This window comes from Ambystoma mexicanum, chromosome 4q (assembly GCF_040938575.1).
Source record: "Ambystoma mexicanum isolate Mex_15411 chromosome 4q, UKY_AmexF1_1, whole genome shotgun sequence".
NCBI classification, from domain to species: Eukaryota; Metazoa; Chordata; class Amphibia; order Caudata; family Ambystomatidae; genus Ambystoma; species Ambystoma mexicanum.
Genome location: NC_090928.1, coordinates 1,317,665,058 through 1,317,953,415, shown reverse-complemented (window position 1 = coordinate 1,317,953,415; position 288,358 = coordinate 1,317,665,058). Strand labels below are relative to the sequence as shown.

Below are 288,358 nucleotides of genomic sequence, written 5' to 3'. Positions count from 1 at the left end.
CGGCCTGGACTGGCCTCGCCCCAGAGATTGAAGTCCCTTAGGGATATGCTCTCTTCTCCCCATGAACATCTTGGCCGGGAGCTGTTCCATTCTAAGTAGGAGGATAAAGCGTTGCCGCCCTTTAGAAGGGCAGAGATTGAGATAGGCCTGAGGATTCATAAAAGAGTATAGCCTAAATTGTACAAATTGATTGCTTTTCAGCGTGCTGAGGTGGGCAAAGTTCTACAAGCAATCCCACACCTCAACACGCTTATCGAGCGCAGTCTGCACCAGCTTAGAATATGCCCCTCCTCGCCAAGTCCAGCCTATTTCAGCTAAATATTTTGTCATCCTAACAGATGGCGAGCAGGGACTTTGATTCTTACGTAGTTCCTGATAGACTACTGTTAATAGCGGGTTATTTGTTCCACTGCACATCTTCAGGAAAAAGCCTGATCTCTTTTTCATGATACTGGCTTTAAGCGAGGGCACTCCCAGTTCCAACGGTATAAGGGCCATAGGTACTCCTGGGGATAAGCCAAGATATGCCGCCAGAATTTCCCTTCGATGACCTGTAGCCAATTGAGATCTAAATCAAAAAGAGCTTCTAGACCATAGGTCATCATAGAGATAAATACTTACAAATAAAGTTGCCGCGTACCCCATAGCATGAAGCCTCCCTGCTTGTTAGTAAAACTAGCAATTAGAGCTGTTACTTGTGCTGTTCGAGTAATACGGGATTGTTTGCATGCCACATAGTCACCACTGGGTTGAAAATGAATGCCCAGATAGCGATATTGCGGCGCATAGGAGATCTTGACTTTGTCCATCATGAGATTGACATGCAAGTCTCTTTTACTGGTAAATCTCAAGACCTTGGTTTTATCAAGGTTAATGGTGAGGCCATTACTAGTGGCATATTCCCAGAGCGCAGTAGCAGATCTACGTAGACCACTGATGGTATGATCAAAGATGACTAAGTTGTTTGCATATGCCAGGACAGGATAAGCAGCCTCCCCAATTTTTGGGGGACAATTGCTAGCAGCAGTTATAGCCAGTGGAACATCAGGATCATATAGGTTATACACACGAGGGGCAGTAATGGAGCCCTGTTTCACCCCCCTATTCTGCCACACTTTTTCTGTCAAGTGCCCCTCTAGATCTAGATCTAATTTCAACCTAACTGAGGTATTGAGGTGCAGCAGTCTGAGGTAGTGCAGCATGCCAGCGGGGCAACCCAGGGCAGCTAGTTTGAACCATAACCGTTCTCTAGGGACCGAGTCGAAGGCCGCTTTGAAATCAATGTAAAGTGCATATAGTGGTGGTTCCCCCCTTCTACGGGCATTAGATCTCAGTAAATCCATAACCATAAAGTTATGGACCACTATGGACCACTATTCTGGACCACTATGCCATGACCACTGGAGTGGTAGCCCCATCCACCACTGCTGGAGCAGTGAGTCGCCTAGGAGCGAAGCCGGAGCTTCCTCCATCATTTAGGTAGGCCACTTGGCTCTTTTTACCCAGTGCAAGAATTTGCTTTTTTCTTTCCTTTTTTCGAAGTGCAGCTACAGAATATCACTGCCGCAGCCCTCCATGCCGAATTCGCCGCAGTTGCAACCGCCCATGGTTGCATTGTTTATTTCTTCGACAAGATCATATTATCGAGATTTGCCTTGGCGCCATTCCAAGATGGCCGCCCGGCAACTATAGGCACTACTCCTACTGTGCCTGGACCCTCCTCCTGGACCTGCCTACGCTCCCATTGGCCACCCATTGCTACTTCTGGGCCAATAGCAGACCGGGAGGCGTAATCCGGCCTCTGCTTGAAGGCCTGCTCCAAGGCTGTTTTCCTGTCCCAACCTGTCCATGCCTTTCCTCGCCGTCGACGGAAAACTCTGCTCGATTCTGCTCCTGGCAATAAACTATACAGTACTGTTCAATTCCTTGCTATAGCACTCTCCCTTAGTGTGTTCCCATTTGTTGTCTTAATTTCCCCGCTAATACTGCCTGTCTAAATACAAGTCCCCTCATCCGCCTACGCGACCCTTTACTGCATTGCACTAGAGTCACATGTACTCGCATGCACCCGATCAGCCACGTCTTCCTGTACCCGTATCTATCTACAATAAGACACACCAACACTGCCGTCTGCCTTCCGACCGCTCGCTGAACACTGTTGGACTCAGAACTTTATGGAACTTTAGAACGTGTGCCTCAAATGCCTCGCTCTCCGCTGCAAAGTTCAATGCCCAAATGACATCAAACTGGGCCCATATACCTTTTCACAACCCTACGAACATATCCCTAGTTTGACCCTGCTAGAATAACAGTTCGATGTATATTTAGTAGTTGTACTCAACTGTGTGCTTACCTCTTCAATTAAGAGACTTGGATCCACTCTGTCTCACAACAATGTACCCATCTTTGCGCTCACCCTAGCCAACGTTGATACCGCTTATTGAGTGCACCCTAGCCAACGTTGATACCGCTTATTGAGTGCACCCTAGCCAACGTTAATACCGCTTATTGAGTGCACCCTAGCCAACGTTGATACCGCTTATTGTGTGCACCCTAGCCAATGTTCATTCCACTTACTGTGTGCACCCTAGCCAATGTTGATTCTGCTTACTGTGTGCACCCTAGCCAATGTTCATTCCACTTACTGTGTGCACCCTAGCCAATGTTGATTCCGCTTAATGTGTGCACCCTAGCCAATGTTGATTCTGCTTACTGTGTGCACCCTAGCCAATGTTGATTCCGCTTAATGTGTGCACCCTAGCCAATGTTGATGCCGCTTATTGTGTGCACCCTAGCCAATGTTGATGCCGCTTAATGTATGCACCCTAGCCAATGTTGATGCCGCTTAATGTATGCACCCTAGCCAATGTTCATTCCACTTACTGTGTGCACCCTAGCCAATGTTGATTCTGCTTACTGTGTGCACCCTAGCCAATGTTGATACTGCCTATTGTGTGCACCCTAGCCAATGTTGATGCCGCTTAATGTATGCACCCTAGCCAATGTTGATGCCGCTTAATGTGTGCACCCTAGCCAATGTTCATTCCACTTACTGTGTGCACCCTAGCCAATGTTGATTCTGCTTACTGTGTGCACCCTAGCCAATGTTGATTCCGCTTATTGTGTGCACCCTAGCCAATGTTGATGCCGCTTAATGTATGCACCCTAGCCAATGTTGATGCCGCTTAATGTGTGCACCCTAGCCAATGTTGATGCCGCTTATTGTGTGCACCCTAGCCAATGTTGATTCCGCTTATTGTGTGCACCCTAGCCAATGTTGATGCCGCTTAATGTATGCACCCTAGCCAATGTTGATGCCGCTTAATGTGTGCACCCTAGCCAATGTTGATTCTGCTTATTGTGTGCACCCTAGCCAATGTTGATTCCGCTTACTGTGTGCACCCTAGCCAATGTTGATTCTGCTTACTGTGTGCACCCTAGGCAATGTTGATTCTGCTTACTGTGTGCACCCTAGCCAATGTTGATGCCGCTTAATGTGTGCACCCTAGCCAATGTTGATTCCGCTTATTGTGTGCACCCTAGCCAATGTTGATGCCGCTTAATGTATGCACCCTAGCCAATGTTGATGCCGCTTAATGTATGCACCCTAGCCAATGTTGATGCTGCTTAATGTGTGCACCCTAGCCAATGTTGATTCCGCTTATTGTGTGCACCCTAGCCAATGTTGATGCCGCTTAATGTATGCACCCTAGCCAATGTTGATGCCGCTTAATGTGTGCACCCTAGCCAATGTTCATTCCACTTACTGTGTGCACCCTAGCCAATGTTGATTCTGCTTACTGTGTGCACCCTAGCCAATGCTGATGCTGCTTAATGTGTGCACCCTAGCCAATGTTGATTCCGCTTATTGTGTGCACCCTAGCCAATGTTGATGCTGCTTAATGTATGCACCCTAGCCAATGTTGATGCCGCTTAATGTGTGCACCCTAGCCAATGTTGATGCCGCTTAATGTGTGCACCCTAGCCAATGTTGATTCCGCTTATTGTGTGCACCCTAGCCAATGTTGATGCCGCTTAATGTATGCACCCTAGCCAATGTTGATGCCGCTTATTGTGTGCACCCTAGCCAATGTTGATTCCGCTTATTGTGTGCACCCTAGCCAATGTTGATGCCGCGTAATGTATGCACCCTAGCCAATGTTGATGCCGCTTAATGTATGCACCCTAGCCAATGTTGATGCCGCTTAATGTATGCACCCTAGCCAATGTTGATGCCGCTTAATGTGTGCACCCTAGCCAATGTTGATGCCGCTTAATGTGTGCACCCTAGCCAATGTTGATTCTGCTTACTGTGTGCACCCTAGCCAATGTTGATACTGCCTATTGTGTGCACCCTAGCCAATGTTGATGCCGCTTAATGTATGCACCCTAGCCAATGTTGATGCTGCTTAATGTGTGCACCCTAGCCAATGTTCATTCCACTTACTGTGTGCACCCTAGCCAATGTTGATTCTGCTTACTGTGTGCACCCTAGCCAATGTTGATACTGCCTATTGTGTGCACCCTAGCCAATGTTGATGCCGCTTAATGTATGCACCCTAGCCAATGTTGATGCCGCTTAATGTGTGCACCCTAGCCAATGTTCATTCCACTTACTGTGTGCACCCTAGCCAATGTTGATTCTGCTTACTGTGTGCACCCTAGCCAATGTTGATTCCGCTTATTGTGTGCACCCTAGCCAATGTTGATGCCGCTTAATGTATGCACCCTAGCCAATGTTGATGCCGCTTAATGTGTGCACCCTAGCCAATGTTGATGCCGCTTATTGTGTGCACCCTAGCCAATGTTGATTCCGCTTATTGTGTGCACCCTAGCCAATGTTGATGCCGCTTAATGTATGCACCCTAGCCAATGTTGATGCCGCTTAATGTGTGCACCCTAGCCAATGTTGATTCTGCTTATTGTGTGCACCCTAGCCAATGTTGATTCCGCTTACTGTGTGCACCCTAGCCAATGTTGATTCTGCTTACTGTGTGCACCCTAGCCAATGTTGATTCTGCTTACTGTGTGCACCCTAGCCAATGTTGATGCCGCTTAATGTGTGCACCCTAGCCAATGTTGATTCCGCTTATTGTGTGCACCCTAGCCAATGTTGATGCCGCTTAATGTATGCACCCTAGCCAATGTTGATGCCGCTTAATGTATGCACCCTAGCCAATGTTGATGCTGCTTATTGTGTGCACCCTAGCCAATGTTGATTCCGCTTATTGTGTGCACCCTAGCCAATGTTGATGCCGCTTAATGTATGCACCCTAGCCAATGTTGATGCCGCTTAATGTTTGCACCCTAGCCAATGTTCATTCCACTTACTGTGTGCACCCTAGCCAATGTTGATTCTGCTTACTGTGTGCACCCTAGCCAATGTTGATGCCGCTTAATGTATGCACCCTAGCCAATGTTGATGCTGCTTAATGTGTGCACCCTAGCCAATGTTGATTCCGCTTATTGTGTGCACCCTAGCCAATGTTGATGCCGCTTAATGTATGCACCCTAGCCAATGTTGATGCCGCTTAATGTGTGCACCCTAGCCAATGTTGATGCCGCTTAATGTGTGCACCCTAGCCAATGTTGATTCCGCTTATTGTGTGCACCCTAGCCAATGTTGATGCCGCTTAATGTATGCACCCTAGCCAATGTTGATGCCGCTTATTGTGTGCACCCTAGCCAATGTTGATTCCGCTTATTGTGTGCACCCTAGCCAATGTTGATGCCGCGTAATGTATGCACCCTAGCCAATGTTGATGCCGCTTAATGTATGCACCCTAGCCAATGTTGATGCCGCTTAATGTATGCACCCTAGCCAATGTTGATGCCGCTTAATGTGTGCACCCTAGCCAATGTTGATTCCGCTTATTGTGTGCACCCTAGCCAATGTTGATGCCGCTTAATGTATGCACCCTAGCCAATGTTGATGCCGCTTAATGTATGCTCCCTAGCCAATGTTGATGCCGCTTAATGTGTGCACCCTAGCCAATGTTGATTCCGCTTATTGTGTGCACCCTAGCCAATGTTGATTCTGCTTACTGTGTGCACCCTAGCCAATGTTGATACTGTCTATTGTGTGCACCCTAGCCAATGTTGATGCCGCTTAATGTATGCACCCTAGCCAATGTTGATGCCGCTTAATGTGTGCACCCTAGCCAATGTTCATTCCACTTACTGTGTGCACCCTAGCCAATGTTGATTCTGCTTACTGTGTGCACCCTAGCCATTGTTGATACTGCCTATTGTGTGCACCCTAGCCAATGTTGATGCCGCTTAATGTATGCACCCTAGCCAATGTTGATGCCGCTTAATGTGTGCACCCTAGCCAATGTTCATTCCACTTACTGTGTGCACCCTAGCCAATGTTGATGCCGCTTAATGTATGCACCCTAGCCAATGTTGATGCTGCTTAATGTGTGCACCCTAGCCAATGTTGATTCCGCTTATTGTGTGCACCCTAGCCAATGTTGATGCCGCTTAATGTATGCACCCTAGCCAATGTTGATTCTGCTTACTGTGTGCACCCTAGCCAATGTTGATTCTGCTTACTGTGTGCACCCTAGCCAATGTTGATGCCGCTTAATGTGTGCACCCTAGCCAATGTTGATTCCGCTTATTGTGTGCACCCTAGCCAATGTTGATGCCGCTTAATGTGTGCACCCTAGCCAATGTTGATGCTGCTTACTGTGTGCACCCTAGCCAATGTTGATTCTGCTTATTGTGTGCACCCTAGCCAATGTTGATTCCGCTTATTGTGTGCACCCTGGCCAATGTTGATTCCGCTTATTGTGTGCACCCTAGCCAATGTTGATGCTGCTTAATGTGTGCACCCTAGCCAATGTTGATACTGCCTATTGTATGCACCCTAGCCAATGTTGATGCCGCTTAATGTGTGCACCCTAGCCAATGTTGATTCCGCTTATTGTGTGCACCCTAGCCAATGTTGATGCTGCTTACTGTGTGCACCCTAGCCAATGTTGATGCTGCTTAATGTGTGCACCCTAGCCAATGTTCATTCCACTTACTGTGTGCACCCTAGCCAATGTTGATTCCGCTTATTGTGTGCACCCTAGCCAATGTTGATGCCGCTTATTGTGTGCACCCTAGCCAATGTTGATGCCGCTTAATGTGTGCACCCTAGCCAATGTTGATGCCACTTAATGTGTGCACCCTAGCCAATGTTGATTCCGCTTATTGTGTGCACCCTAGCCAATGTTGATGCTGCTTAATGTGTGCACCCTAGCCAATGTTGATACTGCCTATTGTATGCACCCTAGCCAATGTTGATGCCGCTTAATGTGTGCACCCTAGCCAATGTTGATGCTGCTTACTGTGTGCACCCTAGCCAATGTTGATGCCGCTTAATGTGTGCACCCTAGCCAATGTTCATTCCACTTACTGTGTGCACCCTAGCCAATGTTGATTCCGCTTATTGTGTGCACCCTAGCCAATGTTGATGCCGCTTATTGTGTGCACCCTAGCCAATGTTGATTCCGCTTACTGTGTGCACCCTAGCCAATGTTGATTCCGCTTATTGTGTGCACCCTAGCCAATGTTGATGCCGCTTAATGTGTGCACCCTAGCCAATGTTGATTCCGCTTATTGTGTGCACCCTAGCCAATGTTGATGCCGCTTAATGTGTGCACCCTAGCCAATGTTGATTCCGCTTATTGTGTGCACCCTAGCCAATGTTGATACTGCCTATTGTATGCACCCTAGCCAATGTTGATGCCGCTTAATGTATGCACCCTAGCCAATGTTGATACTGCCTATTGTATGCACCCTAGCCAATGTTGATGCCGCTTAATGTGTGCACCCTAGCCAATGTTGATACTGCCTATTGTAAGCACCCTAGCCAATGTTGATGCTGCTTACTGTGTGCACCCTAGCCAATGTTGATACTGCCTATTGTGTGCACCCTAGCCAATGTTGATTCCGCTTATTGTGTGCACCCTAGCCAATGTTGATGCTGCTTAATGTGTGCACCCTAGCCAATGTTGATTCTGCTTACTGTGTGCACCCTAGCCAATGTTGATACCGCCTATTGTGTGCACCCTAGCCAATGTTGATACCTCCTATTGTGTGCACCCTAGCCAATGTTGATGCTGCTTAATGTGTGCACCCTAGCCAATGTTGACTCCGCTTATTCTGTGCACCTGCATCTATGCTGCATTTAGTAGCTAGCTGCTCTGCCAATTGACTGCTAGCCAATTGCTATTTGACTACTACATTCTGTACCTAGCTGCCCTGCCTCTTGATTATCACCTTGCTATCTATGCGGTACCTAGTAGCCACCCGCCCTCCATTCGACTGTCGCATCCAACACCTAGCCGCCCTGCCACCCAACAGCCAACTTAACATCTAGTTGCACTGCCTCCTGATTGCGACACTCAGCACCCTTGTGGTACTCAACCTAGATCTGCCCTGCCATTTGATTTTCGCACCTCACTTACAGTCAACAAAATGTACCTACCAGGCATCTTCTCAGCACTGCTGAGAGTAATGCTCCACCTCATCTACTCTTCCAGCTCTCCTAGCTGTACCCCTAGCTCTGCCTCCGTAGGCACCACTCCATCACCATCCATTATGCCCTACGCCACACCACCTCACCCATTCTTCCAGCTCTCCTAGCTGTACCCCTAGCTCTGCCTCCGTAGGCACCACTCCATCACCATCCATTATGCCCTACGCCACACCCACTCTGGCCACTCCTCCATACCATGTAGCCTATCCGTGAGAAATGCCAGACTATATGAGCCTCGAGCCAGGGACTCCATCCAGTCTAAACTGCCTACCCGCTCCCCAACCATGCCTACAATCACTCACACCAACCCTCCCTTGGAAAGACTCAAGCACAGCCCAACCAATATTACAACCAAGCATAAGGCTCACAACACAGCCACCATACCTACCCACACTAAAATGATTGTCCCGCCCATAAGAGGCGCCCTAATCAATGCGCGCTCTATAGTAGCCCATGCCACAGATATAGCAGACATCATTCTAGCAGAGGATTTAGATTTCATAGCCATTACCGAGTCCTGGCTTCATGCAGCCGCAGGCCCAGCTCTCTCGCTAGCCATCCCTGACGACTACACCATCTTCCGAGTGTACAGAACAGAATCCAGAGGTGGTGGCCTGGCCATAATTGCCAAAACACACCTCAACTTTAGACTTGACTCCTCTAACCACCTCCCATCATGTGAATCACTCACAGCTAAGCTGCCCACTGCCAATTCCCAAACTATATCCATTCACTTATTCTACAGTCCTCCTGGACCCTAGGTTCCTTCGAGGAAGTCTTCACTACCACGCTTACCAATAACCTAAAAAATACCTCCCAGAGCCTCCTCCTAGGAGACTTCAACCTAGGCCTTAAAGACACCAAAGACCCCCAGGCCACCCTCATTAACAAAACACTGTCAGAATTAGGCTTCACCCAAAGAGTGTCCACCCCCACCCACAACAAAGGGAGAACCCTTGACTGGGAAGCAGACCATAACTGCACGGCCTCCATCACCGCCAAAGCCCCTCAACCATGGTCTGACCACCATCTCCTCTCCTTCGCCCTCGAAGCCTCGAGCCCCATCACCAATAACTCTACAGCCACAGCCATCCCTACGAGAAGCAAGAAAAATATCACATCACTCATCCCCCTCATTCTCCCAACTTTAAACCAACTCCCAGCTACCTCCAACCCCCACTACCTCGTAGAAGGTTACAACAAAATCATGCGCTCAGCCTTAGACTCTATTGCACCGCTAAAATTGAGAAAATGCAAGCCGAAAAAACACTTGAACACCTGATTCTCTACTCACCTTAAAGCTCTTAGATTAGAGAAACGCAAAAAAAACAAGCCTGGAGACAATCACCTACAGACAATAACAAGCTGATCCTCAATAAAATAACCTCCACTTATAAAAAAGAAATTATAATCGCTAAACAAGAATCATACAACCAGAGAATATCACAAGCCAATTCTAGTACCAAAGAATTGTTCACTATCATTAAAGAGCTGGAAACACCTGTCCTAGTCCCAGACACATGCGTGAAAGACAAACAATGGTGCACTAGTGTCCAAAATGCCCTGTCCAATAAAGTTGCAGGTCTACAAATTAAAATTAACAACAAGAAAGAATCCATAACTAATTCTACTAACTCTACTAACACTGCCCCGCTGCCCACACCCCAATACCCTATACCAAACCCACCTACCCGCTTCAGCTTTTCCAAAGTCTCCACTTTAGAAGTGGAAAAAATCATCCTCAGCCTTAAACCATCAAATTGCCAGGGCGACCTCTGCCCCTCACAAATTATTAAAGATGTGGCAAGAGACCTCTCACCATTCATTACCAAACTCATTAATGCCTCCTTCTCTTCAGATATCATCCCCAACAACCTTAAAGAGTCTTGGGTTCTCCCTCTACTCAAAAAACCTTCTCTTGACCCTTCTTTAGCCACCAACTACAGACCCATTATCACCGTCCCCTTCTTGCTCAAAATATTAGATAAGACAGCCTATCAACAAATACAAAAATACATCGAACAAACCCATCTCCTGGGTATCCGGCAATCAGGCTTTAGACCCCAACATGGGACAGAAACTGCTCTTATCGATCTTAAGGCTCAAATTGACACCCTGAGAGACAATGGGAAAACTGCTTTACTGCTCCTTCTAGACCTCTCGGCAGCATTCGATCTAGTAGATCACAAAATTCTATGCAACCACCTGGACTCAGCTGCCCACTTCTCCCAAGAAGCCATCGGCTGGATCGAGTCATTCCTGAGCAACAGATCTATGTGTGTCTTCTCCACCTCAGCCTCTGCTGATCCCATCCTCATCACATGTTGAGTCTCTCAGGGATCATTTGTCTCCCCCACACTGTACAACACGTTCACAAAGCCCCTGTTTGATGATCTTGATGGTCTGGGTATCACCTACACTAATTATGCCGATGATATCCAGATCCTCATCCCGTTAACGGGAGACTACAACCAGGATTTGGCCTTGGTGAACAGGGTGTACCACATCATCCAGGCATGGATGGCCTCTCACAGTCTATGCCTGAATGATGACAAAGCTGAACTCATCCTCGGGTCCACCCCTAAACTAATCAAATTGGATCACAATTTCACCAGTTTCATTATAGACGGTAATTCGATCAAGGTAGCCAAAGAAGTGAAAACCCTAGGAATCTACATAGACTCTTCCCTCTCCTTCCACAAACAGGTTAGCTCCATGGCCTCTTGCACGGCCTACACATGTAAGCTAATAAGAACAGCCAAACCTTTCCTATCCACCCAGAGTTGCATTACACTAGCCAGAGCCCTTGTACTATCAAAACTGGGCTATTGCAATGCCCTTTATGTAGGAGCCAACAAACAGGTTACTAACAAAATCCAGACTCTGCAAAACAATGCTCTCAGAGCAGCACTCAGCATTCCCAAGAGAGAACACATTTCCAACATCAGGAGAACCCATAACTGGCTCACCATTACAGACAAAATCCTGCTCAAAGTAGCCTCCTTAACACACAAATGCCTCAACATTGCTGCCCCTCACTACTTAGTCGACAGAATAAGAAGATACACCCCTAACAGGCCCACCAGAACCACCAATGCAAATCTGCTCAAAGTTCCCAGGTTCAAACGAACCAAAATGGACGGCAACAGCTTCCAGGTGAAAGCAGCCCAACACTGGAACTCCCTACCGCCCTCTCTAAGGACACCCCAAACCTACACACACTTCAGACATAACTACATTCAGTGGATAAAGAACAATGACCGTTAATTGACTGATAACTTACCTTGCCTCTGTAAACTATGTAAATATGTATACTTGTAAATTGTATATCACTGCATCTATCGCAACTGATTTAACCAATGTACACACTCTAAATTACTGTACAGCATTGTAACCAGGCTGAGAATAACCTTGTCGCTCCTGCACCCTCTTACCCTCAGGGGTGGCACGCAATATAAATGAATAAACTAAACTAAACTATGGCTAGTATAATAGCCTCTTCTAAATCCACATTGGAATTTAGACAACATATTTGCCTCATCCACCCATACGTGCAGCTCTTGGAGCAGTAAAGATGCAAACAGTTTGCCTGTTGTGTCTAGCATGGAAAGTAGTCGGTAGTTATTCGAGTCGACCTGGTTACCTTTTCCAAATACAGGGATCAGCACGGCAGTTGGCCACGAGCGAGGTATCCTCCCCTGGACCATTATCTTCTCAAACAATATAGCCAACAAACTAGCCCAGAACTCAGGCTGACTTTTGAGGACTATATTAGCCAGTCCGTTTGGTCCCTGAGCTCAAGATGATTTTAGAGCCTTTATCTTACTGATTATGGCCGTATATGATGTGCCAAAAGGTGCAATTGATGTTATAGCTTTCAGGGGGCAGATCTCCTCTATCTTTATGATTGAATTACGGTTCTCCAGGAATGTTTCCCATTCCCCAGCTTTTATTGGATTTGCCAATTGACCCTTTACAGCCACCCTTGCTTCACCTAGAATTGACCCAATACTTCGAGAATTTTTAGAGCAGATGGTTTGTACTAATTTCCGATATGCCTGGGTTCTTTCAGCATATCGTATGCTCTTAATGATGGCTCTATATTTATTTTTAATTTTCCTCACCACTACCCGAAGTTCTTCTGCAAGCCCTAACTTTTTCTTACTAATACGCAGGTCTCTTCTAAGATCTCTCTTAGCATCTCTAATCTTCTTGTTAAACGGGAGTGTGCTACCCTCCAATCTAATGATCCGTCATATAGGGGCAGATGCATGAGTGCCAGATAAGTCAGAGATCCAATCTTCTATTGAATCAATGGGCATACTATTGAAATCTGGTACATACTCCCATTTGTCAATCGCAAGGGATTCTGCAGCCTGATTTATATTTAGTAGACCACCTTATTCTTGTACCTGCTTCATCTACGCGTACTGTACCCATATTACTCTTCTCAGGGCCTCCTTGCAGAATATTTAATACACACCGGAGTGCAGAATGATCGCTCCATTGGTTCGAGGTGACTACCATATCTTCTACACCCAATAACACTTTTGGGCACAGGAATGATATGATATGATAGGTTATTTATAATGCGCTTAATACCCAGAGGTTTCTAAGCGCGGACCCGGGGTTCGAACCTGTGGTGCTCCATGTCGTCTTTCTTCCAAGGCAGAGCACGTTGCCCCCAAGCTATCCTCTCAAGACTGTTATCAAGTGTACTACAAGCTGACCCGTTGGACCGAGTATGCTTCCCAGGGTGGTGACTCAAGGTATAACCATTCAGCTATTCCAAATTCCGATAGTCAAACAATTGGAGCCATCCAGGCCCCTCAAGATCCATTTTAGTATGACCCAATAAACGTTTCTCCCTCAACTTGGTATTTTGAGGGTGGTCTACCTCCCTCCCCAGCCATATGGCACTTCAAATCCCCCACTACTATTACCGCTGTATTTCCAAGTATTACTGACCAGGAAGCTAATAACTTGTGAAGGGCTTCTTGCAGTAAATCTCTTATTACGGCTTGGGGAGGATTATATAAATTTACCAACAGTAATTTTTGCCCTTTAGCCTTGGGCCCATACTCTGCTTCCATTGCCATCAAATTGTTCTCTTGAGAACAGGTAATCCGCCTTGAGGCCATAAAGCTGGCAACCCCTATAAGCAGCCCTCCAAACGGTCTCCCCTTTTCACCCCTTTTGGCAAAGGATTGATAATTCACATAACCATCTAATATCAAGGTGTCCATCGCCCAAATCTCTTGAAGACATATGCAATTGTGTTTTGCAACAAAGTCCTCATAACCCTCCGAAGACGACAAATGGGCAAAACCTCTACAATTCCAAGATAATAGTGTTAGATTTCAATGTTTTAGTAACACCTCTGGTAAGGATTCTGCCGGCCATGTTAGGACAAGTTGGATATCTGCCACTTCCACCCTCTTGCCCTTTTGTACAATGGGGCAGTCCGTTGATTTTGCGGGACCATCTAATTCCTCATATTCAAAACTAGGGTCAATTTCGTCCAGATCTTCGTCGATCTCAACTTCTACTGCCTACAACTCTTCACGATATTTCCTAATCATCTGTGCAGTAGAGATACATTTACAGTGTAAATCGAAGACACAAGGATTCGAGCCTCTCAGTGGCTCCACAAACTGAAAATCATTGGACTTCAAGACACGTAGTTCCGGCACAAAATGCAAACGGATCAAAAACTTGGATCGGGGCAGCCATCTGCTTTCACCGTTTTTATATAGATTCTTAATCAGACAGACCTATTAGCTGACACATCTATCCCCACTTTTCCCGAATTTATAGGTAGATTATTAACTTTGGCAGAATCTTGTAAGAGTTAGGCAGATTTATCCGCGATCAAGGTTCGTCTTCCCTCCTCCAATTGATCTTCAATCTCAAATCGTTCGCACTCTTGTGCCTGTTCTTCCAACTTTTTTGAACTCGGTGTCCACCTTTCCTCTTCCACCTGCTCTTCCCTCACTGATCGTTCCACCTCTTCTAGCTGCTCTTTCCTCTTGCCTTGTTCAGTTAGCAACCAGCTGGTCAGGCAACCATCGCCACTACCATTTTTTTTCTTGGCTCTGGCCACCCTTTTTTTAGCTTTTTTAGAGCAAACACCAACTATCGCTGATTCTGCTTCTGAAGAGACCAATGTGATGGTTTTCCTGTTCTGTTGCGCTTGCTTTGCCATTTTTCCTTGCTTACGTGAGAAAAGGACCACCTTACTTTGATCCAGAAGGTTCTTTATCTTGCTCGTCGTTTATCTCTTCAGCAATGACAATTGCTTCTGACAGATTTGCTTCTGCCTCCTCATCCTCGTTACGTAGTCAGTGTTCGTATTTGCTAATATTCTCCCTGTCATTTGTAACAATATCTTAAAGGCAAATTGCAGAGAAGCCACTGTTGATTGAATCTCTGCTATTTCATTGGCTCAGGGAAACGGAGAAGTAAGATCTTCTTCCTCCATATTCGGAGCATCCTCCATTGAGACCATTACCATATTTGGAGAGGTAGAGTGACTGAGTGACCCAATGCACTCACAGGTGAGGCCAGCGGATTAATACCCTGTGTCAAGCCAATGTCTCCAGAGAACCCGGGGATCTGTGGGGTCATCCCTCTCTCCAATTCAAGCAAAGTTCCAACAACGAGTTGTTGTCAATGTCTTCGAAGTTCGTTGAGCTCATAGGCTCGCCCCCACTAGAATCCGGCAATACAGGTTCCTCAATGATCGTGAAATTAATTTCTGGGATAGAGTTCGGTGGAAAAGAAAAACAGTAATCGCTCCTTGGCCAGGAAGGATGGGCTTTTTGCCATTCTTCTTTGTCTTTTCCTTTGGGCTTCCCATCTCCATGCTCCTTGGTGCATCTGCATCAAGCTGTTTCCTCATCTTACGGAGGTTATATTTATTTTGTGCTGGCTTTTTCCCCAGGGGCATCTTCAATCAATTAAATGACCAGTGTAAAATAGGGGTTTGTTAGTGCTTACTTAATTTTTTACACCCGGTGCCTTCCTGCCGCTCTTTTTCACCGCTTAGCAAGCCCCGCCCACCTGGTGCCTTCCTGCTTGCCGCTCTGTTTCACCGCTTAGCAAGCCCCGCCCACCTGGTGCCTTCCTGCTTGCCGCTCTGTTTCCCTACTTAAGGAGCCCTCCAGCCTCTTTTCCTTTGCAGATGGGGAGCAGGTGCAAGTGGATCTAGGTCACCTGGCCTAAGAACCACCAACCTTCTTAGCCCTGCCTCTTCCTTCCTGCTCTTAACTCTTAGATCAAGGGCGTCTCTCGCCCGGGCGTCTGCAGTGAAGGGCAGACAAAGAAAAGGGCATTTCCTGTTTGGACCAGGAGGACCCAGGGCCCGACCCCCTGATCAGACAGCAGGTAAGCATGCACCAACATGTGTTACCCCTCTGTCCCCACAGGCCATCGCCACCCCCTCTTGTCCCCCTGTGATATTCCCTTGTGCTCCCCCCTTTCTCGCAGACAGGTGTTGCCTGTTTTGCTTGATTCTTCTACCCTGCTCCCCCTACCCTCCTCCAGCCTACTTCTGCAGGAGTCTGTCCTGATACATTCTGGTTTAACCATCACCGTCTTGTGCCCAAAGCTGGATCTGACTTTTATGAACTTCACTGATTCACGGTGCGTCACTCTTTCTCAACTCTCATGCTGGACTTCCTTTGCATCTTGTACTCATGGTGGCCCTGAATCATGCTGTTCCCATCTTCATCTTGTATCCTGGCTTGCAACATTATGTGTTACTACTGGCTTCTGCAATTGTATTCGCTCTCCACTCTTGCTTCTCCACTCTTGTTCTGACTGCTTACTCTCTTTTCTCTCCTCCTCTCCCTTCTCCCTTTTCCTCTCTCCTCCCCTTACTTTCTTCTATGCACTTACTCTATCAGAATTGTCCCTGGACCTAGTATGATAGCAACCTCGTCTGTTTCCTCCACCCTCCCATTACTGTTTTTTTCCTCCCCACCCCCCTCCAGCACTATCTGAAATGTCGTCAGGCCTAGTATGATAGTCACTTGTTTTGTTCCTCCCCTCCCTTTCTGCACCCCTCTCCCTCACCTTTTGTTTTTCTCCGGCTCTACCAGAAATGTCATCAGGCTTAGTACGGTATTGCCTGTCTGTTTCCATTTCCTTCCCACTCTCCCCCTCCCTTCCTTATCTATGTCTTAGCTCTTGCACTATCTGAGATGTCGTCAGGCCGAGTACGATAGTTAATTTCACATCGTTACTGTTCATGGCCTGTAAGAATGTCATTGTATTTTCCCTTGTTCCCTCCCTTGCCTCGAAGCGCTGTGAAACACATTGTGTATAGGCTCTATATAAATAAACTATCATATCTTATCATATCATTTGGGAAATATGTCCTCCAACAGCCCCACTGAACACTCGTGCTCAACACAGTTACAACGCCTGGAGCACTCCCTGCCTAGGGCCCTGGTAGAGCCCTTTCACTCACTGTTATCACCAGAATGACTAATCCCCCACACTAACGTGAGATGGGGGTTTAGATTCTATTAAAGACAAGGAGGCGATTATTATGCATTACAATCTTTACTCTGAAACCACAGCAGCAAAGAAAAAACTTTTACAAACAAAAAAGTTTCAACAACAGAACTAGATAAAGTTCAATGTCAATGCATGGGGAACTCCCCAAACCATCATGGAGGATAGGTCATACCCTGCAGGGGACCAATGAGCAGGGACCCTCCTTTATATATGTCCATTACTCTAACGCCAACCCCTCTTTCTGCAGCTGACTTGCACCAGACGCCCAATGGAACGGTTGAACTGCGTAGCGCAGAGAAAAAGGATCCAGCGAAACCGGAGATCTCAACCTTTCCGCAGCCTGAAGCAATGAAGAAGTTCTTCTGGATAGGACTTCTCACCCGAAATCACGCACTCCAGAACTTGTAACTGCGATCCACACTCCTGAGCAGAACCTCAACTCGTACCTGTAAGAACAACAAGCAAGAAGGGTGGGTGGTTGGGAAGAACAACAAACCAAAGAATGTTCTCACTTGAACCACCTGTGTACATGCGTATCACAATTGTCATATCATATCATATCATATCCAGGGTGGGTGGGAGGGATAATAATCGCCTCCTTGTCTTTAATAGAATCTAAACCCCCATCTCACGTTAGTGTGGGGGATTAGTCATTCTATGACAAGACAGGAGGCTCATATTATGCAAGTTCAAAGCCCTTGCATCTCATTAGTACGTACAAAATTATCCAATATAATAGATAATATAATAAAATAATAGGAAAGGAAACATTTTTTAAATGCTTTCATTAAATCAATCTGTTGACCAATCAGAGAATTGCCCAAGACTAGGTTGCCCAAAAAGCTGTCTTATAAGGCAAAGTCAAATCCACTGCAAGAAAAACAGGAATGTGCCAAATCCAGCGTTCCTTACAGGCCACCAAAACCAACTGGTTAAAAGAGGGGAAAACATTGAACAAAGTTTTCCTATACTAATAGGTTAGGACAAAACCATCTGAAATAAACACCTATGTTGTTCAATCAAATATTCAAAACACTTAAATTCGTACCATTTTTGGGGACCTAGAAAGCAAACCAATGAAAACAAACACCTAGCTCTCCTGGAGATAAAGAAAAGTACCCCATAGGGGTGAAAGTCTTATAGGTTCCATCCCATGCATTAAAGGAAGATATCGCATTAGAAACAGGGCATGTCACAGAACTACACTGGGGAACCAAGAGGGAAAGACAAATCTTCAAAAGGGTAAAATGGGAGTAAAAAATCATTTTTATAAATTTTGTAATAGGACAATCCATCCTGAGCGGAGCTGAAAAGCAATAGAATTAATCTACAATTGTCTTCAGACATATGTGTATACTAAGGAGGGAAGTCTTCTGGAGGCAGAAGCAGAATGGAAGAGGGGGCCCCACCTGAGAAGCTAAACCCGTCAAACCGCCAACACGGAGACCCTCAGACCTCCCGAACTCTTGAAGAAGGACTCTGCTACCATGACAAAAGGCAGATATTATAAACCTGATCCTTAAGAGGCCAAACTTGGCAAGAAGAAAAAATGTATCCGACATCCAATCACTACCATTATAGTGATATCTAAACTCCTTTGTAGGTATGCCCGGTGCTTGAACCTTGATCCCTCCTCCCTGGTGATAAATCCCCTAGCGGATCAAAAGTAACCGAAGGAGGACACCAAATTTCCAAAATCTTAGCAAGACTCTAAACTGCAAAGAACTGATCACTAAATGGTTAAACTGAAGGTGTACACCAGAAGAGGTCCAACCTATATTTCAGCCAATTTGCAGATCTTTGAAGCTCACAGCACCCTGAGCTGGCACCTTACTGCAAATAAACTCTTGTGAAAACCCCAAAGGTCCACCTGCCATGCAGGTGACTATGATAATCAAGTCATCAACCAAATATATATCCCAGCACTCTGGTAATCGTAGCGGCAGACACCGTCTGAAAGTTAATGTATAGACTCTGGAACGCATCGTGATAGAGGGTCATAACGTGGATGGGGGATAGTATCACTCCCAGACCCCTCTATCCCACCAAGGGATATTGAGCCTTCCCAAAAGAGGAGAAACCTCCCCCACTTATCCAAAGGAAAAACCTTGCAATCCAGAAAGAAAACTACCCTGAGGACCACATTAAAGCCCCGCTTTACACCGTTAAGAGAAATAAATACCCACTAGCGCCTCTAACCAATCCCCTGACTGGACAGACTCCAGTTAACTTATTGAAATACCAGAGATTAGCACAAAGGAAATTAACAGACGGGAGGGAAATGCTCAGTGCGAGTCTGCACTGGTCACCCGCCAGAACTCCTGTAAAAAGGAAAAAAACTGAAACCATTGGATACTCCCAGAGGTGTAATATTATGATGCAATCTCCCCCAAGGATGGCAGGAAGGGGAATGAGGGGGAAAGAACTCTGGATAATTACCAATGCCCTGTAAATGCAAGGTTGAGAAGAAATCTGGGACCACTGTCCCCTCCAACCCTGAGGTCTGAGTCACTGTATTCATGTGAGGCTGACTGGCCACTAAGGGAATCAGGGGAAGGAAAAACTAAGCACATTGTCCATAGCAAAACAGTACTTATACAGTACTACGAACCCTCAGGTATATGAGTGGTGCTTAACACTACTACGAGCGTTGTGTGGTGTGAGGTGTTCACTTATCGATCTCAGCAGGATAAAAGACTGATGTAGACCTTTCCAAAATTAGGAACCTGTATCAGAACGGTCAGCACGGATATGAAAACAGCACTCTAAAGAGGTTAAGCAACGCTCATGAGGGTACAGAAGCCTGCGTGTACTCCTCGAGCAGAGGAGAAGTTGCAACACACTGTTAGACGGTTAGCTGAACCATAGGCCAAGCTTTGGGAGGAAAAACATGAGGCAGGCGCCAGCAAGTTATTATTTGGCAACTCGTCTAACTGATACCATCAAGTGTTTCCAAACACTCCATCCAAGTAAAACATGGTTGCTCAACTTGTCATGTAAAAAACTGAACGGTTACCCTCGAGCTGACCCTGTCTCCACCAGAAACCAAAAGAATAAGGAATGTCCAATGGGACAAAAGTACGGGAGAACAAACGTCCCCACTAAAGAGAGCCTTAAGCCCTACAGACCTCAATAGAGGCATAACGCATCATCTTTATTCTTCCTCATGCTGAGAGAAAATACTGTAGCTTAATCAGCACTGGTATTGGGTGGAGCAATTGAGGTCGGGAATCAAAACCTAAGGAAAGGACTGAGTTGTCCTGAAACTAACTAAGGTAAAGGGTGACAGAATTTTTAACTAAAAGATGAATGATAACACCAGAGAGATGGTTAGAGAGGAAGGTACAACCCCATATGGGTCTGTTTACAACCACTTCAACACTCTTTTCTTTAAAGCACTTAATAAATAAAGAATATATAATATATGAAATATATATAAAATATCCAAAGAAGAGGGGTTACGCCCTCACAGGGGACCGAATCCCCGGCCCTTATATAAGCTGATACTCACTGAGCTTTCTGGGCCACTGACAATTCTGAAAAAACGCAAATGTGTTCCAGTCAACACTTAAACATATTGTTTATCAAAGCGTACACTGAGCAAGTGCACCTCAACTGCTCACCCCAGCAGGGTGAGGCAACCAATAGTACACGAGGGAGCACCTCGCAGTAGGAACAAGGCGAAGCCTGAAACCGAGCAGGTTACTGCACGCCTACAAGACCAAACAATGGCGTCAGCCATATGCAGCACCTAAACAAAGCTGCCGACCTTAAGGAAGGAATACACTGAGCAAGTGCACCTCCAACTGCTCGCCCGAGCAGGGCGTGATAATCAGCAGTACACGAGGGGGTAACCTCGCATTAGAACTCAGGCAGAGCCTGAAACCGAGCAGGTTATGGTGCATGCCAGTTAAGGTAATTACCCAAGTTGCCCACTTTAAGGGAGGAAACACTGAGCAAGTGTACCTCAACTGCTCACCCTAGCAGGGTGTGGACACAGCCGTATACAAGGGGACCCCTCGCAGAAACCCCAGGCAACCTTGCCACCGAGCAGGTGACTGCACCTTTCCAGGGAAGATAACCCAAACAAAAGAAAACTGTCAAGTTGAAGGTAGGATACACTGAGCAAGTGCACCTCCAACTGCTCGCCCGAGCAGGGTGTGATAATCAGCAGTACACGAGGGGGTAACCTCGCAATAGAATCAGGCTGAACCTGAAACCGAACTTATGGCACCTACAGTGAAGGCAAAGCACATAACTTAAGAAATAAGTAAATTAATAAATAAACAAAGAAAATAAAATAAAACTGCAGACTGGCAGTGCATCGGGCTCTTGCGCTGGATGGTCAGACTTTGACCTAACAAACCCACAGTCTATCAGTAAACATTCTTTCTTTCCAGCACTAAAGGTAAGGAAATGTGTTGTGTCACCAGGGATACGAAATTACAAACATTTAACAAAACCACATTTTTACTATTAAAATGTTTGTGCTATAATCTTTCTGAAGAAGTCATGAACCAACCAAATGCCCATTAGGAAATCCCTGCTCAACTGAGCAAAAAAGGTGACAATCAAATACCTCCACTGTAAAATACAATTATTTAAAATATAACAATTAAAATATCTAATCTTAAAATATACAAATAAACATGCGCCGCGAACCCGGGTCTTCCTGCATGGGAGACCTGCAGCTCTATATTTGAGCTAACTTGGCTCAGTACTGAAACAGAGGCTTTTGTTACAAACATAAGCCACAGGGGCAGGCCGAACCCAAAGCCTGCAGCACCTGGAATCCCCAGGTGACCATAAATCTGTCAAGGGGCACGAATTCAAACAGGCGAAATGAAGAGGGAACAGTGTAAACAACACTGCTCTCGCGCACGCCGGGAGCGAGTTGATTAATGCACTAGAAACACCTGAGTTTACAAGCGTGAGAAATTTTTAAAGAAGAAATAAATTAGAGAGCTCCCTCGAACTCACAACCTCATGGACTGTAGTCCGAAATTCAACCATTGCACCACTGCTTCAGCTGAAACAGGACGTATGAGCATAATACATATTTTCTTTTTGAAAGACACCAAAATGAAACCAACGGCCACACGCGGCTATCCAGATACATTGTATCAAATACACAAATTCCTTTATAATAAAAGGTAATTAACACATATTTACCATATATGCCATATTCAAACTAATAAAGCCTACTACTGACAAACAATGTAAGACACAACTGAAAGGGGTGACTTAGCTCTGTGGTGTCAGCAGCAAAGAAAGAGGGGTTGGCGTTAGAGTAATGGACATATATAAAGGAGGGTCCCTGCTCATTGGTCCCCTGCAGGGTATGACCTATCCTCCATGATGGTTTGGGGAGTTCCCCATGCATTGACATTGAACTTTATCTAGTTCTGTTGTTGAAACTTTTTTGTTTGTAAAAGTTTTTTCTTTGCTGCTGTGGTTTCAGAGTAAAGATTGTAATGCATAATATGAGCCTCCTGTCTTGTCATAGAATCAACCCACAATGGAGCTCCCAGCTCAAACTAATGGGCCCCACCCGGAGCTCGTCCATAAACAGCAGTAGTGCTCAATAATACTGTCCACTGGGCAGGACTCACACCAGTACGCCAGGGGAACCCACAGCAACCAAGAGAAAACAAGCCAGCATAAGCAAAGAATGAATGCTGAAATTGTCATTCAGAGCAAGCCCCTGATCATGGCAGACTCACCGCACACTGCACACACGCGGCTCACTGGTCCACTGTGTTAAGGGGCTGGGATGCTACCAGTCTCCTAGCGGCAAAAATCAAACCCCGTGGAATGCCACATCAGGGCAAAGCGCCGGCAGCACACCCGCAATCCACAATCCGCGACTCTGACCTGCGCGGTAACAGCCGTGATCGTATTCGGCCACACAGGATTAGTAGCACAAAAACGCAGTCCCGGTCACGAAGAAGCCTCCGCACCTCCACATGCTAGGGGATAGGACCTTACAACCAGCGAATCAAGCCGCACTGCGAGAGAATCTACAGGCAGCCGCTTGAAGTCCCTTAGGATATAAATTCAGAGCTCGGCCCGGACTGGCCTCGGCCCAGAGATTGAAGTCCATTAGGATATAAATTCAGAGCTCGGCCCGGACTGGCCTGGGCCCAGAGATTGAAGTCCCCTAGGATATAAATTCAGAGCTCGGCCCGGACTGTCCTCGGCCCAGAGATTGAAGTCCCCTAGGATATAAATTCAGAGCTCGGCCCGGACTGTCCTCGGCCCAGAGATTGAAGTCCTTTAGGATATAAATTCAGAGCTCGGCCCGGACTGTCCTCGGCCCAGAGATTGAAGTCCATTAGGATATAAATTCAGAGCTCGGCCCGGACTGGCCTGGGCCCAGAGATTGAAGTCCCCTAGGATATAAATTCAGAGCTCGGCCCGGACTGTCCTCGGCCCAGAGATTGAAGTCCCCTAGGATATAAATTCAGAGCTCGGCCCGGACTGTCCTCGGCCCAGAGATTGAAGTCCTTTAGGATATAAATTCAGAGCTCGGCCCGGACTGTCCTCGGCCCAGAGATTGAAGTCCCATAGGATATAAATTCAGAGCTCGGCCCGGACTGTCCTCGGCCCAGAGATTGAAGTCCTTTAGGATATAAATTCAGAGCTCGGCCCGGACTGGCCTGGGCCCAGAGATTGAAGTCCCCTAGGATATAAATTCAGAGCTCGGCCCGGACTGTCCTCGGCCCAGAGATTGAAGTCCCCTAGGATATAAATTCAGAGCTCGGCCCGGACTGTCCTCGGCCCAGAGATTGAAGTCCTTAAGGATATAAATTCAGAGCTCGGCCCGGACTGTCCTCGGCCCAGAGATTGAAGTCCCCTAGGATATAAATTCAGAGCTCGGCCCGGACTGTCCTCGGCCCAGAGATTGAAGTCCATTAGGATATAAATTCAGAGCTCGGCCCGGACTGGCCTGGGCCCAGAGATTGAAGTCCCTTAGGATATAAATTCAGAGCTCGGCCCGGACTGGCCTGGGCCCAGAGATTGAAGTCCCTTAGGATATAAATTCAGAGCTCGGCCCGGACTGGCCTGGGCCCAGAGATTGAAGTCCCCTAGGATATAAATTCAGAGCTCGGCCCGGACTGTCCTGGGCCCAGAGATTGAAGTACCCTAGGATATAAATTCAGAGCTCGGCCCGGACTGTCCTCGGCCCAGAGATTGAAGTCCCCTAGGATATAAATTCAGAGCTCGGCCCGGACTGTCCTCGGCCCAGAGATTGAAGTCCTTTAGGATATAAATTCAGAGCTCGGCCCGGACTGTCCTCGGCCCAGAGATTGAAGTCCCATAGGATATAAATTCAGAGCTCGGCCCGGACTGGCCTCGGCCCAGAGATTGAAGTCCTTTAGGATATAAATTCAGAGCTCGGCCCGGACTGGCCTGGGCCCAGAGATTGAAGTCCATTAGGATATAAATTCAGAGCTTGGCCCGGACTGGCCTGGGCCCAGAGATTGAAGTCCCCTAGGATATAAATTCAGAGCTCGGCCCGGACTGTCCTCGGCCCAGAGATTGAAGTCCCCTAGGATATAAATTCAGAGCTCGGCCCGGACTGTCCTCGGCCCAGAGATTGAAGTCCTTTAGGATATAAATTCAGAGCTCGGCCCGGACTGTCCTCGGCCCAGAGATTGAAGTCCCCTAGGATATAAATTCAGAGCTCGGCCCGGACTGTCCTCGGCCCAGAGATTGAAGTCCATTAGGATATAAATTCAGAGCTCGGCCCGGACTGGCCTGGGCCCAGAGATTGAAGTCCCTTAGGATATAAATTCAGAGCTCGGCCCGGACTGGCCTGGGCCCAGAGATTGAAGTCCCCTAGGATATAAATTCAGAGCTCGGCCCGGACTGTCCTCGGCCCAGAGATTGAAGTCCCCTAGGATATAAATTCAGAGCTCGGCCCGGACTGTCCTCGGCCCAGAGATTGAAGTCCTTTAGGATATAAATTCAGAGCTCGGCCCGGACTGTCCTCGGCCCAGAGATTGAAGTCCCATAGGATATAAATTCAGAGCTCGGCCCGGACTGGCCTCGGCCCAGAGATTGAAGTCCTTTAGGATATAAATTCAGAGCTCGGCCCGGACTGTCCTCGGCCCAGAGATTGAAGTCCCCTAGGATATAAATTCAGAGCTCGGCCCGGACTGTCCTCGGCCCAGAGATTGAAGTCCTTTAGGATATAAATTCAGAGCTCGGCCCGGACTGTCCTCGGCCCAGAGATTGAAGTCCCATAGGATATAAATTCAGAGCTCGGCCCGGACTGTCCTCGGCCCAGAGATTGAAGTCCATTAGGATATAAATTCAGAGCTCGGCCCGGACGGGCTTGGGCCCAGAGATTGAAGTCCCTTAGGATATAAATTCAGAGCTCGGCCCGGACTGGCCTGGGCCCAGAGATTGAAGTCCCCTAGGATATAAATTCAGAGCTCGGCCCGGACTGTCCTGGGCCCAGAGATTGAAGTCCCCTAGGATATAAATTCAGAGCTCGGCCCGGACTGTCCTCGGCCCAGAGATTGAAGTCCCCTAGGATATAAATTCAGAGCTCGGCCCGGACTGTCCTCGGCCCAGAGATTGAAGTCCTTTAGGATATAAATTCAGAGCTCGGCCCGGACTGTCCTCGGCCCAGAGATTGAAGTCCCATAGGATATAAATTCAGAGCTCGGCCCGGACTGGCCTCGGCCCAGAGATTGAAGTCCTTTAGGATATAAATTCAGAGCTCGGCCCGGACTGGCCTGGGCCCAGAGATTGAAGTCCCCTAGGATATAAATTCAGAGCTCGGCCCGGACTGTCCTCGGCCCAGAGATTGAAGTCCCCTAGGATATAAATTCAGAGCTCGGCCCGGACTGTCCTCGGCCCAGAGATTGAAGTCCTTTAGGATATAAATTCAGAGCTCGGCCCGGACTGTCCTCGGCCCAGAGATTGAAGTCCCATAGGATATAAATTCAGAGCTCGGCCCGGACTGGCCTCGGCCCAGAGATTGAAGTCCTTTAGGATATAAATTCAGAGCTCGGCCCGGACTGGCCTGGGCCCAGAGATTGAAGTCCCCTAGGATATAAATTCAGAGCTCGGCCCGGACTGTCCTCGGCCCAGAGATTGAAGTCCCCTAGGATATAAATTCAGAGCTCGGCCCGGACTGTCCTCGGCCCAGAGATTGAAGTCCTTTAGGATATAAATTCAGAGCTCGGCCCGGACTGGCCTCGGCCCAGAGATTGAAGTCCCATAGGATATAAATTCAGAGCTCGGCCCGGACTGGCCTCGGCCCAGAGATTGAAGTCCTTTAGGATATAAATTCAGAGCTCGGCCCGGACTGGCCTCGGCCCAGAGATTGAAGTCCCTTAGGATATAAATTCCGAGCTCGGCCCGGACTGGCCTCGGCCCAGAGATTGAAGTCCCTTAGGATATAAATAAATTCAGCGCTCGGCCCGGACTGGCCTCGGCCCAGAGATTGAAGTCCCTTAGGATATAAATTCAGAGCTCGGCCCGGACTGGCCTCGGCCCAGAGATTGAAGTCCCTTAGGATATAAATTCAGAGCTCGGCCCGGACTGTCCTCGGCCCAGAGATTGAAGTCCCTTAGGATATAAATTCAGAGCTCGGCCCGGACTGGCCCAGAGATTGAAGTCCCTTAGGATATAGTTGGATCCTTATATTGCAAGAACAATTCAGAAACATCATTTAAAAAAACCTTCTCAAAGACCGACAGATCTGAAGAGGGGCGACGGTAGCCCAAGAGAAAATGGCAAACTATTGAAGCATGAACTATAACTGTTGCTAACAAATGTTCCATGTCTGCCTCTATTGATATTGGTAACAGTGAACAAGTATACTCTGACTTATAAATTAGAGCCACTCCTCCCCCGGGTGCAATGAGGTTCTGTCAACCTGAAGTATCGCATAGCCACGTCTCCGTTATAAACATAAATTCCGGGGAGTGGTTTTAAATAAAAGTGCACATTTGCATTTTAGGTGCCACTAATGAACGCGCATGAATTAGGCAAACTCGAGGCAAGCCGTTCGAAAACACGGGCAACAGTGGGCCTTGTGAACTGTTTCCCCTGACTGGATCCACCACATGGTTGCAATTGTGCACAGGAAGTACCCTTACCATCAGCACGGCCCACCCAGAGCACAGACTCAGCACGGAAGAGCGCAGATGGGCCAGACTTTGGGCTGTGCTATGCAGTAACCATTGTATTGCAGCGACCAATCCCGGTAGGAGATCAGGGGCAAAATAGAGGAAAGCGAGAAAATACTCACACTCAGCTATGTGTGCAGGAGTGAAATGAAAGATAGCTGGGAACTGCAGGCCCGGCATGGGCTGCCAGTCTCGCGACAAGTCTAGGCAAACTTTGCACCGCTGGTGCAAGCGGGACACAAGGAAATAAAACTAAGTTAAGAAGCATCAGAGACTAAAAAACAAGACAATTAGATTTTTTTTAAATGTATGCTTCTTAAAACCAAAAAGGCGGCCAATCAACCGCTTACCGTGTTAGCGCATAAAAGGAAATGATAATGGGCCTCATCACGAGTTGGGAGGGAGCCCTTAAATCTGGCGAAAACCGTATTATGCCACCGCCAATACCGCTGCGCCGGACCATGACTGTAAATCCTGCTGGCGCTGTTACAGCCGGCTGTAATAGCGCCGGCAACCAAACGCACTATTAGAGACTTATCACAAATACAGCGTTGGTGCTCCTAGAACCGTAAAACTGGCACTAATACTGTTGAAAATACTGCCAGCCAAATGCTGGAGGTAAAATAACATATGAGACAGCAGTAAGGGCCCAGCTGGAAACAATGCACACAAGAGGCCTACACAAGCCCCACCCATGCACCACACACCCTCCCCCACACCATGTTGCCGTTAGGAGCAGGGAGGAGACCGCAGTAAGGGCCCAGGTGGAAACAATGCACACAGGAGGCCTACACAAGCCCCACCCATGGCCCAGACACCCTCCCCCACACCATGTTGCCATTAGGAGCAGGGAAGCGAAAGCAATAAGGGCCCAGGTGTAAACAATGCACACAGATGCCTAGAAAGGATCCACCCATGCACAACACACCCTCCCCAACACCATTACACTAGGAGGAGCAGGGAGGAGACAGCAACAAGGGCCCAGGTGGAACCAATGCAAATCAGAGGCCTACAAAGGATCCACCCATGCACAACACACCCTCCCCAACACCATAGCAGCAGGAGCAGGGAGGAGACAGAAATAAGGGCCCAGGTGGAACCAATGCAAATCAGAGGCCTACAAAGGACCCACCCATGCACAACACACCCTCCCCAACACCATTACACCAGGAGGAGTAGAGAGGAGACGGCAATAAGGACCCAGGAGGACCCACTGCAAATCAGAGGCCTACAAAGGAGCCACCCATGCACAACACATGCTCCCCAACACCATAACACCAGCAGGAGCAGGGAGGAGACAGCAATAAGGACCCAGGTGAAACCAATGCAAATCAGAGGCCTATAAAGGACCCACCCATGCACAACACACCCTCCCCAACACCATTACACCGGCAGGAGCAGGGAGGAGACAGCAATAAGGGCACAGGTGAGATCAGTGCAAATCAGAGGCCTACAAAGGACCCATCCATGCACAACACACCCTCCCCAACACCATAACACCAGCAGGAGCAGGGAGGAAACAGCCATAAGGGCCCAGGTGGAACCAATGCAAATCAGAGGCCTACAAAGGACCCACCCATGCACAACACACCCTCCCCAACACCATTACACCAGGAGGAGTAGAGAGGAGACAGCAATAAGGACCCAGGTGGACCCACTGCAAATCAGAGGCCTACAAAGGAGCCACCCATGCACAAAACACGCTCCCCAACACCATTACACCAGCAGGGAGGAGACAGCAATAAGGGCCCAGTTGAAACCAATGCAAATCAGAGGCCTACAAAGGACCCACCCATGCACAACACACCCTCCCCAACACCATTACACCAGCAGGAGCAGGGAGGAGACAGCAATAAGGACCCAGGTGAACCCAATGCAACTCAGAGGCCTACAAAGGACCACCCATGCACAACACACCCTCCCCAACACCATAACACCAGCAGGAGCAGGGAGGAGACAGCAATAAGGGCCCAGCTGATACCAATGCAAATCAGAGGCCTACAAAGGACCCACCCATGCACAACACACCCTCCCCAACACCATAACACCAGCAGGAGCAGGGAGGAGACAGCAATAAGGACCCAGGTGAACCCAATGCAACTCAGAGGCCTACAAAGGACCACCCATGCACAACACACCCTCCCCAACACCATAACACCAGCAGGAGCAGGGAGGAGACAGCAATAAGGACCCAGGTGAAATCAATGCACATCAGAGGCCTACAAAGGAGCCACCCATGCACAACACACCCTCCCCAACACCATTACACCAGCAGGAGCAGGGAGGAGACAGCAACAAGGACCCAGGTGAAACCAATGTAAATCAGAGGCCTACAAAGGAGCCACCCATGCACAACACACCCTCCACAACACCATTACACCAGCAGGAGCAGGGAGGAGACAGCAATAAGGACCCAGGTGAACCCAATGCAACTCAGAGGCCTACAAAGGACCACCCATGCACAACACACCCTCCCCAACACCATAACACCAGCAGGAGCAGGGAGGAGACAGCAATAAGGACCCAGGTGAAATCAATGCACATCAGAGGCCTACAAAGGAGCCACCCATGCACAACACACCCTCCCCAACACCATTACACCAGCAGGAGCAGGGAGGAGACAGCAACAAGGACCCAGGTGAAACCAATGTAAATCAGAGGCCTACAAAGGAGCCACCCATGCACAACACACCCTCCACAACACCAGAACACCAGCAGGAGCAGGGAGGAGACAGCAATAAGGGCCCAGGTGAAACCAATGCAAATCAGAGGCCTACAAAGGACCCACCCATGCACAACACACCCTCCCCAACACCATTACACCAGCAGGAGTAGGGAGGAGACAGCATCAAGGGCCCAGGTGAAACCAATGCAAATCGGAGGCCTACAAAGGACCCACCCATGCACAACACACCCTCCCCAACACCATTACACCAGCAGGATCAGGGAGGAGACAGCAATGAGGGCCCAGGTGGATCCACTGCAAATCAGAGGCCTACAAAGGACCCACCCATGCACAACACACCCTCCCCAACACCATTACACCAGCAGGAGCAGGGAGGAGACAGCAATAAGGACCCAGGTGGACCCACTGAAAATCAGAGGCCTACAAAGGAGCCACCCAAGCACAACACACCATCCCCAACACCATAACACCAGCAGGAGCAGGGAGGAGACAGCAATAAGGGCCCAGGTGAAACCAATGCAAATCAGAGGCCTACAAAGGACCCACCCATGCACAACACACCCTCCCCAACACCATAACACCAGCAGGAGCAGGGAGGAGACAGCAACAAGGACCCAGGTGGAAGCAATGTAAATCAGAGGCCTACAAAGGACCCACCCATGCACAACACACCCTCCCCAACACCAATACACCAGCAGGAGCAGGGAGGAGACAGCAATAAGGACCCAGGTGGACCCACTGCAAATCAGAGGCCTACAAAGGAGCCACCCATGCACAACACACCCTCCCCAACACCATTACACCAGCAGGAGCAGGGAGGAGACAGCAATAAGGGCCCAGGTGAAACCAATGCAAATCAGAGGCCTACAAAGGACCCACCCATGCACAACACACCCTCCCCAACACCAGAACACCAGCAGGAGCAGGGAGGAGACAGCAAAAAGGGCCCAGGTGAAACCAATGCAAATCAGAGGCCTACAAAGGACCCACCCATGGACAACACACCCTCCCCAACACCATTACACCAGCAGGAGCAGGGAGGAGACAGCAACAAGGAATCAGATGGACCCACTGCAAATCAGAGGCCTACAAAGGATCCACCCATGCACAACACACCCTCCCCAACACCATTACACCAGCAGGAGCAGGGAGGAGACCGCAATAAGGGTCCAGGTGAAACCAATGCAAATCAGAGGCCTACAAAGGACCCACCCATGCACAACACACCCTCCCCAACACCATTACACCAGCAGGAGCAGGGAGGAGACAGCGAAAAGGGCCCAGGTGAAACCAATGCAAATCAGAGGCCTACAAAGGACCCACCCATGCACAACACACCCTCCCCAACACCATTACACCAGCAGGAGCAGGGAGGAGACAGCAATAAGGGCCCAAGTGAAACCAATGCAATTCAGAGGCCTACAAAGGACCGAACCATGCACAACACACCCTCCCCAACCCTATTACACCAGCAGGAGCAGGGAGGAGACAGCAACAAGGGCCCAGGTGAAACCAATGCAGCAAATCAGAGGCCTACAAAGGAGCCACCCATGCACAACACACCCTCCCCAACACCATAACACCAGCAGGAGCAGGGAGGAGACAGCAATAAGGGCCCAGCTGATACCAATGCAAATCAGAGGCCTACAAAGGACCCACCCATGCACAACACACCCTCCCCAACACCATTACACCAGCAGGAGCAGGGAGGAGACAGCAATAAGGACCCAGGTGAACCCAATGCAACTCAGAGGCCTACAAAGGACCACCCATGCACAACACACCCTCCCCAACACCATAACACCAGCAGGAGCAGGGAGGAGACAGCAATAAGGGCCCAGCTGATACCAATGCAAATCAGAGGCCTACAAAGGACCCACCCATGCACAACACACCCTCCCCAACACCATTACACCAGCAGGAGCAGGGAGGAGACAGCAATAAGGACCCAGGTGAACCCAATGCAACTCAGAGGCCTACAAAGGACCACCCATGCACAACACACCCTCCCCAACACCATAACACCAGCAGGAGCAGGGAGGAGACAGCAATAAGGACCCAGGTGAAATCAATGCACATCAGAGGCCTACAAAGGAGCCACCCATGCACAACACACCCTCCCCAACACCATAACACCAGCAGGAGCAGGGAGGAGACAGCAACAAGGACCCAGGTGAAACCAATGTAAATCAGAGGCCTACAAAGGACCCACCCATGCACAACACACCCTCCCCAACACCATTACACCAGCAAGAGCAGGGAGGAGACAGCAATAAGGACCCAGGTGAAACCAATGCAAATCAGAGGCCTAGAAAGGACCCACCCATGCACAACACACCCTCCCCAACACCATTACACCAGCAGGAGCAGGGAGGAGACAGCAGAAAGTGCTCAGGTGGAAACAATGCACAAAAGAGGCCTACACAAGAGCCTCCAATGCACACCACACCCTCCCCAACATGTTCTTCTTTCCAACTATTCCTGTTGTGGAATTCTTGCTTAGAAATTCCACAGAGCTCCACTGTGTCTGCTGTTGGATATATGATTTTGTCTGCATTCGGACGATAACAAGTGGATCTTACGGTTTGGTTTTCGCAGGAACTTCTGTGAAATTGGCTCTGTCGTCTATAGATTATTTTGCAGGTATCCCCGCGTGGCTCCCCATCTGCCAGTTACCTCGAACTAGGGGTTTACCGAATAGTAAATGTATTTTCTTTTTATTTCATTTAGTTTTTACAAACTTTTTGAAAACTTTTACTTTTACAGTTCTCTAGTTCTCATTTCTGAAATCCTCAAAAAGAAGAGATCACTCAAATAAAATAGACTGGTCAGTAGTGAACTTGCACTTGACTCGTCACATTTTAGATCATGTCTTACGACCATTGAGAGAGTTTGTGTGAATGTCTTCCTTGGTTGCAGTCTTCGTTGTTTGCTGAGTGGATCTTCTGTTACTTACTAGGTGGGTCTTCTATTGGGGTGTCTCATCCTCCCCATACAGTGTTGTCGCCTCTAGTTGGCTTTGCATTTGTTCCAAGAATCTCATTGTAGCAATCAACAGTGATCGGCTCTCACCAATATGAAGGTGCTTCCACCATTCCTCTAAATCATATGTTTGAACTCTGCTTCTCTCCTTTCCGAGGCAGTTTTCACGTTGAATTTTAAGTTCGGTACAACACAAGACTAGATGTTTTAGATCTTCTATTTCGCTTGCACAGAACCTACATTTGGAATTGTCCACAGGAATCTTCTTGCGATGAATTAAGACTTCTTTAGTTTCGTAGATGTTCAGACGAAATTTCAAGTATAGCCTTCTTAGACATTTACAGGGTGACAATGTTAAGTAGGATGGAAGCGTATTGTGCTTTTAGCTTCTGTAGGAGTATTCTGCATAGATTTTTGTGACGACCTTTTGTCATTAATTTCAATCCAGTCCCTGTCGAGCAACTTCTTTTTAACCAGGTTTGGATTCCACCCCAAAGTTTTTTCACCTGTGCCCAATTGTGCTAGTATCTCTCTGCACTAATGTTTCCAAAAATGCAATGCCGATTTTTCCTGTCCTTTTTCCTCCGACAAGAATTTTACAGATGGGGTTTGCCTCCACGTATGTCTTCCTGAATAACGCCAGTTTATTCCAGGTGATTCTTGCGTTAAGGGTGGAGACTCCAACCTCAAACAATACGCAGGCTGTAGGTGTACTTAAAGGGATCTGAAGAATCCTTTTCCAAAAGAGACTTTCACATCGGACCCATACTTTGTAATCACACCCAAACATGTTCTCGGCACCGTAAACGAGAATTGGAGTCACTTTACTTTGATAAAATCTCCTTATCGGCTCGTAAGAGAAAGTGCCGTATCTTTGCTGTAAGATGGTACCTTGAGCTATTAGTAGTTGGCAGTTATTTAGGAGTTTTTTACCATTGGGATGTCGTTGATGTTGGAGTTAATCGTGATCCCTAGATATCTAGTGTGTGGTACCTGGTTTAGCTTGTTTGAACCTATAGACCACATTGTTTTTTTTTTTATTTACGGATCTGCTTCTTTGATTTCCTAATATTAAGATCTCCGATTTGGCCACATTGATGTCAAGGCCTAACTCTTCGGTGAAGATTTTGAAAGCTGAAAGTTTTCTTTGGAGACCGACAGGAGTCTGATCTAGGATCACCATATCGTCCGCATACATAATGTGATTTATTGTCACTCCGTTTAACTGTGGTGGAAACGATACGACAGCTGCCAGCGCCGTTCCAACTTCGGAAATATAGAAGTTAAACAAGGTAGCCCCTAACGGGCATCCCTGCTTAACACCCCTCTCCGTTGGTATGGGGTTGGTTACGTTTCCTTCCCGATCTAATCTCACCTGGATGTAGGTGTTGGAATACAGCTCTCGGATGCCGTGGATGAGGCTCACATTGCATCCCCTTTCTTTAAGTTTTTTCCACAGGGTTTCTCTATCCACACCATCAAAGGCATTCGCCAGGTCAATAAACGCCAGATATAATTTTCGTCCAGTTCTGATGACGGCGATTTTTAGCAGGTTCAGTATAAGAAGGTTTACACCACACCCAACACCTTTAACAAATCCCGACTGGCGTTCGTCATACACTTTCTCATTGTGGATCCATGTGGTCAATTGGGCTAGCAGCATCGAGGCAAACACTTTCCCCACTACAGCCAATAAGGCAATTGGACGATAGTTTGCCGGGTCTGAGCGAATACCTTTCTTGTAGATCGGGACAATTATCCCAGATTTCCAAGTCTTAGGTATTTTCCCTTCCTTTTTTATGGCAGTGAAAAGTGTGTAACAGAAGTCTGACCATTCTTCACTGTTTGCCTTTAAGTCTGCTTTCTACAGACCATCTGGCCCTGCGGCACGAGAGTCGTTACATTTCCTGATGGTAGTTCGTATGTCGTCTCTTCCCATTTCAATTTCCCACTGTTGACTTGTCTTCACTTTTGTCGGGCTCGAGATTTTTCTTCTTTTGAATAGTTATGTGTAGTGATTTTCCCAATCCTTTTCATGAACTGTGCTTGATAGTAGTGCCTTGTCAGCGTTCTTTGCATCATTAATAATGTCCCAAAAGCCTCTAGTGTTCTTTCGGTTTAATGCCTTCAACATTACTTCCGCATCCCGTTGTTCCAGGGCTGCCTTACGCTGTTTGCACCAATTGTTATACTTATTTTTTTCCTTTTTTATCTGCATCGTTAGATCTTCTGGGTTTAAGGCACGTAGTTTCCTTATACTTGTTCTTGACTCTCTCTTTCTGACTGCTACGTCTGGATCGTATTTGTGTTTTTGTAGCACAGGTCTCGCCAAGGACGTTTTTTTCTTGACTTTATAGATCTCAAGGAACTGTTGATATTCCGTTGACCTAGAGGGATTCTGATCTTGCGCTTCCTGTATCATTTCAGTGATAGTCGCAATGTCATACTGGTTTATACGCAGTCTGTTGCGACCTGGAACCAGGGATAGATCTTGTCTCAATTGCCTACGCTCCCTTTTGTTAGAGTTGTTCCATTCCGCTACCACCATATTGTGGTCACTGTAGTTTGTCGTGATCACTTCAAATGAATCGATTTCCTGGAAAATGTTGCCTGAGACGAACATATAATCCAGTATTGAGTTTTGGGTTCCTCGTGACCAGGTCGGTCTGGCTGGAGTGTCACCCTTTGTTCCTCCTTTCAGCATTACTATATTTCTTAGCATCATCTCGTCAAGCCATCGCTCATAGTTTGTTTTTTCTCTGCTATTCACTTGTTGCTTAGATTGTGGATTCTCGATCAATTTCATATTGAAGTCTCCACATATAATTATTAAAGCTTGTGGTTCTCTCACTAGTATGCTGTAGATTGCGTCTAAGAAGTCATCTTCGAATTTTAAATGCAATTTTGAGGTTGTGTTCCAACAGACGTTAAGAATGTAAATAATCTGGTTATCTGATGAATAGCATATGTATATGGAGCCGAATAGTTGCCTTTTTAATAAATAAAGTTATGGAGACAAGCAAAACACTGTATAAACTAAAAAACACTGAAAAGAAATATCTAGATCAGGCCTTCGAAAAATCTTTAAAAAACAACAAGAGCTGCAGGTCGAGTAACTTAGATTATCTGCTCGACTTTAGAGAAATGCCCTTGAGCTACAAACTGAATGGACATTTACTTTGTACTGAAAAAGACATATTGCCCTCCTTACGAAGCATTACTAGGGCTGTGTATGTACATTTTCGTAACCGTGAGAACTAATGCAGCTTCGACTTTTTAACATCAAAACTTGCCAGAAAATATCGGCAAGCACATTTTATTTGTTTTACTGGAAGGACATGGAGACCCACAAAACCTTGATAATGTTGATGCCCAGATATATTGACCGACGTCAAAGGCTACCAACAGGTATTTGTAAAGCACATGTTGTGATGGCTGCTCAAACAGTGTGCATTGGTTTCAGATCTGACATTTACTCTTAATATCAATGTATGTTCTAACGCAGTGCTTCCTGCTGGGTTCTTGCTGCTTGCAAGCGCTATAATCCCAGGTGTTCCTATTGCCCAGGCAATAGTGCTCAATGTATCAATGTTAGAAGGATAAAAGGCTGAGTCTGCCCTGCTGCAGACTCGACCAGGAAATGCACGCTGTCCTCGTGTGAAGGGGAACACTTAACCTTGGTGCTGTCATGAGGTCTTGGATGTGACACAATCTGACATGCAAACTTCCCTTCCCTTTACAGGGAGTACAGATATGCAGCAGACATGTAGCAGAAAGGCACCACGCACACACATGGGGAACGCCCTGTTCTGTAGCTTGCGTAGGATGAACGGTAATCCAGCTGGGCTTTTTTTTACATTGTGGCCTGCATGGCAAATAGTTTCCGTGTCTTTTGGAATGTTTATGTTGGGGTGGGCGCCTGCATACCATGCCTCCTATACTGAGGTAGGAGCTGGTGTCACACCTGGACTAGTGGCCAATTGCCGGGGTGGGCGCCTGCATACCAGGCCTCCTATACTGAGGTAGGAGCTGGTGTCACACCTGGACTAGTGGCCAATTGCCGGGGTGGGCGCCTGCATACCAGGCCTCCTATACTGAGGTAGGAGCTGGTGTCACACCTGGACTAGTGGCCAATTGCCGGGGTGGGTGCCTGCATACCATGCCTCCTATCCTGGGGTAGGAGCTGGTGTCAGACCTGGACTAGTGGCCAATTGCCGGGGTGGGCGCCTGCATACCATGCCTCCTATACTGAGGTAGGAGCTGGTGTCACACCTGGACTAGTGGCCAATTGCCGGGGTGGGCGCCTGCATACCATGCCTCCTATACTGAGGTAGGATCTGGTGTCACACCTGGACTAGTGGCCAATTGCCGGGGTGGGCGCCTGCATACCATGCCTCCTATACTGAGGTAGGAGCTGGTGTCACACCTGGACTAGTGGCCAATTGCCGGGGTGGGCTCCTGCATACCATGCCTCCTGTACTGAGGAAGGAGCTGGTGTCACACTTGGACTAGTGGCCAATTGCCGGGGTGGGCGCCTGCATACCATGCCTCCTGTACTGAGGTAGGAGCTGGTGTCACACCTGGACTAGTGGCCAATTGCCGGGTGGGCTCCTGCATACCATGCCTCCTGTACTGAGGGAGGAGCTGGTGTCACACTTGGACTAGTGGCCAATTGCCGGGGTGGGCTCCTGCATACCATGCCTCCTGTACTGAGGAAGGAGCTGGTGTCACACTTGGACTAGTGGCCAATTGCCGGGGTGGGCGCCTGCATACCATGCCTCCTGTACTGAGGTAGGAGCTGGTGTCACACCTGGACTAGTGGCCAATTGCCGGGGTGGGCGCCTGCATACCATGCCTCCTGTACTGAGGTAGGAGCTGGTGTCACACCTGGACTAGTGGCCAATTGCCGGGGTGGGCGCCTGCATACCATGCCTCCTACACCGAGGTAGGAGCTTGTGTCACACCTGGACTAGTGGCCAATTGCCGGGGTGGGCGCCTGCATACCATGCCTCCTACACTGAGGTAGGAGCTGGTGTCACACCTGGACTAGTGGCCAATTGCCGGGGTGGGCGCCTGCATACCATGCCTCCTGTACTGAGGTAGGAGCTGGTGTCACACCTGGACTAGTGGCCAATTGCCGGGGTAGGCGCCTGCATACCATGCCTCCTGTACTGAGGTAGGAGCTGGTGTCACACCTGGACTAGTGGCCAATTGCCGGGGTGGGTGCCTGCATACCATGCCTCCTGTACTGAGGTAGGAGCTGGTGTCACACCTGGACTAGTGGCCAATTGCCGGGGTGGGCGCCTGCATACCATGCCTCCTACACTGAGGTAGGAGCTGGTGTCACACCTGGACTAGTGGCCAATTGCCGGGGTGGGCGCCTGCATACCATGCCTCCTACACTGAGGTAGGAGCTGGTGTCACACCTGGACTAGTGGCCAATTGCCGGGGTGGGCGCCTGCATACCATGCCTCCTACACTGAGGTAGGAGCTGGTGTCACACCTGGACTAGTGGCCAATTGCCGGGGTGGGCGCCTGCATACCATGCCTCCTACACTGAGGTAGGGGCTGGTGTCACACCTGGACTAGTGGCCAATTGCCGGGGTGGGCGCCTGCATACCATGCCTCCTATACTGAAGTCGGTGCTGTTGTCACACCTGGACTAGTGGCCAATTGCCGGGGTGGGCGCCTGCATACCATGCCTCCTATACTGAGGTAAGAGCTGGTGTCACACCTGGACTAGTGGCCAATTGCAGGGTTGGGTGCCTGCATACCATGCCTCCTATACTGGGGTAAGAGCTGGTGTCACACCTAGACTAGTGGCCAATTGCGGGTTGGGCGCATGCATACCATGCCTCCTATACTGAAGTCGGTGCTGGTGTCACACCTGGACTAGTGGTCAATTGCCGGGGTGGGCGCCTGCATACCATGCCTCCTATACTGAGGTAAGAGCTGGTGTCACACCTGGACTAGTGGCCAATTGCAGGGGTGGGCGACTGCATACCATGCCTCCTATACTGGGGTAAGAGCTGGTGTCACACCTAGACTAGTGGCCAATTGCCGGGGTGGGCGCCTGCATACCAGGCCTCCTATACTGAGGTAGGAGCTGGTATCACACCTGGACTAGTGGCCAATTGCCGGGGTGGGCGCCTGCATACCATGCCTCCTATCCTGGGGTAGGAGCTGGTGTCAGACCTGGACTAGTGGCCAATTGCCGGGGTGGGCGCCTGCATACCATGCCTCCTATACTGGGGTAAGAGCTGGTGTCAGACCTAGACTAGTGGCCAATTGCCGGGGTGGGCGCCTGCATGCCATGCCTCCTATACTGAGGTAGGAACTGGTGTCACACCTAGACTAGTGGCCAATTGCCGGGGTGGTCTCCTGCATACCATGCCTCCTATACTGAGGTAAGAGCTGGTGTCACACCTGGACTAGTGGCCAATTGCCGGGGTGGGCGCCTGCATACCATGCCTCCTATACTGAGGTAGGAGCTGGTGTCACACTTGGACTAGTGGCCAATTGTCAGTGTGGGCGCCTGCATACCATGCCTCCTATACTGAGGTAGGATCTGGTGTCACACCTGGACTAGTGGCCAATTGCCGGGGTGGGCGCCTGCATACCATGCCTCCTATACTGAGGTAGAAGCTGGTGTCACACCTGGACTAGTGGCCAATTGCCGGGGTGGGCTCCTGCATACCATGCCTCCTATACTGAGGTAGGAGCTGGTGTCACACCTACACTAGTGGCCAATTGCCGGGGTGGGCGCCTGCATACCATGCCTCCTATACTGAGGTAAGAGCTGGTGTCACACCTGGACTAATAGCCAATTGCAGGGGTGGGCGCCTGCATACCATGCCTCCTATACTGGGGTAAGAGCTGGTGTCAGACCTAGACTAGTGGCCAATTGCGGGTTGGGCGCCTGCATACCATGCCTCTTATACTGAGGTCGGAGCTGGTGTCACACCTAGACTAGTGGCCAATTGCCGGGGTGGGCGCCTGCATACCATGCCTCCTACCCTGGGGTAGGAGCCGGTGTCACACCTGGACTAGTGGCCAATTGCCGGGGTGGGCGCCTGCATACCATGCCTCCTATACTGAGGTAGAAGCCGGTGTCACACCTGGACTAGTGGCCAATTGCCGGGGTGGGCTCCTGCATACCATGCCTCCTGTACTGAGGTAGGAGCTGGTGTCACACCTGGACTAGTGGCCAATTGCCGGGGTGGGCGCCTGCATACCATGCCTCCTGTACTGAGGTAGGAGCTGGTGTCATACCTGGACTAGTGGCCAATTGCCGGGGTGGGCGCCTGAACACCATGCCTCCTGTACTGAGGTAGGAGCTGGTGTCACACCTGGACTAGTGGCCAATCGCCGGGGTGGGCTCCTGCATACCATGCCTCCTGTACTGAGGAAGGAGCTGGTGTCACACTTGGACTAGTGGCCAATCGCCGGGGTGGGCGCCTGCATACCATGCCTCCTGTACTGAGGTAGGAGCTGGTGTCACACCTGGACTAGTGGCCAATCGCCGGGGTGGGCGCCTGCATACCATGCCTCCTGTACTGAGGTAGGAGCTGGTGTCACACCTGGACTAGTGGCCAATCGCCGGGGTGGGCGCCTGCATGCCATGCCTCCTACACTGAGGTAGGAGCTGGTGTCACACCTGGACTAGTGGCCAATCGCCGGGGTGGGGGCCTGCATACCATGCCTCCTACACTGAGGTAGGAGCTGGTGTCACACCTGGACCAGTGGCCAATTGTCGGGGTGGGCGCCTGCATACCATGCCTCCTGTACTGAGGTAGGAGCTGGTGTCACACCTGGACCAGTGGCCAATTGCCGGGGTGGGCGCCTGCATACCATGCCTCCTGTACTGAGGTAGGGGCTGGTGTCACACCTGGACCAGTGGCCAATTGCCGGGGTGGGCGCCTGCATACCATGCCTCCTACACTGAGGTAGGAGCTGGTGTCACACCTGGACTAGTGGCCAATTGCCGGGGTGGGCGCCTGCATACCATGCCTCCTACACTGAGGTAGGAGCTGGTGTCATACCTGGACTAGTGGCCAATTGCCGGGTGGGCGCCTGCATACCATGCCTCCTACACTGAGGTAGGGGCTGGTGTCACACCTGGACTAGTGGCCAATTGCCGGGGTGGGCGCCTGCATACCATGCCTCCTATACTGAAGTCGGTGCTGTTGTCACACCTGGACTAGTGGCCAATTGCCGGGGTAGGCGCCTGCATACCATGCCTCCTATACTGACGTAAGAGCTGGTGTCACACCTGGACTAGTGGCCAATTGCAGGGGTGGGCGCCTGCATACCATGCCTCCTATACTGGGGTAAGAGCTGGTGTCACACCTAGACTAGTGGCCAATTGCGGGTTGGGCGCATGCATACCATGCCTTCTATACTGAAGTCGGTGCTGGTGTCACACCTGGACTAGTGGTCAATTGCAGGGGTGGGCGCCTGCATACCATGCCTCCTATACTGAGGTAAGAACTGGTGTCACACCTGGACTAGTGGCCAATTGCAGGGGTGGGCGCCTGCATACCATGCCTCCTATACTGGGGTAAGAGCTCGTGTCACACCTAGACTAGTGGCCAATTGCCGGGGTGGGCGCCTGCATACCATGCCTCCTATACTGAGGTAAGAGCTGGTGTCACACCTGGACTAGTGGCCAATTGCCGGGGTGGGCGCCTGCATACCATGCCTCCTATACTGGGGTAAGAGCTGGTGTCACACCTAGACTAGTGGCCAATATCGGGTTGGGCGCCTGCATACCATGCCTCCTATACTGAGGTCGGAGCTGGTGTCATACCTAGACTAGTGGCCAATTGCGGGTTGGGCGCATGCATACCATGCCTCCTCTACTGAAGTCGGTGCTGGTGTCACACCTGGACTAGTGGTCAATTGCCGGGGTGGGCGCCTGCATACCATGCCTCCTATACTGAGGTAAGAGCTGGTGTCACACCTGGACTAGTGGCCAATTGCCGGGGTGGGCGCCTGCATGCCATGCCTACTATACTGGGGTAAGAGCTGGTGTCACACCTAGACTAGTGGCCAATTGCGGGTTGGGCGCCTGCATACCATGCCTCCTATACTGAGGTAGGAGCTGGTGTCACACCTGGACTAGTGGCCAATTGCCGGGGTGGGCGCCTGCATACCATGCCTCCTATACTGAGGTAGGAGCTGGTGTCACACCTGGACTAGTGGCCAATTGCCGGGGTGGGCGCCTGCATACCATGCCTCCTATACTGAGGTAGGAGCTGGTGTCACACCTGGACTAGTGGCCAATTGCCGGGGTGGGCGCCTGCATACCATGCCTCCTATACTGAGGTAAGAGCTGGTGTCACACCTAGACTAGTGGCCAATTGCCGGGGTGGGCGCCTGCATACCATGCCTCCTATACTGAGGTAGGAGCTGGTGTCACACCTGGACTAGTGGCCAATTGCCGGGGTGGGCGCCTGCATACCATGTCTCCTATACTGAGGTAGGGGCTGGTGTCACACCTGGACTAGTGGCCAATTGCCGGGGTGGGCGCCTGCATACCATGCCTCCTATACCAGTGGCCTGTCAGAAGTGTGTGTTTAGATGACTGAAAAGAAGAAGCACAACACTGGGCAGTGAACTCTTCGGTTGGTATTTTGCAAAGTAATATATTTACAATGTGATGCAGAGTGGAGTCAAGTGCCCAGAATTGCACACATCTGGTCAAGCGCCAAAGCCACACTTGTAATCTGCAATGTGTAGCCCACACTGGCACTTGCTGCCAGCAGGCCCTTGATGGGCAGGAATGGGTTCCTTCTGTACGATAAGCTTTGGTCATTGGCAGGCCTTCACTGGGTGAGCACCAGGCACCAGCAGCCCACTGCTTTGCCCATTGCTTGCCATCTATGTGGCACCTGTGGGCTTGCCATAGGAAGCAGATGCAAGGCAACAAGGTTCTGCCAGACGTGTCATGTGCTGCCATCTTTCCTTCATACACTCAGAACAGAATACGGATGTAGGCAGCAGGCCACTAAGGGGGTGGGGGGAGCGGGCATCAGTGGGAAGTTATCTGTAGAGGGCTCAGAAACGGTTTTATGTTTTGTCCACCATTGCCTGCCGCCCCCCATGGTTCGTCCATTGCCCCATGCACTGCTCCTGGGGCCCACCTCTGGAACATTCCGGAGCTTGCGACTTGCATTCCAGGAGGGCTGGGGGTGAGGAATACTTGCTGTGTGTCCTGGAGAGTTGCTTGATGGTGGGGGGCCCTCGGGGTGTAGAACTGAGCTGGATATATCTGATAAATGAGGGAATTGAGCTATTCATATTGATATTTTATTTCGATCGCGCTCATACACAAGTGTTTCGGAGCGCGACAGGGGGGGGGGGGAGGGGAACAGGGGAGAACAAAACAACGAGCTTACTAGGCCCAGTGACATTGAGAACGTGCAAGTGCATGGGAGAGGGGGAGGGAAGAGGGGAGAAGTGCATGGAAGGGGGTAGAAGTAGAAAGTGTGGAGCAAAGAAGAAACGGATAAACAATACAGCTTTATAGACCTGCAGCGAGGGCTGTACCGGGCGTTATGGGCCCTGAAGACTGAGTTAATGGCCCGATTCTGAACTTGGGCAGTGAATGTGCTAAAGAGCAGGATTCACTGCGCCAAATCAGTACGCCAGGCTCCACCAGTATTTTCAATTGGGCCGGGCGTCCTCGTAGTGCACAACAGTGCACCTTCAGGATTGCGCCTGTTTGTCATAACGGCGCAATCCTGAAATCTCAGCAGCATATTCGTTATTTTACAAAAATACTGCTGAGAACATGGGGGCCGTATATGAACACATTCATGTAAACCAAAGTAAGCAGCTTCAACATTGCAGAATACAACGTGGAAGCTGCTTGCTTTGTGTACGTGAAAGTGTTCATTTACACCCATGTGGTGTGTATGAACACTTTCATATTTACAGGTGTTACAGGGGCAGGTAAGTACAGGATGCTGGGATACAAAGTAACAGAAAGTAAAACCAGACGTAGGAATCAGACGATTGGTTACCAGCCACATGGTGTGGTAATGTGGTACATAATGGCAGTGCAGATGGATATACATTTGAAAGTCCTAAGTGGTAACATAGACTTATTTACATCATTAGTATTTCTCGGTTAGCCATGTGATGGATTGTCGTCTTCAAGGAGTGAGGAAGAGAATTCCATAATTGGGCTGACATGACGGGGAAACTGTTCCCTCCAACTTTTTTTAAGTTTATACTTAGGAACTATCAGTCCAGGCGAGTTTGACGATCGAGTGACCCTTACAGGAGTTCTGATGTTAAATTCTTCGGTGAGGTATATGGGTGCAGCATGGTTCAGAGATTTGTATGTAAGAGTGATAGTAATCGAGAGCCATTTGTGCTGTCTTCTTGTTGGGGAGAATTCTCTGTTTAGGCTGAATTTCCTAACCTAGTGAGTCCCCCAGCAGCTTTGCTGGATTTTTGGGGTTTATTTTTTTCTCCTGCCAAGAGTGAGACTCTTTTACCCTCACTCTTGGGCATGATTTGAGTGTGTTTCTTTGACTCTAGATGTGTTTAATGGGCTATGGGGTCTTTTACTCCAGAGGGCTGCATGTGTTTTTGTGATGTGTGTTACACAGCACCCTCCGTGCAGTGACACAGGGGTGTCATAGCGACCCCCAATATAGACTCCATACCCTGGGACTGACTACTGTCTCCCAGGGCATGTAAAGTCACCATTGACTTTACTAGTCTCAAATTCTGAACAGAACCAGTACAAACCATCATATTGTGGACGTACTGGTCGGGGCAATTCGATTGCCCCGGGGTCTGTTAGTCGAGGGGGCACGTGTCCGTCCCCCTGATCGAGTTTTGGCTGGTGGCAGTGGATAATACTTTTTATATTCGACCGCAAATATATCTCTTTGGGATTTTCCCATTGTTCGAGGCTACCAACTTTAATTATTTAATTCCAATAGCCTCAAACATACCGCCGGTTTATCTATTTAATATTAATTCTCTGGTTGGTATTTTTTGCCAGAACTTGGTTCTAAAATGGCGTTTCTGTTCTCTTCTGTGACTCCAACCCAAGTTGAGCCCTTTGTTCCACTTTTTGGCAGGCTTCTCCACAGAAGCCTCCAAAAGTCGTGCCACTTTGTCTGGGTACCACAGGGGGTGTGGGAGGGGGTTTAGGCACCCTGGACTGACTTCCCTTGGTAACTGGGAAGGGATGTATATATAATAATAGTAACTGTGTTGAGAGTGATTTACAATAATAGTGCTGGAGTGTTTCAATCAGTGTGTTTTTAAATAAATAATTATATACTTTGATACCAAAGCTCTGGTCAGTGTTTGCTTGTATTGGTGTATCTGAGTGCCTATTGTGTATACTTTGCATACTGCCTAACTCTTCTTGAGGGAAGTCTGACTGCTCAGCCACAGCTACCAGGTAAATCTGGGTGGTACAGACTGCTACCAAGTGGGTTTACTGCCAACACCTGTACTCTTAAATCTTTTGCAGTGGTCCCAGAGGGAACTGCACAGGTTTCTGCCTAACACTTCTAATTTCACAAATGTGTTCTCTCCTTGAGATACTCAGGACCAACCGTAGTGCATTATTTTGCAAGATTTGTAGCTTATTGAGAACATATTTACTTGCTCCTAAGTAAAGGGCATTACAATAATCCAACTTGGATCAAAGTAAAGCTCTGGCAAGGGTAAGGCAGCTCTCCTTGGAGAGGAGAGGTTTGCAAGCCCGGATCAGTTTACCCGTGTAGGCCGTGGCATTACGTTGTTTGTGTAGGTTCAGAGAGGAGTCAAGGTAAAAGCCTAGGGTTTTTACCTCTTTAGCTACTGGGATGATATTCCCGTCGATGATGAATGAAGCATAGTCTTTATTGAGTTTATTCAGGTTGACTGATGAGTCTAGGAACAGGAGCTTGGTTTTATCGTCATTCAGGCCGAGGCCATGAGTGGCCATCTACGCCTGAATGATTAGATACATTTTGCTCACTAGAAGTAAGTCCATGTCATAAGTACCCGATAGTGGTAGGAGTATCTGGGTGTCATCTGCATAGTTAGTGTAGGTGACACCCAGATGGTCCAAATCATCGAATAAGGGTTTTTTGGAAGATGTTGTACATGGTCAGAGATACACAGGATCCTTGGGGGACTCCACATGTAATGGGGATGGGATCAGCTGCTGCAGATGTCGAGTAGACTCTCATAGTCCTATTGTTTAGAAAAGATTGTAGCCAGGTAATGGCATTCTGGGAGAAATGTGCTGCTGAAGCAAGCAGATTGCATAGTACTCTGTGACTCTATGATCAACCAGGTCGAACACTGCCGACAGGTCTAACAGTAGTAGCAGTGCAATTTTCCCCATTATCTTTGAGTTCGTCTATCTGAGCTTTTAAGTCAATCAGCGCAGTTACAGTCCCACGTTGAGGTCTAAATCCAGATTGACAGGTCCCTAAGAGTTGATTAGTCTCCAAGTATTCCTGGATCTGTAGGTAAACTACCCTGTCCAGGATCTTCAGTAAGAATGGGACCGTTGTTATTAGCCTGTAGTTTGTGGGAATGGTCGGGTCCAGTGATTGTGTTTTGAGGAGGGGTAAGATCCATGATTCCTCTAAGTTATCAGGTACAATGCCAGAGGTAAAGGAAGCATTTATTAATTTGGATATGAATGGTGCTAGGTCCCTAGCAGCATCCTTAATTATGTGTGCAGGGCAGCTGTCGCTCTGGGAATTTGACGGTTTAAGTGAGGCAATAATTGTTTGAACCTCTGGGATGGAGACCTTGGAGAATTTAAAGTATCGGGATGGTTTTGAGGACTGGTTACCATTATGGTGTGGGGTATCAGACTTTTGAAGGTTTCGTTGTTTTTCAGCAACCTTCTTCTGCAGTAGGGCTATTCTGTTAGTGAGAGCATTCTGAATGTTCGTGCACCAGAGCTTATCCTTGACACAAGGATCCGTATGGGTAATAGGCACCTCCGTCTCTCTGAGCATCACAAAGAGCTTTTTGGTACTGGAGCTAGCTTGGTGAATTCTCATATTGTAGGACTCACGTTTAGTGCACACAATTTCATCCTTGTATTTTGCCGATATATTCAGCAGGTTGGTTTTGTTCTCTACTGAAGGGATATATTTCCATAGGGTTTCCAATTTTCTTTTTTCAGTACTTAAGGTTTTTTGTTGTGGATTAAACCAGGAGTTCAAATGAGCTCTTGGTTTGCCTTTGCACATTTTAAGTGTGGCTATGATGTCTAATGCATTAGTCATAGTAGAGTTGTACATCTCTACTAGCGTATCAGGGTCAGAGATGTCATCTAGAGAATTAAGGTTGTGGATCTCATGTGGCAAGAGGCATCCACTGTGGTGCTCCTTTTATTCCTTGTGGCGCATGGGGGGCAGTCAGGTTAGGTTTAGTTTTTAGTATATTGGCTTCAAGGGTAAACGAGACGGTAATGATCTGTCCAAGGTTGGTGTATGATAGCAGATTGGGGTGTGAAAGCAGTTATTTGGGTATCACAGTTAAGGTCAGCTACCCAATCAAGGGTTCTTCCCTTGTCGTGTGTAGGTTGGGAACCTTTTTGGTTAAAGCCGTGATCTGTGAGGTTATTACGAACTGCTAGGGCTTGGTGATCGTTCAAATCATTGAATCCTAGATTAAAGTCACCTAGTACTAGTATTTGAGAAGATGTTTTGGTATTATCCGAGACTAACAACATAATTTCTTCCTTGAATGAACCAGCAGGTTCTGGAGGTCTGTATAGTAGGTGGAGCGTAATAGTACTGGTGTTAGTAGTAGGCATTTTTACTGTGAGTAGTTCACATGTTGAGAGTTTAGGTGTGTTAGCTATCCTAAGGTCTAAGTTGGATTTTGCAATGATGGCAATGCTGCCACCTCTAGCGTCTGTTATGTCTGCTCTTGAGATTGTGTACTTGTCTGGTACCGCGAGTATGAGTGAAGGTCCAGCTGCCGCATGTAGCCACAGTCTACGTTTTCGGCTGTAATCAAGTCAGCGATGTCAGACGCATGAGCTACTGCAGACCTTGCGTTCATTAGTGCGCCTTTGATAGTCTGTATGCGGACTTTGGTAGTTGTGGCATTTGCTTTCTTCTGTTTAGGTGCCTCGTTATAGCTACTCGTGGTTTTAGTGGAGGCTTTTCTTGGTAAAGTGTCAGTCTTGGGAGGAATTGGTATGACTTGATGTAATGGGTTTTAAGCAAGGGTTGGTATTTAGTTTGAAGTCTGGCGCTGAGTCTGGTATTTCTGTCTATGGTCGTGCAGGGGCGACTGTAAAGACTGGAGGGGGGGTCTGTCCTTCTGCTCTCTATATGGTAGAGGAGAGGCACAGAGGACCCCAGCCAAGATTCTCTATTACGGTAGCAATGGATGAGCAATCAAGGCCTAGCTTCTGAGGAGGTGATGCAGGCTGGTTCTTAAGTACATTGTAGTCCCCAAGCACCCACAAAGGAATGTCCACACACTGAGTCGGTTAAAACACAGTCTTTATATAATCAATATTCAAAGTTAGGTACAGTATCACGATAACTCACTTTGTACCTGGTTATCTATAATGGTAAACATATACAATTCTAAAGTGGTACCACTAACGTTATTAGATCTCATTAAAGTGCATATAGTCAGAATGACACACAGATCAAAATAAAGATGAAACCAGCAGTAGAGAAAGGAAGGAAAGCAAGATGGTTGAATAATTGGCAGAATACTGGTTCCTACCACAAAACACAGCTCTGTGTGGAGATCCCCCCCCACCTGGCAACCTGTAGAATAAAGATACAAGCCCAGTCCATATATTGTTCACCCTAGACTTTCCAATAGTCTGCAACCCCAAAGTACCTGGCATTGTAGCGTTCCGCATCGGGGAAATCAACAACCCTTCTTGAGTGCCCTCCCTTTATGGCAGGAATCACGGGTTGTCAAACATCTGATGGAGAACAGGTCAAGCTACGACGGTGAAGTGGCCGCGTCGTTCCTAGCAGTGCTCGTTGATGTGGAAGCGTGAACGTCCTGCAAGGAAGAGGCATGCGGGCACCTTGGTGTCGATAGTTCGGGACCGCAAAGGGTTTGAAGAACTGTGGCCCAGCAAGGGCGTTGAGTCGTCGTCGTCTCTGTGGTCTTTGGGTGGTGGGAAACCCACCGGTGGATGATCCTCGGCGCGTCGACAGTCAGGCATTTTCCAGCAGGATAGAGCGGCGACGATGTGGACGAGAGCGTCCTTGGATCATTTGAAGTTCTTAGGCAAACAGGAGCATGGCGGCTCCAGTCGGCGACGGCGGTCATCGACAGTGGCGGACAACAGTCCGGGCGCTTCTCCTTGGAGTTCCGCAGCAGTCCCCGTATCGGGTTGGCAGCCTTTTGTAGGTCTGTCTGCCAGGGAGTTTAGGCAAAGATCAGCTGTGCACGATGGTCCCTCGTAGCTCAGGAAGAGGGCGCTTTACCAGGTCCTCTCTGGGTCAGTCCTTGGGGACACAGCAGCTTTGAAATTGCGAAGGAGAGCAACAGCAATTCTTCTCTTCCAGCAGGGCTTCCAGGCCAAGCTTCAGTTTCACTCCAGTTACTCTTCATAGCTTGGACTTCAGCTCTGAATACTTCTGAACACGATTCCTAGCAGTGAGAGGTCCCCAGATATACTGTTGATCTCCCATTCATTCCGCTAGGTCACACTTAAGCATCCAATCACTACGAAGGGCATTCATGCAGGCAGGCCACCAATCAGGAGCATAGTGCATTCAGGCCATTCACTTCTCTCCAGACACTCACAACAAGTTATGTGTATTGGGACAAGTACCGAACCATTCAACACTCTACTCTGCATTCATACCGGTTTCGGGCAGGGCTGTCTCAGTCATTGTGTCAAACACCAGATACGAGACATCCATCACACAGAATGCGCATTAGTCACACACTCCATTCACCCAGGTCACAGCCACAGGTGTACCCACAACATACAGTCGTTCAGAAGGCTCCAGCCAGTCTGGTCGGCACTTCCCCACACTACCATATATGGAACTTCCACCAAACAGCCATTCAGGGGGAAGGGACAGAGGCAGGGCTTCCCAGGACTTCGGGAAGATCAAGGTTACAGGCGATGGAAGGCAAGGGGCCATGGAGGCCATCTTGTCTCCATCAGGAATCTATCGATTCCAATGACCGGCCTAGGCATCCCAAAATGGAGGACGCTCAGGGCACCAGTCAATTCAGCACGGAGCTGCCACCAGCCCATACCCTGCTCTGTGGGTCACACACAGGTGCCCAAAAACATACACTAGGGGCACAGGGTTGCCATAAGGGTATCCCATGGGTCTGTTCACCAAACCAAAAGAGAGAGCTGCACCGCCAGGAGTCCCGCATGAACTCCTGTGCGGAAATCACGACAGAACAAACGATAAAAAGCAGTAAAGGACAAGGATATGGAGGCCCTGTCCCTCCAATGCATTTCCAGCATCACAGTCGCCCCCCCCAGACTGGGGTTAGGGTGTCTAATCTCTCACGAGATAGACACCCTCATCCAGACGGTCAACATACCTTCTGGAAAGGCCATTTGCATTATCGGGACTCTTCCCTGGTCGGTGCTCTATGGTGAAGTCTAGCCCTTGCAGGCTAATGGACCACCTGAGCAGTTTCGGGTTTTCACCCTTCATCTGCATAAGCCACTTGAGGGGCTTATGATCGGTTTGGACCTTGAAGGTAGACCCGGTATGGTAGGGTCTAAAACGCCTAAGGGTCCAAACAATACTAAAACACTCCTTTTCAACAGTAGCCCACCTAAGTTCCTTACCCTTAAATTGTCTACTGATGAATATGATCGGATGTTCTCTTCCTTTGTCATCTAACTGGGACAAGACCGCTCCAATTCCGGTGTTGCAGGCGTCAGTTTGAACGATAAAGGGCTTGCTGTAATCGGGCGCACACAGCACGGGTGCCCTACACAGACTTCCTTTCAAGCCATCAAAGGCCCTCTGACAGTCTTCAGTCCAATTAACCTTCCTAGGCTGTTTGGGCGAAGTCAACGCTGTCAGGGGGACAGCTATGGTTCCATAGTCTGCCATGAAATTGCGATAATACCCAGTGAGGCCCAAAAAGACTCTCACCTGGGTTTGAGTAGTGGGCGTCTCCAATCCTGTACATCCTGTACCTTACTGGGGAGAGGTTGGATTTGACCCCCTCCTACCTCATGACAAAGATATGTGACTTTCCCCTGTTCTATCTGGCACTTGGTGGCCTTGATAGTGAGGTTAGCCCTTTTTAAGGCCTGCAACACTTTATCCAGATGCGTCAAATGCTCTTCCCAGGTGGAACTGTAGATGAAAATGTCGTCTAAGTAAGCCACACAAAAGGCTTCCAGCCCACTGAGCGCATGGTTGACCAATCTCTGGAAAGTGGCAGGGGCATTCTTCAACCCAAAAGGCATCACCCTATACTGGTAAAGTCCCTCTGGTGTTGGGAACGCCGTCTTTTCCTTGGCATGGTCTGTCAGAGCTATTTGCAAATAGCCTGAGGTAAGGTCAAAGGTGCTCACAAACTTGGCAGCACCTATGCTGTCCATGAGCTCATCAGCTCAGGCAGTGGGTGCGCGTCAGTTTTGGTGACGGCATTGACTCCTCAGTAGTCCACACAGAACCTCCAATCCTTGGTACCTGCCTGGGAACTTGCCTTGGCGTCAAGGGCCACGGGACTGGACCAGGGACTGGTTGAGGGTTCAATAACACCCAGATCCAACATCTTGGCGACCTCAGCCTGGATGTGGTTCTTAACAGTATCTGACATACGGTAGCACCTGCTTTTGACAGGCACACTGTCACCAGTGTCAATCTCGTGCCTAAACCACGGTGTAAGGCCTGGTGTCAGTGAAAACAGAGAGGCGTACAGCCGGAAAGCCCTGCAGGCCTTTTGCTGCTCTGTCGTCAGATCGGGAGAGAGATGCACTCCCTCCACTGAGCCATCCTGAGGGTTGCTATGCAGCAAATCGGGAAGGGGCTCACACTCTCATCCCCTTCTTGCTCTGAAGCTAGCAAGAGACATGAGACTTTGGCCCGCCTGTGGAAAGGCTTGAGCCTGTTAACATGGAATACCTGAGGGGCTATCCCAGAGGCTCCCATGTCAACCAGATAATTGACCTCGCCCATCTTGGAGATTATCCTGAAGGGCCCAGTCCATTTATCTGCCAAAGCCCAAGGCTTGGTAGGCTCCATCACGAGGACCTCCTGTCCCGGAGTCCAATCCACTTGCGATGCTTTGAGGTCATGCCAGTACTTGTTCAATTCCTGGCTGGCCTTGTGATTCGCTGTTGCCTGACCCATCATCTGTGTCATTGTTACACTTTAACACAACTTGAAAAAGGATACAGACTTATAAAGGATACAGAATCAGCATCCACCTTGGGAGCCCCTCTGCTCTGGGATATCTTGAACGCGATGTTAACAAGACTTTCCCCCCAAGAGCGCAACCTGTAGAAATAAACTATAACTAACAGGCCAGGGGCTTGAGTGAAAAGGCAGGTGCAGCGACAACAGAGCTAAGAGAACAAAGCAAAAACGATGGTTCAAGAGAGCAGCCAGAGTTACCAAAGTGCAGCAATCACCCACCCGCAATTACCCTCTCTTATCTGCTTAGTCAAAAGGAAGTCCCGCAACCTATGTGAGTTCAGCAAAGTAATGACAAGGTGAAGAAGGAAGGAAGTCTCAGTTAAAGGAAGTCTGTGCAATAATCCACCTAACCCGAACGGCACGAGGGCGCAACTAGAGTCCAAAAATAATCTCCAAAGAATTCAGCAAAGCGTCCCCAAAGTGAAAATATCCAATCCAAGTAGGGACCACCAAATCAGGAGAGCGTTCAATCGGCCACTTCGATGTGTAGAGCACTGTTTGGTGATGAGAGCAGCGTTGATGGTAGATCCAGAAAAAAAAGGTGTTTTGTGGGCTTGTGACACACGTGAGGTTGAAGGGTTCAGAAAGCCAGTGGAGTTAGCAGCCAGAAGAGGGAAAAGGAACTTGAAAAGAGGTTTCGTTCAGATTTTCCTAGTGTTCTGTATCGCGTTAAACTTGAGGTTAACAGGTTCCAAGGCGTCACAACAATCAAGGGCAAGAGGGAAACACTCCGTTAAGAAAAGCCGTGAGTTTGTTTACCAAGGGAAAACAGCCGAGGGAAATGGCGCCAGAAATCGTAGGGACAAAACGTTCAAGAGAAATCCTTAAAGCATAAGCCGGGTCCAGGAAACACAGGAATCAGAAAGTCAATAATTCGGGCACTCGAACTAATTACTTAGTTTAGGAGCACTCGTTGCAGGGATACGCCGTACTAAATACCGGTATCATTTTCAGGACGCAAGGCACGTTGCGTGCGCTTCAGGTGACCGCGGGAAGAAGGAATGCTGGATAATGTAGTGCGGCATATTCCGCGAACTGAAAACAGTCGCCAGGGCAGCTTCCACCTGGAAATAGATGCCCCCGGAGGACTTTAAGCAGGAATGCGGGGCATGACAGTAACCCCCCGCAAAGGGCGACCACCCCTGCGGGCATGCAATCTTTCCAACCAAAAGGCACGCAGGAGTCGGGGTGCATGCAAATTGGAGGCCGGTTCCCAGGTCCTATCCTCGGGACCATAACCTTTCCAATCAATCAGGTAGGAACGTACTCCGTGATGTAGACGGGTGTCTAGTATAGCATGCACTTCATATTCGTCTTCTCCCTTTACAGTGCTTGGAGCAGGAGCAACAGAAAGCCGGGTGCCAGGCACAAAAGGACGGAGCAGGGAAACGTGAAAAATAGGGTGAATCCGCCAATGGGACGGGATGTCTAAACGGACAGCAACAGGATTGAGACAATGAAGTACCTTGTAGGGGCCTACATAGCGAGGCAACAGCTTCCGTTTACCCCGAATATTGAGGTACTTGGTCGCAAGCCAGGCACGATCACCTGGTGCATAGGAGGGGGCTGGTGAACGATGTTTATCTGCTTGCGTCTTTGCCTGGGACTGTGCTGCCTGTAGATGAGAAACAACCGAATCGCGTATAGCAACCAGAGTGTCCCTTGTGGTTTTTGCCGCAGGAATTTGGTCCAATGAAGGTAGGACGGGAGGAAGGATTCTTGGGTGTAACCCGTACAAGGCGTAAAACGGGGAACAACCTATTGAAGTGTGTCGGGAGTTATTATATGCAAACTCTGCGGTTCCCAAAACGGATAACCAGTTGGTTTGATGTTGCAAACAGAGACAACGAAGGTACTGTTCCATGGTGCCATTGGTACGTTCGGTTTGTCCGTCCGTTTGGGGGTGGTAGGACGACGAAAGTCGTGAGTCTATGCCAAGGGAATGGGTAAGGGCTCTCCAAAACCGACAGGTAAATTGGGTGCCCCGATCGGAAATCATGATTGTAGGTAGACCGAAGAAACGCACCACATGATCAAAGAACAAGCTGGCCAGTAATGGAGCATTAGGTATACCCGAACATGGTATGAATCGTGCCATTTTTGTGAAAACGTCCACCACCACGAGCACAGTTGACATGCCCCTGACCAAGGGGAGTATGCCACGGATGTGGTGGCAGGGGCATGTTCATCAAAAGACCGAAGGGTTTCCCCGGTTGTCTCTTACATTGTATACATATCGCACATTTAGATACGTATGATTCCGTATCCTTCTTCATACCAGGCCACCAGCACCATCGATGTAGCAGGTCATAGGTTTTAAGTTGACCCGGGTGGGCAGCTAACGGGGTAACATGTGCCCATTCCAAGGCCTTCCGTCTGGTTTGGTTATCAGGTAAGTACAAAGTCCATGAACATAAGGAAGAACTGTAACAATCTGGGCACCCAATGTGTCGAGAAAAGAGACATGGTCCTTGGCCCACTGCCGCACTCGATCAAGGAGTGAGGTGGAAACCGAACAGACACAAACAACTGAACCTGAGGGCAGTATAGGTGATACCGATCTTTGGGTGTCAAAATCGGCACCAACACGGGACAAGGCGTCCGCTTTCCCATGTAGAGGGCCAGGGCGGTATGTGACTATGAAGTCAAATAGCGTGAAAAATAAATGCCAACGTATTTGTCGAGCATTGGTACATTTTGCATGTGAGAGAGCCTGGAGGTTCCGGTGGTCAGTGTACACTGTTACTGGATGTCGAGCACCCAGAAGATGGTGTCTCTACTCCTTAAAAGTCGCTCGAATTGCTAAGAGTTCCCTCTCCATGATGGTGTAATTGCGTTCAGCCGAAGATAGTTTTCGGGAGAAATAAGCCACCGGATGAAACTGCTGTGTGGCGGGGCAGATCTGTGACAGGATGGCCCCCACCGCTATAGCAGAGGCATCTGCTTCCACTGTAAAAGGGAGAGAAGGGTTTGGGTGTTGCAGAACGGGAGCAGAGGTAAAGGCCTCTTTTAATGCCTCAAAGGCCGCCTGGGCTTTGTAGTCCCACAAGAACAGAACCCTGGGACTGGTGAGTCGGGTAAGGGGTGCCACTATTTCCGAAAATGAGGCAATAAAGCGCCTATAGAAATTCGAAAAACCCAGAAAAGATTGAAGTGCCTTTACAGAGTCCGGAACCGGCCAGTCCATTACTGCTTTAACCTTAGAAGTGCACATGAGCACCCCTTTTGCGGATATTCGAAACCCCAAGAACTCAACTGAGGATGCCTGGAACACACATTTTTCTAACTTAGCATAGAGAGAGTGTTCACGCAAACGCTGCAGTACGGAGCGAACATGTTGGACGTGTTGAGTGAGTGAATCCGAGAATATCAGAATATCATCTAGGTAGATCACTACATAACAGTCAGCATGTCTCCAAAGATGTCATTAACGAAGTGCTGGAATGTGGCTGGAGCGTTACAGAGCCCAAAGGGCATAACGCAGTATTCGTAAAGCCCAAATTTAGTTTTGAAAGCGGTTTTCCATTCATCCCCGCTTCGCATCCTCACCAAATTGTATGCCCCTCTGAGATCTAATTTAGTGAAAATGGTAGAGGATGTCATTTTATCGAGTAGTTCCGTTATGAGGGGCAACGGGTATTGGTTCTTGGTTCCTAACCATTATTTTATTCAAGGCTCTATAATCTACACAAGGACATCGCTCCCCCTCCTTTTTCGGTACGAAAAATATGGGAGAGGCTGCAGGGGACCGGGGAGGTCGAATGTGTCCCAAAAGCAATGCCTTATCCACATATTCTTTTAGATGTTTCTCTTCATTAATGGTCAGGGAGTAAACACGACCATGAGGTATCACTGCACCAGGTACCAAATCAATGGGGCAGTCATAGCAACGATGTGGAGGAAGTTTCTCTGATAGCCCTTTGTCGAATACGTCAGAGAAGTCCTTGTACACTGCTGGTAGTTCGGAGGTAGGATCACTCAACGTGGCACTAATGGAGGAGACATTAGCCACCAAGGCTAAACAAGGAGACAAAGATGGCACATCCGGGTTTTGAAAACAATGTTGGGAACAAAACACAGAAGAAAAATGTACCGTTTGTTTGATCCAGTCAATTACAGGGTTATGAGTCCGGAGCCAGGATAGACCAAGAATGATCCCAAACTGGGGAGCCGAAATAAGGTCAAACGCTATTTGTTCAGTGTGACCTTCTGTGGTAGACATGCAAAGCGGGACTATTTGTTCTGTTACCCACCCGGATACCAGACGAGAACTGTCTACGGCATGTACCTCCTCAGGTCTACCCTTAGGAACTACCATTAAACCATGGCGTTTAGCCAATTGTATGTCCATATAGTTCCCGCTAGCCCCTGAATCAATCATAACTGGATTGGTGAAGGGCTCAACACCAGGGATCGAAAAATACATGGCAAGGTAGATGTGTGAGAAGGGAGGACATTGGTCCGAGCCGTCCATTTGATGACTCATCCTTAGGGCTCGGCTTAAGGACGAGTCTTGGCGTTTCCCGCAGTCTTAACAGGTCTCCTAGGGCATACACGAATGTAATGGCCAGAGTGGCCACAGTAGAAGCACAGGTTGTTAACCATACGCCGTTCTCGTTCGGCTTTGGTTAGCGGACCTCTGATTGCCCCTATTTGCATTGGTTCGGCTTCTCCTGCAAGGGCAGGAGAGGCTGTTTCTGACTTGGCTGAGAAGCGAAGGTCAGGGATACGCCGTTCGCCACGTCTTTGTCGTAGCCGAGCATCAACCTGCAGGACCAAGTCCAATAGTTCCGGAAAACCAGACGGTAGAGCAGGTACCACTGACAGAGCGTCCTTTAGTTCATCTGAAAGTCCCTTATAGAAGACGGCTGCCTTCTTCTGTTCGGGCCAGGTGGTTTCCGCTGCTAGCTGATTAAAGCGGGCAAGATAGGACAAAGGGTCTGTTTTGCCCTGGCTGATAGCAAGGAATTCAAGATCTGAAGTTTGCGCCTTGTAAAGCATGTCAAACACGCTATTCATAGACTGAATAAGGGCATCAAAATCACACAGGGCTGGGTCGTTGGCTTTGAGTAATGGGTTAGCCCAAGCCGCTGCTGCTCCTCCCAAATGGGAAAGAAGAAACGCTGCTTTAGTAGTAGCGTCCGGAAATGCCAATGGTCGACAAAGGAAATGCAGATGGCATTGATTTACGAAGGTCCGATAGGTTTTCGGATCTCCAAAAAAGCATTCCGGAGGGGCCAAGGGAAAGGGTCCAGGAAGCACAATGGGTGCCGAAGCAGGTGGTGGGGCCTGGGGTACAGGAGGGGCTGCTGCAGCAGCAACATCACCAAACTCCTCATCGGGAGGTAACGGCTGCACAAAACTCTGTAGCACATCCATGCGTTGATGGAGAGTCGCATGTGCGGATGCCATGTCGGTGCGTAAAGCCGTAAAGGCTTGCATCACGGCAGCCATTGGATCGGCTCCGGTTTCCATGGCCGACAGGCAAAAATAGGCTCCTAAATCTGTCACACTTTAACACAACTTTAAAAAGGATACAGACTTATAAAGGATACAGAATCAGCATCCACCTTGGGAGCCCCTCTGCTCTGGGATATCTTGAACGCGATGTTAACAAGACTTTCCCCCCAAGAGCGCAGCCTGTAGAAATAAAATATAACTAACAGGCCAGGGGCTTGAGTGAAAAGGCAGGTGCAGCGACAACAGAGCTAAGGGAACAAAGCAAGAACGATGGTTCAAGATAGCAGCCAGAGTTACCAAAAGTGCAGCAATCACCTGCCCGCAATTACCCTCTCTTACCTGCTGAGCCAAAAGGAAGTCCCGCAACCTATGTGAGTTCAGCAAAGTGATGACAAGGTGAAGAAGGAAGGAAGTCTCAGTTGAAGGAAGTCTGTGCAATAATCCACCTAACCCGAACGGCACGAGGGCGCAACTAGAGTCCAAAAATAATCCCCAAAGAATTCAGAAAAGCATCCCCAAAGTGAAAATATCCAATCCAAGTAGTGACCACCAAATCAGGAGAGCGTTCAATCGGTCACTTCGATGTGTAGAGCACTGTTTGGTGATGAGAGCAGTGTTGATGGTAGATCCAGAAAAAAAAGGTGTTTTGTGGGCTTGTGACACACGTGAGGTTGAAGGGTTCAGAAAGCCAGTGGAGTTAGCAGCCAGAAGAGGGAAAAGAAACTTGAAAAGAGGTTTCGTTCAGATTTTCCTAGTGTTCTGTATCGCTTTAAACTTGAGGTTAACAGGTTCCAAGGCGTCACAACAAGCAAGAGGGAAACAGTCCGTTAAGAAAAGCCGTGAGTTTGTTTACCAAGGGAAAACAGCCGAGGGAAATGGCGCCAGAAATCGTAGGGACAAAACGATCAAGAGAAATCCTTAAAGCATAAGCCGGGTCCAGGAAACACAGGAATCAGAAAGTCAATAATTCGGGCATTCGAACTAATTACTTAGTTTAGGAGCACTCGTTGCAGGGATACGCTGTACTAAATACCGGTATCATTTTCAGGGCGCAAGGCACGTTGCGTGCGCTTCAGGTGACCGCGGGAAGAAGGAATGCTGGATAATGTAGTGCGGCGTATTCCGCGAACTGAAAACAGTCGCCAGGGCAGCTTCCACCTGGAAATAGATGCCCCCGGACGACTGTAAGCAGGAATGCGGGGCATGACAGTCATCCTCTGTCTGAGGTCTAACACATAGTCCCCCACTTGCTTGGCGGGACCTGGAGGGGTGGCTTCCAAACCTTCTCTGATCAAGGCAAGGGGCCCCCTCACAGGATGTCCAAAGAGTAATTCAAAGGGGCTGAAACCAACACCCTCTTCAGGTACCTCTCTGTAAGCAAACAGCAGGCATGGCAGGAGAAGATCCCACTTCTTCCTTAGGGGCTCTTCCAAAGTGCCTATCATGCCCTTGAGAGTTTTCTTAAATCTCTCAACCAGACCGTTGGTCTGGGGGTGGTAAGAGGTGGAGAACTTTTAGGTTACCCCGCACTCTTTCCACATGGTTTTCATGTAACTTGACATGAAGTTGGATCCTCTATCTGAGACAACCTCCTTGGGCAATCCATCACAGTTGAAAATGCCCAGGAGAGCCCTGGCAACCACTTTGGCAGTAACAGTCCAAAGGGGTATAGCCTCAGGGTACCTGGTGGCATTATCTACCAAGAACAGGATGAACCGATGTCCACCTGAAGTGGGAGGGTCAAGGGGACCAACAATGTCAATGCCCACCCTCTCAAACGGTGCCAACCACTGGCAATGGTTGCAGTGGGGCAATGACAGTGCCTCCAGTTTTGCCAGACAACTGACAAGTGGGGCAGGTCCTGCAGTGGGACTCCACGTCTACTCCCATCCGTGGCCAGTAGAAATGGGCAGAGAGCCTCTGCTTAGTCTTCTTGGTACCAAGATGACCAGCTAAGGGCACCTCATGCGCCAACTGCAGCAGGAAGAGCCTGAAAACCTGGGGTACCACCAACCTCTTGAGGGCACCAGGTACAGGCTTAGTGGGCTCACTAACAAGGAGCTCACCCTCCCAATAGATTCGGAACATCCTAGGCACTTCTCCTTGTGCCTGGGACAGGGCCTGTTTCCTCAGACCCGAGAGAGAGAGAGAGAGAGAGAGAGAGAGAGAGAGAGAGAGAGAGAGAGAGAGAGTGGCACTCTCTGTCCCTTACAGAAGTCCGCCCGGGAGGGTCCCCCTTCAGCTAACAAGTATTGAAGGTCGGGATGATCCTCTGGGTCGAGAGCCTCTCCCACAGGAAAGTCTTCTTGCTCGTCTCCCACAGGAATTGAGCTGGGATTCACCACTGGACCCAACCCGTCCGGAGCATAGATCCCAATGGGTGCTGTCGGAACAGCAGGAAGAGCAGGGGCTCCCTCTACCGAGGTGGCTTTCTTATTCTTCCGTTTCCTTTGCGCCTTGGGTTTCCCCGTTGGCGAGGGTGTCGGGCTCACAGCCGGACTCTCTGTGACCTGCGATCGGGTGACTGCTACCGCAGCCATGGGTAGACCATCTGTGATCATCCCCAACTCGACCAAATCGGTTCCCAATAAAATGTTCGCAGGCACGTTGTCCTGAACCAGGACCAGAAGCTTCGTTGTCTTGTCTCCAATCGTAATGTTGACTAAGGCTACAGGCGATAATTTGGGAGGCCCACCAGCTAACCTGGTGGTTTTCAGAGGAACACCTACATAATCCTCTGGCTTGAGCAGGGTCCTGTCCACCACTGTCCTGCTTGCCCCAGTGTCTCTCAAACCAGTAGAAGGCTGGCCATTCAAGAGGACACTTCTCAAAAACCTACAAGTGTTCTGTGGGATAGTCGCCAGTACTTCTGCGTACTGGTCCCAGGCCCCAAGGGACACTAAGGAAATCTCTACGGGAGCACCGAAGGTGATCCCAGTAAAGGAGGAGAGGACAGTGGCCTCCACCTCAGGTACAGAGTAGGGGTAGGGGTAGGTCAGGCTGACAGCCTGGACTCTAAGTGCCTTACCCTTACACTTCAGGTCACCCCTCGGTTATCCAGAGCCCCACAATCCCAACATGTGCCGGGCATGTGAGGTACGGTACTGGAACCACTGGGACCCTGCTTTGCAGCAGGCGGACCACTACTCTTACTCCCTCCGGAGAGGAAGGTTTCGGTTTACCCGACTGTGACTGCTTTTGGGACTCCTCAGCTTTCTGTGAGGCCGCCTTTCGTTGTCCTTGTCCTTCCCACTGGAGTCCTTAGGGGACACTCGGTGGGAGACCCACTTGTCAGCCAATCTAGCCAGCTTAAAGGGGTCCAAAATGTTCTGGTCAGCCACATACTGACGCAGCTCTGGTGAACATGCTCAAAAAACAGGAGGTGGGACAATTCAACAAACGTTTTCACTTTGTAACCATCAATCCATCAATCCACCCATCATCCACCCATCATGTTCATGTGCGCAGCACTCACCCAGTCACCCAGTCAATCCAAGACACATTCTCTCCTTTCTTAAAATCTCTGAACCGTTTAAGATATTGAGTAGGTGTTTTGCCAAACTTGGCAATCAAAGCAGACTTCATGCACTCATACTGACCCCTGTATTCCACACTCAGCTTCAGCATACAGTCATATCCAGTTTGAGGCACTCTGCTTAACAAACACTTAGCCCAATCTCTTTTGTCAACATCGTGAATTGCACAAGCCATCTCAAACACTTCAATCCATTGGAGGATATCCGAACCCTCCGCATACACACCAACCAAATCTTCCATAAACTTGGTTGCTGGAGACTTGAGACTCTCAACTGGTTTAGCTGAAGTGTCCCCTCAAGCTTTATCTAACTGGATTCATTGACATTCAGAGTCCTTGTCTTTGAGTTCAAGATCCCTATTTTTGAGTTCCACTTGCTGTGCCAGCTCCTCTTTCTTAAGCTCAGCATAGATTTCCAACTTGTGATATTCAAAGGCCAATTTCATCCATAATAACTCGAGCTCCAAGGAACTGCTGGGGTTTGGAACAGAGGCAGCAGGAATGGTGGCATTCCCAGAAACAGATTCAGCAACAACCCTTGGGGCAGAGTCCTCATTGGTTGCATCCCCCCTTCAAGAGTTTCACAATCAATCTCGTAGTCCACCAGGGTATCTATCAGCTCAGCCCTAGACATATCCACAAAGTATAACTCCCTGTATTCACAAGCACTCTAGAGAGCCTCTAAGCTCATCCGAGTCAAGTTACCATTCACAATAGATTCCATTGCTTGTAACGCAGTTATCTTGTACACAACTGAACCTCAATTTAATAGAGTGCAGATATCCTTCGTAAGTGGCACGGTTATACACAGATTCTTAAAACCTTAAGCATCCCACCGCTGCCACCAGTGTAAAGACTAGAGGGGGGTCTGTACTTCCGCTCTCTATATGGTAGAGGAGAGGCACAGAGGACTCCAGCCAAGATTCTCTATTACGGTAGCAATGGACGAGCAATGAAGGCCTAGCTTCTCAGGAGGTGATGCGGGCTGGTTCTTAAGTACAGTGTAGTCCCCAAGCACCCACAAAGGAATGTCCACACACTGAGTCGGTTAAAACACAGTCTTTATATGTTATGTTATGTTATTTTGCATTTATATAGCACCTTATATACCATTGGTATGGTCTGAAGGCGCTGGTAGGTTGAACGCCCTTGGGAACCGAAGTTCAGGTCAGTAGAGAGAGTAGAGAGAGTCCAAAAGTGCGTGTGCGCACCAGGTATGTGTGCAGCTGGTGCGGAATTCAAGTGGTAGCTGCTTCTTAGCTGTAGGTGTGGTGGTTGAGAGATCAGGAGTATGTGTCCGCTCTGGTCGGCTTTATCCAGAACGAGTGTGGCTGCGTTAGGCCTGAGGAGAATGCCTGGCTGGGGGTGTGAAACCAGCAATGTTTACTTAGAGTGGTGTGGAGTAAGCGGGAGATGTAGATATGAGAACAGTTATACCGAATGGTGTCATAGTATCTCTGTGTTCTAGATGAGTGGTGGTGTAAGGGAGAGAGTAAGTGTGGGGTGTGGTATGATGTATGTTTTCAAGTGTTTCCTTCATTCCAAAGCATATTAAGTATGTCACGCTGTTACGTGTGGGCAGGTCCGGGCAGGTCCGTCTATGCATTTTTGTTCATTTCAGGTGTTCGATTGTCCTACACATTCACGTCTTATTCATGTGCTCTGGTTCACGTTGCGAGCTCAAGTCTGACCTTCATTCTCCAGTGTGCTTCACGCATGCTCTCATGTGTTCCATCCGAATCCAATCCTGTCCTTCTTGCGCATGCACACCAGTCTACCCCGCGCTTGTACTTTTGTCTGCTTACGCACTCATCTGCTCAAACACTCATTCGCTCCATATACACATCCGCTCCATACGCTCATCCACACTACACATTCACTTTTTCGCTCTCCTCATTCATCCGCTCTCGACACTCATCCGCTCTCGACACTCATCCGCTCTCGACACTCATCTGCTCTCCACACTCATCCACTCCCCACTCATCCGCTCCTCGCTCATCTGCTCTCCACACTCATCTGCTCTCGACACTCATCCATTCTCCACCTTCCTCCGCTCTCCACACTCTTCCGCTCTCTTCTGCTCCCCACATTCAACCGCTCTCCGCACTCGACCGCTCTCCGCACTCAACCACTCTCCACATTCATCTGCTCTCCACACTCATCAGCTCCCCACGCTCATCCGCTCCCCACGCTCATCCGCTCCTCACACTCATCCGCTCTCCACACTCATCCGCTCTCCACACTCATCCGCTCACCACACTCATCCGCTCCCCGTACTCATCCGCTCCCCACACTCCTCCGCTCTCTACACTCCTCTGCTCTCCACACTCCTCCGCTCTCCACAGTCCTCCGCTCTTATTGGCTCCCCACACTCATCCGCTCTCCACACTCAGTCGCTCTGCACACTCAGTCACTCCCTCTCCACACTCAGTCACTCTCCGCACTCGGTCGCTCTCCACACTCAACTGCATCATACATCTCTGCGTTCTTCGCATTCGGTCGCTCTCCACACTCGCTTCTGCGCTTTCCACATTCAGATGTTGTTCACTATCAACTGCTCTCCATGCTCCTCCACTCTCCATGTGTCACGTATCGGCTAAATTGGAAACTGCCTTGGCGATAGTCTGAGCGCTATCCGGCACGTAAAACCCTTTGAAACTACAACTCCCACAACTCTTGCTATTATAGCCATGTGACATACTCCCATGACGTTGCTGTGTTTTCATTTGTTGTGAACTGCATTTAACTCCCGTCTATCCGGAGATCGAGTGCTCCTAAACTGTTGTTAGTTACGAGCTCTGTTCCCAGACTCCTGTTTGAATCCTTGACTACCCGGCGCTCAAATCAAGTTGTTGTCTCTGCCTTGTCCTTGTCTGCCTCCCGACGCCTGCCTCCATCGATTGTTCCCCTTGGATTATATGAACCCGGCTTGCTCATTATTGACCTCCCATTTCTGAATCCTTAAGTTTTGGTGACCTGATAACCCGAACATTTCCGTAAGGGAAATAGCGTGAGGTGAACGCCCGCTTCCCTGATCATTTCATTTCTTTCCTTGTCCACTCCTGTTACTTTGAACACTTTTGGGACGCTCTGCTGTTTACACTTTGGATTGCTTTGAACCTTTTGGGACGCTCTGCTGTTTACACTTTGGATTGCTTTGAACCTTTTGGGACGCTCTGCTGTTGACACTTCCGATTGCTTTGAACCTTTTTGGGACGCTCTGCTGCATTAACTCTGGATTGCTTTGAACACTTTTTGGGATGCTCTGCTGCTTTCACCGTGGCGTTCCTAGGATATTGGCACACCTTCCCTTCACCAGACATCCTCCTTGTTTTCTGCACCTCAATACTAGTAGGTTACTGATATATTGTTCCTACGGAGCAGGTAAGAGTGGGTAATTGTGGGCGGTGTTGGCTGTTTGTTCTCCGGCACTACTTGGCTGCATTTCCTGAACAACTGTTTTGTTCTTTGTCCCTCTAGCTCTGCCGATTTTGCTCCGGCCTTTTCACTCAAGCCCCCGGCCTGCCAGGTGTATTGATCCCTGTAGGCTGAGCTCTTGGGAGGGAAGTCTTTGGCACATCACCATAAAGATTCCAGATTCCTTGAGTGAAAGGAACTTCCCCAGAAGAGTGGGGAAGTATTATCTGCAACGACCAGTAAACAATCTCTGAGTTGTGACAGATTTAGGAGCCTTACAAAACGCCTATTGGTTATGGAGGCTGCATCAGACCCAATGGCAGCTCTCATGCAGGCTTTTTCTGCCTTGCATACCGATATGGCATCCGCCTATGTGACCTTACATCAACGCATGGATGTATTACAGAGCTTCGTGCAGCCATTACCCCATGATGAGGAATTTGGTGATGCCACTGCAGCAACACCTCCTCTTGTACCCCCCCCAGCTCCAGCTCCGGTTGTCCTTCCTGGGCCCTTTCCTTTGGCCCCACCCGAACGCTTTTTGGGGGATCCCAAGGTGTATCGGACTTTCATGAACCAATGACGCCTTCACTTTCTTTGTCGTCCCTTGGCGTTTCCAGACGCTACCACTAAGGCGGCCTTCGTTCTCTCCCATCTAGGTGGCACTGCCGCAGCATGGGCTAATCCTTTGCTGGAAGCTAATGATCCGGCTCTTTATGACTACAATAGGTTAATCCAAGCCATCAACAGCGTTTTTGATATGCGATACAAAGCACAAACTTCGGATTTGGAATTCTTGGCTATTAGTCAAGGCAAGACGGATCTCTTGACCTACCTGGCTCGTTTCAACCAGTTGGCGGCTGAGACCACGTGGCCAGAAAATAAGAAAGCGGCTGTTTTCTATAAAGGTTTGTCGGATGATCTAAAAGATGCCCTATCAGTGGTGCCCGCCCTTCCACCTGGTTTTCCTGAGTTGCTCGACCTGGTTCTTCAAGTCGATGCTCGGATTCGGCAAAGACGGGGCGAACGTTGGTATCCTGATATTCGTACCTCTTCCCGACCAGATGGCACTACTCCTGTTTCTCAAAGCGAAGCCGAACCCATGCAAATTGGGGCCATCAGGGGTCCATTATCCAAGGCCGAACGAGAGAAACGGGTACTGCATAACCTATGTTTCTATTGTGGCCAGTCAGGCCATTATATTCGTTTGTGTCCTAAAAGACCCGCCAAACCAGTGGGAAACGCCAAGACTCGTCCGTAAACCGGGCCTTTAGGATGAGTCAAATGTACCCGGGCTCGGATGAGTGTTTTCCGTCTTCACATGTTTATCTTACTATGTGCTTCAAGGCCCCTGGCATCAAATCTTTTTCCAAACCTGTAATGATAGACTCAGGGGCTAGTGGGAATTACATGGATTCTAGGTTGGCCGAACATTATGGACTACCCATAATTCCCAAAATACGACCTGAGGACATACATGCTGTAGACGGTTCCCGTTTGGTATCCGGACAAGTTACGGAGCAAACGACTTCACTACAAATGTCCACCTTACAAGGTCATTCAGAATCCATCACCTTTGACCTTATTACGGCCCCCCAATTCGGTATGATTCTGGATCTTTCTTGGCTGCAAACGCATAATCCTGTAATTGATTGGGTTGAACAAACCGTGCGGTTCTCTTCCTCTTTTTGCATACAGAAATGCCTTGGGTCTCATGAGGTAGCAGCCTTTTCTCCCTGCCTGGCCCTGGTGACTAGTGTTCCTTCCATCAGTGCCTTATCCTCTTTCCCGGTCCCTGTACTTCCATTGGAATACCGAAAGTTCTCGGATGTGTTCGACAGAGGCTTGTCAGAAAAACTGCCTCCACACAGAGATTATGACTGCCCCATTGATCTCATACCTGGGGCAGTCATTCCACACGGCCGTATCTACTCACTCACTCAGAAGGAAGAAGAACACCTGCGAGACTATGTGGACAATGCTTTGCGCTTGGGACACATACGTCCGTCCCGTTCACCAGCGGCCTCCCCGATATTCTTCGTACCTAAGAAGGAAGGGGATTTACGGCCCTGTGTGGATTATCGTGCCCTTAATAATGTCACGATCAAAACCAGTATCCACTGCCGCTTATTACGGAGCTCCTTGATAAAATGACCTCCTCTACTATCTTCACCAAGTTGGACTTACAGGGAGCATACAACTTGGTGAGGATACATAAGGGGGATGAATGGAAAACTGCATTCAAGACGAAATTCGGGCTTTATTAATATTGCGTAATGCCCTTTGGGCTTTGCAATGCCCCAGCGACGTTCCAACACTTTGTGAACGATATTTGCAGGGACTTGTTGGATTGTTACGTCGTAATATATTTGGACGACATCCTGATATATTCAGAATCCTTGTCTCAACACATACAACATGTACGCTCTGTCCTACTCTGTCTAAGAGAACACTCCCTCTTTGCAAAACTGGAGAAGTGTGTGTTCCATGCATCGTCTGTGGAGTTCCTGGGGTTTCAAATTTCTCAAAAGGGAGTGCTTATGTGCACCTCCAAGGTCCGGGCAGTACTGGATTGGCCTGTCCCGACTTCAGTAAAAGCCCTTCAATCATTCTTGGGTTTTTCTAACTTCTACAGACGTTTCATCGCTTCCTTTTCCGAAATAGTTGCGCCACTAACTCGGTTGACCAGTCCGAACGTCCCTTTCCTTTGGGATGATCAAGCGCAGTCTGCATTTCACAAATTGAAGGAGGCTTTTACCACCGCTCCCGTCTTGCAGCACCCTAATCCATCCCTTCCATTTATCATGGAAGCCGATGCCTCTGCAATTGCAGTGGGGGCCATCCTGTCGCAAATTTGTCCAGCTACCCATCGACTACATCAGGTGGCTTTCCATTCTCGGAAACTTACGTCAGCCGAACGTAATTATACGATCATGGAGAGGGAATTACTGGCGATTAAGGTGGCGTTTAAAGAGTGGAGACACCATCTATTAGGTGCTAGGCACCCCATTACTGTGTATACGGACCATCGGAATCTTCAGGCATTGTCCCATGTGAAATGCACCAATTCTAGGCAAATATGGTGGCATTTGTTTTTTACCATGTTTGATTTCACGGTGACATATCGCCCCGGTCCATTACATGGAAAGGCAGACGCGTTATCTCGTATTGGTACAGATATGGAAACTACGAATCAGTCAACCCCAGTATTACCCTCAGGGACTGTAGTGTGTGTTTGTTCGGTTTCTCCGTCCATCATAGATGGGTTAAGGAGATGGGCTAAGGACCATGCTCCTATTCTTAAGGAGATGGACGCCAAACTCATCACCGGTCTTCCATATGTTAAAGGTCTACTATACCTGCCTGATAATCAAACTCGGCGAAAAGCTCTCGAATGGTCCCATGATCTCCCGTTGGCAGCTCTCCCTGGCCGGGCCAAAACCTATGATCTTCTCCACCGATGGTGCTGGTGGCCTGATATGAAGAAGGACACCGAACAATATGTCTCCAAGTGTACCGTATGTACACAGTGCAAAAGACAACCGGGCAAACCCGTAGGTCTTCTAATGAGCATGCCATTACCCCCGTATCCGTGGCATACGGTCACCCTTGATTTTGTGGTGGAACTCCCTTGTATCGGGGGCATTTCCACCATTCTTGTGGTTGTGGATGTTTTCACCAAAATGGCACGATTTATACCGTGCTCGGGAATACCTACTGCTTCTATGTTAGCGAGTTTGTTTTTTGACCATGTGGTACGTTTTTTTGGACTTCCTACGGTTCTGATTTCTGACCGAGGGTCTCAATTTACCTCGCGCTTTTGGCGCTCCCTCACTTCCTCCTTGGGTATCGATGCCCGCTTGTCCTCGGCCTACCATCCTCAGACGGATGGCCAGACTGAACGTACCAATGGCACTATGGAACAGTTTCTTCGATGTCTGTGTCTGCAACATCAATCTAACTGGTTCTCGCTACTAGGTGCAGCAGAATTTGCCTATAACAATTCTATACACTCATCAATTGGCTGTTCTCCATTTTATGCTTTATATGGTCTGCACCCAAGGACTCTTCCGCCTGTCTTGCCTTCTTTAAAGCAGTTTCCCGCAGCTAATGCCGTGAAGGATTCCTTGCTTGCCATCCGTAAATCAGTGTTATCCCATTTACAAGCTGCGCAACGTCGTACCAAAATGCAGGCTGACAAGCGACGCGCACCGGCTCCTTCGTATTCTTGTGGTGACCGTGTATGGCTCTCTACAAAACATCTGGCCATTAAGGGTAAAAGGAAACTGTTGCCATGGTACCTGGGTCCTTATACGATTCTACGGTGCCTTAACCCTGTCACTGTTTGTCTAGATATTCCATCTCATTGGCGGGTGCACCCGGTATTCCATGTCTCCTTGCTTCGCCCTTTTGTACCTGGCACGCGGTTACCTGCTGTCCCTACCCCAGTTAACATCCATGGAGAGGACGAGTATGAGGTGCGTGCAATCATGGACACTCGCCTATGTCGTGGGGTTCGGTCTTACCTGATTGATTGGAAGGGGTATGGTCCAGAGGACAGGTCCTGGGAACCGGCCTCTAATTTGAACGCACCCCGTTTGTTACGTGCCTTTTGGTCTCAACGCTTGCGAAGGCTCAGGAGAGGGCGCTCTTTGTGGAGGGGTACTGTCATGTCTCGGCTTAATTGGAAACTGCCTTGGCGATTGTCTGAGCGCTATCCAGCACGTAAAACCCTTTGAAACTACAACTCCCACAACTCTTGCTATTATAGCCACGTGACATACACGCATGACGTTGCTGTGTTTTCATTTGTTGTGAACTGCATTTAACTCCCGTCTATCCGGAGATCGAGTGCTCCTAAACTGTTGTTAGTTACGAGCTCTGTTCCCGGACTCCTGTTTGAATCCTTGACTACCCGGCGCTCGAATCAAGTTGTTGTCTCTGCCTTGTCCTTGTCTGCCTCCCGACGCCTGCCTCCCTCGATTGTTCCCCTTGGATTATATGAACCCGGCTTGCTCATTATTGACCTCCCATTTCTGAATCCTTAAGTTTTGGTGACCTGATAACCCGAACATTTCCGTAAGGGAAATAGCGTGAGGTGAACGCCCGCTTCCCTGATCATTTCATTTCTTTCCTTGTCCACTCCTGTTACTTTGAACACTTTTGGGACGCTCTGCTGTTTACACTTTGGATTGCTTTGAACCTTTTTGGACGCTCTGCTGTTTACACTTTGGATTGCTTTGAACCTTTTGGGACGCTCTGCTGTTTACACTTCGGATTGCTTTGAACCTTTTTGGGACACTCTGCTGCATTAATTCTGGATTGCTTTGAACACTTTTTGGGACGCTCTGCTGCTTTCACCGTGGTGTTCCTAGGATATTGGCACACCTTCCCTTCACCAGACATCCTCCTTGTTTTCTGCACCTTGATACTAGTAGGTTACTGGTATATTGTTCCTACGGAGCAGGTAATAGTGGGTAATTGTGGGCGGTGTTGGCTGTTTGTTCTCCGGCACTACTTGGCTGCATTTCCTGAACAACTGTTTTGTTCTTTGTCCCTCTAGCTCTGACGATTCTGCTCCGGCCTTTTCACTCAAGCCCCCGGCCTGCCAGGTGTATTGATCCCTGTAGGCTGAGCTCTTGGGAGGGAAGTCTTTGGCACATCACCATAAAGATTCCACATTCCTTGAGTGAAAGGAACTTCCCCAGAAGAGTGGGGAAGTATTATCTGCAACGACCAGTAAACAATCTCTGAGTTGTGACACCATACTCCTCGGCTCTCCACGCTCATCCGCTCTCCACGCTCATCAGCGCTCATCCGCTCTCTGATCTCATCCGCTCTCCACGCTCATCCGCTCTCCACGCTCAACCGCTCTCCACACTCATCCGCTCTCCACGCTCATCTGCTCTCCACACTCATCCGCTCTCCACACTCATCCGGTCGCTCTTCATACTCAACTGCATCATAAGTCTCTGCGTATTTCGCATTCAGTCGCTCTCCACACTCGCTTCTGCGTTTTCCACATTCAGACGTTGTTGACTATCAACTGCTCTCCACGCTCCTCCGCTCTCCACACTCATCCGCTCTCCACACTCATCCGCTCTCCCCACTCATCCGCTCTCCACACTCATCCGCTATCCAGACTCATCCGCTCTCCACACTCATCCACTCTCCACACTCATCCGCTCTGCACACTCATCTGCTCTCCACACTCATCCGCTCTCCACATTCATCCGCTCTGCACACTCATCCGCTCTCCACAATCATCCGCTTTCCAGTCTCATCCGCTCTCCAGTCTCATCCGCTCTCCAGTCTCATCCGCTCACCCGCTCTCCATGCCCATCCGCTCTCCATGCCCATCCGATCTCAGTGCACATTCGATCTTCGCGCTCATCTGCACTCTACGATCATCCGCTCTCAATGTTCGTCCGTTCTTTACGCTCATCCATTCTCCACGCTCATCCGCTCTTCATGCTCATCCGGTCCCCATGCTCGTCCTCTCTACTTGTTCGTTCGCTCTCACACGTTCGACTGGCCGAATGTTCATCAAGTCTATACGTTTGTCCGTTCAATATAGTTCTATGCCCTCGCCCTTTTGCTCTTTCCGGTTGAGTTCTATGCGCTTTTGCGTTTTGTTTGCTTCTCTTTATTTGCGTGGTCGTTAATTCTACACGTACTCATCAACTCGATACGCTCGGCCGCTCTATACACCCAACCATTCTTCATACTGATTGGCATTATTATGCTCAACTGATTCATCCGGTCTATCATACTTATTTGATCTTTCTAGTCGTCTGTTCTTCCACTCATGCACGCTTCCACTTAGTGTATTCGTCTGTTCTGTACGCTTCATCCATTCTAACTATTTCATTTATGTCATTCACTGTATTCCCTTCTCATTCATTATGTCCCTTTCATCGGTTCAGATCTCCTAAGTTTCTCAATGACTTATTCCTATTTTCTGTTTCACTGTTTTGATCTACTTTACTCGTTTAGGCCTGTTTGTCTTTCTAGTTTACATTCGAGTTTATTTAGCTGTCATTTCTCGCTTCAGGTAGTTTGATGGGTCGGTATTATTGTGATGATGCTAGATTGGTTTTATGGGAAGAGCCAGGTTTTCAGTAGTTTGCGGAAGGACGTTAGGTCCTCAGTTAGGCGGATGTGGGGTGGGAGTGAGTTCCACAGAGTTGGAGCCATGGCAGAGAATGATGATCCGCCTAGCCTGACTGAGTTTGTCTTGGGAATTACTAGGAGGCCGGCCGAGCTTGATCTTAGGGTGCGAGTGGGATGATAAGGTATTAGTTTGTCTTGCAGATATTGCGGTCCAGTTTTATGTAGTGCTCGATGGGGGAGGCATAAGGTTTTGAAAGCCACCCTACGGGCTACTGGAAGCCAGTGCAGTGTTTTAAGCGCTGGGGATATGTGGTCTCTTGGACTGAGCGCAAGTAGCATTTTGGCCGCCGCATTTTGTGCTCTTTGGAGTTTATTCTGTTGTAGGCATGGATTCCGAGGTATAGGGGGTTTCCGTAGTCCAGTCTGGATATAACGATTGATTGGACAGCGGAGACTCTGTTGGGAAATGAGAGGTATGGAAAGACGTGCCTAAGGGTTTTAAGGTGGTAGTGGCAGGACTTTGAGACATTGTTGACTTGGCGCGAGAGTGTTAGGTCGGAGTCGAGGGTGCATCCAAGATTTTTCACTGTTTTGCAGGGTGTCGGTGAGTTGCCCATGTTTTGGAGGGGTTTGACAAAAGGTGGCTTTGGGTCATCCAGCGCTCTATGTTAAGGAGGCAGGATGCCAGGTCGGGTTGGGAGTTGGGTTTCGAGTTCAGGAATTTTAGAATTAGTTGAGTGTCGTCGGTGTAGTTGTAACATAGGATGTTGTGTGAACAAATTATTGGTGGGAGGGTGATCAGGTAGAGATTGAACAGGAGGGCGATAGACATGCTCCTTGAGGGACTCCCGTGTCGACTCGTCGAGCTTGGGAGGTAAAGCTGGAGAGTGTTGTTATTTGGTGCCTGTCTTTGAGGAATGAGGCTATCCATTTAAGAGCGGTTCCATGAATTCCTAGGGAGTGTAGGCGGTCTAGGAGGATTGAATGATTGATCGTGTCAAAGGCAGCAGATAGGTCGAGGAGGATTAGAGCGGCACATCCCGCGGAGTCTGCTGTCATTTTAAGGTCGTCCCAGATCGAGGTTATAGTGGTTTCAGTTCCGTGACGTGTTCTGAAACCTGATTGGGTGGGGTCAAGGAGATTGTTGGCTTCGACAAAGGCGTTTAGTTGGGAGTAGGCGGTTCGGTTAATGAGTTTGGCAAGGAATCTGGTGTTTGAGATTGGGCGGTAGTTTTTGGGCTCGAGAGGGTCGAGCGAAGGTTTTTTAATTAGAGGTTTGACGTGTACCATTTTGAATGCTTCGGGAAAAATACCGGAGAAAAGGGAGGCATTTATGATAGACCTTCCGTGTTCTCCTGCGCAGGTGGAAGCAAACATTTCTTTAAGGGTTGTGGTTGGGCAGGGGTCTAGAGTGGATCCAGATGGTTTGCGGGCGGATAGGAGTTTGAGAAATTGTTCTGGTGATATTGGACTAAAGGATTCGAACGTTGGTTGAGTAGAGGTTGCAGTTGACGGGCTGGCCGGTACGGGTGGAGGATTGTCAACTGGCTGTAAGAGAGCCAGTTTGGTGTTTAGAGTTTTTGTCCTTTCAATAGCTGTGGTGTAAAAGTGGAGGGAGAGTGAGTCACACAGTGATTGTGATGGGGTCAGGAAGGTTGTATTACAAATTGGATTGGTGAATTCGGAGATGATTTTGTGGAGTTCTTTGCTCGGGTTTTTGCAGTTTAGGATTCGGGTGTTGTAGTGGGCTTTTTTAGCTTTCCGGATTTCGGCCTTGTACCGGTACAAGTGTCGGGCCAAGGTGGTCCTGCTCTCGTGGTTTTCTCTTTTTGCCAATTGCGTTCTAGCTATTTGTAGTGTCGTTTAGTGGTCTTCAGCTCAGGAGTGAACCATCTGGGGAACGGGCCACGGTGGGTTGATGGTTTGCACGGAGGGGTGAGTCGCATCAGAGATGCATTGAGCCATGAGTCAAAGGCCTCAGGTGTTAGTTGGTTGTTAGGGCGGCAGGTAGGTGGTGGAGACTGGAGGAGTGCCTCGGCTCGGTCTGTGGTGATTTTTTGCAGCATTTGCGTAGGTTCGGAGGTTCAGATGCGGGTACGGGAAGGGGGTCGGGTGTGGGGATGTCAAATGAGAGAATGAAGTGATCGGACCAGATGGTAGGAGTGGGGGGCTTTAACTGAATCTGGGTGTTGGAGCTAAAGATGGCATTGAGAGTGTGTCCTTTAAAATGAGTCGGGCCGTTTATGTGGGGTTGGAGATTAATTGCATCTAGACCGTCAATCTAGGGCGTGTGTCATAGGATTGGTGGGGATGTCGCGCCATATGTTGAAGTCTCCGAGAAGGCTGAGGTTGGGATGGTTTATTTGGAGGGTGGCAATAGAGTCGCAAAGGTTGTTTGCGAAATGTCTATCGTAGCCAGGGGGCCTGTAGATTATTAGGAAGGTGTGTGAAAGCGATGGGGAGAGGGATAGTTTTAAACGAATAAAAATTAGCACACATGGTATTCTTTCTTTGCACCTTAACAAAGGATGATTCAGCTTCTCGCGTTCACTGCCTCGATAAAAGATAACCGGCCTTGGCCTGCTTCAGTTTTGATACCAGGCCAGGCAGCCTTGCCACTCATGGCCACAATTTCAGCTAATTCTTACTGTGACAAAGCTCTCGGCCTTTCCTTTCCATGGGTCTGGGCTTACTAAATTCATAATACCGATGTTCAGCTTCTATACAATGGTGGCTACCCCATCTATTCAGTACATACAGACAGCTTCTAAGATTAATCTACTTACGTTAATGCAGCTGTACAATTACTGAACAGCTTGCATTTTCTGCAGTGCGTCACACACATGCAATCTTCTCTTCGCATATGAAAGTTTACTCGATTCTTAACTTCATCAGTTTCTATAGGGTCCATGCATTCTCTTCAATCAGACTTCTTAGGGCATCACACTCATCTCTTGTGACGTCACCAGCCCTTCTTTCACACTTTTTCAGATTCCTTCAGGAAGCTCCTCCCTCAGATTGTCGTCTCTTCGGGTATACATTTTGTAGGGCTTTCTCAGAGGGTACCTTCTTTCGAATATTCTCAGTGGTATGGTCACAACTGCAGGTTGCCAACATACTGGAAGTAGAGGGTGGGACTTCCTGCAGAGCCATTTGACTGCTCCTCTACACTCCCTCTCTGGTCGATTCATAGACCACTTCTTCCATCACCCATTTTAAGGTGCCAGCTGACTAGACATATTCATGTAACTGCACTGTCCATTCGGATTACAATAGACCCATCGTCCCACGTACTTCTGATTCTTCGGATACAGGAACTTCGTTCCTTCAAGTGCTAAATGCTGGCCTCTATGTATTTTCTGAAATCTTCATCAGTCAATTCTTTGAGTCTAAACTAAAAATTCACATCAATCATGATCTTCATTCCTACTGCCTTCTTTGCTGTTTTCTTGCACTGGGCGATTATTATCTTCATTATACAGAATCCAAACATCACCATAAGCAACAGCGCTCCAAGGAACTTGAAGATGTTTGCCATCCACTGTGGAATACATGAGAATATGGATGCAAACCAAGTATCATCTATAATGTTTTCTGTCTCATCTTCCATCTTATTATGCAGGTTCGTCAGCAACGTTATGGCCTGTGTCAAGGTTCCATTCTCGTCATCATGAGAAGGTATACATTTGCAAAATGAAGGGCCTGATTTTGGCACAAACTCCTCCTTCCATCGCTGTGTTCATGTCAGGGACATATCTGTTCTGTAGGGTCATAAGTCGCATGGCCATCAGCTCCTCCTTCATAGCATTGAATCCCTTGTTTGCAAGAGCCCCCATCTGGTAATTTGCAACCATTTGGCACTGACCATCGTCTGGATCCCAGGCATAAAGAATGTCGTAAATAGTGAAGCAGTCTTGCTGAACAACCTATGCTCATAAGGGATGGCCTCATATGCTTCTATGACTTGGCTGAAAGTAATTCTCTCTTGGTTCGATTGAGAAATCCAATCAATTCCCCTTCCTTCTTAAATGGGCATCTACTTTTGGAAATTCTCCAATGTTCAGGTCAATCTGAGGAATCACTAATGCAGGAACATTAATAGGCAACAAGGAACATGTTCCTCCCCAATCCTTGGGCAGCTTCATGTAGGCCTTAGGCCCACAAGCCCAATATCGATCCATCAGGTCGGCTGTCCCAGCTCCCATCCTGGAAACGTCAACTGTAGTTTTGCAGCCTATGTTATCTCCCACACGCTTTTTTCCTTCTCTTCTGAAGCACAGTGTCGCATTCGTCTCAGGAGGATAGCTCAGTGGCAATGTGCTTGCCTTGGAAGCAAGACGACACACAGCAACACAGGTTCGATCCCCGGGTCCGTGCTTAGAAACCTCTGTGTATTAAGCGCGTTATAAATAACCTATCAATCATTCAATTCGGCAGTGGAATGACAACCATTGGACCCGATTTATCCTCAGCCCATGTCAGCAATTTGGCATGCTTAGCCCTTGCTTCAAACATCCATAGTTCACTTTCTGCACCTCTTGCACATATTCTGACTACAGTAGATGAGCTGCATAAGACATCAGTCCTCCTTCCCATCCCTTCTGTGTGTGTCGATAGTGATGGGGCTAATATGCTTCATGCATTTGTGTTGCCTTGGTTTAGTTTCCCTGGTTGTTGTTTTATGTCTGTACAGATACCTTTGAACCTTTGGGCTATTTACTGTCATTGTGGATTTTCAGACTGACTCTATTAATGAGAGTTGTAGCGACTTGCTGTGGACTTTGACACGCCTCCTACTAAAGTACCATTTTGAGGTAATGTGGGTTTGCTTGGTAAATAGGATCGGTCCAGGGTGACCTTTACCTAGTCCTCAGCACACCATTGTTGGGTGATGCTAGGGGATATTATAGCTATTGAAGAGCTGTATCTCACGATAGTTGATTGTGGTGCTTTTGTCATCTATAAGTTAAATCCTCATTGAATTTGAAACTTTCATCGATCCTGGTTACATGGTGGTGAAAGAAATGTTTTTAAAGACAAGATTCCCCTGAAGAATGTTCGTGCATTCAGAGCAAAGAAGAACTGAAACATGATGGAGATGTGTTTGAATAAGACACTTTTAGAGTGTTTAGTTATATATGTCTATGTCATCAGTGTCTGTGAATTGTTAGATGTATTTATTTTGATGTAATTGTGATCAATAGCTACACGATATACCCACCATGTAGGTGAATAATTGGGTCCTAGTTTTATGAATGTTTTAGGAGTTGTTCCATGTTTGTGAATGAATTAAACAATGTAGATGAGAAAGATGTATTAATGTATACACCTCTCTCCTTTTGTGTATAAATATATATTTGGTCTGCCCCTGACCGTGGAGTTAGGTGGGTTTTGGAGGGGCCCAGTCTTAGCCTTTCTTGAGATAGGAATAAAGAGATTCCAGCATCTTGGAGAGAGGCCAATATAGTTCCAATTTTCAAAAAAGCAAACCGGGCGGAGCCCAGAAATAACCGGCGCATTGCATTGTTGGATTTGATTGGGAAGCTCTTTGCGAAGATCCTGCTGAGAGACCTAAGAGCATGGGCAGAGAAAAGGGGGATTCTGGACTCAAGGCAGTCAGGGTTTGTTAAGGGTGTAGGGACGGTCTTTAACCTCTTTATTATAAATCTTTTAAAAGAGAGGGCTTTGGCAGAAGGAACAACGCTCTACCTAGCCTTTGTAGACCTTGAACAGAGATTCGATGGAGTCATCAGGGGGAAACTCTGTGCCAAATTAAAGCCCTGGTGATGCACAGAAGACTTGATCGAAGCAATAGAAGCCTTGTATACTAACACTTCTATCAGGATCCGACTATCGGCGAATGGGCGTCTATCTCAAAAGATAAGACACTTTCCGTGCCCTAGCAGCTCTACTATTCTGCCTTTATGTAGCTGATCTGTCAGACTCGCGAAGAGAGGTAAGGGCCTTTCCCCCTAAAATCAATGGCTTGGAGCTGCCGAGGATTTTATTTGCAGACAATCTTGTCTTTCTAGATCAGACGCCGATCGGTCGGCAGAGAAGGTTAAGAGCCTTTGAGACATATCTGAGTGAGAATGGCATGAAAATAAAAGCTGCAAAATTGAAAATCGTGACCATGAAGGCAGCTGGTAAAAAGAAGGCAGAGGGATTTACATGGAGGGTAGAGGAGGAAATAAGATTCATCCTGGGGTGACGATTAATAGGAGTAGAACTGAAGTGGATCATTACCAGCATTTGAAATCACTGCTAATTTCGTTGACAAACCAGGGAAGGTCTTTTCATCGTAAATTTGAAAAATTCACACCAATTCCAATAATCTCCTTTTACAAGCAAAAGGTGGTGCACATTTTAACATATGGATCAGAGGCCATCCTCCATCTGTCATGTTTAGTATGGGAGAAATTAGAGGGCTATTTTTGGAGGAATGTGTTGAGACTTCCAAAGGGATTCCCTATTTGTGCAATTAGACACAAGCGTAAATTGTAATCATTAGAATCAATGGCGGTGTAGAAAACTATGACTCTCTATAGGAAATGCGCACAGGATATTCCAATTGTACTGTTTGCAATCTTGGATCTTAGTAAAGACGGCCAAGATAAACACCTAGATCTCTGGAGATTAAAAGTAGAAAAGATCTTGAAATCAAGAGATATTGAGGTGGGAGAGCTGATGGGAAATCCATCGCAGGTAAAAAAGAATTTGCTGGCATGGGATTGGATCGACCCTATAGAACAGTGTGGGAAAGACAAATTAAGGCATCGATTTATTGTGGATGGAAAGTTCCTTAATTCTCTCCATCAATACCTGAAAAAAGTTCCCTTGCCAAGGTACAGAGATATGTTACTCAGGTGTTGTTTGAATATTTTGGATTCAAGAGTGGTACACTGGCTGAGGAAAATGATGGGGGAGGAGGGGATTTCCAATGTCGCTTTTGCACGACCATTGACTCAATGGAAACACATGCATTTGCTTACTACCTGTGAATCCCTAAAATCCATCTGTTTTGTCTTAGAGAGGTATAGGACAGTGGAGGGAACTTTAAATCCACCAGATTGGTGGGAATGGGTTCAAATGGGAGAGCACACAGGACTGGTAATTGCTCTAATGAAAATGTTGGCATTTGCATTAAGTAGGGGGACGGGAAAGAGAGTAGAGGGAAACCCCTAGCTTAATCTCCAGCTGGAAAGTGGGATCGAATCCAGCTTGGATTGCTCATTGGGAGGTTTTGCGGTTATGAAGATGGGAAAGGCTTAGAAGCTAGTGGGTGTATGGATTTTAAAAAGAGGTTTTTAAATACATACATATGATTTTTTAGGAGTGAATGGAGGTCTGATGTAATCTAATGGTAAAGGTTTTCTTCCAGTGGGCCTCATTACAAGTTTGCCGGTCTGGTAACTACGGTACCGGTAGGCTTGATGGTACCGTAGTTACCGGACAAGCAAACTACGAGTTCTGCTCGCGGGTGCCTTCCCACCGCCAGATCTGACCTGGCGGGCGTGCCGGCAACCGCGAGCAGAGCATGTCGGATGCACTGGCACCATTCACGAACGGTGCCGGTGAATGCGTCCTCCCCATTCCCATTGAGCCCTATAGGGCTCAATGGGAATGGGAAAGAATATTTTCCAGCGCTCTGGAATGGGCAATTACCGGGTCTGCCGGTGTTGTAATACCCCGATAATCACCCATTCCCGGGCACTGGAAAAATATGCAAATTCGGCGGCAGCCTGCCAGTTTTACCAGCAAGGCTACCGCCGAACATGTAATGAGGCTAAATGTTTTGTAAACAATTTCCTTTTATTTTCTGACCTTGAAACCAATAAACATTTAAATAAATAAAAATAGGAGCAGTGACAGAATTTCTCCTAAAATACACCTTTCTGGACTTTCACATTCGAGAGAAGTCATCGCATCTGACGGAACAGGCAGCGCATGATTTACTGTTTTATTGGGATTTCATTTTGGGTTTAATATAAACCTTTCACATTTACATATACAGAAAGTGTACAGACATTCATAATTTATACAAACATGAAACACATAAAAACTACAAAACAAACAGCAATCACAATTAATATTTAAAATGATGTTTTAGAAATGTATTTATCCACTACGATTGTAGCTTAATCACAGAATTTGGAATTGTTTTACCTAATGTCATATTCAATTTCCTGAAATCCTATACATAAAATTACAGCAATTGATAAAGCTGTCTGATGGACGCTTAAAAGCCATATAAAAAATGCATGCTTCTTTAAAAACTCGGATCATGTACAAAATCATGAATACGAAATATTTGTAAACATGGACATTCTAGTTTCAATTCAGCCAGTATTTTGACAAAATCTACAAAATCGTAAATGATGGACAACTGTTTGTCTTGCACCAATTAGATCACAGGTTAGGAGCAAGTTTATCCTCAGCCTTAGAAAAGCATGCATCCATTTTGTGTTGCCTAAGATAATTTGCCAATCCACTATGTGGTTTTTCTTCCATAGTTATATACCTAGATAGCTTAATATCACATGCTAAGAATCAGGAGTGAATTGAATCCTGTTCTCAAAGATTCCTCTGTGTTTACAGGATTATCAATACAATGGGCCTCATTACGAGGTGGGCGGTAAGGGGTTAACCGCGCCGGTAAAGGTGCCGGAGCCGTTAACCCCTTACCGCCCGATTACAAGGTCCACTCGCAGGACCCACTCTGAATGCCTGGTTTTACCAGACGTCCTTAGCGGGTTCCACGAGCGGCCCAGCATGCTAACAACGGGCCCGCCATTAACGGGCCCGTTGTTAGCATGTTCCCCATTCCCATTGAGCCCTATGGGGGCTCGAATGGGAATGGGTAATGGTTCTCAGAATGGGGATTTACCGGGTCCTCCAAGGTTGGAATGACCCGGTAAGTCCCTATTTCGAGAACCAGGACCTGGAATACAGTAAGGGGGTAGCCATGGTGCTAATAACACCATGGCTACCTCGTAATGAGGCCCGATGTGTTGGTGAGAGTTCTACCTCTGCTAAACCCTGTTTAACCCCATGTCACCTCTTCACAGTTACAGCCAGAATGCTTTGTGAGAGACTCTAAAGCTTATTACAAGTCTTTGAAACATTGTAAGTTACATGTGTTATGGAGCCTGACTGCATTCCGAGATTCGGCTTCCAAATCAGCCTACCTTGTGCGAGTGACAGTTGACTGGACTATCCCTCTCATGGAAGGAGGTAACTATCCCGTTCTACCTCGGCCAAGGCCCCAGCATTAGACACACGGACCCTGACGCAAACATCTGACTACCTTTCACTGGCATTCCCCACAGAAACCATGTCCAGAAGGGTCATTGTGTGGGAGGGTGTGGTGACATTGCGTGAAACTCAACCACGACTTGTACGCCAATTATTAGGTAGTCCCTGCGTACAACCGACAAACGTGGAGGGAATGGCAGCTATAATGCTGATACGTCCATTGACTACAATATCCATGTGTATCGGCCGGGATATCGGTAAACAGAACTTTCTTATAATCCCTGATACCTGCACTTGGCACTCCTCAATGCTTCATGTTGGACACCATGGGCCTATGTGTTTTGGATTCAATCATCGTGCTACTCGGCTCAGATGTAGTCCACAGATGGTCGACTCCTGCCTGTTCATCAGATTCTCTTCAGATTGCACTTGGGGTTTGATGCTTTGCTCTTATATCAGCTCTATGGATTTTCACATCTTTGCAGTCTCAGACTCTTCCTTCTGTGGACTTGTTGCTCAGGAAGACCACAGACTTACTCTGCAACTCTGATCAGACTTGCATGTTCATCCACTTCCAGGAGGAACCTGTGAACCTACTGCGCCCTCTGTGAACTGACCTCTAATCCATTTGGATTACTTTGGGGTGCCCATTCATGGTTCCTCCTGCCCCCTTTCCACAGCCTCTGTGAACTCTGATGGTGCCCCCATGTTTGGATATGGCCAAGCGGGACGAGATGTATTATAAGTGGACAGAGGAGGGCTACATGTCTGAACATCAGGCAACTTCTACTGCTACACTTAGAGAATCTCTAACAGTCGGCCAACGATCATCTGACTGACCCCCCTGTCTAGCGCTTTGGGAAGGAAATGAAGACACACAATGTTATTGGGTCTCATAGGGACTTAAAGTTTTTTACAATTGACAATGAAAGCAACATAAGGCCTCTCTTTACGAAATGCTTCTTTTCAGTTTCCAGACAGCATCAGCAGAGCCAGAGACCAAGAAAGGTAAGAAAGGAGGCGGGAAAACAAAGGGAGCTGAGCCCCCAGCCATATATGAAGACCCTCCTGAAAAACGGACTACTGCCATTGGGCAGAAATACAACCTGAAAATAAGCTCATGGAATGTGCATGGTCTGCAGGCCTGGGTTAAAAAGAGTGGCTTAGACGTATGTACCAGATCTCCTAACATTGAATATTTTTTTGTATCATTGTCAACAATGTTCACCTATTCCACAAACATTGACTGCTGCGCCAAACTTTATCTCTCATTGCTCTTCAAGACAATGCTTTGTTCACTATGGCTGGTCTGCCGTGCGTTGCTAGGAATGCCGATTTTGGACTCATTTCATATTGTTATCACATCACTGTTAACTATGGATCCACCGGACGTTCCTCTCCACACTGAGTCAACTAGCATGCACCCTTCATTCATTTAACTTCGCATCCCTTGTCATGAGATATATTCGCCGCCAATACTGTAACTATCACCTTGTGGCGGCAGCATCGTTACGACCTGCATGCCTGCTGCAATATCAGCATACTATATTTGCCTCTGCAATAATCAAAACCGCATGCTTATTGCGCCATATTGTATACTAATTACAGTATATTGTTGCTGCTTTCATGTAATCTCCACTTGCATACTGGCCTTCTATCCCTAGATTGCACCCTCCTATGTATGTACTTTACTGCCTTCTTTAACGTTATACCTTGTATGTACGCAAGTCCCTCATGTATACCTTGATGTAGTTCCCCATAACATGAGGTGAGCTTTCCCAAGTATGTATCCTTTGCACCTACTATGTCCCGTTATGTACTCTGATGCAGTTCCTCGCAACAAGAGGCGATCTTTCCCAAGTATGTATCCTTTGCACCTACTATGCCCCTTTATGTACTCTGATGTAGTTCCCCGCAACAAGAGGTGAGCTTTCCCAAGTATGTATCCTTTGCACCTACTATGTCCCGTTATGTACTCTGATGCAGTTCCTCGCAACAAGAGGCGATCTTTCCCAAGTATGTATACTTTGCACCTACTATGTCCCGTTATGTACTCTGATGTAGTACCCGCAACAAGAGGCAAGCTTTCCCAAGTATGTATCCTTTGCTGCTACTATGTCCCGTTATGTACTCTGATGCAGTTCTCTGCAACAAGAGGCCAGCTTTCCCAAGTATGTATCCTTTGCACCTACTATACCCCTTTATGTACTCTGATGTAGTTCCTCGCAACAAGAGGCGATCTTTCCCAAGTATGTATCCTTTGCACCTACTATGTCCCGTTATGTAGTTCCCCGCAACAAGAGGTGAACTTTCCCAAGTGTGAATCCTTTCTGCACTATCCAGGCCCAATGTAAGCCTGTACAGTAACGATTGTAACGTGTATGCCTCCAGCACGTACTGTAACCATATCCTTAAGTTAAAGCGCCTAGATGCCTCTGGGCTTCGCTATATAAATAAACAAACAAAACAAATAAACAAGATTCTGATCTTCAGAGCACTAGTCCAGTGTCTTCACACTACTACTCCCTGACTAATTCACTGAAACATACCCTGGACAGTGTTCCTTTGCTCTTCCGCTAGCCTCCTGTCATAGACACACATAGCATGCATACATGCTGTTACACTTCGGGCTTCCCCGCGGGCCTCCTTGCAGAATACGACTTCTTTGCAAGCTCCTCTGTGGACCCGATACAGGTTGCCATGGCACATGTACAGATTACGACGGACTCCGCGTCAGCTGACACATCCTGTACGTGGAAGACGTACGGCAAGACACGCCCCCTTGCGGCTATAAAACCACCGTCTTTCAAGGGGCTTGTTGCTGCTAATTAGCGTTACATGCTACAAGCGGTTACATCTGTTTCTACTTCGTGTCTTCTCCACACGATTCCTCATCTGATTTCCTGGTTTTGACCCTTGCCTGACTACTGGATCGGCTTGCCTCCTCCTTTATTCCTGTCGTGCTCAACTGGTTTTTTGACTCGGAACGTTATTGGATCCGGCTCCCTTCTGTCTCTTGCGGAACTTAATTCCAGGTTGCCACTTCTGCACACGGAACCAAAGCAGAGGACTTGCTGTCAACTATCCGGAACCTTTCTACACCTACTCTGGATGCATGAGTGCTCCGGTACATACTTAATTGACAAATCCCGTCTCTGCTACTATTTCCTCTCCACAACATTGTTTGGATATTTGTCTTCTGTTGGATTCTGAAACAGCAGTTCGGCCTATTTCGGAGTGGTGAGTAACAGAATTAGCAGCCACGAACAATGTCGACGGAGGCCAGTGATGCTTTGACTCAAATCGTGCAAATGGTCACGGATCTACGAACCGACTTGACCAATGCACAAGAGGCACTGTGCCAACGTATGGACGCCATTCAGGCCTTGGTTACCACACCAGCGCCACAGATGGCCGGTGCTGGTGCTACAGCGTCAGGATCAGGGTTTCCACCTCAGCAGCAGGAATCAAACCCGATCATGCTTACAACCCAGTTCCCTCTAGCTCCTCCTGAACGCTTTCTAGGCGATCCTAAACAATACCGAACATTCATTAACCAATGCAAACTGCATTTTTTGTGCAGTCCCGCTTCATTTCCAACTTCTACAACTAAAGCGTCTTTTGTCTTGTCACATTTAGGAGACACTGCAGCCGCATGGGCTAACCCATTATTAGAATCCAACAGTCATGTTCTCTACAATTGTGATGCCCTTCTTGCTATGATGAGTAAAGTATTTGATACATGTTATACTACTCAAGCTACTGACCTGGAACTCTTAAAGCAATTCTCTATTGGTCTATTTGGCCTGGTTCAATCAGTTGGCAGCAGAAACTGAATGGCATGAGGAAATGAAGACAGCCATCTTCTATCAAGGCCTCTCAGATGGGTTAAAGGACATCCTCCCTCTCCACTGTTCCTGTAGTCCCCACGGCATTCGGGGAACTGTTAGATTTAGTCCTTCAGATTGATGCCCGTAAATCCGAAAGACGTGGCGAAAAGAAACCAGCATTGTTCAGCACAGTTTCAGCAGAGGCCTCGTCTTCTTCACTTCCTGCACCAGAACCTATGCAGATTGGTGTGGGTAGGGGACCACTTACCCCTGCTCAACGAGAATATCGTAGATCACACAATCTCTGCATGTACTGTGGGGCCTCTGACCACTTATTGCCTGAATGTCCCAAAAAACCCAAAAGAAAGGCGGGAAATGCCAAATACCGACAGTAGACAGAGTCCCTATGTCGGGAAATTCACCTTTGGACTCTACATTACAGAATCCGAGTCATCTAGTTCGCCTACCTGTTACATTTTCCCTGAATCACAGAGTTTCATTCCAGACAACAGCTGTGATTGATTCAGGTGCAACAGGTAATTATGTTGATCAATGCTTTGCCTCTATGTCAAGAATACCACTGATTCGCAAAGCTATACCTGAAACAGTGAATGCGGGGGACGGTTCAATTCTTGTATCGGGAATGGTAACTCACCAAACGGTTCCATTTCATACGAGTACTGATGAAGGCCATACTGAAGAGATATCATTCAATATCATCAAAGCACCGGCCTACAGAGTCATTCTGGGTATTCCATGGTTGAAGCTTCATAACCCTGCCATCGACTGGTCGACATAACAGATTCAGTTCTGTTCCAATATATGCAATACCCGATGCACTACATTACTTGGAATTACCCAGGATAGTCCGGTCAGGGCACTGGTTTCTCCCACTATGCATATTGGAGCTGTTTCTAATAAAGTTGTCTCTATGGTACCTTCTCAATATGCAGATTACGCAGATGTTTTTGACAAAGGGATGGCGGAGACTCTACCTCCACATAGAGCCTATGATTGCCCAATAGACCTAATACCAGGAGTAAAAATACCATCTGGCAGAGTGTATTCCCTCCCTCTCAAAGAAGACGAAGTCCTTAAAGACTATATAGACAAGGCCTTGGCCATGGGATTCATTTGTCCATCCAAATCATCAATTGCATCACCACTTTTCTTTGTTCCTAAGAAGGAAGGGGATTTACATCCCTGTATTGATTATCGTGCTTTGAATGCAGCAACCATAAAAAACCAGTACCCTCTTCCTCTGATCTCTGTCCTCCTTGATCAATTAGGATCTTCCAAAGTATTTACTAAGCTTGATCTCAGAGGAGCTTATAATTTGGTCCGTATGAGAGAGGGGGACGAATGGAAGACCGCTTTCAAAACACGTTACGGTCTATTTGAATACCTTGTCATGCCCTTCGGGCTATGTAATGTCCCGGCCACCTTTCAGGCATTCATGAACGATTTGTTTTATGACATCCTTGATCAGTTTGTTGTTGTCTACCTGGATGACATTTTGATCTATTCAAAAAACCAGAAAGACCACGAAATACATGTCAAAACAGTGCTCCAACGTCTGAGAGATCACAAATTGTTTGTAAAAGCCGAAAAGTGCATATTTCACACCACAGAGGTGGAATTTTTAGGATATGATCTTACTAACAATGGGGTGCGCATGAGTCAGTCGAAAATTAGTGCTATCCTGGAATGGCCTGTGCCCAAATCAGTCAAATCTTTACAATCATTCCTGGGATTTGCAAACTTTTATAGACACTTCATCAATGGCTTTTCTGAAATCTCTACACCTCTTAACTCTCTGACAAGTGTCAAGGTGCCATTTGTATGGTCTTCAGAAGCTCAGAAAGCTTTTGATCAATTAAAGTCAGCCTTCACTTCCGCCCCTGTCCTCAAACATCCTGATCCTGAGCTTCCTTTTTTTGTTGAAGCTGATGCTTCGGGTTATGCTCTTGGGGCGGTGTTGTCACAAACCTGTCCTCATTCGGACGAGATTCATCCTGTTGCCTACTTCTCTTGTAAATTGACAGCTTATGAAAGGAACTATTCCATGAAATGCCTTACAGCTAGACAGGCGCGGTGGCATTTATTCTTTTCACAGTATCAATTTGTTAACACATACCGTCCTGCTAAAGCTCAAGTTTCGGCTGATACTCTCTCTCGCCTACATGCAGATGGCCAGTCCCAACAGGTCGAAGCACTTCCTCTCCTACCGAACAAAGTTGTTTGTGGTTGTTCAGTTCAGCCCTCTTTGCGTTCAATCATCCTTGATTGGGTATCAACCCATCCAAAAGGGATCACTGACTTCAACCTGGAAGTATTTCAGGGTATGCCATTCATTCAAGGGCGCGTTTATAAACCCTCAGGTCAAGCTAGAGCTTTAGCGCTCCAGTGGTCTCACGATTCTTTGATTGCAGCACATCCAGGAAGTCAAAAGACTCTTGAAGCCTTATGGCGCTGGGCTTGGTGGCCTTCCATGGTTTGTGATGTAAAGGACTACATTTTGACTTGTTCCATATGCACTCAGTGTAAAACCTCTAGAGTCAAACCAGTAGGCTTGTTACAACCTCTTCCTACTGGTTTGACTCCGTACAAACCTTGGCAGATGCTGTCAATGGATTTCATTGTGGAACTTCCTGACGTTCAGGGCCATGACACCATTTGGGTGATTGTTGATTATTTCACAAAATATGCATTGTTCATACCTTGTTCTGGCTTGCCTGCGGCTCCGGAATTGGCGAGACTGTTCTTGACGAATGTGTTTCGTTTCTTTGGATTACCCTCGGTTATTGTTTCCGACCGTGGTACACAATTTACGTCACGATTCTGGAAGGCTCTTACAGCTTCTCTGGGTATTGAGGACAGGTACTCCTCGGCTTGCCATCCTCAGACCGATGGGCAGACTGAGAGAACTAATGCCACTATCGAACAGTACCTACGCTGTCTATGCCTTCAGTTCCAACAGTCTTGGTTTACTTCTCTGCCTTATGCAGAGTTTGCATATAACAACTCTATGCATACATCAACTGGGGTTTCTCCCTTTTTTGCCCTGTATGGTGGTCATCCTAGGGCACTCCCACTTGATCCGGTATTGCCGGCTGTCAATCCGGCAGCAAGAGACTGCATAAGAGATCTCGATAAGATTCATCGTGATGTACGCTGTCATTTACTCCGAGCTCAAGATCGTGCCAAGAAGTATGCCGATGTGCATCGATCCTCTGCACCAGTCTATCGGAATGGCATGAAGGTGTGGCTGTCGTTCCGTAATTTGCGAATTGCGGGCAAACGCTTGCTTCTGCCTAAATACGTGGGACCCTATGCCATTACTGATGTTATCAATCCTGTGGCGGTCAAGCTCTCCCTGCCGCGCTCATGGCGGATACATCCAGTCTTTCATGTCTCCCTGATCAAGCCTTTCGTCCAAGGGACTTGTCTGCCTACATGTCCTTCGCCAATCTTGGTCGATGGAGAGGAGGAGTATGAGGTCTCACGTATCCTGGACTGCAGTGTGTCTAGGGGTACATTGTTCTACCTTGTGGATTGGAAGGGTTATGGGCCTGAGGACCGTACCTGGGAGCCTCTCTCCAATTTACATTGTCCGGATCTTCTGAGGAGTTTCCATTCCGCCAGGGGGTTGCCAGAGTGTTTGGGGGAGGATGCTGTTACACTTCGGGCTTCCCCGCGGGCCTCCTTGCAGGATACGACTTCTTTACAAGCTCCTCTGTGGACCCGATACAGGTTGCCATGGCGCATGTACAGATTACGACGGACTCCGGGTCAGCTGACACGTCCTGTACGTGGAAGACGTACGGCAAGACACGCCCCCTTACGGCTATAAAACCACCGTCTTTCAAGGGGCTCGTTGCTGCTAATTAGCATTACATGCTACAAATGGTTACGTCCGTTTCTACTTTGTGTCTTCTCCACACGATTCCTCATCTGATTTCCTGGTTTTGACCCTTGCCTGACTATTGGATCCGGCTCCCTTCTGTCTCTTGCGGAACTTCATTCCAGGTTGCCACTTCTGCACACGGAACCAAAGCAGAGGACTTGCTGTCAACTATCCGGAACTTTTCTACACCTACTCTGGATGCATGTGTGCTCAGGTACATACTTAATTGACAAATCCCGTCTCTGCTACTATTTCCTCTCCACGACATTGTTTGGAGATTTGTCTTCTGTTGGATTCTGGGACATTGAGTGACTATTTTGTGAACTTGTCTTCAAGTGCATACAAACGCTCTGCTGAAACTGCACCAAGACGGCACTAGTGCGACCCTCGTGCCGTTCGGGGCTACTTCCCTATACTAACATTCCTGTTTGTTATTTTCTCCTTTCGTTGTCTTCTGTTTCCTGGATTCCTTTCCTCAAAATATCCTTATTCAGGTTAGTTGTAAACAGTTAGATATATAAGTGGGGATTGATACTTTAAAAGGCTCTTTAGAATATTCCCACTCATTGTGTTATTTCTTGTAGATCCACCCCGGGGAAGCTCCACTCCAATACTTACTTAGGTAGTTTCCCATTAAAATTCAACTGTTCTGATTACTTGCTTTAAACTTCAACACTAATATCTTTGTATTCCTTTGCAGCATTGGTATTGGCGGTGTGTGTTCTCCCCGCTCTTATATTCAATTGACACCTCTGTCTGTCCCAACTGAAACAGCATAGAGGTACATTGTAGAAAAGAGCCCCTCTTTGAGGAAGCCTGAGTCTTGTACTCAGGGGAGCTGGGATGGAAGGCTGAATATTGATTCCTGTACCACCATTTCCAAGGTCACTCCTCCACATCTTCGGCCTATTTCGGAGTGGTTAGTAACACATACACACACGTGACTGAAACATACCCTGGACAGTGTTCCTTTGCTCTTCCGCTAGCCTCCTGTCATAGACATCCATAGCATGCATGCATACACACACGTGACTGAAACATACCCTGGACAGTGTTCCTTTGCTCTTCCGCTAGCCTCCTGTCATAGACATCCATAGCATGCATGCATGCATACATTCAGATACATATATACATACATACATACATACATACACACACGTGTGTGTGTGTGTGTGTGTGTGTTGGGACATCAAATATGGTTTATGCTCTGTCCAGCCTTTCCTTGGTTTGTGGCTTTGTTGTAACTCTCCATGATGGCTTCACTCATCAGTGAATGCTATTTGAATTCATACCATGTTTTTGTGCCTCTTTTCTTTGTTTTGCAGGATTTGGCTTTTAGATACATATACACTCTGCCCCCATTTATCTCAATGTATGGTTTCTATACTGTAGCAAGTTACAGTAATGGACGCCAGCCTCAATGGGAAGCCTAATGATGGGTATTCTCTAGAAATGTTCTTATCCGTGGACATTTGTGGCTTTTTTGTTTTTTATTTTTACGTTTTCGGTTGCTGTTTCATCTGTATCCAATTTGGTTTGCATATGCGTTTGCTACATAAGATCTGCGAGTTGTGTTGCTTATAATACACTGCAAGGTCCTTGCATATCTTGACCTAAAGAGTTTTATTGCAGTAATCTCTGGTGGTGTTTTAGTTTGAGTCTGTTTACTTCCCATATACTCTGCAGAATCTTCTCACAGTTTTGTCTTCAGCAAAGATCTTCATTCTGTTTCTAGGGGGTGACAGTGATCATCGGTAAATGGGAAATGTCCTTTTATCGCCTCTTTCTTGCATTGTCGGTACTGCATCATTAAGCAATGCATTCACTACTGCCATCACGAAGGTATGACAGCCCGTGTCTTTAGCACTTGCGTCAATCCACTTTCGGTGTACGTGGAGCATTTCTATTTTTCTAATTAAAGTCGTACTGAGTTCAACTGTCAGACTGATGTCAAGTAGATACCCAGTGCACTGGTTTGTAATGCCGTTTTTAGAAGCTCAACGAACTCAGTCCATTCTTCAAGGAATGGATTATCTCAAGGGATATCAGAGCAGAGGTGCAGTTAAACCATATCAACCAGTGAGTGTGCTGTGTCTCTTGTGGTGCATCTCAGATACTGAAGCAGTTAACACTTAATGCAGTGTCCACCACACTCTGCCCTCCTGCAAGGCTTCTCCGTAGCATGGACTCTTATGGCTGAATAGAGATGAAACTGACTGAAGGTATTCTCACACTCTGCCCTCCTGCAAGGCTTCTCCGTAGCATGGACTCTTATGGCTGAATAGAGATGAAACTGACTGAAGGTATTCTCACACTCTGCCCTCCTGCAAGGCTTCTCCGTAGCATGGACTGTCTAATGGCTGAATAGAGATGAAACTGACTGAAGGTATTCTCACACTCTGCCCACCTGCAATGCTTCTCCGTAGCATGTACTATCTAATGGCTGAATAGAGATGAAACTGACTGAAGGTATTCTCACACTCTGCCCACCTGCAAGGCTTCTCCGTAGCATGGACTGTCTAATGGCTGAATAGAGATGAAACTGACTGAAGGTATTCTCACACTCTGCCCTCCTGCAAGGCTTCTCCGTAGCATGGACTGTCTAATGGCTGAATAGAGATGAAACTGACTGAAGGTATTCTCACACTCTGCCCTCCTGCAAGGCTTCTCCGTAGCATGGACTCGTATGGCTGAATAGAGATGAAACTGACTGAAGGTATTCTCACACTGTGCCCTCCTGCAAGGCTTCTCCGTAGCATGGACTCTTATGGCTGAATAGAGATGAAACTGACTGAAGGTATTCTCACACTCTGCACACCTGCAAGGCTTCTCCGTAGCATGGACTGTCTAATGGCTGAATAGAGATGAAACTGACTGAAGGTATTCTCACACTCCGCCCTCCTGCAAGGCTTCTCCGTAGCATGGACTCTTATGGCTGAATAGAGATGAAACTGACTGAAGGTATTCTCACACTCTGCACACCTGCAAGGCTTCTCCGTAGCATGGACTGTCTTATGACTGAATAGAGATGAAACTGACTGAAGGTATTCCCACACTCTGCCCACCTGCAAGGCTTCTCCGTAGCATGGACTGTCTTATGACTGAATAGAGATGAAACTGACTGAAGGTATTCCCACACTCTGCCCACCTGCAAGGCTTCTCCGTAGCATGGACTCTTATGGCTGAATAGAGATGAAACTGACTGAAGGTATTCTCACACTCTGCCACCTGCAAGGCTTCTCCATAGCATGGACTGTATAATGACTGAATAGAGATGAAACTGACTGAAGGTATTCTCACACTCTGCCCTCCTGCAAGGCTTCTCCGTAGCATGGACTGTCTAATGGCTGAATAGAGATGAAACTGGCTGAAGGTATTCTCACACTATTCCCACCTGCAAGGCTTCTCCGTAGCATGGATTAATGGCTGAATAGAGATGAAACTGACTGAAGGTATTCTCACACTCTGCCCTCCTGCAAGGCTTCTCCGTAGCATGGACTGTCTTATGACTGAATAGAGATAAAACTGACTGAAGGTATTCTCGCACTCTGCACACCTGCAAGGCTTCTCCGTCTGGCTGAAGGTATTCTCACACTGCACACCTGCAAGGCTTCTCCGTGGCATGGACTGTTTTATGGCTGAATAGAGATGAAACTGACTGAAGGTATTCTTAGGACCACTACACAGGATGGATCTTCTGGTGTTTTATGAGCTTTGAGGATTATCTGAAGCTTCCCCTGCATTCTGTGCACTTGAAGGGTGTGTCTCCCCAGCACAGATTATTTTATGCCTTCTCAGATGTGAGAGTCGACTGAAGTTTTTCTTGCACGCTATGCAATTGTATGGTTTCTCCCCAGTATGGCTCCTTTGATGGCATACTAGATCTGAGAGTTGAATGAAGCTTTTCTTGCACTCTGTGCACTTGTATGGTTTCACCCCAGTATGGACCATGTGATGCATTCTTAGAGAGGAAGATGCACCAAAGCTTTTCCCACACTCTGTGCACTTGTAGGGCTTTTCCCCTGTATGGATCCTGTGATGGCTTATTAGAAGCGAGGATCGACTGAAGAGTGTCTTGCACTCGGTGCACTCGTAGGGCCTTTCCCCAGTATGGATCCTCTGATGATGTACAAGATATGTGGATAGTCTGAAGCTTTTCTTGCATGCTGTGCATGTGTATGGTTTCTCCCCAGTATGGATCCTCTGATGTTTTATGCAATCTGAGGATTGTCTGAAGCTCTTCCTACACACTGTGCACTTATAGGGCTTCACCCCAGTATGGATCCTCTGATGCTTGTTGAGATCGGAGGGTCGTGCAAAGCTTTTCTCACATTCTGTGCACTTGAAGGGCTTCTCATCACAATAGATCCACTGATGACTATTTAGAAAGGAGGGCGGTTTGAAGCTTTCCTCGCACTCTGCCTCCGATGCAACCGGCGATATTACACCTGCGCACAATGCCACACTGTTGTCCTCTCCACATTCAGCGCACTGATGGGGCTGCCCCTCATTATGGTTCATGACGAGATGACTCGTCAGAACTCAAAAGCAAGTGATGATGATCTTGCCTAGTGCACAGATATAGGGCCTGTCCCTAGTGTCGGCCTTCCAGACTCTTGCTGAATGTTTTCTCCCGCTCAGTGCACTCACTCATGTGGGAGCTCTTGTGTAAGGTTAGCAATGAACTGCTAGTAAAGCACCTTCCTCAAACCCGGCTGAAAAATGCATCTCCTTCATATCCTGTAGATGCTTGCTCATAGATGGGTAGATTGCTGGGCGTTCCTGAGAGGAAGTGGAATTCTTCACAGCGCAGTGGTCTGCCGTTCATCTTCTGTGGGCTCTTTCTTCTACCGTCTTAGATTTGCAGACTCTAGGTTTTGTTGTGGGTTCTGTTGAAAGAAGCAGAGGTTCAAAGTATTATTTTTTCAAACTGTACAGTCAGAATATTAATAGGTCTTGTGAACAGCAGTGCATGAAGGTAAAAAGCATGGGACTCAGAGCTAGCAGTGTCTCCTGATGGGCTGTGCTCAGCTCTCGCTGGCATTGTCTCCCGATGGGCTGTGCTCAGCTCTCGCTGGCAGTGTCACCTGATGGGCTGTAATCAGCTCTGGGCTGGCAGTGTCTCCTGATGGGCTGTGCTCAGCTCTCGCTGGCAGTGTCTCCCGATGGGCTGTGCTCAGCTCTCGCTGGCAGTGTCACCTGATGGGCTGTAATCAGCTCTGGGCTGGCAGTGTCTCCTGATGGGCTGTGCTCAGCTCTCGCTGGCAGTGTCTCCTGATGGGCTGTGATCAGCTCTGGGCTGGCAGTGTCTCCTGATGGGCTGTGCTCAGCTCTCGCTGGCAGTGTCTCCCGATGGGCTGTGCTCAGCTCTCGCTGGCAGTGTCACCTGATGGGCTGTGCTCAGCTCTGGGCTGGCAGTGTCTGCTGATGGGCTGTGTTCAGCTGTACTCAGCTCTAGGCTGGCAGGGTCTCCTGATGGGCTGTGCTCAGCTCTGGGCAGGCAGTGTCCATCGAGGTTATTAATAGGCCATGGCCTTCATATTGTCACTGGTCTATCACTGGTGTACTCTCGGCTTGTATGGTCTTCCTGTTTTTAGTGCTGGTCTCTAGATAGGAAGTGTCCCCTGAAAGTCTGCGTCAGACCTCTAAGAGTTTGGAAGTAAATCAGCACTAAATCTGCTAATTGACCTCAGAAATCGTTTACTATTACCACTGGAACCACAGAATTACCAGTGGTGGTGTGGATCCACAGCTTTGGAGTATGCAGTTCTCCGTTGGGACTTTTGGTGGCTTTAGCATAAGCGAGACGTCTGCATGGTCAATCTGACATTTACTGGCCTTGTAGGATGTCCTTCTGATATGTGTTGGGCTCTGGGCTAGCATTGTCTCTGGGTGGGACATGTTTTGTTGTGGGCTGGAAGTGATGCCAGGTAGTCTGTGTATGGCTCTGGGATGGCTCTGTCTCCTCATGGGCTTTGTTGGGCTCTGGGCTGGCATGGTCTCCGGGTGGTACATTTTGTTGTGGGCTGGAAGTGATGCCAGGTAGTCTGTGTAGGGCTCTGGTATGGCTGTGTCTCCTCATGGTCTTTGATGGGCTCTGGGCTGGCATGGTCTCCAGGTGGTACATGTTTTGTTGTGGGCTGGACGTGATGCCAGGTAGTCTGTGTAGGGCTCTGGGCTGGCATGGTCTCCGGGTGGCACATGTTTTGTTGTGGGCTGGAAGTGATGCCAGGTAGTCTTTGTAGGGCTCTGGGATGGCTGTGTCTCCAGGTGGTACATGTTTTCTTGTGGGCTAGAAGTGATGCCAGGTAGTCTGTGTTGGGCGCTGGGGTGGCCGTGTCTCCGCATGGTCTTTGTTGGGCTCTGGGCTGGCATGGTCTCCGGGTGGTACATGTTTTGTTGTGGGCTGGAAGTGATGTCAGGTAGTCTGTGTAGGGCTCTGGTATGGCTGTGTCTCCTCGTGGTCTTTGTTGGGCTCTGGGATGGCATGGTCTCCGGGTGGTACATGTTTTGTTGTGGGCTGGAAGTGATGCCAGTTAGTCTTTGTAGGGCTCTGGGATGGCTGTATCTCCTCATGGTCTTTGTTGGGCTCTGGGCTGGCATTGTCTCCGGGGGGGTACATGTTTTGTTGTGGGCTGGATGTGATGCCAGGTAGTCTGTGTAGGGCTCTGGGCTGGCATAGTCTCCGGGTGGTACATGTTTTGTTGTGGGCTGGAAGTGATGCCAGGTAGTCTGTGTAGGGCTGTGTCTCCTGATGGTCTTTGTTGGGCTGTGGGCTGGCATGGTCTCCGGGAGGTACATGTTTTGTTGTGGGCTGAAAGTGATGCCAGGTAGTCTGTGTAGGGCTCTGGGATGGCTGTCGCTCCTCATGGTCTTTGTTGGGCTCTGGGCTGGCATGGTCTCCGGGTGTTACATGTTTTGCTGTGGGCTGGAAGTGATACCAGGTAGTCTGTGTAGGGCTCTGGGATGGCATGGTCTTAGGGTGGTACATGTTTTGTTGTGGGCTGGAAGTGATGCCAGGTAGTTTGTGTAGGGCTCTGGGATGGCTATGTCTCCGGGTGGCACATGTTTTGTTGTGGGCTGGACGTGATGCCAGGTAGTCTGTGTAGAGCTCTGGGCTGGCTTTGTCTCCTCATGTTCTTTGTTGGGCTCTGGGCTGGCATGGTCTCTGAGTGGTACATGTTTTGTTGTGGGCTGGAAGTGATGCCAGGTAGTCTGTGTAAGGCTCTGGGCTGGCTGTGTCTCCTCGTGGTCTTTGTTGGGCTCTGGCCTGGCATAATCTCTGGGTGGTAAAGGTTTTGTTGTGGGCTGGAAGTGATGCCAGGTAGCCTGTGTAGGGCTCTGGGATGGCTGTGTCTCCGGGTGGTACATGTTTTGATGTGGGCTGGAAGTGATGCCAGGTAGTCTGTGTAGGGCTCTGGGATGGCTGTGTCTCCTCATGGTCTTTGTTGGGCTCTGGGCTGGCATGGTCTCCGGGTGGTACATGTTCTGTTGTGGGCTGGAAGTGATGCCAGGTAGTCTGTGTAGGGCTCTGGGCTGGCATGGTCTCCGGGTGGTACATGTTCTGTTGTGGGCTGGAAGTGATGCCAGGTAGTCTGTGTAGGGCTCTGGGCTGGCATGGTCTCCGGGTGGTACATGTTTTGTTGTGGGCTCGAAGTGAAGCCAGGTAGTCTGTGTAGGGCTCTGGGATGGCATGGTCTCCGGGTGGTACGTGTTCTGTTGTGGGCTGGAAGTGATGCCAGGTAGTCTGTGTAGGGCTCTGGGCTGGCTGTGTCTCCTCATGGTCTTTGTCGGGCTCTGGGCTGGCTGTGTCTCTGGGTGGGTATAACTGGGTGTGTGGTAGCCGCTGATAAAATTGAAACATTTCTAAAGTGTAGAATGTTGTATTTGCAAAAATAATTTTTCGTGTTGGTGTTAAAACTAATCACCAAAACCCAGCATGCAAGTAATATGAGTCGTGCTGACATGCAAAAGGATAACAGGACTGTTTCTGAAATGAATCACAGAACTATTATATACCCCATAAGTTGGGGGACATGCGTTTATTTACATGTACTGTAAGTTGGAATCAAATCAACATGGTGTAGAAGTAACTAACGTAGTCATTGTCATTTTGAATATGTAGGCAAAAAATGGAAACAATATTCATATCCATGGGTAACCACAACATAGCTAAGCAAAAGTCCTAGAGTAGGAGTGGCCAACAGTACTGGATTTGACAGGGCATTACTCTACGTATGAGACAGTCAATTCCTGACATTCAAACCAAAAAACAATTTTTGTAAAACATTGGTGAACTTCAATACATCCAGTATTGCACAAATTGTGATGAGGTTAAACAAACAGAGTCACAACAAAGGTTAAGTGCGTTCTACTGAGAAACACAGTATCTATCTATGAACATGTCACTTTGCTAGGCATGAACAAAATATGTACATGTTTTGTTGTGGGCTGCAAGTGATGCCAGGTAGTCTGTGTAGGGCTGTTGTATGGCTGTGTCTCTTCATGGTCTTTGTTGGGCTCTCGGATGGCATGGTCTCCGGGTGGTACATGTTTTGTTGTGGGCTGCAAGTGATGCCAGGTAGTCTGTGTAGGGCTCTGGGATGGCTGTGTCTCTTCATGGTCTTTGTTGGGCTCTGGGATGGCATGGTCTCCGGGTGGTACATGTTTTGTTGTGGGCTGCAAGTGATGCCAGGTAGTCTGTGTAGGGCTCTGGTATGGCTGTGTCTCCTCAAGGTCTTTGTTGGGCTCTGGGCTGGCACTCTGCCATGGAGGTATGGGCACATACTTCCTCTGGATTGTCAGAGTTAATATGTGGGCTTAAATGATCACCTGGTGGTCAGTGTTGGGCTCCTGCATGGCAGTGCCACCTGGAAGGGAATAGTTTCTTACCTGTAACTCCATTTCTCCAGCATTGGTATCTTTCATGGATTCACATGCTTAGAATATTCCCCGTCGTCAGGCTGGGAATCCCCGGTACATTATATAGACCCTTTCCCGTAGGAAAACTTTTTCGACGCTTATGCGTCCTATCCACCTCGTTTTGTATCATGCGTGCCCGCGCCGTCAGGACGCCATGATATAAATACAGGACCCGCCCCCGCGCTCCCTCAGATTTCGGCCCTCAAAGTAGTGGGGGAACCAGTTTGCATGGCCAGGGGTAGCAGGCGGGCGCATGTGAATCCATGAAAGATACCAATGCTGGAGAAATGGAGTTACAGGTAAGAAACTATTCCCTTCTCCAGCATTGGATCTTTCATGGATTCACATGCTTAGAATAGATTACATAGCAATACCATCCCGAAGAGAGGAGGCGTGCATGCAAACTCACATACTTTCCTCACAATGCCAGTTCTCTATGGTCGTGTACCCATCGGCAATAGTTAACATAGAGAACGAACAATATTCAATCATAATTGCAACCAGATCTAACCCCTCAACCGGGGCTTACCTTATTGGAATAGGTGTCGAAGCACCGCCTGTCCCATCCGAGTATCTTCGGCATGTTGTTGTGACAGGCAGTAATGGAGGGTAAAAGTGTGTGTAGCCGCCCAGGTAGCCGCCATGCAGATGTCCCCCAGAGGGACTCCAGACCACAGCGCCGTCGACGATGCCGCCGCTCTAGTGGAATGAGCTCTTGGGCGTCGCAAAAGAGGCTTCCCAGCCTTGGAATGGCAGTACGAAATGGTAGACGATACCCATCTTGACAGTCCTTGCTTTGAAATGGCTTTGCCTTTAGCACCCAGACCATAGGCCACGAACAATTGCCTCGTTTCCCTGAAAGGTTGCGTGCGATGAAGATAAAACTTAAGAGCCCTCTTCACGTCTAATGTGTGTAACGTGCGCTCCGCTCCCGAGCATGGCTCTGGAAAAAACGTAGGTAAGACAATAGAGGAATGTTTATGGAACACTGAAGGCGCCTTCGGTATGAACTGTGGGTTAGTGGCAAGGACCACCTTGTTCTTAAAAAATCTTAAGTATGGTGGGTCTACCATTAGAGCTTGGATTTCCAAAATACGTCGGGCTGAAGTGATGGCCACCAGGAAGGCCAATTTCCAGGACAAAAACTTTAGAGACGACAATGACATTGGTTCGAAAGGAGGTTTCATAAGAGACGCTAACACCAGATTGAGGCTCCACACCGGAGGAAATCTCTTCTCGGGAGGGAAACTCCTGAATAACCCTTTAAGGAAGTGCTTAATCAGGCGGTCGCTGAATAATGGTGCGGAATGTCGTTGACGTGTAAACCTGGAGATGGCGGCCAGGTGTACTTTTATCGACGACACCGATAAGCCCTTTTGAGCTAAGAACAGCAAGTATGGGAGGAGCTGTTCCGGCATAATCAACTGCGGATCCAAACCTGGTTGATCCCCACACCACTGACAGAAACTCCTCCATTTGTACGAGTATGACGTGTTTGTGGAAGGTGCTCTTGCCGCTTGCAGAATACGACGACACTCCTCTGGAATCGTTAGCTGGCCAAATTCGGCGAAGTCAGGAGCCAGGCCGTCAACTTGAGGCTGTCCGGGTCGTGATGGCAGATGATACCCTCCTGTCGAGACAGAAGGTTGGGGATCTTCCTGAACCTCATTGGCTCCGCCGCAGCCAAGTGCAGCAGGTCTGAGAACCACATCTGTCTGGCCCAATACGGGGCTACCAAAATCACCCGACATGGGTACTTGAGGATCCATTGCAACGTCCTCCGGATAAGAGGAAAAGGAGGGAATGCGTACAGGAATTTGTTCGTCCATGGGAAGGAGAACGCATCTCCCAGTGAGCCCTACTGAGGCCATCTGCTTGCGTACTGTGGGCATTTTCTGTTGTCCTTCGTCGCGAACAGATCGATGGAAGGATGTCCCCACTTCTTGAATGCATGTTGTAGTTGCTGGTCGTTCAGCACCCATTCGTGAACCTCGTTCATTTCCCTGCTGAGGGCATCTGCCTCCACATTTCTCACGCCTGGTAGGTGGAACGCCAAGATTAGCATGTTGTGTTGCAGGGCCCAATGCCAGATTTTCTGTGCCTCCGTCGACAGGGACCTGGAACGTGTTCCTCCTTGTTTCCTTAAGTAAAACATTGTAGTCGTGTTGTCCGCCATGACACGCACCAGAGTCTCTCAGTTGAGGAAGAAAAGATTTTAGAGCCCACCGCACTGCTCTCAGTTCTAGCAGGTTGATATGCAGGGAGAACTCTTGTAACGACCACCAGCCTTGTACTTGTAACGTCTCCAGATGAGCTCCCCATCCGCTCAGTGATGCAGGGGTCACCACCATCTTCTGGAACTCCGGTTCCAACAGAGGCATTCCTTTCGTTAGATGAGTAGAAACTCTCCACCAGCGGAGTGCTTGTACCAGTTGTTCGTCGATGACCAGTCTGTCGGACCAGCGACCTTGGCTCTGCATCCAACGGTCCGCTAGAAATTCCTGGCAAGGTCTCATAAACAGGCGGCAGTTGTTTATCAACGGAATGCAGGACGACATGGTCCCTAGCAGGGACATGTATTTGCGCACCGACACCCTGGTACCGCATTTCCATTCCGACGCCTTGCTTTGTAGCTTCAGTATTCTTTCGCTGGATGGTCTTACAAGGCCTGTGTGCGTATGAAACTCCGCTCCTAGAAAGACCAAGGTCCTCGAGGGCTCTACGGAGGACTTGCTGAAGTTTATCGCGAAGCCCAGTTCCTGTAAAAGGGACATCGTGGCCCCCAGACTGTTTCGTGTTTGTTCCATGGACGAGCCTCTGACCAGCCAGTCGTCTAAATATGGATAGGGAACAAGTTACTTACCTGTAACTGTTGTTCTCCAGCATGGGTCTGGCATGGATTCACATGCTCATGAATATTCCCCGTCGTCAGGCTGGGAATCCTCGGTAAAGAAAAAACCAGTATCAGTTTCGTTTCTGATCTGTCTTTCGTAGTAATAACCAATCACTGGTCTCTGCGTCATACTGACCACAGCCAATGACTGCCCTCTACCTAAGCACCGCCTCTGGCAGCCATCTTCAGATTTGGAAGCACGTGAAGTGGCAGTATGACCAAGTGAAGAGCCGCAGAGGGGTAGGCGGGAGGGTTCGCATGTGAATCCATGCCAGACCCATGCTGGAGAACAACAGTTACAGGTAAGTAACTTGTTCCTTCTCCAGCATGGGGTCTGGCATGGATTCACATGCTCATGAATAAAGAATACATAGCAGTACACACATGCACAACCACGGGAGGTGGCAAAGGCTCAACATTAAGCAGTATATCAAACTCAACATTAAGCATCTTACCTCCTCACCAGGCTCGCCTCAGGCGAACAGGTTGCGCAGCACTGCTTGGCCGACCCTGGACTCCTCCCTGGAATCCCGATCGACGCAGTAGAATTTCGTGAAGGTGTGCGTCGACCTCCACGTAGCAGCCCTGCATATGTCAAGCAGGGGCACACCAGAAAGGAACGCCGTGGTAGCTGCGATCGCTCTGGTGGAATGGGCTCTCGGACGGCCAGGCAGCGGTCGGTTTGCCAACCGATGACAGTACATGATACAGCCGGAGAGCCATCTGGAAATGGAAGCCTTCAAGAGAGCCTTCCCCTGATTGACAGGTCCAAAGTTCACAAAGAGTTGTGACGTTTTCCGAAAACACTTTGTGCGGTCCACGTAGAACTTCAGCGCTCTAGCCACATCCAGCGAGTGCAAAGTCCTCTCAGCCGGCGACGAAGGCGACGGGAAGAACACAGGCAACACCAAGGGTTCGTTGAGATGGAAGTCCGACGGTACCTTGGGCATGAAGGAAGGGTGCGTCCTGAGCACTACCCTCGTGTCGTGAAAAGTCAAGTACGGGGCCTTGCAGGAAAGGGCCTGGATCTCTCCCACCCGTCGTGCGGAGGTGATGGCCACAAGAAACGCTGTTTTCCACGACAGAAACTTCAACGGGGCCGAGTGCAGAGGCTCGAACGGAGGTCACATGAGCTTGGTCAGCACCACGTTGAGCTCCCACGCCGGGGCCGGAACCTTCACCGGCGGGAACGATCTGAACAGTCCCTTCATGAACTCTTTCACCAGACGACGAGACCACAAGGACGTCCGGCCCGTGGTTCTGGTGTATCTGGAGATCGCAGCAAGATGAATCTTGATGGACGCATGTGCCAGTCCAGCTTTGGCCAGCGTCAGCAGGTACGGCAGTACCTGGGGAGCCGTAATCCGTAGAGGGTTAATCTTCTGTGCGTGGCACCAGACAGAGAACCTCTTCCATTTGTGTCCGTAGCATTTAAGAGTCGAGGACGCCCTGGCCTTTGCAAGAACCTCTCTGCAGTCGGCCGGTATGTCGTATCCTCCAAACTCTAGCGCTGCAGGAGCCAGGCCTGCAAGTTCAGCGATTTCGGGTCGTGGTGGAGGATGGCGCCTCCTTCCCTGGAGAGTAGATCCGCGTCCACCGGCAGCTTGATTGGCGGGGACGCTGACAAGTCCAGAAGGTCCGGGAACCATATCTGCCTCGGCCACGCAGGTGCGACGAGGATCATCCTGCACCGTGACCTCTTGAGCTGGTTGACGAGCCGGATTAGCAGTGGCAAAGGAGGGAACGCGTAGAGGAACAGGCCCTCCCAGGGGAACGAGAAAGCATCCCCCATGCTCCTCGCCTGGGGAAACCTGCTGGCGAACCTCCGGCACTTGGAGTTCGTCGCCGTCGCGAACAGGTCAATCTGGGGTGTGCCCCACCGTCGGAAGAGGCGATCCACTAGATCCTGCCGTAGTTCCCACTCGTGGCACGAGCGCAGCTCCCTGCTGAGTGAGTCGGCAATGGTGTTTTTTATCCCTGCCAGATGAAACGGCACCAGAAACATCCTTTGGGCGACGGCCCAATGCCACAGGTCCTGCGCCTCCTTGGACAGCGCTGGGGACCTGGTTCCGCCCTGTTTCCTGATGTAAAACATGGTGGTGGTGTTGTCGGTGAAGATCCTCACCACCTTGCCCTTGAGGGACGGAAGGAAGGACCTGAGGGCCCAGAACACTGCACGGAGCTCCAGGACGTTGATATGGAGGGACTTCTCCGTCGGGAGCCAAAGGCCTCTCGCGTGCAGATTTTCGGTGTGCGCTCCCCACCCTCCCAGGGAGGCATCCGTGGTCACTGTCTCCTGGTGGTCTGGGGTCTGGAAGTCCATGCCCGCCATCAGATGCGCGCGGTTGCCCCACCACCGGACCGCTCGGCGGAAACTCTCGTCGAGTGTGATCCTCTCCTCGAAGCCGCCCGTCGTTTGGATCCAGCGCGCGTCCAGGAACTCCTGCAACGGGCGCATCCGGAGCCTGCACATGGGAATGAGGTAGATGCAAGAAGACATCATTCCGAGGAGGGACTTGATGGACCTCACCTTGGCCGCGTCGGAAACCAACATCCGCTGTATCTTGCCCAGCATGGACCTGGTCCTTTCCTCCGACGGGGAGGCCAGAAGGGACACTGTGTCGAGCTTCGCTCCCAGAAACAGTGCGTTTTGCGCGGGTACCAGGTGGGACTTGGCGTAGTTCACGGAGAATCCCAGGTCCGTGAGAAGTTGGACGGTCCTTGCCGTGTGCTCCACGGCGAGCTACCTCGTCTTGGCTCGGATGAGCCAGTCGTCCAGGTAGGGGTAGACGTGGATCCCCTCGCGGCGCAGCTGCGCTGCCACCAGTGCAAAGCACTTGGTGAATACCCTGGGTGCCGACCGTAGTCCGAAGGGGAGGGCTTTGAACTGGTAGTGACGCCCTTGGACCACAAACCTGAGGAATTTTCGGTGCCCCTTTAGGATGGGAATATGGAAGTAGGTATCCTCCAAATCCAACGACGACAGGAAGTCTCCTTCCTCCAGCTGCCCCAGGACGTGCTGGAGGGTGACCATCCGGAACTTCTGCGCCTTGATGAACTTGTTCAGACGTCGCAGGTCTAGGATGGGGCGCCATCCTCCCGTCTTCTTCTTCACGAGGAAGTATCTCGAGTAAACTCCGGAGCCCCGAAGCCTCTTTGGGACGAGTTCGATGGCGCCCTTCCTGAGCATCGCCTTTACCTCCAGGAGAAGCTGAGGGACGTGAAGCTCTTTCCTGGCCACGGGGGGGGGGACGCGCGGGCACCTTCTTTGAAACTCAAGCGCGTGGCCCCGGGCTAAGGCGTCCAGCACCCAACGGTCGGTGGAGATGGACTCCCACACGCTGACAAAGCTCGCCAGCCGGCCTCCCACCGGGGTGCTTCGGTGGGGGCCCGACCCCACGGCTGGTTCAATCCTGTTTCGACGAGGCTTTGCCGCCTTGACCTCCTTGGCGACGACGGCGGGGTCCGCCAGACTTGCCTCGTCCTCTGTAGGCCTCCTGAGACGACGAGCGGGCCGCTTGACGGTAGGTGGAGAAACCGCCGCCGGAACCTTTGGAGGCGCCCTTGCCTCCGCTGCTCCGAAAGGGCATCCGTCGTTGCTGCAGAACCCCAAGGGCCCGGGCCGTCTCAGCGTCCGCTTTAATGGCCTGAAGGGAATCGTCCACTGTTTTCCCAAACAGGTTGTTCCCATCGAACGGCATGTCCAGGACTCTGGTCTGTACGTCTTGACGGAAGTCCGTAGCCTTGAGCCATCCACGCCGCCTAAGGCACACGCCGTTGCCTAACTGGCGAAACCCAGTGTCGGCGATGTCCGTCGCAATAGTGATGGCGTGGTCCGACGCCACCTCACCTTCCTGTAGGATCTCCAGGGCATCCGCCCTCTTGTCGTCCGGTAGGAAGTCCAGCAGGGGAGCCAGTTTGTACCATAGCTCCCTGTCGTAGCGGGCCACGATAGCCAAGGCCGCCTTAACCATCGTCGCTGCAGACGAGATGACCCTGCGTCCCATAGCGTCCAATTTCTTTCCCTCGCCGTCCGGTGGGGAAGTCGATGTGGAGGCCGCACCCCCCCCCGCTTTCTTCCTGGCCGCCGCGGAGACGACGGAGTCCGGGGTAGGCTGCGCCCGGAGGCACAGGGGGGCCGCGTCCGGGACCCGGTACTTCTTCTCGTACCGGTCTCTTCTAGCTGGCGTCGTGGAAGAGTTCTTGAGGAGGGCGAGGCCCTCATCCCAAATGTCGTCCAGTAGAGGCACCGCGAGGACCGTCTTCCTCTTGGCCTCGCGCCGTTGATAAAGGAATCCTTCCTTTTTCTTCTCCTCAGGGCAGAGTTGGAAAAGCTCGGATGCCCTGGCGATCATGGAGTGGAACGATCCAATCTCGTCGGGCGGAGAAGCCCTGGTGGGAGGTGACGACGGTAGATCCTCGTCGTATACCTCGTCGTCCGTACCCGTCGCTGCCGTGTCAGTCCCCGTATCATCCCCTCGGGTGGACGGGGAGGAGGGCTGGACGGGGCACGACGGCTGAAAAGGAGGTGGAGGGTGAATCCTTCTTTTCTTGGGCGGGGGAACACCAGAAGGTCCCGGTTCAGGATCCCCCGACGGGAGAGGTTCCTCCGTCGGCAACGGTAGTCTCGTCCTTATCTCTGAACATAAGGACTGTATAGCCAACAAAATGGCCGCCGAGTTGTCTTGCGGCGCTGGCAGAGGGGAATCCGACGGGCGATCAGGGGCCCCGTCGGCACCCTCGACGATGTCGTCGTCACCTGCGTCGGGATCCATCCCGACGGGCCGGTCTTCTTCCACGCCAAGGCCGTGGCTTAAGACCTCAATCAGCTCTTCCTCCGAGGTTGAGGCCGAATCTACGACGACGCCCTGCCCCCCCTTTTTCTTCCCCGCCGGGGATTTCACGGGGGTCCTATCGATGGGCACAAAAGAGGACTCCCTCCGAGGTGGCAGGGAGACTCTGAGCCCCGAGGTCGCCACCACTGGTGTAGCCTCCACAGGCTGAGCCAGGGCCGCCGCGACAGTATCGATAGAGGGCTTGGCCGGATGGATTAAGGCCTTCACCACCTTAGGTGCGCTCACCGCCTTATCCTTGAGGGGGGGACACTGCCTCGCTCCCCCTCCGATGGGGCCTTCGAGCTCGACCGGGGCCTCTCCAGGAGCTTCGCCGGGTGCTCGCCCTTCCTCTTAACCGACCCAGAGCGTTGGCTCGTGGCTGAAGGTGCCGGGGAGGGTGCGCCCTGCCTGGCGCCCGTAGAGCCCGACCGTTCGGCGCTCCCGGTGCCAGCGGACTCGCGGTGCTTGGCCTTGTGTTGGACCCCCGTCGCCGGGGCGTCCTCAAAGGTCTTAGAAGACCGCTCGGATTTCTTCCTCTTCTTCTCACCTGACGGGCTCTTCCCTTCCAGCCAGTTGGCGAGACGTTGATGGCGGTCCTTCATGGTCCGCTCCGACATATTGCCGCAAAACGCACAGTCCTTCTCCACGTGCGTCTTGTCCTCATGTAAGCAGTAGAGACAAAAGGAGTGTTCGTCCTCCTTAAAGACGTTCTGCAGCTGGCATCCAGGGCAGATCCTGAACAGCTTTCCGAGCGTCGAGCTTCCCTTCTCCTGGGCCATGTCCGGGCCTGAGAAGCTTCTGGAGTCCTCCAAAAGCGTAGCTCGACGAAATCTTCACCCTTGAGGGGCGCAGACGAATCCGACACGGGTCCCCGTTGATCGGATGGAGAGTCGGTGGAGCTTGAGGCTCTTTTGACCGAAAAAACGAAGTTTTTGAGAAAAAACGTGAAAAAAATAGCACTAACGCTCGAGTGCAATAGCACGAGGATCCCAACACATGAACGTGCGGTAGAAATCTGAAGATGGCTGCCAGAGGCGGTGCTTAGGTAGAGGGCAGTCATTGGCTGTGGTCAGTATGACGCAGAGACCAGTGATTGGTTATTACTACGAAAGACAGATCAGAAACGAAACTGATACTGTTTTTTTCTTTACCGAGGATTCCCAGCCTGACGACGGGGAATATTCATGAGCATGTGAATCCATGCCAGACCCCATGCTGGAGAAACATGGTGACCGTCCTTCCTTAAATGGGCCGCTATGGGGGCCAAGCACTTGGTGAACGTCCTGGGGGAGGACTTGAGACCGAACGGGAGGACCTTGAACTGAAAATGCTTTTGGCCGACGACGAACCTTAAATATCTCCTGTGTCGTGGACGTATTGGGATATGAAAATATGCGTCCTGAAGATCTAGCGACGACAGATAATCCATGGGTTGCACTGACCTGATAACCTCCTGGAGCTTTAGCATTTTGAATTCTTTAGCCATTTGTTGAGTACCCTCAGGTCGAGAATGGGCCTCCATTTTCCATTTGGCTTCTTGACGACGAAGAACCGGGAATAAACCCCTTGTCCTTCCTGTGCCACAGGAACCCGTTCTACCGCTCCTTTTTGTAGCATAAGCGCCACCTCTTGTCTTAGAACTCGAAGGTGGGGCTGGGCCGAAAACACTGGCGGAAGACTCGGAGGCTTGTTTTTGAATTGCAGCGCATGACCCATGCGAACCGTGTCCAGAACCCATCGATCTGTGGTGATGCATTCCCATTGGTCGATATGATGAGAGACTCGACCCCCCAGGACGTTCCGAAGGCCGTCATTGGTTGCTGGTTTGCTTGTCCTTCGTCGACGAGGGACCCGAGCCTCGTCGTCTGGAGGCTTGATAATCTCTGCCTCTACGTGCCGACTGGGATGCCCGTCTGTAGCCTTGTGAAGAGTATGAGGGCCTGTTAAATCCACGGTCCCTAGAGGCTCCAAAGCGGGAGTTTCCGGAGGCGCCCCTGAAGGGGCGAAAAGAGCGAAAACTTCTACCTGTCTGGAGGGCGCCAAGAGACCTAGCGGTATCCGTGTCTTCCTTCATCCCCTTCAAGGCTTCATCAACCTTATCTCCAAACAGATGTTCTCCTTCACATGGCATGTCTAGAACTTTGTACTGGACTTCAGGTCTAAAAGTAGTACATTTGAGCCACGCTTGTCGACGAAGTACTACACCATGATTGATTTGTTTGAACCCCGACTCTGCTAGGTCCACCTCAATATTAATTGCATGGTTCGAGGCCTCCTCACCATCCCGTACTAGTAACATGGCTGCTTTGCGATGTTCTTCCGGCAGGTGTTCTAGGATAGGGGCTATTTTATGCCACATCTCCCTATCGTAACGCGATACAATCGCCAAGGAGTTGGCTGCTCTCACCGTCGTGGCGCCGACTGAGAGCACCTTTTTCCCGAAGGCGTCCTGTCTCCTTGCCTCGCTTTCTGGAGGGGTTGAACATTTTTGCTGTACTCTGGCCTTCCTCGCCGCTGCCGCCGATACCACAGAGTCTGACAGTGGCTGTGATGTTAGACATTTTGGAGTGGACTCCGGAGCTTTAAACTTTTTCTCAATACGCCCCTTAATAGCCGGTTCCGAGAACGGATGACGCATCGTCTTGAGGCCTTCTTGCCATACGTGGTCCAGGATTGGGATGGCAAATACCGATTTCCTCCTTTGACCCATGTGATCAAAAAGAAAGCAATCTTTCTTCTGCTCCTCAGGAATTAAGCCGAACTCGGAACACGCTTTCCCCATCATTGCATGGAAGGCTCCCACATCATCCGGAGGAGATGGTTGTGCCTGGCTCCTCGTAGACTCTACCTCTACATCCGAATTCCATGTTGGGTCTCTCGACGGTGACAGGGAAATGTCCGACCCTAAGTCACCTCGTATAGAATCGGACTCCGATAGCTCACCCTCCTCCTGCACTCGAGGACGATCCTTCGCCACCTGGGAGGCCGAAGGGCTTTTGGTCGTCGTGCGAGCTGCTTGAGCTTGTTCGTCGACGGAAGGCGCAGAAAATATCGACGATGAAGTGCCAGGCTGAGGGATCTGCGTATCCAGACGCTGTAGGAGCTTCTGAAGTGTATTAAGCACATCCAGAGACAAAACCGTCTGGGGGGTCAGCAACGTCGAGGATAGAGGGACCACACCCCCACTCGCACTCGTCGTCGACGTATTGGAAGGCCGTAGGCCCAAGTCCGACGGCTGCATAACCATGTCACCTTCTCCTTCCACCGACGACCCCGGCAAGGCCGTGTCTTGCAGCAGGACCTCAGGGGGGGCCGGTTCACAAACCTCTGGCTGCCAGGCCATAAACTGAGTCCCCGTCGACGAAGGAATCCCCACCGCTGCTGCCTGAATAGTAATCGGCATCGTCAGCGATACCGGGGTCGACGAGCCAGTCGCCGGCACCGAGCCTTTAGACTTCGTAGCCGATTTCGTTGCCGACTTCCCTGCTGAAGCGTCTCGACTCACGGAAGACCTAGGACGGTCCCCTGAGGAGGATTTTGATGCCGCTTGCCTCTCCGTCTTAGAGGATGAGTTGGAGGAGGACTTTTTGTGTGATGAGGAAGACCCAGCATGCTTCCCCGCATGCTTGTCTGCAGGGCATTTTTCGACAGGCCTCGCCTTCTTCGAGGGAGGTTCCGACTTGCTCCTGGAGGCCGTGGAGCCAACTTCTGATGCCGGATAGGCACCCGCTCCGTCGTTAAGCCAGTCGACCAACCTTCTTTTCCGATCTTTAAGGGTTTTTTGGGAGAAACCCTGGCATATCTCGCATGTATCCGCCGTGTGGTGCGGGTGGAGACAGTAGATACAATCCATGTGGGCATCACCTTCATAGACTTTTTTGAGTCCACATGTCGCACAAGGACGGAATAAAGCTTTTCCGGACATATTTTCTTCAGAACGGAACTTCGCCGAAGCGAAAACACAACCTAACTTCAATTAGCAGTAACCGCGAGGATCCCACTACTTTGAAAGACGGTTGAAATCTGAGGGAGCGCGGGGGCGGGTCCTGTATTTATATCATGGCGTCCTGACGGCGCGGGCACGCATGATACAAAACGAGGTGGATAGGACGCATAAGCGTCGAAAAAGTTTTCCTACGGGAAAAGGTCTATATAATGTACCGGGGATTCCCAGCCTGACGACGGGGAATATTCTAAGCATGTGAATCCATGAAAGATCCAATGCTGGAGAAGTCAGTGTTTCTCTATGGGATCAAACTGTATCTAGATTGTAGGATATTGGGCTGTATGATGTTCCTGTTGTCAGTATTGAGCTGTAGGCGGGCAGTGTCACTGGAGGTTAGAGTTCGGTTCTGAGCTGGAGTGTCTCCTGCCATGTAATGTTAGGTTCTATGCTCGTTTCTGGTCACTGTTAGACCGTGGCTTTGTTTCATCTCTGAGTTGCCAGTATTGAGCTGCAGGCTAGCAGTTGTGAGGAACCGGAGGCCATCCTCCCAGCTACTCCCTTTGGTTCTTCCTCTCGGGTGGCCTGGGGAGGGCCATGGCTTTTGAATCTAGACCCTAGGGGTGGATATGCGAGGGAGGATCACCTGGGTGGAGGGTCCTTGGGGAGTGGAAGGAGGATGTAATCTGGTGAGACACGGTATACCCTGTTTCCAATCCATAATGAAACCTCAGTCCCAGAGGCGCATACATGATATTGTCAAAATCCCTCTAGTTCTTCTAGACTACCCCTGGATAAAATCTCAGAATCAGGTGGAGTAAGAAGAAATTCACAACAAGGACACCTTATCATAGGGACAGAATATTCCCCCATTCAGCCCCTCAGAATATCCTCTAGCCTACCCATGCCTTTATAGGCTGTTGCCAATCCCATTCTGTCATTACCCCTCAATCACGCCTCTATAGTACTGGGACGAGGAAGATGCGACCAAGAGTAATGCGCACTAACATGTCATTTCATCACTCTGGTACTGAGACAAGGAAGAGGTGACTAGGAGCAGTGCACAGTAACATGTCATTTCACCACTCTGGTACTGAGACGAGGAAGAGGTGACTAGGAGCAGTGCACACTAACTTGTCATTTCACCTCTCTGGTACTGGGACGAGGAAGAGGCGACTAAGAGTAATGCACACTTACATGTCATTTCACCAATCTGGTACTGAGACGAGGAAGAGGTGACTAGGAGCAGTACACACTAACATGTCATTTCACCACTCTGGTACTGAGACGAGGAAGAGGTGACTAGGAGCAGTACACACTAACATGTCATTTCACCACTCTGGTACTGAGACGAGGAAGAGGTGACTAGGAGCAGTGCACACTAACTTGTCATTTCACCTCTCTGGTACTGGGACGAGGAAGAGGCGACTAAGAGTAATGCACACTTACATGTCATTTCACCACTCTGGTACTGAGACGAGGAAGAGGCGACTAAGAGTAATGCACACTTACATGTCATTTCACCACTCTGGTACTGAGACGAGGAAGAGGTGACTAGGAGCAGTACACACTAACATGTCATTTCACCACTCTGGTACTGAGACGAGGAAGAGGTGACTAGGAGCAGTACACACTAACATGTCATTTCACCACTCTGCTACTGAGACGAGGAAGAGGTGACTAGGAGCAGTGCACACTAACTTGTCATTTCACCTCTCTGGTACTGGGACGAGGAAGAGGCGACTAAGAGTAATGCACACTTACATGTCATTTCACCACTCTGGTACTGAGACGAGGAAGAGGTGACTAGGAGCAGTACATTCTAACATGTCATTTCACCACTCTGGTACTGAGACGAGGAAGAGGTGACTAGGAGCAGTACACACTAACATGTCATTTCACCACTCTGCTACTGAGACAAGGAAGAGGCCTGAAGGCTCGTATGAGGGTCAGGCTTGATATGATATAATATGATAATGCATTTATAACACGCCTATACGCAAGTTCCATAAAACATCAGTAACTATGGTCAGGCAAGGCTTAAGTACTTGCACCTGCAACCTGTTGAGTGGTTGCACATGTATAAAAGGTGGCGCCGTGTAGGGCTCTGTGATGACTGTGTCTCCGGGTGGTACACACGGTCCACCCATCACAGGTCACGCAACCGAAAGCCCTGGACATCTGCTCATTCACCTATGTTCTCTCTCATGAGCCTGTACCATTTGTCGCCCTTCACTTCAGTTTCTCTCGATCAAATTTTTGGCCTTTACCATAACGTCTTTTCCATACCTTAAGTTTCTCTAAGCTTATATGGGTCTCAGGCTCTCCTTGCCCAACTTATATTTCATACAATCATTCAGGCATTCTGGCCAAAACAGGTTTTTTTCTTCTTGAAACCTGTGATTTCAGTTCACAGTCACATCTGTTTATCCTTGGCAGTCTCCTGGCTTGGCCACAACGTGACTTTCCCACAGTTCACTTTGTGGTGTTTATTTTTTGTCACCACTTTGCTTTCACACTGTCCAACAATGCTTATAGTTTGCTTTTCACTTGTTTGACAAGCCCGCTTTACTGGCTTTCACTCAACTCATACTCTCACATTGTCCATCAATGCTTATTACTGGTTTTCACTGTAAACAAAATTGCACATCACTTTCATTTTCACACGTGCAGTGAATTTCATATACTTTGCATATCTTTTGATTGGTTCAGTAGTCAATAACTCAAAGTGCTTTGCTACTTGTTCCGTATTCTATCCATTTGGTCTCCAGCCCGATTCTGTATAAGCTTTCATTCGAGCAGCTTCTTTTCCTGCCCAATCCAGCCCCTGGAGCTGCACAGTGTGAGTGCACCCTCCCCGTCAATCACCAGTCTGCAGCTGCTGCCCTGGGTGCCTTCTGGTTCTTCTCCAGCTCTCTCTCGCTCCCCATTCACTGGTCGGGAGCTCGGTTGAGCAGCACCCACATCTCCCGAAACCAGCGGCTGCAGTCTGCGGCGTCCTGGAGCCTTCTGGGTCCCACAGCTCTGGCTGTGGACACACAGCGCAGGGATCAGCAGGCCTCTCACCCTCTCGTGGCCTGTTCTGGCCTTGGCGTCCTACTTGCTCTTCTGCAGCACTTGGCATCCATTTCCCCGGCCCCTCTCCAGCCTGCTCCAAGTTTGATTACCGCATCGTCACTCCCAGGCGGGTTTCTCTTTTCCTCTGACCCGATTCTCCATGTATGCACCTGTAGCCTATCAATTGGCAGCAGGTGCAAGTCCTTTGCCTGACCATAGTTAGCTTTACTAGTGGGAGTTGCCGGACCATTGTAGTTATGCTTCACTGTACTCTTCCTCGTATCAGTAGCAAAGTGGTGTACATCAATGGGAGTGTGCATTACTCCCAGTTGCCTCTTCCTCATCCCATTTTAAAGGAAAATGAATGTGGGACTAATTGTGTGGGTGAAAGAGGGGCAGACTGAAAATACACGGCAGGAGGAGGGTAGGTTTCATTCTGACATTTTCCAGTATTACCAAGAGGGGGGATGGGAGTCGAACCTGCTCATATGAGAAGGAGTCCTCCTTATTGATCTCTTTCTTGTCCCTCCACACTGATGGTATGTCCGAGGGTCACTAAAGGAAGAAAAGGATAGGGCTCGAAAATACCCTATAAAAAGGCACAGAGTGTCTCCTGCCATGTAATGTTAGGTTCTATGCTCCTACCGTCTCTTTTTTGTCACTGTTGGACCATGGCTTTGTTTCATGTCCTAGTTGTCAGTAATGAGCTCTAGGCTGGCATTGTCTCCTTGAGCGCTAGGCTGGCAGGGTTTCCTGGAGGCTAGTGTTAGGTTCTGGACGACCACTGTCGAGGACATGTCACTGTAGGACTGTGATCTTCCACCTGCAGGTGGACAGTGTGGTGCTCTAGTCTGGCAGTGTCTCCTGGAGGTCAGTGTTAGGTTATGGGCGTATACCGTTTCTTGCGTTCTTGTGTGTCACTGAAGGACCTTGGGCATATATGCTCTGCTGGCGTTTAGTGGTGGGCTCTAGCCTGGCAGTGTCTCCTCGAGGTCAGTGTTAGGTTATGGGCGTATACCGTTTCTTGCGTTCTTGTGTGTCACTGAAGGACCTTGGGCATATATGCTCTGCTGGCGTTTAGTGGTGGGCTCTAGCCTGGCAGTGTCTCCTGGAGGTCAGTGTTAGGTTATGGGCGTATACCGTTTCTTGCGTTCTTGTGTGTCACTGAAGGACCCTGGGCATATATGCTCTGCTGGCGTTTAGTGGTGGGCTCTAGCCTGGCAGTGTCTCCTGGAGGTCAGTGTTAGGTTATGGGCGTATACCGTTTCTTGCGTTCTTGTGTGTCACTGAAGGACCTTGGGCATATATGCTCTGCTGGCGTTTAGTGGTGGGCTCTAGCCTGGCAGTGTCTCCTGGAGGTCAGTGTTAGGTTATGGGCGTATACCGTTTCTTGCGTTCTTGTGTGTCACTGAAGGACCTTGGGCATATATGCTCTGCTGGCGTTTAGTGGTGGGCTCTAGCCTGGCAGTGTCTCCTGGAGGTCAGTGTTAGGTTATGGGCGTATACCGTTTCTTGCGTTCTTGTGTGTCACTGAAGGACCTTGGGCATATATGCTCTGCTGGCGTTTAGTGGTGGGCTCTAGCCTGGCAGTGTCTCCTGGAGGTCAGTGTTAGGTTATGGGCGTATACCGTTTCTTGCGTTCTTGTGCGTCACTGAAGGACCCTGGGCATATATGCTCTGCTGGCGTTTAGTCGTGGGCTCTAGCCTGGCAGTGTCTCCTGGAGGTCAGTGTTAGGTTATGGGCGTATTTCGTTTCTTGCGTTCTTGTGTGTCACTGAAGGACCTTGGGCATATATGCTCTGCTGGCGTTTAGTGGTGGGCTCTAGCCTGGCAGTGTCTCCTGGAGGTCAGTGTTAGGTTATGGGCGTATACCGTTTCTTGCGTTCTTGTGTGTCACTGAAGGACCTTGGGCATATATGCTCTGCTGGCGTTTAGTGGTGGGCTCTAGCCTGGCAGTGTCTCCTGGAGGTCAGTGTTAGGTTATGGGCGTATACCGTTTCTTGCGTTCTTGTGCGTCACTGAAGGACCCTGGGCATATATGCTCTGCTGGCGTTTAGTGGTGGGCTCTAGCCTGGCAGTGTCTCCTGGAGGTCAGTGTTAGGTTATGGGCGTATACCGTTTCTTGCGTTCTTGTGCGTCACTGAAGGACCCTGGGCATACATGCTCTGCTGGCGTTTAGTGGTGGGATTTAGGCTGGAAGAGTTTGGGGTCGTCAGTCACTACTGGGGCCAGATTATGTTTTGTGCCTCATGCGCTGAGTTTCCAATAATGCCGAGGGCTTTGATTGGCACGAGTTTGCACAAATGGCGCTGAAGCCAATTATGTTTCTTTAGCTATGCATTTGTCTTTGTGCATGTGCTATAGAATGGGATTATTGTGTGCATGTCAGTTCAGCTTGCGCAGTGTTTTTAGAGTGAACATTTGTGGATGGTTTTCTTTCAACCTTGTTTTTGCAGTTTTTAGGTTCAAGTACCTTGAAAAAAGGAAACCTGACATTAAGCCAACATTACATGGTGCCATACCGCTTAGTGAGCCCAAAATCTTCTGCTCATATTTTAAAGAGGGGGCCCAAGCCATTTTCAGTGTCTTAAGGATGAATTATATATATATATATATATATATATATATTATATATATATATATTCAGTGAAATAAAACTTTGTTAAGGGACGTTATGGTTACACGTAAAACTGAAAATACCTTGAAATTCACCAGCTATGGTACTTTAAGCAACCATAAGTCGCGCCACCTCCGTGCACTGCTAATACTAACACACGGGACATCAAGGATGACTTCTTTTTGTTCACGGACCTATCTAGGCCACATGGTTTTGTTCACTGATAGACACAATCTTAAGGATGAAAAGGTGTTACATATGTGCACATTAACCTTGTTGTATGTTGTTGAGGCTCTTTCCTTAGCATTTGGCCTCAGTTCATGGTGCACATAGATGTAGAAATAACCAATCTTCAAACACACAAATCATTTCTGGACTTGATAATCAAGTCTAATGTAATTGTCATTTTTTGGTGGTGTTTCTTTCTTCCTCACTGAAGTTTCCCTGGGTGTGCCACAGTTTTGTATGCATTGTGGGTCTTCATTTGTATTGTTTGTACTAACACAAGTATGTAGTAAGCCTTCAATTATTGCCTATTTATTCCATGTTTATCATTACTCAAAATTCAGATAAGCAGATTAAGAATATTGTACTTCTAAGGTGCATGCTGCAGCCATTGCCTATGTGTATGTAGGACTAGGTTCCACTATTAACAACAACACTCCAATGTCATGTTTTGCTTAGAGGAGTACATTCTTTAATACAATAAGTAGCTCATGATAGTTCTCCCGATCACCCCTGGCATCTTGTAACTAACATTATAAACACAAGCCCTTTGAGAGATTTATCATCAAAATTAATTTCATATGTAATTTCATAAATGACATTTGTGATGTCATCTTTGATGTCCTGGGTGTTCGTTTTAGCGGTACACGGAGGTGGTGCGAGTTACTGTTGCTTAGCATACCATGGTCCCCCCTGCCCCTCCGGTCACCCCGTGGCTAACTCACACCTGACACAGCTCTTTCCATGCTCCACTCTGCTAAAGCCAAGTGCAACTCTTGGTACAGCTTGGACCTCATCACCCTTAAACGCAAGTGCAGGGTGGCTGAGAGGAAATGGCCTGCTTCGGGTACATCCGCTGACAAACTGGCCTGCCGCCTGCTCCCAAGGCAATACCGTGTCTCTGTCCGCACCAAGAAGAGAGTCCAAATCCAAGCTTGCGTCTCTGTGGAATCTAACAACTCGCCTGAACTCTAAATCTGCAAGGAGCTGGCCAATGCTGCTGCAGGCTCTAAATCTCCTATCCAGTCCCAGGCCCTCTGCACGGCCCTGGCTTCTCATTTCAACTCTAAAACTCAGGCCATCCGGTCCTCTCTCTCTTCTCCCCCTCCTCCCTCTAATCCCTGCTCTTCCCTTGGCCCTTCTTCAACCACCTTCTGCCCATCTTTCTCCAGATACCTCAGGGTTGGAAGCACCATATGAATAAATAAACAAAAACAATACCTCTCCTCCCTCCTTCTCTGCCTTTCCTCTGTTCTCCCCAGACAAGGTTTCTAGACAAGTCCGATCTATGAAGTCAAAACAAGTTCACCCATGTTCATCCAAAACCATGGAGGACCACATTGACGCCCTGGCTCCTGCTTTGGCTGAGTCTGCAACCACTGCTTCACCACTGGAGTCTACCCTCCCCCCCCCCCCCCATGAAGCACTCCCTTGTGCATCCTCTTCTTAAGAAACCCACAGCCGACCCTTCTTGCCCGGCTAACTTTCACCCAATCTCCATCACTCCGTTCCTGGGCACACTCCTGGAAAAGCTGCCCATCTTCCAGCTTATCTTCACACTGAATCTGTTGGTTGTCTCCATGGCCATCAGTCTGGCTTCAGAGCTGCCAGAAGCACAGAAACTGTTCACCTGAACATCTGTGAAGACCTGCTCTCAAACCTGGATTCCAACAGTCCCTATGTCCTCATCTTACTTGATCTCTCTTCTGCCTTTGACACGGTCAACCATGCCATCCTGCTCAACCGTCTCCGTGATAACCTGGTTATCACCAATCAGGCCCTGACTTGGCTGACTTCTTTCCTCTCTGATCGACCCTCCCAGGTCCAACTTGGGTCCTTCCTCTCCTCTATCTCTACCTGCGGTGTTCCCCGGGGGTCTAACCTTTCTCCCTGGCTGTTCAACCAATACCTGGCACTTCTTGCCCATTGGAATGCTGCTCTCTTCCCCAACTTTCAGTGCTATGCGGTTGACGCGCAACTCATTTTCAGGCTCCCTTCCGCCACCTCTTCTCCCCTCTCATCTCTGGCTGGCTGCTATCCAGGAGTGGTGTACCACCAATGATCTCTGCCTTAATGCCAGTAAAATCAAGATTCTGCTCATAAGCACAACTGCTCCCTCCTTTCCTGTCACTCTCTGGCCGGCCTCTCTTGGCCATCTTCCTGCTCCCACCTGTGAGGCTAAAAACGTAAGGGTCATCTTCGACTCCACACTCTCCTTCGCTCCTCACACCTCACATGTCTCTAAGAAGTCACACTACCAGCTGCACCCCCTCAGAGGTTTTCTTCCCTTCCTCTCTGTTAAGACCCCAACAAACACACGTAGACCCTGTGTGTATGTCAAAGTATTTATTCTGTAAGGTTCATAATACAAGAGAGAAACGGCCCCCAGCAGGAGCAGCATAACCGTGTTCCTCCTTCCTCAGCAGCCACACACACACTCCAGAACCCTGAGCCTGTAACAGTGGACAGCACCTGAGTTCTACTGTAACCATGGGGTGTAAGATGCACTGCAAGGAACAAAGATTATACTTAAAGCAACACACAAAGCAATCTGCACATCGCATACTGATGCATGTGAAACAAATACCTCCCAACACTCTCCTTCCCCCAGAAGCTCACCATCTCCAGAGCACTGGCTCTCTCTAGGCTGGACTATTGCAACAGCCTCTTTCTAAATCAGCCTGCTTCTACTCTCCGCCCTCTGCAACTTATCCAAAACAGGACTGCAAGACTTGTCCTTGGCCTCCAGCCCAAGTATCGTATCTCTCCAGGACTGAAGATCTCTGCACTGGCTCCCAGTGGCTGCAAGGATTAAGTTCAAAACTCTCTGAATTGTCCATAAGGCCTTCTGAGGCCTCAATACCTTCAACTCCCTCTTCCTAAATCTTCCTTCTGGAGCTCTTCGCTCATCTGACTCCAACTCCCTCAGGGTCAGTCGCTTCTCCAAGCAATGAGTTGGTGGTAGATCTCTTTCTTCTGCTGCGACCTCCCTCTGGAACAGCCTGTCTGCCTCTCTGAAACTTTCTGGCTGAAACTGAAACTGCACTGGTTACCTGGCTACCCTCTGATGTCAGGCCCAAATCCCCCACCCGCCATTTGCACACCTGCACTGCCCCCCTGGCACCCGGGGACTGTTTCTGTATCTCTACAGTCCCCTACCAGCACTTGACACCTGATGTCTACACTTACACCTGCACTTGCTGCCCGCAGTTGTATTCATGGTCTTCATATATTTTACTGTATGTACTGTACTGCCCCCTACCCCTTTCCCCCCCTCACACATTTTCCTTCCACCCTCCCATGCACTTGCAAAATCTCAATGTCACCTGGCCTAGTAAGATCATTTTCTCTGTCCTCCCTCTGTTCCCCCGCCCTTGCCTCGTCGCGACTTGAAACACTTAAAGATGCGTCATAAATGCCATATCATATCCGGCGAATGTCAAGCGTTTTTCAGTTTTACTTGTAACCATAACATCCCTTTAACAAAGTTTTTCTACTAGTGCAGCTTTAATCTACTACAAGTTCCTTATATTAAACTTCTTCGCCCCAATGTGGCGGCTATGAAGTCTGCTGACACTGCAGTATTCTGTGGACATCAGGCAGCATTTACAAGTCTCAGAATCATAGGGGAGACCCAAAAAGGATGTACCCATCAACCAGTAAACATATTTCATAAAATCACAACTAATGTTAACAACATGCAAATAAACGTTTTTGTACAAACGCTTACGTTAACAAAATACAAATTATTATTTAATTTAGCACACATTACAATGGACTGCACCAATCACAAACCATAACTGCACACTTCATATAATCTCCTCGCTACAACTCTGCATACAGATTGAGAAACACCAGGTGATTATTAAACAAGAAATTCTTATTAAATAGTAAGTGCATTGCATTTATTTCTCTATTAACTTTCATTATATAAACATGTATTATAAAACAATAGCTTTTTTTTCCTGACAGAAATGGCAAGCACACTGAATGGTTAGAGGAGAACTTCCCAAAAGAAGAAATGAGCGACGATAACATCTCCAATGCTATACAATACATATTTTGATGCAAAACAATAATGTATTTTGTACACGCCTTACTAAAATAATAATTCCAGTTTTTCTTACAGTACATAGTTTTCATGAAGAAACACGCACCAGTTTAATGACACACAATCCCAAGGATCACAAACTTAAGTCCTATCGCCAAATGTAAATAATCAAATCTTGAACTCGTCTAAGAAAAATTGGATGAACCAAGTAATGATTTTAACAAACTTTCACAGTATGTCAAAAATCATGTCATTAAAATGTTCCCCATCACTGTTCTTCTTGCACCCGTCACCCTGGTCCCCAGCAATAATCCACATCAAATTCTGAACATTTTCATCAAAATGCTTTGATGAAACCTCACTCCCTTCCTCTCCTTATAATTATTGAACACAAATTCCTAATGCTCCCACTTATTTTTCTCATTCCGATGCCCCAACCACTTCTTCAAAAAATATATTTTTCATACTATAAATGTTGTTTATTGTTTTGTAATGTTTCCCATTTATTTTTTAAACTCTCATTATGAGTGTGCGGACACTGGGTATGTCCGGGGTGTCCGCACTCAAAATGGAGGTGCCCCGGACAGGCACAATGTCCGGACATGTCCATTTTCACATGATGCACTTTGAATTAGTCTGCGGACACCAGCGCATGCGCACTCTGATTCCTACCCAATGGGTGTCTGTGGAAGTTATCATGTGACCGCACCCGTGCGGCCTGATGGCGGTGGCTGTGGCTGCGACAGTTCAAAAGAGCATTTCCAGCCAATCTAGGATGTTTCAAGCAGAAACCTTACCCTTGCACAACTCTCAGACCCATTCTATGTTGATCTAGCAACTTTTTACAACTTTTCAAGGCCTATTTTTGACTCGGTAGTCCGCAGGCAGTACAAATGTCTGCGGACGGTTCCTCAGAAGGGACCCACACATTACTTTTCCTCATTCTAAATCTGACTATCCAGGAGAGAGCACCGGTTTCACTGCTGGGCATATTTCTTTTGCAGAACTTGTTCTTGGAGACCATGGCATCTCTTATGGCCATTGCGTCTTCCCAGCCACCACCACCACCACCACCATCAGGAGGGCCTGTAGAGGGGAACAGGCGCGGTGATACAGAAGGATGATCAAGAGGAAGAAGATGATGAAGTAAGTCCCTGTCACCAGTACTCTGAGTGAGTCCGGGGTGTGGCAATTTTTCACGAACGTACAAGCAAGGTTCGATGCAAAGAGTGGCACTCAGTTGCTGGAAACCTGGCTTGCATTCCAATTCCATGAGGCGCCACACCAAATCGACCGATTCGACTGTTCCGAGAAAGGCAATAAGTTTCTCAGGTAAGAGCAGATTGACTTATTCAACCCCATCATCTTCATCTGCTCCTGTCACCACAAAGGATACTCCTTTGCAGCAGAGGATCCCAGCGACGGCTTCACAGGCCATACAGAACGCGGTTGACCTTTACCTTTCGAGGGTCACAGTGCAATGTATGCACTGTGAAGCACCGATCTATAGGGAGAGCAAATTGAGTACTTTCAAGCAGAGAAAGGACTTTACAGGCACAAGCAGCGATCTTCACCAGGTCAAGACTAACACAACAAACTACCAACGACGATGAAAACTCATCATCAGGACAATAAGATAAGTGTGGGCATCCAAAACAAAATGAACCTGAAGATACCACAAGCAGAAGAGAAGCATGCTCGACCCACAAGAACAGCTCGTCTGAACGGAAAAAGACTCAGTGAGAGATCACTTAAATTAGAGAGAATTGCAGATAAGGTAGATTAACTTATATTGAATAGAATAATGGTTACGTCACAACTTCATTGCATCCCAAATCTGCGTCAAATTCTCTCAAGTGATCTGAAGATAATGGAGTTTGGGGACGATCACCCCACAGAAAGCATCTACCTCCACATTCCATCGCCAGTGGTAAAAGGGATGTTGTTGGATGCAGCTGAAAGCCTGTTAATGCTCGGTTTTGTAGTGCGCACCAGACCCAAAAGGTATCAGGACGCATTGCATAAGACAGCACCAGACCCAAAAGGTATCAGGACGCACTGCATAAGACAGCCCCAGACCCAAAAGGTATCAGGACGCACTGCATAAGACAGCACCGGACCCAAAAGTTATCAGGACGCATTGCATAAGACAGTACCAGACCCAAAAGGTATCAGGACGCATTGCATAAGACAGCCCCAGACCCAAAAGGTATCAGGACGCACTGCATAAGACAGAACCGGACCCAAAAGTTATCAGGACGCATTGCATAAGACAGCACCAGACCCAAAAGGTATCAGGACGCATTGCATAAGACAGCCCCAGACCCAAAAGGTATCAGGACGCATTGCATAAGACAGAACCGGACCCAAAAGTTATCAGGACGCACTGCATAAGACAGCACCGGACCCAAAAGTTATCAGGACGCATTGCATAAGACAGCACCAGACCCAAAAGGTATCAGGACGCATTGCATAAGACAGCACCAGACCCAAAAGGTATCAGGACGCATTGCATAAGACAGCACCAGACCCAAAAGGTATCAGGACGCATTGCATAAGACAGCCCCAGACCCAAAAGGTATCAGGACGCATTGCATAAGACAGCACCGGACCCAAAAGGTATCAGGACGCATTGCATAAGACAGCCCCAGACCCAAAAGGTATCAGGACGCACTGCATAAGACAGAACCGGACCCAAAAGTTATCAGGACGCATTGCATAAGACAGCACCAGACCCAAAAGGTATCAGGACGCATTGCATAAAACAGCCCCAGACCCAAAAGGTATCAGGACGCACTGCATAAGACAGCACCGGACCCAAAAGGTATCAGGACGCACTGCATAAGACAGCACCGGACCCAAAAGTTATCAGGACGCACTGCATAAGACAGCTTGTTTGGTTACAGAAAGTACAATTACACAGAAAATGTACAAGATACAGAGTATACAATCCAGATAGGATAAATTGCGTAGAAAGGCTAAAGCAAGAAAACTATGTACAATTGTGATAAAATTCTTACAGAACAAGCAAGATACTATGTACAACATAAAAACTGCTTTGTTATGTGCAGGGTAATACAGAAAGTGTAAGGGGTAGTCATATACCAGGCTGACAATTCGGATTTTTCAACAGTCTTATGTAAATCTGTCAGAATTGTTTGTAGGATTGATCTTCTCGTAGGGGAGTGGGTAGGGAGTTCCACAGTTGGGCTTGGGCTGCCTTAACCGGGAAGCTGCGTCCTCTAACTCTTGAGAGTTTCAATCTAGGGACCAGGAGGCAATTGGTGTTCACTGCTCTAGATGGTCTTATAGAAGTTTTTCTGGTGATTCTCTCAGTAAGGTAAGAGGGGGCCGCGTTATTTAGGCATTTGTGGGTGAGAGAGGCCACTTTCAGCTGGATTTTGTCCTGTATGGATAGCCAGTTGTTGGATATGCTTATTTCAGAGAAATGTTCTCCCCTAGAGATGCCTAGTGCTGCTCTGAGCGCATTGTTCTGAAGGAGCTGGATTTGATTTCTTATCGGCGATAAAGAACATCAAAGATCACGTGACTCTTTTTCGGGAAAATGATTAGACAGCAGAAGGGTCAAAAACGCTTCTAGAGGCCTCCAGTACTGCACTGTCACGCAAAGATGACGAACCAGGAAAAGGAAGAGAAACTCAAGCTTTCAGAGACACATTGGATAGCGGCCATGTTCCTAAAGGACTAAGATCTAACTTTCATATTACATTCAAACCGGATCATCGGCTGGACAACATAAACATAACATAACAGGCGTATTTGTAAAGCGCACGTTCACCCCCGAGGGGGCATCTGGGCGCTAATATCAGATGTTTATTGTTACCCCACTTAATGGTACTCATTTTGTCAACCGCAGAAGGATGTAGGGCCAAGTGGACCTGCCGGGATTTGAACCTGTGACCATGAGGTCAAACACAGGTCCCTGTAGTGGATGCATTAATCCACTGAGCCACAGACCCGGTTCTAAGGGAGACAAAAAACCCAGCTCTAAAGGAGACAAAAAACCCAGCCAGGGCAAAATAAGGAGACGGAGCAAATAAATTGGTCCAGGATCGCGGATGTCCTGGCCCAACAAATACGCACATAGCCACTCAAGACCAGCCACTTGAATCCATCAAATCAACATAGGCACAAGGCAGTGATGTATGCGACCACCCTTTTCAAAATCGCCTCTTGGAACACGAGGGGTTTCAAGCACCTAACTGCACCCAGTGATGTAAACCTGGGGGATTACGACCTCTTGTGTTTAAAGGAAAAATGGCTAAGGGAGAGGCCCTTCTTGGATGGATACGAAATAATCCTCTCGGCCGCTACCAAAGGGGACAAAGGATTACCTACATCGGGCCTATTGACAGAAATTAGATCTGGTAGCGGCCTGAACTTCGTAAAAACCATTTGCTCTAACCTCTTTGCCCAAGAACTTTTAATGAGCTGGAACCACCAAGGAAATTCAGAAACCCAAGAGCAGTGTTGCTGGCTAGTGGTGATAAACCTCTATTGGAATCCCCAAATAGTTTCTAATGACGTACTCGTTCCCGGTTACGCAGCAGTAGCCCCTGTTAACTGGTTATTTGTCAACCAGGAGCTGGTTTTAGCTCCTGCTCATCGAATCTTAATTTCGAGTCCTGCAGAAATTATGACAGCACATAGGGTCATGGGGCTATATTACAGAAAACATGTTGGTTGCCAGTGTGGTACATTTGGAATGTATAAAGGGGGGCGATCTCAGTTTCCGGCTTGAAATTCCAGTTGATGACTAACATTTTTATTTTCTGGATTGAGTTGCATTTCTGTTGAGTAGGGGGTGGCTTAAAGGGAGATGCTTGCAGGTGTGGCAAAAGTGGTTAGAGCTGCAGATTAAGAAACAAACAGAGGGGTACAGCGACCTCCCCTCTTGTCCATCCACCCACTGTATTTTATGCCAAGGCCACTTTTTTGGGCCTTCGATCCTTGACTTCTCATCCTATTGAAAGCACCAGCCATAAAAATACCTTGTGTGCGAGAATCCATGAGAAGTGTGCAAATTATATCTTGCATGTGAATAAGAAGCCGACTGTACCCTGAGAATAAGAAGCTGGCTGTACCCTGAGAATAAGAAGCCGGCTGTACCCTGAGAATAAGAAGCCGACTGTACCCTGAGAATAAGAAGCCGGCTGTACCCTGAGAATAAGAAGCTGACTGTACCCTGAGAATAAGAAGCCGACTGTACCCTGAGAATAAGAAGCCGACTGTACCCTGAGAATAAGAAGCTGGCTGTACCCTGAGAATAAGAAGCCGGCTGTACCCTGAGAATAAGAAGCTGGCCTAACAGGAAGCTAACTGTACCCTGAGAATAAGAAGCTGGCTGTACCCTGAGAATAAGAAGCCGGCTGTACCCTGAGAATAAGAAGCTGGCTGTACCCTGAGAATAAGAAGCCGGCTGTACCCTGAGAATAAGAAGCTGACTGTACCCTGAGAATAAGAAGCCGACTGTACCCTGAGAATAAGAAGCTGGCTGTACCCTGAGAATAAGAAGCTGGCCTAATAGGAAGCTAACTGTACCCCGAGACTAAGAAGCTGGCTGAATAAAATCTAACTGCACCCTGAGAATAAGAAGCTGGCCTATTAGGAAGCTGACTGCACCCTGAGAATAAGAAGCTGGCCTATTTGGAAGCTGACTGTACCCTGAGAATAAGAAGCGGGCCTAATGGGAAGCTGACTGTACCCTGAGAATAAGAAGGTGGCTGAATAGGAAGCCGACTGTACCCTGTGAATAAGAAGCAGGCCTAACGGGAAGCTGGCTGTACCCTGAGAATAAGAATCTGGCCTAACGGGAAGCTGACTGTACCCTGAGAATAAGAAGCTGGCTGAATAGGACGCCAACTGTACCCTGAGAATAAGAAGCTGGCTGAATAGGACGCCAACTGTACCCTGAAAATAAGAAGCTGGCTGAATAGGAAGCTAACTGTACCCCGAGACTAAGAAGCTGGCTGAATAAAATGTAACTGCACCCTGAGAATAAGAAGCTGGCCTATTAGGAAGCTGACTCTATGCTGTGAATAAGAAGCTGGCTGAATAGGACGCCAACTGTACCCTGAGAATAAGAAGCTGGCTGAATAGGACGCCAACTGTACCCTGAGAATAAGAAGCTGGCCTAATAGGAAGCTTACTGTACCCTGAGAATAAGAAGCTGGCTGAATAGGAACCTGACTGTACCCTGAGAATAAGAAGCTTGCTGAATAGGAACCTGACTGTACCCTGAGAATAAGAAGCTGGCTGAATAGGAAGCTAACTGTACCCCGAGACTAAGAAGCTGGCTGAATAAAATGTAACTGCACCCTGAGAATAAGAAGCTGGCCTATTAGGAAGCTGACTCTATGCTGTGAATAAGAAGCTGGCTGAATAGGAAGCCGACTGTACCCTGAGAATAAGAGGCTTGCTGAATAGGAAGCTAACTGTACCCTGAGAATAAGAAGCTGGCTGAATAGGAAACTGACTGTACCCTGAGAATAAGAAGCTTGCTGAATAGGAAGCTAACTGTACTCTGAGAATAAGAAGCTGGCCTAATAGGAAGCTGACTATGCTACGATTAAGAATCTGGCTAAATAAAAGCTAACTCGGATATTCAAACATTCATTGAAAATTAGTGTAAAGAAAAAAGAAAGCACTGTTCGAAATGGATTGGATCAATATTATAGATAAAATGCTATCAGCAGGCGTTTTAAACCAATTCATGGTAGCAGAAACAAACCAAGGGGTTATCCCAAATTATCTAGTGAAATTCCCGGACAGGAATACCAGAGAACATTTTTGGAGAATACGGTTGAATATAGCCAAAACAGGGGAGGTCCTATCACGAAGGGGTTTGGGAGAATCGGCCAGAAGCCTAGGTATTAGATGCAAAACATCTTTTAATGGAATGCCAAGTGGCACTTTGCCGGTTAGATCTTTATTATTCGCTAGGTTTGGTGTAGATCGGGAGTGTCTTCTGCCAGAGATGCTTTGGGATCGAATAATCTCAGGTTATAATGAGGCCTGCATAACTGCTGTGGTACAGGTGTTGAAAAGTGTTAATGTCATCTCGTAGGTCATGTGTGAAATGGAGACCCGAAGAATTCGGGAGGGAAACCTCGAGAAAGCTATGTGTAACTGCATTCAGAGTCTGATCCAAGAGATTGACTGTGTTATACCGTCTTTGTTTATCTGCTCATAGATCTGCTCCATCTCTTCTTTTTCTTTTCTCTCCTACGATAAGCATTCTATGATCAGATGATAATCCATTTTTATTATGGCTGTTTATATATGCACTGAAACTTTGCTTTTTTCATTTATATAGATTTTACGATTGGTTTGTCTTTTATTTAGTTTGTGTATTTAGAGAAATGTGAACAATACTCTTTTAGATTGGAATGTTCTTATGTTTTGTAAAAGGTTATCCATAACCAAATACAATAAAAAAAAGCTAACTGTACCCTCAGAATAAGAAGCTGGCTGAATAGGAAGCTAACTGTACCCTGAGAATAAGAAGCTGGCTGAATAGGAAGCCAACTGTACCCTGAGAATAAGAAGCTGGCTGAATAGGACGCTAACTGTAACCCGAGACTAAGAAGCTGGCTGAATAGGAAGCTAACTGTACCCCGAGAATAAGAAACTGGCTGAATAGGAAGTTAACTGTACCCCGGGAATAAGAAACTGGCTGAATAGGAAGCTAACTGTACCCCGAGAATAAAAAGCTGGCTGAATAGGATGCTAACTGTACCCTGAGAATAAGAAGCTGGCTGAATAGGACGCTAACTGTACCCCGAGAATAAGAAACTGGCTGAATATGAAGTTAACTGTACCCCGGGAATAAGAAACTGGCTGAATAGGAAGCTAACTGTACCCCGAGAATAAAAAGCTGGCTGAATAGGATGCTAACTGTACCCCGAGAATGAATAAGAAGCTGGCTGAATAGGACGCTAACTGTACCCCGAGACTAAAAAGCTGGCTGAATAGGAAGCTAACTGTACACCGAGAATAAGAAACTGGCTGAATAGGAAGCTAACTGTACCCCGAGAATAAGAAGCTGGCTGAATAGGATGCTAACTGTACCCCGAGAATAAGAAGCTGGCTGAATAGGATGCTAACTGTACCCCGAGAATAAGAAGCTGGCTGAATAGGACGCTAACTGTACCCCGAGACTAAGAAGCTGGCTGAATAGGAAGCTAACTGTACCCCGAGAATAAGAAACTGGCTGAATAGGAAGCTAACTGTACCCTGAGAATAAGAAGCTGGCTGAATAGGAAGCCGACTGTACCCTGAGACTAAGAAGCTGGCCTAATAGGAAGCTTACTGTACCCTGAGAATAAGAAGCTGGCTGAATAGGAAGCCGACTGTACCCTGAGAATAAGAAGCTGGCTGAATAGGAAGCTAACTGTACCCTGTGAATAAGAAGCTGGCTGAATAGGAAGCCAACTGTACCCTGAGAATAAGAAGCTGGCTGAATAGGAAGCTAACTGTACCCTGAGAATAAGAAGCTGGCCTAATAGGAAGCTAACTGTACCCCGAGACTAAGAAACTGGCTGAATAGGAAGCTAACTGTACCCTGAGAATAAGAAGCTGGCTGAATAGGACGCTAACTGTACCCCGAGACTAAAAAGCTGGCTGAATAGGAAGCCAACTGAACCCTGAGACTAAGAAGCTGGCTGAATAGGAAGCTAACTGTACCCTGAGAATAAGAAGCTGGCTGAATAGGACGCTAACTGTACCCCGAGACTAAGAAGCTGGCTGAATAGGAAGCCAACTGTAGAAGCTGGCCTAATAGAAAGCTTACTGTACCCTGAGAATAAGAAGCTGGCTGAATAGGAAGCCGACTGTACCCTGAGAATAAGAAGCTGGCTGAATAGGAAGCTAACTGTACCCCGAGAATAAGAAGCTGGCTGAATAGGACGCTAACTGTACCTTGAGACTAAAAAGCTGGCTGAATAGGAAGCCAACTGTACCCTGAGACTAAGAAGCTGGCTGAATAGGAAGCCGACTGTACCCTGAGAATAAGAAGCTGGCTGAATAGGAAGCTAACTGTACCCCGAGAATAAGAAGCTGGCTGAATAGGACGCTAACTGTACCCTGAGAATAAGAAGCTGGCCTAATAGGAAGCTAACTGTACCCCGAGACTAAGAAACTGGCTGAATAGGAAGCTAACTGTACCCTGAGAATAAGAAGCTGGCTGAATAGGACGCTAACTGCACCCCGAGACTAAAAAGCTGGCTGAATAGGAAGCCAACTGTACCCTGAGACTAAGAAGCTGGCTGAATGGGAAGCTAACTGTACCCCGAGACTAAGAAGCTGGCTGAATAGGACGCTAACTGTACCCTGAGAATAAGAAGCTGGCTGAATAGGAAGCCGACTGTACCCTGTGAATAAGAAGCTGGCTGAATAGGACGCTAACTGTACCCCGAGACTAAGAAGCTGGCTGAATAGGAAGCTAACAGTACCCTGAGAATAAGAAGCTGGCTGAATAGGACGCCAACTGTACCCTGAGAATAAGAAGCTGGCTGAATAGGAAGCTAACTGTACCCTGAGAATAAGATGGTGGCTGAATGAGAAGCTAACTTTGCTCTGAAAATAAGAAGCTAACTTTACCCTGTGAATAAGAAGCCGGCTGAATATGTAGCTAACTTCAGGCTGAGAATAAGGCAGCGGCTGAATAAAGAGCTAACTTTGAACTGAAAGAAGCCAGGCAAATATGAAGCAGAGGATTACCTTTCCAACCAATTAGAAGTTCAATAGATCATTATTTTGGGGACACTTCTGGAATGAAATTACTTGAGCCAAGTCAACTTCTCCCTCTGATGTTTGCCCCTCTCCCCCTGGTGTTGGTAAATACTAATAATCAGTGAAATATCTGGTGATCCAGATATGCTGAGACTAAATGATCATCTATCAATTATATGGAATATGGATTCCATCTTGAATCCAAGATATGTAGTTGGGATTCACTTCTATGTTAGGCAGAATTCTCATTCTATGGCTAATTTCCCTTACCTATAGAGTCCCCCAGCAGCTTTGCTGGATTTGAAGGGTTTGTTTCTTTTTTCCTGCTAAGAGTGAGACTCTTTTCCCACTCTAAGCATTTTTGCAATGTGTGTTCTAGGCTATTTTTGTGTTTAATGTCTATGGGACTTTCTCAACCCCATAGGAACTATCTTTATTCACATGTGTTACACAGCACCCTCCGTGCATTGACACAGGGGTGTCGTAGCGACCCCCAAACATAGACTCCATACCCTGGGACTTACTACTGTCTCCCAGGGCATGTAAAGTCCCCAGTGACTTTACTAGTCAAATCCTATGAACTAAACCAGTACAACCCATCTTACTATGGAAGTACTGACAAGGGTTAATAGTTTTTCCCTTATGGTCAGTTTCGAGAGGGTACCATACAGTCTCTCTCTCAAATGTTTCTGGCTGGTGGCAGTGGTTACTACCGGAAATATTCGACCATGAATATTTCCCTATGGGATGTGTAGGGGAGGACTGGTCCAGGAGACCCCCCTCGCCTGCGCTTTCTCCCCAGGTGAGGGCTATGGCTCTTTGGGCGTCCCCTCATGCCACCCGGGCCCAGGTGGTGGAGGGTTCACCCACTGGAGACATTGCCCGCACGTATTAATTGCCCACATGTATTAAAATTTAGCTAGGCCCAGAAACCATTTTGTCTGGTAAAGATGGTGTGAGCTCAGCGCACTGTAGCGCGGCCCCCACCCTTGGAGGGTTTCAGTCATCCTTGTTGCCGCAGCACCCTGGCAGATCCGCTGCGAGCACGTTACCACGAACAAGACGGACATGAGCTAGCGTAATACACTAACATTGTAACAGTTCACCTCCCGCAGTGTATCATCGCTCCCAGCATGACCCAGCCAGTAGGCCTGGGCAATGAAAAGAACAGTAAAATAGTCATCAGGTGGCAGACAGTCTTTATATATTAATGTTGAGACCACTCGCAAAGTATGCTTTCTTCCACAAAATCCCTTATATTACAAAAACCTGTAAAATGTATAAACATAAGAAAGCATGCTTCCATGATATAAGCAATGGCGAGCCCACACCATTGCAGTTGGGTGCTAATAATAAAGGAACGCACCAGGAATCTATTTGTTACGTGTAACACTGGGAAACGTACACCCCATGGGCTTGCGCCATAACTGAACTAATGCTGCTAGAAGACACAAGAAGACGAATGTAACCATACAGAGGGCCCATGTGAAGGATGCACGAGAAGGCGCATGTTATGTGTGCATGTCTAGGCCCCACATGTGCCACCACCGTCACGAACAGTGGCGGGTTACTTTCTATGTTCTCCACCAATCCTAATTCTACCTCACTTACTGCAAATATATATGCATATAACTAAATACTGTACTTGTTAAAACATAATGTATGAATAAGGTGCTCAGACTGGGTATAATCGAGACACATCCAGCAAAGTTTAAATGTATGTTTTGTATTGCTTTGAATAAGTATTATAGAGTGTTCAAATGTTTGTGATGTCTTTACCTAAATCGGCAACACACGAGGGAGATACCTTTGTGAAATACATGCAAGGCCATTCCCCCTCCCACCCTGCGAAGGCTGCCAAGGCATGAGAGCAGAGGCCGCGCTGCTTTACCTCCCCCAACCAGACTGGAGCCGCTTCAAAGATTTGTAACCCCCTCTGTAGCACCCAAGGCCGCCGCCCGCCACCTGCATTATTTACAGCACAGCAGTAAACCTCTGCCTGAACACACGCGCCCCCTCGTAAACCTCACAACCCACCGGACCATCTCAGACTTATGGCCCTGTGCAATCAGGACACCCAACACTTTGACAACACACAGCGGAACATCCATAACAACTTCTAACAAGGCAGAAAGACCTGTACCGTCCGTCCCAGGCCCTGAAGCTTAGCCCCTTGACCTAAGGCCCCGGTCAACAGGACACTGGTAACCATGTCCTGACGTATTACCTCCAGACCCCTCACAAGGTACATTCCTCCTGTGTTGCATTAACCTGTGGTATAACCTATTGAAAGATTTACTAAAGAAAATAATATTGAAATGACTGAATGACTGCGGTGTGCATGGCCTAGGGCAAATAAGTCAGGAAAAGACATTCATCTCTGACACTGGCCGCGATGGCACAACAACACCGCCCGGATGAACTCTGCCACCCTGCCAGGCCCAGCCCAACCCACGAGGCTGACCAGTGACGTCTTCCAGCCAAAGCCAACCACATCGCAGCAGCACCTATAGTTAGTCGTCGCCACCCAATCCCCTTGAACTTGTGCCCCCTATAGTGTGTAGGTTCTTATGACGTTTTTTGTAAATATATACGCCTGTCTTTGCTATTGTCAGACAGAGCGCTCTCGGAGTTTGCAGAGTTCTTTGCATGCCCTATTCTGATTGATAAACTCCCATTTACGCTCACCCGCACTCTGTCTTGGCCTTATTCCCATTTTGGGAGAGTCCTTCATTGTCTCTCATTGCGGGGAGGATCGTGCTGTTTGGGGACGCTTGCTTTCAGTGGTGACCCCGATAGCGTGATTTTTATTTCTTCCTAACTCATTATAACCGTCCCCTTTTGGCACGAGAATCTCCGGTCGAAAAGGGATACGCACGGTGAGCCGGCTCCGGGAGGCTGCCCGCCAACGGCGACCGGTACACTAAGAAGTGCGCACTCAATAGAGAGAGGGTACGGGATCCCGGTTGAAAAATCCCCTTTGAGTACCGCTCGCCGGAGCCGGGGCTGACTGTTGAGCTGACGGCGACACTGCCTGGACGGACCCAGTTTCGGAGACTATCGGTTCAAGACGGGCACGTGAGTACTGAGTGTGAGCGATTGTAAAGGGAGCGGGGAGAGAAGTGTAGGACAGGGAACGAAGAGGGGGTACGAAGATATACTAAAGATCATCCTAAAATTTCCTTGCTTTTTCTTTGCATATGGCCATTAGGATTAAGAGGTGAATAAGAGATAAAAGTGACGGGAACCTAGCTCCGAAAGGGGGTGGAAGGCGGCGCCGCATAGTGCTATATTGACTAGTACTGGGAATATATGACGAAGTGAAATACAAGATAAAAGTGTTCAGCAAAAGGGGGCACTGAGAATATATTAGTGATCGCTACTACTTCTTTTTCTTTAGGGGTAGGGGGAGAATAACAACGGAATTAGCACAAACTTGGGAGAAAAATAAGAGAACAAGGGTCCTACTAGGGGGGGGAGAGAAGGTTAAAACCTATAAATATATGCACATGTGCTGAGCAAGATAGATAGGGACAGCCGGCTAGGGAGGAAAGGGAGGGCAGCTTGAATGGTGCATTGAGTGTTACCAAGAGGTGTGTGCACCTCGTATGTGTCAGGGGACAATTTGATGTTGTGAATGTGCATAACGGTTATAAATGTATAATAGTTAAATGGTCATGGTAAGTGTGACCGGATAAAACTTTTTTGAAGGCAAAGTTGATACAGTGAAGTGAGTGTGTACCTTTTTGATTTCCGGATTGATCTTGTCGAAATAAATGATGGGTTGCCCTTGTATGTGCCCCCCCAAGAGAACAGAGTAGACACTGTCTATAGCCAGTTTTGTATTGTGCAATCAGGGGAAGGGGGGAGAGCCCAAACGAGCCCAACATTGAATGTGAAGTAAAAAAAAAAAATAATAATAGATACTACATTTACATTGTAGTTGCAGACACACAGAGACACACAAGCACTAGGAGGGCACAGGGATGGGGGCTGAAACACCCTTATCACATATTTGTAAGAATCTCCCAGGGTACGCGGAGCGGATTAAGAAATATCACGACCAATGGATAACAGAGCTGAAGGGAGAGGGGTTACCCCAGATATGGGCCGAGGGAGGGTCATTTGATAAAAGTGTTCTGGATATGGTGGCCATATGCATTTGTTTAAAATACAAGGGGAAGCATTTGCACAATAGGAGGGAAATATTGGATCTCTGGAGGTTATTTGAAGAGATACCGCCGCCTAAAACACCAGCATTAAATCCTGATCTCCCATCCACCACAGACAATCCACTAATGATACAGAAAGATGTCAAAGAATTGTCAAGTGTAGCGCCACCAGTAGAGGTAATAAGTTTGTACCCGATATTAAAAAAGCCTGTACCCGCAGAAGGATACAGTGATCCGACGTATGTGCCTCCCCCGACAACCACTACACCCCATCGGCCCACTGCACCCCCACCATATGAAAGTACGAGGGAGCGAGGCCAGGCGAGTACACAAAGGGTGGACATAGAGAAACTCACAGATGATTTACAGTCAAGACTCTCAATAGCAAAAGATGAGCTCTCGAGGATAAAAGACATGTGCGGACAAACAGCACTTAATGCGGCTAGATCAGGGCGCACGTCTACAGCGCCAGGTGAGAATAGAAAACCTGAAGAGGGGTGGAAGAAAGGTGAGATACTGTTCAGAATTGAAGAAGAACCAACACGCATAATTGAAATAGAGACACGCAAGGGAGATACTGACAATGATGAAAGGCCTATGGGGGATAGAGAGGAATTACTATGCGACATAAGGGACGAGTTAGAAGAAAGTGACAGGTTGAGCATGGCAATGGGAGGGGGAAGCGAAGGGGGGGATGGTACATGTTCAGTGAGAACCCTGGACGATGAGTGGACGGGACGACTAAGGAACAGAGTAGGGAAAATGGCATCACTGGGAACATCAGCAGCCAAAACGGGTCCGGATGCCACGACGAAAGGAAGGCTACAGCTCCCGTTGATACACAGGGGAGGAGGGAGGCCTAACTATATCCCATGGGCACAGATGGATAAAGCCAATTTATTAAAGCTATTGCCCCCGTTATCAGGAGGGGCAAGTAAGTGGATATACGCCTTTGAGAAACATACTGCTGGGGTACCACTAGCTATAGGAGATGTGAAAAGTCTGCTCGTATCAGCAGTGGGTGATCAGGCTGAAAGAGTATGGGTTAAAGCCGGTTTCCCGGGAGTAACGTTAGACTGTGACCGCCATGATGGGGCCTCCTTTAACACAGTGCGTGCTAGGGTGTGGGATGCCTTACGCGAAACATTCCCAGACACACCGGACTTACAGTCAGTGATGCAGTGTACAATGAATGACGGGGAGGAGGCTATGGATTACATTTTTCGGGTCCAAGAGATGTGGAGAGCGAAAACGGGCACGCCCTGGTATCAATCGACATCTTTATTTTACTTCATTATAAAAAGAGGGCTCCCAAAGGAAGTGCAGAAAGCGCTCGACAAGATAGCAGGTATTGAAGCAAAGGGATGGCCAGAAATTCAGAGCATAATAGTACACCATTGTAAACGAATAAAGGAGAGGGAGAAGGAGGTGGCGCAGAAAAGATTGGCAGACGAGGCGAAGTTAGTACAGACAAAGTTGGTGAAGGTCGCAGCAGCGGTAGCCGCGCTCCCACACAGCAGGGAGGGAGATGATGAGGAGGAGGGGCTGATAGCACTACAAGGAAGGGTGGCAACTAATTGGGCGGGAACAGGACAGCGGCAGTGGAATGAGCAGGAGCAACGTGGAGGTCCGCAGTGGCAAGAGTGGACCCCTCGAGGGGGACGAGGTGGGTACAGGGGCCGAAGAGGAGGTGGAACGGGGTACGGGGGAATGGGAGGAAATGGATGGCAGGGTCCTAGAGGTGCACAAGGAAGTTGCTGGAACTGCGGGCGATGGGGGCATTATTCTAGAGAGTGCAGAAGCAGACCCAATAACGGGTTCCAAGAGGTAGAACAATATGGCCATCCCCACCCGGGAAGCCCATATGGCCTCCCAATGGGACAACAGCAACTAAGAAACCCAGGCCAAGGTAATGCTGGCCAGCAACAGGGACCCCAGTATAGAACACAGAACCACCCACAAAACAATGACAATATGCAATATACGCCAGGTAACCCTTTCGCGACAACAGCAAACGGGGCCCCCGCACCAGCCCCTTACAACGGCATGTCAGTGGTTTCAGGAAATGTCTTTAATGAGGGGGGGGCGATGAGACACCCCGCATAGGACAGCCCACAGAGAACACTTGCGTGTCCAGTTCTATCTACCACCTACAATGCAGCAGAGGAACCATTGGTAGGGGCGCAGATAGGAGACAAGCAGTTTATATTCATGGTTGATTCGGGAGCGGAGAAATCATGTGTCAGAGAGGGCCGGTTCCAGTTATCTAACAGGAAGTTAGAGACGCAGGGGTTCTCTGGGGCTGTAATTGAAGTTCCTTACACAGAAGCTTTGGATGTAACAGTGGGGGGTAAGACTGTGAAGGCACCCTTACTGTATTACGAACAGTCCCCAATAAATTTGTTAGGGAGGGATCTTCTGAGTAAACTTAACATGACCATATCATTTACTGAGAGAGGAATAGTGTGTTCTACACCCGGGATATGCCCCTTGCGTGCGATGTTGGTAGTGCAAGCCTACACAACCACACAGGAAATACGAGGGCTGCCACAAAATGAGGAAATGTTTATTGAAGGGCTAAAGACTTTGGCCCTCGTAATTCCAGAGCTAAGAAGCATGGACTGGAGGATTCCAGCGGAGTTCCTCTTCCGCCCCATAGTGTGTCCCAACGCAGCACCAGGATCAGTGGTATCGTTGGACTTGCACGCTGTGCAGGTATCAGCGAAAAGGATCGCTGTGATCGGAGTGGACAGGGAAGGATGTGAGTGGCGCACAGTGCTGTGTACAAACGCCAACCTCGCCCTACGAGAGGTAACAGATGAGGATCTCTTTTCAGACACAGAAGGGGATGGTGAGATAGTAATGGAAATAGCGATGCCCTGTGACATTTTGATCCAAGCCAGGGAGACCCCCGTCCAATTGATGGCAGTGGTAGGAACACCACCGTCATTTTTTGATGACGACATGAGGCTCGTACCAAACAATTTATGGACAACAGGCCCCCATGATGTAGGGCTGTTGCACGGAGTACAACCTGTGACAATAAAACTAAAGCAAGGAGCAATTTTACCCCGAGTTAAACAGTATCCATTGTCCCGTGAAGCTGAAGAAGGGATAAAAGAAACAATAAATGCACTACTAGCACAAGGAATAATAGTGCCTTCAAACTCCCCATGTAACACATGTATTTATCCAAACAAAAAAGCGAAAGGAGGGTCTTGGAGGATGATACAGGACTTACGCCCCCTCAATGATGTAATTCAGAAAGAGTTCCCTCTAGTCCCGAACCCTGCATCAATACTATGCAGCATCCCAAAAGCGGCATCACATTTCACAGTAGTGGACTTGAAAAACACATTTTTCTCAATACCCCTGGCTGAAGAGAGTAGATACCTTACAGCCTTCACACTGGGGGGTAAGAGATATGAACACTGCAGACTACCACAGGGATACTGTGAGAGCCCGAGCATATTCAACCGCATATTGCATGAAGACTTGGGAAACCTATCAGTTGAGAGTACGATTATTCAGTACGTAGACGATTTATTAGTGTGTGCACAAGACGAAGCAACATGTAGAAAAGATTCAACAACGCTCCTGACTTTACTGGCCAACAAGGGATACAAGGTAGACAAGGAGAAGCTACAGTACTGCCTGACTGAGGTCCTATACCTGGGACAGCTCATATCAAAAGATGGAAAAAGAATAATTCCCGACAGGGTAGAGGCAATAAGATCAGTAGGAGAACCCACAACAGTGAAAGATATGCAGAAATTCTTGGGGATGTGCAACTATTGCCGAGCATGGATACTAGACTATGCAGCATACACGAGGCCCCTCCTGCAAGCACTCAAGGAAGCACAACAGGAGAATGAAAAAATAAAATGGTCAGAAGAAATGAGCCTATCATTTCAATCATTGAAAGAGCTAATTTCAAGCGCTCCAGTACTAGCAAACCCTGATTATGGACACGAATTTTACCTATTCTCACACTGCAAGGGAACACTCATGACAGCAGTACTGACACAAAAAACATCCTTAGGACACAAGCCATTGGCTTACTATAGTGGTACTTTAGATGCCGTGATGCAGGGTCATTTCGCGTGCGAACAATCACTCGCTGCAGCCGCATTCGCGATTGAGAAAAGTGCCCCAATAGTAATGGGTTGCCCTGTGACATTGTTTGTGGAACATTCATTATTTGCAATACTTGAGAGATCAAAAAGCACACTGACCACACAGCGGGCAACAGCCTACGAGATTATATTGTCCAGCGCCAACATCCATATAGTGAGATGCAAGACAGTGAACCCCGCCACATTCATTACAGAAGCGTGCACATTAGTGGATATGCAGAACCACGATTGCGCAACCTACACAGGAGAAGGAGGGGAGGACACAGTGGTGTGTGAGAACGCTCTAAGCGAGGGGGAAGTGTACTTTGTGGATGGGTTTGCATCAATTGATGTGGACACGGGAGAAAAACACGTTGGCATGGCAGTAGTGAGGTTAGAAGAAGGTGAGTATGAAACACTAGTACAGTACCGCCTCCCGTCACATTACTCTGCACAGGCAGCAGAACTGATTGCGCTCATAGAAGCACTACATGCAGCAAAGGGTTGTGCAGTGACAATATACACAGACTCAGCTTACATGACGACGACAGTACATGGAGGTCTAGCAAGATGGGGGCGAAGGGGATTTAGACGGGCAGACGGAACACCAGTACAGCATGCAGAACTGTTGAGTTAATTGAGGCCCTACAAAACCCTACTGCAGTAGCAATAGTGAAGTGCCAAGCCCATACATCCAACACAGACGTTGTGTCTTTGGGGAACGCGGCAGCGGACGCTGCCGCCAAGGAGGCTTCCTATTTTCAGAAATATGACACAGGTGAGTACATGCTTAAGAACAAGAGAACCGAAGAGCCCCCAGAAGGGTACAACATGATGTCCATATCACAAATACTAGAATTGCAGGAAGGAGCTAGTGCAGAGGAAAAATTGACGTGGACAAAACGGGGGTGCAGCCAGTCGGGAACAGACCTACTGTGGCGGCAAAATAACTCAGGGAAAGTGGTAATGCCACTACAGTTACTAGAAGTTGCATTTTAACAGCTACACTTCCCTGCACATAATACCAAACAGCACATCGCAGTGGAAATACAGGAAGAATGGTTCGTGCCCCGTCTCCAGGAGCATGTGTCTCGATTGGCAATGGAATGTACAACATGCCAAATATACAATTCAGGAATGACATTACGCACGCTCCGGGGAACAATTCCTAAACCCATTGGCCCATTCAGAGAACTGCATATAGATTACGCAGACATGGGGGAAAGGTGTAATGGCGCACGGTACATGATCGTGGTTGTGTGCCCATTTTCAAGGTGCGTGGAAGCAGGACCCTGTGCGCGACCTGACGCCAAAAGCGCCGCCAAGTTCCTAGTAAGGGAAGTGTTCCCACGCTGGGGAATTTGTGACGTGATTCGCTCAGACAACGGCACTCATTTTGTGAATGAACTTTTCAAGGAAGTTACTACATTATTGGGAATAAAACATAAATTGTGTTCGATTTATCATCCCCAAAGTAATGGCGTAGTGGAAAAGATGAACGGACTGTTAAAGGGCAGGTTATCAAAACTATGCTTCTCATTGAAGAAGAATTGGATTTACTGTCTACCCCTTGCGCTATTTGAATTGAGAAATCAGCCAAGCAAAGACCACCATTTGTCCCCGCACGAGATCGTGACCGGGAGACGAATGAATACAGCACACTCTCCACTGCGCGAACACTCAGATGCTCACAGAAGCGCCGCAATATTGGGAGATGAGTTTACAGACTATTTAAGGAAATTGACAAGGGCAGCGCGCGCCATATCAAAGCAACTCTCCCCACCCTTCACTAGAGAAGAGGGAAACGTAACAGGATCTGTCACGGAGCCAGAGCAACAGCTACAGCTGATGCCAGGCGACTCAATTTATGTCAGAAGCTTTGTGCGTCGGTGGAATGCACCACGATTCCATGGCCCATACGAGGTAATATTTTGCACGCCCACGGCAGTGAAGGTGAAGGGCTTGAGGTACTGGGTGCACTTGACCGATGTACGGAAAGCATACAGCAATGTACAAGAGGCGGTAGATGAGGAGGCACAGACAACAGCAAACGATGCAACTGAGCAGAATGTCTGAATATGAACTTGTGTGTGTGTGTTAGCACTGGACTTGAATGGGAGAATAACTGATAAGGATATTTAAAAAAATAAATAAAAATAAAAAAAAAATGTTTTCTTTTTTATCTTGTTGAGTTGTATGTAATTAATGAAATGACCAAATTATGGCCTGTGTACACCCTTGTCTGTGAATACCCCTCCCCGCATCCCCACCCGCTTCCATGCCCCGTCAAATATATATTGGCACCAATGGTGCTAGCAAAATGTTTACATGCATGCACTTAATGCACTTTTATATCTCAAACAGGAGCTTCCATGGCATCTAACGGGCAGCCTGCAACGGATAGAATTAGTAGAATGAGAGAATTAGTACATGAGAGATGCAGATATTCGTATGAGTGTGGATTATCTGTATGCATCACATTGTTTTTTATGATAATGTTTGGCCTGGTTACATATTGGTTTATAGCGTTCATCTCTATCGAGATGAACGAGGGGGGAGGGAGTAACAGCACTACTGGGCGGATTAACAGCACTACCGGGCCCAATACAACTACAAGTGTCAATACTAGGGAAGGTGATTTTTTGATATGGGACGGAACTAAACTTGAATGGGGGTATCATACCACACCATCCAGTGTTGTCACCTTACAAAGAAAAAAGCCACAAGGTGGAATGCAGAACAACACAGTGTCTCCACCAGGGGTATCTAATTACAATGCCCACAGTCTAAATGACCGAAACCCGTCTGCCATATCATGGTTGTATAACACCCCCACCAGCCAGCCTGCCCCCATACTAAAAAACAACCTGCCAGATAACGTCAGGAAAGAAGACGAAAAGCTACTAGCAATGCACGAAATATTATATGATGAATGGGCCAAGGGGGGCGGGAATGAGAAAGGGGGGTCTAGTTTGTCCCTTGCCCAGGGAGTTGGGAAGTACATGAGGAACAAGAACAACAGACGGAAGAGGGAAGCAGGGAGGAGGAAGTATGATGAGTACTATGGGCTAGGTCTAGATAAGATGGAAGACCCACGACACCCCCATCTTAAGGGGGGTGTGCAGAGCATGGATGCCCATCAAAGGAACTCCTGCATGGGATGAGGCGGTGATGGACGAAGCAGAATGTAGGAGGATAGAAGATTTAAAAAATGTGTTACTTTAGTAACGAAAGGGGGGAAATGTAGGGGAGGACTGGTCCAGGAGACCCCCCTCGCCTGCGCTTTCTCCCCAGGTGAGGGCTATGGCTCTTTGGGCGTCCCCTCATGCCACCCGGGCCCAGGTGGTGGAGGGTTCACCCACTGGAGACATTGCCCGCACGTATTAATTGCCCACATGTATTAAAATTTAGCTAGGCCCAGAAACCATTTTGTCTGGTAAAGATGGTGTGAGCTCAGCGCACTGTAGCGCGGCCCCCACCCTTGGAGGGTTTCAGTCATCCTTGTTGCCGCAGCACCCTGGCAGATCCGCTGCGAGCACGTTCCCACGAACAAGACGGACATGAGCTAGCGTAATACACTAACATTGTAACAGTTCACCTCCCGCAGTGTATCATCGCTCCCAGCATGACCCGGCCAGTAGGCCTGGGCAATGAAAAGAACAGTAAAATAGTCATCAGGTGGCAGACAGTCTTTATATATTAATGTTGAGACCACTCGCAAAGCATGCTTTCTTCCACAAAATCCCTTATATTACAAAAACCTGTAAAATGTATAAACATAAGAAAGCATGCTTCCATGATATAAGCAATGGCGAGCCCACACCATTGCAGTTGGGTGCTAATAATAAAGGAACGCACCAGGAATCTATTTGTTACGTGTATCACTGGGAAACGTACACCCCATGGGCTTGCGCCATAACTGAACTAATGCTGCTAGAAGACACAAGAAGACGAATGTAACCATACAGAGGGCCCATGTGAAGGATGCACGAGAAGGCGCATGTTATGTGTGCATGTCTAGGCCCCACATGTGCCACCACCGTCACGAACAGTGGCGGGTTACTTTCTATGTTCTCCACCAATCCTAATTCTACCTCACTTACTGCAAATATATATGCATATAACTAAATACTGTACTTGTTAAAACATAATGTATGAATAAGGTGCTCAGACTGGGTATAATAGAGACACATCCAGCAAAGTTTAAATGTATGTTTTGTATTGCTTTGAATAAGTATTATAGAGTGTTCAAATGTTTGTGATGTCTTTACCTAAATCGGCAACACACGAGGGAGATACCTTTGTGAAATACGTGCAAGGCCATTCCCCCTCCCACCCTGCGAAGGCTGCCAAGGCATGAGAGCAGAGGCCGCGCCGCGCTGCTTTACCTCCCCCAACCAGACTGGAGCCGCTTCAAAGATTTGTAACCCCCTCTGTAGCACCCAAGGCCGCCGCCCGCCACCTGCATTATTTACAGCACAGCAGTAAACCTCTGCCTGAACACACGCGCCCCCTCGTAAACCTCACAACCCACCGGACCATCTCAGACTTATGGCCCTGTGCAATCAGGACACCCAACACTTTGACAACACACAGCGGAACATCCATAACAACTTCTAACAAGGCAGAAAGACCTGTACCGTCCGTCCCAGGCCCTGAAGCTTAGCCCCTTCACCTAAGGCCCCGGTCAACAGGACACTGGTAACCATGTCTTGATGTATTACCTCCAGACCCCTCACAAGGTGCATTCCTCCTGTGTTGCATTAACCTGTGGTATAACCTATTGAAAGATTTACTTAAGAAAATAATATTGAAATGACTGAATGACTGCGGTGTGCATGGCCTAGGGCAAATAAGTCAGGAAAAGACATTCATCTCTGACACTGGCCGCGATGGCACAACAACACCGCCCGGATGAACTCTGCCACTCTGCCAGGCCCAGCCCAACCCACGAGGCTGACCAGTGACGTCTTCCAGCCAAAGCCAACCACATCGCAGCAGCACCTATAGATAGTCGTCGCCACCCAATCCCCTTGAACTTGTGCCCCCTATAGTGTGTAGGTTCTTATGACGTTTTTTGTAATAATATACGCCTGTCTTTGCTATTGTCAGACAGAGCGCTCTTGGAGTTTGCAGAGTTCTTTGCATGCCCTATTCTGATTGATAAACTCCCATTTACGCTCACCCGCACTCTGTCTTGGCCTTATTCCCATTTTGGGAGAGTCCTTCATTGTCTCTCATTGCGGGGAGGATCGTGCTGTTTGGGGACGCTTGCTTTCAGATGTCCCCATTGTTCGAGGGTACCACGTTTTCTGACAGCCTCCAACATACCGCCGGTGCATTTTAATATTAACTTTACTCCGGTAGGTTTTATTTGCCAGAACTTTAATATAACTTCTTTCTCGTGTCTTTCTTTAAACTCCTAACCCAGGTCAGGGATCCTTTGTTTGTCCATTTGGCGGGCTTCTACCGAGAAGCCCTCCTTTCGGCGCCCCCGAGTCTGGGGTGGGTCCATTGTGTGGGAGGGAGGGGGGGGGAGGAGTAGGACCCCTGGACAGTGTTGTCTCAGCAACCCATGTCGCACTCTATCCCGATAGGCTGGAGGGTCTCCCGCCAAGATGACCACTCTACTGTGTGAGTGACAGCTAGGCTGTATGAATGGGGATCTTTTTGCATAAAAGCAGGGTCCTGCGGACTGGAAGAGCAAGACGTCACCACTGGAACTAAGAAGCCAAAGAGGAGAGACGCCAAAAGACATCTGCAACGACTGAACCACCGGTGAAGCCCTGGTGCAGCGTCTTACCACTTTTCTCCACACAACGAGAGAAGATCTTCATCTGCAAGAGCCTTCTTCCCTGGAGCTGGTGGGGCCAACCAGTTTGCCAATCGCCTTCCCGGACCTGCCTTGGTCGAATCTCCCGTACCCTGTACTGGGAGGCCGGAAAGCCAGGCACCAGTCCACCCAGACCGCGATTTAAAGGAGCATACCTTTTATTCGTCGGGATGCACCGCAGCTGGTTTCATCCCTGGGTAGTGCAGTAACTCGAACCTTCCTCCACGACGAGAGCCTCTCTTCCTCTGCTGGATCAACCGAAATGCAGGAACTACAAGGAACAACCGTCACCACAGGAGCCACTTCTTCATTTAAAGGTACATTGTTCCGCCAGGCCGCCCTTTCTTCGCTTTAGCCCTAAAGGTGTTTTAAATCCTTTACCTACCTGTTGGGTTGGCCGCCCCCTCTCTTAACATTGTCTTTCACCTTCTGCATCCACCTTTTCAAAATCGTTAACCAAAGACTTGACTGCAGCTACAAGAACAATTTGCTCCTTGGCCCTTGCCCTGTACCACTGACTTGGCACAGGCCTACTGACTCAGGCTACTTTTGTTAAATCTGCCTTCTTCAGATTGATTCTCACTGCGAACCATGTTGTGCACCTATTTCTTTTAACTACCCTTTCCTTCCCATTCTTAAACATTGTGAAATGCCATTTTGCTCAGTTTTCATTTTAAGTATTGCCTATACTGATGCACTGTCTTGCTTAACTGGTTCACAAACTGATGGGAAGTGTTGCTCTGGTGTGTAAGAAGCTGGTGGTCGGTCAAAAGACCGAAAAAAAAATCTCGAAATACAATAATCTCGAATCCAGAATCCCGAAAAAAAAAAAGTCGAATTTTTTATTTATTTAATTATATGCTTTTTTGGGGTCAGGTAAGTAAAAAAAATGGGTTAAAATAAAAAAAAAAATAGAAAAAAGGGGGGTTGGGGGGGGAACCCCCCCATTTCGAACAAAAAACGTCATAAAAAAAAATTCGACTTTTTTTTTTTCGAGATTTTGGATTCGAGATTATTGTATTCGGGATTTTTGTTTTCGGTTTTATGACTATAAACCTAAGAAGCTATTTCGAGATAACTTGTGCTTTCCCTCCCTTGTGAAGAATTGTTAGAGGATCCCTTGTGTGTAGTTGTCATTGTGCCATTTTGCTCAGTTATCACTCTGGTTCACTTGGTCAACAATTTAACTTGGGAGTGTGTATATTTTTCCTTTGACTTTACTTGATACTGTGATGCATGTGTTTTCTTAGAAGTGTATAAAAATAAATATAGATCTACTTTTTAAATACAAAGCTTTGGTCAGTTTTTCCTTGTGCCATAGCCTGGTCTGCCTATTGTGTAAACCCTGAATACTGCTCATCTCCCTCTTGAGATAAGTCTGACTGCTCAACCACCGCTACCAACTAAATCTTTGTGGTACAGACTGATGTGGTACAGACTGATACCAAAGGGGATTTATTGCTCTCACCTGTAGTCCTAATCTGGTGTAGTGCTCCCTAAGGGAACTGCACAGGATTCTGCCTAACACTGGTGTACAGCGGTGAGGATAAAAGTATTGGATTTACATTTTAGAGTTCTGCTAGTACCTTGGTTCAAATAACCACAAGACTATCACAAAAAGTTTATTTTAAATAAAAGTCAAAAATATGGAAAGTTACAGTTAGGAGACCCTCCTTACTAATACTGCTGATTATTTAAGGGATCTGTGTAGACAGAAAGGTCTTCCTGTCAAAGGCAAGAAATTAGAAATGATCGATAGACGGTTAGAGAAACAAAGTCTGGATAGTGGTGCTGTAGTGCCCACTACTCCAGCAAATGTAGCAAATCTTGAGGAAAATAATGTTGAAGATGTTATTATTGAAACAGGTGAGGAAGAGGAGGTTAACATTGAAACAGGTGAGGAAGAGGAGGTTAACAATGTCAGCCCCTCTGGGCCTCTACCTGCTCAAAGGCCTCAACCTATGGCTACTGGACCCTTACCAGGTACCACATTAAGTCCTGAATGTATCTCTCTAGAATAAATGAGACTTGAACTAGAATTCAAAAGAATTAGTGCCCAAACTGAACAGAGACATCAAGAACTAAGGTTCAAAGAAATGGAGCTCAATCATGAGCTTGAGATGAAGAAATTATCTTTGGAAAATGCTTCTCTCCCCGAATCCTCTAGATCTTCCAGTCCAAAAAGACCCCTGATGCCTAAAGAGATTGTGGGTATATATGAACCTAAGTTGGATGTATTAGATTGGCTTGCTATGTTTGAATACAATCATGGGCTCCAGGATATCTCAGGGAATCAGTTGATCCCCTGGTTATTCTCTAGGCTCCCCCCTGTTGCATCTGATGTGGTAATGGAGTTGGGGAAGGTGGATAGGATGGATTATGAATGTGTAAAGCTAGCTTTGATAGCTAGATTTGGGAAGACTCCTTCCCAGTACCTTAAGAGGTTTAGGACCCTCAAAAAGCATGATAGTACCCCTTGGGCTACTTGGGTGAATGAGTGTTTGAAGAACTTAGAGGGATGGATTAAGGGTTATAGAGTTAACACTCATGATGGAATGAGAAATCCTGTTATGATGGAGTCTATCTATGATGCCTGCTCTCCTGAGCTCAGACAGCACTTGGCTGATTCAAAAGAACTGGATTCCAAGAAACTAGCTAAAGCTGCTGACTTGTGGGTTGCCAACAGGACTACTCAAGGATTCTGGGGTAACTCAGAAAAAGGATGAGGGAAAGCAGCCTAAGAAAGAACAAAGAGAATTCAAATAATTCCAGTTCCAAAGAGGGCCACAAACAACATTCCAAGGGTAAGCCACAAGGGAAACCGAATGAGGCTACTGCACCTTCTGGTCCCAGACCAGAAGGAGGTCAGAACAAGCCACCATTCATAAAGACATTTGGAAAATGTTATGTTTGTGGCTCTAATGATCATGTGAAAGGGGATCCCAGATGTAAAGGTAAACCTTCAGGGGTCCACACTGTCTCCTTAGCCTTCACTCCAGGGGAGGAAGTACATATGGCCAGCACAAACTCATCTACTAGCTGAAGATCCCATTGGAGTCTCAGCTAGTGTATCTTTAGTATATCTAGGGTTGGGGAACAACAGAATTTAGACGTGTATAATTCTATCCCTCCTAACACTATAGAGTATTATAAAGACAGTGTCCTAGTCAATGGTCAGGAAACCCCTGCCATTAGAGAGACTGGAGCCAGCATAACTGTGGTGGACGAATCTTTTTTCAAGGTGGAGGATGTTGCTAAGGCACCCAAACGCCTCACCAAGTTAGCTGGACGGCCTGTGCCGATGCTTCCCCAATTACCAGATCTCATCCAGTGCAATGAAATGACTTTCAGGATACCTGTGAGTGTACAATCTGAACTACCAGGAAGGGGCTGTTGGGCAATAATCTGAAAGACCTGGGAGTAGTGTCTAGTACCCCCAGACCTCCTAGTAAGAGATTACAGGAGTTTACCAGACCTGCAACAGAGAGGACCTTGAGGGGCTCTCCTGAGGAGACGATAGAAAAAGAAATCACTCCTACTCCACTGGAGTTACTAACTGCTATTTCAAAGCAACCAGAAGCAAAGGGGAAACCCAAGACTTCAAAGAAGAAACCAGCAGAAAGCACTCCAATGCTGCCAACCAGGAAATCTCCTAGGTTGTCAAAAATCACACCTGTGATTCCTCCTCCAACTGCGGCTGAGAGGGAGGTACAACCCTGTGTGGTTGAACTAGAGCCTGAAGATTCATATCTAGTAGGAGGCCAGGAACTCATTGGAGATCTTGACCCAGTGGACCATCCTGAGCTGCAGTCTTTACTGGCAGAAGGGGGACCCCAAAGGGCAGACTTCAGTAAGGGACAAAGAGAATGTCCAACTCTGGAAGGTCTTTGCCACCAGGCAGCTTCTCAGCTTGAAGGGCAAGAGCCGGTGAAGTATAGGTTACACTGGGAAGATGGCCTCTTCTATAGTAAACCGACAGAGTCAATCCCTGGAGACTACAAGAGACTTGTAGTGCCCCAAGAGAACAGACTCCAATTCTTGCAACTAGCCCATGAGATACCTTTGGCTGATCACTTGAGTTTCAAGAAGACCAAGTAAAGGCTCTCTCTCTACTTTTATTGACCTAAAATGGGGGCTGAGGTAGATAAGTATTGCAAGAGTTGCCACACTTGCCAAACCTCTGGTAAAAGTGGCTCCAAGAACGTGGCACCTCTAGTGCCCCTCCCTGTGGTGGGAATACCATTTGAGAGGGTAGGAATCAACATTGTTGGTCACCTTGATACTCCAACTTCTTCAGGCAACAGGTTTATACTTGTAGTAGACCATGCTACTAGGCTCCCTGAAGCAATTCCTATGAGGACTGTTATAGCTCCGGCTGTGGCTAAGGCCCGCCTTGGTATTTTTACCAGGGTTGGGTCTCCTAAGAAGGTAATATCGACAGGGGGGTCACATTTTATGTCCCACTACATGAAGGCCATGTGGAAAAACTGTGGAGTTACCTACAAGTTCTCAACAGCATACCACCGTCGGACAAATGGGTTGGTAGAAAGGTTTAACAGAACCATGAAGAGCATGATAGGAGCTTTAGAAGACCCTCTTAAGAAAAAGGGGGATCTTCTCTATATGCAAAGAGAAGGCATGGCAGTAGAAGTCCCTCAGGAGGGAGTGGGTTACAGTCCCTTTGGACTTCTCTATGGCCATCCGGTCAGAGGTCCATTGGCCCTGATCAAGGAGGGGTTGAAGAGTGCTCCTTTCCCCACGCCAGTCAGAGTCACTGACTATGTGATAGGACTCCGAAGGTGAATGTCACACATGATGGCTGAGGCAAGTGATACATTGAAAGCAGGTCAGGCTCTGGTCAAGCATTGGCATGACCGGAAGGCCAACATGGTTGAGTTCACTCAAGACCAGCTAGTTCTTGTAATGGTCCCAACAAGGCAGACGGCCTTGCAGGACAAATGGATGGGACCCTTCAAGGTTGTGGGAAAACTTGGAGAGGTGAACTATCTGGTGGATTTAGGCAATCCTAAGGAGTCGCCTAGGGTCTTTCACATCAACCTTCTAAAAGCTTATGTCTCGAGACCAGAACTGGGAGCTCTGCTTCTAGCTTCAGCTCAAGAGGAGGAGGAGAGTGAGCCTCTACCTGACCTCCTCAGAGACCAACCTTTGGATGGAAAAATAGAAGGAGTTAATCTCACTTCTAATCTGACACCTGAGCAACAGGAGGAGTGCAAAGTTTTGTTAAATCAATTTGCCCCCTTGTTTTCTCTAGCACCAGGCTTGGCCCCTTGGGGCAAGCATGATATCCAAACTGGTGACTGTTTATCTGTCAAAAGCAGGGGCTACAGGATGTCAGAAAATGTAAGAACCCACATCAAAGGAGAGGTCAACAAGATGCTTGATCTCGGAGTAATAGAGCCCTCTACTAGTCCATGGTCTAGCCCAGTTGTTCTAGTACCAAAGGCAGGATCCAAGGAGTTGAGATTCTGTGTGGACTATAGAGCTCTTGATGCAGTCACTAAGACTGATGCCCATCCTTTGCCAAGGACAGATGAGCTGGTGGATAGACTTGGTTCAGCCAATTTCCTCAGCACATTTGATCTCACGTCAGGCTATTGGCAAATAGCCCTGACTGACCATGCCAAGGAGAAAACTACATTCTCCACCCCAGTTGGCTTATACCAGTTTAAGGTTATGCCTTTTGGATTAAAGAATGCACCTGCTACATTCCAAAGGATGGTTAATCAGGTTCTGAATGGGATGGAGGACTTCTGCATGGCATACTTGCATGGCATTGCAGTGTTCAGCCCTAGTTGGAAAGAACATGTTGACCACCTAGGATATATGTTTTTCAGGCTCTTGAACAGGCCCGTCTGACCATAAAGGCAAGTAAATGCCAAATTGGTCAGAGTAAAGTGGTCTACCTTGGGCATGAGGTAAGAGGTGGTAAAATAAGGCCTTTGCTCAGCAAGATTGCAGCTGTGCAAAATTGGACAACCCCTTCTACTCAAACCCAGGTGAGAGCCTTCCTAGGCCTCACTGGGTATTACAGGAATTTAATTGAGAACTATGGGTCTATAGCTTCTCCACTGAATGTAATCTCTTTTCCTAAGTTCCCTAAAAAGGTCAAATGGAATGAGGAGTGCAATCAGGCTTTTGAAAGCCTGAAGAAAGCCCTTTGTTAAGCTCCAGTTCTCAAGAGCTCCCGACTACCACCAACCCTTCATTGTGCAAACAGATGCTTCCAATATAGGTATAGGTGCTGTCCTTAGTCAACTGGATGAGGAAGGTAGGGAGCACCCCATTTGCTTCATCAGTAGCAAACTGAAGGAACCTGAAACAAGGTGGGCAACTATTGAGAGAGAATGGTTTGCCATTGTGTGGTCTTTGAAGAAGTTTAGACCATACTTGTATGGATCTACTTTCATCATTCAAACAGACCACCAACCCTTGAGATGGTTGATGCAAATGAAAGGGGAAAACCCAAAACTGCCAAGATGGTCAATCTGCCTCCAAGGGTTTGATTTTACCATTGAGCACAGGTCAGGATGTCACCACCAAAACGCTAATGGTTTCTCTAGGATGTTTATAACCAACTAGAGGTAAGAGACTCATCCAGGAGTGGATTAGATCCTCCTGTCCCTTAGTCTGGGGGGCATTAGGGAGAATTCTCATTCTATGGCTAATTTCCCTTACCTATAGAGTCCCCCAGCAGCTTTGCTGGATTTGAAGGGTTTGTTTCTTTTTACCTGCTAAGAGTGAGACTCTTTTTTCCACTCTAAGGCATTTTTGCTATGTGTGTTCTAGGCTATTTTTGTTAAAAAAAAAAAGAGACTGAACAAAACATTTTTTCACTACAGCTCCCATAATCCTTAGAGACTGCATTAGCAATTTGATTGGATTCACCTGAAAAGCAAGCCAACACAGCCTCCCTGAAGAGTGTTGGGACACGAAAGCGCTAGGAGGAGGAGAACAGCAGCAGAAATGCAACAGAAGGGATCCAACCCTGTGAATATTTTGGCAGCAATTGGGATCTAACCCAGTGAATTGGACACTTTTGGGATTTAACCCAGTTATATATTTTTTCTTTCTTCGGGTAGTATATTGGCCAGGAATTGGAGTGCGCGCCTCACCCACCTTTTTTTTTTACATGTAGGCTATTTTTGTGTTTAATGTCTATGGGACTTTCTCAACCCCATAGGAACCATCTTTATTCACATGTGTTAGACAGCACCCTCCGTGTAGTGACACAGGGATGTCGTAGCGACCCCCAAACATAGACTCCATACCCTGGGACTGACTACTGTCCCCCTACTCAGGATTCCATGGTAGTGAAAACTGATGTAAAAAGATTCTCTCCCCTGAAGAAAGTTCTAGAATTAAGAAGCAACAAAGAACTGAAACATGTCGGGAAATGTTTGTTGTTAAGCAACACTTTGGTTAAATGCATAGTGGATTGTAATTGTTATGTGTCTGTGATTTTTATTTGTTGTGAATTGTGGTATAGTTTATCCCATTAGATTGGTGTTATACCCACCATGTGGGTCAAAATCTTGGGTTATATAGTGTGTTTTAAAACAAGTTATATTTACAATGTTTTATTGAATTTGAATATGATAATTAAAATGATCTAATCTATGAAATTTTGTTGCACACAAAGTCCATTTTTTCAGGACTAATGGGTATGGGTCATTACTAATCATCTTCGTTCAGACAGATGAGCAATTTATTAGACTAAAGGTCGTTTACCTTTTCTACTTGTGTGTACAAATACGTATGGTTAGCCTCAGACCGTGGAGTTAGGTTTCAAGCGGGGTTGTTATTTACCTTATGTATAATGAATGGTTAAATCCTTTACCTACCTGTTGGGTTGGCTGCCTCTCTCCCTTAACATTGTCTTTCACCTCCTGCATCCACCTTTTCAAATTCGTTAACCAAAGACTTGACTGCAGCTACGAGAACATTTCGCTCCTGGGCCCTTGCCCTGTTCCACTGACTCTGGCACAGGCCTACTGACTCTGGCTACATTTGTTAAATCTGCCTTCTCTAGATTGATTCTCATCAAGAACTGTGTTGGTGCACCCATTTCTTTTAACTACCCTTTCCTTCCCATTCTTAAACATTGTGAAATGCCATTTTGCTCAGTTTTCATTTTAAGTATTGCCTATACTGATGCACTGTCTTGCTGAACTAGTTCACAAACTGATGGGAAGTGTTGCTCTGGTGTATAAGAAACTATTTCTAGATAACTTGTGCTTCCCTCCCTTGTGAGGAATTGTTAGAGGATCCCCTGTGGGTAGTTGTCACTGTGCCGTTTTGCTCAGTTATCACTCTGGTTCACTTGGTCTACAATTTAACTTGGGAGTGTGTATATTTTTCCTTTGACTTAATTTAACTTACTTGATACTGTGATGCATGTGTTTTCTTAGAAGTGTATAAAAATAAATATATATCTACTTTTTCAATACAAAGCTTTGGTCAGTGTTTCCTTGTGCCATAGTACTGTAGGCCTATTGTGTAAACCCTGGATACTGCTCATCTCCCTCTTGAGATAAGTCTGACTGCTCAACCACCGCTACCAACTAAATCTTTGTGGTACAGACTGATACCAAAGGGGATTTATTGCTCTCACATGTAGTCCTAATCTGGTGTAGTGCTCCCTAAGGGAACTGCACAGGATTCTGCCTAACATTCTGCACTCAGCATTTGGTAAGACACCGGTTGTCAAACTGTTAATCATCTCTAAACTATATTTATTCCCTGGCATACCCATTTGGCCAGAACAAAATGTTTTTAATACATTATTCTCTGTACTCATACGCTTATCTTGTCACCACTCAACTCCTTGAATCAGCTAGGGGAAATTCAGTGCAGGGTGGCAGCCCCCAATACTATATTATCTGGTAGCACAAGCCTGCGCAGAGAACATTCTACCCGCCAAAATAATTTAAAAAAACCCAGACATCTTCGCCCCCACACTTGCTAAGATTGTCAACACTTCCTTTAGGGACCAACTAGTCCCCCAGGCCATATAAAAAGTCACAGTTACCCCACTAATAAAAAACCTGGCTTGGATCCTATAGACCCAAGCAACCTTAGGCCAATAACCAACTGCAACTTCCTGCTTAAGATCATGGATAAAGTGGCCACTGCACAACTTCAGGCACACATCGAGGCCTCTGACGCACTCCACCCACAACAATCTGGGTTCAGACCATCTCATAGCACAGAATCAGCTATGCTGGACTTACAGACAAAGATGCTCAGCATCTTAGATAAGGGAAAAACGGGACTTCTCATCCTGTTAGACCTCAGTGCCGCCTTTGATCTACTGGACCATAATCTACTCGAAGTAGCCCTGGGCAAAACGGCCAACTGCTCACAAGAGGCAAAAACATGGATAATGTCTTTTTTGAAAGGCAGGACATCTCGAGTCCATTGGGGAGACAACTCTCCATGGAAAGGGAGATCCTCTGCGGGGTTCCCCAGGGAGCCGGCATGTCCCCGCTGCTGTTCAATCTCTACATCAGATACTTATGCTACATCTTAGACCATGCTGATATATTCTTCACCAACTATGCGGACGATACGCAGCTGGTACTGGAACATAGCGGGGACCATAAAACTGACAACGACCATCTAAACAGAATATATAACATCATAGAACTTTGGATGGATTCCAATTGGATGTGTTTGAACAGCAGTAAAACCGAGCTAATGGTTTTCGGATCCACCCAAGCCAGAAACACATTGACACACGACTACACAAACTTTAAGATCAAAGACGTCAACATTAAAGTAATTGAGAAAGTAAAGCATACAGGCATTCCAGATTATCCAAAATAACGCAGTCAGGATAATCAAAGGCTAATCCAAATCAGACCACATCAGTACAGCCAGGAAGGAATTACACTGGCTCAAAATTGAGAGCAGAACTCACTTCAAGGCTCTTACAATAGCCCACAGATGCATCCACGCGAAGGCACCAGGCTATCTAAAATCGAAAATACATCCTTATGCCCCAAGCCGCGCCTTAAGATCCTCGGATCAAAGTAGGATTGCAGTAATGCCTCATAAACGTAAATCTGGACTGGAAAATCTTTCCCAGTTATCACAGCAGGTATCTGGAACAATCTGCCAATCCACATAAGGAAAGAACCTAACTACTTACGCTTTCGTAAGTTAGTGAAAACGTATCTCTTTAACTGACCTTGCCACCCCTGACCCCCTAAACCTTGGATTTCTAGGAACTGTCTCGTCCCATTTCTGTTAGTCCTCGTGTCCATGTCTCTGCGCCCCGAAACTTGCAAGTTACCGGCGCATTACAAATAAATAAATAAATAAAATAAAGCCCATTGCTCCATGTACTCCAACAGAGTGCTTACACTGGAATTTCCAAGCCGGAATTTCCCCATGAGTCCATGTGCTTACCTTTACTCCAAGACATTCTCACTTGAAAGCAAGTGGTATCCATAATGTACTGCATGGTTCATGAGGCCTCTCCATTGGTTAACCATCCGGCCCACCTGAAATGGGAAATGTCTTGGAACAGATAAAGGACAATTGTTCATTGGGGATCACAGTGTCGCACTCCAGAAGGTTTGGTTAAACTGAAAGCATAAGTGGATTCAGGTGAAGTTAATGCACATAGCACACTTTAGGCCAGTCTACCTGCCATACGACCTCTAGACAGCATTGACCCCAAGGGCTGAATGCGTCTGCCTTTTGGCTACAGAATATTGCCAATTAAATAAGACCACTGGTTCCTCCATACCGATTGCTCCTATGGACTGCCTGCTGGGAGGGTTGGTTAAATGCCCTAAGTGACACTTTCGATGAATATCTGCACCATTCATAATCACCAAGCGCTGCATTTTTAGTCATGTGGAGAGGTGCCGGCACACTGTCCATTTCCTACTGGCCCCATGATTTGTGAATAAAATATCCATATTAGTTTGCCCTCCCAGCAACGGGCAGAAGATATTCGGCATGTCTTTAGCAAGTACCTCAATGCTTCGGCTTCTAAAGGGACTTACCCCAAGCAGATGGTTGGAGTGACATGCTGACTACACCTGCTTTGATAGACTGGTCATAACAGAACATGGTTCTGTGATGGCAATGTCACTATCTTGTGGATCACCTGCTAGCTGATATTTACCTCTGCTCCGCTATTCTGTTCTTCTGCAATCTTTTTAACCTTGTGATGCGACTTGCTAAAGAAGCTAGCCGAAAAGGAAGCAGACTTCAGCCTGCAAATAAGAAGCTGGACAAACAAGCATCTAACTCAACATTATGCCCGATTCCACATGTAACTATTTACCCTCCCTCCATAGAACCAACCCTGCCCACTGACAGGAAAGAACAGAGGTAACTTAAGACAGGAGCAAAAGCAGGGCTAGCAGACGGAGAAAAGAGAGAGTGGGCAGAAGGGATCAGGGAGGGAAGCATAGAGGGGGGCAGGAGTCTAGCGCAGAGGGGTGCAGGAGGCTAGCGCAGAGCAATGCGAGCGCAGAGTGGAGCGGGAGGCGAGTACAGAGGGGGCAGGGGGAAGCGCAGAGGGGTGCATGATGCGAGCAGAAGATAGGGTGAGCCACAGAAAGGCAGAGAGAGGGCAGAAAGCATAACCAGGAGAGCGGCACAAAGAAGCAAGAGAGCAGCTAGAGTTGCCCCTTCACTCAGGGTTTTGTGACAGTTGCTCATATCCGTCACCCTCAGCAGTGCAGGGATCAAGCCTGCAAGACATAAGCTTGAGTTATACCAGGCAGGAATGTTACAGGGTTTGGCGAGGGTTGCTCATATCCGTCACCCACAGCGGTGCGAGGGTGAAGCCTGCAAGACTTAAGCTTGAGTTATACCAGGCAGGAATGTTACAGGGTTTGGCGAGGGTTGCTCATATCCGTCACCCACAGCGGTGCGGGGGTCAAGCCTGCAAGACATAAGCTTGAGTTATACCAGGCAGGAATGTTACAGGGTTTGGCGAGGGTTGTGGCAGATGATTTGGTGAGGCTCCCATGTGTGAAAAGCAGACATGGAAACCACCCCTCTGGGTTTATGTGTGGAGGGCATGATATGCTAATTTGATCCTCTGGATGCCGCTGGGCTAAGCTATAATCTTGCTGTAGATCCATTGCACGTCCCATCAAAAATATGTGCAGGGTAAATCTGGAGACTGAATACACTGAAGATCTAGTAAATATCATATGATGGTCACGCAACATATGTAATCTTCCACCAGTATCTACGGCCATGAACTATATGGGGCCTATCACCTGCTAGTCAGATGGATGCTGTGCACATGGCACTACTGTTGCTTCTAAAGTTAACCGAAGCCCTGCTTATGCCATGCCAGTTCTGGCTTCTCTGATGCGTTATATCCACTTAACTGCAGCACGACACTCCACCACAATACCCCTGCCAGAAGCCTTGCTTATGCCACGCCTGCATTGGCTTTCTCTGATGTGCTAGGTCTTCAAAGGGACAGCTGGGGAGCAGTGTTAGTCTATATAGGCTAGGCAGACTGAATGCTCCAAACCCAGAGCTTCTTATTTAAAGGCAACTTGATTTTCTTTTTTTCTGAGGTCTAACATTTTGTGCAACAATATTCCAGATTTTGATGTTAGCTTAGATTTCCCGTAATCAAGGTAGATCTTGTATTTATTTGTAATAAGCCGAAGCCCGCAGCCATTAGGTATTATATGATATTTATACTTATAACACTTCATGGCTGACTCCTCCTGCAATTAAGTGCTTTAAAAATAAGCGTTATTACTGTCAAATGTACCAGTACTTAACTTATGAAGGTCATTAGTAGCAAGGGCTGAGTCTGCCATGATTAAATATGAACTTAAAAGCGCAAGCTGGCATATTTCAGAGTTGAACTTATAACTCACTGAACTGTCCAATTGTGACACAGTCTACTGTTTAACTGCAGTTAAAAAGAAACATTAGGCTACCTACCCATTACCCTCTCCCGTATAATAATACTTCTATCATGACATATACCAGCGCACTATGACATGTTGCCTTCTGCTTCCAGGCACTGTAATAAGTGTTCAATTAAAAGAAATAGCATGTCCAGAGTCAATGCATTACCAAGCGCTGTGGTATGCACATTTCAGGAGAAAACCGGTAAGATAGCCCAGCTAGTTAAGGGCTCACTCTAGGGACCTGTGTGATCTGCAGGTCATGGATTTGAATCCCGTTAAGGTCTGCTCAAACATTCATCCTTCTGAAATCAGCTATTCAGTATTAACATTGGACAAATAAAAACCTCTTTAAATATAGAGAGGCACTGTTGGATGTTTTGTCCCAGCAAGGGCGTATTTCCTTGAAGTGGGTTACCCATGTAAAAAACTCGCTGGGGGGGAGGGATCATTGGTCTAACCCGCCCGTTTTACTTCCTGACTGTAAAGTGGTGGTAAAGGGGGCTGTGTTGGGCAAGGTGGAGGGTGAAGTAGTGTCGACATCTTGGGCCTCTGAATCCTTGGCCCAGTACCTTGTTATTGAGGACTACCTGGATTACATCACCTCCAAACAAGAAAAATCTTTGTACCTAAAGCTAGTTTCTGGGATTTTGCCCACTGCAGTTCTCTTACGTAAGTGGAATAACCAAGTCTCTGCAAAGTGTACGTTATGCAACGAATCTGATAAAGATGCTGTTATGTCCGTGACCAAGCCGCTGAGGAAACACTTTTTTTTAAAAAAAATCACTTTATAATGAAACATACGAAGAACAAAACAACATATCCATAACATCATGGATTTTCACCCAGATTGCAATACATAAGTCTGCTAAATAGTCATGCAATACAGTTCATAAATTCATAGAAGTAAAAACTTAAAGGCATGGTCTAGTAAACATTTTTATTGTCCCTACGGGTCGGCCATGTTTTTTTAAGCCTAAGTGGCTCGATTTTAGAAAACTTTCCTATGGACCTTACCCGACTTTTCGTCCATTAAACGCACGCGAAAACAGACACCAGGGCACCGCCATTTTGTGATAATCCTATCAAATGCCGCATCGCCCTGGCTGACCTGCTTCTGCGGCACTAAATCAATTCCCCCGCCCCTGAGCCTGACATTATCCAAACATTCCTATTCCCCGCCTCTCTCCGTGACGTTACTGTGCTGCGTAGGCAAACGCGCCTAGTCGTCTTCTACGCGACTCCACACAGAACCCGGAAACCAACACAGACCATCTCACAACACAGCGCGCCACAATTCGGAATATGAAACTGTACTTTAAAATCAAACAGCAACACGGTACATTTGGTAAAGTACATTTATTTGACATTAAATGTTTAGAGAATATTCAGCAATTGCCATATGAACTCCGAAAGCCATTTATTTTCTTTTATCTGTATCTGCCATGGTACACAGGGTGTTGCTTTTCATTAAAAGAAGCACTTTGGAAGCACGGTGAACCGCAAGGCTGTTCCATCAACTAGGCACTAGTCCATCATAAAGATTGATATGTTCCTTCTAGCCACTAGTACAGCGTAAGGGCATGTGGGCCCTTTGCGATCATCCCATAAAATTGTCAGTGTGCTCCAGTTGTTCACACGAAGCTGCAGGTGTCTACTGTAAAAGCCATCTGCTGGTGTCTCAAACCGATGGCAGTAGCAGAAGGGGAGCAAATACCTGTTATGAAAACAAAAAAATTATAATTAGTCTCGCCAGCCGATCTTCATTACTATTACTAATTTTATTTATTACAGCCGATCAGAAACTATTTGCTTGCAAGGATAGTTCAATGGAGTTTGTTCGGCTCTAAAATCAATGCGAAAAGTAAGGAAATAAATCGAGGCTACCACACAATGATAAACGACAGTTAGTCTACATGCGTGAGGAATGATATGATATATGATATGGCATTTGTAACGCGCCTATACTCAAGTGTTTCAAGGCGCGACGAGGCAGGTGGGGAACAAGGGCAGACGGACAACGATCCTACTAGGCCAGGTGTCTTTCTGATTGCACATGGGGAAGGGGGGAGGGGGGGTGAAAGTGCTGTACATGGTTAGTTGAATACAAATTAAATAATAGGGCCAGCTGGTGGCAAGTGCAAGGTAAATGCCGGGAGAAGGGGCTGAAGGATACAGAGACAGTCCCGTAGTGCAGGTAGGCAGTGCAGGGAAAAGTGGCTGGGCCAAGGACCGAGATCGGTGAGACCAGTGGACCTGCATGCCCAAGTGCCCACTACGAACACATTTTCCTTGCTTTTCCTAGCTCTTCATTCATTCATTTATTCATGCATCCATTCATTAAATCTTCATTCCGGTATAAAAGCGTGTAAAGATTTACTTACATTATATTTGAAATTTCCATTGTGTCTCTTCGTAATGTAGTCTGTAAAACGGACCGTGCTCTTGACAACGATTTTTCGTATACTGAACTAAAATGAAACTCGGTCTAGTTTCTGAATTTTCTGCCTTATCGTCTCTTACGGTATTGCGCACCCCCTTCAAATGTAGTTCTTTCGGCATGGTCCCTGTCTCAAGGTCAAAAAACAATAGACCCTTATACTTCCAGTGAGACTTGTGGGCCTCATTTGGGCGCGAGCTGAAAATCAAAGCCGCTGTCCTTCGCATTCTTTATTTGCAACATCACGTAGTATAGGCATCTGTGAGAACTTGAAGTTTAGAATCCGTCTATGTAGTGCGCCTCAATGTGCAAATGCGAACTGGCTTCTCTCCCAAATGCCACGGCCCGCTTGGCGCGTTCTAAGTGCCCCAATTTTGTCCCCGTTGTCTGCGAGCTTTACAGCCCAAATTGAGACATTGGCCCTCATTACGACCCAGGCGGTAAGTTACCGCCTGGGTCGTACCCTTACCACCATGGCGTAAACTACGTTTACGCCATGGTGGTTGGCGGATTTACCGCCCCATTCCAAGGTGAGTGTGGCGGTAAATCCCCATTTCCCATTTTACCCTTCCCCATTCCCATTTTTGCCCCATAGGGCATAATGGGAATGGGGAAAGGCGATAATTACGCCACCGTAAATTACGGTGGCGTAATTAGCACCAAGGTCCCTTTGCGGCATGGGTTTTAACGCCTGCAAAAAGCAGGCGTTAAAATCACCATCCCGCAAAGGGACCTTGGAATCAGGCGTTAAGGGTCGGCGCCGTTTACGGCGCCGTAAACCCCTTAACGCCTGGGTCCTAATGAGGGCCATTTAATTTTTGGCGGAAGGTCAGGGAAAGTATAAAGTACCACAGGAGTTGAGTCAAAAGTGAGATTTATTGTTTGTTTGTTTGTTTTATTATTTGCAATACGCAAGCCTCCCCTCCGTTAACAGTGCACAGCATTTACATTTACATGAGATGAGACATGAGAAAAATATATACATACACATATATGAGGTGAATAGAGAGAATTCAAAGATGACACCCAGCTTGTTCGCCACCCATGATGGTGAAGGTAGGGGTTAGGGTTACAGGTACACTGTACAAGTAACCCTACGTACTGACCGAATGCTGTAAAATGTCACGTACCATAAGCCTTGGCTTGGGGCCGTTTGTGCATAACCAAGGTTATATCTGTGAGGAACTATTTTGGCATCACTGTATTAATTCAAACAGTATAAGGCTCCTGATGGCACTGTACAATATCTGGCTGGAAGTGGAAATAAGACTCAAGATAACCATATAGGTGGACATAAGGAAGAGTCGATGCATAATTAAAGATGGAAACCATGAAGGATTGCTGGCCAACATTGGCATTTATCTGTATAGGATTCGTAACATTACGGTATTAGACTGATATTCTATCTGAAACACTTAATAGAAATTATATGGCATTTTGTGGTAAGACATGGTCTCAGAATTATTGTAAATGTAATTGCGAACCTAAAATTGAAGTTGTTTTATATGGTTTTAGGAAATGTATATTTAAAGAATATAATGTATTGCCTTTCTTGGCATCTTTTATGTAATGTTTTGTTGATTATTGATAAGTTTTCTCATTATAATTCTGTTCTTATTTAAGATATATTTTATGTGTAAAGTTTCATAGTAAACTAAGTCACAATAAAATTATTAAATTAAACTGTACAATAACAACCGGGATTTGTACTTCACAACCAGCTGTGCTTCAGGTGGGCATGGCACAGTCGCAATGTTCGGTGGCAATGGATCACTGCTCTGCACAGAAACGTCCAAAATTCCATATCTGTGCTTCTCTAACACAGCAACAATAAGGCCTTTCACAAAGTCAAACTGCATTTCATCATAGACTGGTTTGATCACCCATTGCTTACTTCGTTTTGAAAACACCTTAGTGTAGCAAGGCATCCTTACTTTACACCTAGTCCTAGATTGTTCACGTTCGACATTGCTGTTATGGGCCAAGACCGCTAGTAGAGTGCGATGTTTCATGCCCCGAAAGCTAAAATGCAAGCGATTTGGCCTGTACTTTAGGCACATATTGTGGAACACCTCCAAATCGCCTGTGTGACAGAATTCTGTCAGTCCTCTCAAATCTCTTGATAGAGTTTTGTCGAAAACAATCTTCTCAATGGCTTTGTGTGTCAGTAAAGATGGAATCAACCACTTCTTCTTCCGTGCCTCCTCTGGGGACAAAGGGCCATGTTCACATTGGTGGAAATGTTGATTTGCTGTCCAGCGGTGAACGTTGGTACAGTGGTGCATCAGTGACCGCCATTTTTCAAGTAGTATTTCCACTGTTTCCACAAGTTTTTGAGCTCCACCAAAGATGGTTGGTGATAGAATGGGACCGCTGCAAAATACTTTCAAAACCTTTTTTTTTTCCTGCAGCCGAGATTTTCTTACTGATTGATTTAGCAAGATGCCATACGTCAAATTGATGATTAATATGTGGCAACTGCTCTCTCATTGTCTTGGCAATTGAAACGTGTCTGTCCGTGGCTATGAGGTCGATGTGCATTCCCCTTGATTGTAGATATTCCACTGATTTTATAAATCCTAGTTTCTCCATGGCCACTGACGATGTACATTGTGTTACCTGCACGACCACCGAACTCACAATTTTCTTACTATCCATGTCCTGAAAGTGGTAGGTGCAGTACTTGGCAGAAAATCCAGGGCTGTCGCACTGTCCATCGCCGGCTAGCCTGAATCGTTTGCCTTCGAATATACTTGCTAGAGACAATTGTTCAATTTTCCAAGCATCACTAATGGCCGGAAACAGATAATCACGTTGGTATCCATGTCCTGAAAGTGGTAGGTGCAGTACTTGGCAGAAAATCCAGGGCTGTCGCACTGTCCATCGCCGGCTAGCCTGAATCGTTTGCCTTCGAATATACTTGCTAGAGACAATTGTTCAATTTTCCAAGCATCACTAATGGCCGGAAACAGATAATCACGTTGGTATATGTAGTACAGCGCTTTAGAAATGAAATGGAGTCCCACAAACTGAAAGAAAGCCTCTAACTTTCTAAAACTGGATCCACTAAAAAGTGATGCAGCTGCACACAGTAGATTGCCTGCTGGCAGTTTACCCAGCATCGGTTGTGCAGACCATGAGAACCTATGATTTAATCTACAGGCGGCATTTATTTTGACGTTACTGCCTTTTATTTGACGAGTCACATTAATCAATGGCTTCCCACATACTTTCCCTCTAATGGAATGCACACATTTCAGCATACTTATAATTTCCATCAAACAACTGTCGAATACAATGTATTTGCTCTCTTTCATTAGACTGTCATCCTGCGTCAACGTTGTTTCGGCCTGTGACGTTGCGGAGATTTCAACACATTGGAAAGTAATATCGCTGGTATCAAGTTCTGATGCGTCTATGGATGCTGCGGCTGGTTCATTCTCTGTCATTTCGACATCTATTACTTCAACATTGATGGGAGAACACAACAATGAAACAGGTTTTTTGGTGGCAAATTTTTGGCGGGTGTAGATTGTGTGAATTGATCTGCAACTACTTCAGAGCTATCTTCAATACATTCAATAACATCTTCTTGTGGTGGTGCGGTCACACTGTAGCTATGGTCCATTGCAACTTTGCTGTAGTCTCCAAACACAGTTAATTCATGTTCTGGCCATTGGACATGAGCATCTCGAGCCTGAACACGCCTCGCCTCAATTAATAGTTCCTCCATAGTGTACATGGTCTGGCAAGCAACATCTCTCATTCGCTTCACTGTCTGTGTATGTATAGTTCTGACACCCACGGGTAACTGGAGGAGAGATTGGAAAAGGGATGTTCAGTTTAAACACAAGATAAAGTGTAGTCCAAGTGACTGGAAAAAAACATAAAATAGTCCCCAGCACAAACATTTTTTTAAAGTTATGAACGTTTGTAACTAACCTTTTTTTGTTTTTTTTCTTTGCAACTTTTTTGACTCGACCTTCAACATCTGCACGCTGTAGCTCCGATTCGTTTCCGCATGTCCTCCCTTCCTCTTTCGCTGCAACGACTATATTTTCTGTATCCGCATAGACAGCACGGAATGAGGCTCCATCGTCTCCCTGAAACATAGTACTTTCATTACTATGTATCAAAATATTGTTAGCATAAAACACACGCGAGGACGAACTCACGGGTACATCTCTATAGCCAAACACAATTTAAACATTGTGTGCAACAATCAAACGACAAGTATTCGACCAGTGATGATCTATTTCGATGGAGCTGTCAGTATCCATACCTCTGGCTCTGCATGGACTGCCATGAATGATTGTATTGAAGACGAGGCATCAGCATCTCCCTAAAACACAGTACTTGCATTAGTATGCTTTTCAATATTGGAAACATAACACACTTGGGGTCGACGGCACAGGTACATATAAAGAGATAACCACAAATGATGCATTGTCTAAAACAATTAAGGAAAATTTAAGTATGCAGATTACATCGACTTATTTCTCCGATTTATTTACATCCGCATCATCTAAATTGGATGTTGTGATTGTAGTGGAAGCTTCGTCATCTCCCTGAAACACAGTACTTGCGTTAATAGGGAAGAAAGTATAGCAAATGGAATCACGTTATATGATCATGCATGATGGAGCTGTCAGTATCCATACCTCGTGCTGCTGAAGAATATCTATGGATGTTGCAAATGTAGTGCGCACTTCCGAAAGCTGTTGCGCCGATTCGTATACGCATGGTCCCGCTTCCACTTCCCCTGGAATTACTTGAATGTCAGGCTCTGCATCAAGTGCAGGGGTTGACGCTCCATCAACTGCCTGAAACATAGTACTTGCATTAGTGAGAATTACAATAGTGAAAACATAACACACACCTGGGGTCGACAGCACAGGTACATATCAACGGCTAACCACGAATGAAACATTGTGTAGAACAATCAAACGACAAGAATTCCAGCTCTGATGATGACGCTCGATGGAGCTGTCAGTATCCATACCTCCTGCTGGTGAAGAACATCTAGAAATGTTGTAGATGTGGTGGACGCTTCAGCATCTCCCTGAAAGACAGTACTTGCATTAGTATGGATAACACTAATTATAACTGAAAACAAACACCAGTGGACGATAACTAAGGTGTATATCAATTGGAAAGCACCAACCAAACATTTGGTAAAATAATTACACGATAAAATAAAACTATTACTTGACATGCATAAAACAAGTCTGTAGCGGATTAGCCTGGTAAGATTACCTGATACGCGCTAGAAGTGGTTGAGAACTGCGACCACGTCAAGGATGTAGAATGTTCTTGCTTCAGATTCAAGGGATAGTCAAGAAGTTGTAAAGGTAAATTAATGATTGATAATGAAATGCCAATATTAAAAATAGCCATGTAAGGCGACAGAATACTTAAAATAGTCAATACAGCACGGTTCCCTGTTCCCATATATATACATTGCGTTTGTGGGTTATGAAATCAAAAAAGAATATATTGATAAATGTCATTATTCAAAAAACTATACACTCATATCTATATCGAAATTATTACAAGGGATAGAACACCTACAATATCAATTAATCCATTCGGCTACCTACACACTACCGCAAGGCCTAAAGCTAAATCCGGACACTTGACTCACCGGTGGCAGAATGTGGACGAATAGAGTGGGAATAGCGTTTTCGAGCAATTTCCGTGTCGTTCGCCGTTTATTCTTCTTTGTTACCCAAGATGTTGTGTACATGTCCAAGGAAAAGTGCCGGCTGCAGATGCGGTATCGATCACCCCTCTTGTCCTGTAAGACTTGTTTGACTCTACTTTCCAGCTCATCCCGTGGATATCCGCAATGTCTGACCCATTCTCTTATTCGATCAACAGTTTTCGGGAATACATGCATTGTAGTCCCTTCAGATTTCGCATGGGTCTTCGAAGGGCAACCGCTAATCGAACAGGCAGGCATTGTTGATAAATCTGAAAAGTAAATATCGACATTATTATACAATCTTCAAGAATAAAGATTTGATACAAAAGTAAATGAATCATACAATGATCAATGCAAGGTTTATTTTGGTCGCAGGAACTATACCAGTTCATTATGTGCGGCTTAGTATTTGCATAAATTGCAGAAATGTATAAATGATGTGACTAAAATCTGAACATGTGACTCGTCCCTTGGATGTTCTGTCTTGCACGAGAAGGAAACATGCTTACATTATAGACTGGACCCCCGAAGGATGCAATTCGATGACAATAGACACAGATGAAAATAAATAGATCTATTGATAGCATAGCAATGGAAACTCAAGTCAATAGCAATGAGACCAATGAACATTGCACTGTTGTGTACTCTACTCGCAAATAGATAGAAATTTAAAAATCTGCGAAATATGACTAGGATACATGGCCTTACCTTGACCAACAAACAGTTGGATTCAGCAAGCAGAGCAGTATGTTGCAGGAGAATAGGTGGGTGGCCACAGGTAGCACACTGATGGGTTTGCTCTAAGCGGTCACAGAAGTTCACGGATAGCACGACGACGAGCAGATTAGCGTAGATCTCAGTGGTTGCCAGGTAACACGTTCAGGAGTTGACTTGCAAAGCACAAAGATGTTCTCATGAGACATATCAAGTGTTTATAAAGTATTAGAAACAGGGGTGTGTTTGTGAATGAATGACGTATGTATGTCGTGGTCTTAGGGGGGCCGCCTGCTTGAAGGGGAGGCCTGGCTGGAGACACGGGGTCTGAGGAGGCCATGTGAGCGATGGCCCCTGGGCGTGGGATACCTTTTGAAGTGTACATGCTGTTTGGCACCTTGGCCATTTGCGCCCGTCACAGCCCCCCATGCCAACACTCATCCCCGGGTGCGATCCGCCTTTGATAGAGGGGGGTGGGATGGATGGGCCTGGGGCGTGCAGATAAGGTACAGGAAGACTGCTGAATGGAGACACACTTATGTGGATTGCAGGGGGGCGGCCTGCTTCAAGGGGAGGCCTGGCTGGAGACACGGGGTCTGAGGAGGCCATGTGAGCAATGGCCCCTTGGCATGGGATACCTTTTGAAGTGTACATGCAGTTTGGCACCTTGGCCTTTCGCGCCCCTGACAGCCCCCCATGCCAGCGCTCATCCACTGGCGCGAACCGCCTTTGATAGTATATCGTTGCTTATCAATAACAAATGCCACATTCCGGAGATTCTTGTGAGCACAGACCCACACTTCAACCGGTGTATTATAGTGGTCAAGACCCTAAGGCCTGTATAATCCAATGGTAGATGTAATTTTGGATATAGTAGAAGAACATGAAATAGGAGTGGCATGACAAGCAGAGTATACTTACTCGTTACTCGGATTACGAGGACGAACAGTTGCGCGAAGTTCGTGCATAAACACCATCATTATTCTCAACACGGCCCGTGTGAGGCAGGCTGCCCTGAAGTCTGGCAGCTTGGTGATGCATTGCGGTCGTGGCTCGCCTTCCGAAATGTAGGCCAGGCATCCCGAGTTTTCTCGGCAGCAGCAGTTCTCCTCCTCGGTTGGCATTAGCTCGCACCGATTGCATGTGCACCAGGTGGAGACGCCGTCCATGCGACTAGGCCCAGGCTCTTCATCTGTTGATTCGTCCTGCCAACTGCCGTCCGAATCCCCATCGTTTTCGCGTGCTTCCCTTTCCAGTAGTTCCTCCTCGGTATACTCGGGCTCGTACATGTAGGGCATTATTGTAGCCATTGTGTGGTAAACAAAGTAAAATAATTTACCGAGATGGTACAGGTGTTCACACGGGCTACAAGCGGCCAAGGTAGCTGACCAGAGTACAGAAACGAGTCACAGAACACTCCAAGTAACAGAGAGACGAATGGAATCGAAAATCTGCTGCTGTGTGTTGTGAAACGGTCTGTTTATACTTATTGAGGAAAGAGGCGTCCTGCCATTTCCAGGGCGACACGTCATTAGCTGAAGCGCAGCGAATGTTGACACAAGACGTGTTTTGGCGTTGGGAAATGGGCAGTACGAGTCTGCTGATGACAGGCTCAGGGGCGGGGGATATGATTTAGTGCCGCAAAAGCAGGTAAGCCAGGGCGATGGGGGAAATGATAGGATTATCACAAAATGGCAGCTCCCTGGTGCCTGTTTTCGCGTGCGTTTAATGGACGAAAACTCGGGTAAGGTCCATAGGAAAGTTTTCTAAAATCGAGCCACTTAGGCTTAAAAAAACATGGCCGACCCGTAGGGACAATAAAAAAAATTTACTAGACCATGCCTTTAACAACTACAATCTCCATTTCACAACCAAATTTAAGGCATTTAACTTATAACAGACAACACAACATCAATAGGCACAACAGACGACACCATATAATAATTACAATAACCCCTAAATACTATATACAGAAAATACTACATGTGGTTAATGAGTTTCAACTGTACAATTCAATGAAAGATCCCAAAATTCGAGAATAGTGCCCCTCTCGCCCTTGTTTTAACAACATTACTTTCTCGTAGTTTGATATGGGTCGAAGATCTGACAGCCATTATCTACAGTCGGCTTTTTACTTGATATCCAAACTCTCAGTATTTGTTTAGCCGCCATTACCAAAACCTTATTAATCCAGTCTGTTCTCATTCTGGCCTTACCCCTCTCTCACTGTTCGATAACAAAATCGTCGAGAAGAAAGTGCGCGGGAGGGACTCTCCAAACATGATGTCTAATCTATGCAGGACCTCATTCCAAAAGGCGGTTACCCTTGAGCATGTCCATAGCATATGCATTAAGGTGCCCCCACCGCAACCACAACCCCAACAAGTGTCAGCTTCCAAAAGTCCTAACCTAGCCATTCTTGCAGGGGTCCAATAACACCTGCAAATAATTCTTTGTCTAACATACCTAAGCCCCACATCCATTTTTGACTGCACCCCTATACGAAGATTGTACTCCCATTCCCCACTAGGAATATCTATGCCAAGATCCTCACTCCAAGCCCGGCGAAGGTTTTCCCATGCCTCCACTTGTGAGTTTTCCATCTGCAGTTTCATGTTTGTTGACACTGCACATGGGAAAGAGCGAATAATCTCACATACTGAGGGTCTTTCTCTCATGATTTCACCCAGCATTCCCCCCTTTCCATCAAAAGGGCCACGTTCCCTACCCCTAATCCCAAAGCATTCTCTTAGACGATCAAAGGGAATCATACGATAATTTTCCCATACGTCACGTATTTTTAGTATGCCCTTTTTACTCCAGCACTGCCAGCGTAAGGTTTTATTTGCTATTTGCAGCCCTAAATTCTGCCACAAAGAGGCGTTGTACTGTCTCCAGATGTTTTCCCCTCTATGTGTCATAGAATTTTGCAACGACTCTGGTTGTACACATTGTAGGTAGCATCACTGTAGAATTTGGCAACTTGGCCATTGGATACATATCACCCAAAGCATAAGGCATTAATTGTTCATTCTCAATGACATGCCAGTAAGGGACATAATTATTCATTTCGGAGAGCTAAAACGCTGACTTTTTAAGGACAAACCCAGTGCAATAATTCATTAGGTTGGTGTACCCAAATCCCCCTTCCTTCACAGAATGTATCAAAATGTGTTTCGGAATCTTGGGCCTGTTACCATCCCCCGAGAGAAACTCCTGAAAAACATTATCAATCCTAAGGATGACCTTCTTTGTGAATTTCAGGGGGATAGACTGGATAATGTAGAGCACTTTCGGTAACAATACAATTTTTCATGGCATTAACTTTTGCCCACAGCCCCAGCTTTAAATGACCCCATTTTCAAATATCTCTTCTGATTTTCTGTAATATTTTTGAAACATTATATTCTGCCATCTTTTTCAAGTCCCGGACCATGTAAGCACCCAAATACTTCATTGCACCCACCTCCCATTGACAATTCCAGGAACCCATAACATTCCTGGGTTGTCCAACATCTAGAGGAAATACCACTGCCTTTTCCCAATGTATCTTGTGGCCAGATAACAGTCCTACTTCCCTAAACATACATTTAAGTTTCTCACATCCTTCTATCGGGTTACTCAAGATAACGTTCATGTCATTTGCATAACACAAGATTTTAATTTCGCTATCCCCAAATTTAAGTCCCTGAAGAGACTGTTCTTGGTTTTGTATATGCAATGAGCGGTTCTAATGCTAAGTTAAACAGGTATGGTGACCATGGGCATCCCTGTCGGGTACCCCTGGACAGGAGAAACGGAGAACACATGACCAAATTGACCCAGACCCTTGCACTGATTGACAAGTTCAATGTTTTAATAACTCTTATAAAAGTGTCTCCAAAGCCCATTTTTTTAAGTGTGTGGTCCAAAAGACCCCAATTGACCCTATTGAAGGCCTTTTCTGCATCCATAAAAATTAAAAGTGTGCTCTGAATCTTCTCCTTCGGCAGCCACATTAGGTCTGCTTTTATTCACCGGTCCATGTCTCACATTCAAGGATCGACTATATTCTGATTTCAGAGAGACTTGCTGAAAAGGTATCTAATGTGGACATTAGGGAAAGAGGTATATCAGATAATTCCTTGATGTCGATGCAAAGTAAATATGGGAATAGAATGTTTGGGATCTTCTAAGTGGAGCTTGAAAACCTACATATTACAAGAACAAGGAGTGATTGAGTCTCGAAGAATTCACCAAAGTTTCCTTTAACATTAATGAGAGCTCTGCCTCCAATGGTATGGTCTGGGACAGTTATATGGCAGCCATAAGAGGGGAACTAATGAATATTACGTCCCGTATGAGGAAAAAGGGAATGGCTGAGCTTAAGAGGTTGGAGAGTGAGTTGGGTGCGGGCCAAAAGAAATGAGATGTCAAGAAGTAGAGAGGATAAGGCTAGTATGGAAAGGTTGACGGAACACCTTAAGCAGGAAATGGATATCCAATATGAGCAAGGCATGTTCTTCATAGAGACAAAAGTTCTGGGAACAAGGGGACAAAAATAGTAGGTTGTTAGCAAACAGGCTACGTGGTCTAATAGGTAACTCCTTTGTCCAGACAATAGAAGGGGAAGATGGAGAATATAAAGTTAAGAAAGAGGAAACACTTTTTTTAAGGCCGTCTTTGTAAGTCGCGGCTGTAGGACCATTACTGCAGCCATGGATTTGCGTTTAGATTCTGCTAACGTGCCTGCTGCGTTTGTAACTAGTAGTTCTCTTGGGCATGGAGAGTTTGTATGATGCAATCCTGATGAATTGTGGACGTTATGTTGCGATGGTGCCTACTATGCTTCGGATGCATTCATGAAAATGTGGCTTTTATGACTTTTTGTTGAAATAAAGCCTACAAAACTGATTAACATTGGTTGCCAGAATTAATTTTCTTTGAGCATTTACTTTATAAAGTACTTTGGTGAAAGTGCAATATGAGCAATTCATTATAATTGCATAAGCGTTAGCAAGCCAGCTGTAGGCTCCGAATAATGCTCTAGTCTTAAACAAGTGTGGCTTTAAGTATGACTTCTGAGACTCTTATTCACCTCCAGGCATGTATGTGGGATGATCAGGATGCAGTATATGGGATCCCCCCATTCGAGTCACTGAGGCTCCATCCTTGTGTGATGGAGGTTGCCAGGCTATGTGCGAGGCAGGTCTATGAACCTGTAATGGGATAACCCAGCAGGAGTTAAACATGTTGGGCAGCAGGGGAGTTGCAGGATCGATTATGTCCGGATGGGACGTGGTGGTCAGTCTGGAGACCCTCAAACGCAGTGAGAGCGATAGTTATCCATTCAGCTGTGATTTCGAGGGGGGGGCGTAGGTCTGCTGACCCAAGGGGTGCCCAGATCATGGTCTCAGGACACTGGTCCTCTATAGATTTGTCTGTGGGTAAAACCAGCGTGTATGCAAGCATTGAGTCACATATCGTGGGTAATTATATGGCAGACGCCCCTACTCAAAGTATTGGGGATACATATAATGGTATGGGGAAAGCTTTATACCCTTTTTGCACCAAATCGTGGGGAAAAAAATCAAAGATCGCCTTAGGAAACAGGGACTGGTAGGATGAGGATTGCCAGAAGGCGAAACTATCTTAAGCACGCAGCTCTGATTGACAAACCCCCCCCATCTTAGAAGTCTGTGGACCAAAAACAGTGTTTTACTCCTGCTTACTACAAAGAAAACAGAATACGAGCAAATGGAAAGCACTGTTAATATTCTGGGCAAGTGGTGCTCATAGGGGGAAAAAGACATGTATTCCATGGGCCGGTTTCTTGCCATATACCACCAAAGAAATGGTTTCAATACTACAATAATGTATATAATAAAAGACAAGAAGAGATGCATGAAATGTCTCTGTGGCCTAGAATTGAACATTGTAGTGAGGACTATTTGCCAATCACAGTTGCTGAGGTGAAGGAGGCCATCTCAGGTCTGGGGAGTGGGAAGGCGGCGAGCCAGACGGAGTCTCTATCGATTTGCTCAAGGATAAGCTTAGTATCTGGGCCCCGTTGTTGATTCGAGTTTTTGACTATGTTGACGGGTCTGGGAATGTTCCACAATCTTGGCATGAGGCAATCATTTTTCTACCTGTATTCAAGAAGGAAGACAACAAACATCCAGGGAATTATTGGCCAATCTGTCTCCTGGATGCTGTAGGTAAGGTTTATGCTAGGGTGTTGATAACCCGCCTCCAACATTGGGCATCTGAGGGAGGTCACATTAACCATCTCAAAGCAGGCTTCCAGACCGGGATTAGCACAGTGGATCAGAGCGGTTAAGTGTGATTTGGGCTAAATACGTAGCTCTACAGCACTCCAGAATATACGCAATATTTGTAGATCTGCACACAGCGTTTGATTGCATTTCACGTCGTAAATTGTGGTCAGTTCGGAGAAGTGAGGGTATCTCACGGCTAATATTCAGTCTCTATATACTGGTAATAGGGAAACAGCGAGGTGAGACCACAGAACCTTTTGAGGTAGAGAGGGGGATTCGCCAGGGATGTGTGTTGGCCCCCCTCCTATTATGTTTTTATATTAACGTAATTATTGGGGATCTGTTAGGCTGTAGCCTTGACCACCCCGCCACCCCCCAACATTGGGGACGGAGAGGTTGCCTGCATTATTGTATGCCATTGATGCAGCGTTATTGTATGCCACTGATGCGGTGTTACTATCAACTACACCCATGGGGTTGAGACACAGTTTGAAATCTTTTGTTGGGAAAAGTAAAGAACGTTCCCTGGCACTCCATTCTGAGAAAACTAAAATGATGGTGTTTAGCCAAAGATCCAGCAAGAAACTTAAACTGAAGATAGAAAATGAAGGTTGTGTTTTGGAGCATGCGAGTTCATATGATAAGGTTCTCTGAGGGACTTTACCTGATTGACCCCCCACATAAAGGCTGTGGCGATTCTAGAAAATACAAATGAGTAGTGTGTCCGTTTTACAGTACCCACGGCAGGGGTGCAGTTTCACCTGCCATACAACTGTATACATCTCCAGGTTGGGTGGCAACCACGTATGGGGCAGAATTGAGGGGTCATTCTAGAGTTGCCCCACTAAATGTAGTCGATAACTCTGAGAGCGTTACTTATGCAACTAAAAGGAGCACCTGTGGATAGCCTACGATGGGAATGTGATCTCAAGTCAATTTCGGAACTAGTGGAGAATAAACCACTGTTATATTGGGTAAGACTATGGAGTGCCCCTGGACTGGGTAAAGGCAGATGTGCTTAGTAGTCTGATACATTTATCTGGATCGGGTTCTTTGCCCTGGCTAAGGTTTATTGGCCTTGGATCGGGATATTCTTTGGTCAAACTCTGTAGGTCTGCTCCCTAGTTTCAAGGAGACGATGAAATAAAACAGTGCCACATGGCAACTATCAACAGTAAGGGCTTGTATTAATTTGCTCACCGGCTCCTTGCATTTTGAGCTAAAACAGCAAGCCTTATCTACACTGTGTCGGAGCTGGATGTGCACAAGCTTATTCATTCAGCTGCGTAACAACACGTTGAAGTTGGCTACACTTACATCAAAATGGTCCCTCTCCAATGATTGCCAGTGCAAGTTCTGGATTCTCTCAGGAATCGTTGACACATTTTTAATCTTTTTGCCCAGGTGACAAGGACTTGAGGGAATGTTATCTTACCACATTTTGAGTTGAGTGATGTTATATTGAAGCTGTACTTTTTTGCAAAATGATAATGATTTGAATGCAGTCCATATTACATCGAAATCTGTTTTTAGGGCTTGGTTAAGAAGATCACGTATTCTTAGATCGCTGTGATAAACTCTCTATTTTTATTATAGAAAGTACCTCTGCTTGATTTTTTTTGTTTTTTATGTTGAATTTCTTGGTTTTAGAATTCTTTTATACGTAATCTGTGATGCGAGGATGCTTTTATGATTTTACAGCCGAATAAAGCTATGTTTGAACAAAACCATATTCAAGTGTTTCTTTGCTTCCTTGAGAGATGTGTGAACAATTTTGTACTGGCGTTTCTGAAGCGGAATAGGAGATGGAGGGTTTTGAATATACTGGCAGGGAGATGATGGGAAAACAAATCAGGATGATTTTAAATCGTCATATTTAGGTCCTCCCCAAAATAAATATACATTTCTGGACACACCACGGCCCTCTTCTGCCCCTCAACCCATCAGGTGGACCCGAGAAATAGCTATACAATAACTTCTCCTGGAAACCTGCACATGAAAACTGTACATGGCTACTGTGGTGTGTGGCGGGAGAGGGGATCACAGGCAGGAATAACACCAGAAATCAAGCAGAAAACAGGCTGCCCAAGTAGTTCAAGCAAGCTGCAGAAAGTCCAGGTGGCAGGGAGGTGATCGCTGTGTGCATAACACTGCCAAGAAAGGGCCACAATGGGAGCCACAGTACCGCTCCTTTTGTAGGAAGCCTGCACCGTGTCATGTTGCTGCTGTTGGCTGATGAGGTGTGAATGTTTGAGGGAGCAGACACAAGAATGAGGGCACCAGCAATTTAGCAACTAACTGTGTGGATGCACTCAGAGGAAGGTGGTGCAAATGGGAGGCATGTGGCACCCCTCTTGGCAGCCCTGGCACCAGTGCAATGCCCTAAGCGTAGCTTTTGCTCCCCGCGAAGTGAATGTGTAGCCAGACCCGCTGCCATGAACAAGGCCGGCCGCACTGCAAGGAAATGGTAAGAATTAACTGATAAAACGAAGTAGCATACTAATAACTGCTACACGTGACAGAATGCAGACTAAGAACAGTGGCAACGGGGGCAGGCAGAGACCAGTAGCAGCAGCAGAGGGGTGGGGGCAGGCAAAGACCAGCAGCAGAAGGGTGGGGGCGGGCAAAGACCAGCAGCAGCAGCAGCAGAAGGGTGGGGGCGGGCAGAGGCCAGCAGCCGCAGCAGCAGAAAGGTGGGGGCGGGCAGAGGCCAGCAGCCGCAGCAGCAGAAGGGCGGGGGCAGGCAGAGGCCAGCAGCAGAAGGGTGGGGGCAGGCAGAGGCCAGCAGCCGCAGCAGCAGAAGGGTGGGGGGAGGGAAAGACCAGCAGCAGCAGAGGGGTGGGGGGAGGGAAAGACCAGCAGCAGCAGAGGGGTGGGGGGGAGGCAAAGACCAGCAGCAGCAGAGGGGTAGGGGGGAGGCAAAGACCAGCAGCAGTAGAGGGCTGGGGGCAGGCAAAGACCAGCAGCAGCAGCAGAGGGGTGGGGGCAGGCAAAGACCAGCAGCAGCAGCAGAGGGGTGGGGGCAGGCAAAGACCAGCAGCAGCAGCAGAGGGGTGGGGGCAGGCAAAGACCAGCAGCAGCAGCAGAGGGGTGGGGGCAGGCAAAGACCAACAGCAGCAGCAGCAGAGGGGTGGGGGCAGGCAAAGACCAGCAGCAGCAGAGGGGTGGGGGCAGGCAAAGACCAGCAGCAGCAGCAGAGGGGTGGGGGCAGGCAAAGACCAGCAGCAGCAGCAGAGGGGTGGGGGCAGGCAAAGACCAGCAGCAGCAGCAGAGGGGTGGGGGCAGGCAAAGACCAGCAGCAGAGGGGTGGGGGCAGGCAAAGATCAGCAGCAGCAGAGGGGTGGGGACAGCCAGAGACCAGCAGCAGCAGAGGGGTGGGGACAGCCAGAGACCAGCAGCAGCAGGGTCGGGGCAGCCAGAGACCAGCAGGGAGCAGAGGGGTGGGCCAGACTGGGGCAACGTAGAAGCAGCAGAGGGGAGGGGGCAGCCAGAGACCAGCAGCAGAGGGGAGGGAGCAGCCAGAGACCAGCAACGGCAGTAGAGGGGTGGGGGCAGGCTGGGGCCAAGAAGAAGCAGCAGAGGGGTGGGGTCAGCCAGAGACCAGCAGCAGAGGGGTGGGGACAGGCAGAGACCAGCAGCAGAGGGGTGGGGTCAGCCAGAGACCAGCAGCAGCAGCAGAGGGGTGGGGACAGGCAGAGGCTAGCAGCAGAGGGTTGGGGGCACGCAGAGGCCAGCAGCCGCAGAGGGTTGGGGGCAGGCAGAGGCCAGCAGCCGCAGCAGCAGAGGGGTGGGGGCAGGCAGAGGCCAAGAAGAAGCAGCAGAGGGGTGGGGGCAGGCAGAGACCAGCAGCAGAGGGGTGGGGGCAGGCAAAGACCAGAAGCAGCAGCAGCAAAGGGGTGGGGGCAGGCAAAGACCAGCAGCAGCAGCAGCAGCAGAGGGGTGGGGGCAGGCAAAGACCAGCAGCAGCAGAGGGGTGGGGGCAGGCAAAGACCTGCAGCAGCAGCAGCAGCAGCAGAGGGGTGGGGGCAGGCAAAGACCTGCAGCAGCAGAGGAGTGGGGGCAGGCAAAGACCTGCAGCAGCAGCGGCAGAGGGGTGGGGGCAGGCAAAGACCAGCAGCAGCAGAGGGGTGGGGGCAGGCAAAGACCAGCAGCAGCAGAGGGGTGGGGGCAGGCAAAGACCAGCAGCAGCAGAGGGGTGGGGGCAGGCAAAGACCAGCAGCAGCATCAGCAGAGGGGTGGGGGCAGGCAAAGACCAGCAGCAGCATCAGCAGAGGGGTGGGGGAAGGCAAAGACCACCGGCAGCATCAGCAGAGGGGTGGGGGGCAGCCAGAGACCAGCAGCAGAGGGGTGGGGACAGGCAGAGGCTAGCAGCAGAGGGTTGGGGGCAGGCAGAGGCCAGCAGCCGCAGCAGCAGAGAGTTGGGGGCAGGCAGAGGCCAGCAGCCGCAGCAGCAGAGGGGTGGGGGCAGGCAGAGGCCAAGAAGAAGCAGCAGAGGGGTGGGGGCAGGCAGAGACCAGCAGCAGAGGGGTGGGGGCAGGCAAAGACCAGAAGCAGCAGCAGCAGAGGGGTGGGGGCAGGCAAAGACCAGCAGCAGCAGCAGAGGGGTGGGGGCAGGCAAAGACCAGCAGCAGCAGCAGAGGGGTGGGGGCAGGCAAAGACCAGCAGCAGCAGCAGAGGGGTGGGGGCAGGCAAAGACCAGCAGCAGCAGACGGGTGGGGGCAGGCAAAGACCAGCAGCAGCAGAGGGGTGGGGGCAGGCAAAGACCAGCAGCAGCAGAGGGGTGGGGGCAGGCAAAGACCAGCAGCAGCAGAGGGGTGGGGACAGCCAGAGACCAGCAGCAGCAGAGGAGTGGGGACAGCCAGAGACCAGCAGAGAGCAGAGGGGTGGGCCAGACTGGGGCAACGTAGAAGCAGCAGAGGGGAGGGGGCAGCCAGAGACCAGCAGCAGAGGTGTGGGGGCAGCCAGAGACCAGCAACGGCAGTAGAGGGGTGGGGGCAGGCTGGGGCCAAGAAGAAGCAGCAGAGGGGTGGGGTCAGCCAGAGACCAGCAGCAGAGGGGTGGGGACAGGCAGAGACCAGCAGCAGAGGGGTGGGGACAGGCAGAGACCAGCAGCAGCAGCAGCAGCAGAGGGGTGGGGACAGGCAGAGGCTAGCAGCAGAGGGTTGGGGGCACGCAGAGGCCAGCAGCCGCAGAGGTTTGGGGGCAGGCAGAGGCCAGCAGCCGCAGCAGCAGAGGGGTGGGGGCAGGCAGAGGCCAAGAAGAAGCAGCAGAGGGGTGGGGGCAGGCAGAGACCAGCAGCAGAGGGGTGGGGGCAGGCAAAGACCAGAAGCAGCAGCAGCAGAGGGGTGGGGGCAGGCAAAGACCTTCAGCAGCAGAGGGGTGGGGGCAGGCAAAGACCAGCAGCAGCAGCAGAGGCGTGGGGGCAGGCAAAGACCAGCAGCAACAGCAGCAGAGGGGTGGGGGCAGGCAAAGACCGGCAGCAGCATCAGCAGAGGGGTGGGGGTAGCCAGAGACCAGCAGCAGGGTCGGGGCAGCCAGAGACCAGCAGCAGGGTCGGGGCAGCCAGAGACCAGCAGCAGGGTCGGGGCAGCCAGAGACCAGCAGCAGGGTCGGGGCAGCCAGAGACCAGCAGCAGGGTCGGGGCAGCCAGAGACCAGCAGCATCAGTAGAGGGGTGGGGGGCAGCCAGAGACCAGCAGCAGCAGCAGCAGAGGGGTGGGGGGCAGCCAGAGACCAGCAGCAGCAGAGGGGTGGGGGCAGACAAAGACCAGCAGCAGCAGCAGAGGGGTGGGGGCAGACAAAGACCAGCAGCAGCAGAGGGGTGGGGGCAGGCAAAGACCAGCAGCAGCAGAGGGGTGGGGGCAGGCAAAGACCTGCAGCAGTAGAAGGGTGGGGGCAGGCAAAGACCTGCAGCAGCAGCAGCAGAGGGGTGGGGGCAGGCAAAGACCTGCAGCAGCAGCGGCAGAGGGGTGGGGGCAGGCAAAGGCCAGCAGCAGAGGGGTGGGGGCAGGCAAAGACCAGCAGCAGCAGAGGGATGGGGGCAGGCAAAGACCAGCAGCAGCAGCAGAGGGGTGGGGGCAGGCAAAGACCAGCAGCAGCAGAGGGGTGGGGGCAGGCAAAGACCAGCAGCAGCATCAGCAGAGGGGTGGGGGCAGGCAAAGACCAGCAGCAGCATCAGCAGAGGGGTGGGGGAAGGCAAAGACCACCAGCAGCATCAGCAGAGGGGTGGGGGGCAGCCAGAGACCAGCAGCAGAGGGGTGGGGACAGGCAGAGGCTAGCAGCAGAGGGTTGGGGGCAGGCAGAGGCCAGCAGCCGCAGCAGCAGAGGGTTGGGGGCAGGCAGAGGCCAGCAGCCGCAGCAGCAGAGGGTTGGGGGCAGGCAGAGGCCAGCAGCCGCAGCAGCAAAGGGGTGGGGGCAGGCAGAGGCCAAGAAGAAGCAGCAGAGGGGTGGGGGCAGGCAGAGACCAGCAGCAGAGGGGTGGGGGCAGGCAAAGACCAGAAGCAGCAGCAGCAGAGGAGTGGGGACAGGCAAAGAACAGCAGCAGCAGCAGAGGGGTGGGGGCAGGCAAAGACCAGCAGCAGCAGCAGAGGGGTGGGGCAGGCAAAGACCAGCAGCAGCAGCAGAGGGGTGGGGGCAGGCAAAGACCAGCAGCAGCAGAGGGGTGGGGGCAGGCAAAGACCAGCAGCAGCAGAGGGGTGGGGACAGCCAGAGACCAGCAGCAGCAGAGGGGTGGGGACAGCCAGAGACCAGCAGCAGTAGGGTCGGGGCAGCCAGAGACCAGCAGGGAGCAGAGGGGTGGGCCAGACTGGGGCAACGTAGAAGCAGCAGAGGGGAGGGGGCAGCCAGAGACCAGCAGCAGAGGTGTGGGGGCAGCCAGAGACCAGCAACGGCAGTAGAGGGGTGGGGGCAGGCTGAGGCCAAGAAGAAGCAGCAGAGGGGTGGGGTCAGCCAGAGACCAGCAGCAGAGGGGTGGGGACAGGCAGAGACCAGCAGCAGAGGGGTGGGGTCAGCCAGAGACCAGCAGCAGAGGGGTGGGGACAGGCAGAGGCTAGCAGCAGAGGGTTGGGGGCACGCAGAGGCCAGCAGCCGCAGAGGGGTGGGGGAAGGCAAAGACCACCAGCAGCATCAGCAGAGGGGTGGGGGGCAGCCAGAGACCAGCAGCAGAGGGGTGGGGACAGGCAGAGGCTAGCAGCAGAGGGTTGGGGGCAGGCAGAGGCCAGCAGCCGCAGCAGCAGAGGGTTGGGGGCAGGCAGAGGCCAGCAGCCGCAGCAGCAAAGGGGTGGGGGCAGGCAGAGGCCAAGAAGAAGCAGCAGAGGGGTGGGGGCAGGCAGAGACCAGCAGCAGAGGGGTGGGGGCAGGCAAAGACCAGAAGCAGCAGCAGCAGAGGAGTGGGGGCAGGCAAAGAACAGCAGCAGCAGCAGAGGGGTGGGGGCAGGCAAAGACCAGCAGCAGCAGCAGAGGGGTGGGGCAGGCAAAGACCAGCAGCAGCAGCAGAGGGGTGGGGGCAGGCAAAGACCAGCAGCAGCAGAGGGGTGGGGGCAGGCAAAGACCAGCAGCAGCAGAGGGGTGGGGACAGCCAGAGACCAGCAGCAGCAGAGGGGTGGGGACAGCCAGAGACCAGCAGCAGTAGGGTCGGGGCAGCCAGAGACCAGCAGGGAGCAGAGGGGTGGGCCAGACTGGGGCAACGTAGAAGCAGCAGAGGGGAGGGGGCAGCCAGAGACCAGCAGCAGAGGTGTGGGGGCAGCCAGAGACCAGCAACGGCAGTAGAGGGGTGGGGGCAGGCTGAGGCCAAGAAGAAGCAGCAGAGGGGTGGGGTCAGCCAGAGACCAGCAGCAGAGGGGTGGGGACAGGCAGAGACCAGCAGCAGAGGGGTGGGGTCAGCCAGAGACCAGCAGCAGAGGGGTGGGGACAGGCAGAGGCTAGCAGCAGAGGGTTGGGGGCAGGCAGAGGCCAGCAGCCGCAGAGGGTTGGGGGCAGGCAGAGGCCAGCAGCCGCAGCAGCAGAGGGGTGGGGGCAGGCAGAGGCCAAGAAGAAGCAGCAGAGGGGTGGGGGCAGGCAGAGACCAGCAGCAGAGGGGTGGGGGCAGGCAAAGACCAGAAGCAGCAGCAGCAGAGGGGTGGGGGCAGGCAAAGACCTTCAGCAGCAGAGGGGTGGGGGCAGGCAAAGACCAGCAGCAGCAGCAGCAGAGGCGTGGGGGCAGGCAAAGACCAGCAGCAACAGCAGCAGAGGGGTGGGGGCAGGCAAAGACCGGCAGCAGCATCAGCAGAGGGGTGGGGGTAGCCAGAGACCAGCAGCAAGGTCGGGGCAGCCAGAGACCAGCAGCAGGGTCGGGGCAGCCAGAGACCAGCAGCATCAGTAGAGGGGTGGGGGACAGCCAGAGACCAGCAGCATCAGTAGAGGGGTGGGGGGCAGCCAGAGACCAGCAGCAGCAGCAGAGGGGTGGGGGCAGGCAAAGACCAGAAGCAGCAGAGGGTTGGGGGCACGCAGAGGCCAGCAGCCGCAGAGGGTTGGGGGCAGGCAGAGGCCAGCAGCCGCAGCAGCAGAGGGGTGGGGGCAGGCAGAGGCCAAGAAGAAGCAGCAGAGGGGTGGGGGCAGGCAGAGACCAGCAGCAGAGGGGTGGGGGCAGGCAAAGACCAGAAGTAGCAGCAGCAGAGGGGTGGGGGCAGGCAAAGACCTTCAGCAGCAGAGGGGTGGGAGCAGGCAAAGACCAGCAGCAGCAGCAGCAGCAGCAGAGGGGTGGGGGCAGGCAAAGACCAGCAGCAACAGCAGCAGAGGGGTGGGGGCAGGCAAAGACCGGCAGCAGCATCAGCATCAGCAGAGGGGCGGGGGTAGCCAGAGACCAGCAGCAGGGTCGGGGCAGCTAGAGACCAGCAGCATCAGTAGAGGGGTGGGGGGCAGCCAGAGACCAGCAGCATCAGTAGAGGGGTGGGGGGCAGCCAGAGACCAGCAGCAGCAGCAGAGGGGTGGGTGGCAGCCAGAGACCAGCAGCAGAGGGGTGGGGGCAGACAAAGACCAGCAGCAGCAGCAGAGGGGTGGGGGCAGACAAAGACCAGCAGCAGCAGAGGGGTGGGGGCAGGCAAAGACCTGCAGCAGTAGAAGGGTGGGGGCAGGCAAAGATCTGCAGCAGCAGAGGGGTGGGGGCAGGCAAAGACCTGCAGCAGCAGAGGGGTGGGGGCAGGCAAAGACCTGCAGCAGCAGCGGCAGAGGGGTGGGGGCAGGCAAAGACCAGCAGCAGAGGGGTGGGGGCAGGCAAAGACCAAAAGCAGCAGCAGAGGGGTGGGGGCAGGCAAAGACCAGCAGCAGCAGAGGGGTGGGGGCAGGCAAAGACCAGCAGCAGCATCAGCAGAGGGGTGGGGGCAGGCAAAGACCAGCAGCAGCATCAGCAGAGGGGTGGTGGAAGGCAAAGACCACCAGCAGCATCAGCAGAGCGGTGGGGGGCAGCCAGAGACCAGCAGCAGAGGGGTGGGGACAGGCAGAGGCTAGCAGCAGAGGGGTGGGGACAGGCAGAGGCTAGCAGCAGAGGGTTGGGGGCAGGCAGAGGCCAGCAGCCGCAGCAGCAGAGGGTTGGGGGCAGGCAGAGGCCAGCAGCCGCAGCAGCAGAGGGTTGGGGGCAGGCAGAGGCCAGCAGCCGCAGCAGCAAAGGGGTGGGGGCAGGCAGAGGCCAAGAAGAAGCAGCAGAGGGTGGGGGCAGGCAGAGACCAGCAGCAGAGGGGTGGGGGCAGGCAAAGACCAGAAGCAGCAGCAGCAGAGGGGTGGGGGCAGGCAAAGACCAGCAGCAGCAGCAGAGGGGTGGGGGCAGGCAAAGACCAGCAGCAGCAGCAGAGGGGTGGGGGCAGGCAAAGACCAGCAGCAGCAGCAGAGGGGTGGGGGCAGGCAAAGACCAGCAGCAGCAGAGGGGTGGGGGCAGGCAAAGACCAGCAGCAGCAGAGGGGTGGGGGCAGGCAAAGACCAGCAGCAGCAGAGGGGTGGGGACAGCCAGAGACCAGCAGCAGCAGAGGGGTGGGGACAGCCAGAGACCAGCAGGGAGCAGAGGGGTGGGCCAGACTGGGGCAACGTAGAAGCAGCAGAGGGGAGGGGGCAGCCAGAGACCAGCAGCAGAGGTGTGGGGGCAGCCAGAGACCAGCAACGGCAGTAGAGGGGTGGGGGCAGGCTGGGGCCAAGAAGAAGCAGCAGAGGGGTGGGGTCAGCCAGAGACCAGCAGCAGAGGGGTGGGGACAGGCAGAGACCAGCAGCAGAGGGGTGGGGACAGGCAGAGACCAGCAGCAGCAGCAGAGGGGTGGGGACAGGCAGAGGCTAGCAGCAGAGGGTTAGGGGCACGCAGAGGCCAGCAGCCGCAGAGGGTGGGGGCAGGCAGAGGCCAGCAGCCGCAGCAGCAGAGGGGTGGGGGCAGGCAGAGACCAGCAGCAGAGGGGTGGGGGCAGGCAAAGACCGGAAGCAGCAGCAGCAGAGGGGTGGGGGCAGGCAAAGACCTTCAGCAGCAGAGGGGTGGGGGCAGGCAAAGACCAGCAGCAGCAGCAGAGGCGTGGGGGCAGGCAAAGACCAGCAGCAACAGCAGCAGAGGGGTGGGGGCAGGCAAAGACCGGCAGCAGCATCAGCAGAGGGGTGGGGGTAGCCAGAGACCAGCAGCAGGGTCGGGGCAGCCAGAGACCAGCAGCAGGGTCGGGGCAGCCAGAGACCAGCAGCATCAGTAGAGGGGTGGGGGGCAGCCAGAGACCAGCAGCATCAGTAGAGGGGTGGGGGGCAGCCAGAGACCAGCAGCAGAGGGGTGGGGGCAGGCAAAGACCAGCAGCAGCAGAGGGGTGGGGGCAGGCAAAGACCTGCAGCAGCAGAGGGGTGGGGGCAGGCAAAGACCTGCAGCAGCAGAGGGGTGGGGGCAGGCAAAGACCTGCAGCAGCAGCAGCAGAGGGGAGGGGGCAGCCAGAGACCAGCAGCAGAGGTGTGGGGGCAGCCAGAGACCAGCAACGGCAGTAGAGGGGTGGGGGCAGGCTGGGGCCAAGAAGAAGCAGCAGAGGGGTGGGGTCAGCCAGAGACCAGCAGCAGAGGGGTGGGGACAGGCAGAGACCAGCAGCAGAGGGGTGGGGACAGGCAGAGACCAGCAGCAGCAGCAGAGGGGTGGGGACAGGCAGAGGCTAGCAGCAGAGGGTTAGAGGCACGCAGAGGCCAGCAGCCGCAGAGGGTTGGGGGCAGGCAGAGGCCAGCAGCCGCAGCAGCAGAGGGGTGGGGGCAGGCAAAGACCGGAAGCAGCAGCAGCAGAGGGGTGGGGGCAGGCAAAGACCTTCAGCAGCAGAGGGGTGGGGGCAGGCAAAGACCAGCAGCAGAGGCGTGGGGGCAGGCAAAGACCAGCAGCAACAGCAGCAGAGGGGTGGGGGCAGGCAAAGACCGGCAGCAGCATCAGCAGAGGGGTGGGGGTAGCCAGAGACCAGCAGCAGGGTCGGGGCAGCCAGAGACCAGCAGCAGGGTCGGGGCAGCCAGAGACCAGCAGCATCAGTAGAGGGGTGGGGGGCAGCCAGAGACCAGCAGCATCAGTAGAGGGGTGGGGGGCAGCCAGAGACCAGCAGCAGAGGGGTGGGGGCAGGCAAAGACCAGCAGCAGCAGAGGGGTGGGGGCAGGCAAAGACCTGCAGCAGCAGAGGGGTGGGGGCAGGCAAAGACCTGCAGCAGCAGCAGAGGGGTGGGGGCAGGCAAAGACCTGCAGCAGCAGCAGAGGGGTGGGGGCAGGCAAAGACCTGCAGCAGCAGCGGCAGAGGGGTGGGGGCAGGCAAAGACCAGCAGCAGCAGCAGCAGCAGAGGGGTGGGGGCAGGCAAAGACCAGCAGCAGAGGGGTGGGGGCAGGCAAAGACCAGCAGCAGCAGCAGAGGGGTGGGGGCAGGCAAAGACCAGCAGCAGCAGAGGGGTGGGGGCAGGCAAAGACCAGCAGCAGCAGAGGGATGGGGGCAGGCAAAGACCAGCAGCAGCATCAGCAGAGGGGTGGGGGGCAGCCAGAGACCAGCAGCATCAGCAGAGGGTGGGGGGGGCAGCCAGAGACCCGCAGCATCAGCAGAGGGTGGGGGGCAGCCAGAGACCAGCAGCATCAGCAGAGGGGTGGGGCAGCCAGAGACCAGCAGCATCAGCAGAGGGGTGGGGGCAGCCAGAGACCAGCAGCATCAGCAGAGGGGTGGGGGCAGCCAGAGACCAGCAGCATCAGCAGAGGGATGGGGGGCAGCCAGAGACCAGCAGCAGCAGCAGAGGGGTGGGGGGCAGCCAGAGACCAGCAGCAGCAGCAGAGGGGTGGGGGCAGTGGTGGGGGGCAGCCAGAGACCAGCAGCATCAGCAGAGGGGTGGGGGGCAGCCAGAGACCAGCAGCATCAGCAGAGGGGTGGGAGCAGGGGTGGGGGCAGTCAGAGACCAGCAGCAGCATCAGCAGAGGGGTGGGGGGCAGCCAGAGAGCAGCAGCCTCAGCAGAGGGGTGGGGGGCAGCCAGAGACCAGCAGCAGCAGAGGGGTGCGGGCAATGGTGGAGGGCAGCCAGAGATCAGCAGAGGAGTGGGGGCAGCCAGAGACCAGCAGCAGCATCGGCAGAGGGCTGGGGCAGCCAAACACCAGCATCAGCAGAGGGGTGGGGGCAGCCAGAGACCAGCAGCAGCATCAGCAGAGGGGTGGGGGCAGCCAGAGACCAGCAGCAGAGGGGTGGGGGCAGCCAGAGAACAGCAGCATCAGCAGCAGTGGGGCGGGGGCAGCCAGAGACCAGCAGCATCATCAGCAGAGGGGTGGGGGCAGCCAGAGACCAGCAGCAGTATCAGCAGCAGAGGGGTGGGGGCAGCCAGAGACCAGCAGCAGCATCAGCAGCAGAGGGGTGGGGGCAGCCAGAGACCAGCAGCAGCATCAGCAGCAGAGGGGTGGGGGAGCCAGAGACCAGCAGCAGAGGGGTGGGGGCAGCCAGAGACCAGCAGCAGCATCAGCAGCAGAGGGGTGGGGGCAGCCAGAGACCAGCAGCATCATCAGCAGAGGGGGCAGCCAGAGACCAGCAGCAGCATCAGCAGCAGAGGGGTGGGGGCAGCCAGAAACCAGCAGCAGCATCATCAGCAGAGGGGGCAGCCAGAGACCAGCAGCAGCATCAGCAGCAGAGGGGTGGGGGCAGCCAGAGACCAGCAGCAGCATCAGCAGCAGAGGGGTGGGGCAGCCAGAGACCAGCAGCAGAGGGGTGGGGGCAGCCAGAGACTAGCAGCATCATCAGCAGAGGGGTGGGGGCAGCCAGAGACCAGCAGCATCATCAGCAGAGGGGGCAGCCAGAGACCAGCAGCAGCATCAGCAGCAGAGGGGTGGGGGCAGCCAGAGACCAGCAGCAGCATCAGCAGAGGGGTGGGGGCAGCCAGAGACCAGCAGCAGCATCAGCAGAGGGGTGGGGGGGCAGCCAGAGACCAGCAGCAGCATCAGCAGAGGGGTGGGGGGGCAGCCAGAGACCAGCAGCAGCATCAGCAGAGGGGTGGGGGGCAGCCAGAGACCAGCAGCAGCATCAGCAGAGGGGTGGGGGGGGCAGCCAGAGACCAGCAGAAGCATCAGCAGAGGGGTGGGGGCAGCCAGAGACCAGCAGCATCAGCAGAGGGGTGGGGGGGCAGCCAGAGACCACCAGCAGCCTCAGCAGAGGGATGGGGGCAGCCAGAGAAAAGCAGCAGCAGCAGCAGAGGGGTGGGGGCAGTGGTGGGGGGCAGCCAGAGACCAGCAGCAGCATCGGCAGAGGGGTGGGGGGCAGCCAGAAACCAGCAGCAGCATCAGCAGAGGGGTGGGGGCAGCCAGAGACCAGCAGCAGAGGGGTGGGGGGGGCAGCCAGAGACCAGCAGCAGCATCAGCATCAGCAGAGGGGGGGGCAGCAAGAGACCAGCAGCAGCATCAGCAGAGCGGGGGGGCAGCCAGAGACCAGCAGCAGCAGAGGGGTGGGGGGGGGGGCAGCCAGAGACCAGCAGCAGCATCAGCAGAGCGGTGGGGGCAGCCAGAGACCAGCAGCAGCATCAGCAGAGGGGTGGGGGGGGGCAGCCAGAGACCAGCAGCAGCATCAGCAGAGGGGTGGGGGGGGCAGCCAGAGACCAGCAGCAGCATCAGCAGAGGGGTGGGGGGGGCAGCCAGAGACCAGCAGCAGCATCAGCAGAGGGGGGGGGCAGTCAGAGACCAGCATCAGCAGAGGGGGGGGGCAGCAAGAGACCAGCAGCATCATCAGCAGAGGGGGTGGGCAGCCAGAGACCAGCAGCAGCATCAGCAGAGGGGGGGGGGGGGGCAGCCAGAGACCAGCAGCAGCATCAGCAGAGGGGGGGGGGCAGTCAGAGACCAGCATCAGCAGAGGGGGGGCAGCAAGAGACCAGCAGCATCATCAGCAGAGGGGTGGGGGGGCAGCCAGAGACCACCACCAGCCTCAGCAAAGGGGTGGGGGCAGCCAGAGACCAGCAGCAGCAGAGGGGTGGGGGCAGTGGTGGGGGGGCAGCCAGAGACCAGCAGCAGCATCGGCAGAGGGGTGGGGGCAGCCAGAGACCAGCAGCAGCAGAGGGGTGGGGGCAGTGGTGGGGGGCAGACAGAGACCAGCAGCAGCATCAGCATCAGCAGAGGGTGGGGCAGCAAGAGACCAGCAGCAGCATCAGCAGCAGAGGGGTGGGGGCAGCCAGAGACCAGCAGCAGCATCAGCAGAGGGGTGGGGGGGGCAGCCAGAGACCAGCAGCAGCATCAGCAGAGGGGTGGGGGGGCAGCCAGAGACCAGCAGCCTCAGCAGAGGGGTGGGGGGGCAGCCAGAGACCAGCAGCATCAGCATAGGGGTGGGGGCAGCCAGAGACCAGCAGCATCAGCAGAGGGGTGGGGGGGCAGCCAGAGACCAGCAGCAGCATCGGCAGAGGGGTGGGGGGCAGCCAGAGACCAGCAGCAGCATCAGCAGAGGGGGGGGGCAGCAAGAGACCAGCAGCAGCATCAGCAGTGGGGTGGGGGCAGCCAGAGACCAGCAGCAGAGGGGTGGGGGGCAGCCAGAGACCAGCAGCAGCATCAGCAGAGGGGGGGGGGCAGCAAGAGACCAGCAGCAGCATCAGCAGAGGGGTGGGGGCAGCCAGAGACCAGCAGCAGCATCAGCAGAGGGGGGGCAGCCAGAGACCACCAGCAGCCTCAGCAGAGGGGTGGGGGCAGCCAGAGACCAGCAGCAGCAGCAGAGGGGTGGGGGCAGTGGTGGGGGGGCAGCCAGAGACCAGCAGCTGCATCAGCAGAGGGGTGGGGGGGCAGCCAGAGACCAGCAGCAGCATCAGCAGAGGGGTGGGGGGGGCAGCCAGAGACCAGCAGCAGCATCAGCAGAGGGGTGGGGGGGGCAGCCAGAGACCAGCAGCTGCATCAGCAGAGGGGTGGTGGGGGGGCAGCCAGAGACCAGCAGCAGCATCAGCAGAGGGGTGGGGGCAGCCAGAGACCAGCAGCAGCAGAGGGGTGGGGGGGGCAGCCAGAGACCAGCAGCAGCATCAGCAGAGGGGTGGGGGGGCAGCCATAGACCAGCAGCTGCATCAGCAGAGGGGTGGGGGGGCAGCCAGAGACCAGAAGCAGCATCAGTAAAGGGGTGGGGGCAGCCAGAGACCAGCAGCAGAGGGGTGGGGGCAGAGACCAGGAGCAGAGGGGTGGGGGCTGCCAGAGACCAGCAGCAGCAGGAGAGGGGTGGGGGCTGCCAGAGACCAGCAGCAGAGGGGTGGGGGCAGAGACCAGGAGCAGAGGGGTGGGGGCAGCCAGAGACCAGCAGGAGAGGGGTGGGGGCTGCCAGAGACCAGCAGCAGCATCAGCAGGAGAGGGGTGGGGGCAGCCAGAGACCAGCAGCAGCATCAGCAGGAGAGGGGTGGGGGCAGCCAGAGACCAGCAGCAGCATCAGCAGGAGAGGGGTGGGGGCAGCCAGAGACCAGCAGCAGCAGGAGAGGGGTGGGGGCTGCCAGAGACCAGCAGCAGCATCAGCAGCAGAGGGGTGGGGGCAGCCAGAGACCAGCAGTATCAGCAGAGGGGTGGGGGCTGCCAGAGACCAGCAGCTGCAGGAGAGGGGTGGGGCAGCCAGAGACCAGCAGTATCATCAGTAAAGGGGTGGGGGCTGCCAGAGACCAGCAGCAGAGGGGTGGGGGCAGAGACCAGGAGCAGAGGGGTGGGGGCAGCCAGAGACCAGCAGCAGCAGGAGAGGGGTGGGGCAGCCAGAGACCAGCAGGAGAGGGGTGGGGGCTGCCAGAGACCAGCAGCAGCAGGAGAGGGGCGGGGGGCAGCCAGAGACCAGCAGCAGCATCAGCAGGGGGGTGGGGGCAGCCAGAGACCAGCAGCAGCATCATCAGTAAAGGGGTGGGGGCAGCCAGAGACCAGCAGCAGAGGGGTGGGGGGCAGCCAGAGACCAGCAGCAGCATCAGCAGAGGGGGGGGGGGGCAGCAAGAGACCAGCAGCAGCATCAGCAGAGGGGTGGGGGCAGCCAGAGACCAGCAGCAGCATCAGCAGAGGGGGGGGAGCCAGAGACCACCAGCAGCCTCAGCAGAGGGGTGGGGGCAGCCAGAGACCAGCAGCAGCAGCAGAGGGGTGGGGGCAGTGGTGGGGGGGCAGCCAGAGACCAGCAGCTGCATCAGCAGAGGGGTGGGGGGGGGCAGCCAGAGACCAGCAGCAGCATCAGCAGAGGGGTGGGGGGGCAGCCAGAGACCAGCAGCAGCATCAGCAGAGGGGTGGGGGGGCAGCCAGAGACCAGCAGCTGCATCAGCAGAGGGGTGGTGGGGGGGCAGCCAGAGACCAGCAGCAGCATCAGCAGAGGGGTGGGGGCAGCCAGAGACCAGCAGCAGCAGAGGGGTGGGGGGGGCAGCCAGAGACCAGCAGCAGCATCAGCAGAGGGGTGGGGGGGCAACCATAGACCAGCAGCTGCATCAGCAGAGGGGTGGGGGGGGCAGCCAGAGACCAGAAGCAGCATCAGTAAAGGGGTGGGGGCAGCCAGAGACCAGCAGCAGAGGGGTGGGGGCAGAGACCAGGAGCAGAGGGGTGGGGGCTGCCAGAGACCAGCAGCAGCAGGAGAGGGGTGGGGGCTGCCAGAGACCAGCAGCAGAGGGGTGGGGGCAGAGACCAGGAGCAGAGGGGTGGGGGCAGCCAGAGACCAGCAGGAGAGGGGTGGGGGCTGCCAGAGACCAGCAGCAGCATCAGCAGGAGAGGGGTGGGGGCAGCCAGAGACCAGCAGCAGCATCAGCAGGAGAGGGGTGGGGGCAGCCAGAGACCAGCAGCAGCATCAGCAGGAGAGGGGTGGGGGCAGCCAGAGACCAGCAGCAGCAGGAGAGGGGTGGGGGCTGCCAGAGACCAGCAGCAGCATCAGCAGCAGAGGGGTGGGGGCAGCCAGAGACCAGCAGTATCAGCAGAGGGGTGGGGGCTGCCAGAGACCAGCAGCAGCAGGAGAGGGGTGGGGCAGCCAGAGACCAGCAGTATCATCAGTAAAGGGGTGGGGGCTGCCAGAGACCAGCAGCAGAGGGGTGGGGGCAGAGACCAGGAGCAGAGGGGTGGGGGCAGCCAGAGACCAGCAGCAGCAGGAGAGGGGTGGGGCAGCCAGAGACCAGCAGGAGAGGGGTGGGGGCTGCCAGAGACCAGCAGCAGCAGGAGAGGGGCGGGGGGCAGCCAGAGACCAGCAGCAGCATCAGCAGGGGGGTGGGGGCAGCCAGAGACCAGCAGCAGCATCATCAGTAAAGGGGTGGGGGCAGCCAGAGACCAGCAGCAGAGGGGTGGGGGCTGCCAGAGACCAGCAGCAGCAGGAGAGGGGTGGGGGCTGCCAGAGACCAGCAGTATCATCAGTAAAGGGGTGGGGGCAGCCAGAGACCAGCAGCAGAGGGGTGGGGGCAGAGACCAGGAGCAGAGGGGTGGGGGCAGCCAGAGACCAGCAGCAGCAGGAGAGGGGTGGGGGCTGCCAGAGACCAGCAGCAGAGGGGTGGGGGCAGCCAGAGACCAGCAGCAGCAGGAGAGGGGTGGGGGCTGCCAGAGACCAGCAGTATCAGCAGAGGGGTGGGGGCTGCCAGAGACCAGCAGCAGCAGGAGAGGGGTGGGGCAGCCAGAGACCAGCAGTATCATCAGTAAAGGGGTGGGGGCAGCCAGAGACCAGCAGCAGAGGGGTGGGGGCAGAGACCAGGAGCAGAGGGGTGGGGGCAGCCAGAGACCAGCAGGAGAGGGGTGGGGGCTGCCAGAGACCAGCAGCAGCATCAGCAGGAGAGGGGTGGGGGCAGCCAGAGACCAGCAGCAGCATCAGCAGGAGAGGGGTGGGGGCAGCCAGAGACCAGCAGCAGCAGCAGAGGGGTGGGGGCTGCCAGAGACCAGCAGCAGCAGGAGAGGGGTGGGGCAGCCAGAGACCAGCAGTATCATCAGTAAAGGGCTGGGGGCAGCCAGAGACCAGCAGCAGAGGGGTGGGGGCAGAGACCAGGAGCAGAGGGGTGGGGGCAGCCAGAGACCAGCAGGAGAGGGGTGGGGGCTGCCAGAGACCAGCAGCAGCATCAGCAGGAGAGGGGTGGGGGCAGCCAGAGACCAGCAGCAGCATCAGCAGGAGAGGGGTGGGGGCAGCCAGAGACCAGCAGCAGCAGCAGAGGGGTGGGGCAGCCAGAGACCAGCAGTATCATCAGTAAAGGGGTGGGGGCAGCCAGAGACCAGCAGCAGAGGGGTGAGGGCAGAGACCAGGAGCAGAGGGGTGGGGGCAGCCAGAGACCAGCAGGAGAGGGGTGGGGGCTGCCAGAGACCAGCAGCAGCATGAGCAGGAGAGGGGTGGGGGCTGCCAGAGACCAGCAGCAGCATCAGCAGGAGAGGGGGTGGGGGCTGCCAGAGACCAGCAGCAGCATCAGCAGCAGAGGGGTGGGGGCAGCCAGAGACCAGCAGCAGCATCAGCAGGAGAGGGGTGGGGGCAGCCAGAGACCAGCAGCAGCATCAGCAGGAGAGGGGTGGGGGCTGCCAGAGACCAGCAGCAGCATCAGCAGCAGAGGGGTGGGGGCAGCCAGAGACCAGCAGTATCAGCAGAGGGGTGGGGGCAGCCAGAGACCAGCAGGAGAGGGGTGGGGGCTGCCAGAGACCAGCAGCAGCATCAGCAGGAGAGGGGTGGGGGCTGCCAGAGACCAGCAGCAGCATCAGCAGGAGAGGGGTGGGGGCTGCCAGAGACCAGCAGCAGCATCAGCAGGAGAGGGGTGGGGGCTGCCAGAGACCAGCAGCAGCATCAGCAGCAGAGGGGTGGGGGCAGCCAGAGACCAGCAGCAGCATCAGCAGGAGAGGGGTGGGGGCAGCCAGAGACCAGCAGCAGCATCAGCAGGAGAGGGGTGGGGGCTGCCAGAGACCAGCAGCAGCATCAGCAGCAGAGGGGTGGGGGCAGCCAGAGACCAGCAGTATCAGCAGAGGGGTGGGGGCAGCCAGAGACCAGCAGGAGAGGGGTGGGGGCTGCCAGAGACCAGCAGCAGCATCAGCAGGAGAGGGGTGGGGGCTGCCAGAGACCAGCAGCAGCATCAGCAGGAGAGGGGTGGGGGCTGCCAGAGACCAGCAGCAGCATCAGCAGGAGAGGGGTGGGGGCTGCCAGAGACCAGCAGCAGCATCAGCAGCAGAGGGGTGGGGGCAGCCAGAGACCAGCAGCAGCATCAGCAGGAGAGGGGTGGGGGCAGCCAGAGACCAGCAGCAGCATCAGCAGGAGAGGGGTGGGGGCTGCCAGAGACCAGCAGCAGCATCAGCAGCAGAGGGGTGGGGGCAGCCAGAGACCAGCAGTATCAGCAGAGGGGTGGGGGCAGCCAGAGACCAGCAGGAGAGGGGTGGGGGCTGCCAGAGACCAGCAGCAGCATCAGCAGGAGAGGGGTGGGGGCTGCCAGAGACCAGCAGCAGCATCAGCAGGAGAGGGGTGGGGGCTGCCAGAGACCAGCAGCAGCATCAGCAGGAGAGGGGTGGGGGCTGCCAGAGACCAGCAGCAGCATCAGCAGCAGAGGGGTGGGGGCAGCCAGAGACCAGCAGCAGCATCAGCAGGAGAGGGGTGGGGGCAGCCAGAGACCAGCAGCAGCATCAGCAGCAGAGGGGTGGGGGCAGCCAGAGACCAGCAGTATCAGCAGAGGGGTGGGGGCAGCCAGAGACCAGCAGGAGAGGGGTGGGGGCTGCCAGAGACCAGCAGCAGCATCAGCAGGAGAGGGGTGGGGGCTGCCAAGAGACCAGCAGCAGCATCAGCAGGAGAGGGGTGGGGGCTGCCAGAGACCAGCAGCAGCATCAGCAGGAGAGGGGTGGGGGCTGCCAGAGACCAGCAGCAGCATCAGCAGCAGAGGGGTGGGGGCAGCCAGAGACCAGCAGCAGCATCAGCAGGAGAGGGGTGGGGGCAGCCAGAGACCAGCAGCAGCATCAGCAGGAGAGGGGTGGGGGCAGCCAGAGACCAGCAGGAGAGGGGTGGGGGCAGCCAGAGACCAGCAGGAGAGGGGTGGGGGCAGCCAGAGACCAGCAGCAGCATCAGCAGGAGAGGGGTGGGGGCTGCCAGAGACCAGCAGCAGCATCAGCAGGAGAGGGGTGGGGGCTGCCAGAGACCAGCAACAGCATCAGCAGGAGAGGGGTGGGGGCTGCCAGAGACCAGCAGCAGCATCAGCAGCAGAGGGGTGGGGGCAGCCAGAGACCAGCAGGAGAGGGGTGGGGGCTGCCAGAGACCAGCAGCAGCATCAGCAGGAGAGGGGTGGGGGCAGCCAGAGACCAGCAGCAGCATCAGCAGGAGAGGGTGGGGGCTGCCAGAGACCAGCAGTATCAGCAGAGGGGTGGGGGCAGCCAGAGACCAGCAGGAGAGGGGTGGGGGCTGCCAGAGACCAGCAGCAGCATCAGCAGCAGAGGGGTGGGGGCAGCCAGAGACCAGCAGCAGCATCAGCAGCAGAGGGGTGGGGGGCAGCCAGAGACCAGCAGCAGCAGCAGCAGGAGAGGGGTGGGGGGCTGCCAGAGACCAGCAGCAGCAGGAGAGGGGTGGGGGCAGCCAGAGACCAGCAGCAGCATCAGCAGGAGAGGGGTGGGGGCTGCCAGAGACCAGCAGCAGCATCAGCAGGAGAGGGGTGGGGGCTGCCAGAGACCAGCAGCAGCATCAGCAGGAGAGGGGTGGGGGCTGCCAGAGACCAGCAGCAGCATCAGCAGCAGAGGGGTGGGGGCAGCCAGAGACCAGCAGGAGAGGGGTGGGGGCTGCCAGAGACCAGCAGCAGCATCAGCAGGAGAGGGGTGGGGGCAGCCAGAGACCAGCAGCAGCATCAGCAGGAGAGGGTGGGGCTGCCAGAGACCAGCAGTATCAGCAGAGGGGTGGGGGCAGCCAGAGACCAGCAGGAGAGGGGTGGGGGCTGCCAGAGACCAGCAGCAGCATCAGCAGCAGAGGGGTGGGGGCAGCCAGAGACCAGCAGCAGCATCAGCAGCAGAGGGGTGGGGGCAGCCAGAGACCAGCAGCAGCATCAGCAGGAGAGGGGTGGGGGCAGCCAGAGACCAGCAGCAGCATCAGCAGGAGAGGGGTGGGGGCAGCCAGAGACCAGCAGGAGAGGGGTGGGGGCTGCCAGAGACCAGCAGCAGCATCAGCAGGAGGGGGTGGGGGGCAGCCAGAGACCAGCAGCAGCATCAGCAGGAGAGGGGTGGGGGCTGCCAGAGACCAGCAGCAGCATCAGCAGGAGAGGGGTGGGGGCTGCCAGAGACCAGCAGCAGCATCAGCAGCAGAGGGGTGGGGGCAGCCAGAGACCAGCAGCAGCATCAGCAGGAGAGGGGTGGGGGCTGCCAGAGACCAGCAGTATCAGCAGAGGGGTGGGGGCAGCCAGAGACCAGCAGCAGAGGGGTGGGGGCAGCCAGAGACCAGCAGCAGCATCAGCAGGAGAGGGGTGGGGGCTGCCAGAGACCAGCAGTATCAGCAGAGGGGTGGGGGCAGCCAGAGACCAGCAGGAGAGGGGTGGGGGCTGCCAGAGACCAGCAGCAGCATCAGCAGCAGAGGGGTGGGGGCAGCCAGAGACCAGCAGCAGAGGGGTGGGGGCAGCCAGAGACCAGCAGGAGAGGGGTGGGGGCTGCCAGAGACCAGCAGCAGCATCAGCAGGAGAGGGGTGGGGGCAGCCAGAGACCAGCAGCAGCATCAGCAGGAGAGGGGTGGGGGCTGCCAGAGACCAGCGGTATCAGCAGAGGGGTGGGGGCAGCCAGAGACCAGCAGGAGAGGGGTGGGGGCTGCCAGAGACCAGCAGCAGCATCAGCAGCAGAGGGGTGGGGGCAGCCAGAGACCAGCAGCAGCATCAGCAGCAGAGGGGTGGGGGCAGCCAGAGACCAGCAGCAGCATCAGCAGCAGAGGGGTGGGGGCAGCCAGAGACCAGCAGTATCAGCAGAGGGGTGGGGGCAGCCAGAGACCAGCAGGAGAGGGGTGGGGGCTGCCAGAGACCAGCAGCAGCATCAGCAGGAGAGGGGTGGGGGCTGCCAGAGACCAGCAGCAGCATCAGCAGGAGAGGGGTGGGGGCTGCCAGAGACCAGCAGCAGCATCAGCAGGAGAGGGGTGGGGGCTGCCAGAGACCAGCAGCAGCATCAGCAGCAGAGGGGTGGGGGCAGCCAGAGACCAGCAGCAGCATCAGCAGGAGAGGGGTGGGGGCAGCCAGAGACCAGCAGCAGCATCAGCAGGAGAGGGGTGGGGGCTGCCAGAGACCAGCAGCAGCATCAGCAGCAGAGGGGTGGGGGCAGCCAGAGACCAGCAGTATCAGCAGAGGGGTGGGGGCAGCCAGAGACCAGCAGGAGAGGGGTGGGGGCTGCCAGAGACCAGCAGCAGCATCAGCAGGAGAGGGGTGGGGGCTGCCAGAGACCAGCAGCAGCATCAGCAGGAGAGGGGTGGGGCTGCCAGAGACCAGCAGCAGCATCAGCAGGAGAGGGGTGGGGGCTGCCAGAGACCAGCAGCAGCATCAGCAGCAGAGGGGTGGGGGCAGCCAGAGACCAGCAGCAGCATCAGCAGGAGAGGGGTGGGGGCAGCCAGAGACCAGCAGCAGCATCAGCAGGAGAGGGGTGGGGGCTGCCAGAGACCAGCAGTATCAGCAGAGGGGTGGGGGCAGCCAGAGACCAGCAGGAGAGGGGTGGGGGCTGCCAGAGACCAGCAGCAGCATCAGCAGCAGAGGGGTGGGGGCAGCCAGAGACCAGCAGCAGCATCAGCAGCAGAGGGGTGGGGGCAGCCAGAGACCAGCAGCAGCATCAGCAGGAGAGGGGTGGGGGCAGCCAGAGACCAGCAGCAGCATCAGCAGGAGAGGGGTGGGGGCAGCCAGAGACCAGCAGGAGAGGGGTGGGGGCTGCCAGAGACCAGCAGCAGCATCAGCAGGAGAGGGGTGGGGGCAGCCAGAGACCAGCAGCAGCATCAGCAGGAGAGGGGTGGGGGCAGCCAGAGACCAGCAGCAGCATCAGCAGGAGAGGGGTGGGGGCTGCCAGAGACCAGCAGCAGCATCAGCAGCAGAGGGGTGGGGGCAGCCAGAGACCAGCAGCAGCATCAGCAGGAGAGGGGTGGGGGCAGCCAGAGACCAGCAGTATCAGCAGAGGGGTGGGGGCAGCCAGAGACCAGCAGCAGAGGGGTGGGGGCAGCCAGAGACCAGCAGCAGCATCAGCAGGAGAGGGGTGGGGGCTGCCAGAGACCAGCAGTATCAGCAGAGGGGTGGGGGCAGCCAGAGACCAGCAGGAGAGGGGTGGGGGCTGCCAGAGACCAGCAGCAGCATCAGCAGCAGAGGGGTGGGGGCAGCCAGAGACCAGCAGGAGAGGGGTGGGGGCTGCCAGAGACCAGCAGCAGCATCAGCAGGAGAGGGGTGGGGGCAGCCAGAGACCAGCAGCAGCATCAGCAGGAGAGGGGTGGGGGCTGCCAGAGACCAGCGGTATCAGCAGAGGGGTGGGGGCAGCCAGAGACCAGCAGGAGAGGGGTGGGGGCTGCCAGAGACCAGCAGCAGCATCAGCAGCAGAGGGGTGGGGGCAGCCAGAGACCAGCAGCAGCATCAGCAGCAGAGGGGTGGGGGCAGCCAGAGACCAGCAGCAGCATCAGCAGCAGAGGGGTGGGGGCAGCCAGAGACCAGCAGCAGCAGGAGAGGGGTGGGGGCAGCCAGAGACCAGCAGCACCAGCAGAGGGGTGGGGGGGCAGCCAGAGACCAGCAGCAGCAGCAGCAGGAGAGGGGTGGGGGCAGCCAGAGACCAGCAGCAGCAGCAGCAGGAGAGGGGTGGGGGCAGCCAGAGACCAGCAGCAGCATCAGCAGGAGAGGGGTGGGGGCTGCCAGAGACCAGCAGCATCAGCAGAGGGGTGGGGGCAGCCAGAGACCAGCAGGAGAGGGGTGGGGGCTGCCAGAGACCAGCAGCAGCAGGAGAGGGGTGGGGGGCTGCCAGAGACCAGCAGCACCAGCAGAGGGGTGGGGGGGCAGCCAGAGACCAGCAGCAGCAGCAGCAGCAGGAGAGGGGTGGGGGCAGCCAGAGACCAGCAGCACCAGCAGAGGGGTGGGGGGGCAGCCAGAGACCAGCAGCAGCAGCAGCAGGAGAGGGGTGGGGGCAGCCAGAGACCAGCAGCAGCATCAGCAGCAGCAGAGGGGTGGGGGCAGCCAGAGACCAGCAGCAGCATCAGCAGGAGAGGGGTGGGGGCTGCCAGAGACCAGCAGCATCAGCAGAGGGGTGGGGGCAGCCAGAGACCAGCAGGAGAGGGGTGGGGGCTGCCAGAGACCAGCAGCAGCAGGAGAGGGGTGGGGGCTGCCAAAGACCAGCAGCACCAGCAGAGGGGTGGGGGGGCAGCCAGAGACCAGCAGCAGCAGCAGCAGGAGAGGGGTGGGGGCAGCCAGAGACCAGCAGCACCAGCAGAGGGGTGGGGGGGCAGCCAGAGACCAGCAGCAGCAGCAGCAGGAGAGGGGTGGGGGCAGCCAGAGACCAGCAGCAGCATCAGCAGCAGAGGGGTGGGGGCAGCCAGAGACCAGCAGCAGCATCAGCAGGAGAGGGGTGGGGGCTGCCAGAGACCAGCAGCATCAGCAGAGGGGTGGGGGCAGCCAGAGACCAGCAGGAGAGGGGTGGGGGCTGCCAGAGACCAGCAGCAGCAGGAGAGGGGTGGGGGCTGCCAGAGACCAGCAGCACCAGCAGAGGGGTGGGGGGGCAGCCAGAGACCAGCAGCAGCAGCAGCAGGAGAGGGGTGGGGGCTGCCAGAGACCAGCAGCACCAGCAGAGGGGTGGGGGGCAGCCAGAGACCAGCAGCAGCAGCAGGAGAGGGGTGGGGGCAGCCAGAGACCAGCAGCAGCATCAGCAGCAGAGGGGTGGGGGCAGCCAGAGACCAGCAGGAGAGGGGTGGGGGCAGCCAGAGACCAGCAGCAGCATCAGCAGGAGAGGGGTGGGGCTGCCAGAGACCAGCAGCAGCATCAGCAGCAGAGGGGTGGGGGCAGCCAGAGACCAGCAGCAGCAGGAGAGGGGTGGGGGCTGCCAGAGACCAGCAGCACCAGCAGAGGGGTGGGGGGGCAGCCAGAGACCAGCAGCAGCAGCAGCAGGAGAGGGGTGGGGGCAGCCAGAGACCAGCAGCAGCAGCAGCAGAGGGGTGGGGGCAGCCAGAGACCAGCAGAAGCATCAGCAGGAGAGGGGTGGGGGCAGCCAGAGACCAGCAGCAGCATCAGCAGGAGAGGGGTGGGGGCAGCCAGAGACCAGCAGCAGCATCAGCAGGAGAGGGGTGGGGCAGCCAGAGACCAGCAGTATCATCAGTAAAGGGGTGGGGGCAGCCAGAGACCAGCAGCAGAGGGGTGGGGGCTGCCAGAGACCAGCAGCAGCATCAGCAGGAGAGGGGTGGGGGCTGCCAGAGACCAGCAGCATCAGCAGAGGGGTGGGGGCAGCCAGAGACCAGCAGGAGAGGGGTGGGGGCTGCCAGAGACCAGCAGCAGCAGGAGAGGGGTGGGGGCAGCCAGAGACCAGCAGCACCAGCAGAGGGGTGGGGGGGCAGCCAGAGACCAGCAGCAGCAGCAGCAGGAGAGGGGTGGGGGCAGCCAGAGACCAGCAGCAGCATCAGCAGCAGAGGGGTGGGGGCAGCCAGAGACCAGCAGCAGCATCAGCAGGAGAGGGGTGGGGGCTGCCAGAGACCAGCAGCATCAGCAGAGGGGTGGGGGCAGCCAGAGACCAGCAGGAGAGGGGTGGGGGCTGCCAGAGACCAGCAGCAGCAGGAGAGGGGTGGGGGCTGCCAGAGACCAGCAGCACCAGCAGAGGGGTGGGGGGGCAGCCAGAGACCAGCAGCAGCAGCAGCAGGAGAGGGGTGGGGGCTGCCAGAGACCAGCAGCACCAGCAGAGGGGTGGGGGGGCAGCCAGAGACCAGCAGCAGCAGCAGCAGCAGGAGAGGGGTGGGGGCAGCCAGAGACCAGCAGCAGCATCAGCAGCAGAGGGGTGGGGGCAGCCAGAGACCAGCAGCAGCATCAGCAGGAGAGGGGTGGGGGCAGCCAGAGACCAGCAGCAGCATCAGCAGGAGAGGGGTGGGGGCAGCCAGAGACCAGCAGGAGAGGGGTGGGGGCTGCCAGAGACCAGCAGCAGCATCAGCAGGAGAGGGGTGGGGGCAGCCAGAGACCAGCAGCAGCATCAGCAGCAGAGGGGTGGGGGCAGCCAGAGACCAGCAGTATCAGCAGAGGGGTGGGGGCAGCCAGAGACCAGCAGGAGAGGGGTGGGGGCTGCCAGAGACCAGCAGCAGCATCAGCAGGAGAGGGGTGGGGGCAGCCAGAGACCAGCAGCAGCATCAGCAGGAGAGGGGTGGGGGCAGCCAGAGACCAGCAGCAGCATCAGCAGGAGAGGGGTGGGGGCAGCCAGAGACCAGCAGGAGAGGGGTGGGGGCTGCCAGAGACCAGCAGCAGCATCAGCAGGAGAGGGGTGGGGGCTGCCAGAGACCAGCAGCAGCATCAGCAGCAGAGGGGTGGGGGCAGCCAGAGACCAGCAGCAGCATCAGCAGGAGAGGGGTGGGGGCTGCCAGAGACCAGCAGCAGCATCAGCAGCAGAGGGGTGGGGGCAGCCAGAGACCAGCAGCAGCAGGAGAGGGGTGGGGGCTGCCAGAGACCAGCAGCACCAGCAGAGGGGTGGGGGGGCAGCCAGAGACCAGCAGCAGCAGCAGCAGGAGAGGGGTGGGGGCAGCCAGAGACCAGCAGCAGCAGGAGAGGGGTGGGGGCAGCCAGAGACCAGCAGCAGCATCAGCAGGAGAGGGGTGGGGGCTGCCAGAGACCAGCAGCATCAGCAGAGGGGTGGGGGCAGCCAGAGACCAGCAGGAGAGGGGTGGGGGCTGCCAGAGACCAGCAGCAGCAGGAGAGGGGTGGGGGCTGCCAGAGACCAGCAGCACCAGCAGAGGGGTGGGGGGGGCAGCCAGAGACCAGCAGCAGCAGCAGCAGGAGAGGGGTGGGGGCAGCCAGAGACCAGCAGCACCAGCAGAGGGGTGGGGGGGCAGCCAGAGACCAGCAGCAGCATCAGCAGCAGAGGGGTGGGGGCAGCCAGAGACCAGCAGCAGCATCAGCAGCAGAGGGGTGGGGGCAGCCAGAGACCAGCAGCAGCATCAGCAGGAGAGGGGTGGGGGCTGCCAGAGACCAGCAGCATCAGCAGAGGGGTGGGGGCAGCCAGAGACCAGCAGGAGAGGGGTGGGGGCTGCCAGAGACCAGCAGCAGCAGGAGAGGGGTGGGGGCTGCCAGAGACCAGCAGCACCAGCAGAGGGGTGGGGGGGCAGCCAGAGACCAGCAGCAGCAGCAGCAGGAGAGGGGTGGGGGCAGCCAGAGACCAGCAGCACCAGCAGAGGGGTGGGGGGGCAGCCAGAGACCAGCAGCAGCAGCAGCAGGAGAGGGGGTGGGGGGCAGCCAGAGACCAGCAGCAGCATCAGCAGGAGAGGGGTGGGGGCAGCCAGAGACCAGCAGGAGAGGGGTGGGGGCTGCCAGAGACCAGCAGCAGCAGGAGAGGGGTGGGGGCTGCCAGAGACCAGCAGCACCAGCAGAGGGGTGGGGGGGCAGCCAGAGACCAGCAGCAGCAGCAGCAGCAGGAGAGGGGTGGGGGCAGCCAGAGACCAGCAGCACCAGCAGAGGGGTGGGGGGGCAGCCAGAGACCAGCAGCAGCAGCAGCAGGAGAGGGGTGGGGGCAGCCAGAGACCAGCAGCAGCATCAGCAGGAGAGGGGTGGGGGCTGCCAGAGACCAGCAGCATCAGCAGAGGGGTGGGGGCAGCCAGAGACCAGCAGGAGAGGGGTGGGGGCTGCCAGAGACCAGCAGCAGCAGGAGAGGGGTGGGGCTGCCAGAGACCAGCAGCACCAGCAGAGGGGTGGGGGGGCAGCCAGAGACCAGCAGCAGCAGCAGGAGAGGGGTGGGGGCAGCCAGAGACCAGCAGCACCAGCAGAGGGGTGGGGGGGCAGCCAGAGACCAGCAGCAGCAGCAGCAGGAGAGGGGTGGGGGCAGCCAGAGACCAGCAGCAGCATCAGCAGCAGAGGGGTGGGGGCAGCCAGAGGACCAGCAGCAGCATCAGCAGGAGAGGGGTGGGGGCTGCCAGAGACCAGCAGCATCAGCAGAGGGGTGGGGGCAGCCAGAGACCAGCAGGAGAGGGGTGGGGGCTGCCAGAGACCAGCAGGAGAGGGGTGGGGGCTGCCAGAGACCAGCAGCAGCAGGAGAGGGGTGGGGGCTGCCAGAGACCAGCAGCACCAGCAGAGGGGTGGGTGGGCAGCCAGAGACCAGCAGCAGCAGCAGCAGGAGAGGGGTGGGGGCAGCCAGAGACCAGCAGCACCAGCAGAGGGGTGGGGGGGCAGCCAGAGACCAGCAGCAGCAGCAGCAGGAGAGGGGTGGGGGCAGCCAGAGACCAGCAGCATCAGCAGAGGGGTGGGGGCAGCCAGAGACCAGCAGGAGAGGGGTGGGGGCTGCCAGAGACCAGCAGCAGCAGGAGAGGGGTGGGGGCTGCCAGAGACCAGCAGCACCAGCAGAGGGGTGGGGGGGCAGCCAGAGACCAGCAGCAGCAGCAGCAGGAGAGGGGTGGGGGCAGCCAGAGACCAGCAGCACCAGCAGAGGGGTGGGGGGGCAGCCAGAGACCAGCAGCAGCAGCAGCAGGAGAGGGGTGGGGGCAGCCAGAGACCAGCAGCATCAGCAGAGGGGTGGGGGCAGCCAGAGACCAGCAGGAGAGGGGTGGGGGCTGCCAGAGACCAGCAGCAGCAGGAGAGGGGTGGGGGCTGCCAGAGACCAGCAGCACCAGCAGAGGGGTGGGGGGCAGCCAGAGACCAGCAGCAGCAGCAGCAGGAGAGGGGTGGGGGCAGCCAGAGACCAGCAGCACCAGCAGAGGGGTGGGGGGGCAGCCAGAGACCAGCAGCAGCAGCAGCAGGAGAGGGGTGGGGGCAGCCAGAGACCAGCAGCAGCATCAGCAGCAGAGGGGTGGGGGCAGCCAGAGACCAGCAGCAGCATCAGCAGGAGAGGGGTGGGGGCTGCCAGAGACCAGCAGCATCAGCAGAGGGGTGGGGGCAGCCAGAGACCAGCAGGAGAGGGGTGGGGGCTGCCAGAGACCAGCAGGAGAGGGGTGGGGGCTGCCAGAGACCAGCAGCAGCAGGAGAGGGGTGGGGGCTGCCAGAGACCAGCAGCACCAGCAGAGGGGTGGGGGGGCAGCCAGAGACCAGCAGCAGCAGCAGCAGGAGAGGGGTGGGGGCAGCCAGAGACCAGCAGCACCAGCAGAGGGGTGGGGGGGCAGCCAGAGACCAGCAGCAGCAGCAGCAGGAGAGGGGTGGGGGCAGCCAGAGACCAGCAGCATCAGCAGAGGGGTGGGGGCAGCCAGAGACCAGCAGGAGAGGGGTGGGGGCTGCCAGAGACCAGCAGCAGCAGGAGAGGGGTGGGGGCTGCCAGAGACCAGCAGCACCAGCAGAGGGGTGGGGGGGCAGCCAGAGACCAGCAGCAGCAGCAGCAGGAGAGGGGTGGGGGCAGCCAGAGACCAGCAGCACCAGCAGAGGGGTGGGGGGGCAGCCAGAGACCAGCAGCAGCAGCAGCAGGAGAGGGGTGGGGGCTGCCAGAGACCAGCAGCAGCAGCAGCAGGAGAGGGGTGGGGGCAGCCAGAGACCAGCAGCAGCATCAGCAGAGGGGTGGGGGGGGGCAGCCAGAGACCAGCAGCAGCATCAGCAGAGGGGTGGGGGGGGGCAGCCAGAGACCAGCAGCAGCATCAGCAGAGGGGTGGGGGGGGCAGCCAGAGACCAGCAGCTGCATCAGCAGAGGGGTGGGGGGGCAGCCAGAGACCAGCAGCATCATCAGCAGAGGGGTGGGGGGACAGCCAGAGACCAGCAGCAGCATCAGCAGAGGGGTGGGGGGCAGCCAGAGACCAGCAGCAGCATCAGCAGAGGGGTGGGGGGGGGCAGCCAGAGACCAGCAGCTGCATCAGCAGAGGGGTGGGGGGGCAGCCAGAGACCAGCAGCAGCATCAGCAGAGGGGTGGGGGGGGCAGCCAGAGACCAGCAGCAGAGGGGGGGGCAGCCAGAGACCAGCAGCAGCATCAGCAGAGGGGTGGGGGGGGCAGCCAGAGACCAGCAGCAGCATCAGCAGAGGGGTGGGGGGGGCAGCCAGAGACCAGCAGCAGAGGGGGGGGCAGCCAGAGACCAGCAGCAGCATCAGCAGAGGGGTGGGGGGGGCAGCCAGAGACCAGCAGCAGCATCAGCAGAGGGGTGGGGGGGGCAGCCAGAGACCAGCAGCTGCATCAGCAGAGGGGTGGGGGGGCAGCCAGAGACCAGCATCAGCAGAGGGGTGGGGGGGCAGCCAGAGACCAGCAGCTGCATCAGCAGAGGGGTGGGGGGGGCAGCCAGAGACCAGCAGCAGCATCAGCAGAGGGGTGGGGGGGGGCAGCCAGAGACCAGCAGCAGCAGGAGAGGGGTGGGGGGGCAGCCAGAGACCAGCAGCAGAGGGGGGGGGCAGCCAGAGACCAGCAGCAGCATCAGCAGAGGGTGGGGGGGGGCAGCCAGAGACCAGCAGCTGCATCAGCAGAGGGGTGGGGGGGCAGCCAGAGACCAGCATCAGCAGAGGGGTGGGGGGGCAGCCAGAGACCAGCAGCTGCATCAGCAGAGGGGTGGGGGGGCAGCCAGAGACCAGCAGCAGCATCAGCAGAGGGGTGGGGGGGGGCAGCCAGAGACCAGCAGCAGCAGGAGAGGGGTGGGGGGGCAGCCAGAGACCAGCAGCAGAGGGGGGGGGCAGCCAGAGACCAGCAGCTGCATCAGCAGAGGGGTGGGGGGGCAGCCAGAGACCAGCAGCTGCATCAGCAGAGGGGTGGGGGGGCAGCCAGAGACCAGCATCAGCAGAGGGGTGGGGGGGCAGCCAGAGACCAGCAGCTGCATCAGCAGAGGGGTGGGGGGGCAGCCAGAGACCAGCAGCAGCATCAGCAGAGGGGTGGGGGGGGGGCAGCCAGAGACCAGCAGCAGAGGGGTGGGGGGGGCAGCCAGAGACCAGCAGCAGAGGGGTGGGGGCGTGACACCCCTTTCGTGTTTCCCGGTGGAAATGAAAGGCAGTTTCTTTGTTGGTGCAATTTTACACACAAAAGGACTAAAAAAATGCACTTTTCTCAAGCGGAGACTGCTGGTAAATAACTCACCAGAGATCTCCATGAGCCCGTATCCTCCGTCCCTGCCACGCGAAGATCACTGTGCGCATGCTCTGTCCCTGCGGGACCTCCGAGCATGCGCGAGCAGCTCGTGTGCGCATGCTCCATATTACACATGGTGTCCTGTGCGCGTGCGCAAGCGGCTCCTGTGCGCGTGCGCAAGCGGCTCCTGTGCGCATGCTCCATATTACACATGGTGTTCTGTGCGCGTGCGGCTCGTGTGCGCATGCTCCATATTACACATGGTGTGCTGTGCTGTGCGCGTGCGGCTCGTGTGCGCATGCTCCATATTACACATGGTGTGCTGTGCTGTGCGCGTGCGGCTCGTGTGCGCATGCTCCATATTACACATGTCGTGCTGTGCGTGTGGGCCAGCGGCTTGTGTGCGCATGCTCTATATGGACCACCCCACGTTTACTGTGCGCATGCTCTTTTGCTTGCACGGTTCCCGCCGCGTATTGTGAGTTACCGCTCGTGTGCGCATGCTCCAACCACAGCGGCCCATTTGAGCATGCGCAAGTGGCTGGTGTGCGCATGCTCCTTGTAATCAGGCCCGGCGGTCCTTTGTGGCTGGTTTGCGCATGCTCCATACCGGCTTTGTATCGATAGAGTCTGTGTGTATGGCCTCTCTCTACCTTGTGCTGCCTTACACCATAACTTGCCATGCTCTGATTACTTACCGGTGATCTTCATTACTCCTAGTCCTACTCTTCCTCATCACAGTACTTACCTCATGAGGCCCCTGCCTCCGACACAGGACATTTTTCTATTTCTTTTATTTCCTACAATTCCTCCCCTTAACCCACTGTTGTGTCCTCTTTCTATGAACTTGTTTGTTTATTCGTTGTTGTTGTCCATGTCCGTTCTCTTTGTTAGTGAACGAGTTGTGACGTTTGGTCACGCGTAAGGAAGAGGCGGGGTTACCGCCTCGGGGTCAGTTTTGGCGCCGAGAATAAAGTAGAGCAGTTTCTCCTGGACCAGGCTCCCGCGTCTCATTTGCTTGATATTGATTTATCTACCTGTTTTACATTACGCACAGTGCTGATCACTGTCGAGCTCATTTGCTCGAGTTCCGAGTTCGTCGGAACTCAACACCCACGGCATCCAGTTTAACATATCCAAGCCGGAGCATGGGACCTTCCCCGCAGGGAGGGAGAGGAGGGTCATCAGTACTGTAACAAGGAAGAGAAGGACTAGGAGTAATGAAGATTACGGTAAATGATCAGAGCATTACCTCCACATCCACTCTTCCTCATCCTAGTACTTACCTCATGTGGCATACCATAGCAGCAACGGGGAGAGGTCCCAATGAGCATAAGCCAGAAAAGTGCAAAACAAAAACTCACACCAATAAGAACTCCAAACTCACATCCCAACAGACAAAACCCCAACCCCCGAAGGAACCATCCCCAGAGCGGCAGTCAATCGAAACAGGGTGACTAAAGTGCTCTGAGCCGCTGTTAAGAAGGATTTCTGAACTCTGTCCAGGAGGGGCAGAGGTTCAGAAGGCCAACCTAGTTTCTTGGAACAGGGTAACCTCTGGACAAGCCAGACCAATCAGGGTAGCTCTGGCAGGCGGTCAAGACTAAGAGCCTCATTACACGGACGGCGGTAAGGGTTAACGGTCACCGTTAATGGTACCGGTGACTGTTAACCCTTACCGCCGTACTACGAGGTCCCTTTGCGGGTTGGAGACTTTAACGCCTGCTTTTTGCAGGCGTTAAAATCCAACCCGCAAAGGGACCTTGGAGCTAATTACGGCACCATAATTTACGGTGCCATAATTAGCGCCTTCCCCATTCCCATTATGCCCTATGGGGCAAAAATGGGAATGGGGAAGGGCAATGGTGGAAGGGGGAATTACCGCCCCGCCAACCTTGGAATAGGGCAGTAATTCCCCTTTCCACCAAGGTGGTGCCGGTATTTTACCGGCATGAACCATGGCGCTAATAGCGCCATGGTTCACCGCCTACCGTGTAATGAGGCCCTAAGTCTCAGGAGGGGTGAGGGTAACTGAAGGACCTCAATGAGCACACAGAGCAAGGACACTTACAAATTACTCCCAAACACGTGTTATATCAAAAATATAGACACATTTATTGCAAGGCCTTTGTACCTCAGACCTTAGCAAAAGAATCACAGCAATACTAAGTTAACCAACACAACACAACCAATACAATATATATACAAGACCATTGGGTCTAAAGGGTTACATGCACAAAATATGTCGACAACCTAGATGAGAAGGAAAAAGGCAGTGCAGGTAGTCTTTAGGCCCCTTCGACATCAGCAACACACCTAAAAAGCAGTCCAAGCCCTAAGAAGAGTGGAGCCTTGTGCTCAATAGTACATGTGTGCCAATGCACGCGGTTGTTCCAATGGACAAAGCAGTGTCTCTTTAGGGGTCTCTAGCAGCTCGGGAAGGTGGATAAGGCGATGAAGAATAAGTTCCCACTATTCAAGAAGGACCTCCACTTGAAGGCAGAAGCAGTTCGTGAGTTCGGGATGGAGTTGCTATTTCGCAACAGCAGTGGACAGAAGAGGGGCCCCCAGGGGCCACTCATGTGTAAAGTTGGGCTCTGGCACTAGGGTCCACCGGTTGGGGTAAAGATTACTCACCGGTCCCTGAGGGAAGGAGACCCAAACTTCGGCAGGTTAGTCCAATTCGGTTGCAGGTTCGGCGGCGGCAAAAAGGACGCCTCTGCACCTTTTAGTTCCTGAGTTCCAGCGAGGATTCCCAAATGGGACAGTAGTGATTTCTCCACTCCATGTGGATGAATTGCCCCAGTTTCACTGCAGCAGGCTTCAGGGGCAAGAGTGTCACAAATGCAGCAGACTTGCAAAGGACGTTGCCGCAGCAGGGCAACATAGTAACCGCGTTAACTCCGGTTCGGGCGCACTCGTCTCACGTCAGACCTGGAATTGCCAAGTGTACGAAATTCGGTGTGAGGGTGCCATGGACACAGAGCTAGCAGTATACCAAGTTTTGAGGGCCTCCTCGAAACGACGGCGGAGACAGAGCAAAGGTCCTGCGTAAACTGGTCAGCCCAGTGGTTGGCCCAGGGACACTTCCGAGAAAGCTTACTTGCTGGTTTTGGTGAAGGTGCCGAGAATAGTTGGTCTGACTATTCCAATGGGTCGAAGCGTCTTCGCAGACCTTCTAGGACGACCAGATGCAGAGGGGTCCCACGGGACGACAGCGGGCTCAGGGTGCCAAACCTTCCAGCGGGTCGCCAGCAGTTCCTCGACTCAGCTTCGTAGTTGCAGGATACTTGGATCCTATTCTTTGTTCAGTGATAACTCAGGAGATCGACCGGGTAGTGGTGTTTCCAGCCTCCTCTTATCCAAAGTTCCCTTTGAACCAAAATGGAGAAGACCCAAGGGGAGATCTGCTCTCAAACACACACTCTATATGTGGACCAATCACAGACCAAACTGGTCTCAGGCATTCAGGACACTCCAGACTCTTTGGCACCCAGGATGTGTATTGGGACCAGACATCCCAGCCCACATCCTGGAGGCACACACACACAAGGAATGCAGAAGCCTGCAAAAGCATTGGGATTCGAGGGAAAATGCATGAACAAATAAGGACTGGCCCGGGTCGACTCGACCTGGGGAAGGTGAAGGGGCAAGATGGCCAAAGGACAGGACAAAGAACCTTGTGGCATGGCCATTTTGGAGCCAGGCCACCTATTCGTGCCAAACGCGGTTAACGCGGTTAACATGGCAGGAAAGGGTTAAAAATAATGCGAAACGATAGCTGCCACCAGTCCTGTCCATGACACATCTGCACAGTTCATAAAAATTCCAGCGAGAGTATCTAGGGCCTTTGGAAATGACTATAGACCCAAGTGTGCTGTATAGTAAGATATTTTGCACCCTTGTTACATGTTACACAAATGTTGCAACATGAGGAAAAGGACTAAGGGAAACAAAGTCTCCCAGTACTGACTGTCTTAAGGGCATGTCAGTTTCCCCATAACAAGTGAGCGAAAGCCCAGAGGAGTACAGCTGAAGGCTGTGCTTCTCTGGCAAAGTCAGTCAGGGTTGTCTAAACAGCAGCAAAAAGTTTGGGGGTTGACACATGGAGGGAAAATTGCATACACATATGAAATCTTTCCTAACAGCAGCCCAGGTGGCCACCCCACAAATCTCCTGCAGAGATAAACCCCCTAGCATCCGCCCAGGGAGCAGCCAAACCCCTGGTAGGGAGACCCTGCGTGGGCAGGCACAGGCTGGCCATGAAAATCACAGAAGCCATAGGAAGAACAACACAGAGCTAATGGAAAACCACAGAGGCCTTCCCACCCACAGCAGCGGGGCAAAAAAAGCAACCAGGCAACTACCAGACCACCCGACAGGAGCAGTCTGATCTAAATACACAAAAAACCATCTGCCACGCATCAAAGTCAGGCCAAGCCACCCATACCCGCGACTGTGGGAAGCGAAAACCCAGGGACAACCAGATCCTGAAAGGGGCGAAAGCGAAACCCAACCGTAGGCAGTAACCTTGGAGCACACTGCAAAACGAGAGTCCAGGAAAACCTGCAAGAAAAAAGGGGGGATGACACAACAGAGCCCCAATCCCACCCCGAGCCTATGGGCAGACGTGATAGCGATCAGGAAAACAGTCAGTAGAGTAAGGAGCGCGACGACAAACCAGAAAGGGCCACCAAAGGTGGCCCAGAAGGGACCTCAAGACCAAAGGGAGATCCCAAAGGGGAAGGCCCCTTTCAGTGCAAGGACGGGAAGAAGAGGGACACCAAAGCAACTTCCCCACCCGAAAAACCCCCTGAAGTACAACAGGCCCTGGAGAGCTGCACACAAACTTTCCAAGTGGACGAACGACGGCCCTCCTCCGGAGCCCACAGCCCCTGGGCCGAGAGGACGCCCAATGTGCCCCCCCAGCTGGCACCTGGGGAAAGAGGGTTCAAAGGAGGACAGACCGGGGACAGCCCCGCCTGGTGATACGGGACCCACAACCACCACAGTAAGGAGGCCCACAGAGTCTGAAACACCAGGATCAAGGCCGCGTAAGACAGAGAAGCCAGAAGCCAGTGGTAGAGTAGGTACGACACCAGAGGATGCAGATTACGGAACTGTGCGAAAGGACTGAAAAAAAGGTCTGACTTTACCAAAAGTCTGAAAATGCATACCACCAAAGGTTCAAACACAAAAAGTTTGAACCTTTGGTGGCATGCATTTTAGGTAAGTAAAAAAAAGACCTCGGGGGTGTCCCACGCGACACCCCGCTCACCATACTATACAGTATAGTGAACAGGGGTTCGGGGGACACCCCCACTGCACACCTGTCAAAGGGAAAAAAAGAAAACGGGGGCTGCTGTGGTGTACCCCGCAACACCCCGCTCACTATACTATGTGGTATAGTGAGCGTGGTGTTCCGGGGAACACCCCCACAATACACCCTAGAAAAAAAACAAAAAACAGAGGCTACGGGGATGTCCCCCGCAACACCCCGCTCTCTATACTTTACAGTATAGTGAGCAGGGGTTGCGGGGGTAACCCCTGCAGCTGCCCGTAAAAAAAATAAAAAGGACCACGCAGCGCTGATTCCCGATCACGGAAGTGAAAGAGACCTGGCACCGCAGGGATACATCATGAAGAAAAGGTAAGTAGAGTTTGGTTATGTTGGGAGTGTGGGTGGGGGTGTGTTGAGGGTGTGGGTGGGGAGTGTGTCGTGGGTGTGTTGTGGGTGTGGTGGAGGTGTGGGTATGTAGTGGTTTGCAGTGTATGTTCGCATGGGAAATGTATGAACCTTTTGAGGTGCGTACATTTCTCATGCAAACTTTTCCATCACAGACTTTTCCGTGATGGAAAAATCATGCAGATACCAGATTACGACGAGCCCACAGAACCAGAAAGGTGTAAGACGCCATGGGCCCCTGAAGCATGATCAACAGATGAGTCGTGACACACCGCCACCTGAGAACCCTCCCCAGAACAGACAGCAGGCGCTGGACTCCATGAGCAAACCTGAGCCCTGACAAAAGCCAGATCCAGAGAGGCTCCACAAGAGACAAAAACGCCAGTACCCCAGAAAACCCCCAGTCCCGCAATACCCGGTAAACCAGCCAGAGACCAATCCGGATCGACCGACGGAGGGCCACCTCGACCAACCAGGCGTCCATGTAGGGAAAAACTGAAGGCCCATCAGGCTAAGAGGCGCCACCAGGGGAGCCACCAGCCTGGGAAACACCCCATGGGCCGAGCATAACCCAAACGAGAGCATTCAGAACTGAACACTGAGATCCCACTGTAAAGCGGAAGAACTACACCTGGCAAGGGCGGAGAGACATGTGGTAACATTCAACCCGGAGAAACAGGGAAACCAGGGAAACATCAGGAGAATGTCCTGCAAAGGACCCATCTTAAACTGTTCCTCCCGGACGACACAGTACAGAGCCTTGAAGTCCAAGATGAGTCAAAAAAGCGCCCGAAGAGTAAAAAACCAGAATCACCCATGAGTAAAAAACCCCGACCCCGCTGTGGAAAAGGAACGGGCATGAAAAGCCGCCTTCAAAAGTAACTCGGTCAGAGCTGTTGCCATCTCCAACTACTCGGGCAGCGAGCGGGAAACAGCAGTACGTATCATGCAAACCAGGAAAGGGGGAGACAGGACGTTGACCTGAAAACCCCTCTGGACAGTGTCTTGAGCCCAAGACTCCGAGCACCACTGGGCCCATATCGGAAAACACTGCAAGCAAATCACCAAAAAGTTTGGATCCATCAAAAGGAAGCTAAAGAGCAGCTGCCCACTGAGACCCCCCTGTTTTCCAATCCCACAAACGAACATGGTTGCGGACCGATACACTCCATCAAATGCCAGATCGGACAAAAGATCAACCTGCCGTAGCATGTCAGCCAGCAGCGGGGCACAGTCAGAGCCACCGTCAATGGCCACCTTCAACCTCCTGAACCACTTGGCACATCCTTGACAGTGCAGGACCCATAGATATTCGCCCGGAGGGCCATATGTGCACCAGCATGAACCTATTTCAGGCTGTAATCCACCCTATGGTCCATCGGGTCCCAGACAGCCACCTCCTCAGCTGACCCAGAGGAGCGGCCTACCAGACTAGCGAGGACATCATCGATTGTAAAGTACCAAAAAAGGAGTGGAACTGTGACCCCGGTGGGGCGCAGAGTAGGAAGGAAGGGAACAATGTGCAACACAGCATTCCAGGGCTGCAGTCATGCGGGTAGACAGCCAGTCGAGTTGAAAACAGAGATCAGATTAGCTGCAACAGACATCCGGTGGGAAAAGGAGAAGTGTCCTCTAATTTCAAGAAAACAGGTCCAGAATGGTGAAAAAAGGGTGCAAAAGTAGAGGAGCTGTGAACAGTGAAAACAAAGTAGCGGAACACCAGCGCCCGACCATCCCCGCACACTTTGACCACTGCACCCCCTATCCTTTCCATGTCCTTCCCAGACAAAGAACGGCCAACATTTTCTTCCACCTCTTGTGAAGCTCAGGAGAGGAGGAAGATGAGGAAGAGGAAAACGGACAAGGAGCCTGCAAGCTCAGGAGAGGAGGAAGATGAGGAAGAGGAAAAAGGACAAGGAGCCTGAGCTGAGCAGTTTCCAGGCCCACGGCGCAAGCAGCACAAAACACAGCAAAAACAGAAATGCCAGCAACACATGTACATCCATTAACTCCAGGAGAGAACAATCACCCAATTCCCCCTGGAATGGGCCATAACTGCCGTTATTCAACTCCAGGCCACAACTCTCAACTCACCCGCTTTCGGCGGGTGTCACCCGCCTCGTAAAGGGCTGACTCACCCGCCAAGCCTCCTGCACGCCCATTCATTCTAATGGGCGTCTCACCCGCCAAAAACAAAATCGGGTGATTTCACCCGCCTTTGCGACACAAATGGTTGAGAGCTATGCCAGGTCCATCGGAGCACACCACAACAACAGCCCCCCCCCCACCCCCCCCCCCCAAGGAGGGGCCAACCTGCCCTCGGAAGGCACAAAACACCACCTGTAGTCCACCAGCTCCTGCAGCGTTCTGGAGACAACAGCATGTGCCGTCACTTCTTCATATTAAAGGAAAAAAGGCCAAGGCAAGGTGCCCTAGTGTAGCAGAGCGCACACCCAAGGAGTGTAGTAACAACAAACAGGCACGCCACTAGCTGAGTTTAAAATATTTACTTGCACCACAATCAGCCATTTTACTTTCACATGCCTGAGAGGTGGCCTGAACCCTGCATGTTGTAGCAGGGGGACCCACATACCACCTGTTGAGCTATTGGGATCCCCCAAAAACATCAACTGCAGGCCAGGAGAAAACCCACCAACAGGGGAAACAAACATTACACCCCCATGTGAACAGGCCGTTACATTCAGCGTCCCCTTCAAGACACAGAGAAACATGACCCCGAAGAACTCCCCCTGGCCTCTGGAAGAGGAGCCCCCACCCCTGTAAGGGTCACCAAACAACCGTAATGCCACAACAAATGGAACGCTGAGTCCCGAGTGGCCTACCGGAAAGGAAAAGGTGTGCAAATATTTCCCACTCTGACCCCCCCGGGGCATACCTGGGTTCAACACCACCCCCACCCCCTCTTCTTACCGCAGCACAGGGCCCTGCAGGACCCGGGCATCAATGCCTCCACGCCGGCTTTGGGCTTTGGGCCAGGCAAAAAACTAGTAGAGGCTTCCTCCTCAACCAAGACCCAACTCCCGCAGGGCGCCCGGGAGCATACCGCACCTGGAGGAAACCGAGGCTCCGCCACACAGCCCCACCAGGGGGCCAGTAACTGTAGCTCCCCTGAGCCCCGCACTGGGAAAAGTCCAACAGGATGCCGTGGGCTAAGGGGAGGAGTTATAGGAAATAAAAGAAATAGAAGAAGGCCCTGTGTCGGAGGCAGGGGCCTCATGAGGTAAGTAATGGGACGAGGATGAGTGGATGTGGAGGTAGTGAAGGCATACATGCCAACATTCCGATAGACCTATGAGGGAGATTTTGTGTAAGAAATCGGGAGACGTTATTTTCCCCATGGGAATATATTGGCACCGGAATTATTTTAGGTGGGAGAACGTGAAAAATAGCTATATTTTTCAATGAAAAGTCGGGAGTCTCCCGCCTAAATCGGGAGGGTTGGCATGTATGTGAATGTCTTCTTGAGGCCTCGATTACTTACCTGTAATCTTCATTACTCCAAGTCATCATCTTCTCAGTCTATACATTCTGAGGGCTGTTAGCCCCAAGAGTAAGGAAAAAGGAACCCGGAAGCACCAGCTTTATGTACACAACCATCGCCCTACCCATCATGCTTATCTTACTCCAAATCATAGTTCAAGGCAGAAGAGGAAGGGAGGGAATAAGTCTGGACCAGATGAGGATTTGGCGTAATGAAGATTACCGGTATGTAATAGCTAATCCCCCACACTAACGTGAGATGGGGGTTTAGATTCTATTAAAGACAAGGAGGCGATTATTATGCATTCTAATCTTTACTCTGAAACCACAGCAGCAAAGAAAAAACTTTACAAACAAAAAAGTTTAAAACAGAACTAAACAGAGTTCAATGTCAATGCAAGGGGGGACTCCCCAATCCATCATGGAGGACAGGTCATGCCCTGCAGGAGGCCAATGAGCAGGGACCCTTCCTTATATAAGTCCATTACTCTAAACCCAACCCCTCTTTCTGTAGCTGTCTTGAACCAGACGTCCACTGCACAGATCAGATGATAAACGATGAAGGCAAATCCAGCGAAGCTCTCGTACCACGCCCTCCATAACTTGAAGCTGTGAGCCACCCTCCTGCTCAAAATCTCAACTCGTAGCTGTAAAACAAGCAAGAAGGGTGGGTGGTTGGGAAGAACAACAAACCAAAGAATGTTCTCACTTGAACCACCTGTGTACATGCGTATCACAATTGTCATATCATATCATATCATACCCAGGGTGGGTGGGTGGGATAATAATCGCCTCCTTGTCTTTAATAGAATCTAAACCCCCATCTCACGTTAGTGTGGGGGATTAGCCATTCTATGACAAGACAGGAGGCTCATATTATGCAAGTTTAAAGCCCTTGCATCCCATTAGTACAACATAATCAATACAATAGACAATGGGCCTCATTACGACCCAGGCGGATTTCGCGGTGCTAAATGCACCGCGAAGCATGGCGGAAAGCCGCCGATAGCGCCATGGGGGTTGGCGGATTTACCGCCCCATTCCGACCTCGGCGGAGCGGTAAATCCCCAATCCCCATTCTGCCCTTCCCCATTCCCATTCTTGCCCCATAGGGTATAATGGGAGTGGGGAAGGAGTTAATTACGCCACCGTAAAATACGGTGGCGTAATTAACAACGAGGTCCCGTAGCGCCATGGTTTTCTCCGGCTGGTAAAACCAGGCGGAGAAAACCTCCATGGCGCTACGGGAACTCGTAGTATGGCGGAGAGGTACGCCATGCACTACGCTGGCGTAATACCCTCTCCGCCAGGGTCCTAATGAGGCCCAATGTAATAAAATAATAGGAAAGAAATGTTTTAAATGCTTTCATTAAATCAATCAGCTGACTGCAAGAGAATTGCCCAAGACTAGGCTACCCCAATGACTGACTTAAAAGGCATAGCCAAATCCACTGTAAGAAAACAGGAAGATGTGCTAATTCCAGCGACCCTACCAGCCACCAAAACCAACTGGTTAAAAGAAGGGGAAAACATTGAACAAAGCTATCCTATACTAAACAGGTTAGGAAAAAACCCCTTCTGAAATAAAACGCATCTGTTGTCCAAACAAACCTTAAAACAGTAAAGCTCACACCCTCTTTGGGAACCTGGATAGCAAACCAAAGAAAAGAAGCACCCAGCTCTCCTGGAGATAAAGAAAGTACCCCATAGGGGTGAAAGTTTTGTAGGGCTCCCTCCCATGCGTTAAGGAAGATATTGTAGTAGCAACAGAGCATGTCCCATAACTACACTGGGAAACCCAAGTGGGAGTAAAAAGTAATTTTAATAATTTGTAAGAGGACGACCCATCCTGAGCGGAGCAGAAAACAATAGACTAACCCCCAATTGTCTTAAGACATATGTGTATACTAAGGAAGGATGACTTCTGGAGACAGAAGCAGAATTGAAGAGAGAGGGGCCATACCTGAGAAGCTGAACCTGTCAAACCGTCAACACGGAGACCCACAGACCTCCCGCGTTCGCGAAAAGGACTCTGCTACCATGACAAAAGGCAGATATTTACCCACCTGACCCCTAAGAGGCCAAACATTGCAAGGAGAAAAATGTATTTTACAACCAAACGTTCCCATTATATTGATATGTAAACTCCTTTGTATATATGCCCGGTGCTTGAACCTTGTTCTCTCCTCTCCGGGTGATAAAACCCCTACAGGATCAAAAACTAACCGAAGGAGAACTCCTAAATTCCAAAGTCTTAGCAAGACTGTAACTGCAAAGAAACGATCGCTAAGCAGTTAAACTGAAGTTGCACACCAGAAGAGGTCTAACCTCTATTTCATCTAATTTGAAGATCCCTGAAGCTCACAGCACCCTGAGCTGGCACCGTATTGCAAAAACAAACTCTTGTGAAAACCCAAAGGTCCACCTGCCCTGCAGGTGACCAGGAGAAACAAGTCATTAACTAAATATATATCCCAGCCCACTGGGAATCGCACTGACAGACACCTTCTGATAGTTAATGTAGAGACGCTGGAACGCATCGTGATAGAGGGTCATAATAATCTGATGGGAGATTAGTATCACTCCCAGACCCCACTATCCCACCGAGGGATATTGAGATTTCCCAAAGGAGGAGGACCCTCCCCACATATCCAAGGGAAAAAACCTTGCAACCCCAGAAGAAGGCTACCCTGAGGACCATATTAAAGCTCTGCTGTACACCGCTAAGAGAAAACTAAATACACGCTTGTACTTTAACCAAACCCTTGACCGTGGACGGGTCCCCCTTAGTTTATTGAAATACCAGGGATTAGCGCAAAGGAAAGTAACTGACAGGAGGGAAATGCTCAGCGCGAGTATCATGATGCAATCTCCCGTAGGGATGGCGAAAAAAAGGAATGAGGGGGGAAAGAACTCTGGGATAATTATTAATGCCCCGTAAATGAAAGGTTGTGCAATAAACCTGGGACCACAGACCCCTCAAACCCTGAGGTCCGAGTCTCTGAATCCGTGAGAGGCTGACTGGCCACTAAGGGAATCAGGGGAAGGAAAATCAAGCACATAGTTCATAGCAAAACATCACTTATATAGTACTACGACCCTCAGGTATACGAGTGGTGCTTATCACTACAACGAACAGAGTGTGGTGTGAGGTGTTCACTTATCGATCTCAGCAGGATAAAAGACTGATTTAGACCCTTCCCAATTAGGGACCTGTATCCATACGGTCAGCACGGATGTGAAAACCCCAGTCTATCCTCTGCACTGTAGAAATAAAATATGTCTATATATATATAAATATATATATACCCAATGAAAGAGGTTAATCAACGCTCTTGAGGGTACCGAAGCCTGCTTGAACTCCTCGAGCAGAGGAGAAATAGCAACACCTGTTAGACGGTTAGCTGAACCACAGGCCAAGCCTTGGGGGGAAATCCCTGGGCAGGCACCATAAAATAATTATTTGGCAACTCGACTGTTAGATAGCATCAAGTGTTTCCAAACACTTCCTCCAAGTAGAACCTGGTTGCTGAACTTGCCATGCCACACAACTGAACAGCTCCTCTCGAGCTGACCCTGTCTCCACCAATAGTTCCAATAGAATAATGAATGTCCAAAGGGACAAATAGTAAGGGAAACACATCCCCATAAAGAGAGCTTCAAGCCCTGCAGACCTCAATAGAGGCATAACGCAACCTGTTTTCTTCCTCATGTTAGGAGAAAATACTGCAGCTTAATAAGCACAGGTATTGGGTGGAGCAATTGATATCGGGAAAAACAAAACCTAAGGAAAGGACTGAGTTGTCCTGAAACTAACCAAGGTAAAGGGCAACCGAATTTTAACTAAAAAGGCGAAGGTGAAGACCAGCGGCTAGAGAGGAAGTTACAACCTCCCACATGGGTCTGTATACAACAACCTCCACACACTCTTTTCTTTAAAGTACTTAATACATAAATAAATATATAACATGTCCAAGAAGAGGGGTACGCCCTCACAGGGGTCTGGACCCCCAGCCCTTATAGAAGCTGATACTTACCGAGCTATGCGGGCTACTGAGCATTCTGAAAATGCAAATGTGTTCCAGTCAACACTTAAACCTAGTGGTTATCCAAAGTACACTGAGTAAGTGCGTCTCAACTGCTCACCCTAGCAGGGTGTGGCAACCAGCAGTACACGAGGGAGTTCCTCGCAGTAGAAACCAGGCAAAGCCTGAAAACCAAGCAGGTTATGGCGTGCTTACAGAAAGACAATGACCTCTGCCATATGCAGCACTTAAACAAAGTTGCCAACCTTAAGGGAGGAAAACACTGAGCAAGTGCACCTCCAACTGCTCGCCCGAGCAGGTCGTGATAACCAGCAGTACACGAGGGGGTAACCTCGCATGAGCACTCAGGCAGAACCTGAACCCGAGCAGGTTATGGCACAGCAACAGCCATATGCAGCACGCAACAAAGTTGCCGACTTTAAGCGAGGAATACACTGAGCACGTGTACCTCAAACTGACCACCACAGCAGGGTGTGGAACCAGCAGTATACTAGGGGCCACCTCGCAGCAAAAACACAGGTAAAACCTGCCACCGAGCAGGTGACGGTACCCCTCCAGGGAGAAGAATGACATCTGCCCCCAGCCGCACGTAAACAAAAAACTGCCAAGTTTAAGGGAGGAATACAACGAGCCAATATACCTGAAACCGCTCACCCCAGCAGGGTGTGGAAAACCAGCAGTAGACGAGGGGTTAACCTCGCAATAGAACTCAGGCAGAATCTGAAACCGAAATAGGGTATCGCCCCTACAGTGAAGGCAAATCACCCATGCCCTGTGTAGCACTGAAATAAATAAATAAAAAGCAGCAGAATGGCAGCGTATGAGGCTCTTCAATAGGCGAACTGGTGCAAATATGGGCTGAAAGTATCAATAAAACCCCACATCAAATATCTATTTTTAAATATATAAAGACACATGTCAATACAAATAAATAAAGGTATAAATGCACATCCATATGTGTACACTGCCAATGGCGGCAGCGAACCCAGGTCCCTCTGCCTGGAAAAACCTTTAACCTTCCCATTGAGCTATGTCGCCTGTGCGCTGCAACAGAAGCCTTTCCGAACCATAAACACATAATATATATATATATACGAAATAATAATAGCCAAAACCAAGAAAACATGGCGTTTCAATGTAAGAGAGGGGACAGCAGCACGTAGTGGAAATGCTCATGAAAGAGCTCCACCAACGAAATGAGGGCCTAGGGAACTGCCTCCCAGCCGGGTCCTGGCATGCATGCATCTGAATCCAAACGCGAGCAGCGTCTAAAAGAAAAACACACACGCGATGCGTTTTAATTTGACATTTATATAGCGCTACGAATTACCCACGGTGTGTGGTGCTCATTTATCACGCTTGGAAGGAGGAAAGGAAGAGTTTGGCCCTTCCGGGATTCGAACCTGTGTTAGCAGGCTCTGCACCCATGTCAAAGCGAGCGCTCTACTCGCTGCGCCACATTACCATCCCTGTGAAGGGAAAAACGAAAGTATTAGGAGCCGCATTCGTGACGTGACAGGCGTCGGTAAGAAGCTGAGCTTCTAAACAGACCGCGCGTGTCACAAACCAAGCATGTGTGCAATGCGCGCTGCCTCCGGGGACTGGAGGCAGCCGCACACGGAAAACCAGCCTTCCCCAGAGGGGAAGAATTATAATGAACACGTGGGCAATGTGCGGCGACTCCAGGCCGCACTAAAATAAACAAACTTTCCTTGAGGGGAAAGAATGTTAAGCATTTTCTAGGGACACGTGAGCAATGCGCGCTGGCTCCGGGGACTGGAGGCAGCCGCATCAAGATAAACAAACTTCCCCTGAGGGGAAAAAATTCCACGTGTCGCCGCCTGAGTTTTATGAGCAGGCGAAGCGACTGTAATTACCAGCGCTATAAATCACTTTCAATACATAAAGTAACAGAAAATAACATTCTAAACTCCATAAATTCCACACAAAGGTAAGAACTAGGAGGAGTAACTTAGCTGTGGATTTCAGCAGCAAAGAAAGAGGGGTTGGGTTTAGAGTAATGGACTTATATAAGGAAGGGTCCCTGCTCATTGGCCTCCTGCAGGGCATGACCTGTCCTCCATGATGGATTGGGGAGTTCCCCCTTGCATTGACATTGAACTCTGTTTAGTTCTGTTTTAAACTTTTTTGTTTGTAAAGTTTTTTCTTTGCTGCTGTGGTTTCAGAGTAAAGATTAGAATGCATAATATGAGCCTCCTGTCTTGTCATAGAATCAGGGCATTACTTCCTCATCCAATGTTCCACATTCCAGTCTACACATTATGAGAATGCAGCAAGCTCAATTAGTGACCCAACAATGCAAGGGCTTACCCGTATTTATGTAAAACCCAGCTGCTTCCAGCAACCACCAAACAAAAACAGGAATGCCTAGATTGCCATCACATGGCGAATCTGCAACAAGATAAACTCGTGGGAAAAGCACCTGTGTCTGTCCCACATCCTCCTACCAAGTGAAAACCCTTTAGTAAAGATAAAAGAAAGACCTCGCCTCCTATCTGCCATAGAGGACACACAAGGCGCAGCAACAAAATAAACACCCAGGAGTTGGCCAGAAAACCCATTGTTTAATCAAACAGTATACCGAGCAGTAAGGCCGATATACAACCAACTAATGACGACAGCGGGCATTACTACCATTGGTGTCTAGCAGGTACAGAAGGAAATCCCAAATACTTTCAGCTAAGAAAGGGTAACACCAAATGCCACCCCAGCACCACACGACGGCCATTGCTAAATATAGACAGCAGGGCATAGGCTGTTCCTACCACACTACCCAAACACGTCACTCCCAAATATCACCTCTCTGTTGCTCGACACAACCCCCGCCTCACGTCACTCCCAACTATCACCTCTCTCTCTGTCACTCGACACAACCCCCTCCTCAGTATCAATAAATCACTGCTATACAAATGAAACAGGTTTAATCACATTGTAATTCAAGAAATTTGCAGAAGAAAACACTGAGTGCATAGCACACAACAGTAGGTAGTGGCGTGGTTCACATGCAAAGGGAAGAGGGAGGGTTCTGTTTAAAGCGCAGTGTGTTGCTCTGATTACTTACCGGTAATCTTCATTACTCCTAGTCCTACTCTTCCTCGTCACAGTACTTACTTCATGAGGCCCCTGCCTCCGACACAGGACCTTCTTCTATTTCTTTAAATTCCTATAACTCCTCCCCCACATCCATGTCACTCAGTTTCATATTATCAAGCCAGAGCATGGGACCTTCCCCGCAGGGAGGGTGAGGAGGGTCGTCAGTACTGTGACGAGGAAGAGTAGGACTAGGAGTAATGAAGATTACCGGTAAGTAATCAGAGCATTACCTCCACGTCCACTCTTCCTCGTCCCAGTACTTACTTCATGAGGTATACCAAAGCAGCAACGGGGAAAAGGTCCCAATGAGAAACAGAGCTAAAAACAGTGCAGCAAACACACCCACAATAACTCTTAATTCACATCCCCACAGATAAAACTCCAACCACGAAGGAACCAACCCCCCGAGTGGGAGAAACTCAACCCATAGCGGTTGATGGAAATCCCTAGACCAGCCAAGGCGGCAGCCATACAAATCTCTTGCAGAGAAAAACCCTCCTTGCATCGGCCCAGGAAGCCGCCAAACCCCTGGCGGACCGCCCCTGATCGTGCGCAGGCAGGCCAAAAGCCATATAGGCACTGGGATCACAACCCGGAACCATCGGAAAATGGAAACCACAGATGCGTTTTGCCCAGCCCCAGCCGCACCACAAGCAATCAGAAGACTATCAGATTGGTGGGAAAAAGCAAACCTAGCCAAATACTCCAACATGTCCCGCCGGACATAATGTTAAGCCAAGCCACCTCCTCATGCATTCTCGGATCATAAAAGAAGTCAGGGAGAACCAGATCCTGAGAGGTATGAAAACCGAGATACAACTTAAGGGAGGAACTTCGGACCACACCTCAGCAGCACCGAGTCTGGGAGCACCCTCAGGAAAGGAGGGTGACATAAGAGAGCCACAATCTCCCCAAGCCTACGGGCAGAAGCGAAGGCAATAAGAAAAGCAGATTTCAGTGTAAGATGTTTGATATCAATCTCGGAAAAGGGCTCAAAAGGAGGCCCTTGAAGGAACCGTAATACAAGAGGGAGATCCCAAGGGGGAAGCCCTTTATCAGAACACCTTCAGAGTGGAGGGTCTAAGAGCATCCATTATGTACCCAACTACAGGATCTGAGAACCCCTGAGATGTCAACCTAGACTGAGCAATAGCCACACTGCCCATTGCATCCAGTGGAATTCCAACCGCAGATCCCCTTGAAGGGGACACGGCCACCTTGGAATCAGCCAAGGTTCCTAGGACCGAAGCTCCAACAGAGAGGGGAGCCAACTCCGGCGGGACCAGAACTGAGCTAACAACAACACAGTCACCCTGGACACTCTGATGCGCCAAACTACCCGGGGCAGAAGGGGAATAGGCGGAAAGGCATAAAGGAAGACCCCAAGGCCACTGTACAGAGAGGGCATCCATTCCCCAATCCCCCCCGGCCTGAAACCGAGAGCAGAAGAGGCGAACTTCTGCTGAGGCCAGGGATGCAAACAGGTCTAGAACCGGGGACCCTAATCTGATACAGGTCACTGCAAAGACCTGGGCCAACAGGACCAGTTCCGCCGAGGAGTGAAAACCGGCATCTGAGAAGATCCGCTTGAACATTGCCCACCCTTCTGATACGTGAGGCCACCAGAGACACCAGATGAGATTTCTCCCAGGTGCCTATTAGCGCTGCCAGAGCATTCAAGGAACAGCCGGAACCCCTTTTGCAGTTGACATATGCCAAGGCCGTCGTATTGTCCGATCGGATCAAAACCGCCGACCGTCCAGCAACTCCTTGTAGTACACCAGAGCTTGGACAATGGCACAACTCTTGCCAATTGGATGATCGCCGGCTCTCCCCAGATCTCACAACCCTTGAGCTGAGAGGACCCCCAATGTAGACCCTTTCTGCTGGCGTCGGTAGTAAGAGAGGCCACAAGAGGATGGACCATGCACACCTCAGCCTGTAGACCTGAAACCCCCCGCCACCACAGCGGGGAGACTCGCAGCGCTGGGGAAACCGAAAACACAACTACGAAAGCCGAGATGTCGGAAACCAGTGGGAGAGAGTATAAGACACCAGGGGACATAACCGAAGACGGGCTCAAGGAACCGAAAAAACGCAAGACGCCACGTGCCCCATAATTTCAGCAACAGGCGAGCCGAGACACACTGCCTTCTGAGAACCCAGCCCAGACCAGCCAGCAAGCGCCCCCCCCTGCACAACATCCAGAGTACACTCTCCCCAGACGTCCGGACAAGCAGTGCAGGGTCTTGAGACCCATAAGCAGTTGACACATCCTAGAAGGCATAGGGACCAGGAACACCCGCAAGTAGAAAACTTGACCCTGAACAGGGAGAGGAACGGGCAAGACGGTAACCCACAACAATCCTTCCTAGAGAACGGATCCCATGGCCAACTACTTGGACCGTGAGCTGGGTACCAAAGTCCTAACCATGCAAACCTGGACAGGAGGAGACAGGAACTGCAACCGATACCCCCCTCCGGAAGGAGCCCATTACCCAGGAAGCCGAACCCCACCGGTCCCATACACCTCAGAGAAGATAGAGACGAGGAGCCAGGGAAAACCGCCAGTCACTGCACTTGCACCAGAGGAAAATCACAGGACGTTGAAGCATGCCTGCGCCACAATATAACAGCATGCTTGTCAGCCCACAAAAAGATCCGACTTATCAAAAGGAAGATACAGGACAGCCCAGAAGTCCAGCAGACCAAGGCCCCCCCAGCCGACAGAGGAGCCACCAGGCTGGCGTCAAAAGAGCAGAATACTGTCACAAAGCAGGGCAAAGCAATCCATCCCGGATAGCAGACATCAAAGGCAACCCCCCACCTGGGGTATTCCTACACTGGAAAAACCCACTGAAGTGACATCCCCCTTCACAGGCACCAGGGGCTCTGAGAACCCCTCTAAGCACAGACATGTGCCATATCACTTCCCACAAGTCTGAGAGGAGGCGTGAAAGCAACACGTCAGCACCGGAGGACCTAGGCCCTAAAAGAAGAGACACTGGGAACCCTCTGAATGGCCATTACTTCCATGATGCATTTTCTATAATTCCATGCCGGACAAGGGAAAAGAAAATCATCTCCTTTGACCTTCCCTCGTGCAGTTTAGAGGAAGAGGACAGGACAAGGAGTCTGCGTCCATAGCTAGCACAGACCCAAACACACCACTAACTCGCCACATTGCTGAGAGGTGGCTTGAGCCCTGTATCCAGTAGCTGGTAGCCCCAAGCTCTAAATAGTTCCAATGCGTCGGTCTAGGAAGGATGAAATGCCGAGTCAGCACCGCAGAGACTCGAACCCAAAGTGTAGACTATGCCAGGCCGGTACCCTTCCGGCCGCTTGCAGACGCGTCCAAATCTGCGCCGTATTCACAGGCTGCACGCAAAGAATGCAGCCAACATCCGGTGCATCCTGGGCTGCGTGTGTCTGAGGAGCGGGTAGTATGTGACATGCCTGTGACAGAACAGAGCCCCAGCACTTTCAAAGACTCTCTGCCACTGTCACCCCACGACAAGAAGCAGAGAGGCCTCACAACAAAAAGGGAAGGCTAGGCCAGACTGCCAAGTGCTTGCCATTATTTCCAATAAAGATGTGTATACAGAGCACGAGGAAACGGCATGTTGAAGGAGTCAAGATGGCCATACCAGCAGGAGAGGGGAAAAATATCAAGCACAGTCCTCCCCTCTCCTTACCTTCCCCCGGGCCATGCAGGACCCGGGACACAATGCTCACGCTGCGGTCCGGAGCCCAGCAAAGAACCGAGCGAGGCAATCCCGCTCAACTGTGACCCCAAGCCCCGCAGGTGGCCCAGGAGCAGCGCCGCACCTGAGGGAGCCGAGGGCCCCGCCACACAGCCCCCCCAGGGGGCCAGCAATCGGTGCTCCCCAGTGCCCCGCACCGGGAATAAAAAGTCCAACCTGCCAGAGGCAGGAAAAATTAAACTGAGTGACATGGATGTGGGGGAGGAGTTATAGGAATTTAAAGAAATAGAAGAAGGTCCTGTGTCGGAGGCAGGGGCCTCATGAAGTAAGTACTGGGACGAGGAAGAGTGGACGTGGAGGTAATGGGCTGGAATGCAACTACTGTGTGTCAGTGGATGTCTTCTTCTTCAAGGTGGTAGAGAAAAATTAAAGAATAACAAAGTTTGGGGTATGAGGGGAAAGTGGCGGATATTACTGCCGTTTCTCCTGCCCGCTAAATTATAATTTTGGGGGTAAAGTGCAGGGTTTACCTTCACAAAATAAGTGTAGGTCAATCTGCCTCTTCTCTGCCAAAAATGGGTACATTTAGCACGGTAATTCAGCCGTCGGTAAATTCACTAAATATCCCTGTGTATTCCTATGGACCCCAAAAGTAGGGCATTGCCACGGCTTGTAAACCCACGGAACCAAGTTGCAGTAACATAATTGAGTTTGGTGGTAATTCAGCTGATTTACCTCCCAATTACCACCCAAAGCATAATGAAGTCTTTATGTCAACAGAACAAAGAACAAAGCATCTGCTTTCCAACTTTTCAAGCGGCATCCTAACTTAGCCATGAAACAAAAACGGGTATTTTTCTTATTACTTTTGATTTTCCATGTAGAAAGGACATTTGATGGACTGATTCACCAAACGCAAAAGATGTGCGAAGTCAGGACGAGTTGGAATGTGCTTCTTAAAGTCAAAAAGCAGCCAATGATAAGCAGGAGAAAGGCGAGCAGAACTAGAAATGGGCAAAGATCATCAAAAAGACATGACAGTACATAGCTCTCAACCATTTGTGTCGAAAAGGCGGGTGAAATCACCCGATTTTGTTTTTGGCGGGTGAGACGCCCATTGAAATGAATGGGCGTGCAGGAGGCTTGGCGGGTGAGTCAGCTGTTTACAAGGCGGGTGACACCCGCCAAAAGCGTGTGAGTTGAGAGCTATGCAGTCAAAACTAAAAAGGAATACAACATCTGAAAGAAGACGTCCTGCCATGTTCATATCCAGAGGGAGCATTATGATTAATCAAGGGCTAGAGCCAAGATAAAAGTCGAGTATATGATTTCCTTCACTTATCCGTCAAATGGGTAGACAAAGAAACGATGCACATAAGTATTTATTTATATAATAGTTTTTTTATTAACGCGCCTAATACCATACCTGAATTTGGTTTCTAATCCCGGATCCGGGATTCGAACCTCTGTTGCTCTGCGTGGTCTTGCTTCCAAGACCAGCATGTTGCCCCTGCATACAGTTAGTTACTTTGCAACTTAAAGTGAAGAACGCCTAGCCCCAAATCCTTCTCGCCTGGGTGCTCTGGGGATCACCCATGCAGCAGTCATGCGTCCACAGCCCTCCCTGGGCAAAAGGCAGGAAGTAACTCCTCTGTCCAGAAGAATGCACACACACGAAATAGCTGCAAAGAAAGGCTAAGAAAACACTGGGCCTCATTACAACTCTGGCGGTAGCTGTGCCGGTAAAAACAGCAGGCTGCCGCCAGAGTTGTGTATTTTTTCCGGCACCTGGCAATGGGGAATCATCGGCGCTGGAAATTGTAACTCCTCATTCCCATTGAGTCCGGTATGGGGAGGACGGTAGCACCGGCACCGTTCATAGCGTCATACTGTAAAAGTCTGCGTTCGGGTGCTGTTCCGCCCGTCAGGTCTGTCCAGGCGGGCGGGCAGTCATCCGCAAACTTGTACTCTGCTGGTCCGGTTACAACGGTGCCAGTAAGCCTACCGGCACCGTTGTTATCAGACCGGCAGGGCTGGAATGAGGCCCACTTGGGAAAACAACGGTTTGCTAAGTGAGACCTCACTTATCAAAAGACCCCACTTTAAATGCCCTGTCAACACAAAGAGCAATAAGCAGGGATGTACCTGTAAAGCTCCAGTAGGTCTTGTCGTACAGCTACTGCTCGGCAGCCGGAGAGATGTGGAAAGATGAGCATTGTAGGGGGTTGGGAGGTAACAGCAGCATGGCCTGGCTGGGACAGGCAGGGCAGAAAAGCCTTTTGCCTGAAAGCATCCCAGAAAGTGCGTAGTCTGGCTGCAAGTGACTGGAGGCACACTTGCAATTGAACACGAGCTAATGATGCATAGGCAGGCGTGTAAAAGGAATGCTTAACTAGGCACTAGCGGCAAGTGCTGAGGCAGATGTCTGGGTGGTCTCCTTCCTGCGAGCGCCTCCCCGCCCCCCAAACTCCCACCGGTTTTTTGCCCAGGCAGCTGCCCGCTTTGCCTACCCAGAAACTGCCCTGACGCCACCAATTAGAAAGGAAGTAAACCACAAGACTGACATGCTGAACTGCCATCTATTTGAGAACTGGAAAACACAGTACTATTTCACATGCTAATAGCGCCATGGTTTAGCGCTGGTGTTGTAATGAGGGCCATTGTCTTATTTTCTCCATTGTTACCTTACCTTTTTGGCTTGTGGAGCCTTGAAACACTGTTCAGTTGTATAGGCGCCTTATAAATATCGAATAAATAAATAAATACAATCAGAGCAGTAGAGAAACACTATACAAAAACCAAATATCAAAAGTAGGAAAATCAGAACATAATCAGAACATAAGAGCCAACTAATCAATGGACCGTATACCGTCCCAGAGGGCTCAAGAGACTGGCATTTACAATATCAGTCACAAACTAAAAAACAAATCAAAACCATTGCACAATGCTAACAATAAGCACCCCGCCAGGCACTACACAAACAGCTGCAGTCCTCCAAATCTCGGGCTGACCACCCTGCAAGGCAGCGTTTAAGTGCACTACCCATATAGTCATGGATACAAAGTTCAGGTTGCAAGGTAAAAGAAACTGCGAAAAAAGTTAACCGGAGTCTGTTTTTACAGAGGGGTCTTTGGCGCCATATTGGAAAACATGGCTGACCCGATGTTTAGCCACCGGTGTTCGCGGTTGGAAAAAATCATGATAGTTCATTCTAAAACCACTGCCACCAGCCATTTGAAGAGGAAAGGGTAACATTTGACTGTTGCATGACTGTTTAGACACAGGGGATGCTAGGCAACCCCTCCAGCACTCTATAGGAAGATAGTCTGTACATTTAAAAAGACTAGCAAAGTCAATTTAACTTTACATGATCTGGGAGACAGTAGTCAGTCCCAGAGAAGCTATTTAAACCTTGGGAAGTCTGAAAGACATCCCTGTGCCACTGCACTGAAGGTGCTGTGTGACACACAAGAAAAAGATAATGTCTACGGAGTTGTTTAAAACTCTACGTCCAAAGAACACAAAAGTAAAACACACATCAAAATACTTGAAAGAGTGGGGAAAAAGGCTCACACTCTTTCCAGGTATAAATTAAAATCCTAGAAATCTAGCAAAGTTGCTGGGGGTCTCAAAAGCTAAGGGAAATTAGCACATTTTTGAGAATTCTCCCTAACACTCGTCCCCCCAGACTAAGGGACAGGAGGATTTAATCCACTCCTGAACGAATCTCCTTACTCCTGTCGGTCAAACATCCTGGAGAGACCATCAGCATTTTGGTGGTGACACCCAGACCTGTGTTCAATGGTAAAATCAAACCCTTGCAGACTGATTGACCATCTCAGGAGTTTAGGGGTTTCCCCTTTCATTTGCATCAACCATCTCAAGGGTTGGTGGTCAGTCTGAATCACAAAAGTAGACCCATATACAAGTATGGTCTAAACTTCTTCAGTGACCACACAATAGCAAAACATTCTCTTTCAATGGTTGCCCACCTTTCAGGTTCCTTCAGCTTCCTGCTGATGAAGCAAATGGGGTGCTCCCCCCTTTCTCATCCAGCTGAAGCAGAACTGCACGTATACCTGTGTTTGAAGCATCAGTTTGCACAATTAAGGTTTGGTTGCAGTCATGAGCTCTTAAGACTGGAGCTTGACAAAGGGCATTCTTAAGTCCTTCAAATGCTTGAGTACACTCCTCATTCCACCTGACCTTTTTTGGCAATTTGGGAGAGGAGATCACATTCAAGGGAGAAGCTATGGTCCCATAGTTCTCTATGAAGTTCCTATAGTAACCAGTGAGGCCTAGGAAGGCTCTCACCTGGGTTTGAGTAGTCGGAGTGGCCCAGTTTTGTACAGCTTGTACCTTGCTAGGCAATGGCCTGATTTCACCTCCTCCTACCTCATGTCCAAGGTAGACCACTTTACTCTGACCAATGTACTTGCCTTTATGGTCAGATGGGCCTCCTCAAGAGCCTGCAAATCATATCCTAAGTGGTCACATGTTTTTTCCAAGTAGGGATGAACACTGCAATGTCATCCAAGTATGCCATGCAAGTCCTCCATCCCATTCAGAACCTGGTTAACCATCCTTTGGAATGTTGAAGGTGCATTCTTCAGTCCAAAAGGCATTACCTTAAACTGGTAGAGGCCGGCTGGGGTTGAGAATGCAGTTTTCTCCTTGGCATGGTCTGTCAGTGCTATTTGCCAATAGCCTGAAGTGAGATCAAATGTACTGAGGTGCTTGGCTGAACCAAGTTTGTCCACCAACTCATCTGTCCTTGGTAAAGGATGGGCATTAGTCTTGGTGACTGCATTAAGAGCTCTATACTCCACACATAATCTCAACTCCTTGGATCCTGCCTTTGGCACTAGTGCAACTGGACTAGACCATGGACTTGTAGATGGCTCTGTTACCCAGAGATCAAGCATGTTGTTGGCCTCCTCCTTTATGTAGGTTTCCTACATGATCTGACATCCTGTAACCTCTGCTTTTAACAGGTAAACAGTCACCGGTGAGAATATCATGTTGGCCCCAAGGGGTCAAGCCTGGTGATAGTGAAAACAGGGAGGCAAACTGATTTAACAGAAACCTGCACTCCTCCTGTTGTTCCAGTGTCAGATTAGAAGAGAGATTGACTCCTTCTATCTTCTCCTCTAAAGGCTGTCCTCTGAGTAGGTCAGGTAGAGGTTCACTCTCCTCCTCCTCTTGAGCTGAAGGTAGAAGCAAAGCTTCCACTTCTGGTCTGGAGACATAAGCTTTTAGACGGTTGGTGTGAAAGACTCTGGGAGCCTCCTTAGGATTGCCTAAGTCAACCAGATAGTTGACCTCTCCAAGTTTGCCCACGACCTTGAAGGGTCCTATCCATTTGTCCTGCAAGGCCCTCTGCCTTAGAGGTACGATAACTAAAACTTGCTGGTCTTGTGTAACCTCAACCATGTTGGCCTTCTGGTAATGCCAATGCTTTACCAGAGCCTGACCTGCTTTTAAGTTATCTGATGCTTTTGCCATAATATGTGACATTCTCCTCCGGAGACCTATCACATAGTCAGTGACTCTCACTGGCTTGGGGGAAGGAGCACTCTCCAACCCCTTCTTAATTAGGGCTAAGGGACCTCTAACTGGATGGCCATAGAGAAGCTCAAATGGGACTAAATCCAACTCCCTCCTGAGGGACTTATCTATAAGCAAATAGAAGGCATGGCAGTAGAAGATCCCACTTTCTCCTAAGGGCTTCCTCTAAAGCACCTATCATGATCTTCATTGTTCAGTTAAACCTCTCTACCAAACCATTTGTCTGAGGATGGTAGGCAGTTGAGAACTTTCAAGTTACTCCACAGTTCTTCCACATGGCCTGCATGTAGTGATACAAAAAATTGGATCCCCTGTCAGAGATAACTTCCTTAGGAAAACCTACCCTGATAAAAATACCAAGTAGGGCCCTAGCAACAGCCTGAGCTGTAACAGTCCTCATAGGTATTGCTTCAGGATATCTAGTAGCATGATCTCTTACAACCAGGATACACCAGTTCCCTGAAGAGGTTGGAGCGTCTAAGGGACCAACAATGTCGATTCCTACCCTCTCAAAAGGGACTCCCACCACTGGGAGAGGCACCAATGGTGCCACATTATTGGCTCAACGCTTGCTAGATGTCTGACAAGTGTGACAGCTCCTACAGAATGTATCTACATCAGACCCCAACTTCGGCCAGTAGAAATACAGAGAAAGCCTTTCCTTAGTCTTCTTGAAACTCAAGTGACCAGCCAAAGGAATCTCACGGGCTAACTGTAGGAACTGTTGTCTGCTTTCCAGAGGCACTACACTCTTCTATAGTCCTCTGGAATAGACTCAGTAGGTTCACTGTAGGTTCACTGTAGAAGAGGCCATCATCCCAGTACAACCTTTGCTTTCCTGGATCTTGCCCTTCCAGCTGGGAAGCTGTCTGTTGGTGAAGACCTTCATGAGAAGGACACTCTCTTTGACCTCTGCTGAAGTTGGCCCTACAGGGTCCACCTTCTGCCAGTAAAGACTGCAGCTCAAGATGGTCTGCAAAATCCAGGTCTCCAACAGAAGCAAAGTCCTCTTCTAGCTCTGATTCCTCAGCAGCTGATTCAACCACTCTAGTTTGTTCCTCACACTCAGCCTCAGCTGGTGGAGGAGTCACAGGTGTGACTTTGGAAAGTCCTCTAGGGGATGTCCTTGTTGGTAGCACATGAGTGCTGGCTGACTTCTTCTTTGAAGCTTTAGGATTCCCTTTCTCCTCTTCCTTCTTAGAAATTGCAGTCAGTAGGCCATGTGAACTGGGGGTTATAGTGTCCTCTATAAATTCCCCTGGAGAGCCTCTTATGGCACTCTCTCTGGCTTTCCTAGTCTGCTCCTGTTTCCTTTTGCTGGGAGGCCTGGGTGTCATGATCCACAGAACACGCCCTTTTGGACTTCCTGGTCCCTATCACAACGGGGCTTGTACTCCTTGGTACTCCCAACATGGCCGTCTAACGTGGTACACCTTCCACCAGCCTCCACGTCGGACGTAGCGTATTCTACAAATAGACCACGCCCCGCGGCCCTGCGCGTCTCAACGCTATCGCTGGTAGTGGCTAGACGTGTGCTCCGTAGTTCGCTGAACTATTCTCCTGTTCCTGGTTCCCGGACCCTCTAAATCCCATCTCCCTTCCTCTCTCTTCTCTCTACCTTGCTTTCCGGATTTCGTGTGCCGTCTTTGTGTACACCTTCCTCGTTTCCCGGACTTCCCGGAGCCTCCGAGTATCCCGGAACACTGAACGCATGCTGGAGCCAGAAGAGGCTCGCGCAGGCTTGTACAAAACCTGATCCGTGCGCAAGAAGACTCCTCTCAAGAAATCCTACAAGGATCAATCTCAGGTGAGAAAGGGGCAAATCCGTGACAGTTTGAGACGCCAAACGACCGAACTTGAATTTAACATGGAAGTGGCCATTCAGGATCTCATGCGTGGCATGCAAGAATTAACGACCGAGGTGCCGAATTTAAAGGCGGAAAACGCCACATTGAAAGAATTAGTTTTGTCCCGTGATTCTGCCACAAAGGAAAGCGTACTACTGGGCGGCATTGTAGACAAATACGATGGGTCTGCAAAAACCCTTTGTGGATTCCTTGATTCCTGTTTAGTTCACTTTACCTTTAAGCCCTGCTACTTTTCAACTCCCAGCGCTAAGGTGAGCTTCATAATCTCACACCTCTCTGGAAATGCACTAACCTGGGCTACACCTTTGGTCAATTCTGGAGATGCCCTCCTGGATGATTAAGACGGATTTATACAGGCCCTTAAAACCATGTTTGACCGCCCAGAACATGTCTATAGCGCCCAGGAACATCTACTTGATTTTCAGCAAGGATCCCAGGACATGCTTACGTAAGTAACTCGATTCAAACAATTGGCTAAGGAAGCGGATTGGTCTTCAGAAGCAAGTTTTGCCCTTTTCCGAAGGGGGTTAAATGAGGAGATCAAGGACGAATTAGCCAGAGTGGCTCGCCCAAGTTCATTCCAGGCCCTTATGGATCTTGCCATGCAGATAGACTTTCATATCCAGGAAAGGAAGGCAGAGAAGAAAAAGTCCAAGATGCCCTTCCAGAAGGTGTCCTTGGAGACCTCATCAAACCTGAACCTACTCCAGTCTCTGTCAACGATCCAGAACCCATGCAATAGGGGTTTTCGTGGACCCATATCCCCGCAAGAGAGGATGAGAAGGATCCATACGGGGTTATGAATGTATTGTGCCTCGGATAAACACCTAGTTAGAGAGTGCCCTCTAGCCCCTCCACGGCGTTCGGGAAATGCCAGCTCCCAATCCGAGATGGAGCAAGCCTTCGGGAGAGAGATGTTTGCTCCACATCCATTCCATCCTTGAACTCTCCTGGACAGAACAACCTCGTGATTCTACAGGCCTTCCTATCGCCATCCAAGAATGAGACCTACCCCATTTTGGCCTTGGTGGATTTTGGGGCTATGGGAATATTCATTGATGAAGATTGGGTCTTTAGCCACCACATTCCATACGAAACACGAAGCCTCACGCAACCTGTGGAGGCGATCGACGGAAGACCTCTCACTTCAGAACCTATAACCTTGCAGACCAAAGAGATCCAACTCTTGATAAACCATCTCCAAGAGGTGATCACATTTGACATCATTAAGTCGGCTCATTACCCCATGGTACTGGGCATGCCCTGGTTACAGAAACACAATCTATATATCAACTGGGCAGCAGGATCCTTGTTTCTTGGTTCTGAGTTTTGCATGTCTCACTGTCTACTCCTGGATTCCTACTTGACATCTTCCGAAAACACGCCAATAGACCAGCAAGGCCCACTCATGGTTTCTAATATCATACAGGTTCCTAAGGCCTATCAGGAATATGCTGATGTGTTTTCAACTGCTATAGTCCAGGCCCTACCCCCTCACAGACCTGAAGACTGCGCTATAGATACAGAACCTTCAGCAGTGATTCCTTTTGGAAGGATGTTCATTCTATCCGAACCGGAAAAAAGGGCCCTTCGAGAATACTTGGATACTAACCTTGAAAATGGCACCATAAAACCATCTAAATCCCCAGCTGGAGCTTTGTTGTTTTTTGTTCCCAAGAAAGACACTAAAGAGCTTAGACCTTGTCTTGATTATCGTGGATTAAATCAATGCACCCTCAAGGACAGCTACCCCTTGCCCTTAACCTCTGATATCCTGGAAGCGTTGAGAGGAGCTGTAATGTTCACGAAATCGGATCTCAGGGGTGCCTACCATCTGATCCGTATTAGGGAAGGAGACGAATGGAAAACAGCCTTTAGAACACCCTTTGATCACTTTGAATACTTGGTCATGCCCTTCGGACTTGCTAATGCCCCCGCGGTCTTCCAACGTTTTATGGATAGGGTGTTTTCGAACATGCTGTTCCTCTTCGTTTACCTGGACGATATCTTGATTTACTCCAAGGACCTTCTAAAGCATGAAGAGCATGTAAAGGCAGTCTTGCAACGGCTACGTGAACACAAACTCCGAGCTAAACCCGAGAAATGCCTTTTTCATGTCACTTCTGTTCATTATCTAGGATTTGTCCTTAGTCCAGAAGGAATTGGAATGGACCATTCAAAGGTAAAAGCCATACTATCTTGGCTGGTTCCCACTTCCGCGAAACAGATTCAATCCTTCCTGCGGCTTGCCAATTTCTACCGGAAATTCATACCGTCCTTTTCTGAGATAGTTCAACCGATCATTGCTCTTTTGAAGAAAGATACTCCCTTTCTCTGGACCTCAGCTCAAGACAAGGCATTCCAATGATTAAAAACAGAGTTTACTCAAGCCCCCATCCTAGCTCCACCCGATTTTAATCGACCATTCCTAGTGGAGATGGATGCATCTAACTACGCCATAGGAGCAGTGCTAAAGCAGGAATTTGAGGACAAATTGGAGCACCCCATTGCTTATCTTTCACGATCCCTAACTCCCAGCGAGACTCATTATTCTGTCTTGGAAAAGGAGCTGTTAGCCATCGCCAAGCCTTCACAGAATGGCGACATCTACTTCTGGGAGCTAAACATCCTGTCCAGGTCCGTACGGACCATCGAAATCTCCAAGTTCTACAATCTTTGGAGTGTAGGAACAGTCGTCATGCCCGTTGGGCCTTCTTCTTGCCCAGTACCAGTTCCACATCCATCATGTCCCTGGATCACAGAACATAATTGCTGATGCCTTATCTCGACGTCCTGATTACGAAACTCATGAAGATCGGGCCTATCCAAAGATGTTTCCCCACACAATCTTTGTAGCCCAAGCAGTCAGTCGCCTGGAAGATATTCAAATGCAAACCCAGTCCTCCGAGATCTGGAAAGAATTCACGGGGAAAAATCGGTGGAGTCTTGGAACTAGAGACGGGTACCTGTTCAAGCACAATGCCCTGGTCATTCCCACACAGAAGCTTCAACTACGGATCATTAACCTCTGTCATGACACTCTTCACTCTGGGCACTGTGGCGTCACCAACACCCTCCGTCTAATACAAAGACAAATATTGGTGGCCTAAGATGAAAATTGACGTTCAACGGTACATTCAAGCCTTTGCAGTCTGCAATCAAAACAAGCATGATAACAAGAAACCGGCAGGTCTCCTATTTCAACCTATGTTACCTTCTAGGCCCTGGGAATTCATTGCTACAGACTTTATCATGGAATTACCAGCATCTAGGGACTATACAACTATTATGGTCACCATTGATTTATTCACCCACATGGCCCATTTTACACCCTTATACAAGTTGCCATCTTCCTCAGAACTCGCTGGCATTTTCCTGGAACATATATTTCGCCTTCATGTACTCCCTTCCTAGATCATATCAGACCAAGGACCTCAATATGTCTCACAATTCTGGAAACATCTATGTCGCATTCTAGGAATCCAATGTGCCCTCTCATCAGATACCACCCACAGACTAACAGAGCTACGGAACTTGTGAACCAGACCCTGGAACAATACCTTTGTTGTTTCGCCACCAAGGTACAGGACGACTGGTCGCTCTTTATACCCGTGGCTGAATTTGCCTACAATAATTCTGATCACTCGGCAGTCAAGACCAGCTCTTTTTATTGCAGCCAACGATTCCACCCGTCAGTTCTACCTTCCATTCTCCCACATCCCACACCAGTACCAACCGTCGACTCCTGGATTTAAACTCTCATCAACGTACACAAGGAAGCCAAAGAACATTTAGAAAAGGCCCGAACACACACTAAGCGTTATGCGGATACCAAAAGAAGACCAGAGCCTTCCTATGCCATTGGTGATCAAGTCTGGCCGTACTCAAAACTACTGCTTCAACATTTACAACCAAACAAACTGGCCCCACGATATTATGGCCCCTTTTCCATAAAGGAAATCATAAACCCAGTCTCATTCCGGCTCAAGTTGCCAGACTCCTGGAAGAAGATTCATCCAGTTTTTCACACTTCTTTATTAAAACCTTACATCCGATCCTCCCGGAAATCCTGCAGACCCAACCCCGTGGTTGTGGACGACCAGCTGGAATATGAAGTTTCCAGAATATGCGACTCCAGGTATAAACGGGGTCAACTCCAATACCTGGTTGAGTGGAAAGGTTATCCTCCTAGTGAAAGAACCTGGCAACCAATTTCTAATCTGAATACCCCTCGATTGCTCAGAAGGTATCATCTCATACACCCGGGCAAAGCTGGTGGAACAGGTTTTCGGAGGAGGCATGCTATCATGATCCACAGAACACGCCCATTTTGGACTTCCTGGTCCCAATCACAACAGGGCTTGCACTCCTTGGTACTCCCAACATGGCCGTCTAACGTGGTACGCCTTCCACCAGCCTCCATGTCGGACATAGCATATCCTACAAATAGACCACACCCCGTGGCCCCGCGCGTCTCAACGCTATCGCTGATAGTGGCTAGACGTGGGCTCCGTAGTTCGCTGAACTATTCTCCTGTTCCTGGTTCCCGGACCCTCTAAATCCCATCTCCCTTTCTCCCTCTTCTCTCTACCTTGCTTCCCGGATTTCGTGTGCCGTCTTCGTGTACACCTTCCTCGTTTCCTGGACTTCCCTGAGCCTCCGAGTATCCCGGAACACTGAACGCACGCTGGAGCCAGAAGAGACTCGCGCGGGCTTTTACAAAACCCGATCCGTGCGCAAGAAGACTCCTCCCAAGAAATCCTGCAAGGATCGATCTCATGTGAGAAAGGTGGAAATCCGTGGCACTGGGGGTGCTTGATACAACTCCAAGAGTTTTTAAGTCATTCCCCAACAGGACTCTCCCAGGTACTTCACTCTGCACACTTACAGGTATCTTGACAGTCATGTCATTACACTGATGAGCTGGTAACTGTGGAAGCATTTGGACAGGGCCTCCAGCAAGCTTAGTGTGGTATTTTGGTGCCTTAGCAACATCATCTACCTTGAAAAATGATTCATCCACTACAGTAATGCTGGCCCCAGTGTCCCTGATGGCAGGAGTCTCCTGATCATTCACAAGAACACTGTCTTTGTAATACTCTTTAGTATTGTCTGGAATAGAATTGTAGACATCTAAGCTCTGTTGTTCTCACAGACCCAGGGACACTAAAGAAACACTGGCAGAGACTTTCATGGGTTCCTCAGCCAGTAGGTGAAAGTGTCCACTTGCCATTTGAACTTCTTCCTCTGGGGAAAAGGCTAAGGAGACAGTGTGGATCCCTGAAGGTTTACCCTTACATCTGGGATCCCCTTTCACATGGTCAGTTGACCCACAAGCATAACATTTTCCAAATGTCTTGATGAATGGGGCTTTGGCCTCACCCACCTCTGGTTTAGCACCAGGGGTTCCACTAGCCTGATTTGGTTTCCCTTGTGGCTTACCCTTGTTATGTTTGTGGCCCTCTTTTGGTTTGGAGGTATTGGAATTCTCTTTGTTATCTTTCTTTGGCTGCTTTCCCTCATCCTTCTTCTGAGTGAGTTACCCCAGAATCCTTGTGAGTAGCCCTGTTGGCAACCCACAAGTCAGCAGCCCTTGCTAACTTCTTTGGACCAATTTCCTTAGAGTCAGCCAAGTGCTGTCTCAGCTCAGGTGAGCAGGCATCAAAAATAGATTCCAACATAAACAAATTTCTCATACCTTCATAAGTGTTCACTCTGTAACCCTTAACCCAACCATTGAAGTGTTTCAAACATTCACACAACCAGGTAGCCCAAGGGGTATCATCATGATTTTAAGGGTTTTAAACCTCTTAAGATACTGGGAAGGAGTTTTCCCAAACCTAGCTATCAAAGCTAGTTTCACACTTTGATACTCCATTCTGTCTACTTCTCCCATCTCCATTACAACATCAGATGCAACAGGGGGTAGCCTAGATAAAAGCCAAGGAATCAGCTGATTCTCTGTAATGTTCTGAATCCCATGGTTATATTCAAAAGTAGCCAACCAATCCAAAATATCAAGCTTAACCTCATACATACTTACTGCATCTTTGGGCATGCAAGGCCTCTTAGGACTGGAAGACCTAGAAGACTCTGGGAGAGAACCATTCTCAAGAGACAACTTTTTCATTTCAAGTGCATGATTCAACTCCATTTCTCTGAGCTTAAGTTCCTGATGTTTGATTTCAGTTTGCATTTGGATCCTTTTAAATATTTACTCCAAACTCATCTTCTCAAGAGAGACAAATTCAGCACTTAGTTTTGGACCTGATGGGGACCCTGTGGTCAAAGGTTGAGGCCTATGAGCAGGTAGAGATAAAACAGGGCCTACATTTTGAGACTCTTCTAACTCATCAATAACATTTGAGTTGCACTCTGAAACATTATCATCTTCCTCATCATTTTCCACATTTGCTGCAGGAGTAGGTATATCAGACCCACTCCTCAGACTTTGCTATTCTAACAACATTTCTATCAATTCAACCTTCTTGCCTTTTACAGTGAGATTCCCAGCTTTACACATATCTCTCAATTGATCAACTGTTAAAGTGACTAGGTTTTCCTGTCTGCAGCTTTCCATATCAGTCATGATAAAACAATTGCTTCTCTAGTGTTGTTTAGCCTTGTGAGGATTATTTGAACAAAAGTAAAAGCAGCACTCTAAATGTAACAAGTATACTTTATCCTCACCACTGTACACCAGTGTTAGGCAGAATCATGTGCAGTACCCTTTGGGCCCACTACACATAATTAAGACTACAAGTGTAAGTGCAATTTCACTTTTGGTACAAGCCTGTACTACACAGTAAAGTGGTAGCGATGGCTGAGCAGCCAGACTTATCAACAATTACAGTGATTCAAACAAACACTTACTCAAGGTTTCTTGGTAAAGGAATGTACATTCATTTACACAGTCAGTTTGAAAACAAGCAAGAGCAGCTCAATATCACACACTTATAAACCACAAATACACAACCGATAAGTAAATGAAGAAGTTTAGCTCCCCTGAAGTGGGAGCAAAATGGCACTTCAGATACATTAAAAAGGGGTAAAAAGACAAGGTTATAAGAATGAACAGCCCCAATACTTTCATAGGCAGGGAAAAGGGTTTCAGTAAACTAAAACCAGCAATTCATCTCATAGGCCTGGGCCAAAGTCAATAGTTCAGAGTCTTTGGGCCTCATTCCGAGTATGGCGGTAAGGGATAGCGGCCACCGCTAACGAGAGCGGTGGCGGTAATCCCTTACCGCCATACTCCGAGTTCCCTTAGCGCCATGGTGCTTTTAACACCTGCTTTTAGCAGGCGTTAAATACCATGGCGCTAAGGGACCTTGATGTTAATTACGCCACCGTAATTTACGGTGGCGTAATTGACGCCTTCCCCACTCCCATTATGCCCTATGGGGCAAGAATGGGAATGGGGAAGGGTAAATGGGGATTGGGGAATTACCGCCCCGCCAACCTTGGAATGGGGCGGTAATTCCGCCAACCACCAAGGCGCTGCCGGTCCGGGTACGGCGTCAACCAAGGCGTTAATAGCGCCATTGGTTAGCGCCGTACTCGGAATGAGGCCCTTTGTGTTGGATAGCACCGTTCTGGTAGTAAACGGTTAAGTATTTGCCATGGAGTTTAGAAGAATTTGGCTAGGTGTAAAGTTTGATGAATGTTTAGGGAAGAACAAGCCTTCAAAGTTGAGAAAGTTTCCACGAACTTTCGCGATGGCCGAAAAGAGTTCCGGACTGCATTTGCACAGTACCTTTGTATTGAAGAAGAGCTGAAGCTGAGGCAGTTGTTCCTGGCAATTCTAGCAGATCTCGCTGTCCTGAGCTTCAGTCGTGGGGACAAGAAGGAGGGCGTCAGGAGGTTCCTGTACTGCCCAGGGATGAGGCCAAGAGCTTAGCAAGACGTCGGTTTAAGGTGTGAGTGCCTTAAAGTCCACGAGCTGGTTTCCTTCCCTCTGGCTGTCCGGTTTTCAACAGCACTCTGATGAAAATTCGACCAAATGGGGATGGTGTCCAGGTGGCTTGCGATTTGGTTGTTCCCACCAATTCAAGGGCAGAAGTTAACCTTGAAGGGCTTCTCTGTCGATGGAGTTTCAGGCAATTCGGACCTGCAGCAGGGCTTCACCGGTCGTCCAGGAGTTGCAGCAGTCCTCTTCCTTCAGCTCGCCTTCGGTTCTTTCGTTCCAGTGGTCGACTCTGCTTTCCAAGTCCCAGAGACCTGCTTTCAAACAGTTTTCCCTCATTCATGCTAGCCTGGCTGTCAATCACACAGCAGGGTGGCTGTCCTTGCCGGGCAGCCAGCTGGCCAATCATGCCAGAGTGTATTCTGGTCTCCTAGGAGACTAAGTATAGGGAGTTTCGTGCACCTCCCTCGCATCCTGTCCACCCCAGACACTGAGGCGCCAGAGGAGGGCTTCAACACTGAAGGCCAACGAACAAAGGGACCAAACCTGGTTTGGCGTGGAGAGACAAACACAAGAAGGACCTTTCCTAAGAGAAATGGCGAAAAAAGTCGACCACAGTCTGTTTTTACAGATAGGTCTTCGGCGCCATATTGAAAAACATGGCTGACCCGATTTTTAGCTACCGTTGTTCGCGGTTGGGAAAAATCATGGTAGTTTGATCTAAACCACTGCCATTTAAAGTCGGAAAGGGTAACATTTGACTGTTACATGAGTGTTTTGACTCAGGGGATGCTAGGCTACCCCTCCAGCACTCTATAGGAAGATAGTGTGTGCTGGGTCTGTAAATTTAAAGATACTAGTGATACTAGTGATAAAGTCAATTTAACTTTACATGCTCTGGGAGACAGTAGTCAGTCCCAGAGAAGGTATTTTAACCTTGGGAAGTCTGAAAGACATCCCTGTTGCACTGCACTGAAGGTGCTGTGTGACACACAAGACAAAGATGATGCCTATGGAGTTGTTTTAAAACTCCATAACTAACCAAAGAACACAAAAGTAAAACACATTGGGCCTCATTACGACCCTGGCGGAAAGTGACAGACCGGACCGCAACAGCGTAAATAGCGTTTCCGCCATTGCACGAAGGAGCAAAGTGCGGCTAATTACGACCCATCGGGCACGAGCATTACGCCATGGCGGAATCCGAAAGGCTGCGATGGCGGAAATGACCCCAAAACGGCCCTTACCGCCGCCGTACGCTGCACCAGGTGCAATACCGCCACCCATCTTAGCGGTCACCGTAATGAGCGGTCACCGTAACGAGCGGGCACCGCAAATTACGGGCACCGTAAATATACGGAAACGGAAGTAAAAGCATGTGGCCGGAACGGGAAACAGCACGCCGCACAACTATAAAATCCGAATCCCAACACAACCATTAAAAATCCGACCCTGACACACATCCCAACCCGTTAGCAACCCCAGTTAAAAAAATAAATATGGGAAAGGTAGCCAAGAAAGCGTGTGATCGCAAGCGGCAGGTACACTTCTCCCGAGAGGAACTGACCGTGCTCACCGAGACCCTCCAGGAAAATGCCGCCGTCGTCTTCTCCAGTCAAATGACCAGGACGGCCCTTGCCAACAAGAAGGCCATATGGGCCCTGGTGGCACAGCGCGTAAGTGCGGTGGGGACAACACCCCGCACGCCACAGCAATGTCGCAAGCGGTGGGACGACCTGCGGATCCGCGTACGCAGCATACTTTCTGCGAACAGGAACATCGCCACAGCTACCGGGGGGGGTTCAGAGTCGCCCATCAAGTTGACCCCCTGGGAGGATATCTGCGCCTCCACCATAGGAATGGAGAGCATAGAGGGAGTCGGAGGGATGGAGAAAGGAGTGCCGACATCCGGAGAATCAGGTAGGTTGGCCAAGAGAAACAATGCGAAATCCACAAAACACGAACATGTGCAGTACCATGTGACCCCATAGTGCAATACATACTTTGCCCTGACAGCGCCCTCTAAAAGTCAGAATGAATAAACAAATCAATCAAGATGCCATAAACAACCCCTACATGTGCAGCATGCACCCCCTAACTGCAGGCAGCCAAATGAATGCATCCTCAATCCACACGAAAATGAGACCACCTCCAAGGCCCAGTCCCAAATCAGCCTCATGTACCACCCCAATGCATTTGATACGTTGCCATTCCAAATCCGACAGACCCATAACTAACGCTCGCCCCTCTTTACTCCACCACAGGGTCCGATACCAACGACGAGCTGCAGGACACCCCTACCAGCACGCCTGCAAAGAGGGCCAGGACCAACGTCCCAAGAGCCTCCACCTCAGGTGCAAGGATCAAGACACGGCAGCAGCAGGAATCAAGTGGCAGCACACTGGAGGGGACTGCAACAGGCACCCCAGCAGCCAGCAAGTCCACAACCCCAGCACCACAGGTCCCCCCAAAGAACGTATCTGATGGCACTGCCTCTGGTGGTAGCAGCACCATAGGTGACACAGCTGTCATGCCAGCATGCTCCGACACGGAAAACAGTGCTGGCGACGTAGGTACCATCCATGACCTTTCCCAATCCCCCTGCATGTTCCATCCCCTACACCATGACGAAACCACGCAGGGGCACCCTGAAGACGACGACTGGCCAACCCCCACAAGTCCTGTGCCAAGGCAACATGTGTTGAGCAGCCCCCCTGTCACACCACTGCAAATGTCCATGGCCCAGCAGAGGCAACAGTCCCTCGACCTGCTGATCGAGCAACAGCAGGAAGTGTCCACGCTACTCAAGGACCATGCAAATGAATGCGGGGGTTCCAGGGCAGCCATGGAAACATCCACCGAGACACTCAGGGCACAAATAGAGAAAAGTAGTGAGAGCCTCAGGGGAGAAATGGAGAAAAGCACCGAGAGCCTGAGAGCACAAATGGAGAAAAGCACCGAGAGCCTGAGAGCACAAATGGAGAAAAGCACCGAGAGCCTGAGAGCACAAATGGAGAAAAGCACCGAGAGCCTGAGGGGGGAACTGCATGCGACGTCCAAAGACGTTTGTGCTGAACTTGCTGCTGTGCGCCGTGTGCTCTCGGAGCTCTCACAAACCCTCAGAGACATGCATGGACGCGAGCAGGCAGAGACATCATCCGTGGCAAGTTCCGTCCAGGGCAGCCCCCAACGCAGATCTGGCAGGAACCTGCGCTCCACGGGCAGGGGTGCCCCTGATACCCGTAGAGGGGGCTTGCAATAGCGTCCAACCACGGACAGCATGCATATTTGGACACTGGTGTTGGGGGGGAGGTAGTAGGGTGGAGGGGGTGTGTTGGGCTTCACTGGGTGGCGGGTCCATAGGGTGTATAAATCAAATCACATTAACAATACAGCACCTCATTATCATCCAATGACATGTGTGGACATTGATATTTGCGTACGAGGCCTTCATAGGCGTACAGTCCACAATGTGCCTGTACTACACACACACAGTGCCACAGGTCCCCTTTCCGTGTAATAGGCACCATGCGTGGTTGCTAGAAGCATGCATCTATGATGCTCTGTCGGATTGCACGTGCATCCTGTGCCTCATGGACTCCTTGAGGTGCCTCCACATCCCCACCCTCATCATCATCATCATCTTCAGGTGCATGCAGTACAGCGTCAGGGGGCATGGGCACATTCCTACGTATGCACATGTTGTGCAGCATGACACATGCCATGACCATCTTAGAAACCTTCTCATGGCTGTACATGAGGGCCCCGCCAGACCTGCTGAGGCTGCGGAAACGAGCCTTCAGTAGGCCGAATGCCTGTTCAATGACCACACGGGTACGTGAGTGGGCATGGTTGTAGTCCTCCTCATGCTCGTTCTGTGGGTTCCGGATTGGTGTAAGGAGCCATCTCTTCAGTGGATACCCGGCATCACCTGTATGAGACGAATAAAGGGTGTCAGTGGAATGATAGTGCTAAGTAGCCCCCCCCCCCTCCTGCAAGGTCATTGACGCATCAAATGGGCCACGATGTCATGCATGGAATGAGACTCACCGAGTAGCCAGGATCTGTGCCCTGCGTGTCGCTCCATGTAGCGTGGTATTCTTGTGTTCCTCAGGACCATAGAATCATGGGTAGATCCTGGAAATCTGGCACAACAATGCGTAAATATCTTGTTGGAGTCACACACCATTTGCACATTGATTGAATGAAATTGTTTCCGGTTGCGGTACTGGACCTCCATGGCATGTGGGACAACCAATTCAACATGGGTGCAGTCGATGGCACCAATGCAACCCGGGATGCCGCCAAGTGCATGGAATCCCACTTTTGCGTTGGTAATCTCCTGGTACGTGCGTGGTAGTGTGATGTGGTCGTCGGCGTGCTTCAGGAGGGCATCGTGCACTTGGAAGAGTGTCCGTGAGAACAGTGGCTGTGAAATGCCATGCAACTGTCCCACTGTGTGCTGGTAGGTGCCTGTGGCCAGGAAGTGGAGTGCAGACACCACCTTCAGTAGGGGTGGGATGGCGGTTGGGCTATCTATCATGCTCACGAGGTCAGCATGTGTCATGTCCACAATGGCGATTATGGTGTCCCGGTCCAAACGGTAGAGGGTGTGGATCTGCTCAGCAGTGAGGTTGAACGGATCGGCTCGGAGGCGTGGGATTGCGGGCCGCCTGCGTGGTGGTAGTGGCAGTGCTTGTGGGCCTTGCTGACCCTGCCTTGCCCTCCTCCTCCTCCTTCTCCTCCGTCTCCCCTGTGCGCCCGGTTGTTGTACCTGTTGTTGTTCGTCGTCTTCTTGTAGTTGTAGCACTTGCAGTGCTATCTGGTCCCCCAGGCCCAACATCGCTAGTCCTGCCGGTAGCATTTTGGAGTGGGAGTGGTTGTGGGAGGGGTTTGGGTCTGCTATATATGTGCTGTCGGCCTGTATGGCCTCCACCTGTGCTGATTGAATGAATCTGTGGCAGATGCAATCCCTTCTGGCCGAGCACGTCCCGCACGTAAGGCTGCATTTGGCCGCATGGCATCTTGGGATTGGAATCATGTATCAAATCCCGATGGCAGTGTGATGTACTTTGACTGATTTTCATGCTATGCTCCCATTGTTACACATGCTATGATTGCAGCCGCTTACATACCTGTGAAGAGTCAGTGGTATGTAGGGCTCGATCGATGGCCGACCCTCATGCAGCACAGTAACGTACTTCACCGACGGGCGTGGCGTCCCATTTGTGATTGCAGCCAGTTAGCATTATGACACACAGCCGCACTACATTGATGTAATTGTGAATGCAAGCGTTCACAGAAGCCTTTTCGACGTAATGTTGCAAGTGAGGAATTCGAAGGCCAGCATTTTTGGTTTTGAAGTAGCGGCGAGGATACGCCCACAGGTCTGGCTGGAAATGTAACGTTCTATTGTAGAATGTCCTTGGGACATGGCCCATAACGAGCAAGCAATGAATGATATGAATTGAATGGGATGCGCAATAGCGTAGTGGACGATAAGGCAGGACGTTCCCAAATCCATCTTGCTTCACAACACTACAGATCCGGCCAGGAGCACAGTGGTTTTTGCAGACTGCATTACGCACAGACGCGATGGAAGTTTCACATATTATGTGAGTGAATATTCATGCGTTTTCATTGCGGGATGAGGGAATGATGAATGGATGCATGGACAGATGATTCCGTTTAGGGTCTGCCATGTACATGGGTTTTTTGAATCACTCCCCTTCCCCTGCGCTATGTGATGCAAGGCTGCCATAGTGGGACTTACGTCTATCTGCCCTTGTCGGATCCTCTCTGTCTCGACGCGCCTTCATACACTTGTGTCTAGGCACGTTACTAATCCCATGTCATGGGTTCTATCTTGACGGACGCATGCACAGTAACCGACGTTGCCAATGGTGTATTTACCTCGATTGATTTCGTTATGAATCGATACTGATTTAGGGGTCTGTATATTCCTTTGGAGTGGGCTAGCATGCATATGGGTGTGGATTTGGTGTGTTGAATGAAGATTGTAATGCATCATGAGTCCCGTAATGCAATCGGTTCATTTGTGTTTCTTTTGGGTGACAGGTATCTCCTGCCCTATTGCAGATGCCATCTCTACGCCACTCCTCCAGATGGTTTTTACTCTCGACTCCTGCAGCTTCGGGTGAATCAGTGGAGCACCATTTCGATCTTATGGGACGATCGCCAATGGGCCACATGCCCTTACGCTGTACTGGTGGCTAGGTGCAACATTTCGGCCTTTCAGCTCGACTAGTGCCTGCCTCATGGGACGGACCTGCGGTTCTTGCCGCTTCCATGTTGCCTTTTGGAACGTTGATGTAGGCCCTGTGTGCCATGATGGTACAGGGCGTCACACAAGTGGAAGCTGGTCAATTATTGCAGATGCAGCCCTCGGTGATGATGGTTGTTTTGGTGTTATTTTGCAAATTGCTGTGGGGCCTTTGTCATTTGGATGTGCATTTAAATTGTATTCCGATATTTGTCGTGTTGCGTTGTTCTTTGCAGGTGATGTGGCGATTTTCGATTTGTGGCGGTATGTATTGCGAGATGATCTGCATTGTGTTCCGCCTTCTGAGTTGAGTTGTGTGGTACAGTACTGGCCGCGTTTGCCTACGTAGCACAGTATGGTCACGGATAGGGGCTGCCATTGTGACTGTTTACATGATGTGCTGTTCAGGGGCGGGGGATTGGCTTTTGGCCGACTGGTGCCTGTCAGCCAGGTCGATTGGTGGAATGATGGGATGTTCAGAATGTGGCTGGTCACAGGTGACTGTGTTTGCGTGCGTTTGTTGGAGGGGGACTGGGGTCATGTCCATTGGAATAGCTTCTGTATTGATGCCATCTGTGCCCTGCAGCTCCCATCGGCCCCTCTTGGGATGAGCCTGGCTGCTCAGTCACTCTGCCAACTTGTGTGGTACATGCTTCTGCTGATGGTTGGTTTGTTTACTGGCAAGAGTACAGGGCTGGTGCAATCCCCCTCAGGATGCTGTTTTGGATGTTGCCTTGCGCTGGTGGCAAGCGATGGGGGACTACTGTTGTTTTGTGTCATGTGTTCTTGATTTTCATTTTGATGTATTGTACCTTCACATGCCTGTGCTGCATCAGTACGGCTATGGTGACATGCCGTACATGGATGCCCACTCACGGGGCGCTTTGAGCCCCTGCATGCTTTTCTACGTTGGCATGCATGGGTGAATTGTAGATTTCACTGGTTGCATAGTGTGAGTACATTGCGCCTGCCAGGAGTTGTGCAATGTGGCCAGGGAGTGGAGTACAGGCACTCAGTGGGCCATTTACGGTTGGTTCACGATGCCGTATTTCTCGCCATGGCGGAATGGTACTTTACGACGTGCTTGATGGCGTTCAGTACATGTCCGCTAGGGTCAGAATTCGCGTACCGTTGCGCCATGGCGGTGATTCCGGTTTTGCAAGGCGCGCGTGCGCGTACTTGGTGCAGTTAGCGTTGCCGTTCACTGCGGTGTCGCTAATGGCATCGTACTTTACGGTGACGGGTCATAATCGCAACGAGCGGTGTTCGATGGCGGTATTGCATTTCCGCCATCATTTTTCCATTTCCGCCAGGGTCGTAATGAGGCCCATTGAAAATGAAAGGTTCAAAGCCCCAAAATATAGCAAAAGAGCTGCAGGGCTCTAAGGTAGAGGGATTTTAGCACTTGCGTGAGAAATCTCCCTAAGAAGCACACATACGCCTGCTCAGCGTAGGGCCTACCGACAGTGCCTCGCGGACCATATCAGTGCCTTGGGACATGAGAGGCACACAGCAGATAATGTCGTTAAGCATTGGAATGACCTCCGACGGCGAGCGAAAGACAAGCTGGCTGCCAAGTTTGCCGCTACTATGGTGACTGGCGGTGGGTCACCACCAGAGGACGATGAACTCACTGCACATGAGGAGATCGCTGGTGATTTCATTGCAGTGGAGCAGGTCCAAGATGTGGGAGACCTGCCAATGTATGAGGCAATGTCCGGTGAGTGGTGATGCGTGTGTGTCCAGGCCATGTGTATGTTGCTTGGGTGATGTGTCATGATTGTCTGCCAGTTCAGGCTACATTGACATGACTGCCATGTGTGACCCATGTGATGTTGGACTGATACTTGCTTGTTATTTTAATGGTAATGTTAAAGGATATTTGTACCGCACACTATCACCACCGGAGTGGTCCCAAGGCGCTCTGCCGGCTCTGAAAGAGGGAGGGGGTGAGTTAGTGGGAATTAGCTGGAAAAGTGCAAGAGAGCAGTGATGAGCTGTTGGCAGGCTCAGCCCGGTGGGTCCGTCGGCTGGGCTTGGGGTGTTTTATGGTCGGTAGTCATCATGTGCTGTTGTGCAAGTCTATGTGCAGTTTGTTTTGTTGTTGCAGTGTCGTGTGAAGGTTGTGCAGATTGCTGCGTTTTAGGCTTGTGGTTGTGTTTGGTTAGAGTTTGAGAGGTGTATGCAGAGGGATGAAATTGTTAGTGGATTGGTTAGTTGGCATTGCTGTCCATGCAGTTATGTCTAGGTGTGATGCTTGCTAACATTCACTATTCCAGAAGGGAGTGGCGCTTGCTAATTTCTATATTCTGTCTAGATGTAAGCCAGGCTAGTGATCACGATTCCATTCAAGTGTTGCACTTGTCATCATTCACAGTTTCGTTTAAGTGTGGCACATGCTAACATTCACATTTCTATCTAGATGCGACTCAGGCTAATGTTAAGAATTTGTGGCACATGCTAACATTCACATTTCTATCTAGATGCGACTTAGGCTAAGGTATGCAGACTGCATACAAACCATGTCCCGCACACAGAGGCAATCCTCATCACCACGCCTGCTCCCTCCTTCCATGACAATCTCTGTGCAGCCTCTCTTGGCCCTATTCTTGCTCCAAACTAAGGTCATGGATAGCCTGTGATGATCTTTCACTCAACACTCACCTTCTATCGTCACATGACAGACGTCTCTGTGAGGTCACCCTGCAAGCTGTTCCTCCTCAGAGGCATTCTTCTTAACCTCTCCATCCCCCAGCAGCTCACTGGGCCTCATTACGACAATGGAGGTAGCCATGCCACTATTTGCGGCATGGCTACCCCCATACCGGGTACCGGGTTTCCTGAATGGGGAAATACCAGCCCATTCCGACCTTCGAGGACCCAGTATTACCCTATTCAGGGAACTCGGACCCGGTACATCCCCATTCCCATTTGAGCCCCCATAGGGCTCAATGGGAATGGGGAGGATGCAAACAATGGGCCCGTTAATGATAGGCCCATTGTTTGCATCATGGTCTGCTCGCGGGACCCGCTTAGGACGCCTGGTAAGACCAGGCGTCCTTAGCGGGTCCCGCGAGGAGACCTCCTAAGGGAGCGGTAGAGGGATAACGGGGCCGGCATCCCTACCGGCCCTGTTATCTCTCTACCGCATTCCTCATAACGAGGCCCACTGTCTCCATGGGACTGGTGATTCCGATGGCAGAATACTGCAAAGGGCAGTACCTGCATTTCTGTGAATATACACTCTTCCCTCTGCAATTCTGCCAGACCTGGACTGTGTGGAATGGCCTTTGGCCTTGGTGCAGGGTATCTCACTCGGACTGTGTGGATGGCACAGGCTCACAGTGGCTATGAGTGTTCAGTCCTGGACCCTGTGCATTCCCAGCAAGTCCATATGGGTCCTGGGCAAGCAATTCATTCAACTCCATCTCCAGTATTTGCTTCCTTCTCCTGGTCTTTGATCATCCCTTTCCTGCTCACTCAGGGTCAGTTGCTCCTCATGGCCATTAGTTTGGGGTTCTCGTCTGTGTCGAGAGAAAGCCTCCCTCTGGTACAGCCTCCCTGCCTCTATGCAACTGCTGTTGTAGCTTCTCTGGGTCTGGGGGCACTTCTGATGCTTCCTCATGTGTTGTGCTTACTGTCCTCCTCTCCCCTGCTGTAGTCCCAGATGACTGAAAGAATGCAATTGACACCTGTCCACACTGTCTGCTATAACACGGTACTCTGAGCAACCATTTTGAGCCATGCACTGCCTCCGAGCCATCCCCTGCCCTTGGTGGTGGGGTTTACTATAACCCTACAATCCACTACCAACACTTTACACAGAATGACTGCACTTGCCATTACCCTGCCATCAGCCCACGACATTCACATTACTGCCTCTGTGTTCTCAATGATAGTTTAGGCCGTACACATGTACTGCACTGCACCCACACACTTCTGAACCCTGTTATCCCGTCCCACATGCCTATTCACTTGCGTGATGTCAAGGTGACCTGCCATTGATGAATACATGTGCCTTCCTTCACTGTATTTCAATGCCCTAGCGTCATTGCAGCCTGTGATTGACACGTGTGTTTTATCATAGTGATTTCAATGAAATGTCAAATGACATGCATTGTACATGGCTCATGGGCAGTAGTATTGAGCTTCCATTTGGGTCTGGTTGACAGTTTGGGCATGGCTATGAAACATGCGAGCTATGTGTTGGCATCTATCATGTTTGTGGAAGGACTATGCCAGTCACAAGCTTGTGTGTGATGCAGGTGCTATGCACCATGTCTTATTTTGCCATTTCACACGCATCCATGTCTTCTTTCAGGCTCCCCTTCCATTTCATTGAGATTGCGTGCCTGAGTTTGTGTCCTATGTGACATGGCAGGTTCATGTGCTGGTTGTCAACATTGTGATACCTATGTGTGTAGCCTATGCTGTTAACATGTGTGTTCATATCTTCTTTTGAGTTTCTGCAGGTGATGAGGCACTGGATGCAGTGGAGGAGGAGGAGATGGTGGAGGGGGTGACGTATTCAGAGCCCCAACCAGGCACCAGTGGAGGCCGTGGTGTGGTGGCTCATGAAAATCCATTGGTGCTCCAGACCATACTGGCCAGGGGTGTGTGTGAGTACACCTCTGAGGATCCCTATGCCTCTGGTGCGGAATCGGACATTGAACCCTCATTGCTGTCACAGGTGAGTGATTCTGCTGTGGATGCTGTTCTGTCCGACACACCTGCAGGGGGGTAAGACCCCTCACAGGGCCAGTCAGTGTTGGTACGTCCGTCTGTGGTGGTTATGGATGCAGGGTCACGCGCCACACTATTTGCTCCTGTTCCTGGGGAGGAATGCAGTCCTGCAGCCACAGGCAGCACCAGCGCAGCAAGGGCCAGGTTGACATGCCACCCTTAATTCACTAGAGCAAAGTATTATACCAAAAAATGATACAGGTGGAATTAACATAAAAGGATAGAATATGGATTCGAATTCTTTGTTCTTAACCTTCACTGAAGAATCCTCAAGGAAGAATCCTTTCCATTGATTACACCCACGGCCCAATCTAATAACACGGCCAGAGCGAGGAATCAATTGAAAGGATGAATAACTACGCACACTCTCCAATCTGTGTACAAGAAAACATAAGGTAAGTAATAAGAACCTTCAGCTGACCTCCCTTAATCCCACTATTGCTACACTAACCTTGTAGGAGTAGTCTGCTGAATTGACGAGGTGAACTGTGATGCTCCAGATGAATCCAAACACAACGATAAGGAAGGGGGAAGTTAGTAGGAAAACTAATCCCGAACGGAACGAGGGCCGAGCTAGTGTCAGGTAGGTTCACTCTGGATAGCGTTCTTTAGTTCTGTGCACAAAGCATAACACAACATAATCCTGGCATCTCCAGTAGGGTCTATAGAGAAGTTCCTCTGGTTTGCAGTACCTTAATCACCCTTGATTAATATTGGAAAACAAATAATCCTGGCATCTCCAGAAGTTCAAACAGAAATTCTTTCTCTATTTTGTAGTGCGTTATTCACCCTTGCTGCTTAAAATGGAAAATAACTAAAATCCGATCTGGGACGCAGTACTGATGGGGCTCAGTGACTGTACGTTCTTGGAAAAGAAAACTAAACAATATAAAGTAAACACACAGCAGCGGACATGTATTAAGAATTGTACCTTACTTCTGAAGGGTAGGACCCATCCGTGACTAGTATGGAAGGACTCGGATGATGAAAAGGTAAGGCAGCACATCTCCGCGAGGAGCAGCAGTCAGCTTCGGAAAGCCTCAGCGAGGTGCAGCAATCGGCTTTGGAAGCCTCCGCGAGGTGCAGCAATCGGCTTCGATTCTCCAAGCTCAGAAATGTATGCATGGAAACAGGTCCGGAACCCAAATGTTGAAGCACGAAAATACTCTGCATAGACTTATAAACGGTAGAAGCTTTAAGAAAACCAGGGCTGAAGGACGCGGTCCAAGGATAGTCAGACTGCAAGCAGGAAACAAAGTTGCAACAATCAGAAGTGTGGGGCGCTTAGGGAAAAGGACCTAAATATGTGCCAAAAGTACGTGACTGATGTGCCCAGACGCGATCATATGACTTTAGGTGCAGGCATGCAATGCCGTTTAGCGGGGAGTTTGGAAAATAGACTCCACCTGTTATAGAACGGTCTTGCTGCCGTTCTGAAAGCATATGGATTCCTGCTACCATATGCAACAGGTGAGTGAGGCATGACAGTACCATCCCCCAAAGGCATCTCCACACCCCTCCTTGCATGGAACCTGCGAAGCAACATTGGTGCATGTATGGTGGCAAGCGGTTTGCATGTCCGGTGTTCAGGGCCGTAGCCCTTCCAGTCAATCAAATAGTAAGGTTTGCCAGTATGTATCTTCATGTCCAAGATAGCCTTTACCTCGTATTCATCAGAACCTCTGACTTTTACTGCTAAAGGTCTAACAGGCAAACGAGTATTCGGATTGCATGGTTTGATCAAGGAGACATGGAACACAGGATGTACTCTCCAACGAGCAGGCAATTCCAGACAGACAGCTGCAGGATTGATAAGTCTGGTAATGGCAAAAGGAACGATAAACCGTGGAAGGAGTTTCTTCTTGCCTGGTATCTTCAGATTCTTAGCTGATAACCATACTTTCATCCCAACCTGATATACCGGTGCAGATGTTCTCTTGGCATCTGCGTATCGTTTGGTATTCTGTTGGGCGCGGTGCAGTTGTTGTCAGATTCGTGTATGCAATACCGACATGTCTCTCAATGTACAGTTTGACGCTGGATTGTCCGTAGACAGGTCAGGATCCCATGGAATCGATCTAGGATGTTCGCCATACAAGGCAAAAAACGGATTAGTACCAATAGAAGAATGAAGAGAATTATTATACGCAAACTCCGCTGATGGTAAAATGGACAACCAGTTAGACTGATACTGCAAGCATATACACTGTAAGTACTGCTCCATGGTACTATTTGTTCTTTCCGTTTGGGGATGGTACGAGCTAGACATTCTGTCATTTATTAATAGAGCAGAAGTAAGTGCCTTCCAGAAATGGGAGGAAAACTGTAAACCTCTGTCTGTAATGATGATAGTCGGTAGGACAAAGAAACGAAAAACATGTCGCAGAAAAAGGTCTGCTAGTACAGCAGCAGTAGGCAGACCATTACAGGGTATGAATAGTGCAAGTTTGGTAAAATAATCCACCACAACCCATATTGTGTTAAAGCCTTGTTCTAATGGCAACTCACCCACAAAATCCATGGAAATCATGTACCAAGGTTTATGTGGTACCGGTAGTCGTTGCATTAATCCCATGGGCTTACCGGGTTGATTTTTGCACTGGGCGCATACAGAACATGAGTTGACATAGTCAATCACGTCTCTAGACATGGAAGGTGTTAGGCAGAAACCTGTGCAGTTCCCTTAGGGACCACTTCAAAAGATTTAGGACTACAGGTGGTTGGCAGTAAACCCAATTGGTAGCAGTCTGTATCACCCAGATTTACCTGGTAGCTGTGGCTGAGCAGTCAGACCTCTCTCAAGATGAGTTAGGCAGTAAATAGAGTATACACAATAGGTACAGAGACACAGTAGCACAAGCAAACACTGACCAGAGCTTTGGTGTAAAAGTATATAATTATTTATTTAAAGACACACTTGTAAATTACATTAGCACACAAAGCGGTAAGTAAATTCAACACACAGTCACTATTATATATATAGAACCCTAATTACTTATTAGACAAGTCTTAGTGAGAAACACCACTTATTTTCAGACAGAGGTGAGCGCTTAACCTAAGATGGTACTCTAATAAGTTATAGAAAAAGGGAGGGAAAAGGCAGAGTTATGAAAGCACACAATTTCAATACTTTTCAAAGAACCACAGTGAGGCAGGTTAGGCAAAGTCTACTGGAGAGCAAGGAAGTTCAAATGCCAGGCCCACTCTTAGAGAGAGCAAGCAAAATGTGTCCAGGATCACACAGTGGGGTTATGCCCAAAGAGTCTTTGTAGATAGTTCACAAAAGATTGAGATCAAGTCAGGAAAAGTTAGTTAACAGGCCCCAGGCTAACCCAGGTTAGAAGGTCGAGGATTTACTGTCACCCCGAACGATCTGTCGCAAGGGAAGCCAGGCGGGACACAGTACCTGAAATGGGAAGAACGCTCCAGCGGGGGCAGTTGTTCCTGGCAGCGGGTGCAAGTCAGTGTTTCATCCAGAGGAAGAGGAGGTCTCGACATGGAGGAAAGATGAAGGTCGTTGCACTGCCAGGGAAGAAACCAGCCGCAGAGTTTTCCGGTTACAAGGTACTACCCTTTTCTTCGCGGTAGTGGTAAACCGTGGTATTCCGGTTGCCGGGGTGCTTGGCACAGGCAAGGCGGCCACGAGATGGTCCAGGAAGGTAAAAAGACGGGCAAACTGGTTATCCCTACCAGTCAAAGGAAGAAGACTCTCCGGACTGGAGATCTCCTCTGTTGTCGGGAAAAGTGGTGAGACGGTTCAGCAGGGCTCTACCGGTGGTGTCATTGTTGCAGGTCAGCTCGGCTTCTCCCTCCTCGGATTCTTTAGGTCGTGTGGTGACTTCTGAAGGTCCAGTCCCCAAAGCCCTGCTTTTATGCAGAAAACCCCCATTCATCAGTCCTAGCTGTCACTCAAACATGCTAAGTGGTGAGCCGGGCGGCTCACCACTGGGCCAATCACACCAGAGTGCGACTTGAGTTGCCAAAGCAACTCAGTCCATGGTGCCTAAACCCCCTCCCACGCCCCCTGTGGTACCCAGACAGAGTGGCACCACTTTTGGAGGCTTCTGTGGAGAAGCCCGCCAAAAAGTGGAACAAAGGGTTCGACTTGGGTTGGAGTCACAGAAGCGAACACAAATGCCATTTTGGAACCGAGTTTCGGCAAAAAATACCAACTGGTGAATTTATATTAATTTAATAAACCGGCGGTATGTTCGAGGCTATATTAAAAAGTGGTAGCCTCGAACAATGGGAAAATCCCATAGGAATATATTTGCGGTCGAATATAAAAAGTAGTATCCACTGCCACCAGCCAAAACTCGGTTGGGGGGACTGGACAGTGCCCCCTCGAACAACAGACACCGGGGCAATCAAATTGCCCCGACCAGTACATCCACAATATGATGATTTGTACTGGTTCTGTTCACAATTTAAGACTAGTAAAGCCAATGGTGACTTTACAGGCCCTGGGAGACAGTAGTCAGTCCCAGGGTATGGAGTCTATGTTTGGGGGTCGCTACGACACCCCTGGGTTACGGCACAGAGGGTGCTGTGTAACCCACATACCAAAAACACATGAAGCCCTATGGGGAAGGGCCCCATAGCCCATAAAACACATACAAATTCAAAGGAACACCTCAAATCATGTCTAAGAGTGGGAGAAAAAGAGTCTCACTCTTAGCAGGAGAAAAAAAATAAACCCCAAAAATCCAGCAAAGCTGCTGGGGGACTCACTAGGTTTGGGAAATTAGCCTTTACAGAGAATTCTCCCTAACACTCGCCCCCCCCCCCCCCAGACTTAGGTGACAGGAGGATTTAATCCACTCCTGGATGAATCTCATACCTCTAGTCGATGACATACATCCTAGAGAGACCATCAGCATTTTGGTGGTGACACCCTGACCTGTGCTCAATGGTAAAATCAAACCCTTGCAGGCAGATTAACCATCTCAATAGTTTTGGGTTTTCCCCTTTCATTTGCATCAACCATCTCAAGGGTTGGTGGTCAGTCTGAATGACAAAAGTAGAACCATACAAGTATGGCCTAAACTTCTTCAGTGCCCACACAATAGCAAAACATTCTTTTTCAATAGTTGCCCACCTTGTCTCGGGATCCTTCAGCTTTCTGCTGATGAAGCAAATGGGGTGCTCCCTACCTTTCTCATCCAGTTAGCTAAGGACTGCAACTATACCTACATTAGAAGCATCTGTCTGCACAATGAAAGTTTGGTGATAGTCAGGAGCTCTCAATACTGGTGCTTGGCATAGAGCTTTCTTCAGGTTTTCAAAGGCCTGATTGCATTCCTCATTCCATTTGACCTTCTTAGGGAATTTTGGAGAGGAGATTACATTCATTGGAGAAGCTATGGTCCTATAGTTCTCTATGAAATTCCTGTAATACCCAGTGAGGCCTAGGAAGGCTCTCACCTGGGTTTGAGTAGTAGGTGTTGTCCAATTTTGCACAGCTTCAATCTTACTGAGCAAAGGCCTTATTTCTCCACCTCCTACCTCATGCCCAAGGTAGACCACCTAACTCTGACCAATTTGGCATTTACTTGCCTTTATGGTCAGATTGGCCTGTCCAAGAGCCTGCAAAACATGTCCTAGGTGGTTAACATGCTCTTCCCAGGATTGGCTGAATACTGCAATGTCATCCAAGTATGCCATGCAGAAATCCTCCATCCCAGCCAGAACCTGATTTACCATCCTTTGGAATGTTGCAGGTGCATTTTTCAATCCAAAAGGCATAACCTTAAATTGGTGTATGTCATACCGCCGAGTTCCTGGCGTCTATGGAGCCGCTGGCGACGCGGAACCTAGCTTCGTTCGCTTCGGCCACGCCCCCTATTTCCTGGTTCCCTTGTTTCTGATTCCGATTGGCTAGACGCTCCGCGGCCCGGTGTTTTAACCGGCCACTTCCGGGTCACGGACGCGTTGCAACGCTTCCGGTTTCGTCCGTAGGCTGAGTTGCTTGCTACCTGTGGCTTTCGTGCTGCTCTCTCGCTTGCTGCTGGTCGGGTCCTCGTACCCTGTCTGAACCTTTCTGTTATTCTTTCCGCTGTACCTGTCTGCCTTTCCCTTTCTCTTTTGGTTCGCAGTATTCTCCCTTGCCCTCCTTCCATCTTGCTTCCCCTCCCACCTTCCCATCTTCACTTACCGCCTTTTTTCCTTTTCCGGTCTGTTACTCTCTCCGCTCTTCCTTCGCCTACCTTCAGTATTGCTTCTGTGACCTCCCGTGTACCAGACTCCGGCCTGTTCCCCTGGACTGCCTTTGCTTGCTGCATTAGTACTTCCTCACTTAGCCTGTGTACCAGTTCCTCGGACCTCTTAATGGACTGCCTGTGTTTCTGAGTCTTCCCTCCACGTGTTGTCTCCAGCCACTGCTACCAGATCTTACCTTATAAGTACTCCTGGTTCCACGTCTACAAGACACCCAACGATACTACAGGGGTTTTTTGTGCCTAAGGCTTTTTCCCCTTTTGGTCGATCCCGGGGGTGGGCCCCCTGTTCTCCCTTCTTGGGGAGCACGGTGGCTTCCTTCCGGGGTCGTCCCTATCTTCATAAAAAAAAGGTGTCTACTCGAAGAAAAGAAAAGAAGGGTTCTTGGAAGGAAGAAGAAGGTGAGGAGTCGGGGGAGGGGGAGATTTCAGAAGATACACTTTCGGACGAAGATATCACAGATCCCGGTGACAGTGTAAGCTAACTGGGGTAGAAAATGCCGTCTTCTCCTTGGCATGGTCTGTCAGGGCTATAGCCTGACGTAAGGTCAAATGTGCTGAGGAACTTGGCTGAACCAAGTCTATCCACCAACTCATCTGTCCTTGGCAAAGGGTGGGCATCAGTCTTAGTGACTGCATTAAGAGCTCTATAGTCCACACAGAATCTCATTTCTTTGGATCCTGCCTTTGGTACTAACACAACTGGGCTAGACCATGTACTAGTAGGGGCCTCTATTACCCCGAGATCAAGCATCTTCTTGACCTCCCCTTTGATGTGGGTCCTTACATTTTCTGACATTCTATATCCTCTGCTTTTGACTGGCAGACAGTCACCAGTGAGTATATCATGCTGTCCACAAGGGGTCAAGCCTGGTGAAAGTGAGAACAGAGAGGCAAACTGATTTAACATAGCTTTGTACTCTTCTTGTTGCTCAGGTGTCAGAGTTGAAGAGAGATTTACTCCTTCAATCTTTTTGTCCAAGGGTAAGCCTCTGAGGAGATCAGGGAGAGCTTCACTCTCTTCTTCCTCTTCTGTTGAAGCTAGAAGCAAGGCTCCTACTTCAGGCCTGGAGACATACGCCTTTAGTCGGTTGATGTGGAAGACTCTGGGAGCCTCCTTGGGATTGCCCAAGTCCACCAGATAGTTCACCTCTCCAAGTTTACCCACAACCTTGAAGGGCCCCATCCATTTATCTTGCAAGGCCCTCTGCCTTGTTGGGATCATAACTAGAACTAGCTGGTCTTGAGTGAACTCAACCATGTTAGCCTTTTGGTCATGCCAATGCTTGACCAAAGCTTGTCCAGCTTTCAGGTTATGTATCTGTAACTCTGTATGTATATTCTAAGAACTCCTCTGGGGTGGCTTTTTGTAACCCTTAATCAAGCCTTCTTATGTACCACTTATCAGCGCCTCTATGCCTTAGGGCTGCAGTGCGCTTTACAAATGTAAAAAATAAAATAAATAAATAAAATAAATCATTAGCTTCTGCCAAAATTTGTGACATTCTCCTCCGGAGACCTATCACATAGTCAGTCACTCTGACTGGCTTGGGGGAAGGACCACTCTCCAACCCCTCCTTAATTAGGGCCAATGGGCCTTTGACTGGATGGCCATAAAGAAGTTCAAAGGGAGAATAACCTACTCCCTCCCGAGGGACTTCTCTATAAGCAAAGAGAACGCATGGCAATAGAAGGTCCCACTTTCTTTTAAGGGGATCTTCTAAAGCACCTACCATGCTCTTCATGGTTCTGTTGAAACTTTCTATCAACCCATTTGTCTGAGGGTGGTAGGCGGTAGAGAACTTGTAAGTAACTCCACAAGTTTTCCACATGGCTTTCTTGTAGTGGGACATAAAATTTGACCCCCTGTCAGAGATTACTTCCTTAGGAAACCCAACCCTGGTAAAAATACCAAGGAGGGCCTTAGCCACAGCCTTGGCTGTAACAGTCCTCATAGGAATTGCCTCAGGGTACCTAGTAGCATGGTCTACTACAACAAGGATAAACCTGTTGCACGAGGAGGTTGGGGGATCAAGGGGAAAAACAATGTCAATCCCTACCCTCTCAAATGGGACTCCCACAACTGGGAGAGGCACTAAAGGTGCCACATTCTTGGAACCAACCTTACCATAAGTCTGGCAGGTGTGGCAGCTCCTGCAGTATTTATCTACTTCAGCCCCCATCTATGGCCAATAAAAGTAGAATGAGAGCCTTTCCTTGGTCTTTTTGAAACTCAAGTGACCAGCCAAAGGAATCTCATGGGCCAGTTGCAAGAACTGTTGTCTGTTTTCTTGAGGTACTACAAGCTGCTTGTAGTCTCCAGGTGCAGACTCAGTTGGCCCACTGTAGAAGAGGCCATCTTCCCAGTGCAACCTATACTTCACAGGCTCTTGCCCATCAGCCTGAGAAGCTGCCTGTTGGGGAAGACCTTCCAGAGTTGGACATTCTCTCTGTCCCTTACTGAAGTCTGCCCTGTTGGGTCCACCTTCGGCCAGTAAAGACTGCAGATCAGGATGGTCAACAGGATCCAGATCTCCAATGAGTTCTTGGCCTTCCACTAGCTCTTCTCCAAAGTCTAGCTCAACCATACAGGGTTGTACCTCCCTCTCAGCCTCAGCTGGAGGTGGAGTTACAGGTGTAACTTTTGGACAACCTAGGGGAAGTCCTTTTTGGAAGCACTGGAGTGCTTGCTGTTGGCTGTTTCCTAGAAGTCTTGGGTTTCCCCTTTGCTTCTTTTTGTTCAGTGACAGCAAGTTGTAACTCCAGTGGAGTAGGAGTGATATCTTTCTTCATCATCTCCTTGGGAGTACCTCTCATGGTTCTCTCCCTTGCAGGTCTGGTGAGCTCCTGTAACCTTTTACTAGGAGGTCTGGGGGTATGTGACACTACTCCAAGAGTCTTCAGGTCATTACCCAACAGAACCCTTCCTGGTACCTCACTTTGTATGCTGACAGGTATCTTCACAGTCATGTCATTACACTGGATGAGAACTGGTAATTGGGGAAGCATCTGCACAGGCCCTCCAGCTAACTTGGTGAGGCGTTTGGGTGCCTTAGCAACATCCTCAGCCTGAAAAAAAGATTTATCCACCACAGATATGCTGGCCCCAGTGTCCCTAATGGCAGGAGTCTCCTGACCATTCACCTGGACACTGTCCTTATAATACTCTTTAGTATTATCTGGGATAGAGTTATAGACATCTAAATTCTGTTGTTCCCACAGACCCAGAGACACTAAAGAAACACTGGCTGAGACTCCAATGGGTTCATCAGCCAGCAGTAGAAAGTTTCCACTTGCCATTTGTACTTCCTCCTGTGGAGTGAAGGCTAAGGAGACAAGCTGGACCCCTGAAGATTTACCCTTACATCTGGGATCTCCTTTCACATGGTCAGGCGAGACACAAACATAGCATTTACCACATGCTTTCTGGAATGGTGGCTTGCTATGACCTCCTTCTGGTTTACCACCAGAAGGTGCACTACCCTGATTTGGTTTCCCTTGTGGTTTACCCTTTATTTTTTGTTTGGGGCCCTCTTTGGGATTGGAATTATTAGAATTCTCTATGGAGTCCTTTTTTGGCTGTTTCCCCTCATCCTTTTTCTGAGTTACCCCAGAGTCCTTGTGAGTAGCCCTGTTGGCAACCCACAAGTCAGCAGCCTTAGCTAGTTTCCTGGAATGTAATTCCTTTGAATCAGCCAAGTGCTGTCTGAGCTCAGGAGAGCAGGCATCATAAATTGACTCCAACATCACAAGATTCTTCCTTCCCTCGTACGTGTTCACTTTGTAACCCTTAATCCATCCCTCTAAGTTCTTCAAACTTTCACTCACCCAGGTAGCCCAAGGGGTACCATCATGCTTTTTGAGGGTCCTAAACCTCTTAAGGTACTGGGAAGGGGTCTTCCCAAATATAGCTATCAAAGCTAACTTCACACATTCATAATCCTTCTTATCCTCCTCCACCAACTCCATTACCACATCAGTTGCAACAGGGGGGAGCCTAGAGAACAACCAGGAAAGTAACTCATTTCCTGTAATGTTCTGGAGCCCATGATTATATTCAAACAAACTTAACCAATCCAACACATCCAACTTAGGCTCATACATACCCACCAACTCCTTAGGCATCCGGGTGTTACGCTCACCTGGCTCCCACAGAGGCGTCGATCGGAACTGGACAGCTGCGGTCTCCACCAATGTGATGCGTAGGGCCGAGATGACGTACTGGACTGGCCCACCTAGCTTCGTTTGCTTGGCCCGTAGGAATATTCTTCTGCAAATGGAGAAAGGGAATTAACCACCCGTGGAGGTGAGCATAAATCCCCCCACCCCCGCTGTTCTCCCCACAGATCACCTTTGATTGATGTCCCCTCTTATAGTCTCACCTGATGGTTTGAAAAGATGAGCTCTCCATCCTGCATTGAGCGCAGGGGCGCGTTGATAACCAGTTGCTTCACTGGCTCAAAGGCATTGGTGAGTTCCAGAACAATATTGACTCTGAGATTCCCCGCGAGACGCCATAAGTATAAAGTTCATAAGAGTTCAAATGCCTGACTATCACTCTTGTCCGATTCCTTGCAGGTTGCAGCTTGACCCTAATGAAGAGTTAATCGTGGCAACCGGTAGTATTCTGGTAAGGATTTGTATTTTCCAACACAGTTCGATAAAATATTGTCAATATGTAACCTGTTGCTTTCTCCCTTATTCAGGCGCTGAGAGAAAGTATGAAGTCTTGGGGAATAATACCTCCGGTGGTAAAATCAGGTAAGTCTTTTGTGGTGAGGAGGGTTCCCCTTGTTAGTCCCTTGTTTCACCTTGCTGTCCTTTGTTTCCCCTTAGGGGCTGGGGTTCGGCGAAGATGCAGTGGAAGTTGCTCCGACCCGTGAAGAGGAATAGTACCCTGGTGGTAAAATCAAGTAAGTCTATGGGAGGGTAACTAATATTCCTCTGTGTATTCCCTTGGCTCACCTTGCTGTTCTTGTCTTCTCCTTAGGTGCCGGAGTGCGGCGGGAACATGCAGGAGGATGCGGTGGAATGTGAAGATGCTGCGAAGGCCGGTGAGTTCAGCGCGGCGCTGTAGCAGGCGAGGCGACACGCATAAAATAACTTCTTTCTTCCAGCTCGAAGGCGCGATGGATCGGGAATTCAGGTAAGGATCAAAGGTATTGCTCTTGTTCTAACCTTTTCTCCTTCTTTCTCCCTTTTTCTAGGAGCTCCAAACTCGAGGCAGGCGTGGCAGAAGGCTGGATGCAGACTTGCAGGCACGGTGAGCGTTACGCTGCTGGATGCGGAATAATGCGAAGCGTGTGCTGCTCTTCGGGCGTGGTTTAAATAGCCTCCAAAGTAGTCACAGGTAAGTATTCCTCCCCAGCCCCGTCCGAGTAAAAAATAGTCCCTAAGTAAAGTAGTCCCTTCCAAGCCTCTTTTGGCTTGGAGCTCTTGCAGCATGGTCTGCATCAGGTAAGTTTGCAGCATGGTCTGCATCAGGTAAGTTTGCAGCATGGTCTGCATCAGGTGAGTTTTAATCTATGAGCCTGGCGCCAATGGCGCCAGGACTGACTCTCCATATGAGCCTGGCGCCATAGGCGCCAGGACTGGACCCAAATAGCCCCTAGCAGGGGATGTTGGGCTTGCTTAGGATAACTTGCTGCCTGCTTCCGGGGTTGCTGGACGTGGTCTGGGTCCCCAGGGGTAGGCATCATGACACCGGGGTCTTTTGGGACTGGAACTCCTAGAGGATTCGGAGAGAGAAGCACTTTCCACAGACAATTTTTTCATTTCTAGCTCATGGTTGAGCTCCATTTCTCTGAGCCTTAGTTCTTGGTGCCGTTGCTCTGTTTGAGCACTAATTCTTTTGATAACTAATTCAAGCTTCATTTTTTCTAGTTCCATATATTGGGGATTAAGTGTGGGACCTGGTAAAGGTCCAGTAGGTACAGCTGGCAGGGCAGGTAGAGGCCCAGGGGAGACAACTCTATTATCTTCACCCTCCTCTTCTTCTTCTGACCCAACGTTATCAATACTAACATTCATATCAATACCATTGCTGTTATCTACAGTTGCTGGAGTGGTAGGTTCCTCTGAACCACCATCCAGACTTTGGTTTGCTAACAACCTTTCTATTAGCTCCATTTTCTTGCCTTTAGTCAGGAGATTCTTATGCTTACAGAGAACTCTTAAACAATCAGCAGTTTTTGTAGCAAGGGACTCTTGACTATAACTTTCCATAGTTGACAGGTTTAGAAAATAACTTCTTTAGTGCTAAACTTTGTGGTTAGTTGCACTAAGGTATCTATAAGCACACTAAAATGTATACTCAATACAAATCCCATCGCTGTACACCAGTGTTAGGCAGAAATCTGTGCAGTTCCCTTAGGGACCACTGCAAAAGATTTGGGACTACAGGTGGGTGGCAGTAAACCCAATTGGTAGCAGTCTGTACCACCCAGATTTACCTGGTAGCTGTGGCTGAGCAGTCAGACCTCTCTCAAGATGAGTTAGGCAGTATATAGAGTATACACAATAGGTACAGAGATACAGTAGCACAAGCAAACACTGACCAGAGCTTTGGTGTAAAAGTATATCATTATTTATTTAAAGACACACTTGTAAATTAAACTAGCACACAAAGAGGTAAGTAAATTCAACACACAGTCACTATTATATATATATACAACCCTAATTACTTATCAAACAAGTCTTAGTGAGAAACACCACTTATTTTCAGACAGAGGTGAGCGCTTAACCTGAGATGGCACTCTAATAAGTTATAGAAAAAGGGAGGGAAAAGGCAGAGTTATGAAAGCACACAATTTCAATACTTTCAAAGAACAACAGTGAGGCAGGTTAGGCAAAGTCTACTGGAGAGCAAGGAAGTTCAAATGCCAGGCCCACTCTTAGAGAGAGCAAGCAAAATGTGTCCAGGATCACACAGTGGGGTTATGCCCAAAGAGTCTTTGTAGATAGTTCACAAAAGATTGAGATCAAGTCAGGAAAAGTTAGTTAACAGGCCTCAGGCTAACCCAGGTTAGAAAGTCGAGGATTTACTGTCACCCCGAACGATCTGTCGCAAGGGAAGCCAGGCGGGACACAGTACCTGAAATGGGAAGAATGCTCCAGCAGGGGCAGTTGTTCCTGGCAGTCAGTGTTTCGTCCAGAGGAAGAGGAGATCTCGACGTGGAGGAAAGATGAAGGTCGTTGCACTGCCAGGGAAGAAACCAGCCACGGAGTTTTCCGGTTACAAGGTACTACACTTTTCTTTGCGGTAGTGGTAAACCGTGGTATTCCGATTGCCGGGGTGCTTGGCACAGGCAAGGTGGCCACGAGATGGTCCAGCAAGGCGAAAAGACAGGCAAACTGGTTATCCCCACCAGTCAAAGGAAGAAGACTCTCCGGACTGGAGATCTCCTCTGTCGTCGGGAAAAGTGGTGAGACGGTTCAGCAGGGCTCCACCGGTGGTGTCGTCGTTTCAGGTCGGCTCGGCTTCTCCCTCCTCGGATTCTTTAGGTCCTGTGGTGACTTCTGAAGTTCCAGTCCCCAAAGCCCTGCTTTTATGCAGAAAACCCCCATTCATCAGTCCTAGCTGTCACTCAAACATGCTAAGTGGTGAGCCGCCAAGTGGTGAGCTGGGCGGCTCACCACTGGGCCAATCACACCAGAGTGCGACTTGAGTTGCCAAGGCAACTCAGTCCAGGGTGCCCAAACCCCTTCAACACCCCCTGTGGTACCCAGACAGTATTGCACCTCTTTTGGAGGCTTCTGTGGAGAAGCCCGCCAAAAAGTGGAACAAAGGGCTCGACTTGGTTTGGAGTTACAGAAGCGAACACAAACACCATTTTGAAATCGAGTTTCGGCAAAAAATACCAACCGGTGAATTTATATTAATTTAATAAACCGGCGGTATGTTCGAGGCTATATTAAAAAGTGGTAGCCTCGAACAATGGGAAAATCCCATAGGAATATATTCGCGGTCGAATATAAAAAGTAGTATCCACTGCCACCTGCCAAAACTCGGTTGGGGGGACTGGACAATGCCCCCTCAAACAACAGACACCGGGGCAATCGAATTGCCCCGACCAGTACATCCACAATATGATGATTTGTACTGGTTCTGTTCACAATTTAAGACTAGTAAAGCCAATGGTGACTTTACATGCCCTGGGAGACAGTAGTCAGTCCCAGGGTATGGAGTCTATGTTTGGGGGTCGCTACGACACCCCTGGGTTACGGCACAGAGGGTGCTGTGTAACCCACATACCAAAAACACATGAAGCCCTATGGGGAAGGGCCCCATAGCCCATAAAACACATACAAAGTCAAAGGAACACCTCAAATCATGTCTAAGAGTGGGAGAAAAAGAGTCTCACTCTTAGCAGGAGAAAAAAAATAAACCCCAAAAATCCAGCAAAGCTGCTGGGGGACTCACTAGGTTTGGGAAATTAGCCTTTACAGAGAATTCTCCCTAACAGAAGGCCACCAACACCATTGTCTTAATAGTTCTACAGTCTTCTTTTGACCTGGATGAGCCACCATTATTGAATCGTGTCCCCAACGCATGGCTCTGGAGCGGGTGTCTACAGGGTAGATACAGGACCTCTTGCATAAATGGCAGACCCTTCTGGATATCCAAGTTAAATGTATTTACATCCTGCGGATGCTGAGATAACCACTCCTGTAGTTTGTGTTTTAATGAAGACTGAGCAGAACAACTGCAAACAACATGCTTTGCCACCAAAAGATGTGGTTCTGATCTGGATTTGTCATTACCGAGACGTGATAAGGCGTCAGCTTTGAATACTTCACGTGAAGGGCGGTAAGTAATCTGGAAGTCAAACTGGGTAAAGAACGCATGCCATCTGGCTTGGCGTGCGGTTAGACATTTCATTGTTTTGAAGGCTTGTAGATCACGATGATCTGAATATATAGTCACAGGATGTTTAGCTCCTTATAGGTGGTGACACCACTCCTGTAGTGCGTCTTTGATCACTAGGAGTTCTGGTTCCATGACTGTATAATTGCGTTTGTATGGATTAATCTTACGGGGAAAAAAAAGCAACAGGGTGCTCCTCATTACTGTCGGGACAGATTTCAGAAAGTATGGCCCCAACTGCAACATTAGAAGCATCCGCCTCTACGTAAAATGGTAGATTTATGTCCGGATGTTGTAAAACAGGAGCGGTAGTAAAAGCCTCTTTTAGTGCATCGAATGAACTGTGTGCTTCCTTGTTCCAGGCAAAGGACAATTTGGAACTGGTGAGAGCTGTTAATGGAGCTACCGTCTGAGAGAAAGACTTAATAAAGCAATGGTAGAAATTGCCAAATCCTAAAAAGGATTGCAATGCTTTTGTATTGTTGGGAATCGGCCAGTTCAGAATGACCTTGACTTTGGAGCTACTCATATGTACTCCCGTACTTCTGATGTCATAACCTAGGAATTCAACCTCCTGAGTGTGAAAAACACACTTTTCAGCTTTCACAAACAACTTGTGCTCCCGTAATCTTTGTAGCACTTGAGTGACATGACGTATATGCTCCTGATATGAAGAGGAGTATATGAGGATATCATCCAAATAAATGACAACAAACTGGTCCAGGATGTCTCGAAAAATGTGATTTATAAAAAACGGAAAGGTCGCAGGGGCATTACATAAGCCGAACGGCATAACAAGATACTCATAGAGTCCGTATCGGGTCTTGAAGGCCGTCTTCCATTCGTCACCTTCGCAAGTGCGTACCAAATTATATGCCCCTCTGAGATCTAATTTTTTATAAATGACTGATGAGCCCAATTGATCTAACAATACACTGATTAACGGTAAAGCATACTGTTTTTTTACCATTATATTGTTGATGGCTCTGTAGTCCATACAAGGCCTAAGATCTCCCTCCTTTTTATGGACAAAAAACAATGGAGAGGCCGCTGTGGACTGCGAAGGACGAATGAGCCCCATCTTAAGCGCCTTATCAATGTATTCCTTGAGGACTGCATCTTCCTGTTGAGTCAAGGAATAAACCCTTCCTGTTGGTACCTTAGATCCAGGTAGCAGTTCTATTGGACAATTGTAAGGACGATGAGGTGGTAGATGTTCAGCCATACCTTTGTCAAATACATCGGCAAAAGCATTGTATTCCTGTGGTACTTGGATGTCAGGTGAAGACACCACTCCTATACTAAAGGCTGTGTCAAGCAAAGAAGCAACAGATGAATCCCTGGCCACTTCTGAATCTTTGAAGCAATTTTCATTGCAATATGATGAAGGATATTGTATTTGACCTGTTGTCCAATCAATTAATGGATTGTGTAGGGTCAGCCAAGAAATACCCAGAATTAATTTGTACTGGGGTGCTGCAATAACATCAAAAACCACTTCCTCAGTATGTCCGTTGCATTGATCCACTGTAATCGGAATGGTTTCTTTAGTGACCAAACCAGAAGCGAGAATAGTACCGTCGCAGTATTGACTGTTTCTGGAACTTTCTTAGTCACCGTAGGTATAGCAGCAGTTTGCAGGAATGAAAGCAGAAGGAGTAGTTTTACTGGAGCCCAATTTGAAACTCGGCACAGGGACTCCTACTGATGGCGAGTTTTGGCGTTTCCCAGACGCCTATTTGGCTTTTTTGGGCAAGAAACCAATAAATGGTCTGCAGAACCATAATACATGCAGAGATTATTTTTTCATCTGTTTTCCCATTCCGCACTTGAAAGACGCCCACGTATGGCCCCTATCTGCATGGGCTCGAGATCGCTGGGAGCCGCCACTGGAGGCTCGGAATGTACCATTGGTGGTAGAAATGGTTTCTTTTCTCCTTTACAGGCATTTCTGCAAGCATCTATTTGTAAAATAAGGTCCAGGAGTTCTGTAAACCCTGCAGAACAGTGGAAAGGGCATCTTTAAGATCCTCAGACAGCCCGTTGTAAAAGAGTGAAGCTTTCTTCTCCTCAAGCCAGCTAGTTTCAGCTGTTAACTGATTGAATCTGGCCAAATAGGACAACAGGGGTTGGGTCCCTTGCTGATGACTCAACAACTCCAGGTCATTGGCTTGTGTAGCATATCGCATGTCGAAAACCTTGCTCATTGCTTCTAATAAAGCATCACAGTCATATAATAATGGACTGTTGTTTTCTAACAGCGGATTGGCCCACGCCGCAGCTTTGCCATCCAAGTATGATGGAACAAATGCCGCTTTGGTAGTTAAGTCCGGAAGTGAACTAGGCCGACACAAAAAATGTAAGCGGCACTGATTAACGAACGTACAATATGCTTTAGGTTCGCCAGTGAACCTCTCGGGAGGAGCAAGCGGAAATTGAGTAGGCATCAGCACTTGTACTGATTCCCGTGGAGGTAGTGATGACCCTGAACCGAAAGCACTGGCTGCCGGGATATCACCTCCCTGATTTGGGGAAGAATGCATTGCGTCTTGTAGAACATCCATGCAATGACGCAATGTATCCTGGGTAGTTATCATCTCATTTCGTAGATCCGCTATCAACCGTGTAAGGGCTTCCAAGGGATCTACTACCTCCATTGTTACGGCTTCTGATTCTGACATGCCGCCCTTAATTCACTAGAGCAAAGTATTATACCAAAAAAAGGATACAGGTGGAATTAACATAAAAGGATACAATATGGATCCGAATTCTTTCTTCTTAACCTTCACTGAAGAATCCTCAAGGAAGAATCCTTTCCATTGATTAAACCCACTGCCCAATCTAATTTAGACACAACACCAAAACTTGGCTTCTATCCAAAGAAACTGCCTAGCCCTACCGCACTAGCATGCACCAAGACTGTAAATTTGTAAATATGTAATCGATTTGTACATTTCTGCTGCATTATTCTTGTTGTATTCATTATTCTTGTTGTATTCATCGCAAGCGCCTGGATGCCCTAGGGCCAGGCGGCGCTATACAAATAATAAACTAAACTAAACTAAACTAATAAGACGGCCAGAGCGAGGAATCAATTGAAAGGATGAATAACTATGCACACTCTCCAATCTGTGTACAAGAAAACATAAGGTAAGTAATAAGAACCTTCAGCTGACCTCCCTTATTTGTATTTGTATTTATTTATTTATAAAGCGCAGCCAGGCCCAGGGGCATACGGGCGCATAAGTTAGATCTGGTTACAGTTGCAATTGAAAGCAGTCAATAAGGGTTCCGTTACATTGCAGTTACAGGTGGGTACAAACTTAGTCATGCAAATGCATATATACATAGTCTAGTATAAGTACATTAATTACAAAAGTGTGCCAGTGACAGTCAATCATGCTAGGATCAGGCGGTTAGGCTGTCATAGAGTCCATGTTGTGAAGCCAACACTTCGTGTTATGTTTAAATAGGTTAAATGAAGGTTCTGCTCGCAAAAGCGCAGGTATTGTGTTCCATAATTTAGAGGCTTGTACAGGGAAGCTAGCACCACCCGAGTTATGAAGTTTAAATCTCTGTATGGACATAGTGTTAGCTTGTGCTGCTCTAAGTGGTCTTGAAGAAGTGTGAGGTGTAAGTTGGTTGGTGAGGTAGGCTGGTGCATGGTTGGCCCTGGCTTTATGTGTAAGGGCCAGAGTTTTAAGGGATATTCTGTGCTTGACTGGAAGCCAACGTAGTTTGCGTCTGGTCTCCGAGATGTGCATCTTTTTGGGGATGTTGAGGGCAGCCCTGATGGCATTATTTTGAATTACTTGCAGTTTGTTGATATTTTTGTAGCTAGTGCCTAAGTAAAGGGCATTACAATAGTCTACCTTGGATAGGACTAATGCTCTAGCAAGAGTAATGCAATTGGGTGAGGAGATGAACGGCCTACATGCAGTGATCAGGTGTAAGCGGCTGATGATGCTACTGCATTAGTTTGTTTGGAGAAGGATAAGGTGGCATCGATGTAAACCCCAAGGGCTTTGGTGTTATTTGACACGGGGATGAGATTGCCATCTATGGTGAAGGATTTAAATGCGGGATTGAGATTTTTGAGTTTGGCGTGAGTGCCAAGGATGATCAACTCGGTTTTTTCGTCATTGAGACAGAGTCCATGATGTGCCATCCATGCTTGAATTACTGAGTAGATTTCATTAAGGGATTTGCTGTCTGTTTCATAGTTCCCCGAGATAGGAATGAGTATCTGGGTGTCGTCCGCGTAATTGGTATACGTGACACCCAGATAGTCAAGGATATCAAAGAGGGGCTTTGTGAATATATTATAGAGTGTCGGGACACGCAAGAGCCTTGCGGGACTCCACAGGGTACTGGTGAAGGTTCAGCAGAATCAGTGGGAGAGAAGACCCTCATGGTTCTGTTCGCCAAGAAGGAACTGATCCAGGCCGTGGCTGCGTCTGAGAAGTGTGCTGCAGTTTTCAAGTGGTGACAGAGTGTTTGATGGTTGACCAGGTCAAAAGCTGCTGACAGATCAAGCAATAAGAGGAGTGCAAGTTTACCATTGTCTTTCAGGATTTGGATCTGGGTAGTGAGATCTATTAATGCAGTTTCTGTACCGTGTCTCGGTCGGAAACCTGACTGCCTAAGTCCTAGGAGATTGTTTGATTCTAAGTAGGCCTGTATTTGTAAATAGGCTGCTCTATCCAGTATTTTTAATAAGAAAGGTACAGTTGTTATCGGTCTATAGTTAGACGGGTTGGCTGGATCAAGAGTAGGTTTTTTAAGGAGTGGGATGACCCATGCATCTTTTAGGTTATCAGGTACTACTCCAGTTTTGAAGGAGGCATTGATGAGGTTGGTTATGAATGGTGCCAGGTCGTGCGCAGCAGCTTTGATGATCGGGGCAGGGCAGGCATCGCCTTGGCAATTTGGAGGTTTTAGTTTCCTGATGATGTTTTCTACTTCCCAGATTGAGAGTGGTGAGAAGCTGAAAGGTTTACAAGTTGACTTAAAGGTAGGTGATTTGTTAGGTAATTGTTTGTAGTCCGGGTCAGCAAGTATCAGGGATTTTTTTGCGTTGATTTTAGATTGTAGGCAAGCTATTTTATCTAATAAAGCCTTCTGAATATTACTACACCATAGTGCATCTGTAACACATTTGTCTATGGGGGCAATGGGGGATTCTAGTTCTTTCAAAATCTTAAAGAGTTCCTTTGTGTTGGATTCCGCTTGTGTAATCCTTTTGTTATATGTGTCCTTTTTAGCAATAAAGATGGCTTCTTTGTAACTAGAGGAGGCTAGGGTTAGCTCAGTCTTATTGGATGCTGTGGGATGTTTTTTCCAATGTGACTCTGCGGTTCTCTTAGCTTTGCGTAATTCTCTTAGCTGCGGCGTGAACCAAGTGTTAAGGTGACGCTGTGGTTTGGGTTTCCGCAATTTTAGGGGGGCAATGGTGTTCAGTGCTTTAAGTATAGCCTGGTTGTAGATATCCACTGAGACTGTGGGGTCAGCCTCTGAGTCGATATTGTTCAGTATGGGGAGTAGTATGGGTAAGAGTTTGTCAGGTGTAATGTCTTTCTTATTTCTCGTGCTGGTAGCTGGGGCGATGATAGGCGCCAGGTGGGGTGTATTGGCTTTGATAGAGAAGGTTATTATGTGATGATCCGACCAAATGCATGGGTCATTGGATAGAAGGTCAATAGAGCAATTGAGGTGAGTGATCCAGTCCAGTGTTCTGCCTTTGATGTGAGTGGGCTCGTGAATAATGTGCGTGTGACCCAGGTCAGATAAGGTGTTAGCTAGGTCATGGGCGTTAGTGTTCTTAGGGTCGTTAAAACCAAGATTAAAGTCCCCAAGTAAGATCGTTTGAGAGCTGGGTTTGGTATCTGTGGTTATGAGTGATGCAATGTCCTCTATAAAGGAGGAGATGGGACCTGGTGGTCGGTAAATAAGGTGCAAAGATGCCGTGTGGTTAGGTGATAGAGGTAGCTTAATAGACAAGGATTCAGCAGAGGGGATTTGAGCGTCCTGGATGACTTTGATGTCGAATGTATTTCTGAATATGATGGTGAGTCCACCTCCCTTCATTTGAGTGGTGTTTCTGTCGCATCTAATAATAGCATAATCATTAGGTATAGCAAGGGCCAGAGATGGACCGAAGGCAGCATTAAGCCAAGTTTCCGTGACTGTGAGGAGATCGAGCTTTTCGTGAGATATAAAGTCAGCGATGTCGAGAGCATGGGCAGGAAGAGACCTAGCATTCACCAAAGCTGCTTTAATGAGTTTGTCTTTTTGGAAAGATTTTTCAGGTGGTATAGGTAGATCGTGCAAATGGGTATGGGCTAACTTGACTGAGTCAGTGGTCGAATTGGCGAGGTTGTGGTCAGTATGCGAATGTTTCATGCTGCGGGCTCTTAATCTAAAGTTTCTGGTTAAGATGCTAGAGTGGGAAGAGCATGGAAAGGTAGGTAGGCTAGTTTTAGAATTCAATCTAATGTTCCTATTAGAAATGCTAGGGTGGTGGGAGCATGGAAAGGTAGGTGGGCTAGTTCTAGAATTCAATCTAGTGTTTCTAATAGCCGTAGTAAAAGGTTGGTTGGGTGTTGGTCTGGTAGCAAAGTGGCGTATCCAGAGTGCTGGATCATCCAAATACGGGTTAGCAGGTGTCATGGTGCTAGGCCATGAAGTGAGGGTGGTGGTTAACATGCGTGTGCAGGTGTAAGTGTCTTGACTAGGAAATCGATTAGGTTGACTAGTCCAACGTCTAGTGTAGATATACAGTAGGTGGATGAAAGTAGATGGGCACCAATACATGATGTGGGCAGTGTTGCTAGTAAGCAGGGGTTGCAAATGTGGTCTATTAGCGACCATAGGCATAACACAAATCAATCAAATGTGGTCTGTAGGCGACCATAAGGCACAACACAAATCAATCAAATGTGGTCTGTAGGCGACCATAAGGCACAACACAAATCAATCAAATGTGGTCTGTAGGCGACCATAAGGTACAACACAAATCAATCAAATGTGGTCTGTAGGCGACCATAAGGCACAACACAAATCAATCAAATGTGGTCTGTAGGCGACCATAAGGCACAACACAAATCAATCAAATGTGGTCTTGTAGGCGACCATAAGGCACAACACAAATCAATCAAATGTGGTCTTGTAGGCGACCATAAGGCACAACACAAATCAATCAAATGTGGTCTGTAGGCGACCATAATGCACAACACCTGATGCAGTGTGGCAGCAACTAGGTACAGAAAAGTACATAAGCTGAAGAGGAGTTAGGCATCGCCTGGGTTCGGGTAGGACACTTAAGCTAATAATGCAGTAGGGCAGCAACTGAGTTCCGAGTCGTGCCTAAAGCTACAAAGCTAAAGTGTTGTGTGCGAAAACAGCAGTAGTGTGTCAGAGCGCAAATCTAGAAGGCACAAGCTGGTGGGTTAGAATGCTAGGGTTCAATTACAAAATGTGGCGGACAAAACATTCATGCTGCCGAAATCTAGAGTGCAGCTGGGAGAGGCACATGGCCTACCTTGCATCTGGCAAGGCACGCGGGCTTCGATCCTGTAGCCTGCTGCTCCTGCAGTGGATGGAGGGAGCTCCTGCTCCTCCAGGATTCAGGTGGAGATGCTGGTCCAGTGAACATACTTTGTGTAAAGGAGAGCAGAGTAAGGCGCTCCGTCGCGCCCCAGGACGCAAACAGGGTGCAAACAGGAGCCTTTATGTGGGCCTTCGTGTGGCCGGCGCTTCCGCCTGCCGGCGGATGTGAGGGGAACAAGTTGCTGCTAGTATCCTAGCACCGAGGCCTCAGCCTCGGTTTCATGCCGAGGTGCGCCCGGCATTGTGAGGTCAGGCGGGAAGGGTCAGGCAGTACGGGATCGAGGAAGCCTACCCGTTGGCATGAAAATTTCGGGGTTGCAGGTGGAGACAGCGTGAAGTTGGGGGATTTAGACCTTACCCCAAGCAGAGCAGCTCTTCTGTGGCTCTCGATGCTGCACGGTGCCGTGGGTATAAGGGCCGATGCACGTGGTGTGTTGCTGGATGCTGCTGTGCATGAGGAGGGACTCCTGCCCTCTCCTCACGATGACTCCTGGCGAAGATGACTGTGCTCCAGGGTGCAAACAGGAGCCTTTATGTGGGCCTTTGTGTGGCCGGCGCTTCCGCCTGCCGGCGGATGTGAGGGGAACAAGTTGCTGCTAGTATCCTAGCAACGAGGCCTCAGCCTCGGTTTCATGCCGCGGTGCGCCCGGCATTGTGAGGTCAGGCGGGAAGGGTCAGGTAGTACGGGATCGAGGAAGCCTACCCGTTGGCACGAACATTTCGGGGTTGCAGGTGGAGGCAGCGTGAAGTTGGGGGATTTAGACCTTACCCCAAGCAGAGCAGCTCTTCTGTGGCTCTCGATGCTGCAAGGTGCCGTGGGTATAAGGGCCGATGCACGTGGTGTGTTGCTGGATGCTGCTGTGCATGAGGAGGGGCTCCTGCCCTCTCCTCACGATGACTCCTGGCGAAGATGACTGATTATCTGATTATCTGATTATAAGATTAATCCCACTATTTCTACACTAACCTTGTAGGAGTAGTCTGCTGAATCGACGAGGTGAACTGTGATGCTCCAGATTAATCCAAACACAAACACAACGATAAGGAAGGGGGAAGTTAGTAGGAAAACTAATCCCGAACGGAACGAGGGCCGAGCTAGTGTCGGGTAGGTGCACTCTGGATAGCGTTCTTTAGTTCTGTGCACAAAGCATAACACAACATAATCCTGGCATCTCCAGCAGGGTGTATATAGAAGTTCCTCTGGTTTGCAGTACCTTAATCACCCTTGATTAATATTGGAAAACAAATAATCCTGGCATCTCCAGAAGTTCAAACAGAAATTCTTTCTCTATTTTGTAGTGCGTTATTCACCCTTGCTGCTTAAAATGGAAAATAACTAAAATCCGATCTGGGACGCAGTACTGATGGGGCTCAGTGACTGTACGTTCTTGGAAAAGAAAACTAAACAATATAAAGTAAACACACAGCAGCGGACATGTATTAAGAATTGTACCTTACTTCTGAAGGGTAGGACCCATCCGTGACTAGTATGGAAGGACTCGGATGATGAAAAGGTAAGGCAGCACATCTCCGCGAGGAGCAGCAGTCAGCTTCGGAAAGCCTCAGCGAGGTGCAGCAATCGGCTTTGGAAGCCTCTGCGAGGTGCAGCAATTGGCTTCGATTCTCCAAGCTCAGAAACGTATGCATGGAGAAAGGTCTAGAACCCAAATGTTGAAGCACAAAAATACTCTGCATAGACTTAGAAACGGTAGAAGCTTTAAGAAAACCAGGGCTGAAGGACATGGTCCAAGGATAGTCAGACCGCAAGCAGGAAACAAAGTTGCAACAATCAGAAGCGCGGGGCGCTTAGAGAAAAAGACCTAAATACGTGCCAAAAGCACATGACTGATGTGCCCAGACGCGATCATGTGACTTTAGGTGCAGGAATGCAATGCCGTTTAGCGGGGAGTTTGAAAAATAGACTCCACCTGTTATAGAACAGTCTTGCTGCCGTTCTGAAAGCATATGGATTCCTGCTAATATATGCAACAGGTTAGTGAGGCATGACACAGGTATCCTTGGGCCCGACAGGTGTGGTGTCCGGCAACGCGGTGGCCGTGTGCCACCCGGGAATACTGTGTGGGAGAATTCCATGTATGCCATGCACAGCAACAGGCGGCATCATGTGAGATGATGGCTCAGGGTGTGGAAAGGGGGGCCAATTCCTTTCTCCCCCCTGAAAGGCAGATGGAGCTACAGTAGCAGGCAATGTGGTCCACAAGCCGCTTGCACAGGCTGGACATGTTGGCTGGCAACAGGGACTGACGGGCTGAACTGGGGACTCTGCGCACAGCCATATCTGCACAGGCAGAGGCCCACAGGGATGCCCTGAGGGAAGAGAACACCTCCGTCAGATCTACTCTGGCTGCACTTGAGATGGCCCGCAGTAGACGGGCAGAACAGCAGATGGAGCAGGTGACACACAGCATCTCTGCTGAACTCTGTGCAATCCGGGAGGTCTTGCAGACAGAACTCCATGCACCACGTGAGGTGCTGCATGGGGACCTCCGTACCATCATAATGCAGAATCAGACCTCTCAGGCTCTCATGCTTGCTGCCATTGAGGAGCATACCAGGGCGATACATGGTCAGCCTCCCTTACCACACACACCTTCTAATGTTACACCAGAGGGTGCCAACAGCGGTGACAGCTCTCCCACTATAGGCTAGCCATGCAGGCCATGAACCCATGAAGGGTTTTTTCTTTTATTCTCAACATCGACGCATGTGGGTGTTGAGATGCACTCTGCACATCCTCCCTCCTGGGAGCCCCCCCACCCACCCTCCCTGGTCCACCATGGCCATTTTCTTTTGTCTATTGTGCATTCATGTTAAAGTGTGTTGCTTTGTGTGGCATCCGGAGGCATCCACTGTGTGTTCCGGCAGCCCCATACAGGCTTGTCTCGTGTTTGTGTTTGTGGCTTGGGGTCCAGACATATGTGCGACTCCTGCTTCCCCTTTCCATAGGCTTGCAAGGAGGGCAGCGTGTAACAGTGACTTACACAGAGGCATTGGGCTTCCGTCATTTATGTGGCCAGTCTGAAGTCCAACTTGTGTATACACGGCTGTTTACCGGGGCGGTGAGCGGAAAATGAAGAGCTTGCTCCGAAGCGGGCAACGTAAAAAGCTCCCTCGCCCAGCCCGTCACCACAGGGCAGGGAGAGGGACACTGTGTGGGTGAAACAAGGGACAGCTCTAACAGCCCTTGCGGCGGCCTCAAGAAGAAAGGGGTTGGCCCTTCAACACCCGGGCCTGAGACATCCAGCAATGTCAAGGCATGTGGCAGCCCCGGTAGGTGGGGGTGTGGCCCATCAACACCCGGGCTGGCCGCGGTACAGGGGCTCCCGGAGATAAAATGTAAGCGCCCCTCCCAACATTGCGGGTTGCATCAGCAGTGTTCTTTTTAAAAAAAAGGTACTCCGGTTCGGAATGTACAAGGAAAGAGGGACATGGAGGCCCATAGCGGCCCCGAAATGAGTGGGCATGGCCCAGCAAGAACCTGGCAAACGAACAGGGAAAAAGGCTGGTGTGCAGGCAGAGAGGGAGGCTCTGCAAGTCAGTAGGTGGGGAGGGGAGGTAGATTTTAACCCCTCACAGCACTCCATCTGTTGGTCCACCAAGAGCTCTTTACTCCATCTGTTGTTCCACCAAGAGCTTATTGAATCCAGGGCCCATCAGGCGGTGAGGTGGGCAGTGCTCACTGTCGAGCGAGGACAAGGTAACTACAAGGCTAGTGAAAGCCTCAGGCCAGCTGGGGGGCTGATGGCCCGTGTGCTCCATGTTGGACTTGTTGAAAGCAAATGGGCCAATGATATTTGGTGGCGCTCAGAGGCGTTGCTAGGGGAAGGCTAAGGGGGCTATAGCCCCTGTTCTTTTGGTTGTAGCCCCAGATAGAATCTCAGGAGCTACAACTAAAAGTCTGGCTAGCCCCCAGTCCTGACAGTTCAGACATTAGCCTAGCCCCAGGTCTTTTCCAGACCTAGCAACACCCCTGATGGCTCCCCGGGCCGCATGTGCAGGAGCGGCATAACAATCAGCCGAGTCGATCAGGACTGTGCAGCTAAAGGCCCCAACGTGATCTGAGGTCCAGTAGTCGTGGCTGGCCTGCCTGAAAGCAACAGATCGGAAAAAGAAAAGACATGGAGGAGGGTTGTAGCTCTCGTGAGTGCTTGTGCTAACTCAGCCGGGAGCAGCAGCCCCTAAGTGAAGTAAGTGGCCTGTCATCCGGCCGCCAACCCATCATGCTGTCACGGTCTTGCCCCAGCTAAAGACTTGGCCGGTGTGGCCCGTGATGTCCTGAGGTGCGGCTTTGCCGGCCCCAAACTCCGAACTGTCCTGAAGAGATCCCAATGGTTGTCGGATGGGTATGCTGCAGACCTGCCAGTGATCAAAGTGGACCAGTAGTCATTCATGGACCACATTGCACGTGGCTTACCTGGACCTGCGTTTAATCCGCGCGGTTCCAACACATCGCTGCAACACCACGAACGCCTTGCGCGGTACGCCCAGCGAAGGCGCACACCGTCCAACGCACACACCTAAAAGGGGGCGGAACACATGGAATGGGGAATAACATGCGAAAATGTGGGCGTTACGGGGGAAGCACTGCAGGAAAATCTTTGCAACGCTCACACACGCACTAACAACACGTATTCATACAATCAAACTGGGCTCATGGGCGCGCGGCAAAAGATTAACAAACCCGGAAACATGTACGCTACGTGAAAACTGCCGTCAGCGCCCCCGTGCACCAAAACCAATGCATAAAAGTGCATGCAAACAACAAACGTGCATATACAGCTACGATTAATGTACCATTCCTTGCAGCAGTGATGGTGGGACACCGCAGGACGAGGAGGATAGCCAGGCCCCAAATTTTTTTACCCAGGACCAGCCTTTTTGGGATGCTGGATGACCAGATCTATGGCAGGTATAGTTTTCCACCTCATATCATCCTAGATCTGGTCACTGAGTGGGAGGATGACCTCATATCACCCACCCTTTGCTGCCAAGCACTGAGCCCCTTGAAAAAAAGGTGCTCAATGAACTGCATTTTTTGGCCACTGGGTCATTTCAGCGGACAACTGCCATAGTTGTGGGCGTCTTACAGCCCACGCAGTCACGCACCCTACACCAGGTGTTGGCAATCATGACTGCACCCCCCTAAATCCGCAGGCACATATACATGCCCAGAACACCCACAGAAAGGCAGGCCGTGGTCCAGGACTTTTACGGGGTGGCACACTTCCCCAAAGGGCTTGGTGCCATTGATTGCACCCATGTGGCCCTACGTCCACCTAGGGCCACTGAGCACATCTATCGAAACCGCAAGCACTGGCATTCCATCAACGTGCAGGTTGCATGCGATGCAAAGGGAATCATTACCTCTGTATATGCAAACTATCCCGGGTCCACCCATTACAGTTTCATATTCAGAATGTCAGCCCGGAGCCGGTACCTGGAAGCTGGGCAGCATGGCGACACATTGGCTCATTGGTGAGTACAAATGCCTGTGCACATGCATGCATGTCACACACAGACAAATAGACAAACCCAACTAATGACAACCATTATCACATCCCCAGGGGACAGTGCCTACCTTCTGAGCACCTACTTGATGACGCCAATACGGAACCCCACCACACCACCCCAGGTAAGATACAACGCAGCCCATATTGCAACCAGGGCCATAGTGGAGCACACATTCAGAGTACTAAAGTCAGGCTTCCGCTCCCTTGACCACTGCGGTGGACAGCTACTATATGCACCACCAGTAGTGTGCAGGATCATTGTGGCAGCATGTGTCCTGCATAATGTTGCAACATGACGTGGCGTACCGGTGGACATGGTGGTGCCACCACATCGCCAACCACACGCACGCCCGCTGCGCAGGGGAGAGGAAAGGGCATGTGGGGAAGCTGCCCGTACCCAGCTTGTGGCACAATGTTTCACCTAAAATCTCACCCCTGCGGAGTGCACACAGGCCTGGTACATTCCAGGTGACAATCGATGATGACAAAGGGACAATCAACTGTCATAACCTTACCACCCTGAGAATGTGTCCTTGGAAGTGCTATATTGTGTGCATCCCTAGCTACTTAAACCAACACAATCCTGTGTGACCAAAAGGCACACATTGAAGATGCAGTATGCCACTAACCCCATGCAAACACTGGCACGTCACCTACACCCCTCCCAAAACCCATGTCACCCGGCCGACACACCACGGAATGTAAAAAGTCACAAATAAATGCACAACACATGACACAACTGTCACAAAGTGCACTTTGACAAATGGAAATAGGTCAGAAACAATTCCCTCTGACAGATCAAAATAAAACCATACACAGGAACATCCATTTACCAGCATAACATATCATCAACACAGGACCCAGCAGTGACAATGTCAGACAGTGACCAATCACAACAGCACAAGTGCCTCAATGTGACAAAGCCACCACATGGACCACTTCCATCTTGAGTGTGTCTCTGCGAGCTAAATGTGGCAGGGTACCGCATACAGCATGAAGTGCATCAATAATGGAGACAGGCAAGCTAATACATGAAGATGTAACATTACAAAATGCCCATTTACCAATATACAAACCAAAATGCATGCTAACCATGAACTGAACAAACAATCATGAATTTGTGTATACACGGCTGTTTACTGGCCCTGCCTCATCCTTTCCAGGGCCAATGCAGCCTTTCTCAAATAGCGGGACTCTGTTCCCACCATCACCACTGTGGGCCCGAGTTGTGATGGGCCCGCCTCCTTACACCAGGCTCCTTTGTTCGAAGTGAGACGAGTGCATAAGGGCCCACCGGCAGCTCCTCTACCTTAGGGAGTAGCCAGCTGGCCTTGCCGCTCTCATTTCACCACTCCTTTGTTGCGGCTGCTGCTCCTCGGTGCACGCCACTCGTGATTGGGGCCACCTCAGCTGTTTGGCGGCCCCCGCACCAAAGCTTCACCCGCGTGCACCAGGCAGCCCATGCACGCACTCAGCACATGGGCCCGGGGCCACCCGCAGCGCGATCAATGCCGCTTTCTCTCTCCACGCGGCCTCCGCCACAACCACACACATGGCTCCTTTGGTCTCGCTGCCTCCTCGAAAGAGGCTTCTGGCGGCCCGCAAACAGATGTGTGCGGGGGCCCAGACCACCTCGTCGCCAATGCGGTGGCCTGCTCCTGGATCACCAGAGGGGGCCACAGCAGATGTCGGGATCACCCAACAGTAACCCTAGAGCTGCATCCATGCAGCTAATGCCAGGCAGTGGTCAACCTGCTGACTCCGAATCACCAAATTCAGACACGTGGGCATGAGGCACCCAGCCCACTGCAGCCCCTGCTCTGGGGGCACCCAGGCCGGGCTTGCACCAAATGCCGTGGTCACACGGCCGACATCATCAGGAGAGACCGTGTTGCTCAGCAGGGGCACCATCCATGTGCAGGGCCCCACCCTTGGGCCTGCTGCACTCGGTGTAGTACCAGCATAGTGCTCCAATTAACTACACCGGAGTCTGTTTTTTCTTTGACTGATGAGCCGGAAATGGCTCATCCCTTTTATTAGGTGGGTCACATGGTTAACCCCAGGTGACCCAAGCACAAGTCCTGGGAGCTACCATGCTCCTGGGAGGGGTGGCATTTAACACCCCCCACAACATGCTTCAGGACGGGCCAGTGAGCGTGTGAGAAGCTACAGTGGCAGCAAATGAGGAACAAATCATCAGAGAAGCAAACAAAGCCGCCCTTCCCAGGTCTAAACAAGACATTTTTCAACAAGAATTACAAAAAGGGCCTAGAGGGGGCGTGGCCAAGCAGCCATGGAGTAGGCTGCGATTCCTTGGAGCTCCGTGATCCGACTTATTGATTCGAGCGGAGGCACTCAAAGATCCGGTCTTTCTTAAGGACATAAGAGATGAGATCATTAACTATTTTGAAACGAATACTGGTAGTGTTGACTCAGCGGGTACACTATGGGAAGCTTTTAAGGTGGTGATGCGGAGGGCAGCCATAGCTAAGTCAAAGGGCCTGCAAGGTGGGGTTCTGGCTGAGGGCACGATATATCTTTTAGTTCTGGGTCGGGCGGTTTGGGCTCTCTCGGCATGCGGACACCTGGACACAGCAGCACCTTTTTTTGCCTCTTAGGGGGTCTATATTATTGGGTTGTATTTTTTCCTCCTCTTTACGTTCCCTGCGGAGCGTTTTCTTCTTCTCTGCCCTCTCCTTGCCCGTTGACAGGGAAGGGCACAGTGAATGATTTGTTCTGGTGGAGGTTGTTTCTATATTGATGTTACCACTCTGGTGTAGGGTGGATTTCCTCTAATACACAGTAGTTCGGTGTTTTCACAGGTGGAGAACTTCTTCCCCTTGAGTATGTTGTTATTATTCAACTTTCCCAGCAGCTGCAAGCTGTTCCTCTTGGGCTGCTGGGGGTGTCTCTATTTGGCTGTACAGGCCAGTAATATCATTATCTATCACATCCACAGAACTCCATTCCCCTTGGGGTCCTGACGAAGGCAGCAGAATCGATGCCCTGCCGAAACGTCCTGTACATCGCTCCTTGCTATCGAGCTCTGTGATATTGCTCATCAACGCCACAACGGACGTAGACCTGGGATGTGTGTGTTTTGGTCAGACGCAATTTTATGTGCCATGTCTAATAGGTTTTAGCATTGTAATTGGGTGACACTGCCATACAGAGCATATCTGTGATTTGTTAGCCAGATAGGGCCAGTAAGTTAGAATATGTGCCCGCTTGGCTCTGGTATACATAACCCTGGCGGTGTCATCTGTGTTTTCATGATTACATCATGAAATTGTTAATAGATGCATTTTATACATTTTCCACATTGATACATGTCTTTATGTGGTGTTTGTTATGATTGGTGCATGTAGGACCTACGGCCTACGAAATAAAACTATATAATAAAATAAATTAAAAAAAAATAAAAACATTTTTATTAAATGAAAAATTTGGTACACTGTGCATTTCTCATTTTGTGAGGTGATGCATACAACTCACGGAATGTGACCTAGTGTAAATTGGGGCTAGGTCATCAAATTTGTTCCTAAATGGTTCATTTGGGGGACTCCCCTCTGTGTGTTAAGGATGTCACTCATTTGTCCCCTGTATGCCTTTGAGTGCGTATCCCTTGTGTGGCGATATCCAGACAGTTTGTTGCTGTTTGTAGGGGTCTCTAATTAGTTTGGGTCTTTTTCTTCCCTTCTTTGAGGTTTCACATTTGGTGTATGAGGCGATTTTGACTACATGGGTGGTCATCCTCTTTTGACCTTGGGGTGAGACTGTGTCCGTGGTGTGTGGTTGTGTTCGGGAGCCCTTTCTCTTTCGACCCTGAACTTATTTGTGTGTGTGGCGTTCCCTTACGCATCCTGTTTTTTATTTTCATTTTTAGCACTACGTGTCCTTTATATTTAGGGCAAGATGGCGGAGGCGGCTACGCTTAGTTTTACGGAGGACCAGATTACTAATATACTTAAAGGTCCTTCTTTTTTTGATTTAGGTAGCTCTGATGCCAATGTTCCCCAAACATCATCGGGTGAGGACTTTCTCAAGTTAAAGAAAAAATCTTTTCGCACTGAACTACATGGGCATTTCCTTCGGGAGTATTTGAAGGCCAATATTATACCGGCAGGCATTGTCGTCAGGAACGAACCGTGTCTATTCTTGGAAGATGAAATGTATAAGACGAATTTTAGTTTCATTGCGACTAAATGTAGTCGAGATCTCATGTATCTCACTATATCTACGGCACAACGCCTCACAAGCCATATACAAATTGAAATGGATGAGGCAGAGACCAAATTCCGCACCAGTACGGTTATGGCCAATGCACAGGAAAAACTTAAGGAGGTTCAAAAATTATTCGAAGAATTTAAGAATATTACTCTAACTAAAAAAAACAAAAAATTGTCCAAGGACTTCCAAGAGTTCAAGCTGGAGACCATCTATCCATATTTGTCAGCTGACTTCCTCCAGAGTAGAAGCAGTAAGAACCAAACAGGAGGTCAGGCTCGCAGGCAGGGGTCACGAGTGAGTTTCTCGAGCTCGGGCAGTAACTCATTCCAGGGCTCTAATCAAGGTTATAACCCGGGGCTGTACACACAGGCAGGTCCGCAGTATCCTCCTGGGCCCCCGCAACCAGACTACAGACCTTTTTTAGGCAGAGGTTCCCCACAAGGCCAGTTTTGGGGCCCCCAATATCCGCCCCCCATGTGGTTTCCCCCGGCACACAGGCCTCGGCAACGCCGGAGGAGATAAACCAGATTGACGTCCAGCTCACTTTGTCCATATTTAATCTGTCAGGCAAAACCCTCACACAAGCACAGAAAAATGTTCTATCTAAGGGACTTTCATTTGTCCCCACGACACGTACCGATTGGTTTGTAGTCGAAACTGACATCAGAAAATTTCTGAGGAAAGTCAGATTAAAATCTTTCTTTAAGAACTCAGAACCACCGGAAAAAAATTCAGATACGGGATTAAAAGGAACCTCTTCGTTTACACCTACCGACAACCAGGTGACGAAGGAGATCCTCACCTTTGAGAAATGCGTCCTTAAGGGAGTGTAGGGGAGGAGTGGTCCAAAAGACCCCCCCTTGCCTACATCCCCTCCCCAGGTGAGGGCCATGACTCACTGGGCGTCCCCTCAGACCACCCGGGCCCAGGTGGTGGAGGGTTCACCTGCTGAAGACATTGCCCACACGTATTGAATTTAGCTAGGCCCAGAAACCATTTTGTCTATCAAAGATGGTGTGAGCTCAGCGCACTGTAGCGCGGCCCCCACCGTCGGAGAGTTTCAATTATCCCTGTCGCCGCAGCACTCTGGCAGATCCGCTGTGAGCCCGTTCCCACGAACAAGACGGACATGAGCTAGCATAAGATACTAACACTGTAACATTTCATCGTCCACAGTGTTTTCACTGCTCCCAGCATGACCCGGTCAGCGAGGCCTGGGTGATGGGGAGAACTGTAGAATGGTCATCCGATGAAAGCAGAAAAATACCCAAATACGAATGTCAAAACTACTTGTAATACGTGTATCCTTTCCATAAAACTACTTCTACTAAAGAAACCTGTAAAATTGTGTAATTATTGTAAGAAATGCATGTTTACATGACAACAGCAATGAAGGACCCACACCCCTGCAGGGGTGTGCAAATGATAAAAAGCATTCCGGGGGATTATTCTCTATATGTATCATTGAAAACCGTACACCCCGCGGTCCCGCGCCATAACTGAACTAATGCTGCTAGAGCGCAGGGGAGGACGAATGTAACTATACATAAGGCTCGTGTGAAAAGACGCGAGCAAATGCGCCAGTCATGTGTACATATCTACAGCCCTTATATGCCATTACCACCGCGTACAATGGCGGGTCTCGTTCTCTATGCTCCACCAACCACACTACTACCTCACGTAATGCAAATATATATGCATATTACTAAATGCTGTAGTTGTTAAAACATAATGTACTAGTAAGGTGCTCAGACTGGCTATATTCGAGAGACATGTAGTGAGTTGAAATGTATGTTTTCAAGTGATCCAAATGAGTATTATAAGAATGTTCAAATGTTTATGATGTTCTCACCAAAAGTCGGCAACACACGAGAAAAATACCTTTGTGAATATGTGCAAGGCCATTTCCCACCCCCCCACCCTGCAAAGTCTGCCAAATAAGAGAGCTAAGGCCTGCGCCACGCTGCTCCACCTCCCCCTACTAGGCTGGAGCCGCTTCAAAGATTTGTAGTCCCCGCTACAGCACCCAAGGCCACGGCCTGCCACCTGCATTGTTTACAGCCCAGCAGTAAACCTCCGCTTGAATACACAAATCCAAGGCGCCCCCTCGTAAACCCCACAACCCCCCGGAACACCTCAGACTTATGACCCGGTGCAACGAAGACACCCAATACTGTGGCAACACACAACAGCCCATTCATAATAACTTCTAACGAGACAGAAAGACATGTACCGCCCGTCCCATGCCCGGAGACTTAGCCCCACGACCTATGGTACCGGTCAAACAGGACACTGGTAACCATGCACGGATAAATCACCATCAAACCCCTCACAAGGTGCATTCCTCCTGTGTTGCATTAACCTGTAGGATAACCTATTGATAGATTTACTAAAGAAGATAACATTGCAATGACTGAATGACTGCGGTGTGCATGGCATAGGGCAAATAAGTCATGAAAAGACATTCATCTCTGACACTGGCCACAATGGCACAACAACACCGCCCGGATGAACTCAGCTGACCTGCCAGGCCCAGCCCAAACCACGAGGCTAACCAGTGACGTCCTCCAGCCAAGGCCAACCACATTGCAGCAGCACCTATAGTTAGTCATCGCCACCCAATCCCATTGAACTTGTGCCCCTTATAGTATGTAGGTACTGATGACGTTTTTTGTAAATATATACGCCTGTCTTTGCTATTGTCAGACAGAGCGCTCTCGTAGTTTGCAGAGTTCTTTGCATGCCCTACTCTGATTGATAAACTCCCATTTAAGCTCACCCGCACTCTGTCTTGGCTTTATTCCCGACTTGGGAGAGTCCGTCATTGTCTCTCATTGCGGGGAGGATCGTGCTGGCTGGGGACGCTTGCCTTCAGTGGTGACCCCGAAAGCGTGATTATTATTATTATTATTATTTTTTCCCGACCTAACATTACCGTCCCCTTTTGGCACGAGAATCTCCGGTCGAAAAGGGATACGGACGGTGCGCCGGCTCCGGGAGGCTGCCCGCCAACGGCGACCGGTACACTAAGAAGTGCGCTCTCAATAGAGAGAGGGTACGGGATCCCGGTTGAAAAATCCCCTTTGAGTACCGCTCGCCGGAGCCGGGGCTGACTGTTGAGCGGACGGCAACACTGCCTGGACGGACCCAGTTTCGGAGACTATCGGTTCAAGACGGGCACATGAGTATTGAGTGCGAGCGATCGTAAAGGGAGTGGAGGAAGAAATTTAGGACAGAGAACGAAGAGGGGTAGAAAAGGGGGGGTACGCAGATCTACTAAGGATCATCCTAAACTTTCTTTGCTTTTTCTTTGCATATGGCCATTAGGATTAAGAGGTGAATAAGAGATAAAAGTGACGGGAACCTAGCTCCGAAAGGGGGTGGAAGGCGGCGCCGCATAGTGCTATCTTGACTAGTACTGGGAATATATGAAGAAGTGGATAATAAGATAAAAGTGTCTGGCAAAGGGGGACACAGAGAATATATTAGTGACTGCTATTTCTTCTTTCTATTCTTTTCTTTAGGGTTGGGGGGGAAAATAAAAGAGAGATCAGTACAAAACGTTAGGGAGAAAGTAAGAGAGAGAGAGTCCTACTAGAAGAGGGAAGAGCAGACCAATATATATATATATGCGCATCCATATATCTGAATAAGACGGACAGGGACAGCCGGCTAGGGAGGAAAGGGAGGTCAGCTTGAATTGTGAATAGAGTGTTACAGAGAGGTGTGTGCACCTTGTATGCGTCAGAAGACAATTTGGTGCTGTGCGTGTGTAAAATGGTTATAAATGTATAGTAATTGAATGGTCATGGTAAGTGTGGCCGGATAAAGCTTCTTGAAGACAAAAATGACATGGTGAAGTGAGTGTGTACCTTTTTGATTTCCGGGTTAATATTGTCAAAATCACTGATGATTTGCTCTTGTATGTGCCCCCCCCCAAAGAGAATAGAATAGAGACTGTGTACAGCCAGTTTTGTATTGCGCAGGCAGGGGGAAGAGCACAAAGGAGCCCATTATTGAATGTGAAGTAGAAGACGAAACCCATATTGGTAATAGGTTTACATTGTAATTGTGGACACACAGAGACACACAAGTACTAGGAAAACACAAAGATGGGGGCAGAAACACCCTTATCACATATCTGTAAGAACCTACCAGGGTACCCGGAGCGAATTAAGAAATATCATGACCAATGGATAACAGAGCTGAAAGGAGAGGGGTTACCCCAGATATGGCCCGAGGGGGGGTCATTTGATAAAAGTGTTCTGGATATGGTGGCCACATGCATTTGTTTGAAATACAAGGGGAAGCACTTGCATAATAGCAGGGAAATATTAGATCTCTGGAGGTTATTTGAAGAGATACCACCGCCTAAAACACCAGCATCAAATCCTGACCTCCCGTCCACCACAGACAATCCACTGATGATACAGAAAGATGCTAAAGAACTGTCAAAAGTAGAGCCACCAATAGAGGTAATAAGCTTGTACCCGATATTAAACAAGCCTGTGCCCGCAGAAGGATACAGTGACCCCACTTATGTCCCTCGCCTGACAACTACTACACCCCACCGGCCAACGGCACCCCCGCCATATGAAAGTACAAGGGAGCGAGCCCAGGCATGTACACAAAGGGTGGACATAGAAAAGCTAACAGATGATTTACAATCAAGACTCTCAATAGCGAGACTCTAGAGCGCCGAGTGAGAATAGAACACTTGAAGACGGGTGGAAAAAAGGTGAGATACTGTTCAGAATTGAGGAAGAACCGACATGAACAATCGAAGTAGGGACACGAGAGGGAGGTATTGATAATGAAGAAAGGCCTATAGGGGACAGAGAGGAACTATTATGTGATATAAGGGACGATTTAGAAGAAAGTGACAGGTTGAGCATGGCAATGGGAGGGGGAAGTGAAGGGGTGGATGGTACATGTTCAATGAGAACACTGGATGATGAGTGGACGGGGCGATTAAGGAACAGGGTGGGGAAATTGGCATCACTGGGAACCTCAGCAGCCAAAACGGGTGTAGATGCAACGACAAAAGGAAGGCTACAGCTCCTATTGATACACAGGGGAGGAGGGAGGCCGAATTATATCCCATGGGCTCAGATGGATAAAGCCAATTTATTAAAGCTATTGCCCCCGTTATCGGGAGGGGCAAGTAAATGGATATACGCCTTTGAGAAACACACCGCCGGGGTACCCCTAGCAATAGGAGATGTGAAGAGCTTTCTCGTATCAGCAGTGGGGGATCAGGCTGATAGAGTATGGGTCAAGGCCGGTTTCCCGGGAGTAACATTAGACTGCGACCGCCATGACGGAGCCTCCTTTAACACAGTGCGTGCGAGGGTATGGGATGCCTTGCGAGAAACGTTTCCAGACACGCCAGACTTACAGTCAGTAATGCAGTGTACAATGAATGACGGGGAGGAGGCTATGGATTACATTTTACGGGTCCAAGAGATGTGGAGAGCAGAAACGGGCACGCCCTGGTATCAATCGACATCTTTATTTTACTTCATTATAAAAAGAGGGCTCCCAAAGGAAGTGCAAAAGGCGCTCGACAAGATAGCAGGTATTGAAGCGAAGGGATGGCCTGAGATTCAGAGCATAATAGTACACCATTGTAAGCGAATAAAGGAAAGGGAGAAGGAGGTGGCGCAGAAGAGATTGGCAGACGAAGCAAAACTAGTGCAGACAAAGTTGGTGAAGGTCGCAGCGGCTGTAGCCGCACTCCCCCACAGCAGGGAGGGAGATGAGGAGGAGGAGGGGCTGGTAGCAATACAAGGTAGGATGGCAACTAATTGGGCTGGAGCAGGACAGCGGCAGTGGAACGAGCAGGAGCAAGGCGGAGGTCCGCAGTGGCAAGAGTGGACCCCTCGAGGGGGACGAGGTGGGTACAGGGGCCGAAGAGGAGGTGGACCGGGATACGGGGGAATTGGAGGAAATGGATGGCAGGGCCCTAGAGGTGCACAAGGGAGTTGCTGGAACTGCGGAAGATGGGGGCATTACTCTAGGGAGTGCAGAGCCAGACCCAACAACGGGTTCCAAGAGTGTGAACAGTATGGCCATCCCCACCCGGGGAGCCCATATGGTCTTCCAATGGGACAACAACAACCGAGAAACCCAGGCCAAGGTAATAATGAGCAACAACAGGGGCACCAGTATAGAACACAGAACCACCCACAAAACAATGACAACATGCAGTACACGCCAGGCAACCCTTTTGCGACAACAGCAAACGGGGCCCCCGCACCAGCACCTTACAACGGCGTGTCAGTAGTTTCAGGAGGTGTCTTTAATGAGGGGGGGCGATGAGACACCCCGCATAGGACAGCCCACAGAGAACACTTGCGTGTCCAGTTCTATCTACCACCTACGATGCAGCAGAGGAACCATTGGTAGGGGCGCAGATAGGAGACAAGCAGTTCATATTCATGGTGGATTCGGGAGCGGAGAAATCATGTATCAGGGAGGGCCGGTTCCCGTTATCTAACTGGAAGTTAGAGACGCAGGGGTTCTCTGGGGCTGTAATTGAAGTTCCTTACACAGAAGCATTGGACGTAACAGTGGGGGGTAAGACTGTAAAGACACCCTTACTGTATTATGAACACTCACCAATAAATTTATTAGGGAGGGATCTCCTGAGTAAACTCAACATGACCATATCATTCACTGAGAGAGGAATAGTGTGTTCAACACCCGGAATTTGCCCATTGCGTGCAATGTTGGTAGTACAGACCCACACGACCACACAAGAAGTACGAGGCTTGCCGGAAAACGAGGAAATGTTTATTGAA

At 50.0% G+C, this 288,358-nt stretch overlaps 1 protein-coding gene and 1 long non-coding RNA gene across 2 annotated transcripts; both read right to left on the bottom strand.

Moving 5' to 3' along the window:
• Positions 1 to 17,079: 17,079 nt before the first annotated feature.
• On the bottom strand, positions 17,080 to 22,316 carry LOC138468437 (uncharacterized). Its single transcript, XR_011268264.1, has 2 exons — positions 22,226 to 22,316; positions 17,080 to 17,499 (listed from the first exon to the last, which is right to left on the bottom strand). It is a non-coding gene; the product is annotated as an uncharacterized lncRNA (long non-coding RNA).
• A 57,406-nt stretch (positions 22,317 to 79,722) lies between these two features.
• On the bottom strand, positions 79,723 to 202,773 carry LOC138468436 (zinc finger protein 436-like). Its single transcript, XM_069608991.1, has 2 exons — positions 202,696 to 202,773; positions 79,723 to 93,657 (listed from the first exon to the last, which is right to left on the bottom strand). The coding sequence occupies exon 2, from the start codon at positions 93,287 to 93,289 to the stop codon at positions 92,474 to 92,476; it is 816 nt and encodes a 271-aa protein (XP_069465092.1). The 5' UTR covers positions 93,290 to 93,657; positions 202,696 to 202,773; the 3' UTR covers positions 79,723 to 92,473.
• Between the last annotated feature and the right edge of the window lie 85,585 nt (positions 202,774 to 288,358).

Coding starts and splice junctions, on each gene's coding strand:
- LOC138468436 (XM_069608991.1), bottom strand. CDS start 93,289: ATGAACCATAATGAGGGGCAGCCCCATCAGTGCGCTGAATGTGGAGAG.